Here is a 288,358-nt window from a genome sequence, read left to right as displayed (position 1 = left end):
GCTCATTACAAAATGGTATAAGCAATAGAGAAAACTTATTGATCGTCACATAACTTAAAAGGGTCGGGATTGGGTATTTCTGGCTCCAGGAAGAATTTGAGACTGGACTCACAAGACATCTCCCTTCTGCTTCCTCTGGATCCATTTCTTCTTCAATCTCTGGACTGGGTTCTCAGACTCACCCTATGTCTCCCAAGTGTCACATTATAACAAATGTTCTACCAAGATTTAAATTCTGGCCCCCTCCCTTTACTGTGTGACCTTCAGTAAGATTAAAAAAAAAAAAAAAAAAAAAAAAACCTTTGGCTTTAATTTCCCTTCTGTAAAATGGGGACAATAATGGCAGCTATCCCATAGGATCACTGCAAGAATTAAATGAGCAAATATATATAAAGTACTTAAAACTATGTCCATCATTTAGTAAGGGCCCTTTCAAGTGTAAGTGTTGTTAGTAGTGGTAGTAATAGTGATACAGCAGGAACAATGTTCTCTATTACTATCCAAGCACAGCAGACAAAAGAGAATCTATGTTCCAGCATTCTGTAAGGTTCGTTGGCTCCCTGGGGTTTCCCAAATGCATTAAAGGTCCCACAGGTGGAATATACTGCTTGACTCAAGGCACTCAGAGCCACACCAGAAGCCAGGGTGGGGTGAGTCCTACAAGTCTGGGAAAGAGGAGCTCTGCCAAGAAGGGAAAAGGGGATAATGGATTCCAGGGAGGCAACAGACGTTGCCTAGCAAGAGAGACTCTTGGTCCTTGGGCCTCATTGCCATATTGCTGAGCCCACCTTTGGAATGACTGGCCATCTTCTTCCAAAGGCCGTTCTTGAAAAGGCTGAGCTTAATCTATCTCATTTGCAATAAGGGACTTTTCTGAGCATCTCATTGTGTGTAGACTGTGCTCTTAGCTGAGATGGGACATTGATGGAGCAGCAGGAGAGCCTGTCACTTCTGCTTTCTTCTCACTGACTTCTTCTCTCCATATCCGAACCTTCCCATGCCTGTGTAGACTATGGGGCTGGGTGGTGGGCGGGGCACCTCGCCTTCTGAAGTTTTTGCTGGGACCATACATGCCCTGTGTAGGACCTTCCACCTGGGGTTTGAAAGGAGCATGTCTGAGTCCTAAATTCTCCAAGTGCCAGACTTCAGTTCTTTCCGACCCTGGAAACCATTCTCCTAGTGGGTCCAGGTGGACTTGTATTTTTCAGAGCAAAACTGGCTCAAGCAATCTGTAGCCCATAAGTCCCCTCCCCACGGTGTGAGGAGAAAACACCACACTACAAATGATACATGTTGTTTCTTGGTTTCAATAAAACATTTGTCTCTCTTGTACATAATTAATTGTTAATTGAAAGTATGATGAATTATAGCAGCCTATAATTAATTTAGTAAGAGACTTGGGTGAAATATGACTCTGAGCCTTTCTCCAAACCTATTTTTGTTTTAGAAAGCAGAGGCAGAATTGGATTCTGTGTGAATTCTTCTGTGGCCTGCTGTGTTTTAAACATGACAGATTGGTAGGGTGGGTTAGGTGGGGGAAAGGCGTGGATGGTAGCATAGGAAAAGGATGGCCTCACTGGAGACAGCATCTGGTATTTGGGTTATCCATCTCTCCTGCACAAGGATGAGTGGCTCCTCAATTCTGAAGGATGAAGTCATCCATTTGGGCAGCCACATAGGCCCTGGGAAGGAGCAGGGAACTCACCTCAGGCCCCGGGCAGAAGTCTTCAGCTGGGCTATCTTCAGGTTAGAGAAAGAGGTGTTATTTTTTTGTTGTTTTATATTTAATTTACAAAAGAGACTCCAAAATAATAATAATAATAATAATAATAATAATAATAAACTACCCAGGGAGAGGAGAGTAGGGTCAGGCCCTCTCATGCCCAGCTCTGCCCCTCTTCCTCTATAGCAGGGAGAGAAGGGACCTTTCAGGGAATTGCCCCTTCCCCTCAGGACAGGGGGGGTGAGAGCACCCTGCCTGGCATCCCAGGGGCTCTGCCCTCTCTGGACTCCAGTTTGTCCACCCCTTACAGGTTCCTACATGCCTGGCAGAGCCCTTGTGGCAGAGGCCAGCTTGCCTGGCAGCCAGGTGAGAGACTCCTATAAAGCGCAGGTGAGAACTAAGCCTACCACAGCTGGCAGACCAGTGAGTGGGACCCAGCCCAGGCCTGTGCCACCTCCAGCCGCCCACGTATGGTCCCACTGGCATTGTTCACTGCCCCAGCCTAAGTAGCACTGGCAGTGAAAGTGCATCTGCAGGTGGATGAGATCACTCCAGCTGAGCTCTCTCCCTCTGGTCGCCTCTGGGGCTCACCAGGTATGGTGCTAGGCACCAGGTGGAAGCTTCTGGCACTGAGGTGCAGGAAGGTATTGGTGTTGGGTCATGATGTACATGGCGCCCACAGCCATGGCACTGGGCCCAGCTGCAATACTGGGTGGCCCAGGACATGTTGATGACGTAGGGGACCAGCAGCCACGTCAGGTAATCCTTGAGGTACTGGGAAGCCTCTGTGCTGGCGGTGTAGTCTGCGTGGCCCCAGAGGATGACCCTGGCCATGCCCAGTGGCTGCCCAGGGCTGCACTCTCACCAATGGTGGAGATGAGATCCATCTTGCTAAGCCCCATGAGCCTGCAGCTGTGGGACAAGGTCAATCTGATCTTTTCTGGGTATCATGTAGGGGCAAGAAGGTAGTTTGTTCTAGAGAGTGGGTATCTAATGGGGCTACACTTTAGTCCAGATGGGCTTCAGAGGGCAGAACAAATGCCCCTGGAGACAAATGTCCCACTGTATGGAACTGACCACTGAGGTCCTGTGACTTTATAACCACTCACAAAGGACCCACAGAGGGGTAAACCCTCAGTACTCCTAGAACATCCTGGCCAGACAGCTGTTTACCTCTGCCCAGACTACCCCTGGTGGCAACAAGTGGACCACCACTCCTAGCAACCTGCTTTACCCACAGAACCTCCATACAGGGAGTGGTGCCAGGAGCAGGGGGAGAATGGACTAGTTTTCACCACAGTTTATCAATAGCAGTGTAATTAAAATGTCCTTCGATTTTTCAGGCCATCAATATCTTTTGTTTCTTCCCATGTTGCCTGCATGTTGATTAGGCCCTTAATTTATGAAGTTTCTTGTATGGTCCATTCCATTCTCCCCAGGCTCACCGTCCATTGTCACACGTCCCCTTCTCTGTCCGAGGCCCTTTCCGGGCCTCACACCCATCCCCCCATCAACACAGCCCCACCCCATCCACAGCCAGGACTCCTGCCTCTACTTCCCCATCCTCACCTCTTCTGCCCTGTCCTCACGTCCTCATCTCCCCCCATTCACATGCTCCATCCACACTGCCTTTTCTCATCTTCGGTCCCCTCCTACCCACTCTATTCCAAGTAGTCCTCCCAACCTCACAACCTACTCGCATCCTCCCCTCCCCATCCTCATGCTCGCTTTCCTCAGCCTGACCTTTACTTTCTGTGGAAAACTCACCCTCGCCCAGACTCCATCTTATCGCTGCACCTGGAGTGATTTCTCTGCCTAAATACAGATATTCTACCCTCCTGCTCCACCCAGAGTTTTCTCTGCCTAAATGTCTAGAACGTGGAGACTGACTCTTGCCCTTTCATCAGAGGACCATGTAAGGAAACAAGTAGCCTCTCCACCTCTGGAGGCGGGGGGGCGGGGGGGCAGCCTGAATGATTCGTGCCTTCCTAGGCCCATCTTTCCAGCTGATTCCTGGGACATCTGGGAACCAGAGAAGGATGCATATGTCACCTTTCAGTATCATGACAGTCCTCAGAACAGCCCTGTATGATGAAAAATGAACTAGACGATCCTTCCTGGTGGAGAACAACCCCGAGTATCCTTTGCTTTGTCTTATTCTGAAGAGAAACATATGATGTGCCTTTGCTATCTTCCTAAGCAAAGAAACATTCCAAACATCAATAATCACAGTTCACATAAAGCACAAAAACTTTGTTTCCACCAGGCAAAAGTCAGAAGCGAGAGTACAAGTGAGAAAAATTTGAGCCAGGTGGCTTCAAACAAGGAGAAATGATAAACAGCCTTGAAGATTTCTGGCTTAAAATGGTGGCTGGCAGCAGTTCCCGGTACAGCCTCTTCCAACCCCTCACGAAGAAACAGAGGAGAACACGGGGAAAACATGAAAACACAACATGGCCAATGAAGCTGTGCAGACCAGCGCTTGACTGAAGAGATCGGACTCCAATGTTGTGGTAGATAAAGCGAACCTGGGAAAATCCTACCAAGGTGTTCATCAAAGGAAAACCCCGCTGTCATGTTATAAAAGAGAAGCCATCTTCAAAACTTTGGGAAGACAATGAGTAGCCTTCTCTACCATTTGTTGTTTGATTCAGAGACCTGAGTATAAACCAGAAAACTGGGAAACAAACCAAGTCTTTCCACAGAAAATGGTGCTCTATAAAGTCGGCTGAGCACTGATCCAATTTCCCTTCCCCCCAGGTATTTTTAACACAGAGGTAAAAAATGCAAATTCCAAGAAAATGTTGAAGCAAAACTGTAGCTAAAGGAAACTCATGTTGCCAATGCATTCTGGGAAACATAGTACCCACAAGTGAAGTACTGTAAATAAAAACTGGGATTCAAAAGACACTATAATCAAAGCCTGCTAAAATCGTAGTCTCCATTTTCACAATACGCTGTGGGCTTGAGAAAGGAATCCCTTTGGTAGAAAAAAGAAATATAAGGTAAAAATATTGACACAAGTGCCTCTACCTCATTCGAGCCATACATGTAAGATGGGGATTTAGGGCCCTACTCAACAGCCAAGAGCAATCTACTTGGCCAGCCAGTCTGACCCCTCTGTTCTACAAAGCTTGCTACCACGAAATGTCATGTGAAAGATACTCAGCAGACAATGAATTTATGGAAATGCTGTAATTCCAGGATTTACTCTTACCGACCTTCTGTCAGACTCTACTCCTGGGAACATAACACCTATTGCTTATGATACCCACACCTCCCAGCATGAATGCACCCCTGACAGACCCTCTGCATATTCCTTGCATAGTGGAATTTGTCTCTGACCTGCTCCACAGTTGTCAGACAAACCAAGGGGAATGACACTGTGCAGCCTAGTGAGGAGATTAGGTATGAGAATTAAAATGTCCCGCTTGGCCCACGCATAGTGGCTGAACCCGCATGCTAGCTGCATAGTCAGATGTCTGTTCTACTCTTAACTCCAATAGAACATTCCAAATTCTATAGGCAATGAAGAAGAAAGGTTAAAATAAGAAAATAAACAAGACACTTATAAGGGCTGTTATTTTTTAAACGGCCTCACTATTGAGATCCTCATTAAGTTCTGTAACCTTGTCCCAGCAGCAGCCCTAAGGGAGATCTTGCAAGGATCACATTAGTAAGTCGTGATACAGAAACCAATTTCTCCCCAAGTCTGGGGGCAGGGCTTAACCCCTAAACCAAGACAAGAACAAATGGCATCAAGGGAGGAATCACATGGCAAGCAGCAGGGGTGAAGGGCCTCAGATCCTGCAGAGACCGCATGGCTCTTGAGTAGAATGACTTTCCACTGGGAAGCCAAACTGGATCCTTGAGAGGAAAAAAAGCAGGGAGCTTGGGGAATTATCTTTACCACGGTATTTAGAATTGGCCTATGCCTTTACACTTACTCCCAAAATGGTAGGCCCACAGGAGTCTGAATTGCAGTGAGAAGAGTTCTTTCTTCTAAAATGAATGACAGGAATGTCACCATCCAGGCTACTTAGAAGTAGAAATCCATGTTGATCCTTTGGCCCAGAATCATGAAACCCAATCTCCATCTCATTGGACAGGTAGGAAAGTAGGATGCAGGAAGACAAGAGGGCCCCACCTCAAGACAGCTACACTTGGAACCCCAGCTTCAATCACCTCTTCTGCTGTATCCCTGTACCTGAGAGACTTCTCTTTTATTTATTTTTTATTTTTTAGAGACTTCTGTTTTAATGCCTGGTCACAATGATTTTTATAACTGTCACCAGTGTCATGGAGGTTAATCTGATGCAAATGTTTTCAACCCTGATTAAATGTTAGAATCACCTGGAGAGTTGTAAGGGAAAAAAAATCCCCAAACCAACCAAATCAGAATCTCTGTGGTAGAGACCCAGGTATCAGTGTTTTCATAAAGTTCCCAGTGTGCAGCTACCTTTAGGAAACACGCTAGTGTTCACCTCTCCTAGTCTGCCTCTTCTGGTCTTTTGGCCTGTGCCACACAAACCTTTCTTAAGCTCACTCTTATCTAACAAAATGTTCATAAGGGTAACCTTTTACATTTGGGGTTCTAACCACTAGGTAACCTGCAGTCCCATATTACTCTCTCATTATGACTTCATGATATTGTCCCACATTATTATTGCATGTTATTTTTCTAGGTTAACACGATCCATTCTATCATCCTACGCCATTATGAATTTAGCAAAAAAAAACCAGAGCTTGAATGACACACACACACACACACACACACACACACACACACACACACTACATAGCCATTCACTCTATTTTGCTGCAATTTTCTCGGGAGAGCAACCAAACACAGAGCTACTAGTAAAATGTGGAAGTAAAAAAACTCGGGCAATCTGAGAAAATTGGAGATATGACAAAATTAATTAGGGTTGTGTAGGTTGTAATTTACCAATCTGTCAAAAATTCCTTAAAGAACAATTTAAACTGTAGTTAGCAGGACTTATAACTATATACTAGAAAGTCTGTTGTTTTTTCTGTCTCTTAAATATCTTAATCTGTTTAATGCTACAGTTTCCCTTGCTGTGATTTTTGTCTCCTGAGGAAAATTCAAGTCACTTATAGAGAAACCAGTAAATCTCAGATTTGTTTCCTGTTTGCTCTCTCTACATGTCCAGGTCTGTTCAGAGATGTGGTTGGCAGAATCATGACCCCAAAGGCCATCCACATCCTAATCTCTGGAACATGTGAATATGTCACCTTAAATGGCAAAAGGGACTTTGTAGTTGTGATTAAGGTAAGGACCTTGAGATGGGAAGATTATCCTGGATTATCTGGTTGCACCAAATCTAATGTCATGAGTCCTTAAAAGTAGAAGAGGCAGGAGAAAGGAGGGGGAGTCAGGGAGTTGCTATGTGAGAAGGATGTGATGAGTTTTGAGAAGGAGGAATTGGGCCACAAGCCAAATAATGCAGTAGACTCTACAAGCTGAGAATGGTCCACCATTTACAGCAAGCAAGAAAACAGGGCCTGGATCCTACAACAGCAAAGCACATAGTGAATCCTGCCAATAACCTGAATAAGAAAATATACCCTTCCTCCAGAAACTAACTCATCCTCCTCAACACCTTTACCTTAGCCCAATGAGATATGTGTTAGTCTTCCAAACTACAGGTCTGTAAGATGCTATCTCTTTGTGTTGAATAAGCAGCTGAATGTGAGGCAGTGTGTTATGGCCACAATAGAAAACTAACACAAAAGGGAAAGCTAGGGTGGTTTGAAGTTTGGTAGAAGCACTGGAATGTCAGCAAAGTTAATGTTCAAGTCGATAAATCAACTTTTTACATTTACAATTTACCTTCTATTTTCTTCTCCCATCTTTCCCATTCCTTACTTTTAAGGATGGGGAATGTTGGGGGCGGCTGGGTGGCTCAGTGGTGTGGGTGGCCCACTTCAGCTCAGGTCATGATCTCATGGCTCATGAGTTCAAGCCCCGCATCAGGCTCTGTGCTGACAGCTCGGAGCCTGGAGCCTGCTTCGGATTCTGTGTCTCCCTCTCTCACTACCCCTCCCCTGCTCACACTCTGTCTCTCTCTGTCTCAAAGGTAAATAAACATTAAAAATTTTTTTTGAACAGAGAATGTTTTTGTTGGTTAAAAAAATAAATTTCTTAGACTCTTATCAAAGCTAGGTCAAAGAAGTTATCATCAACTAATAACGCTGATTGGGTGATAAAACATCCCAATCTCTACCTTCAGTCTTATTTCTCTTCCTTGAAACATACATATAAGGGCAAATCCTGTGGGACCTGCATAGGGTACTCCTCAGAGTTTGGAGCAAATATCATTAAGCCTCACCCTTGAAACTGAGGAAGACAAAACTGCCAATATTCACTTATTTATCAATTACTGCATTTATTCACAAAGGTCCAGGTACTATGCTGTGTCCTATGCATGTCATCTTACTTGATTTCACAGTAATATGAGAAAACTAGGAGTGTCGTTATCTATTCCACCACAGAGAAACCGAGGCTCAGGAAGATCCGGTAACTTTCCAAAATCCACATGAAGAATAAGTTTTGCCTCTTTCCAAAGTGGTCAAGAGTGGAACTAACTGTGTCTTAGACTAAAATAGCCAATAAACCAACCTCCCTGTCCAGAAGGTTTCTGTCCAGAAACCTCTCTTCTGAATTTATGGACACAAATACCTGTCTGTGGTATAATTTTACCTGCCTGAGCAGCCAGCCAGCCATTGGCATCCCTTCAAATTTATCACTCCTTCTGAGTCTGAGTAAGTAAATACTCTTCAGCGGCACTCACTGTAGTAATAGTCGGCCAAGGAAGGGGGCATGTAACTTATATCTATTATTCTTCATCCCCACAGTAATTTTGTTAGGTAGGTAACATCTCCATTTTCCAAAAGAGGAATCTGAAATTTGGAAAGGAAAAGGATGTTCCCAAAGTCAACAAACCAATAAATGGCAAAGCAGAGTTTTGATCCTTGTCAGTCTGAGCCAAATACATGTAATCTCCATTCTTCCAAAAGACCAGGCCCCTGTGAATTTGATGAGTGGAAACTTCCTTCTCTGAACCTCTCAACTGTCGAAGTACTGACAGATTCAACAGCTTTTGCCTACATCTGCCCTCTGCCTTAAGGACCCCCACCACGGTTCAGCCATCAAGTAAAGTCTCATTTGAAATTACCAAGCAATCAAGATTTCCTACGTCTTCCCTTCCACCAGATGGAAACAGACTTATGTCCTTGAAATTTCTACCGAGGGCTATGGAGAGAAAAACAAAAGGACCAATCCATTAGGTGATTATAGCAGTCATCATTGTCAACCAAGCTTAATTGATGGAAGCTTCGAACTGAGTTGATGCAAACTTTAACACTGTAATCTGAGCTTTCCCAGGATGTACTGCAGGTGTTTGCCTTCTTTGAATACAAGGGAAATGTTATATGACTGCATAAAACATGCAGCATTCTGTTTCCAGAACCAAGAGTTCTTTCTGCCAAATACTAAGATCCTGCTAATTGATACACTGTGGTTTTTGGCCAGCCAGTGTCTTATTTCCATAATGTCAGTTGGTGGTTTAGTACATTTTATTTTTTTATGGTTTGCTTGCACTGTTCACTCTGGGTATAGAGCCAATTCATCCACCAGAGCATTCAGTGTGAATTGTTGGCCACTGAGCAGTGGCACTGCAGCTTCTGTGTAGATTTCAGGTGGAGAGAGGCCAATTATTTTGTGGCATTAATTTGCATTATATTTGCCTTTACTATGTAAAAAGAGACAGTAGCAAGCTACAGGAATACAGCTGTTATTCCACCTGTGAGAAAATGCCTAAGCAACAACCTTTTAGCAGAAGAAGAGGGGAGGAAGCTGCAATATGACTAAAAGAATGGAATCCTCTAGAAAATCAAGTGGCTCAGTGGTCAGTTACCAGTGAGGGTAATAGGTTATGCTAGATTCTAGAAAATTGGGACATTCTTATGGCAGTTTCATCTGTTCATCTTAGTATGATATCTCTTAGTAATATTTCTATTCCCAGAAGTTCATGGTCTATGGACAGGCACAAACGGAACCTGAGTTTCATCAATATACACTGATGATCTTGTATGTCTGGGTATTTTTCTTCAAGTTGCCCAAATGAGATACCCAGGTCATTCCTTTCTGAAGAACACAGGGTAACCAAACACCAGAACCATTACTTATGCTGAGTTAACATGCTTAAAATGTTCCCCTGAATATGATAATTTTTATGGAATTTGTGAAAGTTCCAGTCCTCTTGAAAATTAATGTTTATCAGCAAGGCAATCAACATGATGATATAAGCTCTGGATGTACAAATATATCTATATTATCAACATGATTCAGTGGGAAAAGTCGTAGCCAATGAAATTGACACTTTTGGTTAAATTGAGCACAATTTGCAGTGTGTTAGTTTTTTTTGTATGATAACCTTGGCTTGTCCTAACAGTTTAGAAAATAAATCTTCATTATACTTTCTGAAGATCAGACACCCATCTGTCAGTTCATTACAGTGGTTGTAGAGAAAACATTTGGAAGGGATGATTTAACAAAATGTAATTCTTGGCTAGAGGGAACTCCCCAACTGCAGAGAAACAGAATGCATTGCATCTTGGAAAACACAGAAGTTGGAAGGAACTCAGAACATTTCTAGAAAGGAAACCAACCTGGAAAAGCCTCCTTACACTCATAATAGCATTGCTAAGTCAGTATACACCGAAGAAGAGTGGACAGCTGCCAAGTGTAGAGGGACAATGTAGAGATGTAGCAGGACATTCACAGGTATGTTGACAATGATCCTCAATTAGTATGTGGCAGTTGTAAAAGGATGGATTATTCTGGGTTTTGGAAAATAACAGCCAGACTTAGAGAGAGTATGGGAGGTCTGTCCTTTACCAGAATCCAAGTTGTTGAGGACAGGCAGAGACTTAGGCTCAGGATCTCCTGTACCCAGAATAGGATGAAGTCATTCTAGTAGATACACACTGCTTTTGCCTCCCTAGCACCCATTCTCTCTGCTTCTGAAAAGAGCATCCAGTATTTTCTTTTGTAAAATCATTCTTCCCCTTGCCTTTGAGTATATACTGGGTTGTACCGATATCACTTCAGATCCAAGGCTGGGTGTGGCATCCATACAATTATATCAAAGGCAGAGGTGGAGGAAGTGTGATAAACCATAGTCAGGCATGACCATGGAAAGACCCTAAGTATATGAATAGAAACTCCCTAAATTTTGCCATTTAGCAGAAGGGAAGAGGACACTGCTCAAGTACTGGTATAGCAAGAATTTGAAGGTCTTGATATTATTCTTGAATCATTGCTTGCTGAGTAACATAATGATTGCCTTGGATCATAGTAGAACTTGTTTTTGGGTATTAAAGTCATTAGGTGAGTAAACGGCATATGGTCCTCTGATCTAGTAAACATCTATCTCCTCTATAGGGGTTGCTAACATTTTGGGACTCTTGGTGAGCAAAACAGGAACCTCATCCACATACTCACATCTTCCTCTTATCTATATAATGTGATTTTTGACCCACTTACTTGACACTTTGGAGGTAAAGTAAAGCATCTTTGAACTGAGTCCAAGTTGACATTACTGCCATTCCTTGAACCCAACCCAGATTTTGTGGTTGAACCTAGCACAGTCTGACCATGACATGTTAGAACCAATGAGAGCTGACCTGTGTCTACATCTAGATGGACATCAATAACAACTCCCTGGCCTACCTGCTGGCCATCCACAACTTTGTGGAAGTCTTAAATGGGTATCTCCACAAATTGTGGATGAGATGTTCCCAGCCACTGAGATCTGAGAGACCAGCTAGATGATGGTGGTGACACAGTTCCTTAGGCTACCCTCTGTGCAGTGGGGACAGGTTAGCCCCTCCTGGGCTTCAGTTCTCCCCAGACCTGACTGCTTCCTTCCCCTTTGCAGGCTGGAGTCCCAACACCAAAAGCCCCCTCCTTCAGTTGCCCACGGGGCAAGGAACCAGCTGGGTCCAGGACACAAGGAAGGAGCCTGTACCAAACCGCCTCTGGGCCCCAGCTCAGATCACCTTGTGTGCACTGAGTAGCCAGACCATTGTGGTATTATGTTATGTGTGTGGAGCCCCCAGTGAACCTGTGGTCCCCATAAAAAAAGAGAGAAGTTGATTTTGGGATGTTGAGTGAAGTAAGTGAGAAGGAGGGGAAAATCCCTATTTCTGTTATTCTTATAGCTATAATGGTACCACACTAAAACTTCTGGGAGAAATCTTGCTGTCATATTATGAGATCCTGCCAAAGAATGAAAAAGCAAAGAAAAGCAGAATATGATAGGGAGAAAGATTAGATCTTCATGACATTGTTTGATCCTTTGCCTAAACTTAGCTATTTGGGGGCTCTTTACTTAAATTGAAATTTACCTTTTGCTTAAGTTAGTTTGGGTTCAGATTCTTTGAATTTTCAACAACTAAAAAAACATCCTAATTGAATGTGATATGTGGACAGTATTTTGAAGGATTTTCTTGAAGATTCCAGGGATGAAAATTTCTAACAGCATCAGTTATGTACCTACTGTTTCTCATCTTTAAGACTTTCCCTTATCCATTCTGTGAGTCTAGAGCTGGGAGCCAACAAACTACACTTCCCAGAATTCCTTGCTAACTATCTTCCTCTAAGCTTTGGCTAACAGGTGGCAGTGGTAGGAGATTAGAAGGGAGGTGGGTGGAAGAAGGGATTTTTTCCACTTCTGGTTTTGTCAACATGAGCAGACAGCTATAGCCTCATTCTCCAGCACCTTTTGGTATTCCCAGCTCTATCCACCATCAGTGGTGCCATCAGGAGCTACATTGCTTCTTCTTGTTGGTCTGAGCACTGGAGTAAGGTGCCCACCATAAGTCTGCACATCAGCAGCATGGCAGCCCCCTGCATTGCTCAAGTACCAGTGCTGCAGGGACCTCTCTCCAAGCTAGTAGGACAGTTCTGGTGCCCTCACTACTTTTCTTTTGTGTCCCTAGGCCTATACTTGCGAGATGAATGTATGCTTTTGTATTACACCATCAGATATTAGCAGGGGAACATGGTATATAGAATTACTGCAGTAATAGATCATTGTTACAACCTCATAACCAATTTAAACCTCCTTCATAAAATGTGGTTTTCTGATTTTCCCTTAAAGACACTGACTAATATACCAACAAGCTCTGCCAAAGTAATATACAAAGAAGGCTGGGGACAGCTTGATGATCTCCAATGAAGCCATGAATGTTAATAGGTACATGATTCTCCTAGGGATAGGCCAGCTGGCCAATTCCTATCCCGGTGACTAGTCCCCTGCTTGGTAAGTCCCTGGGTTTACTCCCCCTAAGTGATATATTGTTGCCTCTAAGTGAAAGCATGCTTATGTATAATTAAAGCATTTATTTACACCACCCCTACTCCAAGTGACTGGAAATACTTTGCTTTGCCTTACTCTCCCAAATGTAGAACAAGACTTGTACAGTGTAAGCTAGCGATGTTGCACAAATTTCAGCTTTACTTACTATTCTCATCATCTACTGCTGCAAAACAACCTATTCTAAAATTTAGTGTCATAAGACAATGACCATTTTACTATGCTCTCAGAGTCTACAAGTGTGATATATGGATCAGGAAGAATAGTCTCTGCTCCTTAATATCTGGTCCCTGCTAGGAAGACTTGAATGGGTGATATTGATTCAAATGTCTGGGCTGGTATCATCTGAAGACATCTTTACTCACAGGTCTGGAAGGTTGGCTCAAACAGAGTACCTACCTGTGACCTCTCCATCACAGCAGCCTAAGAGAGTTGAAATCCTTACATGGTGGCTTAGGCCTACAAGAGTGAATGAGGCAGAAGAAAATGAGGCAGAAGCTTCATGGCAGTCATGACCTAGCCTAAAAAGTCACACAGAATGCCTTCTGCCACACCTTTTCGGAAGCATTTATAAGCCCATCCAGATTCAAGGCATGGGACGTATACCCATCTCTACAGGAAGACTGTCAAAGAACACGCGGCCCAGTTTTAAAACCATCCACCATTCTCTTGGAAAATGATATGCAAATAAAGTTATACTTTCTTTCTTAAATGTAATTTTTTATTGTATTACCAGCACCATGCAGTCTTTGCACTAGCCGTGACTCCAAGGGTCACTGGGATAACCTAAGGAGGATAAAGAATCGTTTGGCTCCCAATTCTTGGGTAATTTCATTGATCACACAGGACCCTCTAGAAATAAAGCTGTAGACAATGTGACATTTCAGGCCTAGATGAGAAACACCATTTTTACAAATAATGATAGTTAAGCTGTGCTTCCATGCTGCACCATCTTTCAAAATCTCTTCCAAGCTTACCTCCTCACATCCCCAATTGACGCACCTCCCACAATACGGAGCAGAGTCTTCAGTACGTGAGGTGGGTGGAGTGAGCCAGGAAAAGCAACCCTCACCATTGATTAAGAAACATTGGTCCTAGAGAGACTTGTGAAATGATAATAACCTACTGCTGACCCCTTGTAACCTGCAGAAGTCACCCATCAGTTCTAGAAAAAAATCCACAGATGGATTTCTGATTCATCTGGGGATTCCTGCCAAGGGTATCACTCAGATTCAGACATGTCCTTCACAGTATCCAGAAGCCTCACATTAGAGATTTAAACAAACAGTAAACTTATATGAACCTCGCACATTACATAAAGGGATGGGAAAGAATCCCAGCACTAACTATCTAGCTCTCCATTTGTATCACAAATGGAGCCTATAAGTGTGCTCTAAAAGAAAAGAGGCTGTGGATTATGACTATGTGGCACCACCTTTAGATAACAAAATATGGGCTCTTCAAAAGACTGGCCACAGGGAAAAAGGGGTGAGCATAAAGGCCAAAGCAGTTGGCAATATCTGCTGACTTCAGACTTATTCTTATTAATGTATACTCATAATGCTGTTACTGATCCCAAGTCTAATTTAATATCCTCTTTTCAAGCCCTTCTGACTGGATCATTAGGGAATTTTGATCAAGTACCTTTTGATCTTCCCTTTACTTCTAAAATCCAGTTATTTTCACAACGCAATCATGACCACTGACTAAATACTGTTATCAAAATCCAAACTTCCCCAAGGTTTTGTAGCATGTATAGAATTACACGTTGACTCCAAAATACCGAAACTTTCAAGAACATAAGCAACAGTTTATCTGAGCCCACTGCCCCCTACTCTCTTGATCTGTTGTAATGAGGACCCTCAATGATGCTCTTTTCTTCCCACCTTCCCTTACTCTTCCTTCTCAGATGCTCTCTGGACTATGTCTGGAGGAAGCTAGGTAGCACCAGAACTGTAGGGAGAACAGCTGGAGTCCAACAGATCTCTGCCAGAGACACTCAGGAAGCACTTAGAGGTGGGCTGGCAGAGTCAGACATGGTGGAGAAGGAAAAAAATAAAAACTAAAGCAGATCAGCTCTGTTCTGGGATAATGTTTTGTTTATCATGTTTTTCCTCCAAGGAGTGCAAATATCTTGCCCAAAAGAACATACTGCCATTCCTGATAAATTGCCAGAAATACACTCTGCAAGACTCAGAAAGCAAGGTCTCTATTTGTTTCTACGGAAACCTCAGCTTGACATGAGGTAGCTCATACTACAGCAATCTACAGACACTAACAAGACCTGACTCCTGAATTAGGAGAGAGTGGGGAAAAGATAAAGGCATGTTCGAACTACGAAGAGAAATTAGAAATATAACTCTGTGTTCCTAGGCCCTAAAAAAGGCACATTGCCTGGCATGTGTTGAGTATGGAGTTCCTGGATATGGAATGAATAATTTCTCTTCCTCATCTCAGTGCTAACACATGCATCTTATCTGTGGAAGCATTCATCCTCCCCTGCTAGAATCCTGCCACCTTCCTTCCTTCACAGAGAGACGTCCCACGCCCTGACACCATGCATGCCACCGCCACCTCCAACAGAACACCTAACAGGAAGCAAGAGGCTTGGTGAATGCTCCTTATGTAGCCTTTAGCACAGTCAGAGCAAACCTTGCCCGTCTGCTCGTAGGTGCTGCTGCTCTCTGTGCACCTCTCCCTCACTGTCACCTCTGCAGCTACAGCCTCCATCTTCCTGTGACAGCCACCTCTGCGCAAACTCCTTGTTGCCTTCCCTGAGGATCCATTGTCAGGAATGGTCCTCACCATGCTCCTCTGCCCTGGGTCATTCTGCTCCAGGAGCTCAGATACCCCAGCACTAGCAACATCATTTCTCCCCATTCTAAGTGGGTCCAGTTATCTGTTCAGAACCAGCCTCACACTAATCCTGAATGTGCATTCATCCACTATCCTGAAGCAAGGGAATTTGTTCCAACACGAGCTGGACCATTTCCCCTCTTCACCACTCCTAGGCTACTTTAACTCCTGCCTTCATGCCTAGACTAATTCCCTGCACCCTGCATTAAAGACTAGTTCTTTATTTACACTCTACTAACCACCTGTCAGTACAGTGAAGTTCAGTGAAGTACAGTGAATCGGAGTTCACCTGCAATGATAAGAACACTCTTTGCAAAGAAACACAAAGATGATGGAGCATCCAGGGCAAAGGCTCAGTCCACAAACTCTGGAGAACTGAAGAAGGTTGAACACTGGATTTGACTATGCTGGGTAGCAAGGGCTGGCGAAAAGCCATTTTGATGCAAAACTTGAATGTCAGCCTCCCTCTTTATTATAAAGCCCTCTATATATCAAAATGAGCTTTTCCAAGGGCTTAAAACAGTGCTTCTCAAAGCTTAATGTGCATCAGAATTACCTGGAGGGTCTGTTAAAACACAGATTATCGTAACCATCTCCAGTGTTTCTGATTGAATTTATCTGTGGTGGGGGCTGATAATTTGCATTTCTGACAAGTTTCCACAGGATGGTGTTGGCCCTGGGACCACATTTTGAGTGCCACCAGTAAAGTAGCTTAGCTTTTGGAGAAAGAGGACTTGCTCTTTGGATAAAGGAGAGTCTGTAGGTTAGGAGGATTAAAAAAAAAATGTAGAGCCCTCCCAGAAAGAAAGCAAAGTAGCCTCAAAGTCCTCTGGGTGAGAAAAAGACCTCCTTCTTTCATACCCTCTGCCATGGGTGAAAAGAAATGGGATAGGGGAGTTGGCATGAAGGCCCCCCCTCACTCTTCTCATCCCAGAGAGGATCCTAGAGGTCCTGGAACCTAAACCTTGGTGCAAAATCCTTGGTTATCTTCAGTGCCCAAAGCAGAAATCATGGTTTAACAGCTTCTCACAGAGCACAGAGTGCCCCCAGCCCAGTGAAATGCATAGCTTACGTTGGTTCCATCCGCCCTTGAGTTGAGGCTTAGACACTATGTTTTGTGTGGATCACTTTTTATCAGCACAAAGCATTATCTTTGATACTGGGATTCCATTATGCTGCTCCTTTTTTCCCTCTAAGGAAAGAGACGCTTCATGGATGATCAGGAACATTAAAATTCAGACCCAAATATAGCCTGTCCCCAAGTCCTCCTGTGCCTTTAAGGACACAGAACCTGACAATAAGTGCATGTGTCCGTGGTGTGGTAGCCATGACAATAGACTTTGATACTCAGGGAAATATAAGGTATAGTGAAAACAAGGCTGGTAATTTTACAGAATTTGAGTTGTATCGCTAAGAGGATAGCGGTACCATGCATAAAGTTCAAGATGCAGGAAAATAGTGAGAGTCTGGGTTCAATGAAGTAAAAACAAACTGATAAAAATGGAAATACCAAGTTCTATTTTCCACTCTCAAAATATTAGAAGCTCAAATTACTCTCATGTGCTTTCTTTATTTGAAAGTTAATATGAGAGGAGTCCAATTTTCTTGGGTGCTTTTTCAATAAACATCTGCAAGATACTATGCCAGATACTAATGACATGCAGAGGGAAGCAGCTGGTCCCTGCCCTCAAGCTGCTCACTGTCTGTTACTTGGATGGGACTGTGCCTCTATCCTCAGGACTTGTGGGTGAGAATGCGATGCTACCATATAAGATCATGGGCTGTGGAATCAGAAACACAAGGTGTGAACTGAATCTACAGCTCACTGGCTGTGTGACTCTGAATGAATTGATTAATGTCACTGAATCTCAATTTCCCCACCTTTAAAATAGGGATAATAATTCCTCCCTAACAGGCTGCTAAGGAATCATCAGAAAATGCTTGTGCGGCATCAAACAACAGACATGACACGAAGCAGGTGAATAAGAGGCATTTTCTTTCTTGGCTCCTGTCCTCCTGGCTGCCTGCCTGAGACTGACATCAAAAAGAAGGAAGCTGGCAGCTGGTCCCCATCTACCTATACCCTGAAAATTTAATTGGGTGGAATAGTAAAGGGTTCAAGGTTTTCACTACCAAGTCACGCTGGATGTTGACACCATTCTCATTTGCACCCAGGCTACTGCTTAAAGACTTATGCCCCTGTTTGTTCCTTGTTCAGCTGAGTCCCTGTCTTATCCCACTCTCTTCCCTATGTCTGAGATCCCATCTCAGTTTTCTACATGGTCACCCATGGCCTATGAAGTACTGCCATGCCTTGTTCTTTTGCTTTTACCTTCTTTTTACATGAGTCCTTCCTCTTTGCCCCAGCAATGAGTTCTGATTCACTGACCCATGTGTGATTTCTCATTTGCCCTTTAATCTAATTGGGCATATCCCCAGACAGTAGGAACCACTTGTTCTATCTCAGCCTGAGAGTGAAACTGGAGAGTGCTCTTGGCTCTGGATCAGATGGAGAAGTTCTGGTGATGGGCCAAGGGATGAGCTCTAGGTAGACCAGAGCCCCCTGTGTGAGAGTTATGTGACTTCCTTTGAGTCTTGGCCCTAAACCTCCCTCCAGAGAGCCTTATGCTTTCACTAGGAACCTACCTTACCAGGCATCCTGCCAAGGTTAGCCTGAAGTTAAAAATAGGGATATCTTGACAGAATGGAGGTTCCTCGAAAATCTAAAAATAGAACTACCCTACAATCTAGCAATTACACTATTAGGTATTTACTCAAGGATACAAAAGTACAGATTTGAAGGGGTACATGCACCCTGATGTTTATAGCAGAATTACCAACAATAGGCAAACTGTGGAGAGAGCCCAAATGTCCACTGATTGATGAATGGATAAAGAAGAGATGGTGTGTGTGTATGGGTATATATATATATATATATATATATATATATATATATATATATAGGAATATTACTCAGCCATCAAAAAGAATGAAATCTTGCCATTTGCGTTGACATGGATGGAGATAGACTGTATTATGCTAAGCAAAATAAGCTAATTAAAGAATTACAAGTGCCATATTATTTCACTCATATGTGGAATTTAAGAAACAAAACAGATGAACATATGGGGGTGGGGCAAGAGGAGAGAGGGAAACAAACCCCAAGAGACCCTGAATGATAGAGAATAAACTAAGGGCTGACGGAGGGAGGTGGATGTGGGATGGGCCAAATGGGTGATGGGCATTAAGGAGGGTACTAGTTTTGATGAGCACTGGGGGTGGTATGTAAGTGATGAATCACTGAATTCTACTCCTGAAACCAATATTGCACTGTATGTTAACTGACTAAAATTTAAATTAAAAAACAGGGATATCTTTTACACTGTTATAAGTTTTGATGGTAGACTTTGACAGCCCCAAGTACCCAGGCTCCTCTAAAATGTGCACCATCCCTAGAATAAGGTCTTGATAAGTAAGATTTGGTTAAGTTGAGGTCCATTGCCTAAAAAAGTAACAGAGCCCATCCTATCGGGGCATGAGGGCTCAGTTTAAATCTTTCCCACACAGAGCATGGAGGTCCAGGCCCAAAGAAGAGTGGAGATGGCCCTGGAAAAGTCTTTCTAAAACTACAGACCACTAAAAATTGCATTTCTTGTTTTAAGAAAATTCTATAAAGAGACCTATCAGCTACGTGGAGATTAAAACATCAAGGGGAAAGGTAGAAGCTAGGAAATCCAAGAGTAAACCATTGCAAAAGTCCAGACAAAAGAGGATGGTAGATAAGTCTAAGGTGGCCCTAGTGGAGATAAGGTAAATCTGTGGGAAATATTGCTGCATTGATGATACAGCCAACAAAACTTGCTGTTGCATTGGATTTATTAGCAAGGAGATGAATCAATGAGGAAGTCAAGGATTTTGGTCTGAGGACTTTGAAGAATGCAATTTTTTTTAGTTGAGATGAGGAAGTTTGAGGGAGAAGCATCCATGGAAGAAATTAGGAGGTAAGGTTTGCAAATATTAATCGGGAGTTACATGTTAAGTATCCAAACAGAGATGTGCAATAAGTAGCGGGATACAACATTCAAATCTGGAGTCTGGAAGAGAGGTGAGAATTGGAGACACAAATGGCTGAGCTGTAAGGCTGCAGAGAGTGTTTAAAGGCATCAGATTAAATGAGTTGACCACTGCTTGAGTCTACAGAGTAGCAAAAGGGTCTAAAAGAACACCTCTACTCACGACACTTCTGACAACAAATATGTGGGTTTTCCACACAAAGCAATTCTCTAACTCTCTGCACACACTGAGTGTCCTACAATTTAATTCACTTCTGACACTGGATACCTGGAGTCCGTGCAAACCTCACAGATTAGGGGCTCACTCAGTGCCACAAGCCTGCCTCCCACAAGAGGCTAGCCACACATATTGGGTACCCAGACTTCTGTCTCAACTTGGCTATAAATCGAGGGTTCTCACAACCCCATGCTTAGATTTAATGATTTGCTATCATATATCACAGAACTCAGGAGAACACTTTACTTATATGTGCCAGTTTGTTATAAAAGATACAAAGGAACAGCCAGATGAAGAGATATATAGGGTGAGATCTAGAAGTGTCCCCAGGACAGGAGCTTCTGTCCTCATGGAGTTGGGATATGCCACTCTCCCAGTACATGGATGCATTCACCAATTCAGAAGCTCTCCAATCTGAGTTTAGGAATTTTTATGGAGGCATGATGGTTTATTAACTCAATCTCCAGCCCCTCTCCTCAATTAGAGGATGGGGAAAGGTTGAAAGTTCTAATCTTTTAATCATGGCTTGGTGTTTCTGGTAACCAGCCCCCATCCTGAAACTATCCAGGAGCCCACCTAGAGCCACCTCATTGGAATAAAGATGCTCCTGTCACCCAGGAAACTCCGAGAGATTTAAAGCTCTGTTTAATATGCTCCTATCATATTTATCATTCAAGAAATCACAAGGGTTTTAGGAGTTCTGTATCAACTTTTAGAAGCTCTGTATCCCCTGGGCAGAAGTGAAGGAGATATATATATATATATATATTTCCTACTATGTCACAGGGGTACTCCCACATTTACAGGCCTAAAAAATGGAGACCTGATGTTCTAAAATTGGTTCAAAAGGCTGAGGATCAAGGATACATTAGGTATTGGAGGTCCACAAATCACAGTGCAGGACTGCCTCTGGATAATCAGACACAGGAATGCTACTGATAAAATATAAGACCAGATAATCTAGCAAGAGTGTTTGTTTAGAGATACCCATGGCCACAAACTCATGCCCAACTCTTACTAATGGTAATGAGAATACAGAATCTTAAGAGGCTAAACCAAGGATTCTTAAGTTCCTTGGTCTCAGGACCCCGTTGCACTCTGAAAACTTACTGATGTTTTGATTAGGAGGGTCCCAGCTATCAATATTTAACATATTAGAAATTAAAACTGAAAAGATAGGATCAGAACAACTGATGTCATCACTTATCATGTAACCTCTGGAAAACTCCACTGTATACCTGTGAAAGAATAAACCTGAAAAAGAGAAGTAACACGTGACCGTTATTATAAAAATGTGGAAGTGTTTGTGACCCTGTGGAATCCATAAAGAGGTCTTAGAGAGGCTGGGGGATCCCCATGTTGCAAACCATTCATCTGAAATGGTAGAAATTGTATGTGGAGCATTTAAGAATAGGCCAGAATAATGTGATTAATGAATGGTGAGGGTGGGAAGAGTAAGTCAGGGTCTTACATGACACCCAGATTGGGTCTGGGGACTATCTGTAAAGTGTTGTCCTTCAGTAAGATAGGGCATTGGTTTCCAAATGGGTGCTGTGACCTTCTCAGAAGGCAGAATTAATTCCATTAAATTAGTGGTGGCAACCACTACTTGTTTAAGTTAAAATAGACTGAATATAAAACGTCATTAATTGTTTTGTATACATGTGTACATATGTATATGAATACTGACCTAAGCTGTGAAACATAGCCCTTAGTATGAGTCATGTTTGAGAATTCTTGAGATAGGGAATACTAGAGGAAACAGTCTCCTCACTGGAGTCCTTGCCTCTAGGTCCTTGTCCTCTATTCCATAATGACATTCCAGACTGCCAATCTAAACCTGACAATCCTTCATTTAAAGCCTCCCCATGGCTTCTCCCCCATTTAAGACAAAATCCAAATACCCTACCATGGCTCAGAAGGCCCTCAGATGGTCTAACCCCCACTATCTCTTAAGTACTAACTCTTGACATTCTCCCACAAATGCCATATTCTCAAGTAAAAACAAAAACCAAAGCAACAACAAAAAACATCTTTCAAATTCCAAAATATGTCTTGATTTCTCTGGGGTCTGTTCTGAACGACACCCTGTTATGTCATTTCCTCTGCCTAGAACTTTCAACATCTAGATCCAACTCATGCTCTAAGATCCAGCTCTCTCAGGTGCGGGGAAGCTTGGCCAAATCCTCACCAAACTTTCCTCTACCTGGCAACACAGGAAAATATTTCCATGCTCTTTTGTATCTAGGTGGGTCATATGACCAGCTCTGGCCAACAGAATGTAGATAGGAAGTTATATATGTCACTTCCAGGCCAAGTGCCAAAAATATTTTGTGCCATCTTCCATGGTTTCCCTCCTCCTTCTTCAGACCACAGATGAAGAGAATCTCTGGGCCTTAGTGGATATCATAACTAGTGTAATGAAAACATCCTTAATCCCTAGATTTTATGAATCCAAAATAAACTTTTATGGTTTAAAAATATTAAGATTGGGGCTGTGTGTTTTAGCTACCCTAATACACTCATTTAATCCTTTAACATTTACCAAATTCTCTCATAATTTTTCAGGAAGAAAATTGGGAGATAGACATCTGTCTTAGTCCTAAATTCTTGTTCTAGCCTACACTGTTTATAGTCTCCTTGAATCTGTCCAGTCAACAACAGGTCCAGATAACTGGAAATGGAGCAACAGAAAGCTATGTTCATCCAGGGTTCAGGATGATAATGGAGAGAAATGCTTAACATGTAGGGGTTTCATCCTTGTTCACAGACTCATATAAAACAAACATAGCTCATGCCAGGCCTTGTAACCCATGGTAAGAACTTGACATTTAACACTGAATAAAATGGGGAGTTATTCAGGATTCCACACCAAAATGGCATTACATGACTTAAAGTTTTAAAGATGTACCCAGGCTGCTGCATTGAGAATAGACTGTGTAGTGTGGGGAGGGTAAAGAAGGGAAACCAGTATAGAGGCCACTGGGTAACTCAAATGAGACATTAATGGGGATTTGGCCCAAAGAGTTAGCAGTGCAGGTGGTAAGAAGTATCTGGATTCTGGATATGTTTGGAAGGGTTAGCCAAGTTGCTTTTCTGTTGTGATTCACCTAGATGTCAAATTTCACTTTCTCTTTTCATTTATCTCTCTGTCCAAATATACCCCAAGAATGTTCCCCAAACACTCCATCTGAAGTAGCCTTCTCATAGTCTCTCATTCTCCATCTTTTCCTGCTTTCACTTTCCTGTAGTCTTAAGTACCTGAACTTACATTTTTTATGGATTTCGCTGATCTATTAATTGTTCATCTCTCCAAATAAATTGTTCTTTTCTTCAGGAGACAGACTTGTCTTTGTCCTCACTATATCCCCAGAGCGCTAACCCATAGTTGACATTCAAGTATTTGTTACATGTGTAAGTGAACCAATTCAATCAAATCTTGCTTCTAACATATCAAGTAACAAATACAAGGCCCTCTTCTGTAGCACATTTGATGTGATGTGTGTCCATTTCAGTGGTAAAAGAAAGGGGTGACCTGGCCTAAAGCCTGGCCCCAATTTGCTCTACGTGCCTAGGGCCAGAATCTCACCAACAAACTCTGACTCTGCATATTTCTCAAGTATTTTCTTTTCTTCATCCCTCTTGCTCAATAACATTGAATATATTTCCAGTTTTGATACATGACCTAGAAACTTCAAGATTGGAAAGCACATTGTAGTAGTTGTATGTAGATCTTTTCATTGTCAGTCAAGCATCTTAGAAAGTATTTGTCACTATCATCAATGCTATGGAAAATTAACAAAAGCTTTTAGTCTGGCCAAAGAGATCCCAGCACTCTGGGTACTATGGCTTTCATAGAAGAGACTTCCTGATTTGTGAAGGATACATTCTTATACTCAAAAGGACTAAGGTCATTGGCCTCACTGGCAACAGTTTCATAGGGAGTTGCAAGGGTCACCCTGATAAGTATGACACACATGAATCCACCCACAACTGAGAAGCTAATAGTGGAGTTTCCTTTATCTGTAACTTTGTTCATTGTGTGTCATCTCATCGGCCTCAGTGGAAAAACATACTTTTCTGAGAATTACTGATGTTGAATGAACCACTGAGCTGAGAGCCACAGGGATATCATCAGAGAGGAGGAGCTAGAGAAGACTTGACTGCTTTTGGAAGGCTAATTTTATTGCAGGTGAGAGTGACACTTTGATCCACTGTGACCCTTGAAATTAACAATCCAGCTCATTAACAACCAGCCTGGCCCTAAGCAGCTGCTTGCCCCTCCTCGTTGTCCTGCTTTGTGTCCTGCTCCTCCACACATAACCTCTTGCACACTACTTACATCAGAAGTGGGAGTATTTATTGAGTACTTACCAGATGCCAGGTACTGACATCATTTCTCTTATGCTTTTTAGTCCTATAAAACTCAAACACTAAGGCATCTATATTATCCCAATTCTATGCAGAAGGAAAGTAAGTTGCCCAGGCATCCAGCTAAATAATTGAGCAACACTGGATCATTACTATCTAAATGACCAGGATTTCAGAGCACCTGGGTGGCTCAGTCAGTTAAGTGTCCAATTCTTGATCTCAGCTCAGGTCATGATCCCACGGTTCGTGGGTTCGAGCCCCATGTTGGGCTCTGTGCTGACAGCTCAGAGCCTGGTTGGGATTCTCTCCCCGTCTCTCTGCCCCTCTCCCACTTGTGTGCACATACTCTTCTCTCTCTTTCAAAAATAAATAAATAAATTTAAAAAATAAAAAAAAATAAACAATATAAAAGATCAGGATTTTGACAACTATTCTAAATTATCTTTACCTTAGTTTTTCTTATGAAATAGTCCTCCCAGTTTACTCTTTATGCTAGCACAACATCCCCTCTCAAGGCCAGGCTAAATTCCCAGCATCCCGATCATCTCCCTGCCCACCTCTTCTTTAGGAAGGAACATTCATGTTTTTTACTCTAAACCTCTAGTAATAGTAGGTTCCCAAGGCCCTTAAGATCTCACAGTGAAAAACAAAGAATCTCCCCTCTTAATTTTTAAGTGTGTAATCCAGTATTGTTGACTTAGGCACTGTGCACAGATTTCCAGAACTTACTCATCTTGCATAACTAAAACTTTATACCCATTGGACAACAACTCCCCATTTACCACTTCTCATTCTTACCACAATTAATTTAAAGGGGGGGGATGGGAAGGGGACAAGAGAAAACTTTTGGAGGTGATGGATATATTTATTATCTTGACTGTGGTGATGGTTTCACAGGTGTATGTACATATCTAAACTCATTGTGACATTAAATGGGGAGAGTTTTGTATACCAATTATACTTAAATGAACCAGTTTTTGAAAAAGACATTATAAATTTGAAGAAAGAAAGAAAGAAAGAAAGAAAGAAAGAAAGAAAGAAAGAAAGAAAGAAAGAAAGAAAGAAAAAGAAATTTGGAGCACCTGGGTGGCTCCGTTGGCTAAGCATCCATTGGACCCTTGATTTCAGTTCAGGTCATGGATCTCAGGTTTGTGAGAATGAGTCCCATACCAAGCTCTGTGCTGACAGTGTGGAGACTGCTTGGGATTCTCTCTCTCTTCCTCTCTCTTCGCTTCTCTCTCTCTCCCCTCCCCCTCTAAATAAATAAATAAACAAACAAACAAACAAACATTTTTCAAAAAGAGAAAAACAAAGAATCTCACTTTGACTGACAGGGAGGGGAGCTGGCCATAGGGATCATGTGACTGACTCTCCACCACACCACAGGGACTGAGGGGATGGAGGGAGTGACAGGAGAAGCTTCCAGGATGCAGGTGAGGGGGAGGATCCTGCTGCTGCTGCAGCTGCCAGTGCCTGGCTTCTCATCTGCACCCCCCTGAGGTTTCCCGAATGGCCTCATTCCAGGTGTACTTGGTTTTGCACACCAGAGCAGACAAAGCCAAAGGCAGTATTTAAAAAGAATTAGTTTTGTTATGGTATTGCCTTACTTTTTTTAATTAAAAAAGGTAATATAAGATGAAAGAAAATGCTTGCAAACCACCTGTAATCCAACTACTGTGACAAAATGATTTTCCTCATCCCTCCTTCAGCCATATTTCTCATGGTTGTGGTTGCAGCGAACTCAGAATTGTTAGTCTTTCTTTTACTAATTATTCCATCATAAACTTGTTCTTCAGCTTCAGAGTCCTCAAAATACCATCTTTGTGGTTTTATACAATGGTCTTATGTCAGGGCAATAGAGTTTTTAAACAATCCTCCTAATGCAGGGTAGTTGATTCCCTTTTAAAATTTTTTGCTATAATTATAGCTTATACAGCAGAATGCTTGCAACATGCCAGACATTTTCTAAGCATTCCACATTTCTTAGCACATTTGATCCTCACAATGGCTTACAATTTAGGCTGCAACATTATTACCCACATGAAGACATGGAGACACAAGGAAGACATATCACTCCCCCAAGGTCACCAGGAGCTGAGTGGGAAAGCTCACTCATGAGTCCAAGGGCATCTATTCCCCAGTGTAAGCACCAAATTGCCACCCGCCTATCTGCTGCAATGGATCTATCTGCAAATATAGAGCTTTTTCCTGAGAAATATTTTCTTAAAATAAATTCATAGAGTCTGAAATTATTGAGTCAAGAAATATGCATACTTTTATGGCTCTTACTAAATATTTCCACAGTGCTATTCAAAAAAGTTCTTTCCAGGTGATGCCTGGGTGACTCAGCCGGTTGAGCATCCAACTCTTGATTTCCGCTCAGGTCATGATCTCAAAGTTCATGAGATTGAACCTTATGTTGGGCTCTGTGCTGACAGTGTGCTGACAGCCTGCATGAGATTCTCTCTCTGTCCCTTCCTCATTGCTCACGCACACTCTCTGTCTCTCTCCCTTTCTCTCTCAAAATAAATAAATAAACATTAAAAAAAAAAGAGTGCTTTCTACTTCAAACTCCACCAGCGATGAATAATTATGTCAGTAGGACCATACACTGGACAACTTCAAATTCTATCTTCATAAATTTTCATTTTGCTTCTTTATTAGCTACATAATAATTTCTATAGGTATTTTACGTTAGCAATTCTTTGAATGCTAAGAATGATGGGCCCTTTCCAATCACTTACTTGCTAATTGTATATGAATTTTTGTTTGCACATTTCTTTTACAGTTACATTATCCTCTTCACAGTGCTTGTGTATTTGAAAACTAAGCTCATAAACCTTTATCTTTTTTCCTTAACCTTTCAGATTTGATATAAACATTTTCTAAGTAGGTAGTCCTTTTTCTCTCAATTCTATTATGTTCCACTGTACAGGGGCTTCTTAAAAAAGAATCTATATATACATTAGATTCTGTTGTATATATATATATATATATATATATATATATATATATATATATAGTATATATAGTATATATATTCTATATATAATATATATAGTATTTATGTATAGTATATATATTCTATATATAATTAGATTCTATTAATTCCAAGATGATATAACATGGCAACTTACAGCACAATGGCTTTTGATAGTCAAGATTCTTATTACAAAATAGGGATAATATTGTATACGCCATATGTTAGCTAACCAGATAAAAACGAAGTGAAGTCCTTGAAAGTCCACCGAAGTAGACCCGTCTTATTTTCTATTACTGTGAATAGAAATTTTTTGGTAGGGAGTGAGTTTCACATTTTCTTATTGATTGTGATTGGAGGGAAAAAAAATTCTCTTGAATTTCATCTGTCTTTTATTATGCCACTCTTCTGCATTTTCTTATTTTATTTTTTCAGTTAAATTTTAGTTAGTTAACATACAGTATTGGTTTCAGGAGTAGAATTCAGTGATTTCTCATTTACATACAATACCCAGTGCTTATCACAATAGGTGCCCTCCTTAATACCCGTCACCCATCTAGCCCATCTCCCCCTCATCTCCTTCCATCAACCCTCAGTTTGTTCTCTACCATTAAGAGTCTTTGTGGTTTGTTTCCCTCTCCCCTCTTTTTTTAAAGTATAATAATAATAGCTGTTAAATTGATTTATTTAGATTTTCTATGTACTCATGTCACCAGTAAATCATCAGTTTAGCTTAGTTTATCTCAATAGGTATGTCTCATTTCTTTTTCATGTCTTATTACAATACTTTTCAAAACAATATTAGCCACTATTGGTAACTGTGAGCATCCAAGAGCTCAGAAATTTGTAGTCCATCATGCAAGGGGTTGTGGGATGGTATTTTGAGATATTGTCTTCCAACTGCTATTTGTATCTTTTGCACTTTCTGCCCCTGCAGCTGGCAGTAGCATTGCTTTCGGAAAACCAGCATACCATAAAAGCAGTTAGGAGATATCTGGGTTTCAAAAGCCTGAGTTTTGAGGATCTCAGTCCAATGTTTATACCATAAACAAAATATTTGGAACATTAGTAGAGAGATTCTCACCCTCAAATTAGATTAAGATTCTCCAATCAGGAGAAAGGAAAGAAGCAAGTCTGGCCCTAAAAAGGTAGCGAACACTTGAAGAAGGGAATGACAGAAACTCAAAACCGGATGGCAAAATCTAAGAGCAAATTAGTTAATAGAGATAAGGGTACTCCCATAAGCCTTAATTTTTTTTCTGGCTGGGGCCAATCGTTCTTTCACCCAGACTCTGCCCAGCCAGATTCCTGTTTGATACTGGTCTGCGTGCTTCCAAGGTACCCTTCTACAGCCTCAGGTACTGTGGACAGAAACTTCTCAGTATCAGGACTTTGGCACAGGGAAAATTCAGAGGCAGAAGCATAAGGAACACAAACATTAAGATCTCCAATCCTTTGAGTCAGGAGAATGAGGAACTAAGTTCTGCTGACTCAGAGGGAGTGACAGAAGTCGTCAGTTCAAAGGTGAAGAGACTTGGTCATCGCCAGCTCTCTGCTCCTTTTCCCAAGTCCTTGACTTACAACCATCATCTGGAAAAATGGAAAACAGAATTCTATATTCCCTGAAGATATTCCTAAAAGAGGATTTTTATCAAGTATTTTGATATCCTTGGGAATTTGCAAACTCCCCTCAAGTGATTTCGTAAAACAAATTCACCAGAATTATAAAGTCTTAGGTATTTCTTTTTCAAAGAGTTTAATCACACACTTGAACAGGGTTAGGCTCTAGTAGGCGGTGAAGAAGAATGTGCTCTTCTAGTGCTCTGTCACACCCAGGCAATACTCGGCTGTGACCGACTACATCAACAGCTGGACCATTAGGTCCGGACACCTTATTCTCATGGGTGCACAGAGGTAGTATCCACAAGAGGGAACAGGGTCTCACAGTGCAGATCAAGGCTCCTGACTTCATCGGAATTCCTCCCACAATGGTCCCCAAACTCCCTTTATTGCCTGAGGTATTCAGGAGATGCGGGTGGAGAAGGCTTAAACAGTGAATAACTTGATTTATTATTCCTACCCTATGGCCCTCACAGAGGGCTGGAATGGCTCCTCAGCTCACTGGGCCTCAGAAATGCCTGTGGGTCTGGGCTCTGGGTAAGCCTGTGGTTTGGGGTTTGTTCTGCTTCCATTGTGAGCCAAACTTCCAACAATTCCTGTGCCCCGGGTGGTTACTATTGATTTATGTTGGCTTCAAAACAACAGACTGAAGCAGCAGAGTGAATTCAAGTGCAGTGGCATACTAATGCCAGGGCTGGGATCGTTCTGTCTTAAGGAACAGAGCTCTGAGTACAGACCTGGCAGGCTCCCAATGAAGTATCTGATGACAATTAGAAGATTGACTTATAAGATTTTGGAGGTTGATGGGTCCGACCCATCACTGGATTTGCTTTTGTCCTGGTCAAGGGGTAATTACAGAGCTCTGCTCAGAGGCCTCGCAGTGCAGCCCCCTCCTCCCAGCCCACCCTCTCTTCTGACTTCCAGGGTCCATCTTCCATTTTGCTAATGCAAAAATTGCATATTTTCTTCACTGTCTGTATAACTTTTCCCAAAAAATACACCAATGAGGAGAAGGAATGTCCCAGCATCCTCTTACTTCCTCAGTGCCATAGTCTGTCATTTGATCTGAATTTTCACTGCTCTCCCCTCAATGTATATGCCTTCCACACATTTTCCCTCTGAGCATTCCCAGATGGCCTGCAAGATTCGGGTCAGGGATCATTCACCTGCTTGTGAGGTTACCACTGGTTCAGTCCAGATGACCTGCTCTGAGCACTTCCTGTAACACCTATAAATCCCCCCATCATAACCATTATAACACACAAGTGTCATTGTTTTAAGTGTACAAACATCTTGGGGCACCTTCATGGCTCAGTCAGTTAAACAACTGACTCTTTGTTTCCACTCAGGTCATGATCTCTTGGTTTCGATTCAGGTCACAATCTCACAGTTTATGAGTTTGAGCCCTGTGCCAGGTTCTGTGCTGACAATGTGGAGTCGGCTTGGGATTCTCTCTCTCCCTCTCTCTCTCTGCCCTTCCCCTGCTCACTCTCTCTCTCTCTCTCTCTCTGAAAAAATAAATAAATATTAAAAAAATAAATGTACAAACACCTTCCCCACTGGGACCCATCAGGAAGACAAATTACGAATTATTAATCCTAGCTATTTTTAAATGGTAAGCAGAGGAGGTATCTGTTCAATCAAAACATTGTTGTATGCCAAAATATGAATTTCAGAATCAGAAAGACCTGACATTGGCCAGGTATCTAACCCTCTTGGTCCAAATTGTCTCATAGATCCTCCAATTCTGAAATTAATGTATTCTAGAATAATTATCCTAATTGCCCCGCATCTAAGATATTTGGAACTAAAGATAAGGTCAAACTGAAACCTGAAATCTAAATAACTAAATGGCAGGACATGCAAAATGATGCAGGGGTGTGCAGCCAGGAAATGACGTACCTTCTTCTTGAAGTTTAGTGCCTTTTAAACAGAATGGAAGAACTATCTTTAAAATCATTTCAAAACATCAAACACACAGAACCTACTCAGATACTACAAAAAATCATTACGAGAGTCTAGAGAAATATTTTTTTTCAAATTGTTTGATCACAGCAATCATGTTTTACTTTCATAAAGCAATGCCCCCATGTCCTTATTACTCACATACTCTATTCCTTCTAGTCCATTCATTCTATTCTCCTCTATTTAATTCTTTAGGGGAATTCTGGTCGTGAGTCCAACCAAATGAAGTCTATACTTGAGTTGCTCCACCATCAATTTCCTGATTTCGATGATGTACTACAGTTCTATAAGATGTTATCTTTGGGGTAAGCGGCTTGAAGGGTACAAGAGAACTATCTGTAGTAGTTTTGCAATGTATTGTTAGTCTTAAATGAGTTTTAAAGAAGAACTTAAAAACACATGGGTTGTGAACACAGAATTAGCTTTATGACCCACTAGTGAGTTCTATAATGAGGGTAAGCATTGGTCCTGCAAGGTAGCTTTATACAAAATAAATCTATTTCTTCCTCATATCCAGAATTTACCAGTTTCATGAAATTGCATAAACAATCAAAATAAAAGGAGTGAAGTTATAAATACCCTAGAACAAGAAATGTGGAAAATTATATGGAAAAAAATAACTATGAAACATTATGCAAATTTTTAAAAATTCTCAAGACAGGGAAGTTTAATATATACAACATCATTTTTAATTATTTGGTTAATGCATGGATTTCAGTTTGTTCTTACTATAAAGCTGACTCGTTTTGAGGAGAACTTGATGAAATGATTCTAAAGTTCACCAAGGCAAATAAAGCAAAGATCAAGCCTAATAAAGTTCTCTAAAAAGGGTAATGAATCAGAAGAGGCAATGATGTACTGAAGCCACATGTACCAGCTTGCAGGAGCATATTGTTACATTTTCAGGAATTTTGTGATCTTATTGAGGTCATATTGGAAGCTTGCTATCAATGGGAAAGTTAATTCCTTATGGGTGGCCATTTGGAAAGAAAATTATAGAAAACTTCCTGCCACCGTATGTAACAGAAAATTCAGAGGAACAAAAAGGTACACACTAAATGTCACAATTGCTTTAAGATATATAATAAAACTTAACAGAATCAATTTTAATCAGATATTTATTTCTGAGAGCATGTTCTAAATTTCAAATGCAAGAAATAACAAAGGAAAACAAACAGATACACTGCTTTAAAACTTACAAGTTCTGGTCAACTACATTTTTAATTAAAAAAAAAGGAAATAAAACAAATAAATAAACTTGCAAGTTCTGTGTTGAACCCGAATTCGGGTGCTAATAACTCCTCTACAAATCCACAATTAAATAGTAAATTTAGAAAAACGTTGGCAACAAATAGGAGACCAAAGTTTAATAATCCTAATGTGTAAATTACTTATACAGTAATAAATAAGTACTAAAGCTTCAATAGATAAACGGGGGAAAGCCATTAACAGAGAAGTCACAAGAAGCTATTGCAATGTAGATAACAAGTATGAACTCACAGAGTCTGGTTAATCTTTAAAATATACAAATTTTACACCTTTAAAATGTCCCACTTGAAAATGTACAAATGGAAATAATGAGGCTCAGCTCTCTGGCTGCACCGCTGTCTGTTCTTTTTCATGACCATCATCTCCTGACATTCGATCACTTTCTATGGTTCCCCACAGGCACTTCTGTTCCTTCTGCTCCTTCTCTGGCTCAACTACTAACATCTATCATTCCTAAGGCTCCACAAGGATGTTCTACTCACTGAACATTATGGCTTTTTGCTTCCTCAGCCTTCTTATTTCTATAGAACACTCCCCACCAATCCATTTCAGTCCACAAGGTCCCTAAATACACCCTGGTTTTCCTATAACACCTCCTCTGAGATCTCTAATGAAAAGGCTACAATCTCTTTTCCACTCCTTCAACAGTCTCACAGCACCTGTGCTTTCATGACCTTCTTGAAATCCTCTGTCCCCATCTCCCCTCTCCTCCAATTTAGATTCCATATCCCATCCTTCTCTCTCAAACCCCCTAAACTCCCAAACCCCTCATTTCTGCCATCAAACTCCTGGGCAAAACCACAGGCAGTGATGAATCTATCACTTTTTTCATGCCTGAACAAAACCAAGTTTGATTAGCAAATCCACACTGTAGGCAAGTGAACATCGCTATCAACAAATGGTCACCAACTACAACTCCCCAATGACTCAATTATGTTTTTTACACATTTTATTGATACTTCATAAATATCCAACTTGTTTATCTGCCCCATTCACTTTGCCTCAATCTTCACCGAGATTATTGAAGCCAGCTTCAAATTTCCAACACCAATTTTATAAAGTTGTGTGCAGTGGACCTGTCCTCTCCTCCAACCTTCCTAACACAATGAGAAAGTGCCCCTCCTCCCACTCTAAGACCAATCACTATATCAGAGACTGGACCTCATTTCTACCTTGCCTCTTACCTTCTCCAGACCTTGCCTCGTCAGTTACCTTCTGTATCTCTGGCTATTATGTCTTCACTTTTTTTCTAGCTTCTCCTTTGCTATCTAATAATGAAACTTGGGAATCCTTTAGGACTTTATTCCAAGCTCTTACTCAATTTCATCAACTTCCATCTGTATACTAACCACATATCCCTACCACTTGTGTACTAATTACTGCTACGTTTTCTCCACCCCAGACCTCTTGTCTGGGTTCTAGACACATATACACTCAGCTGACTTTGTAACGTTTCCCCTTGGAGTTCTCAGATCAAATGCAGCACCTTCAAACCTGAAGCTAAATCCCTTCCTTCAGCTTTGCTTCCCCTGCAATATTCCCATTCATCATAATCATCTACCCCATTGCCCATACCAGCAATTTGAAAATAATATATAACATATGCTTCTATTTTCTTTCACTTTCCAGAGACAATCAATCACCCACTCTACCTACTAAATGTTATTTATATATAAATACATTATTTATATGTTATTTATACATTATTTATAATAATTTATAATATATATTAATAACTTATGTGTGTGTGTATACACACACACACACACACACACACACGCAGGCACACACATATACATATATACAGAAAACTTCTCTGTATCTGCAACCACTTTAGCTCACAGTATCATTGTCCCTGTACTGACACACTTCAAAGGGTCTTGTCTCAGGGCACCTGGGTGGCTCAGTCAGTTAAGCATCCAACTTCAGCTCAGGTCGTGATCTCACCGTCCATGAGTTCAAGCCCCGCATAGGGCTCTGTGCTGACAGCTCTGAGCCTGGAGCCTGCTTTGGATTCTGTGTTTCCCTCTCTCTCTGCCCCTCCCCCACTCGAGCCCTGTCTCTCTCTGTCTCTCAAAAGTGAATAAACACTAAAAAAATTTTTTTTAAAGAGTCTTGTCTCTATCTCCTCTCTCCAAACCATTCTTTATCCACTCTGGCCAAATTGGTCTCTTTGAAAAAACACTAATGTGATAATGTTACTTCCATGCTAAAAGTCAAGCCATCTGGTTCCCATGATTCTTAGAATAAGACCCCCGTTCCTCATTACCTTGTGAGTCCATTCTTGTCCCCAGCTGCCTCCCTGCCTGTCAGTGCCCCACCCAATGGCAGTCTCCTGGCATGTCACAGCAAGCCATTCTCCCCTTTCTTTCCAAGTGTTTGTACATCTCATTCTCTCTGCCTGGAATGCCCTTCCCTGCACCTGCCCTTTGCCAAGACACTCTCACTCATTCTTATATATCAGATGCAGTGTTACTCTCTTAGAGAAGTCTTTCTGATTCCTTGAGACTAAACAGTGTGCCTCCTGAATCTCTCATAGTAGCATGTACTTCTTTTTTACAGTATTCACCACGCACACAGTTAAATGATTAAGTTATCACTTGTTTCCTATTTACATAGTGGAAGTGCTACAAGAACAAGAATGGAGTCTGTCATCTCTCAACTTGAGCTCAGTGTCCAGTAAAGTGGCTGACACACAGTAGGCTCTTTAAAATATGTCTTGTTTTCATTAGCATGTCCTTGCCTATAAAATTCAGAAATGATCTTAATGAGAATTCCAAATATTGTCAAGGGCAATGAAATATGCCTAATTGTACACTGCTCTTGCTCTTGGGAATATAATTTGTCACAACCCTTTTAGAAAATAATTTTACTTGATGTATTCCAAGTGTTACTTTTGAACTAGTAATTCCACTCCAAAGAAATAAGCTTAAGCACATACATAAAAGCTTACACACAGATGTTTCTTGTCTCATTGTTTGTAATACTGAGAAATTATGAACAACATAAATATCCAACAATGGTTAAGTAAATTAAGGTTTGGCATCTGAGTAGAATGTTATTTCACTATTTTTAATTATGTATACAAAAGGTTTGCAATAATTTGGGGCAACGTTTATTTTTTAATACTTCTGAATACGCACTAGATAAAATTATGTAGACAGCATGAACTCAACTATGTAAAAAAAATGCATATATAGAAAAAAAGAATGAAACTATAAAGAAATAATAAGAGCCATTGTAAGGATAATGACCGTCATAATAAGGTTACCAGCATTTGCTACGTGCCAAGCATTGTTATGTTTTACATGCACTGACTCACTTCATGCTCACAACAACCTTATTATTTCAGTTAGGTTACAATTATCCCCATTTTTAAGATGAGGAAACTAAACCTCAGAAAGATTAAGTAACTTGCTTACAGTGACCCAGGATGTCCAATGACAGAGTCTGAACACTTTAAAAATAATAAAAATATTTCCCCATCATAATCATTCCATTTCCCAGTGATACGGTTATATGTGAATCTTTCTGTATTTTCCTATTTTCTGTATTGAACATGCATAATTTTGATAAAAAGAAATAAAAGTCTCATCTGAAAAGATTCTGTTGTATATAACTTAAATTGAGCAAAGTCTTATTAACTATACTAAGAAGAGGTTCTTATCTGGGACAATCTTTAGGCCAAACAATCCTAAAAACAGAAGTGCGAATTTTGAAAGTATTTCAGAAGCCCACTGTATCACCTTCCAGTGACTATTATCAGAAGCTCCAAGACCACCTGGTCGCTTTGGAAAATTAACTCATGAGCATCATGTGCTACCCAGAGTATAAAGTCCATCCCCATCCTGTTGTGTACCTGTCTTTGCCAATGAACTGATCAGGTAAGAAAGAGACCAAGCCATTCTCATGGAGGCACAGGACGATATCGTATCTGAGGCAATGGTACTTATTCATCAATTCAGATGTTTTGCTAATATATTAATACATTTAAAATTCTTCCTCTTGCCAGCATTCCACTTTAGCAGGAAAATGAAGATATATTCAGAGGATTTGTGGTAACTACTCCCGACTCAACTTAGGGTATAGTTATGTGGCCTTCTTTGCTCAACTATGGACTGTCCTTCCAGCTGACCTCTCTCTAACATGTTTCCAGCAGAGCTTTTAATCGTTTGAGAATAAATCCATCCATTTTTTTAAGAAATCTTAATTCTATGGAAAGATAGGATTTTATGTGTGTGTGTGTATGTGTGTGTGTGTGTGTGTGTGTGTGTGTGTCTGTGATGTATGTGTGTAAACGTGTGCATGTGTAGTATATCCTAGAAGAATGGCAGGGCTGACCACACCAGGGAACCTTTGTCTGGGAGCCTCCTTGGAAGTGTCTCTAAGGGTAGGGAGAGCTTGAAGTATATAATGATCACATGACACTGGGCGATATTAAAGTGGAGATATGACACAGAGTTCCACCAAGTGGCTGCTCTTTAGCTCTCCACTGACCCAGCCTCTTCCAGACTCACAACCAAGACCTAGTAAGCAGCAGCTGAATTTGAAATGAGTCAAAATCATAAAAAGTGCATCACTGAAATCTCTTTAAGACACATAGAAAAGAGGCCTATACTCCTAGTTAACTCTACACAGGGTTGAATACTTTTGTGTAAGATATGGCAAGATATGGCTGGCAATGAATCCAAGATTGAGCTGAGGTATCCCTGCATGGGATAACCCAAAGGCATCACCAAATAAATCTCCCTGGACTGAAGAGAGCCATTGGCCAATAACAGAAAGAGGGGAGCCATAAATATCACCTAGAACAAAGAAGGCTGAGTTTGCAAACACACATGAGCCACTTCCTAGATTTTATTGTTCTAATTGGGTCAATTTTGGAGAGAGAATTAGGGTAAAGGTTCTCATTATTCTTCAGATAGCTTGGTAACTATGATTCTATCATATCCATGAACTGGTAAGGACTGGAATATATGGATTTCACTGAATAATGACAACAAAAATAACTGCCCAGTCACCTAGGATAAAGGAATCACTACAAAGTGGTAAGGAGGGACAAGTAGTAGCAGTGTCAACAGCACATCCATAAGCAAGATACTCAATGCTTAAAGGAATGTACTAAGCTAGGGGCGCCTGGGTGGCGCAGTCGGTTAAGCGTCCGACTTCAGCCAGGTCACGATCTCGCGGTCCGTGAGTTCGAGCCCCGCGTCAGGCTCTGGGCTGATGGCTCAGAGCCTGGAGCCTGCTTCCGATTCTGTGTCTCCCTCTCTCTCCGCCCCTCCCCTGTTCATGCTCTGTCTCTCTCTGTCCCAAAAATAAATAAACGTTGAAAAAAAAAATTAAAAAAAAAGGAATGTACTAAGCTAGAAGAATGTAAAAACAAATGACTAACAAATTAAAAGAAATAGAGGAAAAGTAATTTCCTAATTGGCTACACACTTTAGAATAAGAGAATGAAGACAAAATCATGTCACAATCATTTAATGGAAATCAGGATTCTCCAGGCAATATCAAATGTCATGCATTTGCTCTCTTAAGGTGAGAGAGAGAAGGACGGAGAACCACTGGACTTTGTGCTCAATACTTTAGCTTTCCACAACTGACCTAGAATACCTCTGTGGAGGACGCTCCAGATGCTTCACTCTCCCTGATAGGCTTCTCACCACAAAGAACTACCTTGAGCCTCAAAGCTTCTCTAAACTGCAGTGTCTCTGGATATGTTAGTATATCTGACTCATAGGATTTGTGTTGGAATTGAGAGAATTATAAACCCTTACTCAACCCCTATGCTATTCCTTATTGTTTTGTCTGTTAAACATGAGTATGTCCCTAATATTTTAAGAATGAATTCATAGTATAAAAGTCTCCAAATTGAGAACCATATGTATTGGTCATTGCTCCCAGAAAACTCTTCCACAGCTTTACCTTTTTCAGAATGTCGCATTAATTAAATCATATAGGATATAGCCTTTTCAGATTGGTCTCTTGTACTTATCAATAAGCATTTAAGATCCACCCATCTGAGTTTTGGCATGGCTTGATAGTTCATTCCTTTTTACTGCTGAATAGTATTCCATTGTATGGATACTCAACTCTGGCTTCAGTCCTGAACTATGCCAATGCTGTCTTCCATCCCTGCTCTCAGCACCAGCAACTAAAAGTATTTGCAGGATTTTGTTTTGTTCACTCCAGGGGATCCTGATTCTATGGAAACCAGACTGTTTCTGGACACACTTGATCAACACTACTGGCCATAGACATAGCTGTGGGAGGAATGATCCTTAGTACCAGAGTTGCACACATCCACACGCTATCTCTCAGTCACAGAATCCTTCGTGCCTACCTTAGGGGGGAAATTTTGGTTAAAATGATCTACAAACTTGGGCATCAGCATCCATGTTTAGAATCCAGCCATTGTTGATTAGGACAATGCAAGGCCCCAGATCCAAAAAGAACGAAACATGTTTTCTTTCTTGAGAATTTGGATTGTAAATTAAGATCAAGGATTGGAACTTGACACTGAATGATGTCAAATGAAGCACTCTAGACTAGGAGTGTTTTTGAAATTATGGAGCACAATGGTTTTTCATTAGATCATGAAAAAAATTAGCGAGTGATGACTAGCACTTTTGACAAAAAATTAAATAGAATAAATATAGGGTATGAGAAAATGTTATAGTGCATTGCACATAGTAGGCATCAATATTATTTCACAAAACTTTGGTTTCAATTTCATACGTGTTCCTTCCAGGCAAACATAAAATGTCATTTTTACTCTGGGCCATGGTTAGAAAGGGTAAAAACACTCTGTTCTATAGGAAATGATCACAAACTCCAGATGTTCCTTCCTCAAACCCTTGTTTTACAATAGTTCTTTAGTGTGAGGGGGTAAGATGGGACAGTTAATTAAGCTTGCTTTGGTTCTATTATGGAATGAAATAACCTCAGCAAATACAACTAAAGCAAGATTCTGTTCACGTGAGCTCCAGTCCAGCATCCACCCCTGATCCAAGCATCTCGGGCAGTATAATGAAATCACATGATCTGTAGGGCTGCGCCTTCCACATCATGAGTCAGACAGTGTCTCCAAGGAGGATATGTGGATGGCAGGAAATGCCAGGGTCTCCCTTGAACCATTTTCTAACCAAAAGGAATAATCACTCAGTGATGTGGAAGTGAGTGAAAGTTAGAAGAAAAGAACCAGGTTATCCTGTAATACATAAACATTAGGACATGCCTCATTGGATTTTCCTTAATTCCTTCTCTAAGGACCTGGCCTTAACTTCTGTTTAATATTGGAATTACCTTTACATCGAGGGACAGGATGTAGAGAAGAATGGGAATGCCTAGTGAAGGTATGGAATTGACACCAATTGGGATTACTACTTAAGCAAAAAATCTCCCATCTCTGGAAATAGCTCATAATATATGGATAAGACTGCTGTGTTTACATCTGTGCCAGATATATGACCCTGATTCCTTGGTCAGAATCCAGTGGTCCAGGGGTGAGCCACTGGTCATTAGGAGCTTTCCACCCAAAGTTTGGAATTGGAATTGAGATATGCAGGTCACCAAGGGAATGGCAGAAGATTGGGTAACATAAGCAACTGAATTTCTCATGATCTGGCAGGAGCCAGTTTTTAGTAGAAGAGAATAAAGACATAAGCTCAGGGAAAGACAGAGGCCCCTAGAAAAATGCAAGTCTCTGGTTCCAGTTGACCTGGGGACTAGTTATACCTCTGCCCTTCCCATAATTATATAAATAACACCCTGAAGGTCCCTCAATAAAAGCTACTTCATACCTAAGCTTGGGTAGCTACCCTATGCCACTCTTTAAACATAACTTTGTCACTGCTGTATTGTTATCAGGTTGCCTCAGAATTTCTTTAAGGCCCATGGGATACAATTACTTTAAGGAAAAAGCTGTGACCAAAGAAAGAAGTTTTACTACAAAATAGCACTTTCTTGGGAGATTTCAGTTCCCCCCAAAAGGATTTTCCTAGAGACTGTTCAAGTTAGGTCTCTGTCACTTCAGACCAAAGTATTCTGATTATATTATAGTTACCTGTCCAATGCCTTTTGAAAAATAAATCTGTGCAAAAGATCAGAAAACTTCAGCACAGCACGATATCAAAGGAATTGCAAATAATCAGCAATACTAAATGCCATGTAGTTAGTAGCCCACTTTAAAAATAAGGAAACTGACATCATATGGCAACATCTTTGGGGGCACTCAGGTGCTAAACAGCTGGGGTGAGATCAGAATTCAGGTCTGTTTGAAGCCAAAGCATAGGTTCTGTGTCCCCCACCCCCACCCTTGCCCCAATACTCCTATATGTTTGCTGACAAGACAACCTTACCGAGGACAGTTTCTGGCAGCTCCATGGACAGCTTGCAGTGACACTTAACTGCAAAGGTAAGGAAATGCTGGCTCACTCACAGAATCTTCTTAGGGAAGACAGATTTTATCACTGTTGGTCTTGATTGGGCCCCAGGCTGCTGGAGCTGTTCATAATGACTCCCAGTTAGAACCATTACCGCATGATGAGGTGTTTAATTTATAATGTGAATCAGGGGCGTATGCTGACTAAACTGAGAAGTATTTACAAGGTTCTTTCCAAGCCTACAGTACCTACTGGTTCTTCTTGGTCTCCACCCCCTCTACCCCCCAGAGTACGTGTTTCCATGGAAACAGATGCCTGGTGCTCTGAAAAGGTAATTTTAGTTGTGACTGGATCTGCGGGATGAAGCCCCCGATGCCTACAGAGGCAGCAGAAGAAATACAGGGTTCTAAGAGTTGCTACTGGCAGGTAGTTGAGCCAGGCATTGGGGTGCAGTGGAGTCAGGAGTAGAAACCCTAAATTCAAGGGGGTATTGAAATGAATTCAACAATAATATGCCACTGTCCTTGAGAAGGCTGAGGGCATGCTCCTCCAGTCTCCTTGTGGCCAGGCTCTCACCGTGGCTTATGGACTTGCATGCCCTGAAACCTTGGATGGTGGTTCCCACTGAACTTCCCTCCTCTGGTACCCATAATCTCAGTGCTGACTACACACTGTCTCTGCATGTGCCATCCATCTGGCACAAGGTGCAATCATAGGGGTAACCATGATTCTCCATAATCTCATTCTCCATAGTGTCCATCTTGCTATTCCTAGATTTCACTGCCACAGGACACCTCCCTGCCCAACAACAAGTTTATGAGCTTTGGCCAAAGACAGCACTAGGCTCAAACAGCACCTCTTTCATTTACTGGTTTGGAAAGAGAGCTACTTGGAAGAAAGCTATAGTAGGATAGGGGGTTGAGGACTGGAGGAAAGTGGCCCTATTTGAGCAAGGGTGATCACACTAAGCAGGGACCTCTCTCTGGGAAAACTATCCTTCCCTCACTCTCTGGCTACCTGCTGGCTCTTGTTCCTGTTTGAGCCATAATGCCCTGGATCCCTGGAGCCTACCTCTCCCATGAACCAGGTTTACCTAGATCTTACTATCAGATCTTTGGGCCTTGGATTCTTTCCAAAGCCTTACCACTGGCTAGCCTTACAACTGGGGCAACATCCTTGGCCCCACCCATGCCTATTCTGTACCTAAATATTTCTGTTCGGCCAGCCTCAAGGGCTCAGCCTAAGTTAGATAAGTCCTCTCACTAGGGCCACTTATGAGTTTGAATGGGTTCTCAGTCTCAGTCATGAGTTTATAAGTCATAGACTGTACTCTAGCTCCTCCTGGAACTGGAGCCAGCCTCAGAAAGTCTAAGGAAAGAGTGCACATGTCATATGCTGGTAGACAGGTACTGGGGAGGGGCACAGACATGACCATCACTGGCAATTGAGACCTCCCAGAGTGAGTTCCTAGACCTCTCTCTAATTTCTTATGCTATTTCTCTGCCTTTCTCTTAGCTCTTTTTCATTCTGTTCCCTTCCCTTCCCTTTTTACCTGCTTCTCTTTCCTCTTCTCCCTCTCCCTCTTGCCATCTGTCCCTTTCCTATCCTTTCCCATGCTGTCCTATCCCTGTCACTTGCCCTCACCCTGAGGCTTTGAATCTTTCTGACTCCCTCTATCTCCCTCTTTCCCTTGTCTACTGAAGCTATGGACCCTTCCCCCAGAAATCTGGAAGAAGCCAGCATAGCCCCACCTGTTGGCTGCCCTCCCACTCATCCTTCATACCCCAAAAGAAACCCATGAGAAACTTGTACTCTAGGAGAGTATAGATATCCCTGTGCTAAAGGAAACTATAGAGCCCCTAGGCTCATAGCAGAGTACCCTAGAGATTCTCACTGCACCCCAGAGAGCGGCCCATCCTGGAAAGCCATGCCATGACAGCTTGGCACACAGGAGGAGTCTCAGGCAACTGCCAGCCACTTTGCTCCCTCATGCCAACCCCACTGCTTAATTCTTAATACCACTCCTTCAGTTGCTGTCACAAAGCTATCACATAGGCCCCTTCCCATCCCAATTTTCCTATGGCCAGCCATATGAAGAGGGTGACTGGTTACCTCCCTGTAAGCCTGACTAGAGCTGTTTACAGCCTCATTCCCCAAAGACTCCATGGAGAGCTGTGATCTTAGATGTGGCCTGTGTAATCCATGTGTTATACATGTGGGACCACCTACATGGGAACCCTTGAGCATGGTTCTTGGCCTTCCCTCTAACCTGTAATTTAAACACAGGCCTTTTCTTCTATCTGCTGAATTAAAGCTGAAGGAAATGCCCTCTGCCAGCACTAACCATGAGGAGCCCTGGGGGTAAAGACAGCCCCATTCCTGATAATGATTTCCTCTCAGCACCAGGGACAGCACCTTAGTGAAGCTAGGCCCTTCGGCATTGTCCTATCTAGCCTTGCCTGACTTCCCAAACAGATCCTCCATATCAGTAGCCATATATTAAAGGAGAAAGGGATGTGATAAGAGCCCACCAAACTTCTCCAATCACAAGTCCAGACAGACAGAGCTCTCCCCTAAATACCAGTTCCAAAACCCTTCCACTCTGAGTTGCATCCCTCTCACAGAGAGAAACAGATGGCACATCTTTAAAGCCCTTAATATAACTCTGGACAAGAGGTGCCTGGGTGGCTCAGTCCGCTGAGCAGGTCATGATCCCAGGCTCATGGGGTCGGGCCCCACGCTGAGTGTGGGGTCTGCTTAAGATTCTCTCTCTCCCCCCCACCCTGGCCCTCTCCCTCACTTATGCATGCTCTCTCTGTATCTCTAAAAGAAATTTTAAAAAATAACTGAACAAGTGGGCATACATTTATGTGCATGCATTTTCCTGTATTTGTGAAAATAGTGTTTGGGCATGTGTGCATTTGCAGGGATTTTTTGGTAAGATTTCTAGGACTCAATCAGATGAATGCTGCTGTGAAGCACTCACCATAGGGCTTGAGTAATAATTTGTCTCCTTCCCTCCTTCACTCTCTTTGATCTCTTCTTTAGAAGTTAGAAGACGGTTGCTTTATAAACTCTCTTTTCTGTCCTATAATTGTTGTCATTATCTAAATTACCACAATAGGTTGAAATAAAGAGTATTTTACCTCCCTGTTTCCCCACACTGGAGGAGACCAGCAGAACAGAAGTAATTGGAGAGTAGAAAAATTATTTCTCATTCAGTAAGATTGCTGTATCTACTCAAACCTTTTCTTTTTTTTCATTTTTTAAGTCACTGCACCAAAAAAAAAAAAAAGTTGCTTTATAGGGTTTTATGAAGAACAGAAATAATAGAAAAATTCTATAGAAATCATTGACAAGCTTATTTTGTTTGTTCCAACAGGCAGGCAGTTTTCCTGTCAGATACCATAGAGAGTGAGTGCTTTGAATATATTCCTTTGGATATTGTGAGCAATTTTCAACAGCAATTATTTAAAAAATATTTATGAAAAAATTGGGGGAAATGTGTCTCCAAAAAGTGTGTAAGTAAGTATCAAAATGCCTATTTCTGGAGGGTGGGTCTAATACTAAAAACAAAAAACAAAAAACAAAAAAAACTCAAAACAACTGAATGGCCTGCATTAAAACAATAAAGGAGATCCACAATAAAAAGTGCTCCAACAACATATAAGTGAAATTAAACATAAGGGTAGTTTTGCCTTTGTTATACACATCTTCTTAAGATCAGTTTAGTAGCAAGAAAAGGCTTTTCATATCCATGAAATGCAGTCAGAATTTGAAACTTAAGTCAAAACCAGAATTCAGACTGATTCATCCATCTTGTTAATATGTACTCCAAAACAGAACTGGTTAGCACAAATATTGGTGTGCATTTATGTTGTATTGACAATGTTCCAGATACTGTGCTTTAATTGATTTAATTCTCACAGCAACGCTGGGAAGTACGTAGGTATCATTACCCCCATTTCATAGATGAGGAAACTGAGGTTCAATAATTTGCTCAAGGTAATGGAGTATGCAGTGGTTTTGGTGCTGGAGCCCATGACCATCTGCCCCAGAGTCGAAGCTATAAAATCACACTCTTGTATTTGGAGTAGCACTGTAGTGACCCTCAGTGAATGAGTGGAAGGCAGGATATCTCTCAGGACCAGCCATGCATCTAATGCTTCAGAGTCTGGTTCCTGGCCTGATGAAATTGGTCCTTGAGACAGGGACTGTGCATCATGGTCCTGAGACAGGAACATGCTAGTTTGTTGGTTCCACAAGTCCTGGGACCCTCATCCTCTTTACTCCCTATCCCTTCTGCTCCCCTCAGTTCAGCAACACCATCTGAAGGCTCCCAGAGCCAGGAGGACATCCAGCAGAACCAGGGAATAGGGAGGGAATCTCAAATATTCACTTGGAGTTGCGGATGAGATGCTCAGGGGCTTCAGGCCAGGACAGAGGGAAACACAGCTGCACACAGAGAGACCAGGGGTGCCTTTGGTAACTCAGAGGTTTGAGAAGGAAATGGGGAGAATGTTTTGTCAGAATATAGTTTCTAATGCCTTTCTTTCCTCCTGGAATTACAAAGACTATGTTTGTGCTGGAATAACACCCCAAGAGACTATTTAGTTCAATTTTTTCAACTGACAGGTTGAAGGTGAGGGTCTGAGGCCAAGGGAACCTCCAGTGGTGGTAGAGAAGGTAAACAGATCACAGGTGGTTACACAGCATGTAGTGGCAGAGCTGAGACATAATGAGGAAGTGGAGACCTGCTCCCCAGCTGAGCATGTGATGCGACCAACCAGCCCAGCCTCGTGGCCACTGTGATAGTTAAGTTATGTGTCAACTTGACAGGATGCCCTGATACCTGGTTAAACGTTATTTCTGGGCATGTCTGTGAGGGCATTTCTGGAAGAGACTGGGATGTGAATTGGTGGACTGAGTAGAGCAGACACCCCTCCCCAGTGTGAGTGGACATCACCCAAGCTGTCCTGACAGAACAAAAAGGGTGAAGAAGGAAACTACATGAGCTGGGACATGGATCTTCTCCTGCCTTCAGCTCTCCTTCAGTCCAGACCGGAATTTACACCATCAGCCCTCTGGCTCTCAAGCATTCAAACTACACACCAGCCTTCATAGTTCCCCGGCTAGGTGATGGCACTTCCTGGGACTTCTCGGCCACCATAATCACCTGAGCCAATTCCTCACAAAAATTTCATCTACTGAAATTAACCTCCTACTAGATCTATTTCTATGGAAAACTCTAATCCAGCCACCTTCACTGCTTTCCCACTCTACAAAAGATGAGAGAGACCAACCCACCCTGGATTAAAGCAAAAAAGGAAGTTTATTAGGTGCTCCTGGTGGTTTACCAAACTGATTCTAAAGAAGACTCCAATAACCAAGCTTCAGGGAGGCAGAAACTTGGATCATTTGAGCCTAAGGTGCAGAACCAAGAATTCAAATGCCACCAGGATTCCTTTCACCCATCCCTGTCTCTGTTTCTCTCAGAGCACTGGCTCTCTTCTCTCCTTTATAGAACTGATTCCTACATGGGGCAGGGGCCACAGCTGCTGGCAGTTCCACATCTATACCAAAACAAAAAAGCCATTTCCGGAAGGATATTGGTTGGTATATGTGTCACACGCTCAGCCCTTGTGTATGGAGGTGGGAATATTATGACAGACTTCCTTCATTAGAGCCACATCTTAAGATTGAGAAAGAAGCAATCACTCCAAAAAAAAAAGCATAGGGATGTTTGGACAGAAAAGAGGCTCTGCTCCACTCTATTTGTGCCTCGTGCATGCAAATGGAGCGGTAGAGCACCCAACAGTGACTGTGACTAGGTAGGGCCTTGACATAAACTTAAAAATTGCAGACAGACTTTGTTCGTGTCATAACTTTCCATAGAACAAGCTGAAGGTTTACTTGCAGGAAAAGTATGTGCATGTGTTGGCCAGAATTCAAAGGACAAATGTCCACACCAACATGGTTCTTCAATATATTGAGTTGCTTTCCACATTAGCATTGAGGTAAGAGATGAGGCCACAGTTGTCCTAGGATCACTACTGGATGGAGGTAAAGTATTAAGTGTGAGGAATAACACTGAATTTTACTTCTCAATTTAAAACTGTTGGGGGCCTAGAGGCAGAGTTACCTTAGAAGATAGTTTAGGGGAACCTGGGTGACTCAGTCAGTTAAGCATCCAACTCTTGGTTTCAGCTCAGGACATGATCTCACAGTTTGTGGGTTTGAGCCCTGCATCAGGCTCTGAGCTGGCAGTGCAGAGCCTGCTTGGGACTTTGTCTATCTCTCTATCTCTCTCTCACTGCCCCACCTGTATGTGTGTTCTCTCTCTCTCTCTCTCTCTCTCTCTCTCTCTTTCTCAAAGGAAAGAAAGAAAGAAAGAAAGAAAGAAAGAAAGAAAGAAAGAAAGAAAGAAAGAAAAAAGAAAAGAAAGAAAAGAAAAAGAAACAAGTCAGAAAACAAAAAATAAAATTTAAAAACAAAAGACAGTGTAAACCCTTTCTTTCCCAGATAAGGAAACCGCAGCCCAGACAAAGGAAGCAACTTATCAAAACAATGTACAGATAATTATTTGGAAGGCTTAGGACTAGAAGCTAGAAATTCCAGAGCCCATAACTGTGTTCTTTCACTGAAGTTTCTCCCTGTGAAGGTCCATTACTCTGAGTCATACAATCTTAGATGTTTCTTTCCAATCCCCTGAAATGGAACTAGAAGAAAAAATCAATAATAATCCTCCCTTCTCTAAATCTCCCTATAATTTCCCAGGATCATGGGACCCTGGTAAAAAGCATGCTTATGGGATGGAGAAGATGGAGAGAAGGAGTAGCACTCTGCTATGCCCTTGGCCCCCAGAACAGGTGAGGCTTCCTGCACTCCAGGACAGCCACAGACAGTCACCAGACACATGGGCACCCAGCCTTGACCCCTGTGGCTGTCCTCTTAAGTGAAGGGAAAGAAGGTAGAGACAGAAATTATGTGGGAAGAAAGGAAAAGAGGAAGACACAAATAGTAAGGGAAAATAAGGAAGACAGAAAGGGATCGAGGGGGAGAGGAAGAAAGAGAAGAAAAGAAAGACAGAAAAACAAAAACAAAAACTGAGAGACATGGAAGGCCACACACACAGAAAGAGACCAAAGGGAACAATGAGTCAGAAGTAAGGACCACAGAGAGAATGTCAGGTATAGAATCGTGACCCTGCTGAGGATAAGGACCCGGGTTTCTGACTGACCAGGAGGATGACCACCAATAGACTTTCACAAAAGGAGAATGAGCTGAGAGTGAGTCTAGCATATTTTCCTTCCATGGATCACCCAATCACAGCTGCTTATTAACATCTACATCGGCTCTGAAGCCAGAGGCTGAGAGTGATACAAAGTCACTCCCCCACCATGCTTGCCCAGAGGCCCTGAGCCCAGCTGCAGAAAGCTTCATGCAGGGAAAGGCCACTGACTGATGAGAATCATTCATCCAATATATATTTGCTGTATCTACTATCAGCTGAGCTAATAGGAGAAGGCTTAAACTCAGTCTCCTGATTGTGTGCTCCCATTATTTTCGAAACCATACTGCCTTCCAGTTGGCAACAGAAGCAACATCATCAATACCATCATCATCATCTTCTTCAAAGCAGCTACTCTTTATGGAGTGCTTATTATGTGCTGGGCACAGTATTAAGTATTACTTATGCCACATCTGATCTGGACAATAACTGTGTAAGGGAGGCCCTGTATATATCCTAGTTTTGCACAACCAAGGCAAACAATCACAAAGGTTAAGTAACTTTCCTGAGAACAAATAGCTGCTACAGGTCAGAGTCAAGCCTCATACCCATAGGGCCTTTTCTATTCCGAAGACCCTAGTATAAGCTAAAATATTAAAACAGGGGTAAGTAGGGTCACCTATAGCAGCTTGTCCACAACCATCCACCATGTAATGCTCTACCCATTTCAGATGCAGGGATATTGCCAACTATCAAAGGGGGCTCTTTGCCCAAAGGATTAATTGCCTTCTAGAAAAGTTTACATGAATCCAATTATGTTGAGTACATATGTTCTTTTCACTGGGAACCCACACGCTTTCTCATTCCCTAATTTACTTGTACCTTCATCCATTCAACCCATATTTGTGGAGTGCCCACATTGTGTCTGACACTATTCTAGGTGTTTAGAATATATGCATGAACAAACCAGACAAAGCTTCTAGTCTAGTGAAGGGAGATCAAGTATAAAGAAATAAACAGATCAATACATAATAAAAACACACAGGAATAATTGAACAACAGGTACATGAACAAAAAAGTAAGAGGAGAGAAAGTAATAGAATGTGCTATTTCAGACACTATGGTCCCTGACAGCTCTGTTAACATGGGACATTTAAGCAGAAGCCTCAATGAACTGAGGGGCGGCGCTATGAGTATATATCTGAGGGAAGATCAATCCAGGCAGAGAAAAGAACAAGTCCAAAGTCCTGGGGACAGAAGAACCCTCTTTGTGTTCAAGGAACAGTGAGGAGGCCAACATTGCTGGAGAAAAGATGAGATCAAAGCAGACACTAGATAATTTAAAGCCTTGGAGATCTTGATGTGGATTTGGATTTTAACTCAAAGAGGAATATCAAGTTACTGAATGGGAATGTCATGTTTAGATTCACACATTACAATGGTTCCTCTGGCTGCAGGGAGAATACATGAAGGCAGGAAGATTGGTTAGGAGTTTCTGGCTGGTTACCAGGTGACAGGCCATGGTGGCTTGGGCAGATGGTAGCAGAGTATCTGGTGGTCAGATTCTGGAAACATTCTGATCAACTAGATGTGGAGTGTGAAAGAAAGGAGTTGGGGATTATGTCAGTATATAAGCCCGAGCAAGAAGGTGAATTTAGGCAACATTTCCTAATTTAGGGGATGCTGGGGAGTGTTATTTGGGAAGGAGAGGGGAAAATATCAAGTTTCTGGTTTGAAACATGTGTAGTTAGAGACGAGGAAACATTCAAGTGTAAATATGAAGTCTACAGTTGAATATACGTCTAGAATCTCAAGAGGAGACGTAAAAATTTGAGTGTTGTCAGCATATTTAAATATTTAAAGACAGGGGCGCCTGGGTGGCGCAGTCGGTTAAGCGTCCGACTTCAGCCAGGTCACGATCTCGCGGTCCGTGAGTTCGAGCCCCGCGTCAGGCTCTGGGCTGATGGCTCAGAGCCTGGAGCCTGTTTCCGACTCTGCGTCTCCCTCTCTCTCTGACCCTCCCCCGTTCATGCTCTGTCTCTCTCTGTCCCAAAAATAAATAAACGTTGAAAAAAAAAAAGAATTAAAAAAAAAAAAAATCCCTTGATTCACCTATTCATCTCTCCCTCCACCCCCATCAAGCCCTGACAACCACTGGTGTTTTTACTGTATTCATAGCTTTGCCTTTTCCAGAATGTCATATCCTTTTCAGATTGGCTTCTTTCACTTAGTAATACGCATTTAAATTTCTTCTATGTCTTTTCACAGCTTGATGACAGCTCTTTTTTTTTTTCTTTTTTTTTTCTTTTTTCTTTTTTTTTTTTTTTTTTTTTTTAGCACTGAGTGATACTCCATTGTCTGGATGTATCACAGTTTATTCATTCACCTAATGAAAAACATCTTGGTTGCTTCTACGTTTTAGCAATTATGAATAAAGCTGCTATAAACATCTGTGTGCAGGTTTTTGTGTGGACCTAAGTTTTCAACTCCTTTGGGCAAGTATCAAAGAGCATAATTGCTGGATTGCACAGTATGAGTATGTTTAGTTTTGTAAGAAACTGCCAAACTGTCTTCCAAAATTGTTGTGCCATTTTGTACTCCCATCCACAATGTATGAGAGTTCTTGTTGCTAAACATCCTCACCAGCTTTTGTTGGTGTCAGTGCTCTGGATTGTGGCCTTTGTAAAAGTATGTAGTGGTATCTCTTTGTTGTTGTTGTTGTTTTTAAGTTCATTTATTTATTTTAAGAGAGAGAGGGAGGGAGAGAGAGAGAGAGAGAGAGAGAGAGAGAGAGAGAGAGAGAATGAATTCCAAGCAGGCTTCCTGCTGTCAGTGCAGAGCCCTGCAAGGTTCTATCAAGAGAGGGATGCTTGGGTGCCTGGGTGGCTCAGTCACTCAAGTGTCTGACTTCAGCTCAAATCAGGATCTCGCGGTCCTTGAGTTCAAGCCCCATGCCAGGCTCTGTGCAGACAGCTCATAGCCTGGAGCCTGCTTCTGATTCTGTATCTCCCACTCTCTCTGCCCCTCCCCCACTCACACTCTGTCTCTCTCACTCTCAAAAAATGAATAAATGTTAAAAAAAAAAATTTAAGAGTGGGATGCTTAACCAACTGAGCCACCCAGGTGCCCCTCTTTGTTGTTGTAATTTGCATTTCCCTTGATGATTTACAATGTGCTTTCATATGCTTATTTGCCACCTGCACATCTTCTTTTGTCAGGCAACCATGTTTTTTAATGTAACTAGATCATGTTCTTGGGGAGTTGTCTCCAGCTCCAGACGCATAGAATGTTTTATTTCCTCATTATAACCAAAGATCATTTCTTCCACTTCTGAATCTAGATGTTCACCTAGACCCTCATATGAACAGCATCATCTTTTTCTCCCCTTCCAATGGTGACCCAAAGTCCTGTGAGACAATCATTATTTCTGACAATCATTAAGGTTATTTGTAACATAATCTTGGACAATAACAAAAATAGCTACCATACGTTGGGCACCAATTATGTACTAGGCACACTGCTAATCACTTGTAGTATATAAGTGGTTTTGCAATCTGTACAAAAGCAGCTGGATATAGTTACTGTCATCCCTACTTTATAGTTGAAGAAGCTGAGGCCATACTGCTACTAAGAGGCAGAGCCCAGGGGAGCCTGAGTGGCTCAGTTGGTCAAAGGTCCAACTCTTGATTTCAGCTCGGGTCACGATCTCATGTTTCCTGAGGTTGAGCCCTGCCTTGGGCTCTTCGCCTTCAGCAGGTAGCCTGATTGGGATTCTCTCCCTTGCTCTCTCTCTGCCCACCCTTGCTTGCTCATTGGCTTCCTTACTCAAAATAAACAAACACTGGGAAAAAAAAAAAGGAGGTAGAGCCCATTGTCCTAAGCACTGTTCCTGGAAAAGTAAATATTAACGGCTCCTGCCCCTCCTAGCCTCTCAGTGGTCCAGAAGAGCCCTACTCACTCCCCTAAGAGATTAGGAAACATCTCTCCCTGTCCTGACATTCATAGGGACCAGTCTCTTGGCTCTGGAAGGCAGCCTTTGCTACTTCAAAGCTCCTGGATTCTATGCAATGAAGCAAGTTCCTTAGCATGATTTTTCGAGCCAGGTTTTTTTTTTTTTTTTTTTAATTATAGACCAGAGGTACTGTGTGTTCTATGAACAATCATCTTACTGACATGTTATTCTGAAGCTTGACTTCATTCACCGTGACACATGCTGGTTATGAAATACACAGTCGAATAGACTTGTAATGAAGTGAGGCCAGGGAAAGATTAAATTGGAATCTGAACTAATGCCAGCTAAGAGACCCTACCTCCACTTTATTATTATTATTATGTTTAATAAACAATCACTCATGCTCCAAGGAAAGGGAAACAATCAGAGGCACGGCAGGGGAGCCATAAAAGAAATGCTTTAAACCCTGAATAAAAACATGTTTGTTCAAACGCAGAGTTGGTCTCTTTTTTTTTCTTTTTTAATTCAAAATGAATGCAGCGAATTGTGGAACACCTAGAGGTACTGAGAGGCATAAAAGCGAGCTAGAGTTTGCAGAGGAGGCAGGGACACACCCATCTCCTCCCAGCCAAGTCCTGGCGACTGAAGGGAAGACATTCAGGCTTCAAGGAGGAAGTTGGAGCCTCAACCCAACAGGCTCACCACCTGATGAACTGAACTGATAGCTCTTCTCTGTCTCCCAAATACTTGGAAATACTCTGATCGCCCGTGAGGAAAATGAGCACAATCCGCCCAGAACTAAAGAGATTAGCTACATGCAGGAACACCTTGAGGAACAGCTGTTACCTCACCTGAAGAAGGCAGATACAGGATTGGACACCAAAGCAAAGTATAGTGGAAGGTTAAGCTGTTGTTGCTAAATTACTAATATAACTGAGAAAAATTGTGTATATGGAAAGATTTGTCTGCGTGAAACTTAGATAAGGAGAAATCGTGAGCGACGATGTATTAACATCTCTCGGTACCCCCTGGTGGCCAGAGTACTCTCAGCGCGTGAGCCATCTGTGGTCACAGAGACCTCTGCTTTATGCCATGGGTAAGTCACACTGAGGCTGACCTACCCAGACAACACCTATGCTAGGACTTTGCGCTTTTCCAGCCACATCGGGGAGGAGGCTTCATGAATTGGGGTCTCGCCAGCAAAGCACAGCACACTCAAGACAGAACAATTCCAAGAGACAGGAGCAGACTAAGGAAATCACAAGTGACTAATCATGCCACCCCCCCAGGATTGAAGGGGTGAAGAAAGGAGGTACTCATGAGAACCAAGAAGGAAAAAGAAGTGTGAATCAACATCCTGGGCAAAGCTGTGATCATCATGGGACCTAGCCAGTCCCAGGCAACCTTTAGGGAGAAAGCCAAAGAAGTAACTACCCTGATCACACCCTTCTCCCTCTGATCGCTTGCTTGATGATGCTCCTCATTGCACTATCCCAACCAGAAGCTGGCGGGAAAGGCAGCACTGTGATGTAATTCCTGCAGATTATCTTCCCTGGGCAGAGAAGGTTGGAGAGAGAATTTAGAGGGACAAATGCAACGTGTCTAGCCTAGCGTCAGAGCAGAGCAATCCAGCACAGGCTTCAAAACTAACATGAGCCTACATTTAAATTCTGGCCCTGCCATTTAGAGCTCCATGACCACAAGTCAGTTATTTCACTCCTCCAGGCTTCACTCCATCAGTGAAGTGACACTAGTATCAACTCTCTTGTGGCATTGCTGTAGGATTAAAGGCTGTGTTAGACATCTCCTCTGCCCTGTCTCACATCTGCTCAGGTTACTTCCTTGGCTTGGCCATGGCTGAAGCGGGAAACCCAACCCAAGATTAAAAACATGGTTGTACTCAGCACGTGACACTGAATAAATGGTGGTTCTGAAGATTATAATGACGATCCGCAATTGCTCTTAGAGTTCTCAGATAGTTGGATGGGTGTGATCTAGGTGGAAGGAAGATCTATCACAGCACAAACTATTGTGGCCTCTAGTCTTTGGAAAGTTTGGTTAGTATGAATGAGTCTGAAGACTGATTGTGTGGGGGGGCCCTGACAATATTCTCAGGGCTCAGAGAGAGCCTTCTGAACCCGATGAGGCCTGCCCCTCCTAGAGCCTGGCCGACACCGCCAATGCTCCATGCTCTGACATCTCTGCCAACACTCATATTTGTCTAATTCTAGACGGAGACACCTGTCTCTGGAGGAAATGAGGCCCCCAGCCAGCCCTGCAGCCCTGGGAGCCTCTCTGTTTTCTCACCTGCCAGGATTGCAGGGTATTGAGTGCTATCTGTGTGGGGCCTTGGAAAAGAGAGCCAGCAATGAAAAGTCTGAGCTATTCTGAAAGTAATCAATGCTTCCTAATAGGGATGAGCACTAGGTGTTGTATGGAAACCAATTTGACAATACATTGCATATTAAAAAAAAAAAAAAAAAGAGCGTGGACCTGGCATCTAACCACATGAAAGTTCAGAACATAGTATTTTACCAAGGGTACACTGTGTGCCAAGAGCTGGGCAAGGTGCTTTATGTGATTTATTTTTACTTAATCCCTACAACAGCCTTGTGTGGTAAGTAGCACAGCCCCCATTTCACATAGACAGGGAGGCTCAAAGGAGTTCCATCATCTGCTCGAATAACTAAGTGGTAGATACGACATTTGAACCCAGGCCCAGCCGACTCCAAAAGCAACACTCTTTCCCCTGTTTGGAGTAAGAATAGCTACACACTTAACCAGTTTATGTTTCAATCTGTTAATAAAGAATGCTACAGAACTAGTAGGAAAGCAAAAATAACTAACTAACTAAAGAATGTTCAATGTCGCTAAGTCAGGTATGTTTAATCCTCTTCTTTTCACTTCTAAGAGGAAAGGCAGATAGAGTAGTCCAAACAGAGAAGGTGGAAGAAAGGGGCTCCCAGGCTTTTGTGGCACGCTCAGTGTAGATATGGAGGAGTTAGTTCCCAGGTCTCCCTCGACCTATTGGGTGTTGTGTAACCCAAATATCAGAAGGGCAAGTACACTTGCAGTGTCTGAATACAGCCCCATACCCTGTATTCCCAACAAGCAAAGGTTGGCAAAATGCACTAATGATAGGTTCCCTTCGAACCCCTTCGTGTTTATTACTGAACTCCTCAACGTGACGCAGTGAAAGGCTTGCAATTGTTTTCTTTCACTGGCGATGGATGCTGTAGCCCACGTTTTCCATTCTCATTTCATCTCATAAATCACAGCAAGTACTGTGATTTGGAAACAGCACATAGCATAAGCTGAATGTTTATGTGCCATCTCTTTGTTCATAAAACCTTCACTAATTACTAATGAGGCCAATAAATTTGCACAGCGACTCTTACCAAAAAAAAATATTTTCCCATTCACAACTTCCAAGAAGAGTCTGATCTAGCTTGCGTGTTCACCAACAGCTAGCAGCTCTGCAGACTCCCCTCCCCTAGTTCTGTGAGCTACATAGGTGGGAAAACCATCCCAGGATGTTCTCTCAGTGTTCTGGAACCAGCTGTATTCGTAATTCCTTTGAGTTTCAGCATGGTGGGCTTTCGGCCCCACCCATAACACACCAACACTTGTACTTCTAAAGAAAGGCATTCTGTAGGATGCTGGTGTGACCCCTGATATGTCAATAAAGTGGAAAATCAGCTTTAAGAATGTTGGTTTCCAGAAACAATGAAGTACAAGTTTCCATTGGAATTTCTGAAACTATCTCCTTTTAAATGTAACTATATAAATTTCTGGTTTTATAACTCAGAATCATTTTAATACCACACTGTTTGAATGATAAAGCTTTTATAATTAATTTTAGTGCCTTAAAGGGCTAACCACACATCGCCAGCCCCCACTCTTCCTTTTCAGACAAACTAAGATCTCCTTCCCTGTAGGTCCTCTCTACAAAGGCCTTCATGTGATGATTATGGAGTCTACAGGCTTAGCTAGACCACCAGTTTGGCATCATATGGTCTCAGAATCCCCTTCTGGATCATACTTTATGCTCCGGCATCATGGCTTTGCCTGATGTTCCAGCTACCACAGAAAGGAGTGATAAAGACTTGTTGGTATATTCAGTAAAGAATTTGATGGAGACATTGCCAGTCCACCATTTGGCATCTCCTACATAGAAAACGAAGTTGATTCTATGTTTCTGCTTTAAAAAAAAAAAACAAAAACAAAAAAACTATGTTTCTGCTTTTAACATGGGTACTAGGAATCTTAGAAATGAATATTCAAGTCATTACTAGTAAATATCTAGGATTCTCCAATCTCAATCTCGGGCCATCTGGGTAATTCAGTCAGTTGAGCATTCAACTTCGGCTCAGGTCATGATCTCACAGTTCATGAGTTCGAAACCCATGTCAGACTCTGTGCTGAAAGCTCAGAGCCTAGAGCCTGCTTCAGATTCTGTCTCTCTCTCTCTCTCTCTCTCTCTCTCTCTCTCTCTGCCCTTCCCTGCTCATGTTCTGTCTCTCTGTATCTCAAAAAATGAATAAACATTAAAAAAAAAATTTAAGATTCTCCAGTTACTACTTCTGGATTCTAACACACACCCAACACCCCTGCCTAGCAATCTTGACCTTGTGTCTTGATTTAAATTTTTCTGGTCCAGGGATTTATTTTCTTATAGCACGCCAACTGTATTTTACATAGTTTTTGAAAGCCAACTCTTATGTTTTGTGGCACCAAATAAATATTGTCTAACGGGTATTTATATTGTTTTCCCTTTGTAACAAGAGCTGATTAAATTAGTTTCCCACTACCTTCTGTGTTCATTTCAACACTTCAAATAACTTAACATCAAGCACTTAGAATTAGACTCTGCTTTATGTTGGAAAACAAAAACATGGCTGAGTAGGTTAAGAAACTTATTGAAGAAAATCAATAAACCTAGAGATTGTTCCATTATTAAGGTTCCATTTAAAGCTCTAATTTCACTGCAGGGAGCAACGGAGAGTCAGCGTACTTTAGGTGTTCTCATTTACAGCAAAGGAATCTCTCTGTTTGCTGTATGTCTTTTTCTGTGCCACTGTCACTTCTGGAGGATTACATAAAATTTGGGAAAGAATGACAGATGCCTGTCATTTTGAGACAGTTTTTGCAAGCTCAGCCTTTCTGATTTTAGTTTTCTTAACCATGATTGGCAGCTGAAAGTGGAGTTCTACCAACTAATATACTCTAGGAATAATCCAATTCTCCAAATATTTCCTGTGACTGATGGGCTTATGCCTGCTGCATGTAAAAGATGATTAAACAGAAGATGATACAGCACATCTCTTGACCAGCAGCCTTGGTTTCCCAGTGACAGTGTCCTGAAAACACGACATAGGAGCTTCAGGAGCATGTGGCCAATGAAAACATAAGCTACGTAATAGCAGTTTTGGAAAACAGTCCACATAGAAAGGTAGAATGTGTGCATTTTGGGATCTGGCACTGGGAAGGAGGACAAAATTGCTAACAGATTTGGTGTCTCCATTTTAAAGGAAATAAGTGTGATTCAACAAGGTCCTCAGGTCTTCAAATACAAGAAAGTGAAGTAGACAGGTAGGCTAGCCAAAGAAGATCTAGAGACCAAAAGAAAAAAACCTTAACTACTAAGCCATGAACAATTGGAAAGACATACCATGTTCTCAGACAGAAGCAAGCAATCAATATCACAGAAATCTTCCTTAAATTGACAAATTTGATGGATTAGAAAATAAATAAATAAATAAATAAATAAATAAATAAATAAATAAAGTATCAAATCGTTTTCTGGAGCTGTGCTCATTAACTATAACATACATTTGGAAGAACAAGCACACAAGAATATCCAGCAAAATCCTGAAAAGGAAGAGTGGAAGCTGACAAGGATGTGTGGTTAGCCCTTTTAGATACTACAGTTAATTACAAAAACTTTATCGTTAAAAAAGTGTGGTGTTGATGCATAAATAAACATATGCCAATGGACAATAGAAAATTCAGATACAGACCCAATTTTACATGGAAATTTAATGTACAATAAAGTCAGAATCTCAAATCAGTAGGGAAAGAAGGACTATTTAATAAGTGCTATTGAGACAATTAAATAACAACGGAAGTAAGATTGGATCTATTCCTTATATCATGTTCAAATATATATTCCAAATGGATCAGGCATTTACATGTAAATAAAAATAAAGTAAAATAAAATCTTGTAAGTACTAAGAAAAGGGGTTGTGGTAAGAGTGAATGCCTCCAAAATCTGGGAGTAGAGGAAGCTTTCTTAGCTAGGACTTAAAATCCAAATGCACTAAGGAAAAGGATTTGTATGCCTGGTATTCCAGTAAAAATGAACTCCAGGCAAAAATAACTATATGAAATTTAAAAAGATGAATGGCAAATTGAAAGAAAGACTTTTAATTTATATCACCAAGGGCTAATATCCATATTATAAACATAGAGAAAAAGACCAAGAAAAATCTCATAGAAAAATGGTAAGAGACTCAAAGAGCCAATTCAGAGAAAAGAAATGCCCTTAAACATAGGGAAAGATGCTCGACCTCACCTTAATAAGAGACAGGAAAATGAAAACTACATAAATAATATTTTTCAAACAGGTTGACAGAATTCCAAAAAGTTTGGTAACATACTCTTGAAAAGTCTATGAGGAAATAGGCATTTTACTAAATTGTTGGCGGGAATACTAAATGAAAAAACCTATGTGGAGGGTAATTTGGCAGTATCTAGTAAAATTTCATGCACTTTTAATCTTTCAATTGTCAATCCAACTTCTAGGAATCTATCTGGATGGTGAAATGGCAAAACAACAACAAAAAGACAGCTGCATAAGTTAGCTGCAGAGATATTTGATCAACAAAAGCTTGGGAATTACCCAAATGTCCATTAACATTGGAGGGTGACTGAATAAATTATGGTATGTCTACATAACGGAGTACCAAGCAGCCCAATCAAGAAACTAGGGTGTTTCCATATCCTGCTATCAAATGATCTCCAGGATATATTACTGTCTGAAAATGGCAATGTGGACAAAAGTATTTCTAGCATGCTGTTATTCATCTAAGAAGGGGTGACACATAGATATATGACTATTTGCTTTTATTTTTTAAATGGAAGGATAAACAAACAAAAATATAATGGTTATTTGTAGACAGAATGTAGAAGCAGAAGGGCAGAAGTCAAAGAGAAAATTGTATTTTTCAGATCTATAGCTTTGACTTTGGGGTTGTGTAAAATTTTTATATAATTATGAAACATAATTAAATTTTTTAAAAAATTTTAAATAAAAACATGAATGAAACAAAGGGACACAGCCCTATGGGGGCATACCATTATCATGGGATAACACCAAGAAAATATTTTTGGTGATTTTAAAACAAAGTAATTTGAATAGATGCAAAATAAACACAGTTGCATAAAATTCTGTGGTCCTGAATTTGAATGGAAGTGCCAATATGAGCCCAAGCTGATTTTAACTTTAAAATATTTCCTAGTTTTATTAAAAAATTAGAAAGCCTAGGGGTGCCTAGGCAATTAAGCATCTGACTTCAGCTCAGGTCATGATCATAAGTTCTTGAGTTCGAGCCCCACATCTGCTCTGTGCTGACAGCTCGGAGCCTAGAGTGCACTTCAGATTCTGTGTCTCCCTCTCTCTGCTCCTTTCCTGCTGGCTCTCTCTCTCTCTCTCTCTCTCTCTCTCTCAAATATAAAAATAAACATTAAAAAAATTTTTTTTAATTTTTTAAGGCTGGAAATAAAGATCAATCCAGTAGTAATGAACACCCTTTGTGCCCAGATTGTGGTCTCAAATTACCATTTCCCACTAAAAGGAAGCAGGACTCCTTGATTTCAGGTCTAGAGCAAGAAATGTATAAGATGTACTGAACATGTCTTCATACCTGAAACCAAGGAATATCTTAAGATCCATTCAAAGTCTGCCAAAAGGATTGAGGAGTCACCTTGAAGAATTTCCCACTGGCCAAAATAGCAAAGTTGAGCATCAAGAGGATATTAATACAATGGATTGAAACACTTCAAATATTCTTAAGTCTGTTAGTTCAAAGTTATGCTGAAAGAAAAAAAAATTCTTCATTGGTCACTTTTGGAGAATTCTAGGTGACTAACTCATCATTTTGAAAACTAGTAAATAAAGGAAAATTATCAAACACTTATTTAGTCTTTCCTAAACAAAATATATCTTTGGGTAAGAAAATAGTTGGCAAGGTAAAGTTCCTTTTTAAAGAAATGTTCTGGGGCGCCTGGGTGGCTCAGTGGGTTAAGCAATTGTCCAGGTCATGACCTCATGGTTCGTGGGTTTGAGCTCTGTGTTGGGCTCTGTGCTGACAGCTCAGAGCCTGGAGCCTGCTTCAGATTCTGTGTCTCCCTCTCTCTCTGCCCCTCCCCCATTCACACTCTGTGTCTCTCTGTCTCTCAAAAATAAATAAACGTTAAAAAAAATTTTTAAAAAGAAATGTTCTAGCCAGTAAACAAAAAAAGAATGATGGAATTATAAAAGCACTATTTTGCAAAACCCTGATGAAATGATAGACCTAGGCAATAACCATCAATAGCTGTTAACATCATATAAAGAGAGCCAACCTCATATGACGTGCCAGTTGACAGAAATATGCATTACCACTTTGTATCAGTCTTGCCAAAAAAATCGAAACTGAGTCAGATCAAGCCTCTATATCTAACTACAAATTTACAGAAAATACAGGGGACAGAGGACCATATACTCAGCAAAATCCAGTTTTGTTTTATAGAATAAATGATATAGTTCCCTTAACAAACTACATAGAGGAAACAGGAGGAAGAGAGCACCTATAGATTAAAACAGGGGTCAGCAAGCTATGGTCTGGCTACCGCACTGTTTTTGTAAATAACATTTTATTAGAACATAGCCATGTCCATTCATGTATGAATTGTGTATGTCTGTCTTTGTGCTCTAACATAATTCTGGAGTTGAGTAGTTGTGATAGATCACAAGGCCACCAAAGGCAAATATTTACTATCTGGCTTTTCACAAAAAAAGTTTGCCAATCTTCTATTTAAAAACTTTTAGGGGCATCTGGGTGGCTCAGTCAGTTAAGTGTCCCACTTTGGCTCAGGTCATGATCTCATGGTTTGTGAGTTTGAGCCCCCATAGGACTCTGTGTTGACAGCTCAGAGACTGGAGCCTGCTTCTGATTCTGTGTCACCCTCTCTCTCTGCCCTCTCTCACCCATGCTCTGTCTCTCTCTCTTTCTCTCTCTGTCTCAAAAATAAACAAACATTAAAAAAATCTTTTCACTTGTAAATGACATGTCAAATAATTATAATATGTGGACCGTATTCTGGTCATGATTTAAACAAAGAGTTTAAAATATAAAAGGGAGGGGCGCCTGGGTGGCTCAGTCTGTTGAGCTTCCGACTTCAGCTCAGGTCAAGATCTCGCGGTCCATGAGTTCGAGCCCCGCGTTGGGCTCTGGGCTGATGGCTCAGAGCCTGGAGCCTGCTTCCGATTCTGTGTCTCCCTCTCTTTCTGCCCCTCCCCCGTTCATGCTCTGTCTCTCTCTGTCTCAAAAATAAATAAAAAAACGTATAAAAAAATAATAAAATATAAAAGGGATCAGAAAAAGATAGTTAAAGGACATCTGAGAGAATCTGACTAGTAGGAGAAATAAAGGAGTACTAGGCACTCACATTAAGAGATCTGAAACTGGGGTGCCTGGGTGGCTGAGTCAGTTAAGTGTCTGACTTCAGCTCAGGTAGTGATATCACAGTTTGCGGGTTTGAGCCCCACATCAGGCTCTATGCTGACAGCTGACAGCTCTATGCTGAAAATTCTGTGTGTGTCTCTCTCTGTCCCTCCCCTACTTGTGCTCTTTCTCTCGCTCTCAAAAAATAAACATTTAAAAAAAAATTAAAAGAGATCTGAAACTATGTGGTCATAGCACAACTACTACTGGGAAGCCAAGAAGGGACACAGCCAAAAAAATCCCAGTAAATTTGGTGAGGAGATACACTGAGTCACCTTAATGGGAGCAATGTCAGAGGAACCACAGAGGTATAACCCAATATATACCCAAAGCAAATGAAATCACCATCTCAAAGCAATACCTGTCCCCTCATGTCATTTCAGCATTATTTGCAATAACCCAGATAGGGAACAACGTAAGTGTCCACCAAAGGAGGAACGGATAAAGAAAATTTGTGTCTACACACACACATATACAACACATACATACTCCTTAGTCATAAAAAAAAAGAAGGAAATCCTGCCATGTGCAACAACATGGATGAAACCTGAGAGCTCAATGCTAAAGAAAAACGTAAATATTGTATGTGGAATTTACAAAATCTGAACTCATAAATACAGAGAACAGATCGGTAGTTGCCAGAGGCAGGAGTGGTAGGTAGAGGAAAAGGGTGAAGGTGTTCAAAAGTCACAAACTTCCAGTTATAAAACAAATTCTAGGAATTAATAGTCACAGCATGGTTGACTATACTAACAATACTATATTTGTGTATTTAAAAGTTACTAAGAGAATAGATCTTAAAAGTTCTCATTTCAAGAAGAAAAAGTGTAACTGTGTGAGGTGACAGATGTTACCCAAAGTTAATGTGGAAAATCATTTTGCAGGGTATGCACATATGAAGTCATGTTTTACATCGTAACGTATACAATGTTATATGTCAATTATACCTCCATAAAGCTGAGGAGGAAAAGTAGAACCCCAAAGCACATGGGTACTACTTTCTCAAGTACTCTCCTGAAGGGCAAAACTCCAGATTGCTCTTGTCAGAGTTTCAGCAGCAGAGAAAGGAGCAGGACAATCTGGAAGTTGGAGAAAGGAGCCAGCCTCAAAATCCTAAGAGAGACCCAAAGCAAGCTGCCAGTGAGTACCAGCAGGCCCTGAAGCAGAAGCAGAATGTTGTCTGTTTCATGTGGTGCCAAAGTCTACCAATTAAAACAAAAAACAAAAAAATAAAACAAATAGCCTTAGGAGTACAGTCTTTGTAATCACTTTGGGTATCAAAACCTGGCCTTGTCAAAGTATCTGGAGTGAACAAAGGCAGCCAGGACTTAGCACAGAAGCTTGTACAGAACACATTGGTGAATTTGAGCTGGAAGCCCAAGACACTAAGAACCTCTGCCCCCCTCAGAGAATAAATGTTCTGATTGTCACCATTTGGACCAAGATCTCATACCATGAAGTCCACAGTTAAACCTGAGGACATCAAAATCACACAGACGGGCCATCTTAACTTCAAGCTCCTTTTCTCAAGGGGTATCTGGTCTTGTTTTTTGTAGAGACCCCCGTGTTTACAGACCAGCAAGGTCCCAGAACACCCTCTGCCCTACAAAGCTGAAATAGAAAGCAATTTGCAACTGAATGGCTCTGCTTTGATGATTTGGGATCCCCCTTAACATTGCCTTTGATGGGCTTCTTTCTGTCAGTAGCTACAATATCACTTTCTCTAATTAACTCTGATGTTTCCTTTGAGCTTTTTTTCCTGAGAAGGAAAATCATGTTTAATTCAGAAGAGCTATCATTACCTTGATGAATGGAAAACAGCTCCAAGCCACAGGCTTAAAGACAAGCAATAAAATCAAAATGATTACATCCCCCTGGTATGGCCCTATTCAAGCCCTTCCTACAGGTAGTTCCCTGAATCAGGGGTAGAGAGATTGGGGTAGGAGGCCTGAAGTGTAAAGGAAAGGTTAATCAAGGCAGCAGCTTCTAGACCAAGGTTTGGCCTGACCTACAGTGTTCAGCTAATAAAACAATTAGATACTCCGAAGTATGCTGCCTATGGAGCAAAGCAGTGACCCAGAGCTGGGTTCAAATCCAAACTCAAGCCATATATCTGCACACAAGCTTTTAACCTCACCAGTTCTCACCCACCCATCCCTGCGCATAGATTGTTTTGAGAATATATCGATAAATGACCTAGTTTTCAAATGACTTGGCACCTCATAAGAGCAGAATTAATATGACTTCATTGTTCTCTGATTGAGTACCTCTTCCCAAACCTGTTGAACCTTCCTTAGCACACACCTGACATGCCAACTCATTCAAGTGTTAGACCCAACTCAAACCAAATTCATACCTTCCTTATGAATATTTGCAATTTTGACCATGCATGGATGGATTACGAGAATGGGTAATCTGAAAAGCATATCACAAAAAATCATCCGCATCGGGCTTAAAAAACTGGATGGGAAAAAGGTTTTCTTGCCCAGAATTTCTAGACTCATCTCTTAGGCAAGAATTATAGTCTCTTGGAATAATCTGAACGTGCTGACCGTCTAGTAGAGACAGACCAAGCTTCCACCGGAGTAGCCACAGATAACCTAAAGAGTGTTTAACCAACGCACTATTGAATTAGAAATTTCTTCACCTCGGTGTGTTAAAGTTCAAGGTCCATGTGTCAAAATCAAATTTTGTTCTTTCATTCACAAGGCCAAAATTATCATAGGAATGTTGACAGCACTAGAGATATGAATGGATTTTTCAGATCAGATTCCTGCTAGCATTTTACTGGGCCTTGGCCCTGGCCTGAATGCAATCAGCATGAAGGGTTTGATACATACATCCAAGGGTGCAGAGTATATTCAATCCCTTGGAGAAGGCACCCTTGCTCTGCAGAATGAATAGGTCATCCATCAGAAATGTATAATGATATGGAAATGTATAAATAAACCTTTTCTCTTTAATATTCCTTCCCCCAGGATCAGGTTTTCCATTTGAAACCAAACCAGTACTTCCTGTAATGACGCCCCCTATTGCCCAGTCCTCGAATCTCTCTATTCTTCAAATTAGAAATTACTGTTCATTCTGTTGGGAGACTTGGCCACCCACTAGTTCCCCAGACCCGCCTGACCCCAGAACCCACTGTGTCGGGAAAATGTGAGGGCAAACATCACCATTTGGCATCACCATTCCCCATGGGAACCCTGGTACTGCTGGCTCCAAAATCCTCTGTTCAAATGTGATTTTACCAGCTCAGGATAAAATTAGACCATCTCCTCACCATTTCTATATCCTCTCTTCTATTTTGCTGCTTGAGATCAAATCAGTGCTTGAGCAGCCCCTTCAAATTGCTAACCTGTAATGAGCTGCGATCAGCCTCACATTCTTTCCCACGAAGGGCTGACAAGCAAATTCTCTCACATTCTGTACTTGAACAGCCGCCTGTTGTCAACATTTAACACTATAAAAATGTTTATTTGATGTTTTCGATTTGATTAACATTCAACCTCATTTAGCATATTATGTGAAAAGGGCTCAAGTAGGCACGGTTTTTCTCTACATTTTTTTTAAACACGTTGAGATGAGTAATAGCCTTGTGACACAAGCAGGAAAACCAAGATCAGTTCTAGTCGTCCTTCAGCCGTATCACTCTCCAGAATATTCTAGTCATGGAAGCATGAACCCAAGCTTCTCAAAGAAGCACTCCACAAAGCAGCATGCCACTCTTCACTGAGAATTCCAAGAGTTCCTCAGAGGGCCCCGAGCCGATCTCCCTCAATTCAGAGTTAACCCGAGGCTTGTGATGGTTCTTGTCGGGAGCCAGCTGTTTCAGTCCAAGTCAGATACCCCTCCAGTACCTTTATACTAGGACTTCTCCATCTTGAGTTATTAAGTCTGCTTCATTTTTTAGTTGCATGGAGTGGGTCCTCAAAAATACTTTCCGAAATTACATGTATGTAGGCATCTTTTTAATCTTTCATATCTGAAAATGTCTTTCTGCTATGTTCCCTCTTGACGGAGAACTTGGTTTGGTCTTCAGTAAAAATGTCTCTTCCTTCAATCTTTGCAGAAATTGTTCCACAATTTGGCTTTCATTGACATAGAAAAGAATCGTGGGAGCCTAAGCCTAGTTTCTTTGTGGGAGCCCACTGTAATTTTTTGGCTCGATACTAATGGGATTTTTTTTTCCTTTAAAAATGTGCCATACACATTTTTTCTTCCATAGACTATCAGTTTATGGGTGTTTTCTCACTGACTTCTTTCAAGAGCCTGATGATTCTTTTACGTGTAATTTTTTTTTTTTTGCTTTCTTCGTTTCAGGAAACTTTCTATAATGCTTTGATTTTCATGTCTATTACTTTTGCTTCTTTAGAGAATTAATTATCTAACTGATTACTCTTCATTGTCTGACCTCCCTATGTAGAGTTATTGTATACCAACAGACAGGCCATGCCAACAGCCTCTGACCTGTTTTCTGAACACTTAGAGATGGTAAGTCTCTCTCCCCGAACTATAACTTAGGTGCCAGATTGATGGCAACAGGCGCCAGTTCAGTTCTTTAGTTCTCATTTGCCAAGAGCTTCTCATGTATTATAGGCTTGTTTTATTACTCAGATTTCTTCTATTTTTCAGATAATCTAAATAACAAACCGCAGGGCTGTTCACCTTCAAGGATGGAAAGTTTTACTGTGGACATCTCCATCACCACTTTCTACTTAATTGTCTTCTAGAATTTGCTTTCACTGAGTAGCTAAGGAAAGGAGGTCATTATCTGTCACAAATGGGTTTTGTTTGGCTTTCCCAGTGTGTTTTAAAAAATGATAATATTGTTGAAATAGGGATACTACCCAAGGGGTCTAGAGAGTCAATGCAATCCTTATCAAAATCCTGACAATGATTTTTGCAGAAATAGAAAAATTAATTTTAAAATTCATGTGGTACCTCAAGACACCCCAAATAGCCAAACAACCTTGAAAAAGAATAAAGTTGGAATTCTTGCACTTTCTGATTTCAAAACTCACTACAAATCTACAGTAATCAAAACAGTGTGGTATTAACATAAAGACACATAAATTGATCAATTAGAAGACAGAACCTGGAAATAAGTCCTTGTGTATATATTCAAAGGAGATTTAACAAGAGCACCAAGACTATTTAATGGGGAAATGACAGTCATTTCAACAATTGATGATGGGAAAACTGGATATTCATATGCAAAGGAATGAAGTTAGACCCTTACGTTATACCATATATCAACTCGGTATCAAAAACCTAGGCATAAGAGTCAAAACTACAAAACTCTTCAAAGAAAATATAGAAGGAAGGCTTCATGGCATTGGATTTGGAAATAATTTCTCAGACTTGACACCAAAAGCACAAGTGATAAAAGAAAAAGTAGATTCATTAGACTTCATCAAAATTAAAAAACACTATGCATCAAAGGACACTATCAACAGTTTGAAAAGGCAGCCCATGGAATGGGAGAAAATAGTTGCAATCCTACATGTGACAAGAAATTGATATCCAGAATATGTCAAGAAGTCCTACAACTCAACATCTAAAAACTAACAACTCAATTTAAAAAATGGGCAAAGGAAGGCATAGCCATTTCCAAAGATATGAGGATGGTGAATAAGCACATGAAAAGAAGGTAAATATCACTAATCATTAGGGAAATGCCAATCAAACCATAATTATATGCTGCTTCGCATATCCTCGGATAGCTATTATAAAAAAAAAAACTGAAAATAACAAATGTTAGTAAGGACATGGGTAAATTGTAAACCTTATATGCCATTGGTGGAAATGTAAAATGGTACAGCCACTGTGAAAAATAATATGACAATTCCTCAAACAACTAAACCTAGAACTACCATATGATCCCACTGGATCCTACATTCTAAAAGTCCTACATTCTACCTCTGGGTATATACTCAGAAGAACTAAAGTGGGAATGTGAACAAACAGTTGCACACCATTGCTCACAGCAGCACTATTCACAATAGCCAAAAGGTGTCAGCAACCCAAGTGTCTACTGATGGATGAGCAAATACACAAAATATGCTGTATATGTACTCCGTGCAGTATTACTTAACCTTAAAAAGGGAGGAAATTCTAACATATGCTACAATATGGATGAACTCTGAGGACATTATACTAAGCAAAAGAAGCCAGTCACAAAAAAGGTAAGTACTATATGATTCCACTTATATGAGAAATCTAGAGTAATCAAATCATAGAAACTAAAAGTAGAATGGTGGCTGCAAGGAGCTAGAGGTAAGGTAGAAATTACTATTTAATGAGTCCAGAGTTTTAGTTTTACAAGATGAAAAATTTCCAGAGATTGATTTATGCAACAGTATGAATATACTTAACGCCAATGAACCCATACACTTACCGGTAGTTAAGATAGTAAATTTTGTTATGTGTTTTTTTACCATGATAGAAATTTTTTAAATAATTTTTAAAAGGAATAAAATTATGACATAGGCTACAGCATGGATGATTAGACACTGTACTTAGTGAAGTAAGTCAGACACAAAAAGACAAATACTGTATGATTCCACCTACATGGGGTTCCCAGAGCAGTGAAATTCACAGACACAAAAAGTAGAATCATGATTGCCACAGGCTGGAGGGGAGGGGAAATTGGGGAGTTATTGTCAAGTGGGTAGAGTTTCAGATGAAAATGAAGAAGTTCTAGAGATGCATGGTGGTGAGGGTTGAACAACAATGAGAATATACTTAATGTCACTGAACTATACACAGGGAAGTTGCGAAAATGGTAAATTTTACCTTATAAATGTTTTACAATAAAAAGAAAAAACTAGAAAAGGAATTGAATATATTGCTAACATTTGATAATCAAGAGATTTAACATAAAGTAAAAGAACAGACTATCTGATAATCAGGTGCCCATATTCAAAGATGGTTACAATTAGAGAGGAGTGGTAGCTGCCAGACTGAAACAGGAATCATGAATTCTTCAGCTCACTCCAGCACCCACTTCCCCTACCCCCTTACTGTACTCAGCATATTGCCTGCCTGGACCCTGGGGCCATTGGGTTTATGGCCCTTCATATAGAAAGATATAAGGAGAAGGCAATAATTTTTACTCTTAGACCATATGGTCTAAGGTCAGCCTCCTTGCAGAAAATTGATGGTGACCATTAAGATGGTTTCAACTTTTGTCAAACCCAGGAGAAGAGTGAAGAGGCAGATAGCGGAGGCAGTATAAAGAGTCTTCTTATCTTTATCAAACAATTACATCCTGAGGCCAACCAGAGCAGGAGTTTTTCAAAACCATTTTCTTCACTTTGTGGTTAGTGGAAATTCCCATCAGATTCTGTCTGAGTCTTAGAAGTTGTTGTCTCTGTGTGTATGTGTCTATGAGTTTGTGTGTCTGCAATGGTTATTTTCTTGCAAGTTTCAGTCCCATTATTACCTTCAATTAAGGATATCTAGATCTTATTTTTTGTCCCCCCAATATTTTCTATCCCTTGTAGCTTTATGTCATAGGTAATATTTATAAACAGTCCTGTTAAACCTTTATGTAATTTTGTGACAGTCTTGAGCAAGACAGGAAAGAGAGAAAAACAGTGGACAAGTTTCTCAGAGGCTTCCCTCCACATCAGTGTGTATTATTTAATGAATATAGCCTTCGTTTAGCACTGGGTCACCAGTCAAAATGCAAATAACCACAACCTAAGCCCATTCTTGTTTCTCCAAATTGTCCTTAAAGACCACATCAAATGGTCCCATTTGTCTACTATATTTCTCTGATTTGCCAGTGTAGCATCCCTATCATAGACAGGGCTTAAAAAAAAGGATTAACCTCACTAAACTCCTTCCATACCCATGCTATGGTAAATCTGGGAATGGGCACACAAGTTGTGTGTGGCTGTAGCTGATGGAGTTTAAAGGGAAGTAAACAGAGTTAGTGGAAAGCCAGACATAGGGTCAGGCCAGATGTGTAGATAGTCTCCTTTTATGGTGCTTTAGAGGTAAGAAATTTGTCTTAGGAGTAATAAATTATATATATTTTAAAATCCTCGTTAATATATTTTTCAAATGTTAAAAATATCAGCAATTTGGGATCTATAAGTAACTATGAATAATGCTTTTAGCTTATGCATTAGAGCCATCTCTGCGTGGGTGCAGGACTTATTAAACAATAGCATCCCATGTACCTTACCACCAAATATCTGGCATTATTAGGTACTACCATCTACTGAAGAAAGCCATGTTGAGACCCACAATGCCAGCCTCTTTGCCATTCATTCTGTGCTGCCACTTAACAGTGTCAGTGGCTCTGCAAACAAAACCTTTGTTCCCCATCCTGGCAGAGGAGCGCAGAAAAAGAATGTAGATAGAGCCCAGGGAAGTGTTTCAGTTGGAGAAGTGTCTGACATCTCATTCCTCAAACGTCAGAGGCCCACAGCATCAGCGCTGTCCCCGGACTGGGAAAACTGACAGTACCTCCTCAGATTAGGACTTGTGTCAAAAGACAAATTGGAGATGTAACCAGAGAGCACATCACAGCCCTCCATTGGAGTATCCTTGGCAGTGGGCCTTTTGGACCAGGTGGGCTGCTGGTGACTACAATGGACCAAGTGAGCACAGCTCTAGTAGAGCAGTTGAGGACTCGGTGACACACTCAAGGGGGAAATGGCAAAGACCAGCACACCCTGTGTATGCGTGTGTGTGTGTGTGTGTGTGTGTGTGTGTGTGTGTGTGTGTGCCTGTGCATGTTCAGACCAGACAGAGTGTGGAATTAGGTCTGAGACCACACTCTCAGCTACTTAGAGAGATATTATCAGCCCGATTCTGGCAGAAACAGATAGTATGCCCAAATCAGAAAAAGCCATGGAGTGCTTCATAAAGGGACTGCTGACAAGGATGTGTGCAGGATGTAGGGAAGTGATTGAGGGAAATGGTATCTTGAGTTAGTAAGAAGTACTCTCTTTAGATCTGAAGGAACAAGAGGAAGGAACAGACGTAGCAACCCAGAGACAAAAAGGACGCCCTGCTGAAGGCCCACTGTCAGGGCTGATATCTGTGGATAGAGCCAGGGCCCCCCTGGCAACCCTGCAGGGAGGGAGCTGAGGAATACATGTCCTTCCTCACTCTTGCCAGTGGTCTATGTCAGCCCCTGCCAGGGTCCAGGGGCCCCTGGTGCAGCCTGTGTAGGCCTCCCTGGTCAAGAGCAAGGTAGACATGGCCAAATAAAGGATCATGGGGAGCAAAGATAAGATCGTTAGCCAACAGAAGGAGAACTGTTCCTTTCCAGTGAATACAAAGAGAAGCAAAAGAGGTGGGCCAATATTCACACAGTAGTCCTACATTCTAAACACTGCAAGAATAGTTTTACATAATTCCTAGCGATTCCACTCCTATTTTACGCCAGATACTTTTTTTAGATACTTTGCACATTTTATTTCTTTTACTCTTCACAAACATGACATAAATATTACTATTGGCACATTACAAATGAGGAAATTGGAACTCAGAGATGCCAAGTAAGTGAGTAGGGAAAACTGGATTTAAACCCGAATCTGTCAGACCCAGGGTTTGTCTGCTGAACCATGTGGTGGACCACCACTGGGAAAAATATAAATCATCAGGGTCAAAAGGACCATCAGCAATAGGATCAGTGTAGCCTCTTTTAATCAAATGGAGAACATGAACTCTGTCCAGAGGCTTTGGTGAGCTGGTTCTCACCAGCAGCTCCAGCTGGGGGAGGGGGGGGTGGCCAGGAGGAGTTTGAAGGTATAAATGGTTGGATAGGAGGTGGTGTCCTTGCATGCACTAATTAAAGAACAAACCTTTTTTTTTTTTTTTTTTCAACGTTTTATTTATTTTTGGGACAGAGAGAGACAGAGCATGAACGGGGGAGGGGCAGAGAAAGAGGGAGACACAGAATCGGAAACAGGCTCCAGGCTCTGAGCCATCAGCCCAGAGCCCGACGCGGGGCTCGAACTCACGGACCGCGAGATCGTGACCTGGCTGAAGTCGAACGCCTAACCGACTGCGCCACCCAGGCACCCCAAGAACAAACTTTTCTAAGCTACTTTCTAGACATGAGAGATTTTATGCCACTTTCAACTTTAAAAAACTGAACATGTTGTCATGTTATCATAAGATTCTCATCACATCTCGTTTTTGTTCTTTTTTTGTTTTACTAAATTCACCCTGAACAATGAGCATGGGCATGGTTGAAAGCTGGACTGCTCTCCTAGCCTTCATGAATTCAACAAATATTTAACACCTATTATGTACTAGACACTGTTATCAACCCTAAAGATACAGTGGTTTAAAGACAGATTGATGATGTCAGAGTTCAGCTATTAGTCAAAAACATGTCAAATGCAAGGATTAATATGAAGGCTAATAAACAGTAGGACACAATAGACATTAACTAGAAGGCAAGATGGCTACTTTACACAGATGATAAGGAAAGACCTCTGTATAGAAGTGATGCTTATAAAAAAAAAAAAAAAAAAAAAAAAGAAGTGATGCTTATGCTAACATCTGACGAATGATTGGAGGCCAGCCATGCACTGGCAGGGCATTGTAGGCCATTGTGGACAGACAGCAGCAAGCTAAAAGGAGAACAGCATGAAATGAGGACAAAAAAGCAGGGTCCAGATAATGTTGGCTCCTAGAGATCTTTTTGGTCGTGTTAATAGAAATCCAACAGATTTTACATGAGGGAGTGACATGATATAATTTATCATTTTTAAAGTTCACTTAGATTCCTGTGTGAGAAGTGAGTTGAAAGGGATGAAAAACTTTAGCAGGAAGAGCTACTGGAAAGCTACTGCTGTGGTCCATGTGCAAAGCAATTTGCAGCACTGCTATGGCCATGCACGTTGGGTGAGGCTGAGGGATCTGAGTGTATGTTGGAGGTTAAACCTCAAGAATTTTGATGGGCTGGGTGTGAAGAGAGATGACATCGAGGAAGAAGGCAAGAGTGATGCCTGGGTTTCTTGCTTAAACAACTGTGTAGGTGGCGGTAACATTAACAGAGGAGAACCAGGTCCTGAACTAAAAGAATTCCATTTTGCAAGCATGGAGTTTGCAGTTGATTTTCGAGTATTCGATTAGAGTTGTCAAACACATATGTGCATATACAAATCTGGAGTTCAAGGGGAAGCTGGAGAAATTCATTTGGTAGTCATGTGATTTTATCTGATCTAGAAAGCCTGAGACCAGATGACACTACATAAAGGAGTATAGGGGGATAAAAGAAATGAACCAACGTCCAAGCTCTGATGTTCTCTTTGAAGCCTAAAGACATGGAAGGAGTGATAGTCATTAAGCTATGTTCCCAAAGCTTCAAATCCACTGTCTGATACTTTGTGTCACTGTCTTTGCTTTGTGATGCTGGAGCCAGAACCCTGAAAACACTTATTCCTGGCAGGCTGGTTTCCCTTTTAGGTTCTGCCAATAGGAGGAACTAGAGGGAAACCGGAAAGCTGAAGAATGGGGACAGACTTGTTCCCTCTTGTCTCCTGTTCCCTTGCTGATTCTGTCAGTGATGCCGCCATGGCAGCCCTTCCCCCTAGACAGTCACAGATGGTTCCAGTCTCCAGTGGTGTTGGTCCTCTTGCAGTATCATGCAGCAACTTCATGCTCCCCCTGTCTGAGCCCAGCTCTGCCTAAGCTCTTCTCAGAGCTTCTGAAGTGTTATCACACCAGGATGGGATCCACTCAAAAGCTTCAGCCTAGACTCTGCAGGACTGTCCTCTAAGATTCTAGTCCTGGCAGCCCCAGCCTATCCCTTGTGTTTCCAGCCCTTAGGATGTTAAGACCGCTCCTGTCTTCCCTGTTCCTTTTGCCGTGCTCGAACACCCACGTAGCCAGTTCTCCATATTAAATTCTCTTTGCTGAAATACCTAGTACGGTTTCTTTTTTCCATGATCGATAGAGACTGCCAAGTGTCCTGAAGTGGTAAGGAAACACAAAAATCAGGTGAGGATGTTTTAGAAGCCAAAGTAAGGTGTAGTCTCAGGAAATTAAAGTAATTAGGAAGCAGATATCTGGCCCAGAGTTAGAATGAGAGAGAAAAATAACAATCAATTGGATTTAACTAACTGTGGGTTGTTGAAGGCCTTCACTCCAGTGTTTAATGGACTCATTTTCTAGGTGAGGACAAGAACGTTACACTGACTCATTCTAGGTGCCTCAAGATTTGGGAGAATACAAAGTTTCACCTTAGCTTTGGAGTAGCTGTTTTTGTGACTTTTTAAATTACTTTTAATACCTAAAAACATATTTGATTGAGTCATTCATTTCAAAGATTTTATTATCAAATACTTGATACATTTAAATAATTTAAGTAAGATATAAACATAAATATCCATGAACTCACCAGATTTAAGTTATAGAACTTTCCCAGCGGTATTGAAGTTTTCGGTGTGAAAATCTGCAGTTATATCCTTCTCTCTCCCACCTAAATGTAACTGCATTCCTGAATTTTTAAATTGATCATTCCTTCGCTTTTCCAAATAGCTTTCGCACATATGCAGTTATCCTAATATTTTTTGCTCTTATGTATTTTATTTTGTTTTTTTAAATTACAAAAGTGTTATTCAAATTAAGTTCTTAAACTTTTTTTCCTCTTTTCCTTTTTTTTTGGGGGGGAGATTCACCTATGTAATACATTTAATTCTCACTTTTGTATTACTATAGTATTGTAGTATTTCTTTGTACGATCATAACACCATTTTTTCCCATTTTTGTCTCAACTGACATTTATTCACAGTTTTCTGACACTATAGATAATACAAATCGATGGCACCATTCATGACTCTTCTCCCACATGCCCAAGAGTGTCCCTGTGTTGTAGAGAATATCCAGGGCACAGGGAAAGGTTCATTTTCAGCTTTGCTACTTAATGCCAAATTGTTTGCCAAAGTAATTTTACCAAATCAACCTTCCTCCATCAGTTTATAAAAATAAGCATTGCTCCACATTATAACCAATTCTTTGTATCATTTGACATCAACTTTATTCACTTTTGCCATTCAGGAAAATATACATTGTTATCTGATATTGCATTTAATATGTCTTTCCTTAACACTGATGAGTGTGGGTATATCTTCATATGTTTATTGCCCTCACATTTCCTCTTCTGTAACAGGACTATTTGTGTCTTTTGTTCATTATTTTACTCTGTGGACTTGCCTGATTCTTACTGAATTTGGGGAGTTATTTGTTTACTCTGGATACCAGTAGTTTGCTAGTTATATCTATGAAAAGTAACTTCTCATAGTTTATATAATTTGCCTTTTTCCCCTATTTCTGGTCTGATAAGCAAGTCTCTATTTTATCGTAGTCACATTAATCAAGTATACAGTTTGGGCTTTTTGTGTCTTGATTAAAAAATACTGCTCTATCTCAAAGTCGTAGAAATATTTTCTTACATTTCTTACTACAATTTTTTAAGTATTTCCTTTCTGATGAAAGTATTTAATCCACCTAGAACTGAATTTTGTGAAATATATAAGATATGAATCTAATTCCATTTTCTATGTATATAACCAACTATCTGAACACAATTATGTTTTTAAAAGTCTGCAATATTGGCTCCATTACAGTTCAAGTTTGTTTTGTTTTGTTTTGTTTTGTTTTGTTTTGTTTCATTTCTGGACTTGGAGTCCTGTTTCTTGTTTTATTTATCTATTCTTTAACCAACAATACCGAATAGCTTTGTATCAAGTCATGATATTCAGTAGGGAATTTTCTATCAACTTTTTCATCCTGTTGAAATGTGTTTTGACACTGCTTGACATCATTCTCTTAATAAGTTTAATAATCATCTTGTTTAGTTCCACGAAAAATCCTGTAAGGATTATTATTCAAATCAAAGGGGTCCTATTAGGGGAGATGGGAAATTGGCATTTAAAACTTATTGAGTCTCCTGGGGTGCCTACATGGTTCAGTCAGTTGAGCATCTGACTCTTAATTTTGGCTTACATCATGATCTCATGGTCAGTGGGTTTGAGCCACAGATAGGGAGGGCTCTGTGCTGACATTGCAGTGCCTGCTTGGGATTCTCTCTTTCACTCTCTCGCTACCCCTTCCCTGCTTGCTCTCTCTCTCTCTCTCTCTCGCTCTCTCTCTCAAAATACATAAACTTGAAAAAAATTACTGAGTCTCCCTTTCAATGAACTTGATATATTTCTCCACCTATTTTAATTTTCTTTAATATAATAAAAACTTATAATTTCCTCATTAGAGGCCTTATATGCCCTTTGGTAAATTTATTCTTTGATTCGTTACATTTTTGGTTGTTCTTATTAAATTCAGCTTTTAAAATAATGACATTTTCTACTCTTTGTTGCTGCATACATTAATACAATTTATTTTTGGATGTAAAATTTAATCTTAACAAATTTCAACTCATTCTTATTATTTATATACTTGCCTTTAAAATCTTTAGGGTTAGCTGTATTTACATTCATATCATATGCAAATACTAACAGTTTTCTTCTGCTTTTATAAGTTTTTCTTCTTTTCTTGTCTTATTGCACTAGCTAGGACCTCTGGAACAAGACTAAAAGCACAGATTACTTCTGAATGTAAAGAGAAATTTTTTAGACTTTCACACTGAATAAATTCTATGCAGTAAGTGGTTTACAGATACCCTTTACTTGATTCAAAAAGTTTCTTTCTATTACCATTACTCTTGATTTTTCTAGGTTGGTTTTTGGGGTTTTTCTTGTTTTTTTTTTTTTGTTTGTTTGTTTTTTTACTAAATGCGTGTGAACATTATGGATAGATTCTATCTTTTAACTTCCTGTTCTTCTTTAATTCTTTAATGTGGTGGAATACAGTAATAATGATCTAATGTTAGGTCATCATTGTTTTCCTTGGACAGTTCATATCAGACATGATACATTATCTTTTTGTATACTATATATTCATTTAAATTTTTTTTAAGATTTTGTATCTATATTGATGAGTAAGATTCACCTATAATTTTCTTTCTTGTACTGTCATAGGTTTTTATTTTTCTTATCAAATAAGATTAGGTTATCTAGTAGAATTTGTATACTATTAGAATAGTCTTATTACTTGTATGTTTGTTACAATTCAAATGTCAAAAACCATCTTGGTCTTTTGTGGTTGCTGCTTTTGTTATTGTTGCTTTTGTTTTTTAAGAGGGAAGACTTTTTTAACCTCTGGTTAAATTGAGTTGTTTGTTTCTTGGTTCGATTTTGATAAATTACATTTTCTAGTAACTTTGTTTTGATTTTCAAATCTATAGACAAGTCCCATTTGTGCCTAACTTATAACTTTTAATCTCTGTTATACATTTAGGCATGCCCTCTTTTTATTCTTAATATTGCTTTTCCATTTAATTCTTTATTTGATCTTTCTGAATAGTTTTCAAGTGATCTTCTCAAAGAACTAGCTTTGCACTATATTTCCTTTTTTCTGTTCTTTTTTGTTTTTAGTCTGTTATTCACGTTCAAACTTCTTAAGTTGGATTCTTACTTTACAGGTTTTCAAGTTTCTCCTTTTCCTAACATAAGCTTGAATCTACTTCTCTGCATCCCACAGACTTTGATATTCAGTGGTTTTATAATTTTTCCATTCTAAGTATTTTCCAGTATTCATTAGGATTTTATCTTTGACCTATGAGTTATTTAGAAGAGTATGTTTTTAATTTCTAAACATGTTGGACTTTTTTAGTAAAAAAAAACACTTTTGAAACCTATTATAATTGCATTATTGATAGAAAATATGATCTGTGTACTAATCATTCTCTCACATTTGTTAAACCTTGAGTAATAGGAATGATTTTGATAATTATTACATGTGTTTGAAAAAATGCATATTTTTCAGTTACTGAGTACACAGTTCTATACTTCTCCATTAGACCAAGCTTGCTAATTGGGTTATTTGAATCCTCAGTATTCTAATTACACTTGAACATTTTTTGTGTGTTTGGCGTTGAACTACCTGGTTATACAATTTTAGGGTAATTGTTTACACAGAGCAGTGTTCTCAAACTGGCTGCATTATAATCATTAGTGAAATTTTTCAAAATCAGACACATGTTGCCTGCCCTCATTTAATTGAATGTTTCTCCAGTAAGACCTAGCAAACCATATTTTTAGTGGTTTTTTTTTTTGAGGGTCAACATTTGCCATTTATTTTTTTCCCTTTTTTAAATATAAATTTTAGTTAGTTAACATACAGTGCAATATTGGTTTCAGGAGTAGAATTCAGCGATTCATCACTTACATGCAACACCCAGTGCTCATCACAAATGCCCTCCTTAGCACCCATTACCCATCTAGCCCATCTCCCACCCACCTCCCTCCATCAACCCATAGTTTGTTCTCATCAAGAGTCTCTTGTGGTTTGTTTCACTCTCCTCTTCCCTCACCTTCCAATATGTTCATCCATTTTGTTTCTTAAATTCGACATGAGTGAAATCACATGGTATTTGTCTTTCTCTAATTGACTTATTTCACTTAGAATAACACATTCTAGCTCCATGCACGTCATTGCAAACGGTAAGATTTAATTCTTTTTGGTGGCTGACTAATATTCCATCGTCTATATATACACCACATCTTCTTTATCAATTCATCAGTCAGTGGATATTTGGGCTCTCTCCATAGTTTGGCTATTGTTGATAAAGTTGCTATAAACATTGTGGTGCATATACCCCTTCAAATCTGTGTTTTTGTATCCTTTGGGTAAATACCTAATAGTGCAATTGCTGGATCATAGGTACTTCTATTTTTAGTTTCTTGAGGAACATCTATACTGTTCTCCAGAGTGGCTGCACCAGTTTGCATTCCCACCAACAGATCAAGAGGTTCCCCTTTTTCCACATCCTCGGCAACACCCATTGTCTGTGTCGTTATTTTAGTCATTTTACAGGTATGAGGTGGTATCTCATCGTGGTTTTGATTTGCATTTCCCTGATGATTAGTGATGTTGAGCATCTTTTCCTGTGTCTGTTAGCCAGCTGGGTATCTTCTTTGGAAAAGTGTCTATTCATGTCTTTTGCCCATATCTTAACTGGGTGTTTTGTTTTTTGGGTGTTGAGTTTGATAAGTTCTTTAGATTTTGGATACTAACTCTTTATCAGATATCATTTGCAAATATCTTTTCCCATTCTGGAGGCTACCTTTTAGTTTTGTTGATTGTTTCCTTCACTGCACAGATTTTTATCTTGTTGAAGTTCCAATAGTTCATGTTTGCTTTTGTTTCCCTCGCCTTCAGTGACATGTCTAGTTAAGAAGTTACTCCAGCCGAGGTCAAAGAGGTTGCTGCCTATGTTATCCTCTAGGATTCTGACGGTTTCCTGTCTCACATTTAGGTCTTTCATCCAGTTTGAGTTTATTTTTGTGTATGGTGTAAGAAAGTGGTCCAGTTTCAATCTTCTTCATGTTGCTGTACAGTTTTCTCAACACCATTTGCTGAAGAGATTTTTTTTTTCCCTTTGGATATTCTTTCCTGCTCTGTCAAAGATTAATTGACCATATAGTTGTATGTATTCTATCTGTTCCATTTATCTAGGTGTCCTGTTTTTGTGCCAGTACCATACTGTCTTGATGACTACAGCTTTGTAATATTGCTTCAAATCCAGAATCATGATGCCTCCAGGTCTGTTTTTCTTTTTCAAGATTTCTTTGGCTATTCAGGGTCTTTTGTGGATCTATACAAATTTTAGGATTGTTTGTTGTAGCTCTGTGAAAAATGTTGGTGGTATTTTGGTAGGGATTAAGTTAAATGTACAGATTGCTTTGGGTAATATAGATATTTTAACTATGTTTGTTCTTCCAATCCATGAGTATAGAATGCTTTTCCATTTCTTTTGTCCTCTTCAACTTCTTTCATAAATGCTCTACAGTTTTCAGAGTATAGATCTTTTATCTCTTTAGCTGGGTTTATTACTAGGCATCTCATTGTCTTTGGTGCAATTGTAAATGGGATCTATTTCTTGATTTCTTTTTCTGGTGCTTTATTATTGGTGTGTAGAAATGCAACAGATTTCTGCACATTGATTTTGTATCCTGCAACTTTGCTGAATTCGTGTATCAGTTCTAGCAATTTTTTGGTGGAGTCTTTTAGGTTTTCCATATAGAGTATCATGTCATCTGCAAATAGTGAAAGTTTAACTTCTTCCTTACTAATTTGGATGCCTTTTGTTTCTTTCTGTTGTCTGACTGCTGAGGCTGAGATTTCTAGTATTCTGCTAAATAGTAATGATGAAAGTGGACATCCTTGTCTTGTTCCTGACCATAGGGGAAAGGCTCTCAGTTTTTCCCCACTGAGGATGATATTAGCTGTGGGTCTTTCATATATGACCTTTATGATGTTGAGATATGTTCCAACTATCCCTACTTTGTTGAGGGTTTTTATCAAGAATGGATGTTGTATTTTGAAAACTGTATTTTTACTGTATTTTTTATTTTAAGTTTATTAATTTATTTTTGAGAGAGAGAGAGAGAGAACACACAGAGGGACAGACAGAGAGGGAGAGAGAAGATCCCAAGCAGGCTCCATACTGTCAGCAGACAGTCTGACGCAGGGCTCGAACCGTGAGATCATGACCTGAGCCAAAAGCAAAAGCTGGATGCTTAACAGACTGAGCCACCCAGGCACCCCAGAAGCTGAATTTTTTTAAAGGCCCCATGCAATGATAATGAAAGGCTCTATGGTATTATAATCAGGATCAAGTAGCTTTGTTTTTTGTTTGTGGGATTTCACTTCATTATATTCCTACTGATGACTTACAAAATAAATTCACTTACCTATTAAGAGCCAGTCCTTTCATGAATCTATGCAGTGGGCAAGAGATCACTAACATCTTTAAGACAGGTATAAATAACTGACTCATGACTGTGCAACTTCCTGAGAAGACGAGAAAAAGGAAATGTAGTCTAAATACCATAGACAAAACCTAGTCCTAGGTCCTCAGGAGATTAATAGGAGACTCTCTCCCCTCACGATGCCTTACTGCTCATAGCAAACACAGGACACTAGTTTGCCAGGGGATAGCAGAAAGGGTTCCTTCAACAAACCCCTCCAGAAGGGGACTGAGTGTAGAAGGTCTATTATGGTGCAAGGACAAAAGAAACATTGAAATGACTTGAGAGCTTGTTAAAAATGCATAATCTCATGCCCCACCCTAGACTTCTGAACCAAAATCAGAGTTTCACATCTCCAGATAATTTTTACGTGTATTCAAGTTGGAGATACATTTTAGAAATGGACAGATTCTTCATCTCTAGAAAGCTCCTCAATAATGTCAGTAATGCTGGTACCAGGCACATTTTAAATAGCAGGGTTCATATCATAAGGAATGTAAACAGGAAAGAAACCCTTAAAACCATTCAGGGATGCCCATTCCCCACTAATGGCATCAAGGATGCTATGTGTGCTGAGGATGTTTATAAAACTTTCTCTCTCTCTCTCTCTCTCTCTCTCTCTCTCTCTCACACACACACACACACTGCATCCCAAAAATTTAGCATAATTTGCAAGTGCACAGAACACTGTCTCTGTCAACCAGCAAAGGCATACAATTACTCAAGGGAAGAACACTGGAAAAAATTAGAACTGCTCACCTTCTTTGTTGTTTTCTCCATGCACAACAGTCTGCTCATATCTGTAGGACTCAAATTCATTAATTCTCCTCCACAAATTTTCATGGACAGACCACAGCCTCCTGCCCTTTCCTACCTTCCATTTGTCATTCCATTGTCTATTATCATAAACAACCACAACTGGGGAAGGAATCCATGGAGACCGTATTGTCCTATTTAAATGAGCAACATATTTTCAGTTTGTATTTTTTAGGATTTAGCAACATACACATAGGCAGCCCTCACTAGAAAACAGCTCTGCCTGGTTGATCTCAGTATGGAAGGCAGACAGAGAGGAACTTAGACCTTCCCTAGGGTCAGAGTGCAGGCAAAGGCTAGCAGGAACTAGCCTTTTGCCAAAGCTCCCCAGTCACTCCTGGTCGAGGTGAAGTTCATCTCTCATAGATTTTTCAGGAAGGACTGTGAATGGAGTATTCCCTAAGTTTCTGAATATTTTAAATTGTTGTGTATAGCTCTGATACTTCGAGAACAGTTTGTCTGGACATAAAGTCCCTGGCTATCTCTTATCTTTCCTTGCCTTTCTCGAAAATGACGTTCCTTTTTGCTCATGCTTCATGGGTTGCTGGAAAGAAATTTGATACCATTCTGATTCCCTTTCCTTCATCAGTTATATGATCTTGTTTGCCTGGAGGCCCAGAGTTATTTTTCTCCTTATCTTTAAAGTCTAAGTTTCACCAGGATATGTCCCTGAGCTGATCATTACTGATCAACTTTCCAAACATACAGCGTAATGTTTGATATAGAGAGCTTTGATTTTCTTACAGTTTTTTTTTTAGATTACAGTTTTAAGTATTAGTTTCATCCCAATCATGAAATTTTTTCTTGAGACATTCCAATATTCGGTACTTTGGATCTTCTTGTGTTTTCCCTTATTGTTCTGACCTCTTTCTTAATTACATTTATTTCTTTCTTCTATTATTTTAGTACATTATCCTCTGTGGACATATAATTCAGTTTTCATTTCTTACATTATTCATCCTTTTCCTTCAAAATTTTTCCTAAATTTGATCAAGTGTCATTTCACTTTTGTCGTTTTAAATTTTTTTGGTTCATGTCTGAGTTTTTAATTTTGAGTCAAAATTTTAAATTTTGAATCCAAGTGTTCTTTATTCTCTGAAAGTGTTTCTTTAATACTATTTAATTCCTGTTGTAGCATCATGTTACCATTCTCGTCTTTCATTTTCATCATAGGGAATTATTTTTATTGGCTTAATAATATGCATTTGGACTTTCTAAATTTTTTTGGATTTGTTTTGCAAATGCTTTTAATTTTCTTTCATTTTAGAATTTCTTCTGTTTTTCTAGATCAGCAATTGACCTCCATCTATATAGGGAGTTGAAACTCTCTTTCTAAGAGTCCACTGGGCTTCTTAGTTCAAGAGAATACTTCCCTCTCTTGGCACAGAGAGTACAATTTCTTTGGGGGTTGAGTCCTAAGAGGTTAGAGTATTTTCTAGCTCATTGATTTACTTTTATTTGTATAACATGGTTTATTTCCTCTATTTGCTTCCTTCTTCATCTTTACCACCAAGCCACCCAGAAATATCCATCCCTTTCAAGGGACCTGCAAAAATAGAGCCTTCCCAGGACCACTGCTCTGGTTTTCTACATGCTCAAGTCTATATATTTCACTTCTTTGGTAGCTTAACTTATGAAGACTCACACCTGTTCCTGAAATTTCTCACTTATGGTAAAACCCTCTTTCTGGGAGTAATTTTATCAAAACCTCACCACTGCTGGGATCCTCTACACTCCATCCTTCCTGTTCACTCTCTCCCTGTCCACACTGGCATGCCCTCCAGGGCATGATTTACTGTGGGTATTTATTTCTCCATTTACATTGAATTCTCTCTCTGAACTGTGCTTCTAAGTAATTCATGGGTCAAATAAGTCGAAATGGAAAATTAGTATTTTGAAAAAAATGAAGATGAAAACACAATATCTGTGGATGTGGAATGCAACAAAGGCAGTACTAAAGGGGATGTTTCTATCACTAAACAGTGATATTTTAAAAATAAGTCTCAATTTGGGGCGCCTGAGTGGCGCAGTCGGTTAAGCGTCCGACTTCAGCCAGGTCACGATCTCGCAGTCCGGGAGTTCGAGCCCCGCGTCGGGCTCTGTGCTGACAGCTCAGAGCCTGGAGCCTGTTTCCGATTCTGTGTCTCCCTCTCTCTCTGCCACTCCCCCGTTCATGCTCTGTCTCTCTCTGTCCCAAAAATAAAATAAACGTTGAAAAAAAAATTAAAAAAAATAAATAAGTCTCAATTCAATGACCACAGCTTCTCTCTTAACAACTAGAAAGAGAACAAATTAAACGCAAAGTAAACAAAAGAAATAATAAAAATTCAGTTGAAATCAGTGGAAGAGATAACAACAGAGACAAATCAATGAAACTACATCCAGAATATAGAAATAAAAAAAAATATTTCCTTTATATTGGTTAATTCAAAACAGGCCAAACATGTGAATGGATATCACACCAGAGAATATATATGATGGCAAATAAGTGCAAATACATTAGCCAATAGTCATTAGCTCAACGTCATTAGTCATTAAGGAAATAAAAATTAGAACCACAAGAAGATGGGGCACCTGGGTGGCTCAGTTGATTAAGCCTCCAACTTCAGCTCAGGTCATGATCTCCCAGTTCATGAGTTCGAGCAGAGCCTGGAGCCTGCTTCAGATTCTGGGTCTCCCTCTCTCTCTCCGCCCCTCCCCTGCTCACTCTCCAGCTCTCTCAAAAATGAATAAACATTAAAAAAAATTTTGTTAAAGAACCACAAGAAGATTCCACTATGCACACCTATTAGAAACTCTAAAATTAAAAGACTGACCATAAAAACTATTCTCAGGAATTTGGAGAAACTGGAACTCTCATTCATTGCTGGTAGAAGTGTAAAATGGTGCAAACACTTTGTAAAACAGCTTAGTAGTTTCATGAGTTAAAGATACATCTACCGTATGATCAAGCCATTCTACTCCTAAGTATTTATCCAAGAGAAATTAAAGCATTAACCCATATGAAGTCTTGGACGTTAATGCTAACAATTACTTTCTTTGTTGTAGCCAACAACTAGAAACAATACAAATGTTCACCAACAGAATAAAGAAATTGGTGTATGCCCCTGTGATAGAATACTACTCAACAATAAAAATGGGAAAAAATTAATACACATAACATAGATGAGTCTCAAAATAATTATAGTGAGTGAAAGAAGCCAGACAAAAAAGAGTGCATCCTATAGGATTCCTTTTATATTTAAATTCCAGAAAATGCAAACTAATTTACAATAACAGAAAGCAGATCAATGGTTGCCTGTGGATGTGGAGTTGAAAAACCTAGAAGCTAATTGGAATTAGCAATAAGCACAAGGTAGCATTTGGGGATGATGGACACGTTCACTATCTTAATTGTAAAATGTTTTCTTGACAGTTTCACAGGCATATACATCTATGCAAGTTATAAAATTGTACACTCTACATATGTGCAGTTTACTGTAAATCAAGCTACCCCAATAAAACCATTTAAACATTTGAAAATGTAATACCACTCACACTAATGTTGTAAATATAAATAAAAAAGGGACTTAGTGGGAACATTACTGGTACTAGTGAACTTGCTCATGCAGTGATTTAGCCAAGGACCTAAAAAATAAACTACGATGAAAGAAATACGATGATGAATATCTGAAATCGGAATTGATTGAACCAATAACTTTATTAACACCTAATTCTTAGTGTGTTATCCACACAAAATAGGTTTGGGAGGTGTGGGTGGAGGGCACACCCATACATACACCCATACACCTATACAAATTTCTAACATTTTTGGCAAAGGATATGGACCTTAAAAGAAGCACAGCAGTGACCTGAGACAGACACAGGCATAGCCCATCCTGATGGATTCTTCTCTTGTTCTTGGGGCCTATGTCTCCAGTAACACTTGTATGTCAGGGAGGGCCCCAGCCAGAAGTGCAAAGATGCCAGTTCTTGTTTTTGCCACTTTTTCTTTTCTTTTTTTCTTTGGACTTCCATTGCCATCCGGAACAAATCCACACACTGAGACACTTTTCCCTTTTTTTAAGGAAATATTATATTTTTACAAATATATTTACACTCTTGTCATTGCTGAACCAAATTAAGCAAGACTTGCGATTGCAAGGCCACATCCTCATCAAGGTTAGAAAGAGGAAGCATCGCCAGCGGTCCTCTTTCTCCTCGCCTTCCTCCAGCTGCCCAGGGACCCAGAAAAATCTCACTGCAGCCATGAGAAAACCATGGTGATGTGAAGCCATTAATGCCTTGGGTTTGTTTTCAAAAGTGCAATATCTTCTATGGAACAATAACAATAATAATGCTTAGTGTCCCAAAATCAATTTTGTCACTTAAGTCATGTAAGAAACCAAAAGAAAAAAAGGCATTTTTCTTTTTCTTTTTTATTATATGAAATATATTGTCATATTAGTTTCCATACAACACCCAGTGCTCATCCGAAAAGATGCCCTCTTCAATGCCCATCACCTACCTTCCCCTCCCTCCCACCCCCATCAACCCTCAGTTTGTTCTCAGTTTTTAAGAGTCTCTTACACTTTGGCTCTCTCTCTCACTCTAACCTCTTTTTTTTTCTTTTTTTTTCCTTCTCCTCCCCCATGGGTTTTTGTTAAGTTTCTCAGGATCCACATAAGAGTGAAACCATATGGTATCTGTCTTTCTCTGTATGGCTTATTTCACTTAGCATCACACTCTCCAGTTCCATCCATGTTGCTACAAAGGGCCATATTTCATTCTTTCTCATTGCCACATAGTACTCCATTGTGTATATAAACCACAATTTCTTTATCCATTCATCAGTTGATGGACATTTAGGCTTTTTCCACAATTTGGCTATTGTTGAGAGTGCTGCTATAAACATTGGGGTACAAGTGCCCCTATGCATCAGTACTCTTGTATCCCTTGGGTAAATTCCTAGCAGTGCTACTGCTGGGTCACAGGGTAGGTCTATTTTTAATTTTTTGAGGAACCTCCACACTGTTTTTACAGAGCGGCTGCACCAGTTTGCATTCCCACCAACAGTGCAAGAGGGTTCCCGTTTCTCCACATCCTCTCCAGCAGCTATAGTCTCCTGATTTGTTCATTTTGGCCATTCTGACTGGCGTGAGGTGATATCTGAGTGTGGTTTTGATATGTATTTCCCTGATGAGGAGCGACGTTGAGCATCTTTTCATGTGCCTGTCGGCCATCCGGATGTCTTCTTTAGAGAAGTGTCTCTTCATGTTTTCTGCCCATTTCTTCACTGGATTATTTGTTTTTTGGGTGTGGAGTTTGGTGAGCTCTTTATAGATTTTGGATACTAGCCCTTTGTCTGATGTCATTTGCAAATATCTTTTCCCATTCCGTTCGTTGCCTTTTAGTTTTGTTGATTGTTTCCTTTGCTGTGCAGAAGCTTTTAATCTTCATGAGGTCCCAATAGTTCATTTTTGCTTTTAATTCCCTTGCCAAAAAAAAGGCATTTTTCAAAGCTGTATTCCATATAAGGGCCAAAGGGTACACACTGCACTATTTATGGATAAGACTCTTGTGATTAACACAGAATTGATGACAACTATATTACACTCACAGAGAATCAGAACAGGTTTTTGGTAACTTTTCTATCACAAATACCACCACTTATGCACATATGCATCTTTACTATTAGATGAAACTGCTGAGTTGCAAAGGATGAACTGGTTCTTGGCATACATGTAGTGTTTATAATGGAGGAATGCTTGACAAATCCTTGTCTTCTTTTAGAAGACATAGTTGTTTGCATAAATGATTATTTTAGGAGATGCGTAGAGGTAGAAAAAGTGTCTTGGACTTAGTATTACGGAATTTAAAGATGCCAGCCTTCCTTTCCTTAAAAAAAAATCAGGATGTAATAAAAAAATATAGGAAATAAAATAAGAAGACACCCTCTCTCTGATCAAGAAAAATATGAAATAAAAAATAGTGAGTTTGCCTCTTAAGCAGAGAATCAGCTTCCATAATAGGGAAATTGTAAAGAGTCTAAAGTGCTTTGTTTGTTCAGGCCCCATGTTATAAATTGCTTTGCTTTGCTGATAAGAAAAGCTAGGAATTCAGAATATTCATGATCCAGGAAACCAAACAAAAACCTGCCTGTGAACTAATCAGGCTGAGACAAATATGTAAGACTAAAATGTGATTCTGTTCAATCATAAGTGACAAATTCCCTAAGTTGTGTTTTTCTGTCATTCAATATAAAGAGATAAGTATTTTCTTGTCAATTTTACTAATTAAGACCATTACATCTACAATGCAATTTTTATCCTTCAGTGTCAAGAGAATTGCTAGGAAATCACAGGAACGTTTTCACAGGAAAAGCGGAATGTGAGTTCAGGAGGGCCGCCTCCTTTTTTATCTCCCCTTTCATTCGCATCGCAGAGCCATCACCAATGCATTTGTCTTTCTTTACTCCAGAAGGCTAGAAAGAGTTAGAGCAGAGTCTGGCGTAGAGGTTAGCTATCAGAATCAGTCACCTGTCTTTTGCCCAAGAGTTAAAAAATTACTAAAGGCATCCTGACACCATCAAAATAGAAATATGCACTTGAAGTGCCCACCGTAGCGCCCCCTAGGCGTTACGCATCATGCAAGAATTTGTGCTTAAACACCTGTCCTCACATTGCTACATTCTTAGAGAAGGGCTGAGGTAAATATCATTTCCTGATCTGGATTCTTTCTCGAAGAAAATACGGATTTGATTATGTCAGCCCATAAGTACATGCCTGTTTAGTATTCTACATGAGGAAATGAACAAGGTACATGATTCTGTTTTCTAAGGAGAAAGACGCACACACAAGTCTTCAAAATGAAAGATGTGATAAAAGCAGTGTTTTCACGGCACTGATAATGCCAACAAAGACGACTGCTATGACTTCAGGTGACTTAGTCAACTGGCATATCTCAGTGATAGAGTCAGTTATCTCAAATACCCTGAACCTAGCGTGTCAGTGCTGAAAATAGCTGATGTTTAATGTGGAGAATGATATACCCAGGAACTCCTAAGGAGACCAAAGTGTGATGCAAGCCACTTGATCACCAAGAGTCAGACTCTCCTTGAATATCTAAGTATCTCTTTTTCTCAAAGCTGGAGGGAGTGGGGAATGATGATGCTATTTTAAAATTATATCTCAGTTCTGCAGTAGAACGTGACAGAGCTGAGCAAAACCAACAAGTGGGTTAAGAATGCATTGACCACTCCCTTTCCCATTAAAACTCTGAACCTTCCAGTACTTGCAAGTGATATACTTACAGAGAAGCATACAACTGCAGGATTCATTCATTGAACAAACTTAATGAGTGTCTACCATTTACCAGACACTTTCCAATGTACTTGTGATACAGCAGTGAACAAAACAAATAAAAACCTCCACCCACAAGGACCTCACATTGTAGCATGTGTATGGAGGAGATTTAGGGAAGAGAAACAAAAAACATAGTAAATAAGTGAAAACATAATAAATTAGAAGGTGATCACTTCTATGGTTAAAAAAACTGCTGAGCAGAAGTTAACTAGGAGTCAGGAATGCCTGCTAAGAGGGTGGTGGGGAGAATGGTGCAGGTTTCAATCTAAAATAGAGTGATCTAGGTGGGGCCTGGGTGGCTCAGTCGGTTAAGCATCCGACTTCAGCTCAGGTCATGATCTCACGGTCTGTGAGTTCAGGCCCTGCATCGGACTCCATGCTGATAGTCCAGAGCCTGGAGCCTGCTTCGGCTTCTGTGTCTTCCTTTCTCTCTGTCTCTCTATCTCTCTATCAAAAATGAATAAACATTAAAAAAACATTAAAACTGGGTGATCTAGAGGTACCTGGGTAGCTGAAACTCTTGGTTTCGGCTCAGGTCATGATCTCACAGTTCATGGGATCGAGCCCCATGTCAGGCTCTGCACTGCCAGCACAGAGCCTGCTTGGGATTCTCTCTCTCTCCCTCTCTGCCCCTCCCCTACTTGCTTGCGTTCTCTCTCAAAATAAATAAGTATACTTTAAAATGGGGGGATCTGGGGTGCCTGGGTGGCTCAGTCAGTTAAGCGTCCAACTTCGGCTCAGGTCATGATCTCGCAGTTTATGAGTTCGAGCCCCACGTTGGGCTGTGTGCTGACAGCTCGGAGCCTGGAGCCTGCTTCAGATTCTGTGTCTCCTTCTAGCTCTGCCCCTTGCCCACTTGTGCTGTCTCTATCAAAAATAAATAAATGTAAAAAAAATTTTTTTAATAAAATGGGGGGATCTAAGCAGGCCATACTGAGAAGATGACAACCAAGTAAAGACTAGAAGGAGGTAAGAAAGGGAAGTATGCTGACAACGGGAAGAAAGCAGAGGAGACAGCCAGTGTGGAGACTAGGAGGAGGCTATCTGGGTGCTGGAAAGGATAGAGGTGTGGTGTAGAGCCGCCGTGCATAGGGCCTCAGGAGATGAAGTCAGAAAAGTCGCTGAGGCTGGCCTGTGTCGATCTTCATAAAAACCCTGGCTTTCACTATGAATGGAGACTCTGCAGGGTTTTTAAAAAATGACATAATCTGGCTTAAATATCACACGAATCATTCTGGCCACTGTGTTGAAAGTTGTGCAAGAGAGGCAGGGAAAGAAGCAGTTAGAAAATTACTGGCAGACTTCAGGATGTTAACGGGCTGTTGAAGCCCCAGAGTGGTAGCAGAGGAGGTGGAAGAAGTGTGGTACCCTGGATACACTCTGAAGGTTGAGAGCCAATGGCATTTCCTAAAGGAATGGATTTCATATATGAGAGTACAAGAGGGAACCTGATGGGGCTCAAGGCTTCTTTCCCTGAGCAGCCGGAAGACCAGATTTGCCATCAACTAAGATGGAAGAGATTCAGGAGCAGGCGGAAAGGAGTTCATGTTGGGCCTGTTGAGTGTGAGAGGCCCAAGTGGAGATGTTGAGCAGACTGCTGGATACGCAAATGTGAAGTTTGGAACAGAGATCTCAGCTAGAAATGTAAAAGTTGTTAGGATAGGGGCACCTGGGTGGCTCAGTTGGTTAAGCAACTGACTCTTGATTTCGGCTCAGGTCATGATCTCATGGTCATGAGATCCAGCCCCACGTTGCTCTCTCCATGCTGAGCATGGAGACTGCTTGGGACTTTCCCTCTCTCTCTGCCCCTTTCCCACTCATATGTGTGCTCTCTCTCTTTCTCAAAATAAATAAACTTTTTTAAAAAGTTGTTATGATATAGGTGCTATTTAGTGCCAAGAGACTGGTAAAGGAGTGCCAATAAAGAGGGGATCAAGTACTGAGCCCAGGGCCATTCCAGCATTAAGAGGTGGGGAAAGGAGGAGGAACCAGGAGAGGAGATTGGGAAGAGTAGTCAGTGAGGTAAAAGAAAAACCAAATCATCTTGTATCCCAAAAGCTGAATGAAGTAAGTGTGCAAATGAGAATAGCGGTGATCCATAAAATGTGGGAAATGTAGCAATGCCTCAGCCCTATTTCTGTGGATAGGACTGTGACAGCATGCTTCATTCACACTGGCCCTTGCTTCAGGAATCAGCGTCCTGACTTGCTACCCTTAACCAGTAACAAGGGCCACGTCTGCACTGGCAAATCGTGCATCCATAGAACTTCAAGAATCCACCTGGACCAGGCTCATATCCCTTCAGATACTAAATACAAGGTGTTGGAACTCATTTTAGGCCGTATATTACAATGCTGGCCGCCTGTTTCAAGAGGAAAATTCCAGAGCTGGTTCATTTCCATAATCAGCCCTGACTCCCTCCTATTCCCCACTGACTATGTCACTAAGTCCAGCACGTAGCACATCCAAACCACTCAAGTTATGACATCTCATGCGAAGGGACTGTCTTATCACTTCATCTCACTAATCCCAGTGCTGCAGACTGTCCATGAGCATCTTGCCAAGTTGAACTGAACAACTGGTACTTTGATTATCATAGTTCTCTCTACTGTTATGGCAGAGGGGGAAATAGCTATACAAGAGGAATCTGCATTCCTTATACGACCTTGAGAGCAAAGAGTAAATTCACACTCCTATCTTGGTCTGTAAGCAGTGAGGTTTCTAATGTAGAGACAAATAATTCAGGAAAGGCAGAAATATCCCCGAAGCAGGCTGGCATCCCCTCTTCCGTGTAAACTCACTCAGCATGTCTGCCTCCTTGGAAACAAAGAATGTCAATTTCACCTGGAAACCTAATGAGAGATGCCCAGATCTCCAGGAATGACACCTTTCACGCATCCTGGATTACATTTCTGGTGAGTCACCTCCCAGGAGTCACAACAGGGCCTGGAAGCTTGGCTCATTCTCAACCCCGAAGCCCACATCTACTTTCATGGAGCAGCACAAAGACACCATGGAGTGCAGCTGATTGCTTCAATAATCTAAGAGAAGCATTTCAGGCCTCTGATTTGAGGACATTGTTGTAAATGTCATTTGCATGGAGCAGAAAGAACTGCCTTCATTGCATCCCCAGCAAAACTCAAAGAAGAAAATCAGGGTTATGAAAATTGTTTGTCAGAGGATGGATGAATTCTGATTTAGCAAAAGGTATATGGTCCCTGAGTTCCAGCAAAGGCAAAGAGGAGACAGGGCCATAGTAAAGAAAAATATCACTTGGGTTACTCCCAACTAATAGGATCATATAAAAATGAAATGGAGAATAAAAGGAGGTGATGTTGATGGATTATGATGAGAACTGAGTTAAAGAAAATAAGTACTTTAAATCATCCAATTCCCCAAATAACATTAGAAACCAGGGAACCAGATGTGTTCAAGCTTATCTGCACCAAATCTGAAAAACATTGGCAAGATTACTAACTGCAATTTCACAATGACATGATGGGGCCCCAAAAGCAATTCTGAAGACAGCTTGTCTCCTTGCAGAGATAACAGACTCAGACATAATCCAAGTTCCTTCAAAGGGCCAATTCAGGGGTCACAGCCAAGATCAAGTTTGTAATTATAATTTCACCTTCTGCTGGCAGAGAGAATTGAGTCAGAGGAGGCACTGCCCAGCGAGGAGCAATTTCCTCTTTAAAATGATGGTCATTAATAGAGTTTATAGGGAAGATGGCCACACCGTTGTTCTTTACAAAGTTCTAATTTTGTGCTACCATATCGAGTAGTAAACCACAAAATTTAAGAGAATCTCAGCTAGGATCCTGTTGCCACAACTTAACAATCTTATAAATACTAACTAAAATACCCACAATAGGAAAACACATATCTTCTTTTCATGCAAGTAATTTAGATAGTGTTGGTGAATGCACTACACCCGGGCAACTCTTGAGAAAGAGCTGTTTAGACTTTTGCTGATGCTGTGCAGAAGCAGGACATGTGTTCTTGTCCTCATATGTCCTTGTGGTTAGGCCGGGAGGCTGTAGCACAGCTCCTACTGCGATGAGAGAGAGATCTTCCCTGCCCATCCAGGAAGGAAATATTCGCTCAGCATCTAAAGGTCACATGGCAGGCTTTACACTTGTAGAATCAAATTAGTAAACTTGTACTCGATTAGATGAACTCTCCTATAATACAGGTGGTAAAATTGAGAGCCAGACAGGTGAGTGACTCTCCCAAGACAGTCAATGAATGGTAGAGCCCCTGTCAAGTCTTATATACCAAACATCACACTGCACTTTCTACTTGAATACATTTGATGTGAGTGATCATTCTGCCAGCCACCCATCTGAAGTGTCTGATATTAAAGGATATTAGAAGAGAGAGCTGCAGGGACAGTTATCTGATGTGGGCTTACTATTTCCTGTTTTTATTGTACTAATTACCACCATCGCTGCAAATATACCAAGAAAGGGTTTCTTAGCATAATCTTTACACACAGCCACATATTATATTACTTTGGGGACATGTATAATTACTCCCCCCCCCCATTCAATCAGTGAGGCCAGGCAATATATGTGTCTTTCCACATCAGTATTGTGAGCTTCTTCGCCACAAGCAGAGATGTGATAATTACCACATGCAATCAGATGCCGAGCATAAAATGCAATTTTCAAATATTGCTGAAAACCAAATGTAGTGAAGTTTGCTACATTCTTATGAAACCAAACCTAACTGGAGAACTAACAACACTGGTTTCTGTTGACCTACTTATGATTTGACATTTGAAAGAAAGCAAGAAGAGTAGGATGCCCTGAACTCAGAAGTCAAGGAGGCACCAGTCTTTAACTCTCCATGTGGGGAATGAGAGTTTCAGTTGTTATTTGGCTGTCTAATGGGTGAGGCAAGAAAGACTCAATTAAATATGCGCTTTCAGCTCTTTGTGTACACCTGACGTGGTTCCCGAACACCAGGGCCTCAGTTCCCAGCCCAGTTTGAAAATACTCATTCCTATCTTGTTATTAACAATACCCATGATAAGAGGGCTAAGTGTTTCTTCTGCAAATTGCAACTCAAAAATAGCATGTTTGGGTAACAATAAACAAATGCATACACACACACTTTCAATTGGAAATAAATGATAATACCCAATCTTGGAACCAGCTCTTCTTCTGACTGTGGTTTCTGCCCTGACTATTGATTTGTGTTCTCAGAAAGTCAGATGCCAGCAGTTGGCCTCAAATGGCAAGTCAGTCTAACCAAAGACTATGATCCCTCATTCCTCAGCATCTGACATTTGAAGAGAGTGATATCTAATGAAGGTTTCTTTTCTGAGCTATCCCATTAAAAGGAAAGTATCCACCAGCCAGTCAGTATGGGTTCACAATACCAAAAAGCCAGGGGACCCAGTAGGAGCAGGGGAAATCTGAAGGGGAGGCCCCAAGGGACCAGCCACCCCACTGTGATGTAGATAAGGTTGTAGGACTGAGGCCCCCCTCAACAGCCTCAAATGAACCACCATAAGTGACTCTCCTAATCGTGTTTCTGCTCAACACTGGAGGGCCTCACTTTTTTCCTTTAATGTAGAGGGAGAGAAAAAAAGATCTGCCCTGTCAAAGCCACACAAGGGAATTATCTTAAAATAAACAGCGAAACTTAACTGCAGGCTTTTCTTTCCATGGACATATTTTAAATGTATATAATGTTAGCTGGCTGCTGGAAAAATGACAAGTGTCTGTTTTCATTAGACTCCCCAAGTGCATAGATCTAATTGACAGCCTTTCGGAGGCATGGAGGAACTTCCAGCTTCGGGGTTTCCATGGTAACGTGTCCCCACGGCTGGAGCTGCACTGCTCCAAGTCATCACTCACAGGAGCCCACATTCTAGACACCCTGTTAAGTCGTCCAGGAATTCCAACATCCCAAAGTTTACCATATCCGATTTTCCAAGCAGGTCAAATGTCCTGCTTTAGGAGCTAAGCTTCCAATTCAGAACTCCAAGAATTCTTTGTTAAATTTATATGCCCTTCTTTTTTCCTTCCTTTCTGGCTCTGCAGCATACTTATTGTACATGTTAAGGCTGTAAGTTTTTTGTTTTTTTTTGTTGTTGTTGTTTTTTTAATTTTTTTTTTCCCAACTTTTTTTTTAATTTATTTTTGGGACAGAGAGAGACAGAGCATGAACGGGGGAGGGGCAGAGAGAGAGGGAGACACAGAATCGGAAACAGGCTCCAGGCTCCGAGCCATCAGCCCAGAACCCGACGCGGGGCTCGAACTCACGGACTGAGAGATCGTGACCTGGTTGAAGTCGGACGCTTAACCGACTGCGCCACCCAGGCGCCCCGAGGCTGTAAGTTTTAAATTGTCCTGGTGAACTCTCTTTCATCTCCCTCCGATGAAATCACATTACACCCTTCTCTTCTGGGAGGTACCGCTTGCCACATTTAGTCACCTAAAATGAGGCATTTCAACCAACGCCAGGTTCACAGGCCCCCAGGCGAGGTGGAAGGGGGGCAGAAGCGAGGCGTCAGAGGCCCTCAGCCGAGGCGGGGTCCATGGGGGTTGCGCTCCAGCCCATTCTCTGCTTGCCCCACACCCACAGGCTGAGGGGCTATAGCACCCCAGAACGGTACCGTTTTTCAAAAGCAAACAAAGAGGACATGCGCAGACCTCGCACTATGTAGCACACTTAAAACACCTTCTTTCATTTTATCCTCAGAGCTTGATGACAGAAATCTTATTAGTCCTAAATTATATTGAGCAAAACCAAGGTTAAGTACCCTGCTAAGGGCCACACCAACCATAAATGGCAAAGTCAGGATTTCAAAGTAAGTCCTCCAGCTGCCATGCCTGTGCTCTGCCCACCGTACTCACCCGCAAAAGAAACTACACAGACCCTTCGTGCCCTGACCCCTTCAAAGGGGAATGCCTGCTGGCCACAGAAAAGGTGGGTTCTGCTCTTAAAACCATCCAATTAGAGGAATTTCTCACTAACTACTACCTGTGCTGGGGCGGGGGGGGGGGGGGGGGGGGGGCTTTGGTGTTTAAAAACTAATTGTCCCTTAAATGTGTATGTCGCCACCTTCTGGGCTGTGACACACCCAGGCTCCATATATTTCACCAAGACGAAATGACAGCCACCCTGGTTGTTCTTTGTACATAATGCTCTGTGTTCAAACAAGATGGTTTGGATCCGTGCTAATAGATTCTTATCAGTTAATTGAATCAGTCACTGTTCATTTACCTGGGCTCCTCTGATGGGATCTACAAACAGTCCTTCACAATCAAGATCTTCCGGAAATTAGATGGATACGTGAGTGGCTTCGTTCAAACTATAACATACCTACAATGGGAAAAGAATGTTCACGTCTCATATTCCTATGTGTGTTTGGGGCGGGGGGAAGTATTTGTTAAGCATAGAACTACGGTATGCTTAGGACTTATTCAGTGTCATTTCTCTTCATTGAAATATTGAGTCACTAAGGGCTTTGCCTTCATCATTTTTTTTAAATAAAAAAGATTTTAATACATAAGAGAAGTACATAAGTATGAAATCAGTGGTTGGATGAATTGGGGAGACTCATCAATAACTAACTGGTCCTCAGAAATGAAGATGTCTAGTGTATGGCCAAGCAAAGGGGTGTCACCATGAGTGATAGCTTAGCACCTCCCCTTGTAATTGACAAATAACAGATAGTGATGAGGTTAAAGGCAAAAGGGCTGTAGACACAGAGGTTAGTGCCCAATGCTTTGAAATGTGACAGTTCGAATAGAGCAGGAGAAATATTTTTTAAAAAGAAAGAAGAAAAGAAGCCAGAAGACTATTTATTCTTTGTTTCCCCTTGGGGGCAAAGGGGCTTTTTCCAGGCTTTCTTCCAAGAATCCTATCTTTTTTCCTCCTTCTAACTAAATCATCTGGTCAAGAACATATTTCAAAATGTGCTCTCTCTAGTTTGAAATTCCAGCCATCCAGCTGCAACCAAATAGGAGGAGGCATGGGGCAGGGGGAAGGGGGAGTACTTATAGGTTTAGAGCAGGAAAGCAGATAGAATCCACTCATTTATTCATTCTTTCAACAAATATTTATTCATTTATTACTCTGTGCCAGACACTGGGGAAAGAACAATAAACAAAATATTCCCATGGAACATACACAGTAGAAGAAGACATAGTAAACAGAAATATTTCTGTCAGATGGCCATAAGGAGTGAGTGGTGGAAAATAAAATAAGATAATGAGGAAAGGGTTTTTATTTTATCCAGGGATGCCACAAAGTCCTGCTCAATGAGAAGGCATTTGAACACAGACCAGAAGTGAAGAAGCAAGCCATCTGGATATGCAAAGTAGGAGAATACAGCAGAAGAACCCATGCAAAGGCCCTGAGGTGCTATCAGAGTTGGTACTGTTTGAGCCAAGAAAGAGGGCCAAGGAGCTTGAGGGAAGTGACTGTGGGTTGCAGGCTGGGTTCCATAGGAGCAGACTCTCAGAATAAGGTGATCGTGTAGGAAGTATATGTAGGGCATGAGCTCAAATCAACACATATAAAAGGAAAGGGGAGGAAGCAGGATTAAACAAAAGGAGAAGTTGGACCATGTTGTGATCTTGACAGAGAACTCAGGCAGCCCCTCAGGGAGTTCTCAAGCTGGGATGGCCCTTCAGAGTTACCAGACTCTATGCCCATTTATTTACCACTCATCACATGCAGGCTACCCCAGGAAGAGGGATGGCTTTGGGAGAAGCAGCTTTCTCCATTGCTAGAAAATTTCCACAGGGGCCTATAGACTATAGGAAATATTTCTTTCAGTCCTGAAGAGGTGACCCCTCAGAGCATTCTCTACACCAGGGAGGAGAGTGTTGAGGGGTAAGCACAGAAAACACACCAGTAACCAGATTATTTCAAAGCTGTGGGTAGAAATTCGGCTTACCATGGCAGTCACTGGAGGATTTGAGGCAACTTAGATGCTAAAAGGATCATTCTAGACATTGGTCTGAGAACTGACTGTGAGGAGGGGATGTTAAGAATGACATCATTGGTATAGCACTTAAAGGAAACAAAATTTGCAAAAGAGAAAGAAAAGGAGTTTTCAATAAGGGCAGCAAAGTCCCACAAGGTCACCAGGTGCTGTCGGGGAGCCCTGCTGTCAGCATAACAAAATGGAAGGGGAAGCGGAGAACACATCTAGACAGAGGACATGAGAACAAGGCTCAGCCATTCACCTCTGGAAAAGCATTGGAAGATCTTTCATGCAGATGAATCAGAGGTTCAAATAAAGTTTTTAGTGTGTTTGGGGCAAGAAAATAAAGAGGATTAGAGTCTCTTTGAGGGTTCTCGGGAGAGCTTAGAAGGTAGGTCATGGTGGCGTTCAGGAAAGGTGAAATTCATCAAAGAGCTGTGAGAAAGAGAACGAGGCATCCTTCTGATTCAAGGCAGTGGTTCTCGGAGTCGGGTGTATCGTAACCAACCAAAGAGCGAACAGAGAACACAGTGACCCACGGGAACTTCCACAGGCATGGCCCTGGGCCTAGTTGTGTAGGTCCTAGATGCCAATACCCACAAAAATGAGAGAACCACTGATTTGGGAGACTGCTGTATGTTGAGCCAGCATTTGGACGGGCTCCCCTCCCAGGGAGAAAACAACCAACAGACGTCACTGCCCTTTGGTTCCCATTCACAACCAGTGTCCATTGATATCCACGTATTATAGGCAGCATCTCTGTCCTCTACCAAAAGGTGGATTCATTACTATTTGAAAGAGCCTCCAAACTGATGAGTCTCCTTGGTGACTGCAGCAGGTGAGAGCATAGTCACAGAGCCTTTGTAGCTGAGTCTCTGTTGGCACAACCCAGGATCCACAGGTCCTACTCAGAGTAGAGGTCGGGCAGAGTCCGTTTTAAACCTTGAACACCTTCATAGAGAAACATAAAATAGAATGGGCTACAGATGTCCTCCAATCATGAAGCGACCAGGGGGACACAAAGTGAAATTTCTCCTTAGTTTTTGACCAGAAAGCAAAACTCAAGCAACCTGACTCCTAAGCAGAGAGGCTTGGAACAGGCCCTATAGACCCTCCTTCCATGTTATAATTAGAGTGACAGACTCCAGAGGTCCAGGAAAGAAAAACAGTGACGGCCGACTAATCCCCTCTGTTCCAGTAAAAAAGTAACACCCCCACCTGGTGGTGCCATGGGTCTCAGGCTGCCTAAAGGGATTTTTCAAATAGGAATGCAACTTTTTTTTTTTAATCAACAAGGGGTGGAAGGGGACATGAACATTTATGACAGATCTAATTTCATTTTCAGAAAACTTGTAAAGATTGACCCAAGGTCTACACTGCCTCAGTCAAGCCACCATGGATAAGTAAAGCTTACAGAGAGGCAAGCTTCCACATAAAGTCTCAGAAATATGTCCAGCAATTTTCCAACCGATTGAAAGAACAAGGCTTCATTCAGAAGACTAAAAGCTGAATTAGAGCACTGCTGCTTCAGCAACTATTTGATAAATAGGTAAAGAAAGGATCCAATAGAGAACAAAACCAAGATGAACGTGAACAGAGGGCATGCTAATATACTATACATCAGTAAATATACCATACTAATTTTTAAACAAAATTATATTAAAAGTGGAACAACTTAAGTCACAGGCTAAATTAATAAAGAATGGAAAAGGAGAAGTTACAGAAAGAAGCCAAAATGCAGGAACTTTTCATATTCCATCAAGAATTTAAAATATTGCATTTCACTACACCTGGATGGTTACATAAGAGTGCTCCTCATTGCCTTCAATCACTTTAATTGTTAAAAGCAAGGATATTTATGCTCCAACTTTTACTGAGAATAAAGAAAACAGGGCCCTTGCAACAAAAAGATCAGATAAAAGAAAAATAATATGAACGTGTACGGGGGGGGGGGGTGGGAGGTGGGGAGGGGAACAACGGAGACCGTGGAAAGGAAGGAAGTTGCATAGGTAGGGAAGGATGTGCGCCATAGACGAAGGCAGCCCAACAAATAGGAAACCCGCAGAAAAGCCCAGGCCAGTGGCTGCGAGTGCAGGAATGTGGCACTGAAGGAACTGCTAAAGGGCCCGTTAGCTGCAATCCCCCTGCTGAGACGCCCAAGCCTGTAGGTGATGCGCCCACCACCCCAAATGCTCAGAGACTCTGGAGTATGCTCAAAGCAGCTTTGCTATGCACGTACATAAAATGGCTTAAGCAAGGCCTTTGATGGTTATTATCTATACAGTCTTCACCGCGTATCTCTGAAGAAGGTCACATGCGGATTAAGATAGGAATTGGGTTTCCAACCCAGCCAATCTTATGATAAAGCTCCCGTTTAACTTTTAACTTTCATGCTTTACTCTATAATATAGATGAGGAAAAGAAAGCAGAGCACAATAACTGCAAACTGGGTGGCTCAGTCGGTTAACCATCCAATTCTTGATTTTGGCTCAAGTCATGACCTCATGGTTTGTTCGACTGAGCCCCATGTCAGGCTCTGTGCTGACAGTGCAGAGTCTACTTGGGATTCTCTCTCTCCCTCTTTCTCTTCCTCTTCCCCCGCTCTCCCTCTCCCTAAATAGATAAAATAAACATTTTATGAAAACAATTTTTTAATGTTTACTTTTTGAGAGAGACAGAGATACAGAGCACGGGCAGGGGAGGGGCAGAGAGGGAGACAGAATCTGAAGCAGGCTCCAGGCTGTGAGCTGTCAGCACAGAGCCCAACACGGGGCTTGAACTCACGAACCATGAGATCATGACCTGAGCCAAAGTCGGACGCTTAACCGACTGAGCCACCCAGGCACCCTCACAAAAAAAACCACAATTTTTAAAGTAGCTAAACTTACAGGATCCTGACCCAGCAGACCACGTTTGTAAAATTAGAACATTAGATGATTCTGTTGCAGTACAAAAGCAGAAATAATGACGCTAAGCATTCCACTTAAAAATCTTAGGGGGAACCAAAGAGGAAAATGACACAGACTAATAACATAACAAAGTACGCATAAACAAATAGAGAAATAGTAAAATGTAAAACCTGCTTCCCTGGAAATACTAATAAAAGAGACAAACTTGTGCTGAAACTAATTGAGACAAAGAGAGAAAAGCATAAATCATCAACATTTGAAAGAAGGAGAGAGATGTAGCTAGCCATGGACAAGAGACTGCTTTAAATTATAAGTGAATACCCTGCGCACTTGTAAAATTATGCCATTGAAAAACTCACTGAAAAGGATAATTTCCCGTAAGACCATAAAATACAAAAATTGACACAATAAGTAGAAATCTGAAGAGGCTGCAAGATTGATAGATAAATTGGAAAAATTTCAAGGGATTACTCAGAGAAAGGCCTGTTTTCCTCTATTTTGCACAACGACTTGTTTCTATACCTGGCATTCTTCCGACTGGCAGGCAGACGTGGCAGACAATTTTGGTGAAGAACATTCTTGGCTGGCTCTACAACTGAGAGGTCGTGGTGGGAAAGGAGATCACAGATTTTTCTACAGTCAATAAATATACTATGTTAACATGCTAGATACAGAATAAGAGCAAAACAGACACCAACAAATGGCCCTAGAAAGCTCGGGCACCCAAAGGGGTCAACCAGCTTATAGTAATTAAAGTCTCGCTTGGGAAATTCCTACAAGGGTTTCTCCCGTGGATCAAAGCCGTGGTTGGACCTAAAGTACATGATGAGGCAGGGACCACAGCAGCCAATGAGCCATGGAAGGATCTGTCTTCCTCCAAACTCACAGAAAGAGGTCATGGTAGTTAATGTGGCTCATTGTACCTGAAAAGCAAAATGAAGGATCACAATGGGGTATTATCTGCTATACTGCTCAGCCCTGGAACCCTAAAGTTTCCTTGGGGGTTTATTAAACGTAAGAACCTAAGTACAAGGAAATGGACAGCAGGAGCGGTGAGTTGGCTTAGCCTGGACTTCTCCATACTGCATCCCATCACCAGGCTGGGGGAAGTGGATGGTGGAGAGACTGCAGGACTCTGCTCCACCCCAGTCTATACAGAAGAAGTCCACCAGAGCAGCAGGAGAAGGAGGACTTGGGCAGCAGTCAATAATTCTTCGCAGCTGGAACAAATTTTAAAGAAATAAAGGCAAGGGCCCAAACCAGATTCTCAGTCAAGGTACTGAGTTGTAGACAGTGGAGAGTTTTGTCTAGAATTTTGGAAAAAATCATGGTCTCTTTGGAAAGGCAAGGTCAACAGGTCCTAAGCTGAGCTTTGAGAAATGTGACCCAGAACAATCATGGTTCCAATTAGAAAGTTGCTGCTGCCTGAACCCACAACAACATGACCTCTGACTCTCCTCCCACCACACAGTGGGTGGCCCATACCCTTCCTGGTTTCCCAGATGGCTCACAGCTGGCTGGTAGAATCCAAGTTGCATGTCTACACCCTAGAGCAAGGGAAGTTGAAAATGTAAGGGTATGGTGGTGGTGGTGGTGGTTTTAACATTTTTTTGTTGGAAAGGCAGGATTTACAGAGTTGGTAATTGTCAAACCATGAGGGGGATACAACATATGTAGAGCATCTGTGAACAGCTGATGTCAATTGTTATGTCTGTGGGCAGGTCACCTCAGTTTCTCTCCTGTAAAAAGGAGTATGTAACAATTTCTCTTAAGTGATCCAAGAATTAAATACGTCTGCATGTAACAAAGACTGACATGTAATTCTCCATGAGTGTCAGTTCACAAAGACACTTGCCCTAAATGGACACGTAACACTGATACTGGCTCTTCCTGCATGTGTTCGCATCACAAAGACACTGAATTTGAAAATGTCATTCCATATTCCATTCTGGTATAGCACAAAACATAACCCAAAATATTCACAAAGAGTCTCGCTATAAAGTCAAAATATCCAACCAGTGACCCAAGAAAACACCCAAATTAGAATTAGAAGCCACATCGCTTCTCCTTTAAAGGGCAAGGACACGGTATGCTGAGACAGATGCTCCACTGTTAGTTAATGTCTAATCAAGCCACATGGACAGCCACCCTGACAACAATGACAGAAACCAAAGCAGTCACCAGATGCAGAGCACGTGCTATGTGCCAAGCATTGTGACGCGCTTTTTTCTTCCCAACATTATTAATTGACTTGGTACACTTGGTCAATTGACATTGACTCTTATGGTATGGACATTATCGGGTCCCTCTTACACAGATAAAAAGCAGAGGTTGAGAATGTTCAAGTTTGAATTGAACCATAGCCTGACCCCAAAGCTTTGCTCTGCCTCTTCTATGTAAGTCTTCTGGTCCTAGGCTCCTCACCAACCCTATGGCTTTCTGTGGCTTGGCTATACCCACATTTTCCATTATCCACATTCCACCTGTAGTGTGACAGGGCCTCTATGCCAGGTGATTCCTTTGGCTCCCACTTTTTCAAAACTCCACTGTCCTTGCTGGAAATGATACTTTTCTGTTTTCCAAACTTGGTGCCCGAGCATGACACAGTGATTCAGTGCCTTCCTCACCCTTGAGCACTGTGATCCTTTTCTGAGTTCTATCAGGGTTCTGCTGACCACTTTTGGCCTGAACCCAGGGGAGCCCACAGTTGATAGCTGACAAGAAGAAAATGGATGGATTAACCACAAAAGGGGCAAAGTTCACTTTTGGTCTCTTGATTTCAGAGCATCCATGTGTAAAACAGTTGAGGATACCAAGAGGAAACTGTCGGTGCACTTCAAAGTTCAATCACCCCCCCGCCACCAGGCAAATGTTCAGTGCTTATTCTCCTTGTGATTTCCAGCTTATTAGGGCTGCTGAGATAGCAGTCTGTGCTTCAGATCATTAGCTACTTGCTCCTTAAACGGAATCCGTTAGCTAAATATAACCAGGAACCCTCAGTAGTTGGCACTAATTATGTTAGGTTGCATTGTTAAGGTAAATAACAGAAGAAGCTATCAGTGTATACATATGAAAGCCATAATTTTCCTGTTTGCCCCAGACAGGAAGCATTTTGGGCATTGCTTAACAGGGCTTATTCAACTGTCAGTTCAATAGGATGACTGATCATGGGTCCTGCTCCAATGAGAGGCTCACAGCCGAGCAACATTCAATCACACTCTTCCTTCCTAGTGAAAAGGTGAGGAGCTGGGATTCCTCAGTGCATAAATTTCAAGTTGGGAATCCAGCCACATGTTTCTCTTGAGATGAGGCCATGTATTAGGAGACTGGTCTGATTGTCACAGGCTCTACCATTTGTTTGGACAGCCCAGAACCATAGAGGGGGAAAGGGACATAAGTACCAGTCCCTCTGTTATTCTGTGATGGGAAACAAGAGTTTCCTGAGCTGACAGTTCCATAGTAACCTACCCGACCAGTGGCTTTCTAACCTCTGCTGAACCATAGAATCATGGAGCATCATGGAATCACAAATGGAAGAGCAAAATGTAGAGACAAATTGCATGGATTGAGACCTGAAGGCCTGGTCAGTCTATGGCTGTCCACCACCTTGTCACCCAGAGGAGCCACAGAATGGCCTGTTTAAACACAGCATAGGGATTATCGCCAATGGTATTGCAATAGTGTTGTATGCTGACAGGTGCCAGCTACACTTGTGGTGAGCATTGCAAATGTCTAGGGAAGTTGCATTTCTATGCTGTACCCCTGGAACTAATGTAACATTATGTGTCAACTATACTCAGATTTTAAAAATAAAAAAAAGCACTATTTGTCCCCTGTTTTTGTTCCATTATAGAAATGTCTCTTGCCTTCTGGGACCTCTCCTTCTTGTGGTCTCAGAATATACTTCCCTAAACTTCCTCAATTTGGCCCACAGTTGCTAAGCAACTCCTTCATTCCAAATCTGTGATAGATGGAGGGGATACTGAGGGTCTACTGGGCTTCGAAGAGTGATTTTTCACAGGCAGAAGATTTGTGAGAAAGACATAGCCCGTATCCCAACTGGAGGTCAACATCTTACCTAATTCTAGAACAGGGGTTGCTGGGCCTTCTGCAACACTTCATTCCATTTAAGTGACACCTACAAATTGTTGTTGTTGTTACCAGGTGGGATAATGATTTGTTGTTATGTAAGAAACGGTTTGTGTATTGTAGGGATATCTACCAAGTAAAATAGGAGTAAAATGACATGGTGTTTGGAATTTATTTTAAAATATTTCAGCAGAAAAAGAGAGAGAGAGTGATACATAAAGCAAATGTGGCAATATCTTGATAATTTTTGCATCTTGGTGATGAAATGCAAGTGTTCTTTTTTTTTAATTTTCCTAATTTAAAATGTAGCTTTTTAAATTTATTTTTAATTATTCTAAAAAATATTTTAAACATTTACTTATTTTTGAGAGACAGAGAGAGAGAGACAGAGCACAGGTAGGGGAGAGAGAAAGGGAGACACAGAATCCGAAGCGGGCTCCAGGCTCTGAGCTGTCAGCACAGAGCCCATGCGGAACTTGAACCCATGAACTGCAAGATTGTGACCTGAGCCGAAGTCAGACACTTAACCAACTGAGTCACCCAGGAGCCCCTTAAGTTATTTTAAATCTTCCTTCAACTACTGCATGAATACATGTATGTGTACCTCAACAATCCTTGAAGAGATTGATCTCTCCTTTAGAAGAGAAACAATTTGGAATGCACATAGCCAAATGCCCCTGTGAAATGCTCATGAAAATCTGAACGTGCTGAAAGCTCAGATATTTTTGAGGTGAACTTCATCTCAGGCGTGGTGAAGAGACCAAAGTGCTAAAACAACATTTCCCCAGAGCTCTTCTGCACGATGCCAGGCTTATGACAAGCTCCAAGCAAGAAATGGTTCCACTGTCATGTACACTTAGGAAACAGATGCACATGGGTTCCTGCTCAGAGAGTCATCATGGCCATTAGCACTTTAAAGGCTCTGCTGAATCCTACAGGGACAAAAGGAAATACATCCTGTTGTTCTCTTACCCTATTCTGTTTGAGAAACTGAGAGAGGAGGGAGAGTTCCAGACATGGGAAAGGAAGGGAGCATGCATCCATCCATCCCTCAGGGCCTTCTACATATACCAGACATTGTGTTAAGTGGCTTTCCTGATGTCTTCCATTAAGTCCTCATTATGCATTCTCTCAGCACCCTGTATTTCCCCGAGTGTAACATGTGTAATGCTTTCCTCTGACTTCTTGTTCAGTAATTTATCTTTCCTGTCATATTGTGAACTGCTCATGGATAAAGTCTATATCTTGTATTCATCACTGATAACTACCACGGTATACTTTTCACTTAATATAATTCTTATCAAATTATGGATGCTCGATAAATATTTGCTGGGTAAATAGATGTGCTATCTCATTTAATCCTCAGGACAGCCATAGGAGATACTGGTCTCCCAATTCTATAGATGATGGCTGGAGACACATGGAGATGAAATCGTTTTTCTCAACATTTTACAACAAGGAAATGGTACATCTGGCATTCAAAATCAGTTTTGTTGGCTCTTAATCTTCTTGCATACCTTCACTAATAAGGACTATCAGACAAAACTGGAGCAATTCTAAAGAACAGAGTAAGAAAAGGGAAAATTAGTAACTTTGCAGTGGAAAAACTTGCAGACGCTATCTTACCCAAAGCTAATATCCATCACCCATGATAACAACACCCCCATGATATTATGTGATATCCTCTGATATGATGTGATGAGAAGGGCATATCATCTCTGCGATATTCTTCCCTCAAGCCCACACTTCACTCTAATCATGAGAAAACATCAGACAAACCTAAACTGATAGATGTTCTACAAAATACCTGACTGGTACTCTTCAAAAGTGTCAAGGTCATACAAACAAAAGATTAAGAAACCATCCCAGACTGGACAGACCAAGGAGACACAATGACAAAATGCAATGTGGAATCCTGGATTGGATCATGCGACAGAAAAAGAACATTAGTGGAAAATGGAGCAAATCTGAATAAAGCCTGAAGCTTAGTGAACAATATTTTACCAATATTCATTTCTTAGTTTTAGCAATCATACTCTGCTTATGTAAGATTTTAACATTAGGGAATGTTGAGTTTAGAAAGGGTATTGTGGGGGCGCCTTGGTGGCTCAGTCGGTTAAGCGTCCGACTTTGGCTCAGATCATGATCTCACAGTTCATGAGTTCAAGCCCCACGTTGGGCTCTGTGCTGACAGCTCAGAGACTGGAGTCTGCTTCTGATTCTGTCTCTCTCTCTCTCTGCCCCTCCCTTGTTCACGCTCTGTCTCTCTCTCTCTCAAAAATAAATAAATGTAAAAAAAAAAAAAAAAAAGAAAGGGTATTGTGTTAGTTGCTTACAGCTGTTATAGCAAATTACCACAAACTTATGACTTCAACAATACATAGTTCTGATAGTTCTCGAAGTCTGAAGTCTGCCCTAAAATTAAGATTTTGGCAGGGTTGCATTCCTTCTGGAAGTTCTAGGGGAGAATCTGTTTCTTTGCTTTTTTTATTATGGCAAATTACATCTGGGATAAAATTCACCACTTTTGCCATTTTTAGGTGTATAGTTGAATATACTTAATGTATATTCACACTGTTGTGCAACCCATCACTATCATCCATCTCCAGAACATTTTCATCTTCCCTAACTGAAATTTTGTACCAATTAAACAGTATGTTTACTTGTCTTTTCTGACTTCTAAAGGCTACCTAGCCTTGTTTCATAGCCCACTTATTTCTTCACAGCCAGCAGAGTGACATCAAAGCTCTCTTTGGCTCTCCAACCTGCCCCCCTCCCTTATAAGGACCCCTGTGCTTACATCGGGCCCACCAGGATACTGCAGAATAATTTCTGCATCTCAAGATCCTTAATGTGGGGCGCCTGGGTGGCACAGCCGGTTAAGCGTCCGACTTCAGCCAGGTCACGATCTCGCGGTCCGTGAGTTCGAGCCCCGCGTCAGGCTCTGGGCTGATGGCTCAGAGCCTGGAGCCTGTTTCCGATTCTGTGTCTCCCTCTCTCTCTGCCCCTCCCCCATTCATGCTCTGTCTCTCTCTGTCCCAAAAATAAATAAATGTTGAAAAAAAAAAATTAAAAAAAAAAAAAAAGATCCTTAATGTATTCATAGCACAAAGTCCCTTTTACCATGTAAGGTAGCATATTCACAGATATAAAGATATCAGACTTGGGCATACTGGGGGAGGGGCATTATTCTTTCTCCACAGGTATTTAAGAACTATCTGTATTATCTTTGCAACTTTTCTGTAAGTCAAAAATTATTTCAAAATAAAGTGTTTAAAAAACACAGCAATAGCCAATCTAGGAGACATAGATTCCATTAAAATACAGATTCATAGATTCTCAAAGTTGCATAAGAATTTAGATATTTCTGTTATTGACCAAATTTTGAGAGTCCTTAAGGGATTATAATATGTAGAGTAATAATGGGTAAGTTTATCTGAAAATGACCCCTGGAGATCTTTCTGGAAAATGCTTGGCACTGAGTTTGCTGAAACCAAGAGATGCTCCAGCAACCAAATGCAGTATCAACCCAGGGCAATATCAAAGTAATTGATTTAAAACCTGGATCTTGCACAGCCAGAAAGATATTTCTTTCCCATTATCCTCCCACAAAAACAGCTTCTGGAATCAAAGGTCTTTGACCTCAGGCCAAAAACAAAGTGCTCTACAAAGAAAGTAGTTGATGTGCTGGCGGGATGCTTCTTAAAGTGTGGTGAGTTTGAAAGGAAAAGCTGAGCAGAGAGGAACCAACACCAGAGGTTTCCAAGAAAGACACTGAGAAAGGGGGATAGAAAAAAGGAAAATCAGCAGAACAGCTACACTGAAGAAGGTTCACCTCTCAAGCAAGGACCCTCTTATTATTTGGGCAGTCATGGGAGGTCCACAGCCTTCCAGACTGCTCTACTCCTACAAACCCAACAAAGTAGTCAGACTATGCAAATGCCTCTCCCACTTACAGTGAAGCCACAACTGACCCACCCAGGCAAAGAAGAAACTTGAAGAACTGACCCATCTTTATTCATAAATATGCAACAATTTGGGTGTATGGTAATGCAATTTACAGAGGTTAAGGAAAATGAGAATATTAGTTTTCAGGAGGTGATAAGGACAGGGAAATGGGCAGAGTAAATCCAGAATTCTCTTCTACACATGTTATTGTGGGTATTGGAAAACATTGAACATGCATTCTGAAAAAATATATAACTTTTTCAAATTCTTCTCTCAAAGTCAAAATCTCTCAGATTAAGTTAAAAACAAAATACAACTATATGCTTTTATATGACACAACCAAATCCAGATAACACTGGAAAATTAAAATTAAAAGTTTACTCAAGGTTATAGTAGCTGCCTACAAATATAAATACCCAAGAGAGGTGACCATTTTAGTATCAAAGTAGAATTCAAGGCAAAACACATTAAGCAAAGAAAAGGTTACTTTCCACAGATAGAAAGTATACCCTATAATGAAGACTGTAGCAATCATGAACGTTTGGAAATGAATGAATTACACAGCATCAAATTGTAGGGCAAAAACCATTAGGAAGCCAGGAGAAAACTGACAGAAACTATTACTGGAGAAGGCTTTTAGTGCTACCGAATGTCAAAGACAGATTAAGTAGGCCAAAAACAAATAAAGGAAGTCAATAAACAAACAAGTAAATAAGGACATGGTGATTTTAAACAACACAATGAATATACATAGAGGACTTCTATAGCATACATTTTGAATAGTAATCTTAACCTAGCTCCTTTTGTTTTCTCCTCCCAGTTCACTCCCTTTCCTGCTGCTTCTGGTTTCCTCATTCACTTTGTCTTAGGAAAGTAGGAAACTGACCCAGGTTGCATCAAATCCATTTCGAATGATGGGGAACATAAATAAATAATCAAGTAAGTAAGGGAAAAATGCCATTCCGAGTCCATGGAAGAAGCCGTTCTAGCTGCAGACCCTGTGTGGTGCTGGTACCCTTGCCAGAGGCAGAGCCCCAAGCCTTCTGGGTGATGGTTTTAGAACCTCTCTGCAACCCCATTATTTCTATTCAAGAGGCGCAGCCTGCCTTGGCCACTGATGGGATGCTATAGCTCATCAGCCTTTCACTTTGGGATGAAGGAGGAACATTTTGTTATTATTTGAAAGTTGCCTCACTATTTTTCTTCCTATGTGTGAGTTTTGAATGCATCTTATAGAGACTCTGGACAGTTCCTCTTAATCTAACATCTTCCCAGATGAGCCTCAGAAGAAGATTTGGTTTTGCCTTTTTGAAAGAAGACAACTGTGAAGTTTGAGGGAACCATCTGCAAGACCAACCTCACTTCTGATACCAGTTGCAAATTTTAGAGGTTCCCAAGATCTCACTTAGGTTTGATCATGGCTACAATGACTTACAGAACTTACTGATAGCTGTTGCAGTTGGGGTTTATTACATGGAAAGGATAGTGATGAAAATCAGCTAAAGAATGAAGCACATAGGACAGAGTCCAGAAGAACCAAACACAGAGCTTCCACCTGTCCTCTCCCCAGGGAGCCTGGACACTATAATTTGTCTGACAATATGAATGGAGTATTGCCAACCAGGGAAGCTTACCCAAACTTAGTGTTCAGAGTTTTTACTGGGGCTCCATCATCTGATCGCCTACATGGCTGATCTCAATCTCCAGTCCCTCCAGAAGTCAACTGATACTGCTTGTCCCAAACTCCCCACCAACCAGTATCTGACTGTTGGTCTTTCTAGACTGGTAGTCTCCACCCTAAGGCTGTCTAATGTGGTCAGCTCCCAATCTAAATCATATTGTTAGATTACCTGGCATGACCTGAGACCAACGTAAACAAAGACACTCCTATGAGTCATGATATTCTAAGAGGACAAAGCTCAGATCTCTTTTTAGGCAAGATTGAATTCTTTACTACACAGAGGTACTACTCCTTCAGCTCAGGAACAGTGTCTGGAGAGTTGAAAGCGATCAGAGCCAGAGACTAATGAAGTGAATGTTAATAGCACTAGCTGGGATTTACTAAGCTTTTCTATGTGTCAGGCACTTTTCCTATATGTCAGGAGTGGAGTACATCCACTCCCCATGCAATAGGTGCTGATATCTCCCCAGAGTGCACAGTAGGAGTCATAAGGTCATGTGATCAGTTGCTCAATTGTGCTGCCACTTGGCTCCTCCCTCAGTGACTTCCAGCTTTAAAGAAGGCAGACTGAAGGTACCTTATATAACACAGTGACTAAAAGCATGCACCAGTCTCGAATTTCCAGTGTGGGTAACTTTGGGCAACTGCTACTAGATGAAAATCCATGAAGACAGAGAATCTAATCTGTCTTCTTCATTACTGTATCTTCAGCCCCAAGAAAACTACCTAGCACAAAATAAATACTCAGTAAATCTTTGTTGAATAAATGAAACTTATGTAAGCTAAGCTTCACTCCCTAGTACTAAAATCAGTAGAAAACATATCTTCTACTAGAAATGCTGGAACGATTAGTGAGTTGATGCAGTAAGACCCCTGGCACCCAGTAAGTGTCCAGTAAAGGTACCAATTGCCGTCAGTGCCACTATTATTATCAAGCTCAGTGGGAAGCAGGTTTAGAAATGGATAGAAGCCCCCTTCAGGAGTGGAACGTGTATCTGATTAGAGTGGGTCTTCTTTGTGCCCCTGCACCTGAAAGTTTTGACAGGGCCTGGGCAAGGTACTCCAGAATCGCAGACCAAAAAAAAAACAAAAAAAAAAACAAAACAAAAAAAAAAAACTGAAACAGATTTTGTTCCTTCCCTGCGAATTGTGCTTCAAGCAATTCCTATTTTCTATTTCTTCATCTTCACTCACTTCTTAATGCTTCCTTTGATTTATTTTGTTGTTCTTAAATTCTTAAGATGCGTAAGAAGTTGTTTTAGGTTTCCTTTTTTTTATAAACATTTTTAAGTTTATTTATTTATCGAGAGACAGAGAGAGAGACAGAGAGAGAGACAGAGAGACAGAGAGGGGAAGAGATTCCCAAGCAGTCTCCGCACTGTCAGCACAGAACCCGACGTGGGGCTCAATCCCACAAACCATGAGATCATGTGTGACCTGAGCTGAAATCAAGAGTTGGATACTTAACTGACTGAGTTATCCAGGTACCCCTTAGCTTTCCTTTTTTAAAAATAATAGCATTCGGGGCCATAACATGTCCTCAAAGTACGGACATAGCCATCTGCCATAAATCTCACCATGATATGTTCTAGTCACTTTGCAACTGCATATTTTATTTCCTGCCCAATCCTATAACTGACAGTTAATTTTTTTTATTAAGATTCCACATTTCTTGCTTATGATACATTTGAAAGTATTGGTTGAGCTGGATTCCTAGTAGAAAATAGAAGCCTTTTTTGATACTCAGAAGCCCTCTTACTAAAGTACTAAAAGAGTTAGGAAAGAGATTAGTAGAAAATCATTCCTGTCTTTCCTTTGGTCATTATATCAATAAAAAATAATAAAGGGAAAAAAAAAGAAAATACAAGCCTTATAAAATCTAAAGGCCTGAAGTTAAGTTTTAGAAAATGAGGCATACAACATTCAGAGGCACAGCTCCTGGATTTACACCATGAAACCCCCATGCAGTGAGACTAGCAGATCATTTGTGCAGGTCCCAACCCAGAGGTCCTCCTTTAATAGCCAGACACCAGCTTCCACACCTCGTTCTGAGTTTTTCTACACTGGGAGTGAACCCCACACTGGTGCTCAGATATTGTTCAGTTCACTGTGGTGCATCTGTTAGTGTTTGCAGCGAACAGTTTGCCTCTGGCTGTGAGAACGAGAAAGACAACAGAGAGTCACTCTCACTATACCTAAAAAGAATCTTCACCTTATCATATTGCCACTGTAAATTCACCTTTAAAATACAAGAAATTCTGGGGTGCCTGGCTGGCTCAGTCAGTAGAGCATGTGACTCTTTTTTTTTTTTTTAATTTTTTTTCAACGTTTTTATTTTTATTTTTGGGACAGAGAGAGACAGAGCATGAACGGGGGAGGGGCAGAGAGAGGGAGACACAGAATCGGAAACAGGCTCCAGGCTCTGAGCCCAGGCTCCAGCCCAGAGCCCGACGCGGGGCTCGAACTCACGGACCACGAGATCGTGACCTGGCTGAAGTCGGACGCTTAACCGACTGCGCCACCCAGGCGCCCCTGAGCATGTGACTCTTGATCTCAGCATCATGCTTGATCTCAAGCCCCATGCTGGGCGTGGATACTCCTTAAAGGAAAAAATTAAAATATAAGAAATTCTATCTCTCTAGTTACTTATATTTTTCAATATTTTAGGAGATCCACCCCTTCCATGATGATATTCCATTCCTGGGTTCATCATGAGGCAAGTTATTCCCTTCTTCCCTGGGCCTCAACCCCGGAGTGCACCAATCCTAGGTGGGCAACTGGCCAAACCTACAAGAGGAAAGGCCAGCACTGAATGTACAAAGCCCAGTACCCCACTCAGTAATCAGGCCCCAATAATGCGGTAAAGTTTGTCTTAGCAAGATCCCCTTAACTTCCAAAGCAAGAGAACCCAGTCAGGGACGGAACCACAAAATTATCCCATCTTTTTCTCACACTGAGAATTCCTTCACCTCCCTGAAGCCCCCACGGCCCACTGTGTGAGCTTGCGTGAGTCACCTAACCTGTCTTGATCTCTTTGTCTATAAAATGGTATCATATCAATCCTAATAAATAGCTGTGATGATTGAATGGGAGAGTGTATGTAAAACACCTAGCATATACGCAATGAATGTTAGCTTTTAATTATTACTGTTATCATGGTGGTTATACTCAGACAAGGTTCCCAGACACTCTTTAATACATTCCCAGCTATAGATTCATTGCAACAGCCTTGAAAAACAAACATAATAGAATAATGGAAAGCCTTAAGTAGTGTGCTGAGGGGAATAAGAAAAAGCAAAACAGTATATATCTACCTGTACATATAATGCAATTAAATATTTGTTAATATTGGATTAATATAGATATAACTACAAATATCTTTTTGACAGGATCTCTTTAGGCTCAAGGGACTCAAGGTCCCCAAAGTTGCTACTGTGGCTTCTTATTCACAAGTTTTATATCAATGTGATCATCTGAGTATGGAACCAGGAGTAATTTGTGTGTTCTTTAAACTGTATCGCATGTAAGGTTCAGTCAAGCCAGGAATTAATGTAGATGGGATCTGTCCATCCTGTGTCTGATTTTAAGGACACTGTGTTCCATTTCTGATAATCAGTTACATTTTGACACCACTGTGGGTGATAAGCTAGGGTCCCTAAGAAGTCAGGAAGGGTTTCCTGCTTCCACACCAATTCTCAACCAGACAAGGCAAGCTCCACACCAATTCTCCACCAGACAAGGCAAGCTGGCAACACACACACACACACACACACACACACACACACACACACACACACATTCAGCTCTCAGCTGTATTTTAGCCTTAGAATATACTTGAGGGGTACCTGGGTGATTCACTCAGTTAAGCATCCGACTTCAGCTCAGGTCATGATCTCACAATTCATGGGTTCAAATCCCACATTAAGCTCTGTGCTGACAGCTTACAGCCCAGAGCCTGCTTCAGATTCTGTGGCCCCCTCTATTTCTTCCCCTCCCCCACCTCTCAAAAATAAATAAAACATTTACAAAAAGAATATACTTGAAAAACATTTCACTTATTTGCCAACATAAAAATCAAATATGGGGTGCCTGGGTGGCTCAGTTGCTTGAGTGACAGACTCTTTGATTTTAGCTCAGGTCATGATCTTATAGTTCGTGGGATCAAGCCCCGTGTCAGGCTCCATGCTGACAACACTGGATCTGCTTGGGATTCTCTCTCTCCCTCTCTCTGTCTGCCCCTCTCCCACTTACACACTCTCTCTCTCAAAACAAATAAAACTTTTTAAAAATCAAATGTTACACAATTAGCAAAGCTTGTAATTGTGGTGGGTGTTTAATGTTGTCTACAAAATTTAGGAAAATTAATTTGGGTGTGTAGATTAATGTGACCCTTTCAGAAAACAGTTTGATTTTACACACACAGTCTTCCTGTTATATCAAAAGTATTAGGATGGGGCGCCTGGGTGGCGCAGTCGGTTAAGCGTCCGGCTTCAGCCAGGTCACGATCTCGCAGACCGTGATTTCGAGCCCCGCATCAGGCTCTGGGCTGATGGCTCGGAGCCTGGAGCCTGTTTCTGATTCTGTGTCTCCCTCTCTCTCTGCCCCTCCCCCGTTCATGCTCTGTCTCTCTCTGTCCCAAAAATAAATAAACGTTGAAAAAAAAAATTTTTAAAAAAAAAAAAGTATTAGGTATATTCATATACTTTGACCTAGTAATTACAAGTCTAGCACTGCATCCTCAGGAAATATGTTTAAGTACAGAAAAATATTTATTTGCAAGGATGTTTATTAGACTCTTATTAAAAAATAAATATTGAAAAAACCTAAATGTTCAACAATGGGGAGTTACCAAGTAATTTATATTATTCCCATCTATTGCAATTCTATGTAGTCACTGAAGTTGTTTATAACGAGTTACTTATAACCCATAATGTGAAATAATATAGGCTAAAAATCATAATTATGAAAAAATAAATAAGCAGAGTAAAAATCTGAAAGCAATTTGGGTCAAATATTATTGCTTGTCTTGGGATAGTAAGATTATGGGTGACATTTTTCTCTTCTTCCTTTTTTTGTTTTTTAAATGTTATAAAATACAATTTTTTTAAATCAAACAATAGCCTTTATTTTAAAAAAGGAAAAAAAATAAAAGCCTAAGAGGTAAAGGAAAAAAGGAAGAAAAAGCAGAGTCTCCTCTCTCCTCCTTCTGACCCTTGAGAGGTCCTGACCCAGGGGACTTATCCCAAGTAAGGGCTTACGCACCGTCCCAAGGCTCAGTGTCCCTCCACATATGGCTTACTAAACTCTTAATAACTGGCCAGCTGGGGTAGGATTGTATTGTTTTCCAGCTCCAGTGTGGAGAACAGGGTCTGAGTATTTCATAAACATTGAACTAAACAGAGTGAGACCAACCCACTCTGGCCTGATTCCAATAGTTCTTTCCAAGGGGACGTTTAGTTTCAGTATCCACTGCCCATCCCTGATGCAAGACAGGATCAAAATTTCTTGCTGTCTTCCAGACTGACTCACCCAGGAACCCAAATGTTTAGTCTCTCAAATAGGACCCCTAAGACCGCCAACCTGTCCAGTCCACTGAAGCATATTGCCAAAAATATAAACTATGATTTGAACAGACTGAAGACAAACTTTTGATAATTCAAAGGAGGGAGCAAATCAATATATTCAGGGTAAATTCTACTTCTGTGTCACAATATAACCTCAAGTTCCTTCCCTGCAAATCTCATACTTATTACACATTCACCTCTACTCCCAAGTCAAAAGCATTCCTTGGACAGCTCACATTCCTGCAAATTGGTGTCTATTTGTAGCAATTTGGTTTATTATCACTGGTTCAGAGACAATTTGGAGCAGATTTTGGCAGGCTTTTGTGATACCAGTCTGCCCCGTTGTTCTCCTTATGGAAGACACCTGCTTTGCCAGGAAGATGCATTAGTTGTGGGTGACTGAGTAAGAACACAATTAAGCTGTCAGGGTTTCCACAGGATCCTGCTGGGTCTGGGCACAGTAAATCTCAGGGATGCCCATCTCTTCTGTTGGCCACAGAACCTGTCCAAAGGGTCCTACTGCTTTCCTTCCCAAGTTTAATGTCCAAAAATTCAGTAAAGACACTGAGCACTTAGCAAAGAAATCAGGACTTGAGAGTTCCGTTGATATTCTCTAGTATACTTAATTCATCCCCTATCCTCCCAGAACCATATATTTCTAACCTAAGAGAGCTCTGAAATCAGCTTACAATGAAAAGAGCTCCCAGAAGTCTCAACATTGCCAGAAAGGTTAAAATGGCCTTTGTGAGAGTTCAGCCTGCCTCCAACTTGGGTCTTCATCCAATGGAGAAGCTTCCATTTTTTGATGGCCAAGGAAATAAAGAGAAATGCATCACACATCTCAGTAGAGGACAACTGTCTCCAGAGATTGAGGGGATCCCACATGAGATTTCCTGAACTGATAAATTATGTTTATCCACTGTGCCAGCTTTACCCACCAAGAGTCATTCTGATCATAATCAGAGGGCTTCAGAGAAGCAAAAGGGAGGGACCAATTCTTGTCCTTGGGTTCCCCTCCCTGTCCAGTTCCCAAACCACCAGAGATTACAGCTGCTCCTCCCCGTGCTATAAATTCCCCTTCATCTGTGATGTGGTTTTGTGGAAAGAGCGCAGGCTTCGAACCTACACCACAAATTTGGCTCTGACCTTCACAGTCTGCAACACTTTGGGCAAGTTACTCAATCTCTGTATTAGGTACCACCTTACACCTGAGCATGTGGGTTTTATAAAAGTGTATCCCCCAAAGACCTGGTAATGTCTGAATAGAATTTGAAATAACTTAATATCTATTAAGAAGCACGAAGACAGTTCCTTCCTTCATCATATATCAACAAGGTCACTCAGGTGTCAGTTCAAGCATCATTTCCTCAAAGAGCCTTCCCTGACCACCCACTCTAAAGCACCCCATCCTCTTTCACTCATGAGCACATCACCTTCTAGATGTTATTTATTCATTCATCTATTTGATTCATGGTTCATTTTCTGCTTTCCTGATTCCTACAAGTTTTATAAGAGCAAGGAGCAGTGGTCTCGGTGACCACTGCATGCAGTGTATACAGCAGTTCTTGAGACACTGAGAGAACTCACAAACATCTGTTTGACAAAGTATAAGCATGGGCTCTAGCTGAGATCTTACACTGTGGACAGGGCACCAATACTCTCCTTTGTTGTGGGACCAGGCTTTGGTATAGCTTCACAGGTGGACCACATGGCCTCCTCAGCCTGTGATGGTTCATTTCCTGTCAGCTTGACTGGGGTAGGGGATTCCCAGATAGCTGATAAAACATTATTTCTGGGTGTGTCTCTGAGGGTGCTTATGGAAGAGATGAGCACTTAAATTGGTAGATGGAGTAAAGAAGACCACCCTCACCAATGTGGGCAAGGCATTATCCAATCTGAAGGCCTGAATAGAACAGCAGGTAGAAGAGGGAAAATCTGATCTCTTTGCTTGAGCTGGGGCAGACATCTTCTCTTGCCCTCAGACACTGGCATTCCTGGTTGCCAAGCCTTCAGACTTGTACTGAATTACATTAGAAGCTCCCCTGGTTCTCTACCTTGCAGATGGAAGATCCAGGGATTTCTTGGCCTCCATAATTGCATGAGCCAATCCTATTGTGTGTGTGTGTGTGTGTGTGTGTGTATACACATGTATATAGATGCATATATACAGCTTGTACAAATATATATATATATATATATATATATATATATATATATATATATAATATATTTTATTCTCTCTGGAGAGCCCTAATACAGGTCCCTAGACAGGAGGTCTCAACAGGTGGCTCAGAGCTCAGGGGTAAGAGCTGCTCTGCACACAATTCACCTTGGTACACCTCTACAATCTCTCAAAATCTCTGGTAAGCAGCTGAGCAAAAGGAAGAGCTTCCATCAGGTCAGATCATGCTGACACCCTCTCACTCTGGTCCCCTTAGAGGATATCCCCAGTGCTTCACTGGATAAGTCCAGAAGTGAACAGAAGAGAAGGAGGAAACCTTTCTTGGAAGGAAAGGTTGGAAGCAGCAAGAGCCAATTATGTGTTTTCCCAGCCACAGAAACTGAAAGCACAAGTCTTGGGCATGTGCCACAAAGCACCTTCTGTCTAGTTGGGGAGCCAAATCTGGGCTCAGTTATCAACTTCTGTTTAAGATATCTTTATTGAAAGGAGAAAAAAATCTATCTTTGGGAAGAAGAAAGGTTTTTTTGTTCTTTAGAGGAAACTAAAACAAAGTGATATTTTAAAATGCAAAGGTAATCTAGATAAATACAAGTATGTAAATAAAGTGCCATTTCACCTCATCGAATTATAATAGTTAAAATAATTCTCCATAGACTCAGGTGAGATAAAATGGCATACTTTTACATGAGTATTGGGAGAATAAATTACTATAGAAATTGTGGAAGACACTGGAATCATAGAAATATTTACACCAGGTCTGCCACTTAATGGTTGTGCAAGAAGTATTCTGCATAACCCCAAGGGTACTATTCACCTTGCAAGAATTGCAATACAGTGGCTGAGACGATTTTTCTGTAGATAGCACTCAAGTGTCTGAAGGAAGGACTACCTCTTTTTAATTTGCACACGGTTGCCTCATCAACTACTGGCAAGGGTTACATACGTGGACACAGTAGCTCCATTTCTGTGGAATCTACACCAAGTAAAATATTGCCCAATATGGAAAATGTTTTATTTACAAGGATGTTCATCACGGCATTCTTCAAAAATTGCAAACAACCTAAATGTCCAATAGCAGAGAAATGATTAAATCAACTGCTGTGTGCACAATTGAAATTTATGAACTGCTTATAATAACATGGGGAAAAGCTTCTGCTATCTTATCATTATAATTTTATACGAATGGATACAAAATTGTGTATACAGCATGATTACTACTATGTAAAGCAAACAAAAAATTTTAAAAGCTATTCATAATAAAAATACAGGATGGTAATAAGGCAACATATTAACAGTAGTTGTTTGGGGATGGTAGGTTTACTGGTGCTTATTTTTTCCTCCCTAATTTACTATATTTGACAAATATTTTAATGAGCATGTATTCATTTTATATTGAAATCTCCACCAATAACTATTTAGAAGCAGAGAAGAGTTAGAAATTAGAGGCAGAATTAAAACATTTTGAAATTCTGTTGCAGAGATGAAGACATTAAAACACCTGATGTGGTATTTCAGTATTTGTGGAAGATGTTTCAGTACCTGGGCCAAGGAAATTATTTTACACCACCTGCTCCAAGAACCCCCCCAGAGGAGCAGGAGCCAGGGACACAGGAAGCTCTAAAGTAGGAGAGAGAATGCAGATGACATGATACTCTATATATAGCAAACCCTAAAGACTCTACCAAAAAACTATTCAAATTGATAAGTGAATTCAGTAAAGTTTCAGGATACAAAATTAATATAGAGAAGTCTATTGCATTTCTATTCACTACTAATGAAGTAGCAGGAAGCATCAGAAAGCAATCCCGTTTATAACTGCACCAAAAATAATAAAACGCTTAGGAATTATTAACCAAGCAGGTGAACAACCTGTACTCTGAAAACTCTAAGACATTGATAAAGGAAATTGAAGACAACATAAATAAATTGAAAGCTCTACCACACTCATGGATGGAATAATTGATATCATTAAAATGTTCAAACTACCCAAAGCAATCTATGGATTCAATGCAATCTCTATCAAAACATCAATGGCATTTTTCACAGAACTAGAAAAAATAATCCTAATCGTAGTGTAGAATCACAAAATACCCCGAATAACAAGGCAATCTTAAGAAAAAAGAACAAAGCTGGAGGAATCACAATTCCAGATTTCACGATATACCACAAAGCTGTAGTAATCAAAACAGTATGGTCCTGGCACAAGATAGAGAGCCCAGAAACAAAACCACAATTATATGATCAACTGATCTGCAACAAATGAGGCAAGAATATACAGTGGAGGAAAGACAGTCTTCTTAATAAATTGTGTTGAGAAAACTAGTCAGCTACATGCAAAAGAATGAAACTGGACCACTTTCTTACATCATACACAAAAAATAAACTCAAAATGGATTAAAGACCTAAATGTGAGAGTTGAAACCATAAAACTCCTGAAAGAAAACATAAGCAGTAATCTCTTGGTCATCATCTTTTCCTACATATTTATGGACATGTACCCCTAGGCAAGAGAAACAAAAGCAAAAATAAACTATTGGGATTACACCAAAATTAAAGGCTTTTAAGCAGCAAAGGAAACCAACAACAACAAAAAAAGGCAACCTAGTGAATGAGAGAAAATATTTGTAAATAATATATCCAATAAGGATATATATAGTAGAGAACTTACACAACTATATAAAGAACTCATACAACTCAATATCAAAAAACAACCTGATTTAAAAATGGGCAGAGGACCAGAATAGCCATTTTTTCAAAGAAGACATACATATGGCCAAAAGGCACTTTAATAAGTGTCCAAAATCGGGGAGAGAGGGAAGATGGCGGCATAGGAGGACGCTGGGCTCACCGCGCGTCCTGCTGATCACTTAGATTCCACCTACACCTGCCTAAATAACCCAGAAAACCACCAGAGGATTAGCAGAACGGAGTCGCTGGAGCCAAGCGCAGACGAGAGGCCCACGGAAGAGGGTAGGAAGGGCGGCGAGGCGGTGCGCGCTCCACGGACTGGCGGGAGGGAGCCGGGTCGGAGGGGCGGCTCGCCGGCCAAGCAGAGCCCCCGAGTCTGGCTTGCAAAAAGCAGAGGGGCCTGACAGACTGTGTTCCGACAGCAAGCGCGACTTAGCGTCTGGGAGGTCATAAGTTAACAGCTCTGCTCAGAAAGCGGGAAGGCTGGAGGACAAAGGGAAGGAGAGCTGCTGAGCCCCCGGACGACAGAGCTCAGATTGGTGGGGAACAAAGGCGCTCGCCAGCGCCATCTCCCCCGCCCATCCCCCAGCCAAAATCCCAAAGAGAACCAGTTCCTGCCAGGGAACTTGCTCGCTCCGCGCAAACACCCAACTCTGCGCTTCTGCGGAGCCAAACCTCCGGCAGCGGATCTGACTCCCTCCTGCTGCCACAGGGCCCCTCCTAAAGTGGATCACCTAAGGAGAAGCAAGCTAAGCCTGCCCCTCCTGCCCCTGTGCACCTTGCCTACCCACCCCAGCTAAGACGCCAGATCCCCAGCATCACAAGCCTGGCAGTGTGCAAGTAGCCCAGACAGGCCACCCCACCCCACAGTGAATCCCGCCCCTAGGAGAGGGGAAGAGAAGGCACGCACCAGTCTGACTGTGGCCCCAGCGGTGGGCTGGGGGCAGACATCAGGTCTGACTGCGGCTCCGCCCACCAACTCCAGTTATACACCACAGCACAGGGGAAGTGCCCTGCAGGTCCTCACCACGCCAGGGACTATCCAAAATGACCAAGCGGAAGAATTCCCCTCAGAAGAATCTCCAGGAAATAACAACAGCTAATGAGCTGATCAAAAAGGATTTAAATAATATAACAGAAAGTGAATTTAGAATAATAGTCATAAAATTAATCGCTGGGCTTGAAAACAGTATAGCTGACAGCAGAGAATCTCTTGCTACAGAGATCAAGGGACTAAGGAACAGTCACGAGGAGCTGAAAAACGCTTTAAACGAAATGCATAACAAAATGGAAACCACCACGGCTCAGATTGAAGAGGCAGAGGAGAGAATAGGTGAACTAGAAGATAAAGTTATGGAAAAAGAGGAAGCTGAGAAAAAGAGAGATAAAAAAATCCAGGAGTATGAGGGGAAAATTAGAGAACTAAGTGATACACTAAAAAGAAATAATATACGCATAATTGGTATCCCAGAGGAGGAAGAGAGAGGGAAAGGTGCTGAAGGGGTACTTGAAGAAATAATAGCTGAGAACTTCCCTGAAGTGGGGAAGGAAAAAGGCATTGAAATCCAAGAGGCACAGAGAACTCCCTTCAGACGTAACTTGAATCGATCTTCTGCACGACATATCAAAGTGAAACTGGCAAAATACAAGGATAAAGAGAAAATTCTGAAAGCAGCAAGGGGTAAACGTGCCCTCACATATAAAGGGAGACCTATAAGACTCGTGACTGATCTCTCTTTTGAAACTTGGCAGGCCAGAAAGAATTGGCACGAGATTTTCAGTGTGCTAGACAGAAAAAATATGCAGCCGAGAATCCTTTATCCAGCAAGTCTGTCATTTAGAATAGAAGGAGAGATAAAGGTCTTCCCAAACAAACAAAAACTGAAGGAATTTGTCACCACTAAACCAGCCCTACAAGAGATCCTAAGGGGGACCCTGTGAGACAAAGTACCAGAGACATCACTACAAGCATAAAACATACAGACATCACAATGACTCTAAACCATATCTTTCTATAATAACACTGAATGTAAATGGATTAAATGCGCCAACCAAAAGACATAGGGTATCAGAATGGATAAAAAAACAAGACCCATCTATTTGCTGTCTACAAGAGACTCATTTTAGACCTGAGGACACCTTTAGATTGAGAGTGAGGGGATGGAGATCTATTTATCATGCTACTGGAAGCCAAAAGAAAGCTGGAGTAGCCATCCTTATATCAGACAAACTAGACTTTAAATTAAAGGCTGTAACAAGAGATGAAGAAGGACATTATATAATAGTGACAGGGTCTATCCATCAGGAAGAGCTAACAATTATAAATGTCTATGCGCCGAATACCGGAGCGCCCAAATATATAAAACAATTACTCATAAACATAAGCAACCTTATTGAGAAGAATGTGGTAATTGCAGGGGACTTTAACACCCCACTTACAGAAATGGATAGATCATCTAGACACACGGTCAATAAAGAAACAAGGGCCCTGAATGAGACATTGGATCAGATGGACTTGACAGATATATTTAGAACTCTGCATCCCAAAGCAACAGAATAGACTTTCTTCTCGAGTGCACATGGAACATTCTCCAAGATAGATCATATACTGGGTCACAAAACAGCCCTTCATAAGTTTACAAGAATTGAAATCATACCATGCATACTTTCAGACCACAATGCTATGAAGCTTGAAATCAACCACAGAAAAAAGTCTGGAAAACCTCCAAAAGCGTGGAGGTTAAAGAACACCCTACTAACGAATGAGTGGGTCAACCAGGCAATTAGAGAAGAAATTAAAAAATATATGGAAACAAACGAAAATGAAAATACAACAATCCAAACTCTTTGGGACGCAGCGAAGGCAGTCCTGAGAGGAAAATACATTGCAATCCAGGCCTATCTCAAGAAGCAAGAAAAATCCCAAATACAAAATCTAACAGCACACCTAAAGGAAATAGAAGCAGAACAGCAAAGGCAGCCTAAACACAGCAGAAGAAGAGAAATAATAAAGATCAGAGCAGAAATAAACAATATAGAATCTAAAAAAACTGTAGAGCAGATCAACGAAACCAAGAGTTGGTTTTTTGAAAAAATAAACAAAATTGACAAACCTCTAGCCAGGCTTCTCAAAAAGAAAAGGGAGATAACCCAAATAGATAAAATCATGAATGAAAATGGAATTATTACAACCAATCCCTCAGAGATACAAACAATTATCAGGGAATACTATGAAAAATTATATGCCAACAAATTGGACAACCTGGAAGAAATGGACAAATTCCTGAACACCCACACTCTTCCAAAACTCAATCAGGAGGAAATAGAAAGCTTGAACAGACCCATCACCAGCGAAGAAATTGAATCGGTTATCAAAAATCTCCCAACAAATAAGAGTCCAGGACCAGATGGCTTCCCAGGGGAGTTCTACCAGACGTTTAAAGCAGAGATAATACCTATCCTTCTCAAGCTATTCCAAGAAATAGAAAGGGGAGGAAAACTTCCAGACTCATTCTATGAAGCCAGTATTACGTTGATTCCTAAACCAGACAGAGACCCAGTAAAAAAAGAGAACTACAAGCCAATATCCCTGATGAACATGGATGCCAAAATTCTCAATAAGATACTAGCAAATCGAATTCAAAGGCATATAAAAAGAATTATTCACCATGATCAAGTGGGATTCATTCCTGGGATGCAGGGCTGGTTCAACATTCGCAAATCAATCAACGTGATACATCACATTAACAAAAAAAAAGAGAAAAACCATATGATCTGTCAATCGATGCAGAAAAGGCCTTTGACAAAATCCAGCACCCTTTCTTAATAAAAACCCTTGAGAAAGTCGGGATAGAAGGAACATACTTAAAGATCATAAAAGCCATTTATGAAAAGCCCACAGCTAACATCATCCTCAACGGGGAAAAACTGAGAGCTTTTTCTCTGAGATCAGGAACACGACAGGGATGCCCACTCTCACCGCTGTTGTTTAACATAGTGCTGGAAGTTCTAGCATCAGCAATCAGACAACAAAAGAAAATCAAAGGCGTCAAAATTGGCAAAGATGAAGTCAAGCTTTCGCTCTTTGCAGATGACATGATATTATACATGGAAAATCCGATAGACTCCACCAAAAGTCTGCTAGAACTGATACATGAATTCAGCAAAGTTGCAGGATACAAAATCAATGTACAGAAATCAGTTGCATTCTTATACACTAACAATGAAGCAACAGAAAGACAAATAAAGAAACTGATCCCATTCACAATTGCACCAAGAAGCATAAAATACCTAGGAATAAATCTAACCAAAGATGTAAAGGATCTGTATGCTGAAAACTATAGAAAGCTTATGAAGGTAATTGAAGAAGATTTAAAGAAATGGAAAGACATTCCCTGCTCATGGATTGGAAGAATAAATATTATCAAAATGTCAATACTACCCAAAGCTATCTACACATTCAATGCAATCCCAATCAAAATTGCACCAGCATTCTTCTCGAAACTAGAACAAGCAATCCTAAAATTCATATGGAACCACAAAAGGCCCCGAATAGCCAAAGGAATTTTGAAGAAGAAGACCAAAGCAGGAGGCATCACAATCCCAGACTTTAGCCTCTACTACAAAGCTGTCATCATCAAGACAGCATGGTATTGGCACAAAACCAGACACATAGACCAATGGAATAGAATAGAAACCCCAGAACTAGACCCACAAACGTATGGCCAACTCATCTTTGACAAAGCAGGAAAGAACATCCAATGGAAAAAAGACAGTCTCTTTCACAAATGGTGCTGGGAGAACTGGACAGCAACATGCAGAAGGTTGAAACTAGACCACTTTCTCACACCATTCACAAAAATAAACTCAAAATGGATAAAGGACCTGAATGTGAGACAGGAAACCATCAAAACCTTAGAGGAGAAAGCAGGAAAAGACCTCTCTGACCTCAGCCGTAGCAATCTCTTACTCGACACATCCCCAAAGGCAAGGGAATTAAAAGCAAAAGTGAATTACTGGGACCTTATGAAGATCAAAAGCTTCTGCACAGCAAAGGAAACAACCAACAAAACTAAAAGGCAACCAACGGAATGGGAAAAGATATTTGCAAATGACATATCGGACAAAGGGCTAGTATCCAAAATCTATAAAGAGCTCACCAAACTCCACACCCGAAAAGCAAATAACCCAGTGAAGAAATGGGCAGAAAACATGAATAGACACTTCTCTAAAGAAGACATCTGGATGGCCAACAGGCACATGAAAAGATGTTCAGCGTCGCTCCTTATCAGGGAAATACAAATCAAAACCACACTCAGATATCACCTCACGCCAGTCAGAGTGGCCAAAATGAACAAATCAGGAGACTATAGATGCTGGAGAGGATGTGGAGAAACGGGAACCCTCTTGCACTGTTGGTGAGAATGCAAATTGGTGCAGCCGCTCTGGAAAGCAGTGTGGAGGTTCCTCAGAAAATTAAAAATAGACCTACCCTATGACCCAGCAATAGCACTGCTAGGAATTTATCCAAGGGACACAGGAGTACTGATGCATAGGGGCACTTGTACCCCAATGTTCATAGCAGCACTCTCAACAATAGCCAAATTATGGAAAGAGCCTAAATGTCCATCAACTGATGAATGGATAAAGAAATTGTGGTTTATATACACAATGGAGTACTACGTGGCAATGAGAAAAAATGAAATATGGCCTTTTGTAGCAACGTGGATGGAACTGGAGAGTGTGATGCTAAGTGAAATAAGCCATACAGAGAAAGACAGATACCATATGGTTTCACTCTTATGTGGATCCTGAGAAACTTAAGAGAAACCCATGGGGGAGGGGAACAAAAAAAAAAAAAAAAAAAAAAAAAGAGGTTAGAGTGGGAGAGAGCCAAAGCATAAGAGACTGTTGAGAACTGAGAACAAACTAAGGGTTGATGGGGGGTGGGAGGGAGGAGAGGGTGGGTGATGGGTACTGAGGAGGGCACCTTTTGGGATGAGCACTGGGTGTTGTATGGAAACCAATTTGACAATAAATTTCATGAAAAAAAAAAAAAAGTGTCCAAAATCACTAATCATCAGAAAAGTGCAAAGCAAAACCATGTATTGCAAACTGGTGCAGCCACTATGGAAAGCCGTATGGAGATGACTTGAAAAATTAAAAATAGAAATACTGTATGATCCAGTAATTCTACTTCTAGGTATTTATTCAAAGATAACAAAAACACTAATTTGAAAACATATGTACCCTCATGTTCATTGTAATGCTATTCACAATAGCCAAATTAATGGAAGCAAATTATGTCCATCAATGAATGAATGAATAAAGAAAATGTGGGGCACACATACAATGGAATATTACTAAGCTGTATAAGAGAATGAAATCTTGCCATTTGCAACAACATGGATGGGCCTTAAGGACACTATGCTAAGTGAAATAAGTCAGACAGAGAAAGATAAATATCATACGATTTAACTTATATGTGGAATCTAAAAGATTGACAAATAACAACAACAACAATAACAAAACAAGTCCATAGATACAGAGAACAGATGGGTGGTTGCAGGGGAGGCAGAGAGGGATGAGTGAAGGCAGTCAAAAAGCACAAACTGTCAGCTCTAAAATAAGTAAGTGTGGGGATATAAATGTACTGCATAGTGACCATAGTTAACACTGTACTGCATATATGAAAGTTGCTAAGGAAATAGATCTTAGAAGTCTTCATTACAATAAAAAAAAAAGAAAAAATTCTAACTATGTATAGTGACAGATGTTAACTAGACTCATGGTGATGGTCATCTTGCAATGTGTAAAACTTTCAAATCATTATGTTGTACACTTGAAATTAACATAATATGTCAACTATACCTCAGCATCTCCCCTTAACACTGGCCAAGACACGCCACTAAAGGAAATGCCATGAAGAGAGGTGAACTAACACTCCAGAATGTCTGTTCTGTGTTAACTCAGCCTGAGAGATAAATTATTCCCTGTGTCTCAGCCTTGCTCTTTGCAGTTTCAGCGACAGATTTTCTTCTTAACCCTGTCCACTTGCGTTCAACAAAACATCAACTGTACCTGAGCAAAATGGCTAAAGACTCCAGTGTGGTTCCTGCTCAGTGCTGCAGACGTGAGCACCATGCATGCACATGAATCCCTGTCACATCTGGGCTTTGAGTCCCAAACATGGAGTGCAGGCCTCTGCAAGAACAGTGTGAACCACATCCCAGAGTGAACCAACTGGAGGTTCCTGCCCAGGTTAAGCCATTGCTCACCAGTGTAGGGGCCGTCAGGAGGGGCCTTGAGTTTGCTTCTAGACGAAGGTAGGAGGTGCCCTGAGGGCCTCTCACACCTGCTGCAGGACCCCTGCTCTGCCTGATACAAAACAACAGGCTGTTAATTGCTTCATTCTAAAGGGAATGGGAATTTAATGTGTGCAATTGCATTTCAGGGTGTCATTCCAAGACTTATGGCCAATGCACCACTCATGGCTGAACACAAAGGGGGCAAAGAGGGGACCTGACCGTCACTGTGCCTGGGACAGCATTATCCTCATTTATCCATGGTGAGTGCTGAGAGTCACAGACCAGATTTGGATCTGTCATATCTGTTCCTTTAATTGTGCTTCCTCATTCTTTCCTCAGCATGTCACCAACCAAGATGATTCTGACTACTTAACTTTACTAAATGGATATTATGAGATGCAACTGTGTGAATATAATTTTCTAAATTCTAAAAACAGCCTACCATTCAAGCTATTGATATGCCTGCTCTGAGGGCCATTTCCTCTTCCATCAGCTGAGAATAATGACATAAAATTTGAGGTATACCTTCTCGTGGAAGAGATGAGAGAAGGTATACAGGCATACAGATATACTCATTATATTGCATTGTGCAGTACTTTTTTTTTTTTTTTTTTTTACCAATTGAGGAATTGGAGCAACCCTGTACTGAGCAAGTCTACCGGTGCCATTTCTCCAACAGCATTTGTTCACTTTGTGTCTCTGGGTCACATTTTGGTAATTCTCACAATACCTGAAATATTTGAGTTTGATGACTTTGAGGGGGTTCAAGACTTCAGCGGAGGAAATAACTGCAGAAGTTGTGGACACAGCCAGAGGACTAGAATTAGAAGTGGAGCCTCAAGATGGGACTGAAATGCTGTAACCTCAAACTTGAACGGATGAGGAGTTGCTTCTCATGGACGAGAAAAGAAAGTGGTTTCTTGAGATGCAATGTACTCCTGGTGAAAATGCTGTGAAGATTGTTGAAGTGACAACAAAGGATTTAGAATATTCCATCAACCTAGCTGATAAAGCAGCAGCAGGGTTTGGGAGGATTGGCTCCAATTTTGAAAAAATCCTACTCTGGGTAAAATGCTATCAAGCAGCATCACATGCTACAGAGAAATCATTCGTGAAAGGAAGTCAATCAATGCAGCAAACTTCACTGTTGTCTTATTTTGAGAAATTGCCACAGCCACGCCAGCCTTCAACAACCACCACCTTGGTCAGTCAGCAGCCATCAACAAGGAGGCGAGACCCTCCACCAGCAAAAAGAGTATGACTCCCTGAAAGCTCAGAAGACGGCTAGCATTCTTTAGCAATAAAGTGTTCTTTAAATAAGGTAAGTGTATTGCTAGAACACCTGGGTGGCTCAGTCGATTAAGCGTCTGACTTCAGCTCAGGTCATGATCTCATGGCTTGTGAGTTTGGGCCCCATATTGGGCTCTGTGCTGATGGCTCAGAGTCTGGAGCCCTCTTAAGATTCTGTGTCTCCCTCTCTCTCTGCACCTCCCCCACTCACTCTGTCTCTGTCTTGCAAAAATAAATAAGCATTGAAAAAACATTTTTAGAGGTATGTACATTGCTTTTTTAGACAGAATGCTATAGGATGCTGAATAGGCCACAGTATGGTGTAAACACAACTTTTATATGCATGGGGGAACCAATAATTAATTTGACTCTCTTTATTGCAATACTCACTTTACTGAACGTGCAATACCTCTGATGTATGCCTATATAAAGTAACAGGAGCAAATAGGCCTGAAATATTTGTTAATTGCATATATGTACGTGTGTGTGTGTGTGTGTGTGTGTGTGTGTGTGTGTGTGTGTGTGTATTTGTTAATCACCTTTTCTATGCCAGACACTATGCCAGGTGCTTTATATTAATTACTGCATATAATCCTCAGAAAGATGCCTGTGAAATAGGATTATTTCCATTTGCTGATGAGAAAACTGTAGCTGAAATACATAACGTTGCTTATTCAAAATGACAGAGCTAATAAAAGTAATATTCAACCCTCAAACCCAGAGCTCTCTTATTGCCATATGACTACACAAATAGGCCTTTTACCATGTGTATGCATATACACAGACATATCTGCACACATGCAGATACCCACTTAGAGATATACACAGAGGGCAAAAATACAAACAGAAGTCTATATAGCTTTGCATATACATACCCATCTGTGTATACATTCTCTCTGGACTGAAAAATGGGAACATAGAAGGCTGAAGCTCTTTATCTCTTGAAGTATTTATATCAGTGAGTGGTTCCACTTAATTTATCCAGTAGCAGAAAATCAAGGTGAAAGTGGCAAAGCAGGGCTTTTATCTGCACTGCCCTGGACTCTTGGCTAACTGATCCTACAGTTGGCACAGGAACCCAAGGAGCCCTTGAACATCTGACTGCTTTGAAGCCATAAGCTACATCTGTGGCCAAAGACTTGCTCAAGGTTCTGGGTTTTTCATTTTCCACTGTCCTGTAACCCAATGACCGTCCTCAGTAGGAGTATGCTTGACTTTCTGAGTGAGAAGGCTGAATTAAGTTAGGGTGTGGGGGTTGAACACAAGAGCAGCACTTAGTCTTTAGGCACCTTTAGCCCTGACACAGAGTAGAAAGTCAGTAGGGGTTTGTTGATGGGCTGACCAACTGACTAACCAACAAGGGAGATCAGCAGCTCTAGCTGCATATTCACTTCTATGAGTAAAGATGGTTTCTAGATCTTGAACCTGCTACTCCTCAAAAGAAAACATTTGCAACTAATTTGTCCTTAAACATATCATCTTCCCTAAGCATAGGGAAGCAGCCCTGGCTCTGCAGCCTGGTTGGCTCTCCCGCTTTCCAGATGGCATTGGCATCCTTGAACTAGACCCACCTGGAAAATTCCACCAATCCACACAGGCACCATTCCCCAGAAGCTGAGGGCAAACACAGGTAGCTACCCAAGGAAAGCTACTGGTCTGCTCACTTCATGCTGTGCGTGTCTTCCTCATCCTCAGATGGCTGACTCCCCTCATTGTATCAAATCCAGCTCTTTCCATCTGGCTACCCTAATATCCTTTAGGTGTCATGGGTTTGGCTTCTGCTCACATTCTCACTCTTCCTCTCTCTTTGTTTGATATCATTTGGAGCATCTGTTGAGAAAGCCTTAGTTTAGCCATGACCCTTCAAAAATCTCACTTTTTAAAAAAGGCTCTCTTTCTGTTCCCAACCAGAATCCCTCTGAATGTTCTACAGGCTAAGGGAGGAGTCCACACACACCCCAGCACATACACGAATGCCAAAAAGAGGAGGAGATAAGAGTCTTGCAAATATCCCAGTTGCGACAGGAAAGCATACTTTCCCATGACTTGGCAGCTGTACTCCACTATGATGCCTCCAATTTAAATGTCAGTACAATTTGCCCTTATAAAAACACAGCTCCCACTCCCCTTCCTCACCCAGGACTGCATCTGTAACCACGGTAACAAAATCCAGGTGCAGTCTCACAACTACCGTCTCTATGAGGATGGAGAGCAGAGAGAGGGCAAAAGAAAAGAGGGGTTCTGAAATGTTCACATGCAACCTGGGGTCTGTCCAGAATCCACTTCTGTCCTCACTTAGTCCTGCTCAGGAGACTAAGAACACTCTCATCTATTTTACAAGTAAAATGTTCCCTTGCCAGCAGTAAAATTCTTCTACCTATTCTTCCACCTAATGTCAAAACCTCTATTTCATCTACCTAATTTAGCTAAAAGAAATCATCAATTAATTTCAGGAACAAAACAGTCAAGGCCATTGGTTGACTTCCATAAGCCAGAAGGTCTCTCTGGGCAACAGAGCCCTATGTGTTTGAGTGTGCTTTTCCAATTGAGTAAGATACTGTGCTCTCTCACTCTTGCTCTGTCTAACTCTCTGTCTTTACCTCTCTCTCCCTCTCTCTCCCTCCCTCTCCCTCTCCCTCTCTCTCTCTCTCTCTCTCTCTCTCTCTCACACACACACACACACACACACACACACACACATTCATGAATACAGAAGCAGAGGGAAGGGGAAGAGGGAGAAGATGCTAACTCCTGTTTTTTGATCACTGGATGTGTGTTTTAAAATAACTTATTTAGGGGTGCCTGGGTGGCTCAGTTGGTTAAGTGCCCAACTTCAGCTCAGATCATGATCTCACAGTTCATGGGTTTGAGCCCCGTGTTGGGCTCTGTATTGACAGCTCAGAGCCTGAATCCTGCTTCGGATTCTGTGTCTCTTCTCTCTGTGCCTCTCCCACTTTCTTCCTCTCTCTCTCTCTCTCTCTCTCTCTCTCTCTCTCTCTCTCTCTCTCTTTCTCAAAAATAAATAAACATTAAAAAATTTTTTTCAACTTATTTAATACAAGCATGATCTATGCTCTTGAATACATGCTCCACAATATGGATCTATGGATAGGTGCACATCTCTCCAGGACTGTGTGTGTGTGTCTGTGTGTGTCTGTACAATAGAGGTTTAATAACTTTCCTAAATTATAGTAAATGTCAGGTATGCTCAGAGTTTATGGCTCCAAAGCTTTCTTTTATTATACCATGCTGTCTCCCAAGTAGAATTTCAAGGACTACCCAAAGGCAATCAATCAATCAATCAATCAATCAATTGAAATGAAACTCAGCTGGCATACTAAAATACACCACAACCTGGGAAGAACAAACAAGAAGCCACCTCTGTTGAGTAATATGGGCTGGTGGCAGTGCAGACCCCCTCAAGATCAGCCTGTTTTGGCTCCTGAACAATCCATGTGCCCAAACACAGGTGCCCTTTTCCTGAAGGCACACAGGAACTCACCAACCATCAGAAACCCTGGATGCCTGTAAAAAGGTGGGAACATTTTCTTGAGGAAGGGGCACAAATAAAAGCCAGAAATAAGTATAAGAAAGATTCTGCCAGACTCAGAGTACACTCCCAGAGAGAATCCTTTGCTTGACTTCGTTGGCTCCCCTGATCTCCACCTTGGCACCTGCCCTCTGTACCTCTGACACAGTAATACCCATTCATTCTCAGTTTTTGACTTTCAACTTTACTTGTGCTACCTGAGCACTCGGACCTTAACCAGTTCACTTTCTAACTCCATTATTGACCTAAAATTGAAACTCCACTCTGCAGACATTAATACCCAATCACTTCTGTGTTTAGACATGGAAATTTGGATCAACTCAGTCATGTCCAGGACTCAGCCCCCACCACCTGCTGTGACTTACCCCCACTCTCCACAATGGATAGAACATCAGCAAAGAAAATAGGACTGACCGACACTAATTATCAACAATAAAGGTGGCTAAATTTATGTGGCTAAATATCAAGCAGACCTAAAGACCAACCAGACATCTATAGAGTTTTCCATTCAACAACATCATAATATACATTCTTCTCAACTACACATATAACAATATCAAGGATAGACTATACGTTAGGTGACAAAACAAGTCTTAATAAATGTAAAAGTACTATAATCATACAAACTATGTCCTCCAAATGTGATGAAATGAAATTAGAATCAACACAGACAAAAACTTGGGAAATTCACAAATACGTAGAAATTTCATAAAAACACTCCTAAATAACCAATGATCAAAGGAGAAATCAAAACGAAATTGGAAAATAGTTTGAGATGAATGAAAATGAAACACGACATACTAAAACAAATGGAATGCAGCAAAAGCAGAGCTCAGAGGAAATTTTATAGTTGTAAATATATACATTTAAAAATAAGACTGATATCAAAACTCTAAACTAAACTTCCACCCTAAGAAACTAGAAGAAAGGCAGAAACCTAAAAATAAACCAGAATGAAGGAAAATAAAGATTAGGGAAACAAATGAAACAAAATAGAAAAAAAAAATTATAGAAACTCAATGAAACCAAAAGATACCTCCTTGAAAATATCAACAAATTGATAAACTTTTAGCTAAAATAAACAAGGAAAAAGAAGACTCACATTGCTAAAATAATAAATTAAAGAGGGGACAGTTAGTAGTAATTATTAACCCTACAGAAATTAAAAGGATTAAAAGGGAATACTATGAAAAGTTGTATGCCAGTAAACAGATAACATAGATGAAATAGACAAATTCCTAGAAAGCTACAAACTACTGAAATTGACTCAAGAAGAAACAGAAATTTTCAATATACATATACCTAATATAAAAACATTAGTAATAAAAAAATCCCATGAAGAAAAAGCCCAGGACCAGATGGCTTCATTGATGAATTCTCCCAGACTTTTAATAATTAAAATAAATCTTTCTGGGGTGCCTGGGTGGCTCAGTTCATTGAGCAACTGACTCTTGATTTCAGCTTGGGTCTTGATCCCTGTGTCATGGGATCAAACTCTGCATCGGGCTCCATGCTGAGCGTGCAGCATGGTTGAGACTCTCCCTCCCTCTCTCTCTCTCTCTCGCTCTCTCTCACTCTCGCTCTCTCTCGCTCTCTCTCGCTCTCTCTCGCTCTCTGTCTCTGCCTCTCTCCCGATCGCACTCTCTCTCAAAAAAAAAAAATAAAAAATAATAAAATTAAAATTAAATTAAAAAATAAACTTTTCACAAACTCTTTGAAAACACAGATGAGGAAGAAAAATTTCCATCTTATTCTAGGAGGCCAGTATTACCCTGATGCCAAACCAGATAAACACATAAGTAAAAAACAAACAAACAAAACTACAGACAAATATCCCTTATGTAAATTCAAAAATCCTCAACAAAACACTCCAAACTGAACCAACAGCACATTAAAATTATTATATACCATGAACAACCTGGATTTATCCAAGGTCTGCAAGATTAGATAATATATGAAAATCAATCAAAATATATTAATACAATAAGGACAAAAAAAAATAGACTATCTCTATAGACACCAAAAAGGCATTTGACAAAACCTAGTACTCTTTCATGACTTACAAAAAACAAAAACAAAAACAATAAACTATGAAAAGAATTCTTTAAACTGACAAAGGGCTTATACACACACACACACACACACACACACACACACACACACACACACACAGAGCTAACATACATAAAGGTGAAAACCTGAAAGCTTTGCTTCTAAAGGTCAGGATCAAAACAAGTATATTTGCTTTCATCATTTCTATCCATCATTGCAATGGAGATTTTAGGCAGGGCAATTGGTCAAGGAAAAAAAAAAGTATCCAGTTTGGAAAAGAAGAAGTAAAATTATCTCTATTTTCAGATGGTATTATCTTGCATACAGAAAATCCTAAGGAATTGACAAAAAGCTATTAGAACTAATAAATGAGTTTAGTAAGGTTGCAAGATAAAAGATCAATATAAAAATCCATTGAATTTCTATACACTAACAATGAATAATACCAAAATGAAATTAAGAAAACAATTCAAATCACAGCACTATCAAATTGAATAACATACTGAAGACTAAATTTACCAAAAAACAGAAAAGGTGAAACTTAAAATCGGTAAAACATATTTGCAAAAAATTAAAGACCTACATAAATGGAAAGACATATGTGTTCATGAAATGGAAGACCTAACATTGTTAACATGATGGTACTCCCCAAATTCATCTACAGATTCAATATAATTCCTACCAAAATGTTACGGCCTCTTTTTTTGCAAAGATTGACATACTGATCCTAAGATTCATAGTGAAATTCAAGGGAACCAGAAGAGTAAAACGGTCTTGAAAATGAAAGACAAAAACTAGAACTTGCTTTTCCCAATTTCAAAACTTACTACAAAGCTAAAGTAATAAAGATTGCGTGATTCTAGCATAAGAATATATACATTGCTGGAATAGAATTGAGAGTCCATAAATAAACCAATACATTTATAGTCAATTGATTTTTGATGAATGTATCAAGGAAATTCAATGGGGAAAGAATAGTCTTTGCAAAAAAAAAAAAAATGGCACTGAGACTATTGGAAATCCACATGTAAAGGAATGAAATTGAACCCCTACCTCATATCATGAACAAAATTTACCTTAAAATACCCTAAAAGAGCTAAAACTACAAAACTCTTAAAACATAGGGGTATATACTTATGAACATGAAATAGGCAACAGTTTCTTAGATATGACACTAAAAGCACAAGCAACAAAACAAAAATGAGATAAATTCAGCTTCATCGAAATTAATAACTTTTGTGCATCAAAAGATATCATAAAGGAAATGAAAACACAACTCATAGAATGGAAAAGATCATGTGCAAAATATATCTGAGAAAAGTCTAGTATCCAAAATGTATAAAAAATGCTTAAAACTTGGGGCACCTGGGTGGCTCAGTTGGTTAAGTGTCCAACTTTGGCTCAAGTCATGATCTCACGGTTCGTGAGTTCGAGCCCCATGTCGGGCTCTGTGCTGACAGCTCAGAGCCTGGAGCCTGCTTCGGATTCTGTGTCTCCCTCTTTCTCTGTCCCTCCCCCACTCACACTCTGTCTCTCCCTCAAAATAAATAAAAACATTAAAAAATTAAAGAAAAACACTTGTAACTCAACAATAAAAAGACTAATAATCCAATTAAAATGGGTAAAAAATTGGAACAGACATCATTCCAAAGAGAACATGCAAGTGGCCAATTAGCACATGAAAAGATACTCAACGTCAGTAATCATTAAGGAAACGTGAATCAAAACCAGAAGATACCACTTTACACCCTCAGGATGAATATAATCAAAAGACCATACAATACAAGTGTTGGCAAGTCTGTGGGTAAATTGGAACTTTCATTCATTGCTAGCAGTAGTGTGAAATGGCAGTCACTTTAGAAAACATTTTGATAGCTCCTCGAAAAATTAAACATAAAATTACCATAAAACCCCGCAATTCTTTTAGATATCACCCAAGATAAATGAAAATATATATCCACACACACACACATACAAAAAAAAACCCTGCACATGAAAGTTCATAACAGCATTATTCATGATAACCACAAACTGAGAACAACTCAGATGTCCATCAACTGATGTATGAATAAATAAGGGTTGTATATGCTTACAAGGACACATCGTCCAGCCATTTAAAAAAATGATACATACTACAAGGATGAATCTTGAAAAAGTGACGCTAAATCAAAGAAGCCAGACCAAGAAAGCCATATACCATATGGTTACATGTATGTGCAATGTTCATAACAGGTAAATCCATAGAGACAGAAAGCAAATTAAGAGTTACCGGAAGTTGGGGGGATTAGGAAACGGGGAGTAACTCCTAATAGATACAAAGCTTCTCTTTGGCGTGATAGAAATATTCAAAAAAATGTTTTTTATCATTTTTTAACATTTATTAATTTTTGAGACAGAGCATGGGTGGGGGAGGGGTAGAGAGAGGGGGATATAGAATCCGAAGCAGGCTCCAGCAGTCAAGCTGTCAGCACAGAGCCTGACGTGGGGCTCAAACTCACAAACCATGAGATCATGACCTGAGTTGAAGTTGGAGGCTTAAGGAACTGAGCCACCCAGGTGCCCCAAAAAGGTTTTATTTTTTTAAAGGAAGGGATGTATTCTTCAAAAATGTCAATGTCCTAAAATGTTCTAAAGAATGATGAATAGGCATAACAACTAAGCAACACCTGATACTGGACTGGATCCTATACTCAAGGGAAAATGCCTTCAAGGGGATTAGATCAACTATTCGGGGTAATAGATTGGATGAAGTAATTACATCAGCGCAAATTTCTGAAGCTGAGTACTGTGTTGTAATTATACAAGAGAATATCCTCACTCTTTGGAAATATATACTGAATTATTCAAGGAGAGACAGAGAGGTTTCTTTAACCATCTACAGAGAGAGAACACGCAAATGCTACAGCACACGGGGTACAAAGTGAACAATAGATAGAACGAGGTAAAAAGTGCACCTGTATCCTTTATACCGTTCTTATTCTAACAGTCTTTCTTTAGGTTTTAAGTGATTTCCAAATAAAAAGTTTTTAAAAAGGAAACACAGAGAGATCAGAGGCTGTACTTTTGAGAAGAGCAAGTTATCTTATTCTCTAGCTGGAGACTTTCTGGGCTGCAGAAATGTGGAGGCTAGAAAGTTCTTGGAAGAACGTGACGAGTACTCCCTTTTAGTGTGGGTGGAAAAGAGTTTGCCAACTCTCACCTGCACAAGTCTGAACAAATGTTGGGCGAGGAAAGAGGACAACAGTGGCTCTACATCTTGACAATCCACAGGCGAGAGAATGTGAGCGCCCCCATGGGGCAAGGGGAGGTTGTGGCAAGTGCAAAAAAGAAAAAAGAAAAGAAAAATCCCAAGTCACTTTGAAAGGATTCTGAACAAGAGGATGGCCCACCAAGATATAAGAATCCCAGGAGTCACAAAGGGGATGATGTATATCAGAGGTCTTTGTGCCGGGGTTTCCAAAGAACCCAGAAAGTTACGTTTTGAAAAAACATAAAGTTATGTTTTGAAAAATCTTCACTCAGGCTGCAGAATGCAGCAGAAGTAAAACCACACTGACTAGTTTTGTTTAAATGTATGACCACTAACCTCAGGGTGCCATTAGAGCTGCTACAGTCCGGCAATCACCTTTCCCTGTCCCTCCTCTTCTTTACATCCAGCACATTACTCATGCCCAACAGTGCCAGGCCCTGTCCAGATTCCCTCCTGCTCCTTTGTATTGAGTAACTATGGTGACAATACCCAAATCCAAGCCTTCAGCCTAGATTCCTGAACTCCACTTCTCAGACTTAGTGAGTACAAACCTCAAACATCTGTTTTCCATCAACCCCCAAACATGCCCTGTTTCTCCTACAGCCTTTCCCATTTCTGTCAATGATACACCCATCCTCCCAGTTACCAGTGGAGTCCTCCAGAGCCCCTTCCTTCTTTGTCATCCTAAATATTATCCAGAAACAAATCCTGTTGCATTTACCTTCAGAGGATCCAGAATAGGACCATTCCTCATTTGCCTCCCAAGTCTAAACCACCACCATATGTCACCTAGATTACTGCAATCGCCCCCTAATTGGTCTCCCTACTTCTGACTTTGACTTTCTACAGTCTATTCACCCAGCAGCCACAGAGTTCTTGTTAAAATTTAAGTCAGATCACATCCTTCATCCACACACACCTCTCCAGTGGCTTCCCAGTCTACCTGGAGTAAAAGCTAAAATCCCTGCCATGACCTAACAAGCCTAACATGACTGCCCCCACCTCCAATTGCCTCTGCCCCAACACCTACTATTCTCCATCTCACTGGTTTCCCCAGCCACAATGGTCTCCTTGGGCTCCATGGATAATTGGTCTCCTCTGCTTGGATGTTCTTCTCCATATTTCCCCATAGCTTACTCCCCTACTTCCCTGAGATCTCTTCTCAAATGTTACCTTACTAGAAAGTCCTTCAATGTCTGCTCCCTATAAAAATAGCAAACCCAGGGCACCTGGGTGGCTCAGTGGATTAAGCATCTGACTTCAGCCCAGGTCATGACTTCACGGTTCATGAATTTGAGCCCCGCATCAGGTTCTGTGCTGACAGCTCAGAACCTGGAGCCTGCTTCAGATTCTGTGCACCCCCCCCCCCATCCCTGCCCTGCTCATGCTCTGCCTCTCAAAAATAAATAAACATTAGGGGCGCCTGGGTGGCGCAGTCGGTTAAGCGTCCGACTTCAGCCAGGTCACGATCTCGCGGTCCGTGAGTTCGAGCCCCGCGTCAGGCTCTGGGCTGATGGCTCGGAGCCTGGAGCCTGTTTCCGATTCTGTGTCTCCCTCTCTCTCTGCCCCTCCCCCGTTCATGCTCTGTCTCTCTCTGTCCCAAAAAAAATAAATAAACGTTGAAAAAAAAAATTAAAAAAAATAAATAAATAAACATTAAAAAAAATTTAAGTAGCAAACCCATTCCCAGAAATCCTTATTCCCCATTCCCAGAAATCTTTATTCCCCTTTCCTGCTCTACTTCTCCCCACAGCCCCTATTATACTCAGATGCATTATATTTTTATTACTATATTTTGCCTTGTCTGCTGAATGTAAGTTCAATGAAGGCAGGGACCTAATTGTACTGGTTTATACCCAAATCCCAGAACGGTTCTTGGCACAAATTAAGGACACAATGATTATTTGTTGGATAAATGAATAACTCCCTCTTCCATGCCCAAATCTGGGAGGACTCAGAAGCAGTGTGAAAGTGGGAGAGGGAGAGCAATGCTAGTGAGGAGTGAAACACCAGGCATGGCCCCTTACCCAGCATTGATCAATGAACAGGATCAAGCCTGAGCAGGGGCAGGGGAGAGGCTTTCTTGTATACGGGCAAGAGATTTTTATTTAAATTGGTCTCAATCTGTTAATATCTGAAGACAAGACTATTCTAATGTCTGAAACAGATGAGAAAGGCTGCAGGGCTTCCCTAGATATGATCCTGTGGTGGGGAACGGAGAGTTGGCAGAACAGATTTAAAGGCAGCATGGGAGAATATAAAGCAATCTCATATGCTCCCTGCCTACTGCAGTCCATTTAATAAACCAGGTGCCCTTTCTCACTGCTGATGCAGGAGATGATGCAGAGGTAAGTGTCGTGACCAAACTGGAACACAAGCAAGTCCCCACTAGCACGGCAAGATCCCTTTCCTTAATGAGGCTGACAGCATCTTGCACGGTTTGAAATAAAGCTACATGTGTCAACTGAGTCCATGGGAGCAGGTGCCTTTCCCATCCTGCATCTGAGACAAAGCCAGGAATTGCCAACAAAGCCCCGAGTCTATCTTGAGCCTCCGTGAGCTGCGGGCAGTTACCTGGGCTTTGATTAAAGCGTGATAGCCTTGAAAGTGCCCTCGAGAGGAAGGGCTGATCATCTAAAAAAAGCATGCTCCAGATGTGTGAGAAGAAAGGATGGTATGAGGAAAGGGTATACAGGTGGGAATCTATGGCGTGTACAAGAATACTCAAGCAGCATAGCAGAGGAATGAAAGAAAAAGGATGTACGAGTTATAGAGAGACAACAAGAAAGGGCTTGACCTGAATAAGACCTTTGGGGATCAGAATGCTTTAATCCAATCTATATGACTGTACATCCTGCATAGCTCTGATGAGAATGCCCTTTATATCTTCACCAAAGTCACTAAAAAGTGTGTACCCCAGGATAGCTGTGGTCTAGGATGCACAAAATCCTTGGAAACCTTTCTCCAAGTTGACCTCAATCAGTTAATATAAACCACGTGGAGTGGACAGTCAACACAGTCCTCTTACCATCCTGCCTCCAACTGGTATTTTTCAATTTTGTCCATTGGAAAATCATAAGAGGCTCTATCAAAGGTCTTGTTTAAACCACATAAAGTATTCTGGCTGGGTCCTGCACTTTTGAAAATCTCCTCAGTGACAGAATCACACTTTACATCAACACACATGCAATGTGTATCCCGTACTTACATCATCATCCAGAGGGAGTGATCCACACTTATGTAATGTAGGACTCATATACTTAGTATCTAGCATATTAGTGCTCACAACATGACAACATGCCAGCCAGTATTCTAAGAGCTTTATAGTTATGAAATTATTTCATTCTCATAACAGCTCTAAGCACAAAATGGTTAAGTAACTTGACCAAGTTTAAACAGCTAGTAAGCTGCAGAACTGGGTTTCCATCCCTAGCCACCTGGCTCCTAAGCCAATGTTCTTTAAAGCCAATTAAGCCTGAGATATATATGTGAATATAGACATAGATATAGATGCCTGATTATACAGTCATTCCTTTTTCCCTTTGAGCTACCTTCCCTTGAAGATGACTCCAGTCCAACTGATGTTCAACTTCATCAGTACTGGCATTTTTTTGCCCCCCTTCACAAACCTGATTTGCCTACCTTTATACATGCTATGCCAAGAATGCAGCACCTGGCCCTTCATATATGTGTATATATGTATATGTGTATATACATGTGTATATATATGTATATGTATATACATATATATATGTATATATGTGTATATGTGTGTGTGTGTGTGTGTGTGTATTTTTAATGTTTGTCTATTTTTGAGAGAAAGAGTGCGAGTAGGGAAGGGGAAGTGAGAGAGGGAGACAGAATCTGAAGCAGGCTCCAGGTTCTGAGCAGTGAGCACAGAGCCCGATGCAGGGCTCAAACTCATGAACTGCAAGACCATGACCTGAGCCAAAGTTGGACACCCAACCGACTGAGCCACCAGGCACCCTTCTTATTATACTCCTTTGCAAGACATATCAACCACTGTTCTCTTCACCCAAGGTCAATGCCTTGTCCTCACTTTTCACTGTTTTCTAAAGGCTCTTTCATGCTTTGTACTGCATTTAAAAATGTCTTGAAACTCTCAGCAAACAGGCTAGACTGGGGCTGACTGAAAGGACAGTCAGTCCTGGCCTTTTAATAAGATTCTTGGGATTTCTGGATGTCCAAGTGTCATATAACAATTCCCTAACTTTTTTAGGTTTATAGCTCCCACAAAAGTTACCCCCAATAACTGAGATTCTAATGCTTCCATGTTAACAGCATCACCCATTTGATAAGGCACACATCTATAGTCATTGGACAAACTGTTATGGCTTCATCTGTTATCCAGCACTGGGCCAGGCTCCACATATGGATGGTCCTGAGATTGCTATTTCAAAAGCCTGGACTTTTGCTGACTCTCTCAGCTGGAGCAGTTGCTCCTGATAACTCCTCACATGGAAGCCAAGAAGAAGTGCTTAGAGGTTCACTCTATCCACAACTAAAGCCTCATGAAAATTAGGGAACTAAAATGGTTCACAAGAGAATAATCAAAGCATATAAAACCAGTGGAAAGCACCTCCGTAAACTCTGACATGGTGGATGGAGAGGAAACTTGGTAGCTTCCAACCAGCCCCCTAGAACAGTTATCTTCGACAGTTGGTAAGTGAGTAAATGATCCCCACTGGAGGGCTCAAGTAGGGACCTCTAGAGACAATTCAAGAGACCCAAGAAATCCTATGCTGCCCTGCTCTTCACAAAAATAAAATGTACAGTAAAGATCATGAAACAGTCCTCCTAAATCACTACGCAGGACAGGCTCCCATGTGAACATCGAGGTGATCCCAACATTCTGTCTGACGTGCCAGCAGCACCAGCCTGAATGGGGAGAAGCTGCCTTCCCACTAAGAGAAATACCAAGGGCTGACATGCCTGAAGCTATACCAGAAATCTCTCACACTCTTAACACAAAGGAAGAAAAGGAGAAGGAAGGAAAAGAAAGGTGAAAGGAAAGGGAAGGAAGGGACAAGGGGGAAAGGAGAAGAGGAGAAGAAATATTCTTTACTTAGGTCAAAATATAATCATAAACCATCATCAGAATCTGATAATGTCTTCGCCTTATTTCCCTCTTCTCATCATCCCACTGACCGTCTTTTTCTCTCTCTCTTTTTTTAAGTTTATTTATTTATATTGAAGGGGAGCAGGAGCAGGGGAGGGGCAGAGAGAGAAGGAGAGATTCTGAAAGGGAGAGATTGAGAGAGAGAGAGAGAGAGAGAGAGAGAGAGAATCCCAAGCAGGCTGCACACTGTCAGCACAGAGCCCAACATGGGGCTCAATCTCACAAAATGTGAGATCATGACCTGAGCCAAAACCAAGAGCTGGAGACTTAACTGACGGAGCCTCCCACGTGCCCCCTTCTCTTTTTTAATTAGTGAATTGGTATTGACTTCTTTTCTTTCTTTTGTGCTTAAGGTATCTTGGCATGAATCATCTCCCATTGAAAAGTCTTTGGACTCCAGTCTCCAGTCCAATATACAGTGAAGAGCCTGGAAGATGTTGCTCCTCTCCTCACAAGAAAAAGTTTGAACAAACCGGAAATCAGCAACTCTTCTTAGACTCATCAGAAAATGCAGGGCATGGGGTAGACTGCCCCAAATCTGGAGAGATGGGTAAATACAAAGAAGGAATGCTTACCAGAAGCAAAAGCCACAGTCAGTGCCTGGTGGGAACACTTAAAAGGTAATTTACACTTAAAAGGTAATTCTGGAGGCCTCATGTAGACTAGCTTGAGAGATAAAATCTCCTAGGGGCCCTTCTTTTGGGAGATGGGGTGGGTGCTTCATGAATTTTAATTCCAGGAACCCTATCAGGTTATCAGGATGAAAAATCAGAGAAATAGCTCCTCATGCTTCCAACAGAAGGAGGGAAAAGTAAGCATTTCAAAAGGTACCCAGAGCTTCCTGTTCTCATTAACAAAGGTCTGCCCTCAAGAGAGACCATTTTAGCAAACCCTAACCAACATGGGGTTTACCCAAACCTAATCAGCAAGTAGGAAGGGAAGTACCCAACTTCCTGCCACCTCTGGCCTTCCTGTGTCACCCAAGGGAAGAAAGAAGGGATTAGAAATGCACTTGTAAAAGTCATAGCATAGTAACACAAGACCATCAAAATACTGAGACTTTATCCTAGAAAATAGAAGGCCTCCTCTTCCCCCACACCGTACCACACATCACCAGCGCCCCTCTATCGCAGGAGATTCCAGCTGAGAACTACAAGACTCAGGCTCTGTTCCAGAAGGACTACCTAGGGAAACTCAAAAACAACCAGGGGACACAGACAAGAACACTAGAGAAGAGACTTAAGCCTCAGACATTTAAAACTACAGCATATAGTAAACAAACAGTCTATCTCCTAGCCAGAGAAACATAAAACTTCATACTAATAGTGTATTTACCTCATTTCCTCTTCCCAATACAACATGCTAAGCTTCCAAAAAGAAAAATGACAAGGCATTCTACAAAGCCAAAAAAATACATAAAGTTAAAAAAAATAATCTGAAGATGCAAACCAAGCATCAGAATGAGACTCATGTGTGGTAGATATTTTGGAATTATCAGATTAGGAATTTAAAAGGATTATTGATTAATATGCTAGGACATCTAATGGAAAAAAATTGGGTAACATGTTAAGAACATGGGGTAATGTAAGCTGAGAGATGGAAACTGTAAGGAAGAACTGAAAGGAAGGGCTAGAAATCAAAACCACTGGAACAGAAATGAAAAATGCCTCTGATGGGCTCATCAGTAGCATGGACACAGCCAAGAAAAGCACCAGTGAAGTGAGCCTGAAGATATGTCAACAGAAACTTCCCAGACTGAAAAAAAAGAGAGAGAAAGAGAGAAAAGAGAACAGACTATCCAATACCATAGGCAAGTACAAAAGATGTAATATGTATATAGTAGGAATACAAGAAAGAAAGAAAGAAAGAAAGAAAGAAAGAAAGAAGAAAGAAAAAGAGGAAGGAAGGAAGGAAGGAAGGAAGGAAGGAAGGAAGGAAGGAAGGAAGGGAGGGAGGGAGGGAGGAAGGGAAGAAGGGAGGAAAGGAGAGGGAGGGAGGGAGGGAGGGAGGGAGGGAGGGAGGGAAGGAGGGATGGAGGGAGGGAGGAAGGAAGGAAAGAAGGAAAAGACAGAAGAACTATTTGAAGACATAATGGCCAAGAATTTTCCAAAACTAGTGACAGAAACCAAACCACAGATCCACATGTTCAGAGCACATGAAACATAATAAATACAAAAAAAAAAAAAAAATCAACACCTACATATATCATATTCAAAATGTAGAAAATCAAAGCCAAAGGGAAAATCTGGGAAGAAGTCGGGGTTCGGGGGACACCTAGCCTACACAGCAACAAGGATAAGCATTACATGGGATCTTCCTCATAAACCACACAAACAAAAGAGTGGAGGGAAGTTTTTAGTGTTGAAAGAAAAACACCAAGCTGGAACTCTGTATCCTGAAGTGAATTCCAAAAGCGAAGGAGGAATACTTTTCTCAGACAAAAATTGAGGGAATCATCACCAGTAAACCTGTTAAGTTTTAAAACAAATTCTTCAGAAGGAAGGAAAATGACAGAGGTCAGAAACTCAGGTCTACACAGAGAAAGGAAGAGCACTAGAAAAGGAATAAATGAAGGTAAAAGAAAACTTTTTATTTTTCTTCTTCTTAGTTGATCTAAAAGATAACAATTTGCTCAGAATAATAAGAGCAACAGTACATTGGGTGGTAGTAACTTATGGATAAGTGACATGAACAGGAGAAAGGAATTTGGAAACCTCTTACAAGATAACCGTACTGCCTGTGGAGTAGTGTAATTTGCAAGTGGATTTAGATTACTTGTAAATGCGTATTACAAACTCTAGGGCAACCACTAATTAACAACAGCAGCAACAACAACAACAACAAAACCCTCAAAACTTTACAAGCCTGTTATTCACAGAAGCTCCTTCCAGATAACAGCCCTCTCCCTCATTCCAGGATTTACAGACTGGATACATAAATCAGGAATAATGCAGAGATGGGTACCTAGGATGCAACGGCCCACATCAGTGACAGGATCCTGGGTGGCGATGGGCGAGGTGGTGTTGGATACCAAAGGACAGCAACACTCACCAACCCCATCCACTGCTTTTATAGCATCGGAGATCAGATCTAGTCCGACCACAGCTCACTGACAGAGAGTAAGTGTCTGCAGATTTAGCCAACGTCATGCTTTGTATACTCTCCTCCAGTACTTCCTGCAGCTAACAGAAGCAATCAGAAGCCACCTTAATAACTCCCAGACCGGCGCGTGCGGGCCCAGAATCAGAGCCCTGCTGGCACTGAAACTGCTCCCACTCCTACCTAGCTAGCTCTTTTGCTCGCACACTCGGTCCCACCCTGCTCACCTACTCACAAATGCAGCTAAACAATTCTCCTCCTCTTCTGTATCATCATCTCTTGCTAATAAATTATTCACAAATGTGATGTTATATCTCCCATATTTAAAAAATTAAATAACTTCCTTTACTCAGCTTCTCCTTCCAGCTACTGTCCTATTTCTCTACTCGCCCTTTACAACAAACTAATAACAATAATTGTATTGACTTGCTATTTCCAATTTCTTTCCTCCAATTCTCTTTTGGATCCGCTGCAATCTGGCTCTCCACCCCCATCACTTTTGTCCAAGTCACCATGACCTCCAGGTTGCTAAGAACAATGGTCAATTCTCAGTCTTCATTTTACTTGACCCTCTCTTTTTTGTCTACACACCTCCATTAATGTTCTCAGGACCATGGATTTAGATACTATCATTACACTAACGACGCCCCTATTTCCAGCCCCAGCCTAGATCTCTCTGATTTCCAGACTGACATCTGCAATTGGCCTAGTGGCCTAGGCCTCACTGCATGGATGGCTAAGCAGGTCAAAGTTAGCAAGTACCACTGAAGTCCTGATCTTTCCAGACCCTTTACCAGTACAACCAATGGCAATTTCGTCCTGTAAGTAGGTCAGGCCCACATCGTAGTCTCATCCTTAACTTCTGTGTTTCTCTCACTTTCCACACCCAACCTCTCAGCAAATCTGGTTACCTCTTCTTGAAAATATACCCAGAATTTGACACATCCTCCCACATTTATTTGCTAGCAAGTGATGATCATCTGGAATATTTCAATAGTCTCTTAAAAGATCTTTCTGCTTGCAATCTTGTTGGCCTATAATCTATTCTCAGTGTTTTAGCCAGAATGAGCTTATTAAAATACGCTTCGTGGTCACAGATTTCGCAACTGGTATTTCTCCTTCCCCTCGACCGTTCTTCTTCCCTCACATACTGAAATTTTTGCTGAAATACTCGATCTCAAAAAAGCCTTCCCTGACCACCCTATTTAAAATGGACTCCTCGGGGCGCCTGGGTGGCGCAGTCAGTTAAGCGTCCGACTTCAGCCAGGTCACGATCTCGCGGTCCGTGAGTTCGAGCCCCGCATCAGGCTCTGGGCTGATGGCTCGGAGCCTGGAGCCTGTTTCCGATTCTGTGTCTCCCTCTCTCTCTGCCCCTCCCCTGTTCATGCTCTGTCTCTCTCTGTCCCAAAAATAAATAAAAAACGTTGAAAAAAAAAATTAAAATGGACTCCTCTAGGGGCACTTGTACCCCAATGTTTACAGCAGCACTCTCAACAATAGCCAAATTATGGAAAGAGCCTAAATGTCCATCAACTGATGAATGGATAAAGAACATGTGGTTTATGGGGCGCCTGGGTGGCGCAGTCGGTTGAGTGTCCGACTTCAGCCAGGTCACGATCTCACGGTCCGTGAGTTCGAGCCCCGCGTCAGGCTCTGGGCTGATGGCTCAGAGCCTGGAGCCTGTTTCTGATTCTGTGTCTCCCTCTCTCTCTGCCCCTCCCCGTTCATGCTCTGTCTCTCTCTGTCCCAAAAATAAATAAACGTTGAAAAAAAAAATTTTTTAAGAAGATGTGGTTTATATACACAATGGAGTACTACGTGGCAATGAGAAAGAATGAAATATGGCCCTTTGTAGCAACATGGATGGAACTGGAGAGTGTGATGCTAAGTGAAATAAGCCATACAGAGAAAGACAGATACCATATGGTTTCACGCTTATGTGGATCCTGAGAAACTTAACAGAAACCCATGGGGGAGGGGAAGGAAAAAAAAAAAAGAGGTTAGAGTGGGAGAGAGCCAAAGCATAAGAGACTCTTAAAAACTGAGAACACACTGAGGGTTGATGGGGGGTGGGAGGGAGGGGAGGGTAGGTGATGGGTATTGAGGAGGGCACCTTTTGGGATGAGCACTGGGTGTTGTATGGAAACCAATTTGACAATAAATTTCATATATTGGGAAAAAAAAAAAAAAGGACTCCTCACCCCTAGCAATCTTTCCTCACCCTTCCAGCTTTATTTTTGTCCATAACATTTATCTACACACTATGTTTCTCTTCTTTTATTTTGTTTACAGTCTTTCTCTCTACACTGCAATGTAAGCTCCATGAGGGTAGGGATATCCACCTGTTTTCATTACTGCTTTACCCCAACTCCTAGAATGATGTTTGGCAAATGGATAAGAATAAGAAGAAATTTATAGTAAATGTTAAGTATTCCTTGAATTAATGCTTCAATCCTTTTGCTACTTAATGCTACACACCTAACTCTATTCTACAAACTTCTTCTATAAAATTCTCTTAACATTTTCTTGGAGTTTCTGGCATCTTTTAAAATTCAAACTACTCAAAGCTCACAATTTCTTAGAATCCATTAGCAACCTCTAGTCTTTGCAGAAAACTAATCACAGATATAAGTTATAATTGTAAATGAAAATTGTTTCCCTCCAATAAGATGGTGCTGTTGATGTGGCATTCAGGGGGGTGGTGGAACAGCCTACTTACTTCTGCAGTTCTAGAAGCATCTCCACATTCATTGCCCTCAGTCATTCCCCCAAATTATTTAAATTGGTTCTCAGGGGCGCCTGGGTGGCGCAGTCGGTTAAGCGTCCGACTTCAGCCAGGTCACGATCTCACGGTCCGTGAGTTCGAGCCCCGCGTCAGGCTCTGGGCTGATGGCTCGGAGCCTGGAGCCTGTTTCCGATTCTGTGTCTCCCTCTCTCTCTGCCCCTCCCCCGTTCATGCTCTGTCTCTGTCTGTCCCATAAATAAATAAAAAACGTTGAAAAAAAAATTTTAAAAATAAATAAATAAATAAATAAATTGGTTCTCAGTCATCTTTGATGCAACTCTGGAGTCTTTTCCAAATATAGCAAATGCACACATATATGCACAGAGAGAAAATTACAGAATTAAAATGGCTTAGTACTCCTTAGCAAATTCTATCAGAGTCTAGTAGCCAGTGTTTCCAGTAAAGCCTATGGCTTTGCATCCATAGTTTTAAATTCCAGTCTGCCTTCACCCACAGCCCACCAAAGAGTAAATAAAATGTCACAATAATTGCTTATAAAATATTTTCCCACCCAAATTAAGAACAATCACCCAACTGAAGAATGTAATCATATATTTAAAATTTTATTCATATGGCCTAATTCCCATTCCCAAATTGTCCCATATCATTTTATCATATAGTATGGTTCTTTTTTTCTTTCCCTTCCTGTGAGCAAAAGAAATGCCAAGTTAAAACATCCATTCAGAAGGACACAAAATCCAGGTCTCATTTCCCAGGATGCACTCAGCGGCAACCTGTCACCGAGCGCCCCTCCCTGGGATGCCCTATTCTGCTGGTCTTACTAGGGACTTGTTCTGCAAGTAGAAGAAAAACCAGGCTCAGGGACCTGACAGATTCCCCTCTCCTGACCACAAAGACACTTCTAAAATGCATTCTATTATGTAGACACAGAATTTCCCCCAGGGAAATCATAAGAGCTATAGCTATGAGCAACCTACCCAACCTTTCTCTACATGGTCAGGAGTCCCAACTATTATCATCTAGTCAGACTTACCCCACACCAAGGCTGGAAATTCTAATACAGGTGGAATACCTTCAACCCCCTTCCAGAAATGTTATGAGGAAACAGTTACTTGAATATAAGTAAGACATAAAAATTTTCAATTAAACATAAACTCTTAAAAAGTTTGTTTTTTGGGATGCCTGGATGGCTCATTTGGTTAAGCCTCCAACTTCAGCTCAGGTCATGATCTCACAATTCATGAGTTCGAGCCCCACATCGGGCTCTGTGCTGATGATGAGGAGCCTGGAGCCTGCTTCCAGTTCCGTGTCTCCCTCTCCCAGGCCCTCCACTATTTGCTCTCTCTCTCTCTCGCTCGCTCGCTCGCTCACTCTCTCTCGCTCGCTCGCTCGCTCACTCTCTCTCCCAAAAATAAATAAATGTTTTAAAATGTTTGCTTTTTTAAAAAGTAATTATTTAGGGGCGCCTGGGTGGCGCAGTCGGTTAAGCGTCCGACTTCAGCCGGGTCACGATCTCGCGGTCCGTGAGTTCGAGCCCCGGGCCAGGCTCTGGGCTGATGGCTCAGAGCCTGGAGCCTGTTTCCGATTCTGTGTCTCCCTCTCTCTCTGCCCCTCCCCCGTTCATGCTCTGTCTCTCTCTGTCCCAAAAATAAATAAACGTTGAAAAATAAGTAAATAAATAAATAAAAATAAAAAGTAATTATTTAAACAGGATTCTAGTTATCCCAATTTAAGACTCTGAACAGATGTGATATGGTCACCTACTTGCTTTAACAAAAAGGAGTGTAAACATGTACCTTTACATATCATGGAAGAGACAGTTGCCCAGAGCCTTCACTGCCTTGTTCTCCTGGCTGCCACACTACCCACCCACACTCTAGATTTCCAGAAAGGGGTTAACCACCATGTACTCCCTAGAGCCACAGCATCAGCTTATAGAGACCAGCCTCTATGAGCCACTGAAACTCATACTCCCATCATCAATAAATTCTCCTAGGGCTTTGGCCTTTGACTTTCTTGGTTTCCTTCCCTTTCTTAATTTAATGGAGCCCCTTGCTTGTTCATTGTGCCTACTGGCTGTCTTGCAGCTCTCTTGGGGGTGGCAACTTTTCCCCCCATGATGTCTGGAAGTGGGGTCAGTATCCTTCATTCTCTTCATTGAAATGCCTCCTTTCCTCCCTCAAAAACTCCAGCTCTTCTCAATTCCAATTCATCAGACCTTACCCTCAGTGCCCTTCATCACTGTGGCCATCTGCTGACTCACGGTCACTTCTCCTCATTTATTGAAGATTTCAGGCCCTGGCTTCATCTTCCCTTTCAACACCACTTATGTCATTATTCTTGGAATACACATAGCTGATCCAAGCAACAATCTCTCCTCAGTTTCTGGACATCCTTCACTCCGATCATCTTTCCTTCCATACTACTGTTAACCACCTGTAACTATCCCGCTCCCAAACAACCTCAAGGTCACGCATCCCCTCTCTATCTAGCTTCTACCTCCTAACTTTCTGGCTTGCTCATTTTGGTATTGCCACTCCTGCCATTCTCTGATCTTACTGGGACCTGGAATTCTTGATCTTTCCGCCTTTGCATTGTCGTCATTGCCCTATACCCTCACTGTTCCCCTTGCCTGACTTACAGCCCACAGGACAACACATTTATCCAAATCTTTTGTAAATATCTTAATCTCCTGGCACCTCTCTTGTTCTATTGTATTCGCTTTTTAAAAAAGATCTTTCTATTAATATCCATAAATCTTCTGCCTTCACATGCATGCTCAAGCAGCTAAACTATGAGTTGGCAAACTACAATCCTTGGACTGAATGTGGACCTCTCCCTGTTTTTATAGTTTTATTGGAATATAGCCACATTCTTTCATTTATATATTGTCTGTTTCTGCTCTCCTGCTACAATGGCAGAGTTGACTAGTGTGACAGAAATGATATGGTTCACAGAACCAAAAATAGTTTATTATCTGTCCCTTTGCAGAAGAAATTTGCCAAATGCTGCACCAAACCATTCTTTCAAACAATCCACAATAATGCTCGCTGGCCTTGCTTCTGGTTTATGTCTTCAGAGCAGAAGTCAACATCTACTTTTAACAGTCATGACTCCTACATTCCCTAGTACATCTTACCTGTTCCAACTCTCACCTGATGGCCTCACCTCAAAACAGAGAAAGAAAATGCACACAATCAAATAAAAACAATTTTGTCTTGCATCACTAAATTCATCTTTACCTCCTATATCACCTCTCTCTCTCCCTCTCCCCACCATCTTCTCCAACCATACAGTAATATTGCCCATCTTAAAAATAATAATACAATTTCACTTGACCATGCATACCCTTCTAGCTCCTGCTTGTTTCTCTGCTTGCCTTCATAGAAAAATTCCACACTCACTGTATCCACTTCCTGCCTCTCGTTGTCTTGGCTAAACGGGCTTCTTATCAAGGCACCTAAGACACTCATACTGCCAAACTGAAGTTTGTGCATAAACTGAACTAAGTTTATGCTTAGTTCTCCTGGTACAAGGCATCTTAGCAGTGCTGGATAAGGCCAATTTTGAAGTCCTTCTTGAAGGACAATCTTCTCCTGGTTCCTGGAGCTCCACACCTGCCTGTATTTCCTCCTATCTCAATAATAGCTCTATCCCAGTGTCTTACAATATCCTCACCCACTGATAGATCTCCAAGTGTTAGTGAGCCCCTGAGTTTTGCTCTAGGCCTTCTTGTTCTCTGTATCTCCCCTCTCTGCCTAAGTGAGCTCATCAAGTCCCATTGGTGTGAGTGCCTTTTCTAGGTTCTTAACTCCCAAACCTATCACTCCATCCTTCATTTCCACCTTGAACGAGATATCCAACCATCAAGTCAACACTTTTACTCAGATGTCTACCAACCACCTTGAATTTAGCCTGTTCAAACAATTTCCACACACACCCCTTCTAGCTGTTCCTTCCCAGTAATTCCCTTTCAGAAAACGATAGGACTATCCACTCAGATCCTCAGGCCAAAAACCAGTTATCCTTTTTCCTTTCTCCCAAACATCCAAACCGCATATAAGTCTAACTGGTTCGATGTCTACAATGTAGTAGGAATCATGTCAGTAATGACCATCTCTGTGGCTACCACCAGAGTAGCCAAGACTAAGCCCCCAGCACCTCCTATCTAGACTAATGCAACAGCCTCCTGTTTCCGCACTTGTTTATTCATTCTTCACACACAGCCAGAGTGATCATCCTAAATAAAGAACCAGACTGCACCATTTCCTTGCTGAAAACTATCCAATAGCTTCTCATTGACATTAGAGTAAAATCAAACTCCTTAACATAGCCAAAGGCCCCATGTTATTACAACCCAAAATCCTTATTATTATTATTATCCATTATTATTTCCAAAATCTTTCCCCTTCCCTTGCTCCTCTGTTCTATTCACCAACCAGTAGCCTTCTTTCTATCCTTCTAAGCTTCCCACTTCCTCTCATCAAGATATTCTTGGAATGCTCCTCAGCTAGGTCTCCAAAGAGCTGTTTTCTTCTCAAATGTCACCCTTCAGAGAAAGAGACCTTCCTTGATGACCCAAGGTAAAGTTAAAACTGCCTTTTCTCCCGTCAATTTCTATTATTTTTCTTCATAGCGTTTACCAATTCCTCAAAGCATCTGCCTTATATGCATATATATGCATATATATATGCACTTATTTGCATGTTTATTTTCTCACCAAACTGGTCAATGGCCCCCAGAGGACAGAGATATGGTTATTCTTATACAATCTGCCCAACATCTAAACCAGCACCAAATAAAAAAGAGTAAGCTCTCTATCAATACTCATTGTCTGACAAATGTAATAAAATGTAAAGTTGGTTAACACCTAATCTCAAAGAAGTTACAACGTATAAGGTTATTTTATATTCAGATAACGCTTACATTTTCTAATTTTGCTGGCTCATTGATAGAAATAGTGCAGCCTTGAAAAACCACTGAATCATACTCTCTCAAGTAGTTAAGACGCAGGAAGAAAATCACATATTTAAAGTGAAATTGGCCCTGCACACACACATACTTATCCCAAGCAGGTGCAAGGCCTCACAGGTACAGACACATTTAACACCCCTGAAAGCCTATTTTTCCCCTTGAGACATAGCAACCGTTTAAGAGAGGTACCAGTTCCTTTAACAAATAGACCATATAATCACTGATTCGCTCAACATTTATCATTCTCATGGCAGTGTGCTCCTCCAACCCAATACTCTTCTCCATAGGACTTCTCTCCTACGTTTAAAATAAACACACACACAAAGTTATGTTTTACAGAAATACAGTTAACGACTGTACAAGGCTTAAACCTCACTGCATCCTCTTGTCAGTGGAGCTATGCTTGCTAAATCCATATAGAGGAGGATCGATGAGACAAAAGGGAAATAAATAGCTGTTACCTAAGGCCTCTTTCTGCCCAGAACAAACTCCATCAGGCCCAGAAGCATGGGTAAACCCTTAGAAAGAGTTCTGTCTAAAACACAGTTTTGCCATGTGGGCTTCAGAGCCTGAGCCTCTCTGTTCCCAATGCCGAAATCCACCACAGGGTTGAATACACCCTAAATGGCTTAGAGTTTACAATACCTCTTCGCCTCCAGATGCTTTAGGTGTTGTGTGGTACCACTCACTTTCTGGAAGGCAGAGATGCATTCACACGATGTTCTATACAGATTTGGGAGGGTCTTCCTCTGCCATGTCTCCAGTTATGAGACTTTCACTTCCTTCGGATCAGACCAGAGTGAAGACAAATGATGCTAACTGTACCAAAGCTGTACCCGGGCAGGAATAAGCCAGTAACTGGGCTACCTGTGTCACCAGAAGTTTTAATACCTGGGGCACCTGCTGACTCAGTCGGTTAAGCATCTAACTCTTGATATTGGCTCAGGTCATGATCTCATGGTTCACGAGTTCGAGCCCTGGATCAGGCTCAGAGCTCACAGCATGGAACCTGCTTTGGATTCTGTCTCCCATTCTCTCTGCTCCTCCCTTGCTTGTGCGTGCTCTCTCTCTCGCTCTCTCAAAATAAACACATAAACAATAAAAAAAAAAAGGAGTTTCCATACTCCTGGGACAAAACACACTACCTTTTTCATGAGCATTCCCAGAATCAGCTAATTACCTCCTAGTAATAACCAATCCATCCAAGATAGTTAGATCAGACAGCCTGCAATAAAGACCTGGGAATGCATATAATCTCTTTTCTCCTTTGCACTGTCTGTGACAGCCTCAGAGGCAGATTTTTTTTCCAAAAATGGCCACAATCATGTCTTCCACCCCATCAGCTCTTCTTACAATGTGGTGTTGACATCTCTTCCATCATGAACTGAGGCCTATGTTTCCTCTCCTTGAATGTGGACAGGTCACTATGACCGACTCCACAAACAGAACACAGAGAAAGTGATGCTGCATGAGGCTAGGGTCATCAAAGGTGATGCAGCTGGGTTTGGTTTTTTGGGATACTCACTCTGGAAGCCAGCCACCATGCTGTGAAGGAACAAGCAGTCAGGAGGTAGGGGAGGGGTCTACATAAAGAGGCCTATGTAGAAAGGAATCAAGGCCCCCAGACCTCAGCCCCACTGAGCTCCAAGCCTGCAGTCAGCAACCACTTGCCAGCCCCGTGAGTGAGCCATCTCAGAAATGGAGACCCTAGCCCCCGCAGAGCCACTCCAGCTGATGGTGATTCAGCAGCTTCGGCTTCCCACATTAAGCCCTATTCAAATTGCAAGCTCTTGAGCTAAATCGATTATTGTTTTGAGCCACCACAGTTAGGGCTGATTTGTTACACAATGATCGTTAACCAAAACAGCTGCTGCCTCTTCCATATTGGGCACATCCTCCCGTAGTGGAGGTGGTGCCTTCTTTGTCTCCCTCTGTTGGCCAGGTATGGGCATGTTTTACTCATTCGCTTTACTCTGAATCAAAATGTTATTCGCCCTCTCAAGATACAACACTTAACTCTGCCCCCTTACTCATTTCCACACCTGTCCCGCGTTGCCTCCACTCCCCTCTCAGCAACCCTCCCTTGTCTACTTACCTGTCCAAGGTAGTCTTCAGGTTTACATAAGAACCTGAAACTCAAGCCACCCGCAGGGAAGATTAAAAGAGAGGGGATCTCCAAAATTTGACGGACTCTGAGAGAGTGATAAATGAGGGAAAGGGGAGCAAAGTGCAACCCAGAGCCAGTCATCCAGCAATCCATGAGGGGCTGGGGACATCATACAGAGTCAGAATGTGAGAACCTAAGCAGGGTTACAAGCAGGGGTCAAGGGACAAATGAATTAGGACATGTTTGCAAAGGTGAGGATTCAGTGCGATATTCTATGGGGAATGAGTCTGTGAGTAGTCACTTGTAATCACAGTTGCCATTCCTGGCAGCAATTATTAAGGTCAATCTTCACAACCTGTTACATCCAGTAACTTTATCAACAAAAGGAATGTGGTTAATCCGAAATTTGTTCTCAGTAAACTCAACTGTGTCCTGCTAATCACATTTTCTCTAAAGATGCTGTCAGGCCATTATTTGCTGTGTGTGTGTGTGTGTGTGTGTGCATGTGACAAAGCAAATCCTATACTAAGGGTCACCATTGGATAATGCTATGTATAAGATAATAAACACTGATCTACCATCTTCAAATTATGGGCCACCATGTCAGATCTGGGTTCCACCAATGGCCAGCTGTGTGACTTTAAACACATTACTGAATCATTCTAAGCATCTGTGTCTTCGTTTATAAAGTGGAGATGATAATAACAGCATTCATTCTCAAAGGTTTTTTTTTTTTTAAGTTAAACACAATAACATAATTAAAGCATCAAGCACCTTTAGTAGGTGATTCATAAATTCTGAATTCTCTCCTTGTTCCCATGTGTAAAATGTGGCAAGCCTGCCCACGACTGCCAAACTAAGCCATTTGTCCTCATGCATTATTCAGAGCTTAACCCAGCCATGTCCTGACTCCTGGGGTTGATCCAATTAGTCACTTATAGGATGTAGCTTTAGGGGTCTGACACCATCCTAAAAACTCTCATCAGAAATTCTCCCCTTTCCTCTTTTTCCCTGATAGCTACAATTGCATTTTATTGCCAGACAAAACCACATTCTCCTTCTTGGCTGTGTCTAAAGCAACCAGTTTGCCACAGAGCTTCTCGGAATATATCCTTGCAAAGCAATCCCACCCCAGAGTCAGGGCCTGATTGAACTCAGTGACAGTGACATTTTTAATGAAAGTCAGGCAGCAAGGCCTTCAGAGGGTCTGTCCCAGTAGAAGCACAGCAAAAAACAGATCGGGATAATCTTCTATGTGGCTCCTGATTTTCCAAGCTTTAAAGCATAACAGAGCTGCAAACAGCCAATTTTTCTCATATCTTTACTTAGACATCCTCCCTGAACCAGCTCCTTTCCACAAATGTTTCATCTTTAGGGACACATACAGTGAGCAAACCAGGGGACACCCTGGGTCAATCTTGACCTTCTGTGTCTTCCAAGTCTGTTGCTGTATTCTGTACACTGGGGTGGGACCATCACACAGAAGCTTTCCCTTTCAGACAAAATACACATGTTTTATATGTTTTCTAAAGAAAACATTATGGAAAGCAAGATAGAAATGTGCTTTGTCCCTGGAAGTATGCAGGACCCAAGCCTGTATCTTAATAAAGAATCTCTTTGAGGGGTGCCTGGGTGGTTCAGTCAGTTAAGTGTCCAACCTCAGCTCAGGCCGTGATCTCACAGTTCCTGAGTTTGAGCCCATCAGGCTCTGTGCTCATAGCTCAGAGTCTGGACCCCGCTTTGGTTTCTGTATCTCTCTCTCTCTCTCTCTCAAAAATAAATAAACATTTTAAAAAAACAAAGAATCTCTTTTAACACCTGCCCCACATAGGATTGAAATTCAAAGGTCAGCCCAAATGGAGCTGTACATTCAGAGAAACCCTCCACTAGGGAGAACGTCCCCTGGAGAAACACCAACAGCTGAGCTCTATACAGCAATGGTGAGACCTGTCAATAGGGAAGCTGCACAGGGTCATGAAAACAGCTGCCCTTTGATGTAAGGTCCACCTGGATTGAAATCCAAGCTCCTCTAGCCATGTGACCTTCACAACTCAACACTGACAACAGTAGAATGGAGAAGACATAAACTGGACTCTGAATTCTAGAGAAGGAATTGCAACTCCAAACCACTAGAGAGGCAGAACAGCAACAGACCCAGAGCTTCAGGAGAAACAAGAACTCATGGGTCGGGAGGGTCTACAACAGGAATGTGGTTGGTCTAGAAGTCAGGGTTACAATTTCACTTACTTTCCCAATGATTTTTGATTTAGGAAAGAGACAAGGACACAGAACTGTGTAAACTAATTGGGTTTGGATTTCTGGAGCAAAACTCAAGGTAACAAAATTGTGAGCTCTTAGGCATGGTGATACTTAATTCCCAAGCCTGTGTCCAAAGACCAAGTGGTCTCAGCCAGAGGGCTTTCAGCTGGAGAACAAGAGAAATGGCTACAGTGAACAGAAAATCTTGTCTCACACACACACACACACACACACACACACACACACACCATAACACAAGGCAAATCTGTTCTCTTACAACATAACTGTGGTACCCTCATCATTTTTGTTGCTGAACTCAGAGCACAGATAGATCTCAGAGCTTCAGCCATCTTTTGGAGTATTTTTCCAATGTCCACAAACCTTCATTTCTAAATGTAAAACATCATAAGACCCCAATGCTTACAGGTCTTTTTTGCATTTCTTGTCAATGTCTAGAAAAACTGGCTTGAAGGATAAACTTTGTGATAACCATTTGGAATGGCACTGAGTGACCAGACACCTTGCAGGTACACATTTCCAACCTGGAAAAGGAAGGAGAGGATCATCCATGTAGCCTTAATTCTGAGTCAATGCCAGGTACCCCTTTGTTAATCTTTGAATTGTTTAGTCATAGGTAGTTGGAATTGTTGTTTTCAGTAATCCCACAGGGGAAAATTCAGTCTGAAAATCCAAGGGTGGAGAGAGAAATGTTTTAAATGATTAATGGTCTAAGACCAAGAGAGAAATGTCTAAATAAATCCAAGAAAAAAAGTGCCTGTAACAGAGAGCAGCTAGGACTTTCAAATGATAACAGTAGTCATGATTTACTCAAATAAGTGACTGATTCAATAATAAACTATACTTATTGTTTTTGACATCCAACAAACAAAACACATACTGTATGAAGATAAATTAAAATAATATGGGAAATATGCTTCTATGGCATCATCAAGTCTTAACAGAAAGGAACTGTTCAAGTTGGGAACGAACAGATGGAAGAGTTTGTCCTACTCAAAAGATATTGAATTGGAGGGAGAAGTGGCAGATGGTGAAGGAAGTGATCAGAACCATCACCTTAGACTGTGTTCTGACCACCAAGAAGAAATAGTTAGTGAAGTGTGAATTACAGAGACTTGAAGGAAGATGATCATATCATCTCATGGCAGCAATGAAAGAAACAGTTGGGTAAAGATGAATGTAGGTACCAGATTTGGGGAGGCAAGTTTCAAAAATTTAAGAGAAAGCATGGCAAGGATTATAAATCATGATGTTTTCTTAGGAAGGAAAAGAATTCTCAAAAAAAAAAAATGTGACTTCCTTTTGCATTTGTAAATCACCCTGGTGAGAAAGAAAAGCTAGAATGCTCCATTCAGCCATCATGCTCGGGGTCCCAGAACGGTATAGTGGCTAAGAGCCTGGCACTGGTGTTTGGCCAAAGGGATTTGAGCCCCAGCCCTACCCCCTTTACAACAGAGATCTTGGGCCTATTAACTAACTGGTCTGTATTACAATAGTCTCATCCATAAAAGGGGATATGTAATAGCATTTCTTCCATGGGATTACTGTGATGATTGAATAAGATAATATATTTAAAGTGCCTGGCACCTAGTAAAGCACAATAGATGTAGCTATTGTTATCTTTTCTTGCCAGCCTCCATTCTAGGCAAAGAAGGCATAAAAGGATGAGGCTTGTTCCCTGCCCTCAAGCAACTGTCTGCTATTTTAAATAATGAAAATGCAATGGGTAATGATTAGTACATCGTAGCTATAGCTGCCTCTAACCCTTCCAGGAATTAGATGCGAAGTTAATCATTTTGTCAGTCAATGAATCAAACTGTTATCTAAAGAAAACATTGGATCTGCCCACTAAACAGTAACTAATTTGGAATTTAAACACACACACACACACACACACACACACACACACACTCAGAAGAATAGGAGAAACATGATCAAAGCTGATGAATGGAAACATGAAAACAGGGACCAGGGTGAGCTCCAGTTTGCAAAATGCTGAGACTCTCAGCAAGGCTTTCTCAGTTTCTCTGAGAGCCTAGAAAGTCCAAGGAAGGGATAAACATAGGTTTAACTGTGACTATGGATGGATGAGGAAAAGGGAATTTCCTTACATTCCATTTGCTTATCTCTGCTCTAAGAGCATAGTATTTGGGCTGGGAAAAATAGACATAAACCACCATTAGAGAATAAAAGTCTTAAATTGATTAGGAGATTGTAAAGGCACCATGTTCTCTCAGTGTTTTCAAATCTCTTGGCCTACATGTTGGAGCTCAAGAAACAAAGAAAATTTTCAAACGGAATCAACAAGCTTCTGTCAGTGATCTTTGGGAAACTAATGTAAGATGGAAAGTTTCTGATACACTGGAGATGGGCCAGTGCTATTCTAATTTTCAAGTAGCAGAACTCTGCAAACCACAGACAGGGGCTTGGTAAAGACAGTGTGCTATCATAAACGTCACTAAAGAAAAGAAACCACACACACACAAAAAAAAATATTCTTAAGGAAAAGGGATAAATCAGTATCTGGTGCAAGTATATGAGAAACTATGGCTCATATTCCATATGCCAAATACAATTCTAGGCACTTTTATATACATAAGCTTATTTAATTTCTGAAGAGCCATAGGTATTATTATATCTACTTTTTATAGATGAGGAAACTGGTATGCAGAGAGAAAGATTCAAGAAGGAGGAATCTCTGGCCCATTTTAAAACTCAAACCACATGTTTAGGATTCTGCCCTTCAAGGATGAGCACCGGGCATTGTGGAGAAATAGGAACATCCCAGCATCTGAGAACAGACTAGATAGAAAATTATACTTGCCACGTCCAGGACAGCATGGTAACCAGTGAAGCCCTATGAAGGAGATGTTGTAGCAGAGCCCTTTTGTGATTTCCTCCCAGCCTACAGACTACCCCCTCTTCAGGGAACTACCACCCCACTCACAGACATGTACCTTTGCACTCCTATTTGATATAATTGATTGAACCAAATCTGGTTTTTCCCAGCAGGATTTCCAGTTTTTCCACTGGATTTTCCCAGCAGGAGTTTGGAAATTTGGAGCTATTAGTCAATCTGTGCTGTATAGCTGAACTAGGAAAGTGATGAGACACTAAGCTGGAGGTGGCCATAGTTGGCCTTATTCACAAGCACAAAGGAGAAGGGTACACACGGATGACAGGTCCATAAGTGAGACGAGGCAGCACTGAAAAAACAGAAAGAATAACCCTGGTTCCAGATGTTCTCTCAGGTCTTAACTCTCATTTCCTGTATTCCTTGTTTCTGGATGCTCCTGGTGATATTTCCTCAGATCATTTTAAAATTTCACCTTCAGTGCTTACACTAGCCTGACTGAGTTGGGGGAAGTAATAACCAAAACACCTGGCTTCAATGACCATGTCTTGTTATAACAGACATGCTCTCCCCCTTTAACATGAGTCAGAATGCAAGAAAGTCTTATATGTGCCCAGTACACGGAAAATGAATTTCACCCACCTCACCTGGGAGCAAATAAAATCAAAAGAAAATGGACTGCACATGTAGAGATTTTAGAGACCTGCAGAAAAAATGAAGAACATGGAGCAAATGATTACAATTTTCTTCTTCTTTCTAAAGATCATAACTTTGTAGAAGAAAGATGTATGCAGCATCACAAAAGGAGAAGCTAACACAAGAGTCAGTCTCCTGACTAGGGGCTTTGTATGAGAGAACGGTTGAATTATGGTAAAGGACAGAGGGGGTTTTGTAAGGAGATGGAAGAACGTGAGACAGGAGACTTAAAAACAGGATCAAAAATGATGATCCACAGTATTGTCAAAGAAGGTGAAGCCTCATCCAAAAATTATGCCAAGTGGAAACTACAAAGTCACCAGACTTGACACAGACAGGATCCTCATATTCAACTAATAGGTAAGGAAGTTAAGATTAAAATATATCGTCATTCCAGGGAAATGGCACTGAGAGGGAATTCATAGAAGTCCCCTTTTCCCTATTTCCTCTTAAAATATGCATGACAACCAGGATTGGATTGAGAAATTTCACAACAGTGAGCTCACACTTGAGGCCAGATCACACTAGATGATCTAGTGATCTAGGCATCTGCAAAGCTGATGGGGAAAATGGACCAATTGGCCTCAGTCACCAAACCAATCCTATTACTGGAGTAGTACTCTGCCAATCTGATTACAAAAAGAGGGATGTTTTTTCCGATCCTCACTCCAAATTGAAAAGAACTATATTCCATATTTGGAAACTTTTGATATTCAAAACAGATAGAAATAATAAATATCCTCGGTCTCAGTGAGACTACAAACTTCAGCAATACCAAGAAGCCAGCATCATTCAACTCTGGTTGGACATGAAGATTAAGAATGTTGCTTCGAGGGGCACCTGGATGGCTCAGTCAGTTGAGCGTCCAACTTCAGCTCAGGTCGTGATCTCTCAGTTTGTGAGTTCGAGCCCTGCATCGGGCTCTGTGCTAACAAACAGCTCAGAGCCTGGAGCCTACTTCGGATTCTGTGTCTCCCTCTCTCTCTCCCCCTCCCCTGCTCATGCTCTGTCTCTCAAAAATAAATAAATGTTAAAAATTTTTTTTAAATAAAAATTTAAAAAAAAAGAATGTTCCTTCAAGAATTGTCCAACCCCAGGGGTGCCTGGGTCGCTCAGTTGGTTAAGTGTCCAACTCTTGGTTTCAGCTCAGGTCATAATCTCACGGCTCATGAGTTTGAGCCCCGCATTGAGCTCTGGGCCGACAGTGCGGAGCCTGCTTGGGATTCTCTCTCCCTGCCTCTGTCCTTCCCCCACTCATGCTGTTTCTGTCTTTCTCAAAATAAATAAATAAACTTTAAAAAAAAGAATTATCCAACCCTAAATCCCAAGTTGGGTGATTCAAGCTCTTCCAGTAGATGAGCAACAAAAGTAGAACATCAAAACCTCCTCCTAGAGAGGAGAACATTTGAGCAAACAGGAAAAAAATTTAAGACCATAATAAGCTATTTCCACGGCATCTTCAAAAGAGGAAAAGAATAAACTTGAATCTCACTATGGAACAACTTGAATCAGTATTGGACATGGTTAAAAATAGAATTTATTTTGCAGAAAAATCAACTAGTAAAATGGAAAACATGTTTGAGATGCATACAGAATGTCAAAGAAATTAACACAATGGGAAAATGTGAATAAATGTTTCTTATGTCCACATTCTGCCTGGCTCTTCTGGATGATAGGAATATAAAAATTAAGAAGCCATTTTCACCTGCCCTCATGATGATCATAGCCCAGTTAGGGAGGTAAAGAAATTAAATAGATAATAATCTAGATATAATTAACTGATACCAACTTACTACCCCAGAAGTGCAAAATAAAAAAATTTAAAAAAACACATCTTTTTTTCTCAGAATATCCACAGATGCCATACAAAAAGAAAGAAAAATAAGATACCGAGAATATTCTAATGCACTTACAAAAGAAGAAATTTTGTAGGTTTTATTCTCATGACACACACTAATACAACCAAAAATCTGGAAACTAAGCACCAGTCTCCTAAATAACAAGAAAATACAGAATGCTTCAACAGTCTATTTTGACAGAAGAGGTAAAATCTATAAAACCGTATATCACAACCTATGAGATATAAACATAACTGTACACAGCAGAAAGATAGGTACCTTCAATGTTTGTACCATTTCTAATACTACGGTCCCATTAGGAGATAGGGGTGGTAAATGAACTATTAAAAAAATAGAAAACCACAGAAATACTACAATACAAATAAAAAGACAGTAGCAAATCTATTCAAGAGAAAAATAAACATTATTTCTGAAATTATAAAGGGCTTCTATTTTCACACCCTGTTGCATAAGTAAGGCTTTACCTGGTCGAAGGCATTTTACTAATATTACGTACGATTAAAAGAAGAAAGAAGCAAAGAAAACAAAAGGTTTGGGAACAAAAGAACATCTTGAAAGTAAACACAATACGGAATTGTTGTAACAGAAAATTCAATAGAGGAGTTACAGTTCTGGATAAGACAGGCTAAGTACAATCTACCCTGTCTCTCTTACTGAATGCAGCTATAAAACGGCAAATGTATGGAGCAGTTACTCAAGAAATATGAAAAGTAAACAGCAGGCAGACTTGGGAAGAAGACCAGAATTTAAAGTGCCATCAAACTGGTGGTAAATTTATCTTTTTATCCCCTCTGACTTTTCATCAGCCTGGAGAGGGGAAAAAAAAAAAAACCTGAGAACCAAAATTGGCCACCAAAGTATAGAAAGAGCTGCAGGGGGAGCCCTTTAGTTCAACTCACTAAGCAGAAAAAGAAATTCTCAATGCTCAAAGGAAGTGTGGAAATCCTAATTTCCTTTTTCTCTTTTCCATTTACTCGTGTTCCAGCCTTAAGCAATTTCTTTGTGGTGGCAACAGGAGCCCAAAGAAACCAAAACTCTGAGAGGGTGGCTATGTTTTGCAAGCCATGGAGCTCTGGTCCCAAGAGAATGGGTCAAATTCCCATTAATTTTTTTTCTCTCTGCCCTCCTGCTCCTTGCCTCTGGATGCAGCAGTTAAAGAAGCATATGGCAGGGAAGGGTAACTGAAGCCCCAGCATTCTGGCCTAAGGATTAAAAGGGGAGTCGTCCCATGGAGCTGGAAAGTAACAGGCAAGAAATTACAGAAAGGGAAGAGCTCAGGAAAAAGACACCCACATAATTTTTTTAAGTTTATTTATTTATTTTGAGACAGAGAGAGAGAAGGAGCAAGTGAGGGAAGGGCAGAGAAAGAGAGAGAGAGAGAGAGAAAAATCCCAAGCAGAGTCCACATTGTCAACACAAAGCCCAATGCAGGGCTTGAACTCACGAACTGTGAGATCATGACCTGAGCCGAAGTCAATGATTAACCGACTGAGCCACCCAGGTGCCCCACCCATACAGTTTTTTAAATGATTTCCCGGGTTCACTCCAAAACTGTACATGTGTGAATCAGATTTTAATCAATGTACCAAAGAATTTAAGAAAGGGACTAGCATTGTCCAGCTCTCAAACTGACCACTAGGTGGCAACACACGTGTGATGCCTCCAAATAACACTTAAAAAGCTTTGAAAACTCCATTAACTTTGGAAACACAGTCCACCGAAAATGGGCAGGGATGTGCAGCCTGAACCTAAACAGATTAATTACCTGCTAAAACAAAGATAACATTCTCCATAGGATTCTTAAAAGACCCAGACCCTCACAAAATATTCAAATGTCCAGAATAAAATCCAAAATTACTCAACATATAAAGAACTAGAAAAATACCAAGTCATAGGAGGCAAAAACCAGTACATGGTAATGTCAAGATAAAACATACTTTTAAATTATGTGACAAAAAATTGAATTATCTGTTATAAAAATGCTCCAGCAACCAATGCAAACGTTCATGAAACAAATGAAAAAAAGAGAAAGTCACAATAAGATATAGAAGACCTAAAGAATGAAATGGAAATCTTAGAATTGAAACATACAATCAAGGCAATTAAAGGAAGCTCACTGAAAATCTCATTATCAGAATGGAGATGACAGAAGAAAGAAAGAATCAGTAAATTGAAAGACAGACCAATAGAAATTATCTGGTGTGAACAACAGGGAGATAATAGATTGAAAAAAATTCACAGAGCCTCAGGGATATGTGGGATTAAAAAAAATCTAACATTGTGTCATTAGAGTTCCAGAGAGAGGAGAATAAAGAGTATATACCTGAAAAAATATTAGGAAATAATGGCTGAATACTTCCTATTTGGCAAAAGAAATAAACCTACAGATATGAAAAGTTCAGGGGTGCCTGGATGGCTCAGTCAGTTAAGCGTCTGACTTTGGCTCAGGTCATGATCTTGTAGTCCATGAGTCTGAGCCCCACATTGGGCTCTGTGCTGACAGCTCAGAGCCTGAAGCCTGCTTCAGATTATGTGTCGTCCTCTCTCCCCCTCCCCTGCTCTCACTCTCTCAAAAATAAATAACAAATTTAAAAAAAAAAGAAAAGTTCAACAAATCCCAAATAGGACAAACCCAGAGAACTCATGCTGAAACATATAATCAAACTACCGAGAACTAAAGCAATAGAAAAACCTTAAACGTAACCACACAGGAGCATTGCATTACTTACATGGAACAATGATTCCAAAGACTATGGAAATCATAATCATGAAAGAAATTACAAAGTACTATGACTCAAATGAAAATGAAAACACATCATACCAAAGTTTATAGGATACTGTATTTGTACATAAATTTTAGCATTAAATATATTTGGGGCGCCTGGGTGGCGCAGTCGGTTAAGCGTCCGACTTCAGCCAGGTCACGATCTCGCGGTCCGTGAGTTCGAGCCCTGCGTCGGGCTCTGAGCTGATGGCTCAGAGCCTGGAGCCTGTTTCCGATTCTGTGTCTCCCTCTCTCTCTGCCCCTCCCCTGTTCATGCTCTGTCTCTCTCTGTCCCAAAAATAAATAAACGTTGAAAAAAAAAATTAAAAAAAATATATATATATATTAGGAAAAAAGTGGTACTTATCACTTCATTGCATCTCATCTCCAAATTTACCCTTCAATGCATGTTCTGCAGTAACAGAATTCATTTAAGCATTTTTCCTTTAAAGTAAACACAATGTTCAACTTTCTCAGCAGAGGGCACTGGCAGGACATTGTAGGAAGAAGGGGCTCTCTTGAGGTTTTCAGCTGCTATGCAGTGGAGAGAAGGGGTGGAGGTCAAGGGTGTACGTGTGTGTGCCTCCAGGGGAGCTCTGTCCCAGTCACAGGCCCAGAATGTGTGATCACTTGGTGACCTATTGCCCTCAGTCTGCCAGTAACATTTCTGGGGTCCTCTAGATTTCCTTCCTGCACTCACACTTGAAGGCCTGCCAGCAGCTGGGGCTACCCACCTGTAACAGTACTTGAAGGCCTCCCCCCTACAGACCACCTGAAGGCTTCCTGTCTATATAAATACCCAAATGTCTCCTGCCAGCCTTGTGTGGCCCACTTACACTCCAGGAGATCGCACTGAGCTAGCTCCCTCTTCAGGACCCACATAGTTCATCTTTGCCCTGAAAAGCCCTACCCCCGCTTCACAGGCATTCTGCTGGTAGACGGTTATCTAGGAAGAAAGAGGGATTTCTTTAACTTAATAAAGACCCCCTACAAAATAATCTACAGGTAACATCATACTTAATTGTGAGGAACTAGATCATTTCCCATTAAGATAAGGAATAGGAAAAACTGTCCCCTCTCACCACTTCTATTCAACATCATACTGAAAGTCCTAGCTAATGCAGTAAACCAAGAAAAGGAAATTAAAAGTATACATATTGAGAAGGGAGAAATAAAATTGTCTTTGTTTGCAGATGACATGATTGCCTATGTATCTCAAAAATTCAACAAAAAACTCCTGAAACAAGTAAGTGATCATGGCAAGGTTGCAGGATACAAGGTTAATACACAACAATCTATTGCTTTCTATATAAAAGCAACAGACAATTGGAATTTAAAATTAAAAATACAATGCCATATACATTAGCGCAGAAAAATGAAGAACTTAAAAATAAATCTACCAAGATATGTACAAAATCAATATAAGTAAACTTACAAAACCCTGATGAAAGAAATCAAAGAAGATTTAAATAAACAAAAACATATTCCATGTTCATAGATGGGAAGGTTCAATATTGCTAAAATGTCCATTCTTCCCAACCTGATCTATAGATTCACGGAGATTCCAATCACAATCCCAGTGGTTATGTTGTGAGTATCAACAGTAATTTAAAGATTATATGGAAAGACAAAAGACCCAGAATAGCCAACACTACCCAACTTCAAGGTTTACTATAAAGTTACAGTAATCGAGACAGTGTGGTATCAGCAAACGACTGAACAACTAAATCCATGGAACAAAAGAGAGAGCCCAGAAAAACATACACACAAAGAGAGTCAACTGATCTTTGACATGGGAGCAAAGGTAAATCAATGGAGAAAAGACAGCCTTTTCAACAAATGGTACTGGATCTACTCGACATACAATGCAATCAATCAGTCAATCTAGAAATGATCTTATACGTTTCACATGAAGTAACTCTAAATGGATCATGGACAAAAAATGCAAAACACAAAATCATAAAATTCTAGAAAGTAGGAAAAAAATTTAGGTGACCTTAGGTTTTACATTGATTTTTCATTTAAAACACTAAAAAGCACAATTCATTCATTAAAGAAGAAATTGTTCACCTTCATTAAAATCAGTAACTTCTGTTCTGCAAAAAAGAAAGTTAAAACAATAAAAATATATGCCACAGAAAAGTTGGGAGAAAATATTTTTAAAATACGTATCTGATAAAGGAATTGCATCCAAAATATATTTTAAAAATTCTTAAAAACTCAACAATATGAAAACTACTTAGTTTTTGCAGCATTATTTACAATGCCAAGATATGGAAGCAACCTAATTGTTCATCAATAGATAAATGGATAAAGATGTGATATACACACGCGCACGCACACACATACATACACACACACACACACACACACACACACACACAAAATGCACCCTGGAATATTACTCAGCCATTAAAACAGGATGAGATTGGGGCGCCTGGGTGGCGCAGTCGGTTAAGCGTCCGACTTCAGCCAGGTCACGATCTCGCGGTCCGTGAGTTCGAGCCCCGCGTCAGGCTCTGGGCTGATGGCTCGGAGCCTGGAGCCTGTTTCCGATTCTGTGTCTCCCTCTCTCTCTGCCCCTCCCCCGTTCATGCTCTGTCTCTCTCTGTCCCAAAAATAAATAAACGTGGAAAAAATAAAAATAAAAAAAAATAAAAAAAAAACCAGGATGAGATCTTGCCATTTGCAACATGGATGGACCTAGAAGGTATTATGCTAAGTGAAATAAATCTGACACTGAAAGACAAATAACACATGATTTCACTTCTATGCAGAATATAAAAAACAAAAGAAACAAAAAGGCAGAAACAGAGTCATAAATACAGAGAACAAACTCATGGTTGCCAGATGGGGGGAGCAGAGATGGGCAAAATAAGTGAAGGGGAGTGGGAGGTATAGGCTTCCAGTCATGGAATGAATAAGTCACAAGGACAAAAGGTCCAGCAGAGGGGAACAGAGTCAATAGTATTGTTATAGCATGATGGCGTTGTATGCTGACACATGGTAGCTACACTTGTAAGCATAGCATCATGTATAGAGTTGTCCAATCACTATGCTGTACATCTGAAGCTAATGTAACATTGTTTATCAGCTATAGTTTAATTTAAAAAAATAATAAAACTACTGGGGTCCCTGGGTGGCTTGAGTGGGTTAAGCGCCTGACTTGATTTTTTGCTCAGGTCATGATCTTATAGTTCATGAGTTCGAGCCCCACATCAGGCTCTGTGCTGACAATGCAGAGCATGTCTGGCATTTGCTCTCTCCCTCTTTCTGCCCCTCCCCTGCTCTCTCTCTCTCTCTCTCTCTCTCTCTCTCTCTGTCTCTCTCAAAATAAATAAATAAACATTGAAAAAAAGAAAACTGCCTAATTAAAAAATGGTCACATAAACCTGCACATGAATGTTTAGCAGCTTTATTAATTGCCAAAAACTGGAAACAACCAAGAGGTCCTTCAAAAGGTGAATGGATAAACAAACAGTGGCACCTCCATACGATGTAGTATTTTATTCAGTGATAAAAAGAAATGAGCTATGAAGCTACAAAAAGACACGGTGGAGCCTTAATTAAATATTGCTTAGCGAAAGAAGCCAGTCTGGAAAGAATACGTCTTCTACGTTCCCAACTTGATGGCATTCTGGAAATGGCACAACTAACACACACTAAAAAGATCAGTGGTTGCCAGGGGTTTTGGAGAAGAGAGGGAGGGATGGAGAGGTGGAGCACAGGGGACTTTCAGGGCAGTAATACTATTCTGCCCCCTACTACAATGGTAGACACATGATATGCATTTGTCAAAATCAATAGAATGTACAATACAGTGTGAACCCTAATGTAACCTATGGACTTTAAAATAGTAATGTATCAGTGCTGGTCCTCCAGTTTTAACAAATGTATCACTCTAATGCAAGACCTTAAAAATAGAAATTGCGAAATGGGGAGAGGGTATATGGGAACTTTCTGTACTATCTGCTCAATTTTCTATAAACATAAAACTGCTCTGAAAATTAAACTCTATTAGTTAAAAAGCTGTTTTTCTAAATTCTTGTTCAGATATATTGATTACACCTGTTTTGAGCAAGTCTCTGGCTGTGATGTCTTCTTGACTTTTCTTTGGGGGAGAATTCCTCCATCTTCTCATTTTGCCTAAATTTCTGTCTTTTGCATGTTTTAAAAGCTTGCTATGTTTCCTGCATCTGGGAGTACTGCTGTATTAAAAAAGGCCAGGGCCTGGCACATCAGGAAGTGCTTGTGGGGTGAGCTCTGTGCACCCCACTGTTACGTTCTGGCTGCTCTTTCCACTGGTCAGTCCTCTGCAGAGCTCCTTGGTTGCAGTGAGGGTGTGTCTGGAGCGTTGGGACCTTTAACTAGATATGCTTTGATTTGTTTGTTGAAGTAACACTAGAAAAAAAGGGGAATAAAAAAATAGCCTGATCCCCAAAACAGGGGAAAGGAAAGGGACCAAAACAAAAAACAAAAAACAAAGAATCAAAAACTGTAAGCTGATTCCAAAGAAAAAGAAAGGGGAGGGGTGCCTGGGTGGCTCAGTCGGTTGAGCGGCCGACTTCGGCTCAGGTCATGATCTCGCGGTTCGTGAGTTCAAGCTCCGCGTCAGGCTCTGTGCTGATGGCTCAGAGCCTGGAGCCTGTTTCAGATTCTGTGTCTCTCTCTCTCTCTGACCCTCCCCCGTTCATGCTCTGTCTCTCTCTGTCTCAAAAATAAATAAACGTTAAAAAAAAAAAAAGAAAAGAAAAAGAAAGCGGGGGGAGTAGAAAAGAAAAAATTTAAAAAAAGAAAAGAAGAAAAAAAAACCTGATGCAAAAAAAAAAAAAAAAAAAAAAAAAAAACCCAGAGAAAAGAAAATGAAAAAAACCAACAAGAAACTGTGAGCCCAACTCCAAAAGAAAAACAAAAGAGGAAAAAAAAAACTACAAGCGTAGTTTGGAAGCACTACATTTGCAATGTACTTGGTGCATGGGGCATGCCAGCTGTGCTGGTCTGGACACGAGGCCCTGTGAGCTGGCTCAGTCTTGTCCCAAGAAATAAGCAGCAGCAGGGCACGGGGGGGGGGGGGGGGTGCCTGGCCTAAGAAGATCCCACTTCCACTGGGGGCCTCTGTGTTGCTCTCTGAAATCCTGCCATGTTGGTGTTGGGGGGAATATGGTGCCACCCCAATCTCTCATCCCCAGACAGGGGATCTCACAGCCCTGCTGTTCATGCAGCCCTCACAGCATAGTGAGGGCAGTCAACTCACCCTGTGCCACAGCTCTCCTGCACTTTTTCTTTGGCTCGTGCGTGGCTGGGATTCAAAACTCGAAGTCTTAAAGGACCCGGCACCGTGCAGATCTGCTCGTCTCCTCTGGAGCAGAGCCTCTCCACACTGTGTCTAATGTCCTTTATTCTAGAAAAACAATCTCAAGTCTGCACAGTGTGCAGAACCTATGGTGTAACACCACTAAAAGTAGCAAAGGTTATATTCCCTCTGGGCACACCTTTGTCCCCTGCTGATGAAATACATTTTGCTGGCACCAGCAGGGTCTTTTGTTCTTGGGGAGGCAATATACCCTCATCCAAAAGTACTCCAGGAAGGGGACTGTTCTCTCCTAGTGTGTCCTTGGAGATCTCTACACCATGCTATGTACTCCGGGGCCAGCTCCTTCCTTATCCCCAGGAGTGCGTACCACAGCTCCACTGGGGGGTGGGAGGTGGTAGTCACACACTTCCAAAACCTCAGAGTTTGAGCTCCAAGCACTGTTTGCGAAAGAAGAAAGAAAGAAAGAAAGAAAGAAAGAAAGAAAGAAAGAAAGAGGGAAGGAAGGAAGGAAGGAAGGAAGGAAGGAAGGAAGGAAGGAAGGAAAGGAAGGGAACTTGTGACATTCAGTACTTCTTGCTTCCCAGTCCATGGTCCGGAGAGATTTTCCTGTTGTGCAAAGTCGATGCCACACTTTCTCAACCCCTCTCTTTCTCTCCCTTTTGTCTCTCCATGGAAAGTACTCCCTCCCCTCCAGCACCACTTTTTTCTCTCCCCCAATTCACTTCCATGCATCTCTCACCTGTCATGATGTCTCCCTCCAACTGTGGAGATCCTTCTGCCAGTCCGCAGATCGATTTCCTGGGTGTTCCAAGTGATCTGACCTCCATACAGCCGTGTCTGAGGGATGAGGAAAGCCCAGGCTCCCCTACTTCCCTGCCATCTTAATTCCTCCTTATGTGACTTCCCTTAATAAAAAATATAGGGACAGAAAACAGATTAGTGGTCCTTAGGATATGGAGGTATGGGGAGAAGTTGACCACAGGAGCTGAGATAACTTTTTCAAGGGACAGAAAATTGTCTGTCTTGATTTTATTGGTGGATATATGTATTGGATATATGCATTTATCAAAACTCAGAGAAGTTTACAGTAGAGAGTTTGAATTTAATATATATTTCATTATACATTATTTGTATGTTATGTATATAGTATATACATTATATTGTATTTGTATATATATTATTTACACATTGTATACATTATCCACAAGACGTTATACCTCCATAGTCTGACTTACGAACTGGCAAATTCTGAAGGTGACCGCAATCTTCTCAGCTGTACTGCAAGTTCTTTAAGGGGACTCTGACTGTCACACCTCTATATCTACCATTGTCCACCCCTCATGCCAACAGAATGACTTTTCCGTACGTGTTCGAGGAGCACTTCCTCCAGGGTTCTGGCGAGCCTCTCTTCCTAAAAAGAAACTTACGAGAACAAGAATAGAGGGAGGAGAAGCTACTGACTCCGTCACCAGAGTCTGTTTTAAGACTGCAGCTGGCACTCATCAGCTTCCATCTCTACTATCTACTCTAAGTTCTTTTTGCCCTCAGCTCTTATCCCCATTGGATGACAGAAGATTTAACTTTTCTTGCTGACTGGGGTCAATTATAAGATAATAACTCCCCTTTTGCCCTGCTGGTTTCTGGATACAAGGAACCCAGAGGGTCCAAGGCAGCCATCCATAGTTTTTAGTTCAAAAGACCCTTGTTGGTGAACATGTACCCCTTTCGACCTCCATCCCTCCAGACCTCAGAGCTTCACATAGGAAGTTCAAATTTCTCCAGTGAGTCATTGGCAATGAAATCAAGCAGGGCCACTCGTTTCCACCCCTTATTTCCCACACTCATATTGTTCCTAATGAGGACACAGCATCACATAAAAGTCTCTGCTTCAATGCATGTGCCATTTTCTGGATGATGGTGCCCCATCTATGTAGAGTATTTCTCTTGAACTGGTACCTTCAGTAGGGCATTCCAAAATTCTATCAAGCTGGCAGCTTCTGGCTGGTGAGATAGGTAAATGCACCAGTGAATCTCAAAACCATGTATCTACTTAAAACCTTCACAATAGAGCTGTTTGCCTGGTCAGGTGTTATGCTGTATGGGATTTCATGGATAATGGTTCTATCTGAGGCTCATGGGTTGGAAATATGAATCCATAGCCAGAATAGGTATCCATTCTCGGATGATAAAATTTTGGCTCTTTTAGAGTAGAAGGGACTAATATAGCCTACTTGCCACCAAGTGGGTGATTGATCTTTTCAGGGAATAGCACTATCCCAACTACAAAACATATGTCTCTATTGCTGGCAGATTGGACATTCTGAGGCAGCAGTAGCTAGAATGGCCATATTGAGTCTGCATGATGTTAGGGCCTTATATACCCTCCATTTCTCTGCCACTAAGGCCACTTCATTTGTATGCCAACACTGTGGTGGCCACAAACAAAATTAGCATCATCTGGATGAATAATTTTGTCTAATTGGTGGCTTAGTGCCTCTTCCATGGTGGATGCCCTATTCTAAAGGGGAGCTATTATGAGGTTTTGGGTCTTGAGGTATCAATGTCAACTCAAAATCCCCCAAATTCCTAGGTATTTCCCTTTCTCCAGAGTATAGTCACTTGAAGAAATGGTCATAGACCCTTTGGGAAGGGTACAGAGTTGATTACAACGCTTACATATAGTATTGCATTGTCCTTTCCCTGGTGGTCTGACCTATTCAATAAAGACATTCCAGGTCTAAAAATTGTTGCAGGTACAGAAACTGAGAAAAGATTGGAACTTTTTATTTCAATGACCACTATGAGTGTCTTGCTTCTCCATTTTTTCCCTCTGATTATAGAGTTTACGCAGCACCTTCTTTGGCCCTAGGAGGATGGCACATTCTATTAACCATCATCATGTCCTTTTGCAAGCTTAGTCCTTGTAGTTACCCCATCCAACCCTGTCAACCATTATGTTCATTGCAGCTCCCCCCACCCCACACCCACACACCCACTTCTGATAGCTACGCACCGCCACATGGCCTCTCTAGCTTTGTGGGGGAAGGAAGAGCTATCATCCCCATAGCTATCAGTGAGCCAAAAATCTATGACAGCCTCTCCAACTGTTAGCCCCAGCCTGCAGAGGAGAGCTATATCTGAACTTCTTAGTAAATGCATTCCTGGTGACCTTAGTGAATGTTTGCCCGAGGCCTTCTGAGAGAATATAATCCTCTGGTGGTCTTTTAGCCTCAGATAATATATCCATTACAGCATGCCCATTTCTTGATCTTTTTAATCCCTTCCTGTACCATCTGCCACAGAAATTCAGGCATTACAACATCACTCAATGTGGGCCATTGCTTTTACCAACTTCCAAGAATCACTTTAACAACAACTTTGCACCAATGCCTAGGTTCCTTCCAGGATATGGAACTCTTGATCCCTTATTCAATCTCATGCTCTTGCCCCTTTGATTGAGCACATTCAGAACCCAGTCTCACAGATGCTCCCCCAGCTCAGGCTAGAACATTCAATTCCCTTAGGTATAAATGCTTTCCTTCATTCTGAGGCTCAGCACATTTCCTGCTGGATTACGATGCAATCCAATGCTGGTTATAAGCCTGGCAGCCGTAAGAGGAAATGGATCATCTCCTGAAGGGGTAAATGTTGCCATATGGGAGAAAGAGCTCTGTATTCCCAGCCCACAGTGGGGTGGTGAGTAGCAGCTCTTAACAGAAAGTGTTAGGGGACATCTACAAGCTCAGAAGATTTACAGAAGTCTGAGGAGGCAAATCCTTTAAGGGAATCTATCCAGAATGTCCCCATCCCATGTGTCAGAGTCCTAGGTTCTGCCAATCAGGGACTTGACTTCAGCATAAAAGACCTGCCTTGGTTGAGTATTCAACATCTTGGAAATATTGCCACTCTAGTAGATCTTAGGTTGATATCCATCTTTTTCTTTGTTCACAGCATGAGATAAGAGCTTTCCTCTTTCCTACCAAAGAGACTGTCTGGCTCTAACATTCAATACTTAATTGCTAATTAATTGCTCTCCGCCTTTCACTATCTATCTATAGGGTGTCAATGAAACTTAGTAACAACCACTCAATTCCATTATCCTGATACTTATCATTCCACCCACATATTCCAGACACCTGGATCATCATACTGATCAGTGCATTCTCCTACACCGTGGCATCCTCCGACATTACCACACTGAAGTTTTGACAGTTGGGCCACTACTTTATGCCTGTTTATGATCCACTGATTACCTGGGATAAGGTGTCATTGCCAGCTGGGCAGTGACCCAATCTAAAACTCTACCTTACTGGTTGTTCTCTCTCTTTTTTAAGTTTATTTTATTTTGAGAGAGAGTACGTGTGTGTGTGCAAGTGGGGAAGATGGGCAAAGGGGGAGAGAGAGAGAGAGGAAAAAAAAAATCTTAAGTAGGCTCCACACTCAGCACAGAGCCCAACATGGGGCTCAATCCCACCACCCTGGGATCACGACGTGGGCCGAAATCAAGAATTGGACACTCAACTGACTGAGCCACACAGGCACCCCATTGGGGTTGTTCTCTTGGAACCACAGGAACAGTTAGAGTTCTTCAGGAAGCAGACACTGAGGTGTAGATAGAAATTCAAAATATGTATTGGGGAATAGCCCTTATGGAAAAAGCAGAGAAGAAGCAGAGTTGGGATAAGGAAGCAGTCAGATGCCAATACCGATATGAGAAAGTCTCCACCAACTCAACAGGGAGCTCTCGAGCAAAGATTGTGCATTGGAGGAATACCAAATTAGGCGGAGATGTCTAGGCCCTTGTACAACTGCTTGCTCAGTCATTGACTGAAAACTAGCCCACAAATAGCATGACCTCAGCTATCCCTGCCTTCTTCAGTCATTGGCTGGGGTGCCCTGAGAAGACTGTGACCTCAATTCAAAAGCTGAAGTGGACGCTAAAGGATATAATAGCTGGATGTTGTCCATTAACCTCACTCCTCAAAGTGGTGAAAAAAAATCAGAGAAGTTACTGCCCCTGGGGTAGAGGGCAGGAATTGACTGAGAAGGGACAAGAGAGAATTTCCTGGAAAATGTTCTATATCTTAATAGGTTTGTGTTACATGGCTTCACACATTTGCCAAAGCCCATCAAACTGTGTACTTCAGATCTGTGCATGTTATTGAATTTAAATTATATCACAATTTTTAACAAGGAAAAGACCGTAAGCACATACACAATACCATGACAACTCATGAGAATGGGGGTGGAGGGGGGATAAATGAAAAAGAAATTACCAAGTGCTACTATGGATGTAAAGCAATCACAAGTCTTTACACGGCTGGTGGGAAGTAAATCGGTAGAAACACTTTAGAAAACAGCATCAAAGCTGAACATGTGCATATCCAAAGCTATTGCAGTTCTAAATATAGTTCCAATGGAAACATGGGGGCGGGGGCATGTGCTTACATGCTGCTATCAACATTCTAGCCCACCTATACTCACCAAAGATATATACTAGAATGTTGATAGTAGAAATACTCAAATAGCCACCAGCAGTAAAATGTATGAATGGAATATTAGACAGCAGTGAGAGTAAACCATCTACAACTAAATGCAAGAATATGCGTGCCTCTCACGTGGTAATGTTGAACCACAAAAGCCAGACACACATAGTGAGTATTTCTATTCATATAAAGTACAAGAACGGGCAGCATCATCTATATGTTATACACTAGAATATTGGAACAGCGACCACAACAGAAAACAAGAGAGTTGCTTAGGTTTTAGTAAGTTTCTGCTTTTTCTTTTGTCTTAGTTCTGGGTACATACATGTTGAGTTTGTGAAAATTCTTCAATTTATACACTTAGTCTATATACATTTTTCTACCTATAAGTTAAACTTCAATACAATTTAGGAAGGGTATTTCTGGCTTCAAGGGCAGCTAACTCCAAAAATTTAAACAATGGCATTAAGAAAACATCTCATCCCCACCTTTCTACTCCTTTCCCATACCCTCCCCTCTCCTTCCTTCCTCTTGTCCTCTTCCTCCCCCTCCTTCCTTTCTCTCTTTCCCTCTCCTTCTCCCATATACACATATACACATACACACACGCACACATGCACAAACGCATGCACATGCATGCGCGCGCGCGCGCACACACACACACACACACACACACACACACACCTCTTCCCTGTGCCAGGTTCCGTAGCTTTGTCTCCTCCTGTGTAAGGCTCAGTCTCAAGCAGCCACCAGTAGCTGGTGACAGCATGGCTCCAGTAGCTCCAGACAGATCAGATCAGCCACCCCACAGAAACAAAATTTCCCATTCTCAGTAAGTTTAATAAACATCCCAGCATCAAGACCCCCTGAACCAACGAGGACCCCTCCCTGTTCCAGAATCAATCACTGAAGCCAGAAGCAAGAATACTCTAGGTGGCTAGCCTCTGTCATGTGCTCACAGACAAAAACAGTCTCACCCAAATGCTGTGAGCAAGAGTGGAGGGAGGACAGTTCTCCTAAGGAAAGCAGAGGTGCTATTTACCAAACAAAGGCAGAATGGAACATCACAGACAATGCAGTTCACTATCTTCAAACAGGCATCAGCCTGATGGTCTTCAAGAGACTAGGTACAGCCTATCTTGCTTTCATTCAGTTTTAAAGTGGCTCTTCCTTGCTGATGGATATATTGCCATCTATCTCTTTCCTTTTTTTTTTTTTTTTTTTTTAAATTTTTTTTTTTTTCAACGTTTATTTTTGGGACAGAGAGAGACAGAGCATGAACGGGGGAGGGGCAGAGAGAGAGGGAGACACAGAATCGGAAACAGGCTCCAGGCTCTGAGCCATCAGCCCAGAGCCCGACGCGGGGCTCGAACTCACGGACCGCGAGATCGTGACCTGGTTGAAGTCGGACGCTTAACCGACTGCGCCACCCAGGCGCCCCTCTCTTTCCTTTTTTTAAAGAGAGAGAGAGAGGGAGAGGGAAAGAGAGAGAGAAAGAAAGTGTGCATGTGCACACAAGAACAAGTGAGGGGCAGAGGGAGAGAGAGCAAATCTCAAGCAGGCTCCACACCCAGTGCAGAAGCCCAACATGAGGCTCGATCTCACGACCCTGGGATCATGACCCGAGCTGAAATCAAGAGTCAGACGTTCAACCGACTGAGCCACCCAGGCACCCCACATTTGCACCTATCTCTAAGGATAGTTGGACACCTTTTATTCAATGAATAACAGAATAAATGTGTTAGACTCCATCTATTATAATTCCCCTTGTTATTTGTTATCTAAGTCACAACTCTCTATGGTACTTTTTTTTTTTTAGTCTTTTCTCAAATGGAAGCACCCAAGGAAACTCTCTCTGTCCTACTTAAGAATGAAATTCAGGAGGGGCGCCTGGGTGGCTCAGTTGGTTAAGCGTCCAACTTCAGCTCAGGTCATGATCTCACGGTTCCTGAGTCCTAGCCCCATGACCATGCTGACTCTGTGCTGACAGCTCAGAGCCTGGAGCCTGCTTTGGATTCTGTATGTCTCTCTCTCTGCCCCTCCCATTATCATGCTCTGTGTCTCTCTCTGTCTCTCAAAAATAAGTAAGCATTAAAAACATTTTTTAAAAAGAGAATGAAATTCAGGGGCACCTAGGGGCTCAGTTGGTTGAGCATCCGACTTTGGCTCAGGTCATGATCTCAGGGTTCATGAGATAGAGCCTCACATTCAGCTCTGTGCTGACAGCTTGGAGCCTAGAACCTGCTTTGGATTCTGTGTCTCTCCCTCTCTCTCTGCCCTTCCCTTGTTTATTCTCTCTCTCTCTCTCTCTCTCTCTCTCTCTCTCTCTCAAAAATACATAAATAAACTTTGAAAAAAGTAAAATTCATAAGGTTATTCAGGACTTATTGTTTAAGCCATAAGGATCCAAAATCAGAACTTCTCCAGAAGTAAGCCACGTAATAGATATTCCTCACCCTGGCTTTCCTTATCTATTAAACAGAGTCCTTGCCTGGGTCTCATAATACTCAGAAACACTTTGTTGTCTCAGAATCTTTTTACATCTTCCCTAGTAGGTATAAAGTACCCATATAATTTGGAGTGTTTATCTCTCTATCGATCTTGGATATAGGGGAGGAACAAAAACGCTAAGATACTGAATTGAATGTCATAAGTTACAGAGGGCTCACCAGCAGAAGAGGAGAGGTCCCTGACAAAATGTAACTGACCTAGAAGTGAGGATGCCGGGAGCAAACTGTTGCCCCTGGTTGTGCTGGGGAGAAAGAAAGCTGGAACTCAGAGGTGCCTATTGAGAATCTGGCCTTCCAAAGGTGTTCACTAATGTTCCTTCCAAATTTTCCAGTGCCACCCTCTCCAGTCTCAACTGGGTGGGGGAGGAAGGACAAGCTCAGAGCTTCTCCTTGCCCCACACTTATTATCACTCCAGCTTCCTAGGAAATGTGTGTTTTCCCCAAGACCTTGCCCACCTTCAGGATTCTAAGCCACAGCACAACCCACCCAGGCAGACCTGGGGTCACCCAGAGTTGGAGGAGACTCGGGAATACAAACTGGACCTTCTTCAGGGAACACTGGTCCTGGAAGGTCAGAACAGTGATCCTCCAAGGTTCATGCTGGGTCCACTGGCTCCCAAGGGTCAATACAACTCCTCAACACTTTCTTTTTTCTAAGAAACCTGGCATTGGCTGCTTCCCCACTGTACCTGCAGCACAGTGTAGAGGAACCACCAGCACCCCCACCCCTTCCCATTAAGACACTCCCAGCTTAATAGCCTCATGCAGGAAAGAGAAGAAACTATCCACCATGCTCCCTTGTTATGGGCACATTTTGTCTAGAATATTCTTCTGTGCCTCCTCCTGTCTCCTCTGTGGACAAGGAGGCCTCTCACTAACCACCCTGATGAGACAGACTAGAACAGGAAAGAGTCTCGTGTGTATTAGATCCTGTGCTGAGCACGTCACATACATTGTCACACTTAATCCTCAAATGACTCTGTGAGGCAGATCATCCGTAATTTATAAGTAAACAAAGGCTCAGAGTAATTCTCCTAAATACACACATGGGTGTCAGCGCTGCAATCCGCTGTGTTGGACACACCCAACACTAAAGCTCACACCTTTTCATTCATCAACAAACAAGGCTTTATTTATCCCTTCGTAAGGGCCAGACCCTGTCAGGATGTAGTGAGAAAGAGAGGCACCAGGTGCCGGCCTCATGAAGTCCACTAGAGAAGGCAGGGGAAAAGCAGAGCTGTAATGTAGCAGTGGGGACAAACAGGGGTCGGGGGAGGCTGCTCCGAAGTTGCAATCTCTAACACACCTGTACTGAGGTGTAACTGACATACCATAAGCTGTGCACATCCCCACTGTACAATTTGGTCAAGTTTGGACAGATGTCTACACCCATGAAGCTCAGTCAAGATCATGAACATATTCAACATCCCCAAAGTGATCTTCTGCCCCTTCATGATTCCTTCCTCCAGCCCTTCTCCACCCCCAGCCAATCACCAATCTGCTTCTATCACTATAGATTAGTTTGCATTATAAAGCATGTGTTTGTTTGTTTTTTTTTGTTTTTTTTTTTTTGGTCTGGTGTCCTTCACCCAGCATAATCAGTGTGAGATTTATCCATGTCATTGCCTAGTTCAGTAGTTTATTCATGTTATTGGAGAGAAGTATTCCACTATAGGGATGTGCCACAATTTGTTTATATATCCATCTATTGATGGATATTTGGATTGTTTCCAGTTTGGGGTAATTACAAGTTGCTATTGGATCTCTGTATACACTTAAGTGGGATGAACCCATCGGCTGGAGCCCCTAGTGACCCTGTCAGACTTCTCTCTCGTAAAGAGCTGTGATCAGAAGCAGGCCTGGCCTGGCCCATCCTATCCCTATCCCATTTTCAAGTATCTCATATCTGCTTCCCAGTCAGCATGCTAAATATGTGTTACTGGGGAGTGTCTACCAGTTGGACAGTCACCAACTCTCATGGTGATGCAGAGTCATGGATCATGGTTTCCTATCTAGCAATGGACAGAGATGCTCCATGGACATCTCCCACTAGGACTATGAGCCCAAATAAAGCAGAGCCCAAGATCAGTCATTAATGTGACAGAGTCGGGGCAGTCAAGAACCAAAATCCTAGTGACGTGGAGGTCTAAACAGGGGAGAACTGGCTGCAGGTATTTGGGGCCCATACCCAGAGTGTCAGGGTCAGGGTCCACTCCAGGCTCTCAGCCAGGAAAGTGGGCCCTCAGGATCACAGGACAAACTCACCAGCAGGCTTTAATCAAGGGCTGAGTGCACCCAGATTCTGTACCCTCCTGTTGTATGTCCCTGCAATGTAGTGATCAGACACATTGCAATCATGCCTAGTGACAGAAGTTTATTGCAGATAGCATGGGAAGTCACCTGATTAGCCACAGCCCCTCTGGTCCAGCTCTCCCATCACTGCAATCTGTCAAACTGGCTTTCTTGGGAGCTGGAAAGAGTTTTCACACCCTTACAGGCAAGAATCTGAGCTCAAGTAAGATTCTGTCTTGTAGCTCACCTCGCATATATCTTCCAAGAGAGCAGATCTGATCAGATCATCAGATCTTACCACTGCCAAAACCATCAGAATTATGGTCTAACCATCATCTCAGAGGTAGTGAGATGCCCATCCCATGCATGGTTTCTTTTGTGTCCACTTTATGTCTGGTCAGTTCCTGGATCAACCAGATGATCCAGTATAACACAACTGATTTCAATAATAAATCATGCAAACGTCCCCATACAGCATATGAAGAAAGAGCTGGTTGGGACCACTTCCATAAAAAATTGGCTCTCAATTGGTCCAGCAAGCCTGTGGTTTCATGGACACTCCCCTGCTGCCCCTGCACAGATCCTTCTGTGACATTATGACTGGTCCCTAAGATGGGCTGCAAGGAGCAAGTAAGTTGGCTCAGCTACCAGAAACAGAGGAATATAGGGCTGGAAAGACCCATCATATACCCCAAGCTCAGCACAAAGACACCCTAATTCATTTCTGTAACTAATGGATGTTCAAGGTTGCTATATAATTGGCAGGACTCCCTATCACTTAACCTGAGCCAAGAGCCCCTGAATTTTGTTAACCTTCAAGTCTTTCCGTGAACATCCGGGCACAGGAGTATTTCGGCCCCCAAGCACCTGCCTCTTAATGTTGGCACTGGGTGGAGACATAGCTTCTCTCATAATGACTAGGAGAGCTGGTTTCTTGCTTAAATTTCAGAGTGTGTCTACACTTGATGGCAGTGTCCTATATTCTTTCACGCATGAACAAGACTGACCACAGTGCCTTGGGGGTTACAGTTACAGGTCAAGGGCAGCCTTGCTAAGTGGGTATAGCAAGTGTGGCATAGCAAGAATAGCCCAGGCTTGAGTGTCGTCTGTCTGGGATTTTATTTCTGGATGGCCCTTGTGCTAACTGCATAACTTTGGGCCAGATCCATATCCTCTCTGGTTCTTAGGAAAGATAAAAACAATAATACCTACTCAAATCCTACTTTGAGGATTACACATGACATCATGTATAAAGTGCCTACCAAGGGGCCTGACATCGGCAGATACTAACTGCCTGTGAATTTTCCCACACCTCCTCCATTTCCTCCTCTTCTCTGTCCCCATATATCTGAGTTGGAACTAGCCTAATGACGTATTCCTGTTATCTTGACTATGGAAAGAAAAATGTTAAGAATTAGGACATACTCTGCACCAGACAGGTTTGTTTACAGGCATCTATAGTTCCAGCCCGAGGTAGGCAAAACTGCTTAGGCCTCTTCCCATCTGGCCTGGCACCATAGATGTCCTCAAGATACATTACACTGACAAACAGCATGCTCAGGGGGGCAGAGCCAAAAGATCAATGCCAACGATAGGCAAGAATGATAGGGTTTCATTAACCCCTGATGTTGCCGGGTGCAGGACTCCTGAAACACTGTGCATCCATCACCATCAAGGGCAGAGAAGCCACCGGCTGACTCTGAACACCTGTCCTACCTTGATCATATAAAAACGATTATGGGCAAAGTGAGAAGATACACTCCAGGCTTGCCATATTGACGAGATTGAGGAATTCAGGGGACAGGAGAAAAATGACATTCGGCGGTGAGAGAACACCCTCAACCTCCTTGTATTTTACCCTCATTCCAGCTCTGCTGACTCTCCCAGAACAGCCACCAACCTCTCTCCTTCCAGTTGCTGTTATGTTTCCCTTCGCAGGGGGCAACAAATTTGGCTGCAGTCAGTGTCCTAGACTCTTGTACCCGTGGATGAGACTGACCACAGTGCCTTGGGGATTCTGGTGGCAGGTCAAGGGCAGCCTTGCTAAGTGGGTATAGCAAGTGTGGTATAGCCTGTCATCTGAGTTTGTAAATAAAGTTTTATTGGAACACAGCTCTGCCCATTTGTTACTGCATTCTGCACGCCTACTTTTGTGCCACAATGGCAGAGTGGAGTACTTGCAACAGAGATCTTATGGCCTAAAAATCCTTAATATTTAATATCTGGCTCTTTACAGGAGTATAAAGCTAAATTTGATGTGTGTTCTATGGAACACTGTAATCCTAAAAGTTGAATTAGCGTTAACACTTTTTTAAGTCTCAAAATTTAATGAGTTTAGAGCCCTCTGGATTACGCAGAGAAGTTTCTAGAAGAATTCTCAGAAAATATATTCTGTTTGTACATACTATGAATCTCCAGAGGAATGGGTATTTTAGTCTGGGAGTTTTAGCCCCATTTTGAAAATAAAATGAGCCTGAGGCTGAGGCCTTACATGCTATTACTTTCTTAGGAAGGTGCAAAGCCAGGGAGCATGACAAAGGGACAAGAGGGAAAGAGAAGGGAAAGCAAAGAGGAAAAAATAGGTTGCACAGCCAAGCTGGCTTCCACCAGACAGGACTAGTCCTGCTATGTCTCAGATTGCCTGGAGTGAAGGGAGAAAAGGGATAAATTTATCCATCAACTTGTGTGGGTTCACAGTAGGGACCCATGGTGATGGCAGGCAGTGGAAAATGCAGGTGCATGCTTCAGATGAGGTGCCTTTGGGTTGTACCTGACTGCAGTCAGAATCCATGCAGAGCTGTTGGCCAGAGATGCAGCTAGAATGAGAGGGGCAAAGGAGGAAAGATCTGGGGATGCACACAAGTTCAGAATTCTGGGTCTCTCAAAGCTGTTTAACAATGGAGACACCATTTTTACAAGCCTCCAACTGGCATGTCAAAGAGCCCCTACATTCCTCACAACAGTCTTAGACTAACCAGGCTGCACCTGCTCTCTGAACTTTCCCATCTCCCTCTATAACCTGCAACCTTAAGCCTCCCTCCTCATTCCTGCACCACTACTGACCCCTCCCAAATCCCTTCAAAGCCAGTGACCTCATCTTCAACATCAACCTCCTATCTACAGCTGAGCGCTGTGAAAATGGTAGACATATATACCCTGGGATCAGAGGTCCAAGTTTCAAAAGCAGCTCCCCACTCACCAGCTGGGGGAGCTCGAACAGATAACTCAACTTCTACGAGCTTCAGTTTCCTGGACTCTAGAATGGGCTGGCAGCACAGGGTGACATGACGAATTATGAAATAACTCATGGAAAGAGCCCTGCCCACCACAGTTGCACACTATATTGACACTGTTCTTTTTAATATTATTACTACTACTGCATTATTTGATATTCTTGGGTTTGCACACCCATGACTTCATCTCTTCCTATTTCCCTGTTGTGCTATTGTTCTCTCTCAACTCTTTTTTTTTTTTCCATCTTTCCAAGTCACCTTCTGCTATGGATTGAATTGTGTCCCCCTCCTAAATTCATATGTTGAAGCCCTAACCCCTGATGGAACTATATTAGAGCTAGGGCCTTTATGGAGGAAATTAAATTCATTAAGTCATATGGTGGGACACTGATCCATCTTTAAGCCAAGAAGAGGGTTCACACCAGAAACCAACCCTGACAGAGATTTATCTTGGACTTCCAGCCCCCAGAACTGCGAGAAAACAGATTTCTGTTGTTTAAGCCACTCAATATGTGGTACTTTGTTTTGGCAGCCTGAGTACACTAATGCGTATTCCCCTCCTCCTCTTCCTGCTCTGAAATGAAGGAGTCCTCCATTCTCCCTCTCCCCCGCCCCAGGTCTAATCTCATCCCCTTCCTTGACTTTACCAGTGACTCACGAATCCATATCTCCAATTCCGACCTCTCCTCTGAGCTTTTAGAACCAAATTTTGAAATCTCAGTTTGACATCTCCACTTGGGTGTCCCACCGGCATAGCAAACTCATCATGTCTAAAATTGAACTCATCACACTCTCCCCGAGAGCTCTTCAATATCTTTTTCTTTCTGCAGAATCTTTTGTAGAACAAGGCAGGGCATAAAGAGAAGTGGATAGTTGTACAGAAGGGTGGAAAGACAGATGGGCAGATAAAATTAGAGCTAACATGTGAGCCCTTATTCTATGTGCTATAAACTACACAGAATCATTTACATGGATCAGTTGGTTAACTTTGCGTAGTTACTCCCATTTTACAGGTAAAGAAATTGAGGAAATGCTAAGCAACCTGCCTGGGATCACAGAATCAGTGAGTGATAAAACCAAGTTTGGATACATGGCTTCAACCAGGTCACTGGACTTCACCCAACCAATCTTCTCTCCTCCGTCCGGATAACCCCATGCTCACTCACAGCTTATCTCTGCTCCTGACATGTAGGAAAATAACAACACATGTTCACACTATTTTACTGCCTGCTCTCCCTCTTCTCCCCTTCTCCATCACCGCCTACTTTACTAACATTATTTCCGTAGCCTAGAACAGCCATGCTCTCCCATGAGAACTGATGCGTGTGTCAGCGTGTGAAGCTTCCCCTCATTCCTCCAGGCAAAATTCATTACTCCTTCCGTGTGCTCCCTCCCAGAGCATTTTATTTTTACTGCTATCAAAGCATCTATTTCTTGGTATGATAGCAAGTGCTGCGTGCCTTGCTGGCTCACTGGCTCCCGAACAGGAGAGACTTGACTAGTTCATCTCTGTGTGCCCCGTGCATAACAGAGCACCTGGCAGAGAGCAGGAGGTCAGTAAGTGGTTGTAACTGAGGCTGAATTAGCCACAAACCTACTAAGGCTCTGGCCACTTGGACCAGTGGCATGAAAAGTTGCTGGCAAGGAGCTGTGATTGTGGCCAGGAGACACAAGGGGTACACATGGGAAACTTCCACAAAAAGGGAGTTTTTTTTAAGTGGGAAAACCATATCCCAACTAACCTCACAGACTGATGAAAACAAGTAAGCCTATGACAGAAGGGTGCCAGCTTCCTGGCCCAGCTTCCCTCTGAAGGCAAAGAGGATTTTTTTTTTTTTTTGCCAATGAGGAAGCTGAAACTATAAAGGTGAATGGCCTTCATGGGATCAAGGAGTTCAGTGGTAGGGAGGACGGGCGGTATAAGGCCATTTCTGCTTTAAGAAACATACACATAACCCCAAAATATTCACACCAGAGACACACATGGGAATTCCTCAAAGGCATAAGGATATGTACACATCACAACATGTGAACATGGATCAGTTCTATCCACAAATTGAGAGTTGCAAGAAACCTTCATTTCTCTATAATTTGTAAATTGAAATAAGCCAGTGTGCCACCAGGGTGGTGGAAACTTCCGTCTCAAGACCTCCAGGTAGAGATAGAAGATTCAGAGTGAACATCTAAAGCACCCTCCCCCACAAGCCCATCAAAAACCCCAGCAAAGATCTCTTTGCCTAAAAAGAATAAAATCAAAAAGACCCGGAGAAGAGGAGAGAAGACATGTGCCTAATTTTGGAGGCTGGAAAGCAGATGGGTGAATAGAAACCAACCTGGCAGTTCTAAGTCAACAGATTATTTTTTTTAATGAAGAAACAATCCAAATAAGAATGCAGAATCATCAAAAGCTTAGGAACTGGCAGGAGCCCATATCACCTCTTGAAGTAAGGTAGAATGGTGGGGATGGCTAAGAAAAAGATGAGCATTTGAAAGCTGTATAACTGTCAGATCCCAAGCTGACAGTGCAAAGAGGACACATTAAGGACCCCAACTGCCTGGCTGCAAGTCCCAGATGGCCACTTACTGCCTGAGAAGGTCTTGGGAAAGTTCCTTTACCAGTCTACGCATTAATTCCTGCATCTGAAAAATGGGGAATTAACACTTCTTCCCTCTTTATTAGATAAGATCTATAAAGTATATATATACCAGGCCTGACACATAGTAAACTCCAAATACATACATACATAAATACATATATACATACATACATAGATCCCCACTCCATTACCCATCACTGGACAATTGCTGGTATGGAGAATTTTTTTCTAGAGACAACAAAGAGACTGCAGGTGAATATAAAAACACCATGTGGGGTACCTGGCTGGCCCATTTGGAAGAGCATATGACTCTTGATCTTGAGGTCATGAGTTCAACCCACATTGGATATACAGATTATTTTTTTTAATGAACTTAAAAACACCATGCACAGTTAGGGGCAGAGTAGCGCAAAGAACACAGGACAATTAGGGAACCTTGCATACTAGATACTGACCACCCACTTTATGCTTGGCTCCCTGAACTCTCACAAGCAGCCTACACCTTCCCAGTGGAATTGTGGAATAGCATTTTTTGAGCCCAAGAGGAGAGAACTAACCACACCAACACCAGAGGTTTGCCAGCAAATATTTCAGGATAATCATCCTACAGAGAATCTCATAGTCCAGAAATCACACCCAAGTATTCATAGCTTGTGATCATTTCTTAAACCACTTGACTCCTAAACATGGGAGGACAGCCTCTAACATAGAACACAGAAAACTCAACACGAACCAGCAGAAAAGAGCAACTGGCAAAAAAAGAGACATTGCATCCATCAGAAAAAAAACAATTTAAAAAAAGAAGAGAAGAAGGAGGAGGAGGAGGAGGAGGAGGAAATCAGAAAAGGAAAAGGAACTTTTAAAATTGAAAACATGATCTCGCGGTCCGTGAGTTCGAGCCCCACGTTGGGCTCTGGGCTGATGGCTCAGAGCCTGGAGCCTGTTTCCGATTCTGTGTCTCCCTCTCTCTCTGCCCCTCCCCCGTTCATGCTCTGTCTCTCTCTGTCCCAAAAATAAATAAACGTTGAAAAAAAAAAATTGAAAACATGATAGCAGAACAAAAGAAAGTCAATAGAAAGTTTGGAAGGTAAGTTTAAAATATCATAGAGAGTGAGCAAAAAGAAAGGAGATAGAAAATTTTTTATTTTTTCATTTTATTTTTAAAGTCTATTTATTTTTGGGGTGGGGGAAATGCGTGCGAGTCGGAGAGGGGCAGAGAAAGAGGAAGAGAGAAAGAATCCCAAGCAGGCTCCATATCATCAGTACAGAGCCCGATGAGGGGCTTGAACTCACAAACCATGAGATCATGACCTGACTCAAAATCAAGAGTTAGATGCTTAACTGCCTGAACCACCCAGGCACCCCAAAGGATGGAAAATATTCTTAAAAGATACAATTGTTATATCAACTTCCAACAACCAAATAATTTGATTTCGAAGAAAACAAATACAAGAAAATGATCAGCAAAATGATTCAAGCATACTTCCAAGAACTAACGGACATGTGTTTCAGATTTAAAGGGCTTACCAAATACCCAAGAGAATGGATACAGATATACACCCAGATTCAGCATAATAAAATCTTAGAAAAGCAAGAACAAAAAACACCTAAGTTTTCAGAAAGAAAGAGAAGTCAGATGAATTTGGAATCCTGAGCAGCAATGGTAGAAGCTACAAGCAGAAGAATGATGCTTTTAGACCCCAAAGGAACTTCTTTCCAATTCATACTAGAATTTATATGCAGAAAAACTATCAAATATAAGACTTCTTAAGAAAAAGGCTTTTTAAGATACATAAGTTCTTAAATAGTTTATATACGCTACTGAAGAATGTGCTCCAACACCAAAACAAAAAAGCCAACTAACCTTATAATTTATAGAACATCAAAAAGGTACTCAAATATTACCTAAGTAGTGGAGGCAACTAGCCCTACACAAACTTTGATCTGAATGGTCTTTGTTGATTAAGCAAGCATCAAAAGTACCAAACTTTCCTGAGTAATTTAACTGCTTCCCAGAACAAAGCTTAAGAACATTTATAGGTCAGGGTGGTGCAGTTGGCTAAGCATCAGACTCTTGATTTCAGCTCAGGTCATGACCTCACAGTTTCTGAGTTCGAGCCCCACATCAGGTTCTGTGCTGACAGTGCAGAGCCTGCTTGGAATTCTCTCTCTCTCTCTCTCTCTCTCTACTCTTCCCCACTGGCTCTCTTTCTCAAAATAAATAAAAAGAAACTTTAAAAATTTTTTCATGTTTTTTTAAAACATGTTTAAATGTTTGACAACAAAGTGCAAATGCTGAAAGGAGAAAAATGGAAGTACAACGCCGCAAGATTCTTATACAATATATAAAATGGTATAATACTCTACTTGAAGGTAGGATGTTATAGGTTATGAATATATACTATAAATACAAAAGTAACCACTTAAATAACACAACAGAGATAGAGCTAATAAGATAACAAAGGAAGTGAAGGAATTTTTAAAATATACTCATTCTTTCAAAGGAAGACAAATAAGGTAAGAAAAACAAAGACCAGATGAGAAAATTGAAAGCAAATAGAAAATTGGCAAATTTATACCCAATCATATCACTAATCACACTAAATGTAAATGATCTAATACTCCATCCAATAAGATGCAGAAATGTTCAAATTGATTTTTTTATTAAAATAATTTATTGCCAAATTGGTTTCCATACAACACCCAGTGCTCATCCCAACAGATGCCCTCCTCAATGCCCATCACCCACTTTCCCCTCTCCCCCACCCCCATCAACCCTCAGTTTGTACTCAGTATTTAAGAGTCTCTTATGGTTTACCTCCCTCCCTCTCCATAACTTTTATTTCCCCTTCCCCTCCCCCATGGTCTTCTGTTAAGTTTCTCAGGATCCACATATGAGTGAAAACATATGGTATCTGTTTTTCTCTGTCGAACTTATTTCACTTAGCATAATACCCTCCAGTTCCATCCATGTTGCTACCAATGGCCAGATTTCATTCTCATTGCCAAGTAGTATTCCATTAATTTCTTTAATGTTTATTTATTTTTGAGAGAGAGAGAGAGAGAAAGCCAGCAAGTGGAGGAGGGGCAGAGAGAGGGAGACACAGAATCTGAAGTAGGTTCCAGGTACATAGGTGGGGCTCTAACACACAAACTGTGAGATCATGACCTGAGCTGAAGTTGGATGTTTAACTGACTGAGCCACCCAGGCACCCCTCAAACTGGATTTTTAAAAACCAGACCAAATACATGCTGCTTTTGAGAAACTCACAAAGAAGCTAAAAGTGAAAGGATCAAAAAAATATGCCAGGGTAACACTATTCAAAAGGATTTCAGAGCAAAGAATATTACCAATGTTAGATTTCATAATGATAGAAGAGCACTGAGAGGATGTAATTCTCCTAAAAGTTTATTCATCTAATAACAAAATTTCATAATAAATGCAGCAAAAGTTGATAGAGATAGAAGTGCAAGGAAAATACAACAAAATCACAATTTTATTCAGAGATTTCAACACGTCTTTCAATAAATTGAGAGAAGTGCACAGAAAATCAGTAAAGATACAGTAAACCAAACAGTAGCAACCAATTTGACCTAGTTAACATTTATAGAATAGTCCATCCAACAATGCAGATTACTTTTTAAGTAAGAGCATTTACTAAGATAACCATATTCTAGGCAATAAAACAAGTTTCAGTAAATTTTGAAGGATTTAAGCCATACAAAGTATGTTCTCTGATTATAGTGGCATTAAATTAGCAATATCTATAAAATCACTAAATATTTGGACCCAAGTAACACATTTCTAAAGAAACCATGGGTCAAAGAATAGATCAAAAGGTAAATTAGAATGTATTTTGAACTGAATGAAACTGAAAACACAAGAAATCTAGAGTTGAGAAATTCAGCTAAAGCTACCAAATAAGGCAGCCATTGCATTCCTAGATATTTACCTAAAAGAATTGAAAGTGGCCTGTGTCTATATAAAGACTTATATATAATATATGATTATATTACATAAAATTATAGACAATTCACTCTAGCCTGTAATGATAAAAAAATATATATTAGTAGTTGTCTGGGGAGGGTGGGTGTTGGAAAAGAGCAGAAGGAAGGATTACAAAGTAGCCCAAGAAAACTTCTGGGAGTAATGGATATGTTCATTGTCATGAGTGTAGTAATAATTTCATGGGAATATTTAGACACTTGGGCACTTATGTGTTTGTTGTCCAATCAGCATACCATCTCTACTTGTGAAGGCCCAGAAAGCATCTCTTCATGGTCTTTATTGTCAAATACACCATTTTTAGCTAAGTTCATTATCTCCTGACACACACGCATACACATACATACACACACACACACACACACCCACACACACACACACACACAAAGATAACAACACTCTTATCACTGAGAAGGCTGTGGCCATGGCTCTTTGAAATCTGATTGTATTGAAATAAGATAGATATTTTTGCTCCTAAATTTCCCTAATTCTATTTATTTAATCCTCATTACATCCTTACTTATGCCTTTACATCATCTATTATTATATCATCCATGAATACTGGCTTCCAATGATTTTCTTATAAATCATTATTGTGCTTCATTGTTAACGACCATAAATGCAACTCTTTTTTTCAATTTTTTTAAAATTATTTTTAGAGAGAGAGAAAGCACAAGTAGGGAAGGGGCAGAGAGAGAGAGAGAGAGAGAGAGAGAGAGAGAATCCCAAGCAGGCTCTGTGCTGTCAGCACAGAGCTCAACTTGGGGCTCAATCTCACGAACCATGAGATCATGACAAGCTGAAACCAAGAGTGAGACACTTAATAGATTGAGCCACCCAGGTGCCCCAGTGACCACAAATACAAGTCTTAACCAGAGTGCACAGGTATATGTGAGAGATCATTCATGTTCTAGTCATGTTTAGTTTACTACTTGGTATTTTGTAGTGTAAAAGTACAATACCACTTTTTCCAACCATATCTTCTTTTGAATTCCTTAGGATGCAGTAGTCACCGCATTCCTAAAGTGGGATCTCCATCAGTGTTGGCCACACATCTGTCCTCCATATAAATAAATATCCAAAAGAGGTATCCAACAGAGAAGTATGAAAGAGGCTAATGGGTAGAGAGAAAAGAGTCATCAGTTTGTACCAGGAATTTCTGCCCCTCATGCTGCATGACTTAACACCCTCTGGGAGAGCACATCACTATTGCAAAGCAATAGTGTTGAAAGTCCTCAGTGGGGATATAGGTACAGCCAACCCCAGGGACTACAGATACTTGTCATGAAGACTGCAGAGGGGATGACATGACTACCTGATAGCCAGGGATGGGGAGGCGCACAGTATAAAAGATCCTTGTCACCACCCCCCGCTGCCCTTGGCTGCCATATATCAGAGGCAGCACTGAAGTTGGAACATACATCATGATACACAGACCCTCACACAGGTCAAACACATCAGTCAAAAGTAGATTATCAGTAGTCCAGAACCCTGAATTCATTCTGTATCTAACCTAAGTGAAGGTCACCAAAAATCAGCCTACTGATACCACTTGGTGGGCCAATCTCACACAATCCCATAAAATGAATCACATGGCAACCAGCAAGAGTAATCTGCTTTCCAGACCACTCCTTTGGAACCTGAGCTTGACCAGTGAGTCCAGGATAACCCCATACATGCAAGGCTGAGGTGAGAGGCTCCTTGGGGAATCTGGTTGACTCCACATACTCTACATTAAGAGAAGGCTGGCAAGTACCCCCAAAAGTAGAAGCAGGGACTAGAACCACCATGAGTCCTGGTCCAGTTTCAGAGCACACCAGCAGATAGTTCCACCAGTTCTGTCCCAGCCAATCCTAGGCACTGGAGGGAGACTTAGAAAATTTCCAGGTACTGGGGGCACCTGGGTGGCTCAGTCAGTTAAGCATCCACCTCTTGAATTCAGCTCAGTTCCTGATCCCACAGTTCGTGGGTTCGAGCCCCACATGAGGCTCCACACTGGCAGTGCAGAGCCTGCTTGGGATTCTCTCTCTCCATCTCTTCCTCTGCCCCTCCCCTGCTCTCTCTAGCTCTCAAAATAAATAAATAAACTTTAGGAGAAAAAAAAGAAAATTTCCAGATATGCAATTCCAGCACCTGGAGCCCACACAAGACTAGGTGTGCCCTGCCAAGCCTGACAGAGAGGGACACAGAGACAATTGCAAGGAAAGCACTCCTCTGAAGCACAGGACCTTGGACAGGGACCCCACTTCCCAAGAATCATGAATAAAGAGCCTCCCTCCCTCTGTGTATGGATGACACAGAGTAGAGCCTCCAGGCAACCTGCAATGAGGGTGTAATGTGAAAGAGAGATAAATGTTATTGTTTTGAGCCACTGACTTTCAGGGTTGTTACCACAGCAACTTAGCCCATCCTGATTGATGCACAGGATGACAGCTGTCACCAGGCACAGAACTATCAGTCTGGACCAAAGCAACGTACTTCAAGAGGAAGATACGTTAAAGGGTAGCAGCACTGATACGCCTTCTGATGTTATCAATTTTTAAATATTCTTGAATTGATAATGTTGGGGTAAGCCTAACCCAGATTCTTATATTTTACTCTACAGGACCATGAAATGATGACATTCTTTCATCAGAACACTAATTTCACCCCCACTAAAGTGTTCTTCTCTATCCTAACCCTAAGTGCTAGAAATTGGCCATATGAGCTTTCTTTGATCCTCCTGAGCATATTCCTGCTGATGCCCAGTGTACTACTCATACTACTCCCCAGCCCCACACCCCCATGTGTTCCTGAGACCCTGAATAGCCTCTCCCTCTGATTTCCCCAGACGTGCTTTCATAAAACCTCAGTGATCTGGAAGCCGAACAATGAACCAAAGGCCTCGTTCACCTGACCTCCGCCTAGATGCTTTCATCTGCTAGGAGTAATAATGCCTTTCCTTATCCTATTAATCAGCCTTCACATTTATTTAAATCTAGCTTTGATATAATAATAAAATATTTAAGGAGAAAAGAAAATTTAACCTCATCCCTTACTGGGGTGTCCTTCCTGCTCAAGTTTACAGCAAATGGACCCATAAATAGTGCTAGTAAAACAGCAGGAAGACCTCCATCTCCCATCATGATTGCCACTGACGTCTTCACAGCTCAAGGCCTAAGTGGGCCCTTAAGAGACAGTAGTACTCCCTCCCTTGCACAGGACAGGTTGCAGGAGCTTCTACTAAGGCTGAGAATTCCTGAACAAATGGGAATTGTGTGTCATTCTTCCTGGACACACACTGCAGCTATTTCCCCTAAGGTCCTACCACCTCTCCAAAGCTGCCATTAGGCAGAGGGGGACCTACACTCACCAGTCCTTCCACTTCCATCCTGACCTCTGACCTCTTTTCTTGGCAGGTGTATGGAGGGGGGAGATGCAATAAAAACCACCCCTTCTCTCCTCCTGTTGCCCTGAAAGGCCTTAAACAATATTTCTTCAGGGCACCTGGGTGGTTCAGCTGGTTAAGCAACCCACCTCAGCTCAGGTCACGATATCAGGGCTTGTGGGTTCAAGCCCCCCATCGGGCTCTGTGCTGACAGCTCAGAGCCCAGAGCCTCCTTTGGATTCTGTCTGACTCTCTCTGCCCCTCCTCTGCTCACTCTCTCTCTCAAAACTAAATAAGCAGTAAATATATATATATACATACATATATGTATGTGTATATATGTATGTATGTATGTATATGGAGGTAGATAGATAGATGATAGATATCTCCCCTATATATAGAGAGAGGATATATATATTTCATATATATATATATATATATATATATATATATATATATATATGAAAATCAAAGCCCCAAAGTGCCATGTCTTAAAAGCCATTTCTGCTTTGGGCCCTATAACACAATGTCTCCCTTATTCCCTCCTTCCACCAACTAAGTCAGGGACATACCAGTCTGTCTCCTTCATGAACTGGTGTGCAAAGGTAGAGAAATACAGAGGGAAACTCTGAAATTAATGTCCCTCCAAATACAGAGAAAAACAGGATAGGACTGCCTCACATGAGTAAACATAAAATATACACATGCATATACAACTTAGGGACCCACATAAAACAAAGCCCAGAGAGTAAAGAACACATCATTTGCACCTATAACTTTCAAGTGCAATCAAATCCACACAGGATTCCTTGGACTATTTCTTCTGAATCTTTGTAAAGAATCTAAATGCTCACCAGATGTTCTGGTGGATTTGGAGCATTTAACAGGTACGTCTGATAAGTGGTCCCTTTGTCTAATGCAGTTACTTCCCCAGATCGAATCCCATTTCAGGGCTGTAAAGTGCAGCACCAACAATGTAAAATGTGCCGGCAAAGTGAAGTAAAAAAAAAAAAAGGTTTATTCAGGGACTTCTGAGCCCAATTGTCTGTAATGAAACTCTCGTTTCTGCCTCTGCCTGGCCTCGGCTCTGACTCGGGAGCGTCACCAGCACTGCCACGCTCTCTCTCCGCACTTAGGGCTGTCATTAGTTACAGCCGTTTTCGCCTCAAGTCCGGCACTTTGTGGGCCTTCCTGCATTTCCCAGTGAATGGCTTAAAGAAAGAACATTTTGCAAATTACTACCCTGTAGGTCAAAATTGTCAATTCTTCCTTAAAAACAACTGCAGCACCCCATTTTGAAAATGACTATTGTTATATAGCACTGTAAGGAAAAGACCAACATTATTGAATAGAGCCATCAGGAGCAATTTAGACCCATTTCATGCCTGCCATATTTATCCCTGCTCCTTGGCGGAGCTGTGGTATGTGAGTATTTAACACCCTTTGCAGCCAGCAGCATCAGGCTAGCTGTGCATTCTTAATGGGCCTGCCTCTACAGTCTGGGAATGAATGGGGGGACCTAATTTCAAGTGCAAGTACTATCTTTGACATACATAGAAAATGAGCTGCTGCAAAGCTGGGCAGGGCCCGGGGTATGTGCTTTAAAAAGTGTATGTAAATGCACAGAACTTATTCTGTGCATAGAAGTGAGAATAACTGGGCAGGTATGAATTTTGTGCTCAATGGAGCCTACGGTACAGGGAAATGAAGGGTGTATGGGACCATCCTGATGCCATACTTTAACAATACCACATTCAATGTAGCAGGCTATGGCACAGATGTGGCTGGTTTGCAAACCATGCTCTGCTACGTGCAGAGTAGTCATGGCAGGGACACCCCACAAAAATTAGGTTAAAAGGAATCCTATCTTTGGGTCACAGAAGGAGGAGAAAGTATGTTCAACAGCCAGGTCCTTGGGGGTCACAGGACAGAACCCTCAGTACCTCTTCTAGGGAGGAGAGCTCCATGCATTTGTGGTCATGGCAGGTCAGCTGGGACCTGGTTTGCATCTGAAGGCTCACTCACATGTCTGATGAGCGTGGGCTGTGCGTTGGGCACTCATTTCTCTCTCCACGTGGCGAGCTGGTTTCACAAGCCTATACGCAAGTCCCGGTGTATACCGGGACTGATCAAGGCTATGCTCACATCACATCTGTCGGTGTCCCATTGGGCAAAGCCAAGTGATGACCTGGCCCTGAGTCAATGTGGGAGGGTCTATACAAGGGCATAGATTCAGGAAGGTGTAATTCACAGGAGGACTTTTCACAAAACAACCCACCACGAACTGCACGGTGCTGTCTCACCCTGCCTGGGACACCCTTGGGAACAGGCCTGATCCTGCTTCTTCCTCACCCTCCAGCACTTTGATTGTTGTCCAGCTGGCTGGGAAAAGGCAGAGGTTGCCGCAGGAAGCCAGAGTTTTGTCCAAGGGGCTGTACAGAAGAAGCTCTCGGTAATGATGCTTTCCTGAGTCTTCTGACACAGCCGCTAGGTAATTACTGTGAGTAACAAGGAGAGACATTTCTGTGGCATTTGCCCACAGTTGCCTGAAGCAGAAGCAAAAGCAGCCTGGGATAACAACTTGCCGCAAAGCCTGTCTCACCAAGGAGGATTCCCGTGCATCCGAAAATATAGCTCGTCAAGCTTCACGAGGACATTCAAGGCGCTGTGCTCAGTGTTTATTATTGCACTTGACCATACACACACAACCCTGCAAAAAAGCAATTATTAAGTCCATTTTACAGATTAGTAACCTGAGGCTCAAAGTACAGCAGTTTGAACAAGTCACAAAGCCGGTGATTCCAATGTGTTAGACTACACACCTCTTTGCCTTTGAAAGGCTGCTCTGTGGGGCGCCTGGGTGGCTCAGTCGGTTGAGCGTCCATCTTCGGCTCAGGTCAAGATCTCATGGTTCGGGAGCTTGAGCCGTGTGTCAGGTGCTGTGCGGACAGCTCAGAGCCTGGAGTCTGCTTCAGATTCTGTGTCTCCCTCTCTCTCTGTCCCTCACCAGCTTGCACTCTGTCTCTCCCTCTCTCAAAAATAAATAAACATTAAAATAAAATAAAATAAAATAAAATAAAATAAAATAAAATAAAACAAAATATTTTTTAAAAAGGCTGCTCTGGGTCTAGATTTCCATCCAAATTTTAAGAATCCTAAATGTTCTATCCCATGGTCCTGCTGACATTTGAGGCTGATGTGCAGGGTAATGGAGCAATTGAAAATGCTGGGGGTTTTTTAATGTTTATTTTTGAGAGAGAGAGAGAGAGAGCACATGCAAGTAGGGGAGGGGCAGAGAGAGAAGGAGACACAGAATCTGAAGGACGCTCCAGGCTCTGAGCTGTTAGTACAGAGCCTGATGTGGGATTCAAACCCACCAACCATGAGATCATGACCTGAGCTAAAGTCAGACACTTAACTGAGTCACCCAGATGCCTTGAAAATGTTTGCTTTGAAGTAAGATTGCAAGGGTTTGAATGACTGCCTCTCATTTGGGGCAGTTTTCTAATCTGTAAATTGGGATCATCATAGTCCTACCCAAGAGGACTGTTTTGAGGCTTAAATAAGTTAAATGATAGAAAGTTCTCAGAGAAAAGTGCTGGGCACTCAGGAGCACTCAATAAATATTCATGATTATGATTATTATAGGCTGGGTTTTATCCTGTCCCTCAACAGCAGGTGAGTAGTGTCTTATCTGGACATGGCAAGATTGTAATATTTATAATAGTTCCTATCTCATGCAGGATGAGCAGTGACCACTCTGAACAGACCCCAGCATTAACAACCAGCATGTCAGCCCCTACTGACATTGAACCTGAGTCCTCAAGCTATGGACCTGGCCTAGGGGTGGGAAGAGCAGATGGAGGGCAGAGCTGGCCAGAGAGGTAGGAGAAAAAGATCCCCCAAAGGCCTCTGAAGCTGACAGCCAGCCCGGTGGAGAAGGGAGAGCTGGGGGCAGAGCCCCAGCCCTGAGGTGTGGATGTCGTGCACAAAGAGCCTTGCCAAGGAAAGGATGGAGGCCTGAGAGGAAGACAGGATCCAACCATAACCTGACCAGAGTCCTGAAAGGGTCTGGGACTAAGAGCACAGCTGGAACCACACTAAATGAGACCCAGGGATGAGGCCCAAGGAACGAAAATCCTCTATCCTGCCTGGCTCAGGTCTGGATTGTCTCAGGAGCCTATCTGCCTACAGAGGCAAGACGTGATGTAGATGGATACAGAGGAGTGGGTTTCCGACTTTGAAAGCCATTGAGGAAATAGGCCTGTCAGATCTTCCCCACTGAAAAGCCACCTGAGACTGTGGACCCTGCCACAGATGGGAACCCTGATCTCTGCCAGCAAAAGCACACTGTACTAACAAGAGCAGGAGGGCGATCCCTATCAAAATAACACCAGCATTCTTCACAGAGATAGAACAAACAATCCTAAAATGTGTATAGAAACAGAAAAGACCCTGAATAGCCAAAGCAACCCTGAAAAAGAAAACCAAAGCTGGAGGCATCATAATCCCAGAATTCAAACTGTATTACAAAGCTGTAATCACCAAGACAGTATGGTACTGGCACAAGAACAAACGCTCAGATCAATGGAACAGAATACAGACCCAGAAATGGACCCACAAATGTATGGCCAACTAACCTTTGACAAAGCAGGAAAGAATATCCAATGGAATAAAGACAGTCTCTTTAGCAAATGGTGCTGGGAAAACTGGACAGCGACATGCAGAAAAATGAACCTGGACCACTTTCTTGCACCATACACAAAAATAAACTCAAAATAGATGAAAGACCTAAATGTAAGACAGGAAGCCATCAAAATCCTAGAGGAGAAAGCAAGCAACCCTCTTTGACTATGGCTGCAGCAACTTCTTACTCAATATGTCTCAGGAGGCAAGGGAAACAAAAGCAAAAATAACTACTGGGACCTCATCAAGATAAAAAGCTTCTGCACAGAAACAATCAGCAAAACTAAAAGGCAACCAACAGAATGGGAGAAAATATTTACAAATGACATGTTCAGATAAAGGGTTAGTATCCAAAATCTATAAAGAACTTATCAAACTCAACAATAATCCAGTGAAGAAATGGGCAAGAGACATGAATAGACACTTTTGCAAGGACATCCAGATGGCCAACCGACACATGAAAAAATGCTCAACATCACTGATCATCAGGGAAATACAAATCAAAACCACAATGAGATACCACCTCACACCTGTCAGAATGGCTAATTTTAATTACTCAGGCAACAACAGATATTGGCGAGGATGCGGAGAAAGTGGATCTCTTTTGCACAGTTGATGGGAATGCAAACTGGTGCAGTCACTCTGGAAAACAGTATGGAGGTTCCTCAAAAAATTAAAAACAGAACTATCCTACGACCCAGCAATTGCAATTGCAATTGTATTTATCCAAGGGAAAAGGGTGTGCTGTTTCAAAGGGGCACACGCACCCCAATATTTATAGAAGTGCTATTGACAATAGCCAAGGTACGGAAAGAGCCCAAATGTCCATCAACAGATTAATGGATAAAGAAGATGTGGTATAGATATACAAGGGAGTATCACTCAGCAATAGGAAACAATGAAATCTTGCCATTTGCAACTACGTGGATGGAACTAGAGGGTATTATGCTAAATAAAATCAGTTAGTCAGAGAAAGACAAATATCATATGATTTCATGCATATGAGAAATTTAACATAGAAAACAGATGAACATAAGGGAAGGAAAGCAAAAATAATATAAAAACAGGGAGAGGGGAAAACCATAATAGACTCTTCAATATGGAGAACAAACAGAGGGTTGCTAGAGGGGTTGTGGGAGGGGAAATGAGCTAAATGGGTAATTGGCATTAGGGTATCTACTCCTGAAACCACTGTTGCACTACATGCTAACTAACTTGGAGATATATATATATATATATATATATGGCAGGAGCTCCAACATTGCAGCTTCAAAATCCATCCTGTCCCCTTCCCTTTGTCTGCTTCAAGTCTTCCTTCCCCTCCTTCCACATCTCAACTCCCATTAATCGCGTGGTCCTACTTCACCGATAACCAACCTCAGACTCTTCGGTCTTCGCCTTGAAGGGCCAGAGTCAGGACACTGCTCTGCCACCCAGCCCAGTCAGTCTTCCCCATGAGATCATCATGGGGTTAGAGACACTCCACTGCCTCTGTGGGCTCCACCTTCCCAGGCCCACAGCTTCTTGTCAGGAGGGGTATCCCACGTTTCATTTAGGATGAGACCGAGTGAAGGCCTCCTAATCAAGCAGAATGATTTCAACAGTGTGTCAGTCAGGGCCCCCTGCCTTCTGCACCCTCCCCTCTTGGTCTTTGATTGACAGTGCTATGTTATTTGGGTACAGAACAGACTTTGCCAAAGAGAAAAAGACACGGGGGTGGATCTTTGCATTTCTCTCTGGATGTGTTTAGGAAACCCTGCCTTGGATGAGCTGCTTCTGCCAAGGCAGATGATGATGATTAATGACTGGCAGGGGCAGGAGCTCTTGAAGATCATTTGGCCACAGGCTCCGAGAGAAAATTCAGGCAGCATAGCCAGAAGGCCAGCCCTCAGCAAATGCAAGAAGGACCAACCTTGTTGCTCTACCAGTGGAATGGAATTTGCAGTCCTACCAACCTGAGTTCCAGGCCCAGGCAGTCTGACCTTGAGCACATTCCTTAGCTCCAAGACGGTTTCTTTGTCAGCAAAATTGAGATAAAAATGCCACCACCAACACCCGCAGCAAGAATCTGGGAAGGATTAAATAAGATAACCTAGATAAAGTGTCTGTCCTGCAGCTGGTGCTCAATATAGTTTCACTCCTGTCCTCCGTCCTCCCTTCCCATCATAGCGGTGACAACAAATCCCTTCCTTTCCTTCCTCAGAGGTGCCATGGAGCTGGAATTTTAAGCAGCATCTTGGGCTCGTGCTGGCCAGTATTTCACTGCCCAAGCTATTCATCTGGCTCAACAGAGCTGCCCATCCTCCCTCCTCCTCCTTCTTATTATTTAGCATAGTCTCTATCTCCCATCCAGGCCATTTACAGTGCCCGTGAGTGCCTCTCACCTCCAGAACCCCTCCTAAGCACCAACGTGAAAAGAACTATCTTTTTTCACTCTCCCTGACCACCTTTGGATGTACAAGTCACTTAACACCAGGAGAAATAATGAATTTTCTCCTATTCTGCAGAGGTTACCCACCATGGGCCATTAAAAAGATACTCATTTTTAAAATATAGTTGACAGTCTGGAAGATGTATTTGAGGTATCAGAAAACGGAGCCCATTATGTGACATTTAGAATATATAGTGTGGCGATATATTCCTAAAATGTGCAATATACCTTATAAATTTATATTGCATACACGGCACTTAGATATTTGTATTATTTTTCCTCTGTGGATTCAGTTTTTAGATGATTTCCCTGTTTGAGCTACACCTTATTATTGGGCCCCTGGCCAACATAGCAGCCGGGATGGGGGGGGGCAGGGGGGAGGAGGGTGTGCAGGGAGTAGGGAGACATGAACGCAGAGTTCAAGGTCAGTCAGTTGTAGATTTCACACCAACTAGACTAAGGGAGCCCAGGGAGTTAGTGTTTCCATTTGCCAGGCATACTCAGATACACATTGCCAGTGATTACATGTGGTGGGCAGGTGCTAATTTCCCCCATTTTAAAGATGAGAGCACTGAGGCTGTAGCAGTGAAGTCACCTGCTGATAGTCATGCAGCTAATGAGGGGCAGAGGAAGGATCACAGCCCAGGTCAGCCAGATTCACAAAATGCACATTCACCTGCAATGCCTCACTGCCATCAAGGAAGAGCCCCAGGTCTGTGGGCCATTGTCTAATAGAGGAGACAGTGATAATGGAATAGAACTCAAGTCTGAGACACAAGGGGACATGAAAGCTCCTCATCAGAACTTCTGGGGCTGGAAATCACTTTGACTGGAAGAAGAGTTGAGGCTCAGAGAAGGTGGGAAGAAATGGACATGGTAGCTAAACACGAAATGCAAACTCCTTCCCATGGCATGAAAGGTCCACTCCAATATAGCCCCAAATTTCCTGTCCCACTGCCTCTCTCCTCTGCATCCATATGTGAAGACAGGTCTTCCCAACTCCCAGAAATGTCAAGTCCTATGGCTGAGCCTTCCCTGGTGTCATTTCCACTTCTGAAAGGCATCTCCTACTCACTCCCTATTTGGGTCCTGTTCATCATCCTCACTCCTCCTCCAGGTCTTCGCTAAACCTCCACCCCCCGTCCTGAAGGCTTTTCCACTCATCTACACCATGCTTCTGCTGTCTACACTTCACTTCCACATGTTAGTGTGTATCCTAACCCTGAGCTCCAACTCACCCATAAGACCAGGCCCAGAGTATGTGCTCAGTTAACACTTATCAGATGAAATGAGTGAACATCTGGGAACCAATTGACCCTTCTTTGCATTTTGGGTTTCTCCCGTTTTTCTGCAGTTGTTCAGAGTTGTTTTCCAGGGCTGTCCAGAGAATGTAGACTTTGAGAAAAGCTAACTTCAATTTCTTCCAAGGATGCAGCAAAGACAGACACTCTCCTAGTGTCCCACAGAGACTGGAATCCAAGGCTAATGGAAATGAAGAAGCAGACGAGATGAAATGCAGTGGGAAAACCTCTCTGACTGACTAGTGTGGTTCTGCCATTCCATGACCATTCCCCAGCCCAGGGGAGCTGCCTCACTCTGCAGAAAAGGAACCCAAGTCTCCATAGCTATGAGATGGCCTCATTCTCCCCAACAATGTTCCTGTCTTTGATTGCTTATGGACTGAACTCTATTTCATTCATCTAGTCTCTTCTTCATTTTTTTTTTGTATTTTCTTTAAATTTTGAGAGTGAGAGATAGAGAGTAGGCGGGAGAGGGGCAGAGAGACAGACAGAATCCCAAGCAGGTTCCACACTGTCAGGGCAGAGCACCATGCAGGGCTTGAACTCACAAACCTCGCGATCATGACCTGAGCCGAAGTCAAGAGTCAGATGCTTAACCAACTGAGCCACCCAGATGTTCCCAGACTCTTCTTTGTTATAGACTTACACTATTGGGTCCCAGGATGTCTCTGGTGTCCCCTGGCTACCTGAGTGGTGATACAGTGAACCGTCTTTTGTTGCAGATCTGGAGAATATGTCATAGGACGTAGAGAGCACAGGGAAGCATAGCTGTGATGAGTTCGCTTTCGAGCTCACAGAACAGAGAAGGGACTCAGACATTTCTGGTAAGTTGATGTCCTGAATTTCCCACCAGAACATAAGCTCCTTAAGGGGAGGGACTTCAGTGTTTTGTTTTGTTTTTTGTTTTGTTTTGTTTTGTTGAGAGAGAGAGAGAGAGTGTGCACTCCAGCTGGGGAAAGGGGCAGGGGAGAGGGAGAGAGAGAATCTTAAGCAGGCTCTACATTCAGTGCTGAGCATGACACAGGGCTTGATCTCATGACCCTGAGATCATGACCTGAGCCAAAATCAAGAGTCAGAAGCTTAACTGACTGAGCCACCCAGGTGCCCGCCCCAAAGGACGCCAGTGTTTTTCACCACTCTGTGTCTCTAGTACAAAGAACAATACATATCCGGAATTCAATAAATACATCTATTGAACGAATGAATGAATGAATGAATGAAGAGATGGATGGATGGATGGATGGATGGATGGATGGATGGATTGCTTTAAGGAGGGATTCTGAACCGGGGCTAAAGGCAGAGAGAGTGTGTGCAGCAACCCCTCTGTAAAAAGAGCAGCAACCCCTCTGTAAAAAGAAAGACAGTCAAGGCTGAGCACACCCTGGCTCATGTCCTGGGGGTGAAAAGGCTTAGGAACAAAAGGCGACAAAATTAGACTCCAACAATAAGAGATGCGGGGAGACTCCAAGTACAAGCAAGGTTGCCCCAGGACCACTGAAAGGTTGAGCACAGCCTGTGGAGAAGGCCATCTCCTATTTCCTCATCCGTGCAGGGACAAGATGCTGCTCACAGCCTGTCAGGACCACAGAGAGGTTCTGGCTCAGCCAGACCGCTCATGAAAGGGGTAGTTTCTCCCTGAGAGGTGCAGGTGCAGCAGTGAGCCCCTCCCTCAAACAGCAGACGCATCCATTGGAGGCCCAAGAAGAACCTGGGGGATTTATTGCTAAACCCACAAAAAGCAATTCTTGGGCTCCCAGAAATACCTAGGGAAGCAGAGTCACTGAGGGAAGCCTGTGGTCATTCAGGGTCCTGGGTGAGCAAAGTTCAGACATACTCTGGGCCCCCTGGTTGGTGGGACATAGGACTTCCAGGATACTCTTAACTGTCTGGTCCAGCAGCCCATGGCCAAAGACATGGTGCAGATCCCGGAAGAAGAGCAGGACTGAGACAGAACCACTCGTGAGCAGAGGCCTGGGCCTAGGAAACTTGCTCAGGCATGAGCGCAGTCCAGGGGTGGAGGGCGGGGCGGGGGGGGGGCGGGCATTGCCAGCACCACCTGGTGTTCCTGAGCTGAGCTCTCCCCACACTCAGCAGAGCACTTCCATTTGCAGGATGTGGCCATAACCCACCCCCACCCCCCACGGCTGCCTCATCCTTGCGCCGCAGCCATGTTATGAGCAATCTACCCACCAACAAGCCAGGCAGTGTTACAGATAGAAAGTGGGCCTGACAGCATGAGCTGGATAGGGTGAGCCCTGGGTTAAGCCTCCTGGAGTCAGGGCTCCCAGTGTCTCCCCCATTGGAGGTCTCAGGGTCTGCCCCACCTGGTCCCTGATCAGAGTAGAAGGGGCATCAACAGCTATAGGCCTCTGACAGGGAGATTTCTGAGATTAAGCTGGCAGTCTTGGATCAACCTATGACTTTCTGATGGCTGGACAACTGTGCCCCCTCAAGACTCCTGTCTCCTACCTTCCCAACGTTAGCCCAGCATATCTGGCTACCACTAGCACTGGCGTCTAGATCAGACATCAGCTGGCCTAGTCAGGGCTGGAATATCAGCTCAGGAAGAAGATACAGAGCGTATGCTGGGTGTATTCACAGAGCATGTGCTAGGTACCTGTCACAGTGAGCATCATCCCCTTTAATGACCACAACCTTGCAAGCTACCAAGAATTGAACCCACCATATAAATAGAAGAGTAAAGCCCAGTGGACTCCCTTAACTAACCCAAGGTCCACACTAGTGACTTTTCAGCTGATACAAGACTGAGCTCCCTCTGACTCCGGCTGTTCACAACCCCTTTCTGCATCTCCATGACCCCAGTCTTGGCCCGGAGCCTGCTAAGAATGCCAGGCAGCTTTAGAGAAGACAGAACCACCTCCCTGCTACCTCTGCCTTTCTCCTGCTCTGCTATTGTGCCCTTGTATCTCCCTGAGGCTCTCCAAGTCAGCACACAAGGATCTTTGTTCTCATTCCTTCGTTGGTCATCTTCCCAGTCATGTTCACCATATAGACAATGGCCTCTGCTCCAAGAAGCAACAGTGCTAATCCACGCCAGGACCTTGATTTGAGGCATCTTGCGTCTTCCTTATCTCCTTACTTTCCCCAACTTCAGACATTCCCTCACTTGTCTCCTAGGGCAATGAGCCTCTATCGGCCCAAGGCCATGTTCTCCCAGGCCTCTCCTCTAATGGCAGGCCCAAGCCCTGCCTTCCAAATTCAATTATTAGAAAACTTGCTTACAAATGCAAGTGCTCTCTCTCCCTCTCCCCGCCCCCAGTACTTCTTTTATCAATCCCATTTTCTGCAAGAACAGCCTATTCTTAAAAGCCAGCTCCACCAGCTCCTGGTCTCCAAGGCCTACACCTGCCATGGCCAAAGCCACAGCCAGAGGAATACTCAGGTCACTGCCATTCCTTGCCCTCAGTATTCACCACTTTGAGACTGTTCCCTAGGCCTAAGTTTGGTTCTACCAGGCCCTATCCAGGCCCGCCTCCCGCTTGGTTTTCTGTGAGAAGAGAGAGAACAGAAGTTTTGAGCTTGGGCACCAAAGCGGACCTCAGATTTTCAATTCAAATGGACTGAGCACCACATAGAGATCTCTGCTCTTGGACACAGATACACTTGTCATTTATGGTAATTTCAAGAAATTCCAAATCTTCTGAATGTAACATTCAGCCTGAATCCAAAGCTGGACACTTCTTGAAGATTTCAACACATAATAATACTAACTACAGTAACAATAGTAATAATACTGAGTGAATGCTAACACTACATTATGGCCATTGTATCGGAACTGAGAATCAGATTGTAAATGGTTTGCTACAGCTAATAGACCATTTACTACTGACCAACAACTGTGTGCCCGGCACCCTTCTAGGAGCTGGAGGATACAACAATGAACAAGACAGGCAAAGAGCACTGCCCTCAGGGACCTTACATTCCAGGAAAGTACCTGATGCATGCTGCTGCCCCAGATGGACCCCGAGAAAAGAGGGTGGCAAGTACAGAATGTCTGCTAAGCCCCAGGGGAATGCCAGTCAGGGAGGAAAGGGGAATGTCTGGGGCCATGGGCATTCAGCAGGTGCGCCAGAAGTCTGAGGGGCTCCAGCCTCTAGAAGCCTCAGGGCACAAGATGGCTCTTCCACTCACGGAGGTGGCTCTGCCCACACCCACCTCAGCACTCAAAAGAGCCTCAGGTCTCAAAAGATTTCCTGCTGCTTTGTCCTTAAAGCACACTCAGCTGCCATTGCTGTTTACAAAGTAAAGCTAAATGCACAGAGCGGACACTCAAAAAGCTTTTAGGACCTCAGTGCTATGCAATCCGGCAAGCGTTGAAAAAATGCTGACTTTAAGCAAAGCCACTCAGAGACTTCAGAACAATGCACGGGGGCACCTGGGTGGCTTAGTCAGTTAAGCGTCTGACTTCGGCTCAGGTCATGATCTCCCGGTTCGTGAGTTCGAGCTCCACATCAGGCTCTGTGCTGACAGCTCAGAGCCTGGGGCCTGCTTCAGATCTGTCTCCCTGTCTCTCTGCACCTCCTCTGCTCACATTCTGTCTCTCTCTCTCTCTCTCTCTCAGATATAAATAAACATTTAAAAATTAAAAAAAAAAAAAAAAGGATGCACGGTGCTGACCCAGGCGTCCCATTTTACAGCCATAGAGGAAAGGATGAATGCACAGACAGAGTGACTTGAGCAGCTCCCAAGATGCCTAGAGTTAGGTGAGTTTCACCCACGGGGACCCTGATTCTGACCTGTGGGCTTCACACTCCAGAGCTGAGCCCAGAGGCTGGTGGTGGAGGGAGCTGGACCTGAGTGCCTTCTATCCAGTGGCATTGTTCCTGAGCCTCAAGATTCAAAGTGAAGTATCCTCAGGCTATTTCTTTCCCTTGACAAAGATTTGGAGTCTCAATTGAGCCCAGGAATAGGGTGGCGGAGGAACCCTATAAAAGCTCCAAAGGAAGGAGCTGAATTTGACAACAGAAACAGGGCCATGGAGACAGAGAAGTGTCAGCCCTGAGAACTAAAGGCACAACCACCAGAACAGAAGCAAGACACAAAAGTGAGGTGGGGAAAAATAATCCACAAAGCACAACGCTCGAGGAGCTGCTGAAGAACCTGACAACAAAGGGGAAATCCTCAGAGCCATCCTCCCAGGGGCTCGTAGCGGGCGACCACATTACTGCCCATGATGTCTGTGTTCTCTGTGCATGAGCATGTGGGGCAGCTGGCCTTTTAACCCTGGGACACATGAATGGATTTTCTAATTAGTGCACTCAGGTTGCATGCCATTTATTTGAAAAGGCTAAGCACACATTTTTATACCAATCTCCCTTCCTTAAGTGCCATTTTCAAAGATTATATCCATATTAATACAAGACTGCTGGTATCGTGCCTAACCACAACTCTTACCTACCCACATCATATGAGCCATCATGTGGGCAGGTCCTACTAAAGCTCATGTTGGCTGGACTGGCGTTTACTCACTCAAAAAAACAGGACACTCTGGATAATCTCTGCAAGAGGAGGAGTCAAACTTGCAAAGACCCGGTATCACCCCTTACTTTCCAGTCCTCTGATTTCCATGAATAGGGAAAACAAACCTGGGGTATTTCCACAGTGATTCAACATCTGATTCAGTCACAGAGGCCATGAGGCAGTGCTGTAAGTTGTATCTCTGCCTTTCATGCACAGTCTTCCCTGAAAAAGAAATCAGGCAGTGGGAAATGAATGACTGGGTGTCTAGATGGCACAGTGGACCAGATTCAGTTTTGTAGAGACCTTGTGGGTTCCCAAACTGAGCCTTGTACACCAAGGGCAAGGAAAGAGTGAAGAGACAGGTCACTCCAGGTTGGTAGGTGGCAGGTTGAATAAGCAAAGGAACTTACTTACGAGGCTTGCTTGGTGGTCACTAGACAAATAGATCTCTGCACTGGCCCCCAAAATCTTAAAGTTTATGTGGAAGCCTTCACTGCATTCAGACACGTGTACTTTACAATCAGTCTTAACACCTTACTCTCTCCAACTATGTCTCTGAAACAGCTCCCACCAGGGGAACGATGAATAGTACAAACCAAGAAGGGAGGGGAGGTGGGGGGGAGGAAACAGCTCATAGGTCAACTGGAGGCCACATCCTCTTTGACCTCCTCCTTCAGACCTGAATTGAAATGTTCAGACAATGGGCTTTGGGAAGACAACGCCCTTCCCAGATCCAACAAGCCAATGAAGCACATTCATTTGAAATTTAAGGAGGGTGTGGGAAAAATACAGTCTAGATAAAACTAAATCTAAATATTCTGCAGGATAGAAACTTTAAGACAAAGAAAAACTCACAAGTATCTTCCACCAAATTATACTGTTTAAGCAGGGATAGACCCACATAGCTGTTTTGAACCTTTTTGTATTACTTGTGAATGCCCCAAACATTTCAAAAGAAAATTTTAAGAGAAAAAGGCCATTGAAAGTGAGAAAAGTGGAGGAAGGGAAGAAAGGAAGGAATAAACAAAAAGCAAGGTTTCTAAGAAAATATCACTGGTTAGAAGATTTGAACAACACACAGCTATGCATTCTTTTTCTTTTTAAGTTTATTTATTTGTTTTGAGAAAGTCAGACAGCATGAGTGGGGCAGGCACAGAGAGAGACGGGGAGAGAGAATCCCAAGCAGGCTCCTCACTGCCAGTGCAGAGCCCAATGCAGGGCTTAATTAAACTTGTGAAAACTGTGAGATCAAGATCTGAGCATAAACCAGAGTCGGAGGCTTAACTGACTGAGCCATCCAGCACCCTGAGCTATGCATTCTTACTCAAAGTAGGATCCACACCCCACAATGCAAAGCATTGGTTTACACATGCAAGCAGTTCAACAAGCTACAAGTTAAACACAAAGAGAGCCAAATCCAGACATATAATAAATTGTCAAAAGCTGTTATGCCCAGAATTCGTGATCCCCAAAGACCACCAGGGAGCCAAGTTCGATGCAAAAGCAAAGAGCCTTTATTCGAGCTAGCTCGAGCTCAGTCCCCTACCTGCACCGACGCAGCGGTGAGATGCCTGAGATGCCGGGGAGACAGCAAGTTTCAAAAGCACAAAGGTTTTATAGGGTCTAGGGGCAGTTGGTGAGGTAATGGCTGTGGCCTCAGCCGATTGGCTGGGGAAGGGTCGTGGCCTCCGCCGATTGGCTGGGGAAGGGTCGGAGTCCTGTTACGCAGGTCGCAGGGCGTGTTTTGATCGGGGAAGTTTGAACAGGTGAGTGGGAGGTTACTCAAGGGCACGAGGTGTGGCCTGAGGTTTCTGCGAATTTCCCGGAAAGGGGGCATGTCGGGGACATAGTCACTCAAGGTGGAGGACACAGAACAAGATGGAATCGGCCGGCGTAGGTCCACTCTTTCAAAGCCAAAGACAAATCGGCAAGGTTGTGGAATCAAGATCAACATAAAAGGCTCAATAGCATCTCTGTACAATAGCTATGAATAATCTGAAAATGAAATTAAGAAAGTAATTCTACTTACAATGACAGAAAAAAAGGATATTACTTAGTACATATTATAGACCAAAAATACATAGGAATGCATTTAACAAAAGAAGTGCAAGACTTGTACCCTGAAAACTTCAAAATATTGTTTAAAAGAAATTAAAGAAGGTCAAAATAAGAGAAATGACCTTTCACATTCATGCATCAGAAGGCTTAATAGTGCTAAGTGATGACCCTCCCAAATCGAACCATAGATTTGATATGATACCTATTGAAATTATAGCCGCCCCTTTTTTTTTTGGCTGCATAAATTGGCAATCCGATCCTAAAATTCATATGGAAATGCAAGGGAAACCGCTATAGAAACTTAAATATAGAAATTAAGATGGACACACTAGTGCTTCAGCAAGGCTTGATTTTAAAGGAGCACACTTTTCCCTTCCTCATTCTTGAAGCTTCCCTCTCCCCTTGACTTGTTTCTTTTACAGAATCCTTTGTTCCAGGAACTCAGTATTGATATTGACATCTCACTGACCTCAATGTATATACTTAGTAACGAGACTCGGATGGCCAGTGCCAGCACTAGTCAGGACATCACGTTGAAGACACGATGACCACGGCTGGCAGCACATGCCAGATGCTTACCAAAACCACCCAGATCCTGTATTTTCCTATAAAACCCCTCCGTCTTTTACCCCAGGCAGGTCTACAGTCTTGAAGACATTAGCCCTGCTGCAGCCTCTTTTGCCTGGCAGAGTAATAAAACTATTGTTCCTCCTTATCCCCAGACCCTGTCTTTGTGTTCTATTTCAGCTCCGGAACTTAGAATAGCCAAAACAATCTTGAAAAAAAAAAAAAAAAAGAATACAATTGGAATATTCAAATTTCCTGATCTTTAGTACTTTCTAAAAAGCCACAGTAATCAAGACAATGTGGTACTGACTTAAGGATAAATAGTAAATCAATGGAATAGAATTGAGACTTGAGACTTAAGGTCAACTGATGCATGACAAAGTGCCAAGATGATTCAATGGGGGTTATAACAGTCTTCTCAGTAACTGGATCTCCACATTAAAAAGAGTGAATTCGAACCCCTATGTCACAACCATATACAAAACAACTCAAAATGGATCACAGACCTAAATATAAAAGTTCAAGCTACAAAAGTCTTAGAGGAAAACATAAGATCTCTGTGACCAGGAGTTAGTCAATGAATTCACCTTGATTATTTCAGGTGAAAGATGCCAGTCACAACTGATCACCTCACAGCTTGTAGGATTCCATCTATATGAATTCCCAGAATAGTCAAACCTATAAAGATGGAAAGTAGATTATTGTTTGCATGGGCCTGGGGGGGAGAGGGGTAAGAATGGGATGTGACTGTGAATGGGTACAGTATTTCTTTGAGGGGTGATTTTGGTTTTGGGGTCTTTTGTTCTAACATTGGATTACACAACTCTGAAAATACTAAAACCTATTGAATTCTACGCTTTAAAATAGGTGAATTGTATGGTACATGAGTTAGATTTCAATTAAAAAAAACACACAGAAGAGGCTCAAGATACAAGAGTCTTTTCCAGGGAAATGGCAAACAGTTCACATACTGGCAGTTCTCTGGGGATGGGGCTTTTGAGGAGTCCAACTCAGTGTGGCCCTTCCAGTGGCTACTAGTGCCTCTGTTTTTCATAGCTACTATGGTTCCAAAGCCTCTAGTTTTTAAGGCCACTGTGAATCTGGGGGAAGAGAGTTGGGAATAGGGCAAGGTACCATGCCACAGAGTTCACTGTTCTTACTGAGATTCAGTCATTTTTCTCAAATAAATTTTCTTTAGATCCTTTCTAGCCTTTGGTTAATTTCCAAAGTTCTGCAAAAGTTGATTTTGACAATTTTTCTGTTGTCTTTGCTGCTTTTATAGAGGAACAGATTTATAGAGGTCCTCACTCCACCATTCTAGAAGTTCTGGCTCCACTTTTTTAAGGCACTTAACACAGTTGAATTTGACAACTTTCTGTGTGGTTTCTTTATGAATGTGTGTCTCCCCCACTGATCATTAAGTGTCACAAGGACAATATCTACACTGTGGTTATGTTTTGTCCTTCCTAGATTCTACCACAGAGACACACAGTAGGTACTCCATAAATATTTGTTAAGTTGATCAAAGGTCATTAGCACAAGCTAGTGAACACACAATCTCCACAGACTGGTATCATGATACAAACCTGTCCATTAACCTCAAGGGAGCCCTCAATCCTGTTCAGCTCTCAGGGAATACACATTCTCAGGGGCCTGAAAACTCTGACTTCCTCTCCCCACTGCCCTCTCTGATGATGATCTTGGTTTATTCTTCATAGATAATATCAGACCATAACTTCTTCCACTTTCCACCTCCAAATGTACCAACATACTCACATTGGTTCCCATATTCTCCTTCTTTCTTCCTGTTACAGTAAAAAGACAACCCTTCCTAGAAAATGTCAATCCCCATGCAACCATCCTGCTCCTTCAAGAACCTACCACAGTGATTCTCCCTCTTTTCACATGCATCTTCCTCTTTCCACTCTACTGAATTTTTTCCAATTGCATCAGAACACATTTTTTCCCTAACTTTTTGTTTGTTTTTTTTTTAATATCCCCAACTTGGACCTCACAGCCTCCTTCCAGCAGATGCCTTGTTCCTCTATTTCCAAGCCAAACTTCTTTAAAGATTTGGCTACAAGCCCTGGTTCCATCTCCTTACCTTCTACTTGATATTTACACCATTCTTAGCTGTGCTCCGTGTCTACTAAGAAGCTAAATGGCTCTGATATTTTCATTTTATTCTTTCAACAAGCAAATATTGAACACCCACTATCAGTGCCAAACACTGTTCTAGGAACAAGATATAGAATACAAACAATAATATAAATAAGACATACACATTCTTTGGACATTTTCTTTATAGCTTTCATCTTTATTGGCCTTCCATCCATATGAGGTACAATTGGCCACTGACTCTGTGTGGAAATACCTTCTTTCCTTGATTTGCAGGGCACCTTACTCCAATCTCTCTGGCCACTATTTTCAGGCTTCTTGACTGGATATTTCTCATAGTACTAGTCTTTGTGATTGAGGGTTTTTTTTTTAATTATTGAGGGAAAATTCACATAACTTAAAATTTACCATTTAATTCCAGTCTTTAAATGTTAGATTTCCTCTGGAATTTTCTTTTCTTCTTCCTCTCTATTTTCATAGAGGACTTTATCTGCTCCTTTCATTTTAAGTGCCTTCCATTTGTGTACCCCCCACTTATATTTGCAGCCTGAAACTCTCATAAGTCCAGACACCAATAAACAGCCCTCTCTACTTGGTTATTTAACAAGGACTTGAAACAGTATTTTCCCTAAAGTTTTCTCCTCCTGCAGTATCCCTTTGGCACTAACATGCATTCAACTGCTCCACTATAAAACTTTGTAGATATTCTGGACACTTCCCTTTACCTCGCAATTCATGTCAACTTTACAAACCAAATAGCTCTCAGATTCATCCATGTCTTCCCATTTCTAACAATGACACTCTGAACTCTCACTGTGCAAGATGTTCTCAACTGTTCTCCCAACATCCAGTGTCCTCACCCCCCACCAAGTCCACTCTCCACACAGCAAAATGAATTTTACCCTCCGTGACCAAGTTAGGCCTCCAAGTATAAGCTTCCCTAGCTTCCTTAACATCTTGATTTATTTTTTACTATTTAAATTAATTAGCCATGATTAGTTTTAATTTTCCCTTCACCTGGGTGAATGTAAACTCCATGAGAGCAGGGAGAATATTGACTTTGTTTTTAGCTGTTTTCCTAATGTCTACTAAAATTTCTCAAATAGAGTAGGTGCTTAATAAATGCTTGCTAATATCATAAAAGCCATATACAGAAGACTCACTGCTAATATCATCCTCAATGGGGAAAAACTGAGAGTATTCCCCCTAAGGTTAGGAACATGACAGGGATGTCCACTCTTGCCACTGTTATTCAACATAGTATTGGAAGTCCTAGCCCCAGCAATCAGAAAACACAAAGAATTAAAAGGCACCCAAATCAGCAAGGAGGAAGTCAAACTTTCATTCTTCTCAGATGGCATGATACTCTATAAGGAAATCCAAAAAGATTCCACCAAAAATCTACTTGAACTGATTCATGAATTCAGCAAAGTTGCAGGATAAAAAAATCAATGCACAGAAATCAGTTGCATTTCTATACACCAATTATGAAGAGGCAGAAAGAGAATCAAGGAATCAATCCCATTTACAATTGCACCAGAAATCATAAAATACCTAGGAATAAACCTAACCAAAGAGGTGAAAAATCTATACGCTGAAAACTATAGAAAGCTTATTAAAGAAACTAAAGAAGACACAAAAAAAGGGAAAAATATCCCATGCTCATGGATTGGAAGAACAAATATTGTTAAAATGTTGATACTACCCAAAGCAATCTACACATTCAATGCAATCCCTATCAAAATAACACCAGCATTCTTCACAGACCTAGAACAAACAATCTTACAATTTGTATGGAACCACAAAAGACCCCGAATAGCCAAAGCAATCTTGAAAAAGAAAAACAAAGCTGGAGGCATCACAATTCCAGACTTCAAGCTGTATTACAAAGCTGTAATCATCAAGACAGTATGGTGCTATCACAAAAACCAACACTCAGATCAATGGAACAGAATAAAGAACCCAGAAATGGACCCATAAATGTATGGCCAACTAATCTTTGACAAAGCAGGAAAGAATATCCAATGGGAAAAAGACAGTCTTTCCAAATGGTTTTGGAAAAACTGGACAGTGACATGCAAAAAAATGAATCTGGACCACTTTCTTTCACTATACACAAAAATAAATTCAAAATGGAATAAAGACCTAAACATAAGACAAGAAGTCATCAAAATCCTAGAGGAGAAAGTGGGCAAAAACCTCTTTGACTACAGCTGCAGCAACTTCTTACTGAACCTGTTTCTGGCGACAAGGGAAACAAAAGCAAAAATGAACTATTGGGACCTCATCAAGATAAAAAGCTTCTGCCCAGAAAAGGAAACAATCAGCAAAACTAAAAGGCAACTGATGGAATGGAAGAAGATATTTGCAAATGACATATCAGATAAAGGGTTAGTATCCAAAATCTATAAAGAACTTATCAGGGACGCCTGGGTGGCTCAGTCGGTTAAGCATCCGACTTCAGCTCAGGTCGTGATCTCGTGGTCCGTGAGTTCGAGCCCCACGTCAGGCTCTGTGCTGACGGCTCAGAGCCTGGAGCCTGTTTCAGATTCTGTGTCTCCTTCTCTCTGACCCTCCCCCATTCATGCTCTGTCTCTCTCTCTCTGTCTCAAAAATAAATAAATGTTAAAAAAAAAAGAACTTATCAAACTCAACACCCAAAAAACAAATAGTCCAGTAAAGAAATGGGCAAAAGACATAAATAGACACGTTTCCAAAGAAGATATACAGATGACTAACAGACACATGAAAATATGCTCAACATCACCCACGATCAGAGAAATCAACGAGACACCACCACAATGAGACACCACCTCCCACCTGTCAGAATGGCTAACATTAATTACTCAGGCAATGACAGATGTTGGCAAGGATGCGGAGAAAGAGGATCTCCTTTGCACCGCTGGTGGGAATGCAAACTGGTGCAGTCACTCTGGAAAACAGTATGGAGGTTCCTCAAAAAATTAAAAACAGAACTATCCTACGACCCAGCATTTGCACTACTAGGTATTTATCCAAGGGATACAGGTGTGCTGTTTCAAAGGGGCACACGCATCCCAATATTTATAGAAGTGCTATTGACAATAGCCAAAGTACGGAAAGAGCCCAAATGTCCATCAACAGATTAATGGATAAAGAAGATGTGGTATAGATATAGAAGGGAGTATTACTCAGCAATAGGAAACAATGAAATCTTGCCATTTGCAACTACGTGGATGGAACTAGAGGGTATTATGCTAAACAAAATCAGTCAGAGAAAGACAAATATCATATGATTTCATGCATATGAGAAATTTAACATAGAAAACAGATGAACATAAGGGAAGGGAAGCAAAAATAGTATAAAAACAGGGAGGGGGACAAAACATAAGAGACTTAAGTATAGAGAACAAACTGAGTTTTGCTGGAGGGGCTATGGGTGGGGGCATGGGCTAAATAGGCAAGGACCATTAAGGAGGACACTTGTTGGGATGAACCCTGGTTATTATATGCAGGGGATGAATCACTAGATTCTACTCCTGAAATCATTAGTGCACTATATGCTAACTAACTTGGATGTAAATTTAAAAAAAAACAGCAATTAAGAGCCTAAATGTCCATCAACTGATGAATGGATAAAGAAGTTGTGGTTTATGTATACAGTGGAGTACTACTTGGCAATGAGAAAGAATGAAATATGGCCTTTTGTAGCAACGTGGATGGAACCGGAGAGTGTTATGCTAAGTGAAATAAGTCAGGCAGAGAAAGACAGATACCATATGTTTTCACTCCTCTGTGGACCCTGAGAAACTTAACAGAAGACCATGGGGGAGGGAAGAGGGGGGAAAAGTTACAGAGGGAGGGAGGCAAACCAAAGAGACTCTTAAAAACTGAGAATAAACTGAGGGTTGATGCGGGTGGGAGGGAGGGGAAAGTGGGTGATGGGCATTGAGGAGGGCACCTGTTGGGATGAGCACTGGGTGTTGTATGGAAACCAATTTGACAATAAATTTCATATTAAAACAATTAATTAATTAATTAACAAACAAATACTTGCTAAGAATGTTGAACAAATGCATCTTCTTCCTCAGCTTATTTCACAACTTAGCAAACAGCACCAATCACAAATAGGGGAACAAAAGCCATGAATGTCATCCCTGATACAACTTTCTCCATCGTCCCTTACCCATGAGCCATCATCAAGGTTTTTATATTTTACTTGAAAAAAATTATACCTAAAGTCTAACTACAGCCGACCATCTCTACATTCATTAGCAGACTCCTGGAGTCACAAAATAGCCAACTCATGCACTTCCTCTCTTGCCACCCTCCACACCACCTCCTATTCATTAGCCAAATATATCATTGCCTCTTCTAATTCATCAATTGTCTCCCACTGCTCCTAAGAGAAAGTCTACATCCTCAGGAGACTCATGAGGCTCAACCTCTCTAGCCTTATCAGGTGTGTTTTCCTTTTGTTCCCTCTGCTCTCTCCAACTACTTGGGATGTGTAGCCATCCCAGGGCTCTCAGAATCCTCAAGATCCTCCCACATACTGGTGACTCCATCTGAAATGCTCCCCTCCTGACACCTTTGCCTGATTGTTTCCTGGTCATCCTTCATGTCACAACTGAAATGCCACTTCATTTGGGAGATCTTTCTCATCCTTCCCAGGCCAGGTAAGTGAGATTATCAGATACTCATAAGACCTCGTACTTTCCCTTTACTACATTTACCACAACCATCTTCAAATAGTTCACTCTTGCATTTATGTAATCTCTTTCTCTTACCCTAAAATGTAATCCCAAGTCCATTTAGGCACTATAGTCCACTGGTTAGGAACATAGGCTCAAGAGCTAGACCTCTGAGTTTGATCACCAGTTCTGCTGATTACTGGTGATGCGGCCACCAACAACTCACTCAAATTTTCCCTTTCTCAGTTTTCTTATGTGTAAAATGAATTAAGATGTAACGATACCTTTCTCAGAGTGTTGTGTGGGTTCGAGGCACTAACTCATCTAAGGCAAATAGGATATGCCTAATATTAATATGGTAAATGCTCAAAAACATTACCAATTATTATTGTTTCCTGTAGTAACAGGAAATACAAGGGATTTAACTCCAACATATAATAGCCACTCATTAAATATAACTAGTATGAAAAAGAATAAATCTTGAAGACTTGAAGAATGACACCCGTGAGAGAGGACAACAAACAACAACAACAAAAGCAATTAAAAATATTTATCTGTATAAAACCCAGAAAAAGATATAAATAACCTATCTGCAAAAAACTTACCAAACATATGAGGGACATAAAATAAACACTTGAATAAATGAAGATATATGCTGTATTGGATGATTCAGTGTTGTTGATATCAATTAGTAAGAGAGAAAAATGTATAAAAATGTACAGGCAAATATATGAATTGGATCATGGGATGCCATAATAAACATAGATCACTTGTCCAGGGAAATGAATGCAGAACTCTTCACAAAGGCGATAATCCTTGAAGAGTATACAGAGTTCTGAAGAATTGGGACAGAACAGCATTTTGGAATAACAACAGAGCTGAAATGCAATGGAACAAGAGGTCTGAGTTGGAAAGGTTTTTAAAGGTCATCAATTCAGCCAGTGAGTAATAGAGAACCTAAATACAAGTGGCTTAAACACAAAGTATACATACTATTTTACATAATGAAAAACGCAAAGAAGGTGATCCCCAGCTAAACACTGTTAGGGCCTACCACTCTCCTGACTTTGCCCACATGGTCTCAGGATGGCTGTAGTTCTTCAAACATCAAGCTTCCCAACATCATGAAAGGTGGGAAGAAAGAAGCATTTTTTTTTCAAACCACTCTCCCTTCTTATGACAGGAAAACCTTTCCCACAAACTCCCCAGTGAATTACCACTTGTGTCCCATTGCTCAGAACCGTTCACATGCTATTCTACTTCCTGTTGCTACTTAATCAACCACCCCAAAACACAGCGACATAGAACAAAAATCATTTTCTTTTGCTCTCAGATTGTGTGGATCAGGAACTGTGACAGGGCACTGCTCTCTGACATATGGCGCCCCAGCTTGGAAGACCATATTGGCTGGGGATGATCTGAAGAGCTAGGGGCTCACTTGGAAGCTTCTGCACTCCCCTGCTTGACACCTGGGTTGGGAAGACTCAAAGTTTGGGCTGGACTGGGAGTGTTGACCGGCACACCCACATATATCTTCGCTATGTGACTCAAGATTCCTCACTGAGTATTAGAGGAATTCTAAGAGGCAGAATTCAGATAAAAATGTTACCAGAGAGTAGAATGTATCCTACATGGTCTTTTATGACCTGAGCTCAGATGCCACATCATGTCACTACCTCAAAATTCTGCTTGTTGAAATGGTCACAACTCCCCAGGCACAAGAGGAGAGAACATAAACCTTACCACTTGATGGGAGGCATGTCAAGGAATTTGAACTTACTTTTTATACCAACCCCTAAACCAACTCTGATGGGTTTGGTTTCACAACAAAGAGCACCCTCCGGGGTCATCGGATCTGTCCTCTACGGCACCACCAACTCAAAGCATCAACCCCCTTTTCAAATACCCCTTCTTGAATGGCCAACCAGCCTTCAACGACAGGGAGTTCCTTCCCTTCCTAAAATAATCATTTTACATTTGGACACTTGCTTTAGAAAAATCAGTCTGTATCCCAAGCAAAATATTTTGCCTCGTGTTAGGCCATTTTGGTCTGAGCTGAGGATGGGAAATGTGGAAATGTAGGAAGGGGAGATAAAATTATGAGTTGCTTGATGAGGGTCATCAGATCATCAAAGGGTTTGGACATTCAAGACTTGTGGCTTGGTGGACTCTATGGTCCTTTGTCTCTGTCAAAACCACATTGTCCAACAACCAGATACATTTTATTTTTTTTTTAATTTTTTTTTTTTAACGTTTATTTATTTTTGAGACAGAGAGAGACAGAGCATGAACGGGGGAGGGGCAGAGAGAGAGGGAGACACAGAATCGGAAACAGGCTCCAGGCTCTGAGCCATCAGCCCAGAGCCTGACGCGGGGCTCGAACCCACGGACCGAGAGATCGTGACCTGAGCCGAAGTCGGACACCTAACCGACTGAGCCACCCAGGCGCCCCCCAGATACATTTTAAATAAATCGGTCTGGGTTTCATTCACTTGCCATCAGCACTGCACTTAAGATGTGGCCTTTGAAAAGGCCATCAGTCCCTCCTGGAATCCATTCAGTGCAAGGAGCTGTCAGATTTCCTAGCAAGATCTGGATCAGGCAGGGGTGACATACCAGGAGTAAGCTTCCCTCCTCAATTTTCCTTCTAAGTGATTCCTCAGGCATTTGAAGATGTAGAAGTAAGAGCAAAGTCTTACCTGCGTGTCCTGCAGACAGCTCTTACGGCATGCATCCCAAGCAGAATTCATTATTCCCATCACTGAAACTTGCTCAGACTTCAGTGTTTGTAATCACAGTCAGAGGTATCGCTTTCTAGCTGGCAGCTAAGCCAGAAATTCTGGGTTAGTTCTTAAATTCTCCCTCTCTCCTTACCTGCCAACATTTAATCTTTCACTAAATCTTGCCCAGACTGCCTCAGCAATGTTCCTTCTCCATCCCTGTATTTACGGGTTGGTTCAGGGCATCACTGTCTCCTTGCAGGGCTCTTGCTATGACTTCAGGCCTGGCCTCCTCCTTCCCTGTCCCTCCACTCTGCTGCCAGAGGAATCCAAGACCATTTCTCCCCCATGGACCGCTGCCTTCCCCCTCCCCCCCCCCACCTCATGCCTGCAAGATTAAGCCCCAACTCTTTAGCTCTTTCCACAAAACCCTTGATAGATGGCCTGGCCAAAACCTATGTGACCAGTCTCATCTCCTGACACCCCCAACTCATGGGCCTTCTCACCATTTATCAAATATGCCAGATTTCCAATTATTGCCTTTAGATAAAGCTGTTTATTATCTCTGCCTGAAAATATACATTACCTCTTCTTTACTTTGCACCAGGCTACAATTTACAGATCTAAACATCACCTTCTTTGCTTTAATTATTGTTATTATAATTATATTCAGAATTTATTGAGCACATACTGTTGTCCAGACTGCTTCAGCAACATTTCTTCTCCATTCCTGCATTTAATGGTTGGTTCAGGGCATCACTGTCTCCTTGCAGGGCTCTTGTTATGACTTCAGGCCTGGCCTCCCTCCTCCCGGGCCTGCCCCTCCATTCTGCTGCCAGAGGAGTCCAAGCATCATATGTGGAATATTTCATTTAACATTTACAGCAAGGCTATGGGTTATGCAGATGAGGAGCTGAGACTCCGAGAGGTCTGCTTGCTCAGGATCCCACAGCTGGAATCCTGAAGCCCGTGCTCGTAACCATCTGCAAATCCCACTGGGGGCAAATCCAGGGAGCACTTCCTGATGATCTCAGCCACAAATGTCCACAACTCTGTTATAGGGCTTACCATGAAGTATTTATATAGGTTTCAGCTTGTTTGGATACTAATTCAGACAAAGTAACAGTTCAGAAACACACATACTTCTAGGACAATCAAGAAAACTTGAATACTAATTTCATATTTGATGATACTAAGGAATCATTGTTCATTATTGGTACTGTGGTTATGTTTTTAAAAGTCACTGTCACCTAGAGATATACTTGACTATTTAGAGAAGGAGTGATATGAAGTCAAGGTTGCCTGAGAGGACAGTATATAGGGGAAGGTAGGTAACATCTTTTGGTATTATGGTGGTAACTATTAAAAATAGGAGATGTATACGTGGAGTGTCATTCAATTATTTATTCTACTCTGTGTATGTTTGAAATTCTCTAGAATAAAAATATTCTGTATATTCTGTATATTCTCAACAAAATGAGCTTATATGTTCATTCCCCTGCCTTTGGATAGATAGAGGACATTCGAGTTTTAGTCAGCTTTGAATCTATAGCAGTAACAGAATTGAAACTCAGCTAATGTTTCTTGAGGGATGAGGCAGTAACTATGCAGGTCATTTCCAAAGGCACAGAGCAATGTTGCCTATCCCCCATACTATCTGGCTGCAGACCAATGACACCATGGCCACCAGCATTACTGATGGTCTCCCTGGGAGAGCAGAGGCCAGGTGCTAGAGTTGAACATGCAGCTCCCATCCCAGCTTCCTTGAGTCTAACCTGTTTCCACACCGATCTGGTCCTCTTGAGTTCCTGCATTTCCCTTGGAAACCAGATTGGCTACCTGTGATTCCTAGATGCCCTCAGGAGCTGTGGCTTGCATTGCTCTAAGTGCTTTCCTTGCTTTTCTAAGGCCATCTTTGGTTCCCAGCCAGGTCCAGCTGACCCCACAGTTTGATAAGAAAGGGATTTGGCGGGCGCCTGGGTGGCTCAGTCGGTTGCGCGGCCAACTTCGGCTCAGATCACGATCTCGCGGTTCGTGAGTTCGAGCCCCGCGACGGGCTCTGTGCTGACCGCTCAGAGCCTGGAGCCTGTTTCAGATTCTGTGTCTCCCTCTCTCTGACCCTCCCCCGTTCATGCTCTGTCTCTCTCTGTCTCAAAAATAAATAAACGTTAAAAAAAAATTTTTTTTTAAAAAAGAAAGGGATTTGGCTTCAGCCCTTAAAATATGACTGTTAGCCTCCTCCCTGTATCTTGGTTTGATCACTGGTCCTATTCTGGATGGGAGTAATTTAAGGCTGGGCAAGTTTTCTATGGAGTGACACAAATTTGTATGCAAAAGACAGAGATAGCATTTCAGGGAATGGATTCATTCAATACCTCTGGCCCCCACTCCTGCCTCTTCCTACAGGTACCTTTGTCAGATGGTCACAGCCTGCCAAACTAGTGTGAGTACCTTCCAAGGCCCACAGATCAAGGGGAGCACAAGGCAGCTTTAGCATTGCTCTAACTGTGAGAGGTCAGGCTTTTGCTATGTTCAAGTCACCATGCCCCATGGTCACCAACAGATGCCCTGGAGAGTGAGGCTGAGGCCCTCCCTGCTTGGGGTGACAGGGGAACAGGAGAGGGGGCAGGGGCCGTAGTGAGCAGACATGCTGGGGCCAGAGAGTGAGGTATTGCTCCAATCCATCAGTCTCTGGGGAGCCTCACAACAACCCCCAAAGCAGGAGGAGACAGCCTGATGGGAGAGAGACCACAGCAAACCAAGGAACACTGAAATCAGGCGCACAAACCCTAGGCCAGCAAGATGTTTTTAGGGGCGTCCATTGTTTGAAGCTCCCTCCTCCTGGATGCTGGGGAAAGAACACACACCCTGGCTGTATCTGGTCCAAATCTGCATCTGAACGAGGTGGGCAGCAGCTCAGAAATGCCTAAAGTAGAGGCACATGCAGGGGAGGGTGTTCTAGAAACAACCTGGTACATAGGGGTGAGGTAGAGGCTGTGAAACACCACCAGGTCCCTTCAGGAATGGACTTATTCTCCCAACTGCTGGGAGTGCTACCACCAAATTCCTTCAGCTGTCCTCTTCCAGGAGGGACTCGCAGGAAGGAGGCCTTCTTGGGCAGGCCATGCCCCCTTCCCAGAGCAGCCCATATTGAGCAATGAGGCACACAGTGGTATAAAGTCTCAGTGCTATCTCCCCAAGTGGGGACAGCTCTGAAGACTCATCCCATCTTCCCATCTCCTTGTAGAGTGAGCTGAGGTTTCCACTGAGACTCTATCCAGATCAACCCACCTTTCCACCCAATCCTGCTCCCCTTCGTCCCTTCCTTCCTTCTCTTCCCTCCCCATCTCTTCCGTTCCTTCCCTCACCTTCTCTCCCTTCTCTCCTCCCTTCCTTCCCTCTCTTCCCTCCTCTTTCCTCCACTTCCCTTCTCTCCCTTTCCCTCCACATCTCTTCCCTCCCTGCCCTCCCTAAGCCCCCCATCCCCTTCCTCCCCTGTCTCCCCTTGTCTCCCTTCCCTTCCCTTCTCTTCCCCAGGTACTGATCCCAAAGCACTCCCTAATAAGCCTTCTGAGTTCACCATTCCCATTCTACACGTCCCCCTGTCCCCTGTGTGCCAAAGACTGTGAACAGAGCAGGTGACGGAGAGTGGCAAAATACAACCCACACCTTTCCAGAAGCTCATGGTCCACACATCTGTATGGGCTTGATTGTCTGGTGCAGAACACAGCATGATGGCTAAGAATAAAGCTTTAGAGTGAGACAGACTTGATCTCAAATACCATCTCTGCCATTTACTAGCTGAGTAATTTTGGAAAACTCATTTAACCTTTCTATACTTCAATTTTCTCAACTGTAAAATGTCAATAATAACACCAGCTAAACCGGTTGTCATAGGGATTAAATGAGATGTGTGTATAAAAAGTCTGTTATAGCATTTGGGCCTATAAACAATGTTACACAACCAAAAATTGAAGTACACTAAGGGAGAAAGCCATGTAGACAAGGGAGGTTTAACTCCTTTTCTTTTTCTTTTTTTAAGATTTTTTGAGAGAGAGAGAGAGCAAGAGTGCACATGCATGAGCAGGGGAGGGGGCAGAGGGAACGAAAGAGTGAGAAAGAGAGAAAGAATCTCAAGCAGGCTTCGTGCTCAGTACGGAGTCCAATGCAGGGCTCAATTCCATAACCCTGGGATCATGACCTGGGCTGAAATCAAGAGTCAAGTGCTCAACCGACTGAGCCACCAAGCGCCCCAAGGAAGGTTTAATTCTATCAGAAACAGAAAAGAAAGACTTCTCAGAGGCAGGGAAGACTGGGAAGTGCATTTGTTTATGCAGACATGTAGAGCAAGACATGACAGGGATTCTGGGCTAGAATGCCAGTGGGCCGTTCATGATACAGCTTCTCTCAATCTGCCATTACAACCCATGACAATACAGAAAAACGGCAGAAATATGTAACAAGGGGTTCCAGGAGTCAGCCGGTCTGAGAAGAATGCCCAGTAAACACACTTTGCAGAGGTGAGCATCATCTGAGGGCCAGGTATGCCCTGCCCTCTCTCAGCCTGGAAAGAAGTTCCTGTGGATAAAGAGAAGTGTGATAGAGGAGACACACACTCAGAAAGTGCTCAGCTGCCAGTGACAGGAAACCCCACTGAAGGCCTTCAAGGCTAAGGAAATGTGTTCTCACAAGACAGTGGTCCACGCATGAGGCTCCATCCTGGTTCTGCTGTGGCCCTGGCTTTGCCTCCTCCCTGTCTTGGCTTAGACCTCATGAGGCCCCTGATGGCCACAAGACAGCTTCAGTAACTCCAAGTGCCATGTCCAGACATGGCAGAGTCCATATAATAGGAAAGGGGCTGTCTCTTCCTTGTGCTTCTTTAAAAAGAGAGAGAGAGGGGCGCCTGGGTGGCGCAGTCGGTTAAGTGTCCGACTTCAGCCAGGTCACGATCTCGCGGTCCGTGAGTTCGAGCCCCGCGTCAGGCTCTGGGCTGATGGCTCAGAGCCTGGAGCCTGTTTCCGATTCTGTGTCTCCCTCTCTCTCTGCCCCTCCCCTGTTCATGCTCTGTCTCTCTCTGTCCCAAAAATAAATAAACATTGAAAAAAAAAATTTAAAAAGAGAGAGAGAGAAAGAGAGAGAGAGAGAGGAGCAGAGGGGAGGGGAGGGGAGGGAAGGGAAGGGAAGGGAAGGGAAGGGAAGGGAAGGGAAGAGAGAAGAAAAGAAAAGAAAAAAAAGAAAAAGAAAAGAAAAGAAAAGAAAAGAAAAGAAAAGAAAAGAAAAGAAAAGGAACTTTTCCTGGGAGTTCCCTGCATCTGACTGGTCAACTATGCTTCTCGTCCAAGCCATCACTGATAGTAGTAACTTACCATATGTGCATATAATATTTTTCCCCTTACTTTTTCACGTCTTCATATACTGAGCTAGCTCATTCTTTTTTAACAGTCACACAGGCCTTCATTAAGGGAATGAAACCAAAATGACTAATACAGACAAACTGAAACCCACCTTCCCGGGGCAGAGGATTGAGTCCATCTTCCCTAAAACACAGACTTCAGGAAGAAGGTGAACACTCTCACAAAAGCAGGAACTTGGGAATCAGGAAGACACTGGTTTAAAAAAAAAAAGCTAGCTCAATATACAAAAATGTGGAAAGTTAAGGAAGAAGTGTTATATACGATACATGATAAGTTACCATTTATGTAAAACACAAACAAAACTCTGTATCTGTGTGTGTATAAGTATACAGATGTGTGTGTGTGTGTGTGTGTGTGTGTGTGTGTCTCCATAGCAAAGGATGGAGTAAAGCCTTGAATGTCAAGCAAAGGAGTTCAGACGTGAAGAATCATCAAATAAGAAGGAAACCACTAAAAAACAGAGCTGAGCTTTCAATTAGTTGGTGTGGAAAGTTGTACAGGGTAAACTGAGGTAATTAAGGCATGAGTCAAGGCAAGTGAAGGTTGTGAGGGCACCGTATGGTGGTAGTGAGGGTTGATGAGACACGGCAGGTAGGAGTAAGAATTTTCAGAGGAGAGATCTGGAGTGATTTGGTAACTACATATAACCAGGGGAAAAAACTGACATTATAATAATAACTGACATTAATTGAAAGTGCTTACTTTATGTTTGATAGCATTGGAAGATAATAGATGATAGATAGAGAAATAGATACTCATTCAAACCTTACTCAGATTTCTAGACATAAGTACTATTTTTGTCTCCATTTTACAAATGAGGAGACTGAGGTACAAACAAATTAAGCAACTTGCTCAATGTCACAGCTAAGGAATGGAGTTAGGGGATCATGTCAATTGAGCTGGAGCATTTGCAAACTGAGGAATTTGTCCTTGAAGGGAAGAGGGGAGATGGAAAGGCAGCTCTCCCAGGACTCTTCCAGCAAGTGCCCTATATCCAGGAGTTTTGCTTATTCATTTATTCATGTATGTATTTATTCCTTATAACTGAAATATTCTTAAACTATATCCTGCTTCCCAACTGTCTGTCTTTCTGAAGTACGTGCAATGTGAACTTCAGAGTGAATTTTCAAGTGTGATCCTTTTTAAGTCGTTTGTGTGGTCTAAATCAGTTCCTCCTTCACGTCCCGGTCAGCTCCTCTTTCACTGTACAACTCCTCTGTGTTTCCGGCCTTGAAGCTTGTTTTGCTCTCTTTGGATGGTGGATGCTGTTTCCCTTGGGCTCTCACATGCTTCTCAGGGGAGCCAGGCTGTTTCTTTCCCAAGGCCATTCAATGTTACCAGCATCAGGGTAACAAGGAGCCCCACCATCTTGACTGCAGTGGTCTGACCCAAACTGCCTTACAGCTAGATCAGAAACAGCACCCTGCCTCCTACCCCACCTCCCATGACCCACCCCACCCTTACTCCCACTCCCCATTTCCCATGCCCCACCCCACCCTTACTGCCACTCTCCACTTCCCATGCCCCACCCCTACCCTCACTCACACTCCCCACTTCCCATGCCCCACCCTCACTCCCACTCCCCACTCAATACCTCCCAGTCTCCACCCTCCCCGCCCTTAGGGTCCCTGGACAGGAGTCCTGATAGAGCCAGTCAAAGGCAGGTTTCATGTTAGCCATTTCAACTACTTCCTTACTAATAGCTTCCATTCCTTTGTCATATTATATCTGAGTGGCAAGACCCCAGTCCAGAATCCAGTCTAACAGGGCCTGAGTACAGCTGAGGGGACCCTACAGGCAACACAATGCTGACAGAACCACACATTTCTAGGTCCTGCCTCTCTGGGGTCCTTGGTGCTGCCTGGCTGTCCTGTTTCCTGAGTCGAAATGCCTGTTTTCTGAGTCAAAAAGAGAAGGAGCAAAATTTAGTAGCAAATTCTTTAAATATATATGTGTCTGCTATTAAAAATGAAGAGGGGCGCCTGGGTGGCTCAGTCAGATAAGCATCCAACTTTGGCTCAGGTCTTGATCTCAGGTTTCATAAGTTGGAGCCCTTTGTGGTGCTCTGTACTGACAGCTCAGAGCCTGGAGCCTGCTTCAGATTCTGTGTCTCCCTCTCACTCTGCCCCACCCACTCGTGCTCTGTATCTCTCTCAAATTAAATGAACATTTACAAAAATGAAGAGTATAACTAAGTTAATTATTAACTTAAGGAGATTTTTTTTTAATTTATTGATTTAAATTCAAGTTAGTTAACACATAGTATAGTACTGGTTTCAGGAGTAGAACCCAGTGATTCATCAGTCATATATGACACCCAGTGCTCATCGAAACAAGTGCCCTCCTTAATGCCCATCACCCACTTAGCCCTTCCCCCCCCCCACCTCCCCTCCAGCAACCTTCAAATAGCTCTCTCTAGTTAAGATTCTCTTATGGTTTGCCACTCTCTCTTTTTCTCTTAGTTTTCCTTCCCTTACCCTATGTTCATCTGTTTTGTTTCTTAAAGTCCACATATGAGTGAAATCATATGATATTTGTCTCTTTCTGACTTAATTTGCTTCACATAATACACTCTAGTTCCATCCTTCTTGTTGCAAATGGCAAAATTTCATTCTTTTTGATTGCTGAGTAGTATTCCATTGTGTGTGTGTGTGTGTGTGTGTGTGTGTGTGTGTGTGTGTATACAAACACATCTTCTTTATCCATTCATCAGTCGATAAATATTTGGGCTCTTTCCATAATTTGGCTATTGTGACAAAAAAATGGAAGAACATTCCATGCTCATGGATTGGAAGAACAAATACTGTTAAAATATTGATATTACTCGAAGCAATCTACACATTCAGTGCAATCCCTATCAAAATAACACCAGCATTCTTCACAGAGCTAGAACAAACAATCCTAAAATTTTTATGGAACCACAAAAGTCTGAATAGCCAAAGTAATGTTGAAATAGAAAACCAAAGCTGGAGGCATCACAATCCCAGAATTCAAGCTGTATTAGAAAGCTATAATCATCAACACAGCATGGTACTGGCACAAAAACAGACACTCAGATCAATGGAACAGAATAGAAAACTCAGAAATGAACCCACAAATGTATGGCCAACTAATCTTTGACAAAGCAGGAAAGAATATCCAATGGAAAAAAAGACAGTCTCTTCAGCAAATAATGTTGGGAAAACTGGACAGCAACATGCAGAAAAATGAACCTGGACCACTTTCTTACATCATACACACAAATAAACTCAAAATGGATGAAAGATCTAAATGTGAGATGGGAAACTACCAAAATCCTAGAGAAGAAAACAGGCAGCAACGTCTCTTTAACCTCTGCCACAACAACTTCTTACTAGACATGTCTCTGGAGGCAAGGGAAATAAAAATAAAAATGAACTACTGGGACCTCATAAAGATAAAAAGATTCTGCACAGCGAAAGAAACAATCAACAAAACTAAAGGGCAGCCAACAGAATGGGAGAAGACATCTGCAAATGACATATCAGATAAAGGGTTAGTATCCAAAATCTATAAAGAACTTATCAAATTCAACACCCTCCAAAAAAAAAATAATAATCCAGTGAAGAAATGAACAGAAGAAATGAATAGACAATTTTCCAAAGAAGATATCCAGATGGCTAACAGACACATGAAAATATGGTCAACATCACTCATCATCAGAGAAATAAAAACCACAATGAGATACCACCTCACACCCGTCAGAATGGCTAACATTAACAACTCAGGAAACAGCAGATGTTGGAGAGGATGCAGAGAAAGGGGATCCCTTTTGCACAGTTGGTGGGAATGCAAACTAGTGCAGCCACTCTGGAAAACAGTATGGAGGTTCCTCGAAAAAATTAAAAATAGAACTACCCTACAACCTAGCAATTGCACTACTAGGTATTATCCAAAGGATACAAAAATGCAATTTGAAGTGGCATATGCACCCCAATGTTTATAACTTAAAGAGATTTTTAAGAAAACACAGGAAATGTTGAAAAATAATAAATCCAAAAAAAAGAAAAAAATTACTTACTAGTCAGGGAAAGGAGAAAATATAAATAAAGCCAAGAGATTGTATTTGGGAAAAGTATTAAAAGAGATACATTTCAGGAAAATCATATCACAACAAAATATAGATGAGTAACCAAAATTATAAATGAGAAATATGATGCAATAACATAAAAAGGATACTTACCAATTAATATAAATATTCAAGTCTAATCTTGAAAACTTGAAAAATATTAACATCTAATGAGTTGCCAGAAAATAAATAAATTACCAAAATAATTCAAGAAAAGTGAATATCCTGAATGGGTCATTAACTATGTAAGAAAATGAGTAAAGAATGAATCCTAAGCAGACTCTAAAGTCATATTTTTATTTTTTTCCCAAATAAATTAATTCCCTTGTGATTTAAACTATTCTGTAATTGGACATGTTAGAAAGCTAACACAACTCAGATACCAACATCAGATAAACACAACTCATCAGAAGACAACAAAGAATATGTGGTCATACTAAATTCTAAATGAAGTCCTAACTAAATCTCACTATGCCCAGAGAAATATGACAATAACAGGTAAAATTTGCTACACATATGATTTGATATATACAGTGGAATGTTTTAAAACACATTGCAAATTTCTTAGCACTCCTTCTATCCAAGGCGGGGTCTGTCGTCCCTTCCTTTGAACCTTGGCATGTGGGCCTTTGTGACAGCCTTAACAAGCAGAATGTGTCTGAGTGATACTCTGGGACTTCTGGTGCTAAGTTTGAAAAGGTGCTATGTATTCTGCTGGTTTCTCTTGGGACACTCATTCTGGAAGCCTCCAGAAGTCTGGTTACTCTGGACCCCCATGTAGAAAAACCACACTGAAAGTGACAGATGCCCACAGAGCCCCAGATGCTCCAACCCCAGTAGTCTGAATCTTCCCAGTGCAGGCACCAGACATGGGAGTGAGGGAGCCTTCCGGATGGCCCTGGCCCAGCCTGTCTGTCTGACTGCAAACACATGAGTTATCCTAAGCTAGAACTGCCTCACTGAGCCTGGTCAACTCACAGACTGATTCAGAAGGAAAATAGATGGTGGTTATTGCTTTAAGCCACTGCTTTGGAGAAGTTTGTTACACAGCAGTAGACAACCAGAACATATCTAATCATTAAACTTAGTCAATCAAGTAATATAATAATATGTGACAGTATTAATATGTGACACCTGCAAAAGCATTTGATACAATTGAATATCCATTCTTTATTAAGAATTCTTAGCAAGTGAGGAAAAGAAAGCCCCTGAACATGATCACACATCTCTGTCCAGAATACGAAGCTACACTGTGCACACTATGAACCACTATAGGCATTCATTCCCATTAAAATCTGAAGCAAGGAGGGGCGTCTGGGTGGTTCAGTTGGTTAAGCATCCGACTTCGGCTCAGGTCATGATCTCACGGTTTATGTGTTTGAGCCCCACATCAGGCTCTGTGCTGACAGTTCAGCCTGGAGCCTGCTTCAGACTCTGTGTCTCCCTCTCTCTCTGCTCCTCCCCTGCTCACACTCTGTCTCTCTCAAAAATAAGTAAACATGAAAAAATAATAATAGTAATAAATTTAAAAATAAATAAAAAAGATAAACAGTTTGACCTCAGCAGAAAATGGGAAAGCAGCAGAAAGCAGCAGAAAATGGGAAAGCACAAAGCAGCAGAAAATGGGAAATCTCATATGATGCTGGCTGTAGTTAATCACTACAACATTTGGTAAAGCAATGAATTCACACTTTTACATGAGCAACCCACTTTCTGAAACCTATGCCTATGGAGTTAACCAAAATTGGGGGCAAAGATTTATGTGCAAATGTAAAATCTAAAACACTAAATAAATATTACTTGAAATAATGTTTTTGAAATATACATAACAAAATAGATATCATGCTTTGGGGTATTTTAATCACAGTAATACTTATTTGTGTTATGTGACCTTATTTTTCATGATAAAAGTAATACCTGAACATTTGAAACAATGGGTATTACAGGGGAACCTCATGAGATAACATTAAATAAAGAAATAAATAGTATATGAAACTGTGCAGTACCACTTCTACTTTTTCATAGATGTTTATGGAAGTGCATGTCTGTTTGTCTTATTGGCACCAGGAAACTTCATCCCCCATACACACATCCCATAATTATCGCCTCTACAGTTCTTGACAATGAAGAAAACATGGCAAACCATTTAGATCAAAAAGCTTAAGGTACTTTTATCAATATAGCGTCACAGGAGTAAGCTCTGTCCCTCTTAGAATCTGATGCTAAAAAAGGGACACTTGATTAAGGATGCACGGCCTTGTTACAATATCCTCTCCATTTGTCTCAACCTGCATGATGCCCTCCTTCGCAGCACCTTCCTGGTACTCCAGAGCAGAAAGCCTGGAAACTACATTTCAGAGACTCCCTGGCCAGCAGCACTGTAGTTCGATATGACTTCTGGAGAGGCATTTGTACGAGGCATGGAGAAGCGAAGGAGGAGCCATTATTCTGTCCCACAGCAGCTACAGACAGGCTCAGGGGCATCAGCCAATGGCAGATATGTGGACGCACCAGCAGCTTGCAGGTCGCCTCCTAAAAATGATTCACACTGCAGCTACAAAGCTGTGCAGACTGCAACCTCTGTTCTCCAAGCAAGCTTCTCTATGACTCCTGTTTTCCGGATTTCTTGAAAGCCAGCAGCACCCTCCCGGACCTGGACTCTCATGCCCCACTCTTCGAAGGATTCTGTGACCTCCCAGTTCTCCATATACATTCTCTTTCTGATTAAAATACCCAGAGTGGCCACTCTGTCCCTGAGTAACCCCTAACTGATAGGACTTCCAAATGCAGACTTCTCATGTCTTCACAATAATCCACATCCTGTCCAAAAAAGCACTGGCTGGAAAGAAAAATAGCAACACAGCTGTTGCTATTCATGCTTCCAGAAATTCCATTAAAATGTTTATCTTGTTGATACTTTGTGATCTAAAATATGGCCGATTAAGACTTCAGGAACTGTGGCATTCCTAAAAGCTAGGTGTTCCACAGGACATGTTAAAATAATTGTTCTTATCCAGGAGTGATTTTGCCTCTTCCTACTCTGGAACATTTGGCAATGTTTAGAGACATTTTGGGTTGTCACACTGGGAGATAGGGGTTTTGTTACTGGCATCCAGTGGGTAAAAGCCAGAGATACTGCTAAACACCCTATAATGCACAGGGAAGCCCATGCAACAGAAAAATCATCTGACCTGAAATGTTCCTGGTGCCAAGGTTGAGAAATGCTGCCTTAAATATTTTTCATCAATCTTCCAGGATCATTATATCAAAAGCTCAAGTTACACAAATTTTATCTTCCATGTGATAAGGGAAGAGAAATCTTCGTAATTAATTCCAAAAATGGGCCACAGTCAGGACCTGTGATATAGATGAGAGAGAAATGCAAATTGCAGATGGGGATATCCTTCTTCAAAGCTGCTTTTAACCCAGGTAACAAAGGAACCAGAAGAGGGCTAATAAGAGAACAAAGAGAAGAGAAAAGACTCTCAAGCACAGAAATTAGGCCTTCTCTCTCTTCTGCAAAATAATGAGTGTTTATTTCTATGTGACCAATTATGGACGCCTTTTCTTTCCCTCTTTACACTTCTTTATATTTTCCAAATTTTATATAATGGTCATACATTACTTAGGTAATTGTAAAAAAATCAATAAGCATTATATCTAAAATGGACAGAATGAGAATACTCAACCCTCTCAAAAAAATATCCTAGTCGTATTGCTGCAAGCACTTTACATCATCTCTGCAATCCTCGTGGGGAATACAGACAAATAGAAAAATTATGCAACTCCCACCAACCTGATTGTTCTGCTTTTATAACTACACACCATCCCACCAAATTTTACTAACAAGGTTTCTCGAATTTACCCAAGACAGCCAGGAATGAATTGTAAATTTCCCCTCGGCGATAATGGGGCGCAGAGACAAAGATCCCACCTTGTTTGGATCAAGAGACTGCTGTTCAGAGGACACACAAGCCTCATAGAGGAGGAAAAAGGCAATCCCCTCCTCTGTATTCCAGGCAATCAAACTTTCTAAGTGCAAAATTCTGTCTGCTCAGAATTAGATGTGTCCACTAATAGCAACATTTTACTGTGCAGTGGTTTTCCTGACCGAAGGCTAGTTTTTAATCTGCGGATTTCAAGGATGCAGCTTATTCCTGAAATTTAAAGAGCCATAAAATATTTATTTTGTTATTTTAAATATATGAATTATTTACATACCATTGGGCTGTACCTAGAACTAGGCCAACTGGCGCTCTCTCTCTTCCTTCCAGCAACTTCCTCCCAGCTCTGAAAGGGAGAGAATAGCCATAGCAAGATTGCTCTTTAGCCATGAGATGGTCCATAAGACCCCTTATAAACATCATTTAGACCCTCCTGAAAACTCACAAGGAGTGGCTTACCTGTCCCCAGAGAGGCAGGGGGGTTGTCATGTCCAATGAACCACCTTGAACTTGGAGTGGACCAGCATCCAGGGTGGCCAGCCTCTCCAATTAGGTGTCCTACCCCCAGTGCACCTCTGACTGATTAAACGAGTACTATGGCAGGGAAACATAACTTATGTTATGTTACTTACATATGAAATTGTTATTTACAATGGCTCCACTGTCTTCTAAGGAAAATAAATACTAAAAGACCCCAGTGTTTGCTCAGGGGCAATAATGGGTATGAGGATGCAAGACTGGAAAAACTAGGAGAATGACAGATAAATTACTCACTCAACATATGAAGGGAACTAAAGATGGGGAATGATGGAAGGGAAGAAAGGTGATGTTAGACTGGCAAAGTAGGAAGAAGTTTCAAGAGCATTTAAAAGAGGGACTTAGCAGGGAGGGGGAGAGGGAGGGAAAATGGTAAATGAGGACAGCTCTACATCAAATGTTGTTATTTTCCCTTATGATCTTTATTAAAATCTAGACTTCCTGCTAACAAGCAAGGCCTTGCACATTGTAAGTACTCAATAAGTGTTTGTTGAATTAATAAATAAATTAACAGACAAAGAATCTTTTAATGGAGTTGGGTTTTGCTCTTTGTAGGGTGCACACAAAGTGCTGAGTCTTTCCTCTTTCAGGCCGTTCTGCTGTCTTCATAATCATGGTTTTTAAGGCTGCATAAATTCCAGCACGCTGACATGCTATAATTTACTTATTCATTGTAATTTGATTGTTTCTTCTGTGTTTCTATCACAGGCAATGCTGCAATGAACATCTTTGGACACATAGCCTTTTTCCACACGCATACTGACAAATTGCTTTCTCAAAGGTGTGGGTGCCAGCTGGGAGGCAGCTAGGGAATCACAATTTGACCAGATAGGAAACTCAGAGCAGGAAGGTTTGGCTTGGGCCCCAGCTCCAACCAATGGTCTTCACAGATGCTGGGTAGATACATGTACTGGTCACTGCACAAACTTTCCTGAGGCCACCCCAGGCTGAGTCCAGTGATATGTTCTGAGAATATAAAACTGCATTCAAGAATCGTGGTCTAGTGAGTGTTAAAGCAACATGTAGTGATTAAAATGATTACAATCACCTTAGTGATTAAAATGTAGTAGGATAAGGGCTGTTGTAGACGGTAGCGGAGAGTGTTTTTGCCAATGCAAGATACCAGTACTTTATGTAACCTGGAATAAAGAGAATAGAGAATGTCAGAAAAGATGCCTGGAGGAAGTGGTTTCCATACTCTTTCTTAGAGGAGAAATCTAAGAATCTAGTTCAGGAATGGGAAGGGTAACAATTTCCAGGCAAGGAGAAAATCATTCACAAAGGCACAAGCAAAAAAGACAATGCATTACAGAGCAAAGAGCATAAAATATTATGTGTAAAACAGGAATTAGGAACAATGAATAGGAGTGGCTGAGAAGACAAGCAGAAGATAAGATTTAAAGTTTCCTGAAAACATTGCTGGAAATTTGGACATCACACCATAGGCAAATTGGTCACAAGCCAGAAGTTGATTGGCATAATCATATTTACCTTGCGTAAAGGTGCCTGGGGAGTGAGGAAAGGCTAGAGCCAGGGAGGCAGATAGGAGTAACCCAGGAACCAAGTGTTGAGAGATGGCCTCAGTAACAGAAGCATCATAGACAGTAATGAACTTCTATCATTTCTCAGGAAAGACACACCCACGTTCACCAGAACTGCAAAGCTCAGCCCCACCCATAAATGTTAATTTTCTTGAACTCCACAAGGCAAATACCTTCCTCTCACTTTTCTGGTTCAGCTCTAGCAGGATTCCTCAGATTTCCAGTGTTCGAACTACTGGTTCCATTCTCTGATAATACCTTCTGCTCATGGCTCTTCAATCCACCTTGTTATTCAGATCACACCCCATAATTGTCTACTAATTTCTCCCTGTATCCTGACCCAGATTAGCTCAGAAGGCTGTCTCTGCTGTGCCTTGATTACCTTGATATGTGGAGATTTGATCCATCAGTGATGGTTTCTTCATAGCATCTTGGGGCATCAACATTATAGCTCCATAAATTCAGTCTACAAAGAACTGTATTAGTCTGGGTTCTGCAGAAACACAGAACTAATAGAAGATATATATATGTGTGTGTATGTGTAATATATATATATATATGTGTGTGTGTGTGTGTGTGTGTGTGTGTGATATATATATCACTATATACACATTTACAACATATATCTACATGTATATCTACATATATGCATATATATACATACACACACACACAAAGAAATGTACTCTGAGAAATTGGCTCATGCAATTATGGAGGGTGACATGTCCTGAAATCCACAGCCAGCAAGTTGGAGACTCAGACGGCCAATGATGTGAATTCTAGTCCAAGTACAAAGGCCTGAGAACCAGGAAGCTGATGGTCTAAATGCCAGCCTAAGCCTAAGTCTCCAGGAAGTAGAAAAGCAAAGTCTCAGCTCCAAGACAGCAGAGAGAAAGAATTATTTCTTACTCGGCTGTTTATTCTATTTAGGTCTTCAGTAGATTGGATGAGGCTGGTCCATCCACACTAGGGAGGGCAATATGGTTTACTCAGTCTACCCTTTCAAATGTTAATCTCCCTCACAGAAACACCCTCACAGGCATACACCCAGAATAATGTTTAACCAAATATCTGGGTACCTCATGTCCCAGGCAAGTTGACACATAAAATTAATCATCACAGAAACTAAAAGGACTCCAGCCAGGATTTGGAAGTGTTGCATACACCAGTCTCTGGAGCTGGAGCTATGCTGTTCAATAGGGTAGCCACATACTTGAAATACGGTTAGCCTGAATTGAGAAGTCCCATTATAGCAAAATACCAGATTTCAAAGACTTAGCACCAAAGAAAAGAGGGTGAAATATCTCATGAATAATTCTATATTGATTACATGTTGAATGACAATATTTGGATATATTGGGTTAAATAAAGTACATTATTAAAATTAATTTCACCTGTTTCCTGTTACTTTTTTAATGTGACTGCTACAAAATGTCCAATCATATATGTGGTTCACATTCAACTTCCATTGTCCAGTGGTGCTCTAGAGGGCTGGGTAGAAGTATCAGTTAGCAAGGATTAGTGGTGGCATCAGGGGTCCAGATAAAAAAAAGCTAAAAATTCAGGGTATACAGGCACCTGGGTGGCTCAGTTGGTTAAGCACCCAACTCTTGGTTTTGGCTCAGGTCTCGACCTCATGGCTTATGGGATAAAGCCCAGCACCAGGCTCTGCACCAACAACACAAAGCCTGTTTGGGATTCTCTCTCCTTCTCTCTCTGCCCCTCCCCTGCTCTCCAAATAAATAAATAAATAAACATTAAAAAAATAAAAAAAAAAAAATTCAGCGTACAGCTTTAATCTTAATAAAGCACAGATGGACTAACAGGGGAACTGAGGCACTGGCCACTGAAATGGGATGGGCTGAGGGACCACTGTGACTCCCTGGGCCTAGGAGTCCCGTGATGTAGGCCATCTCAGCTTCGACCTCATGACTCCAGCTGTAATGGACACTGGCCTGGCTCAGCACCCTGCAGTGGAAGGAAGGTGCTGATACATCTGTTGTCTGCCTTCCTGCTGCTTTGAGTCAGGTAAATTCTACTCTGGAGGACAAGTAACCCTCTCTGAAGCAATTCTTGTTCCCTCTGATCAAAAACATTATAAGTTCATGTTTTTAACTGGATAAAATCCTAAGGCTTCCTGATTTGAGCCAGAGGCCCCAATGCCCATATCATTGGACAAATAATCAGCTTTCCTTGTCTTCTGTTTGCTCTTCTAGGCACTAAGAGGTAACAGATAGAATTAATTCCTTTTACTGAGAAAATTTCAAATCCATTTGTAAATACTGGTTTGGTTCTTAAATGGTGCATGAGAGGTGATATATAATTAAAGGCTGTTTAGATTTCACTTAAGCAAGAAGCTTCTGAGCAGGCAAGAGTGATGCTGCTGGAGGTGTGTGTTTACAGATCTTATTAAGGGCTTGAAGCACCTAGCAGTGCCCACCAGGCCTCAACTGGCAAACACCCAAAGCATAAAGCAGGAAGCTGCACAGGGGAGGCTGGTGGGAGTTGAGCAGCTTCCCAGAAAAGCAGGAAGAAGGGAAGGTTGAACAAACAGCAGGTGAGACTGAAAACAGTCACAGAAAGCCTTGCTCCAGCCCATTTCACCACAATGACCTCAAGGAGAGGTCCCAGCCATGGTGAGCTGGGCATCCTGGGTCCTGCTATAGTGGGGCTGGGAGAGGTGAAGTCTCCAAGATGTCCCAATACTGTATCTTCCCTACCATAACCCATCACCACAGAAGAGACCTCCTCAGCCTCTCCAGGGACCCCCCCCCCGCCACCCTCCCTGCTGGCCCTTCCCTGGCAGGCTTCTGTCCCTTTCCTTACCACTTCATGGGATGAGGTTCTCTCAGCAGAACGTAAGAGATAAGACAGTGACTATTAGCCTGTCAGCATTTCTAGTTTATCCCCCTCTGAGTTTGCTAAGGAGTCTGTCTCTTTGTTTCCCCACTCTCTATTCTCCACCAAATGTCATGCTCTGCCACACTGGTCCTTGGGCTTCTGTGATAGAACATGACAGGGAGTGGAGGAGATCAATGAGAAGTGTGTGGGTGAGCAGTGGAGGAGGCTGGGAAAGATTGTAATGAAAGCCAAGGATGCTGACTGAGGGCCATGTGCTGGAAATGGAGCTGGGGTCTCCATGCCACATAATGCCAGCACATTATTGGTGGGGCAGGGAGGATGGCCAGGCCCCCCGAGGCTTGGACTTAAGGTGCACACATCTAGATTTCAGATTAATAATATCAAACTATGTGTGGCTTGAAATTTCCTTTCCTCCGGGAGTGCATGAAGGAAGGCTGCATTCAAGGTATAAAGACCTGAGGCAAGCATCAGTCACGAGGGCTTCTGGAATACTCCCAGAGTCACGAGGACACCATGGAGACCTCGCTAGGATTGGAAGTAAATTTGGGGATTGAGATGTTCAGACCGGCACATGGCACTTGGAGAACCCGAGTCACATGGGTGATAGACAATGTAATGTGTCTGTCCAAGGTCCATTACCCCCTTCTCTCTTACTGCCAGAATCCCTTGGAGTGGCAGTGTACCAGTTAGAAAATTTCATTTTGCAATCTCCCTCACAGCTGAGAACAAGTGCCCATGTGCCAATGAGACACGAAAGAAAGTCTGCAATAGATATCTGGGTAAGTCTTATGTTCCCAGAAATAGCCCTGCCCCTTTCCCCAGTCACCTCCCTGCCTGGGACATAAACAAGAGGCCAGAGAGGGAAAAGCCACTCTTTTTTCACCAAATGGCAAGGCTGAGAATGAAAGGTGTCAGCAGAGAACAGCAGAAGAGAGAGAGAAGGTGCTCCACAATGCACTGGCCATCCCACACCCCCACACTGGGACATCCTACACCAGATGGCCAGCTCCATGAAAAAGAAATCAACCCTCTTCCTCCTTTAAGCTATTCCATTTCAGATTTCTATAGTCATACCCTAACAAATAGACATGGCGCCGTGCGGGTTCACTCAAGTAGAGGGATTCCAAAACACTCATTATTTAAATTGCCAGCTCCAGGGGCGCCTGGGTGGCGCAGTCGGTTAAGCGTCCGACTTCAGCCAGGTCACGATCTCATGGTCCGTGAGTTCGAGCCCCGCGTCGGGCTCTGGGCTGATGGCTCAGAGCCTGGAGCCTGTTTCCGATTCTGTGTCTCCCTCTCTCTCTGCCCCTCCCCTGTTCATGCTCTGTCTCTCTCTGTCCCAAAAATAAATAAACGTTGAAAAAACAATTTAAAAAATAAATAAATAAATAAATAAATAAATAAATTGCCAGCTCCATGGACACCCAGGTTCTTAAGAACTCATTGTGTAGGGCTGCTGGGAGTTAGTCAACACCAAATAACCCTATCCTCTGCCACCGAAGCCATGGCCTGGGAATACCAATCTGGTCTCCATTCCCTGGAGACTCGGCTGTCACGATGCAACTTACTATGGAAGGGTTGAAATGAAATTTAAGAAATCAGTAGAAAGCAATCTACTAGGTTTGTAGAAGAGGATTTAGAGAGGTGTTTAGAAGGCACCGCAGATCCACTGTAAGGATGAAGTGGCCCTGAGACAGAGATCTGCCACACTCCCAGGGCAGCTGATGTGACCTGGCACCACAGGATGCTCATAACTGCTGAAAGCTCTGTGTGTGGACACAGCTTGAGGCCTCTCAGCCAAATGATGATGTGTGCCAGGGAAACACAATCCACAAGTTACATGAACAGAGATAACGATAACATGATACAAAGAACTGTTGACTACGTGTAAAGTAGTTAACTAGGTACTTGAAAGAGTAACAACAGTAATAACTGCAGGAAGCAGCTACTGTCACTAGGACCAGAGGAACAAAGGGAAGAGGCTGGAATTGTTAAAACTTGGGAAAGTAGAGAAGGAAGCTCTTCAGCCGAAACTCAAGACTTTGGAGTAGCCGGCACCAGCCAGAGAGGGGTCTCTGTGGCCACGAGGGGTGCTGCGGGTTACAGACAGGATGCAGCAGCTGCTTACAGAAAGGAACTGCCTCTGCTGGGGTGGAGAGGCCTTGCTGGGGAAAGGAGCAGGCTCTCACTCCGCCTCCTCCAGCCCTGAAACGGCTATCTAGCGCCCCCTACTGGAAAAGTCTTGTATAGCAAAGCAGCTGGCAGAGCGGGAATGCACCTGGCTGAGTCCCAGCTCCAGCATCACAGAGCACAAAAAGAGGAGGGGCTGGGAGCTGAGAAACCATTATTTAATACCTTGCACAAGGTCCCTGTAGCAGCCACTCTGCGAATAATATCTGCCTCCTTCTTCTGAAAGATGCGAATCAATAGAGACCAGAAAATTAGGTCTTAGAGGCTCAGAAACATCTAAACACATTAAGGGGAGGCAGAGAGGGGGGTGGCAAGGGGAGGAGAGGGCATGGTTGTAAGTAGTTGGAAATTAATAAGCGGCATTAGTCTTGATTCCCAGGAACCACCCAGTCTCCCTATTGGCAAATCGAATCAGGACAGAGGAAGTAGGAGAAGGAATGGACTTGCGGCAGGAAGTAGCAGCTCAGGCTGAAGGAACTCAGCCAGAACAGACTGGAGAAGCCAAAAGAGAGGCCACTAGGGTTTCACACCTCAGAAACGGAGCTTAGCCAGTCATGGTTCTTGGCCAACACTGGTTGAAGAGTTGGCTTGTACTGTGCTTCCAAGGCAGAAGATGGGCCCGGCTAAAATCCTGCAGGCACAGGCACTGGCCCCCTGGAATGTCCCAGAACTGATTCAGGAGGTGAGGACAGTCCAACAATTGCTTTGATTGTGACAACCAGAAGGATAGAGTGGTTTCAAGTTCTCAGGGTCCCTTTAAACTCCTCACATCAAAGACATTGATGGCAGAGGGGAAGGAGATGAAATGCTTCATCTTAGCACTATGGGGTTGTTTGTCCCTTGGTCCTGAGGTTGGTGACAAGGGTATAAGTGAACTCAGCCAGGCACCTGGAGGATCCCAAACTGCTAACACATATTCAGAGTAAAAGAAGGCCAAGTTGGGAAGGGAGGCTTGTGAATGTAAGCAGTGAGAGTTGACAAGGAGCTTATTGAGCGATCGAACGCCTTTTGCAAAGTCTATTATATTGTTTAGATGGTGATGGAATAAAAATACTAATTTCATTAATATAATACAGCTTTGCCCCAGCCTCCAACCCATGCTCACTGACTAGCATTCAGGCCTGACCCGATGCACTTTCTCCCTGTACCCACTCTCTGGGGTCCCCAACCTTGCCACACCACTACTAGGGCTTTTGTGTGGAAGAATGGAAAGGAAACGAGATAGACATGGAGGATGAAGTCCCTGGGCATGAGGGCCCATGGCTGTGTTCAAGGGATTGGAGGACCAAGGTTGCACTGAAAGAACAATGTGAGAAAGAAGAAAAGGAGAATTTTAAAAGTAATGCCAGAGACCACGCTCTCCCTTTATGGGCCCACAGATGTACAAGAAAAAAACATAAATTGTTTTGAAATTACTTTTGGCTGTATATGCTGTGTTCTTTTAACCACAACACTGCTTTGGGAATAAACCACAGGAGTGGCGGCTCTATAACAGTCATAAAAACCATCTCAAAAGCTCCTCAGAGATATAGGAACTGTCAGAGAATCCCCTAAGCCTTTTCTACTTCTATTTCCAGTCTATTTCTTTGGCCAGGCCAGCTCTGGGCTTGGTAGTCCTCCCACTACAGCCCTTCCAGACTCAGCTCCTTTCCTCTCCTCCTTCCAATTGGTTAGACAAACAGTGTCCCAGCCTCCCATGTTGATCCACAGACCAACCCAGAGGTTTTTTCCTGTTTAAGGAATAGACTGGTATCCCTACAGGCATGGATACTGGTTTCATCCCCTAGGGCAGTTGTCATGAACAGGTCTCGCACACACATGTACACATGTATTTTCCTGGACAGAAGTCTGCCGAGCCAACAGTAAAGGGAAAATAGCGATGGGCCAGGTGACACCTTTGTCCCACATGGGTCTGTGGCTTCTCTGAGTCCCCCAGCTGGGAGATGAGGCCCCGATGCTCACTGGAACACTGCCACTTCCTTATAAGGAGAAAGTAATCCAAATACCCAAGTGAAATTCCAATCCCATCTCCTGGGAGGAAGAAGGTGCACTTGGGAAAGGTATCCTTGGAACAGTTGTGCCATTAGGAATGGATGGTTTCTGGGAACCAGGAATAGCAAAGAAAGTGACAGTGCTTGGACACAAAAATCCAGTCCATACTTCAAGTATCAAGCATGGTTAACCTCATCTCCTGCTGTGCCAGTTACTAACCTATTGCCTTTCAGCTCCAGGATCTTGAGATCTTAAATCATCCTCACTCTACCCAACGCACTGTCGTTATGTCCTTGACCTCATCACGCTCAGCAACTTGAACAGGAACTCCATTCCCATACCCATTCCAACCATCCACACAATTGCCACAACCGACACTTCTTCCAGCTCTTATTTCCATGCTTATGGGTGTGTTCAAACTCATAAAGACATCCAGTCCCTTAGAAACTTAATTTTATTCCAATATGTCAGTCAGTTCTTAGCTTCATTTTCTTCCAAATTCATTTTAATCTCATCATAGACTACCTGAATCGTGTTCTCCTCCTGGAATTAGAAGGATCGCCTAGTTTCAAATCCTATCTCTATGTATTCTCTACACATATGTGAATTTGGGCTAATTTTACTTACTTGGGACTTATTTTTATTATCTGTTAAGTGAACCTAATATTAATGCTGACCTCCTAGGGTTGTTAAGAAAATTAAACAAAACAATATACATAAGGAGCTTAGATCTTCATGCCTGGAAAATAGCATGCCCTCCCTCGATGTTAGGTATTACTATCACTATTATCTCCCCATCTTTGTCCATCAAAATCCCAATCCTGGTTCAGCATTACAATAACACATCTTCTAGGATCCTCTACCTGGGTAACTGAGTGCTGCTAAAGGAAACATTGTAACTCTGAGAAGATTCCGTCACCACCAATTAGACTGAGTGTTCTCACTGGATCCTTAATTCCATTGGCATGCCCTATCTGTGATTCGCTCCCACGTTCATTTCTCCTAATTTTCTCTCCACATCTTTCTAATTTTTCTCAAGCCAGTTTGCACAACCGCTGAACATTCCCGGCATAAAACTTTGTCTCCTGTTTCATTAAGAAAATGGAGACCCAAGCACAATTGCCTTCAACTTCTAGTTCCTATAACCTATAAGTTAACTTAGAGCCATACAGAGCCTCCTTTCCTCCAGCTCCATCCTGCCCAAGACCGAAGGTCCTCTCTGTCCACCGTCTGCACCCTCCAGGACCTCCATCCATTAATTACCCCTTCCTATACCTTCACCCACCCTCTCTCCCTATCTACTGGGCTTTTTTACTCATTCTATAAATAGGGCATGTCCTTCTCATCCTCCCACTCCTAAGAAAAAAACTCTACTTTTGACTTTATGTGCTCTCTAGTAAGAATTCTTCTCATGGAAATTTCTTACAAGCGTGGTCTAATTCAGTCTGCACACCATTCATCCCTCAACCTCCTACAACCAGACTTCCATCCCACTGCTCCACGTATGTCAGTCCTAATCTTATTCCAACCGCCCCAAGCTCCCGGAAATAATGACCATTCCTTTTTATTCCAGCACCTCCATTCCCGCACCTCATTTCTTGCTTGAGCATCCACAACAACCACCCTCCAGGTCTTATTGGTCCCTCTCAAACTTCTCCTGCTCTGTCATGTTCATGGAAACCTCTTCTTCTAATTGTTGCTTAAAGGTTGGGGATTCTAGATTTTTCATTTTGACCCACTGTTCTTCTTACGCTGTGTACTCTCTCTGGGTGACCATAACCCTCTGTATGGCCATATGTTTCCAAATTTCTAACTCTAGTTTTTACTTCTCCCCAAAAGTTTACATCTCATTGGTTGTTCGAATTCTTCATCTAGATATCCTAAAGGATATCATCCCTCTCTACATGCCCCAAGTCCTCAAACTCAACTCCTTATCCCAACTGATGACCATTCGGACCACCATCCACATTGCCCCTAAGTCATGAACACAGAGTTTTCCTTTCCTTCAATCCTAAACCAACCTATCTTATCTCTTAAATATTTCTTAAGTATCTCTTAAATATTTTCCAAACCTCTCTCTTCGCCTCTCTGTCTACTACCCTAGTTCCAGCTCTCCTCCTCTCTTACCTAAAGATTGCCATCATCTCCTGGTTGATTTTCCACCTGATATTACTGTTCTACCCCCCACTCCTTTGCATGATCATAGAGGGAAATACCAAAACACAAACATGATCCAGTTATCAGCCTGCTCAAAAGTTTTTAATGCTTCCCATTTTCAAGCGCCTTATCAGATTCAAGGACTCACGCTATCTGGTTTTCAGAAAATTGAGATTTTCCTCCTTCTACTCCTTACTTTGTACATTAATCTCCATCTTTACATTGTACACTGCACCTATAATCTGTGCATCCTCTGAGTCCTAGCAGATGGAATACATCTCCTTTTCTGTGTTCTCTTAGCAACCCTCACATACTGACATCCAAGCTTTTGCCACATATTATATTTGGGAATATTCTTTACTTTCCAGCTCCCAGACCAGCCGGTGAGCTCCCAGGGCTATGTCTTAGCCTTCTCTAAATACCTGGTGCTTGTCCAGCCTTGGCCTATGCTAGGTGTTGAGTAAATCTGAGTTGAACTGAACTAAGTTGGCCACTATGCCGTTCATTCTCAGAACTCTCCATCTCTGGCCTACATCAAACCTTGCTGCAACTGCCTCTTCAAAGGCAGGAACATTCCTTCCAGATGAAAGTCTTCTATTCCACTGTCACAAGCTCTTTTCCTAACTCTTGTTACACGAGTTTCCACTTCACTCGTAAGGTCTCATAAGTAGAGATATTTTCTGGTTTTAAATAAAATAAAAGTCATCCAACACCCAAAAGTCGAAAACCATCTTTGTGTGATAGAGAGGACACTCAATGGGGTGTCAGGACACTCAAGTGACAGTCACTGCTCTGTGGCTGATCTACAATCAAGACCAAGGCACTGTCTCACTAGGGCTCTATTCTCATTCACACAATGACCAAGTGGGGAAAGCTGGGATGGCAGCCATATTGTCCGACATCTCAAAGACCTTCTTTGTTTAGAGCTTACCTGGCATCATCACAAGCATGACAGTGACAAGGCTTGGTTCTTAGAGTGGCCTCAAAGCAGGTAGAGGTTGACAAGATGATAGGTTAAGGAATGAGAAGAGGAATAGAGAACAAGCAGTATTTGTCTCATCTAAGGATGAACCCAGGACAAGGAAGCCCTGAAGGAAAAATATGGGCCTGAGATGCAGGTTCTGCCCTGTTTGCCCTGATGCTCGTAACTCCATTGGACTCCTCACCTGCCAGACTTACCTCCCTTGAACTTGTTCACTCCTCACTTCCTCTCAACGAGCTCTTTTCAAATAAACTTTCCTATAAAGATTTCACTTTTGTCTTCCCTGTTACAAAAGGCCCTACAGCAGGAAGAACCACAGCAATGAGAAGTCCCTCTCAGCCCCAAATCCTGTTTGGTGCCTGGGTTCTCCTTCAGGAGCCTGGCATATTCAGCCTTCCCTGCATGTCTGCCCTGCGTTTTCCCTGATTCGTAAATCTCAGAAACAGATGAAGGCCTGCCCAGCTCTGCAATCCCAAACTCAGAGAAATTGTACAAAGGGAGGGAAGCTGGCATTAAAAACAGCTAGCAACCAGTCGACGCTTCATAGCAGGAGTGGAAAGGAGCTGACTTTCAGTAACTCAGCAACCACTCAGTCGCCAAGAATGAAGCACATGGTCTACGCTATGGGGAGTGTGAAATGATTTCTTTCACACTGCCTTGTTGGAACATTCCCCATCGACAGCAATCACTCACCCTCCCAAAGAGACAGGCTCAGAGAAACAACAAAGGATAGAGAATATGCAGGACTGCACAAGGACACATAAACACACTATGCACACCCAGAAATTCAAACATAAATGCCCAGGTGAGCACACACTCAGTACATACAAATCCTCAAGCACTTGTTCACAGAGACACTCAGATATGCACAGAAACAAACCAGCATTCATTCATTTGGACCTATGCAACCTCAAACACACAGATGTTCAGTTCTAGACCCAGGCATACCACACACCCAGACAGTCCTGGGCACATCACACTTGGGCCCACAGAGCCCAGAGAAATATATAGACACTCAGAGAAAAGAAAGAAAGAAAGAAAGAAAGAAAGAAAGAAAGAAAGAAAGAAAGAAAGAAATGCATAGCCACCTCAAACTCCTAACATTCTGGTACAGAGGCAGCAAAAGTGTTCCCAGGAGGGGAGCAATGTGCCAGATATATAGTTCAGTGATCACCTCTAGGGACAGTAAGAGGGTAGAGTGCTAGGGGTGGCAGTGTAGGGGTGGGGGAGTAGAAAAGGCTTTTATTGCACTAGCTGGTGATGAGAAATGAGTAGGATTTGAGCTGAGGCCTCAAAGAAATGGATTCCAGAGACATTTTTAGGTCAAAGTGAATTAACCTCATGAAGAATACGATCTACCTAGAAAAGGGGATGAGGAGGCTGTCTCTTGGGTGTCTGGCTTGGGCAACAGGGTATCACTCACTGCGATGGGCAGTACTGGGTAGGGGGACAGCCAGAAAGACCCCATCAGTTAGGTAAATGATGAGCTGAAAGTATCCTGAATACTGGTCCCTGGGGCATGGCCTCTGACCAAGATTTGGGGGGCTGCAGCTCACAACCTGAGCCCCAGTGAGCTTTCAGATCCCTGTCCCTGGCATTCATTCAGAAAAAGATGGGCACATTGAATTCAGATGACCAGGAGAGCAAGGAGCCTGATCAGGAGCCAGAGGGGCTTTGAAACCCCACATAGGTATGACTTTTCTGCCCACACGACTTCTGATCAGTTTCCTCCAGATCTCCCAATTACTGGGGCTTCCATGAATGGGCCATGGTCTAACAGCTTGATCCTAAACTTCCTTTTGGACCCAGCCCTCTCTGGAGTCATAAGACACTTTGGGAGGTGAAAGTCACCCTGTTCCTCAGCTCTCCCCCAGGGTCTCTTCTGCTTTGGGCAAGAACTCAGTGGGTGCCACAGGGTCTTATTTTCACAATCGCTTTTAGCCTTAAAAGTGTGCTTATTTAAAAATAAGGGGGCACCTGGGTGGCTCAATTGGTTAAGCATCCGACTTCAGCTCAGGTCATGATTCTCATGGTTTGTGAGTTTGAGCCCCACATCAGGCTCTGGGCTGACAGCTCAGAGACCACTCTGAATCCTCTGTACCTCTCTCTCTTCCTCTCCCCAACTCACGTGCTCACGCATGCTCTTTCTCTCACTGTCAAAGTAAATAAACTTAAAAAAAATGTTTTAAGCAAAAATAGGGGGCACACCTGAACAAGGATCTAATAAATACCTAAATGTCACCTGGCCCCAACAAGACAACAGAGAACACCCTGGAGCAAGCGAACCACCTCCAGAATGAGCTGTGATGACAACGACTGAAGGAGAGCCTCTTTACAACGGCCATAGCTAAGCTGGCTGCACATTTAGCATCAAATCTTCCCTGTGAAGGAGGAGAGGGAAATTCTTCTCTCAAAAGCCTAATTCCTGGGAACCGGGTGTAACTTTATTGGAAATCAGATCCCAGCAAAGGAAACACTAGAGAAGTTCTGAGGGCTTCAGATTCGCTCAGCTCTTCCCAGAAGAGCTGGGTTTCTGTTCAGCATCTCCACATCCATCTGCTCTGCCACTGGGCCCCCTCTGCTGGGAGTGCATGTTGTTCTTAGCACTCAGGAATAACAGAGACTGGGGTCCTTGTGATAGCAGCCCTGCAGAGGGACAGCAAGTCCCCAGCTCTGCTTCCGGTCCCCAGTGCACCAAGCGAGTTCACCCAGACAGCCAAGGGGAAGAGAGAAGGGAGAGCAGACCTGAGGATAATGCTCTGGGGGGTGAGGGGTCCTCTTTTCCCTCCCTCCTCCTTCATTCAGCAGATCTCTATTAAATGATGACAGTGTGGTGCACAGGAGACAGAGAGATGCCAGAAAGGGTTGGTGGTCTGCTGGTACAGGAAGACTTATAAACTAATATTTTAGAAGACAATGTGGTTACATACTAAAAATGATACAAGAGGCAATGAAATTTCAGGGAAAATGGTAAACACCTTTGCATTTGTGCATTTTGGGGAGAGGAGTGTTGCTTAGACTGCATGGAAGCAGAAGGGAGAAGGAATGTGCTGACAAGCACAGTTTGGGAGGTTCATGCTGAGGGGTCTGGATATCTGGAGCATTTGGTTATTAATAGCCAATCACACTAAGAATTACACTTCCCCAGCTCTATCAGGCAGTTTTGGAAGAGACTGCATGGTCTTTCCAGATTCTTCCCTCCTAGGCCAGGCTGAGCCATTGAACTTCCTGGGATATTTGGTCTTGGGACAGAAAGACTCTGATAGCTGAAGCTATAAGATAAAAATGGAAGCAAGGAGTCATCCCCAGGAAAGAGCTCTAATAAGAGGTGGAGGGAGGGGCCCCAACCACATTCAGGTCCTGGTTCTGGTGATTCCTGAGGCCACTGCTACCAGGACCTGCTCTGAGATTTGGTCATTCAGGAGATGCCACAGAATTCTTCCAGTAAAGTCTCATCTTTGATTAACCAAGCTCCAGCTGGATTTTTCCATGGGTAACCAAGAGGTTTTCCATAATGGCAGAACATGGCTGAGACACAGCTTAAGGCAACTGCACTAGGATAAAGGGAAGAGGGAATATTCTAGAGATGTTTCCGCAGCGGAAATCAAAGTGTCAGGTGGAAGATGAAGAAGTACAAGATTCTGAAATGATGTCATGAAAGCCAAGGAAAAAGATTATTTTAAGGAAAAAAATCATAGTGATATCCCCCCAAAAAGGAGGACCAAGGGATCAAACGAGATAAATATTGGAAAGCAGTGATCTGATTTGGCAATTCAGAAACTCCTAACTAGACAGCAATGGGTTAAGTAGGAAATGTGAAGAAAGGAACTTAAAAATGATTATTTACTCAGCTTCAAGTCCACTAAAAGCATCAACCAGTAGTATTTTCATCCTATAATTCTGGTCTCCAATGTTGTCATGATAATTCAATTTGATGGAAGTGAAATTATTCTACTTTTTGACAGCAGTTTTATGTCTCCTACTTCTATTTTTTAAAATAAGTTAAATATTTTATTTCATTCAAAGAAAAATGTGCTTTTTTTCCCATCAGCCACAATAACCTTAAGCTAATAAATCTTTTCTTGATGTACATATTTATTATGTTTTTATTTTTTGAATAGTTAACACGTGCACACGACTTCTTAAAAGTTCATAAAGTATAGAAGAGTACGAAGTAAAATGTGAATCTCTTTGTCTCGCACACCCTCCCATTAAAAGCAGTTACCAGTCCCTTGCCAATATTTCCAGAGGTAGTGTATGCCCAATATAGGTATAGGGGTGGTTGCCAGAGGGGAGGGGGGAGGACGTGGGGGAAGAGGAGCGGGGGGAGGTACAGGCTTCCAGTTGGAGAATGAATAAGTCACAAGGACAAAAGGTCCAGCAGAGGGAATATAGTCAACGGTACTGTGATAATGTTGTATGGTGACGGATGGTAGCTACACTTGTGATGAGCACAGCATAACATATAATGTTGTAGAATCACTATACTGGGCACCCGAAACTAATGTAACATTGTGCGTCAACTATACAACAAGGAAAATAATACAATGAAGAAAAAACAATAACTTTATTTTTATTGAAATGTAATGGATGGACAGTGTTATATTAGCTTCAGGTGGACAACATAATGATTCAACAATTCTATTACTCAGTGCTCATCATGATAATTGTAGTCACTCTCTGTCACCAATGTTACTACAATCTTCTTGATAATGTTTCCGATGCTGTACTTTTCATCTCTACGACTTAATTATTTTGTGCGTGCATACCTCTTAATTCCCTTTATCAGTTTCATCCATGTCCCCCATCTCCCCTCTGGCAATCACCAATTTCTTCTCTGTATTTAAATGTCTGTTGTTCTGTTTGTCTCTTTCTCCTTTGTTTGGTCATTTGTTTTGTTTCTTACATTCCACATATGAATAAAATCATGTGGTATTTGTCTTTCTTTGACTTATTTACTTAGTATTATACTCTCTGGGTCCATCCATGTTGTTGTAAATGACAAGATCTCATTCTTTTTGTGTTGAATAATATTTTATTGTATATATATGACATCTTTATCCATTCATCTATTGATAGACACTTGGTCTGCTCCCATTAATTTGGCTATTGTAAATAATTCTGCAATAAGCATAGGGGTGCACAAATCTTTTAAAATTGGTTTACTTTGGGTAAATGCCCAGTAGTGGATCCTAAGTATTTTTATTTTCAATTTTTTCAGGAACCTCTACATTGTTTTCCACAGTGTCTGTACCAATGTGCACTCCCAACAGTGCATGAGCATATAAAAGAATGAAACTAGACCACTTTCTTACACTACACACACACACACACACACACACACACACACACTCAAAATGGATTAAAGACCTAAATGTGAGACCTGAAACTATAAAATTCACAGGAGGAAACATAGGCAGTAATTTCTTTAACATCAGCCCTAGAAACATTTTTCTAGATACATCTCCTCAGGCAAGGGAAACAAAAGCAAAAATAAACTTTTGGAACTACACCAAAATAAAGAGCTTCTGCACAGAGAAGGACACCATCGACAAAATGAAAAAGAAACCTACTGAACAGAAGAAGATATTTGCAAATGATATATCCGATAAAAGGTTAAGATATCCAAAGTATATAAAGAACTTATACAACTCAATTCCAAAACTACAAGCAATCCAATTGGAAAATGGGCAGTGGATCTAAAGATACATTTTTCAAAAAAAGACATACAAATGACCAAAGACACATAAGAAGATGCTCAGCATCACTCATCATCAGGGAAATGCAAATCGAAACTACAACGAGATATCACCTTATAACTGTCACCTTGGCTAAAATAAAAAAGACAAGACAACTTAAAAAAAAAGAAGCAGTACAGCTATATGCATTCCCTTTTGACATCTATGGACACTGATCCTTGCTTTGCTTTGTCTACTTCACATACCTCTAAGATTGTTCCATATATGTGCATATGTGTCAGCCTCTCTTTTTGAAATGGCCGTGCGGTATTTCCTTGGATTGAGTTACCATATTTTATTTTATTAGACCTCTATGGATGAACTTTTAGGTTGTTTCTATTATTTTGCAAATATAATGAGGGATGTAATAAGTGTTCTTTCTTTGAGCAGACATATAGGACAAATCCCTATAATTGAAACTGCTAAATTAAAGGGAATGTGTGTTTACAATTTTGGTAGGTATGCTCAAACTGTCCTCCCAAGTCTACCAACAATTCATGAGAGTGACAGTTACATGACACTCTCGCCCATCAAAATGAGTCATGGTGCTTTTGCTCTTTGAGAATTGATGTTATAATGTGGGAGATAAAGGGTTAACCTCAGACTGGGCTGATCCAGGAATGCCTGGGACGAGGACCTCAGAGTCCTGTTTCTCCAGAAAGTACAAAATTAAGTTAATGTGGAATATGTGTCTGCCTCATCTGCAGTGTGGCACCGCTCTTGGCTTGGGGGACCTGTGAACCAGCACACAACCTCAGGCCACCATGAATACAAAGGCATAAAAGAGAGTGTCAGGTTGCTAAACCCCACACAAACCTTGATGCTTGCATCCCTGGGAAGTTGCTTGGGCTTCTGAGGAGATGAAGATGTGTGCAGCTATGTGACTTGTCCCCCGCAGCCCTTCAGAATCCAAGTGACCTCAGTATTAGAGCCTACCATAACTCATGAATCTATGCAGGTGCACAAATCAGTGGCTTAAATTTACACTTATTTTATTATCAGTAAGGGTGAGCATTTTTCCTACAAGTTCAAAGACTATTTTTTATCCACTTTTATGAACTGTCTATCATGTTCTTTGCCTACTAGAGAGGTAATGTTTATATTCTTGATTTATAAATACTCTTTATATGTTACAGGGTGGGTCACTTTATCATACGTGTTGCAATATTTTTTTTTTCAGTTTTTTATTTGTCTTCTGACCATGTTTATAGTACTTTTTTACCATGGACAATCATTTCATTTTCATAGTTCTGCATATCCATCTTGTCTCTTAAGACTTGTGGATTTTATAAACTCCTTTCAAAGGCCTATTTAATTTTAAGTTTATAAAGTTTTATTTCATGTTTCCTTCTAGTTCTTTTATTTTTCCCTTTTTTTAGTATTCAGTACATCCAGAATTTTATTTTGATATAAAGAGTGAGGTAGAAATCCAACTTTATCTTTTCCAGATTATTACCTAAGTCAGTGCCTTGATAATAAAAGCTTTCATACTCTACCACAAGGCACTGTTGTAAGCTCTTTTACAGAGTTAGTAATACTAGACTTTCAAAATGCTTACAATTTCCCTCAGCAAAAACACAGATTATGCCAACAGAAAGCTAGAGACATCTAATGCTCTATTCCACCTTTTTTATTAACTATTTCTAAAATACACAATATGAAAGGATTTGTAAAATTTCAATAGGTATTGAGATTGTAATTTAGGTAAACACCTGCCAGATGTGCAAAGCATTATCCACTAGCCAATAGAAGGCAAAGAAAAGTACCTGTCCACTCACCCCCATGCATATCTCTTCCTCAAAAAAAGAGGCTTTCCTTGACCAGATGGGAAGGTACAACCAGACAGGACAAGAGCCACTCTCTGAGGCTACAATATGTGAATCTATAGATTTCCTCTCCACATTTGTAGCTTTTTCCCCCCCACAGAGTTCCAGACAGTTTAGTTCAATGACACAATTTCTCAAACACATAAACCAGAGGTGTAAATGGGTTTGGTGTTAAGTCTCTACCCATGGTAAAGAGGATAGCAATAGGCAAGGGCTGAGCTTTGGAAAGCATGGTGGGTAGGATACAGATGGTATGTACTTAGGAGGTAGAGATGGGAAGTGGTAAACATGAGATCTTCAGTCCTACTTTCTAGAAACAAAGCTACATTTTGATTTTTTCCTCTTGAGAGTAAATACCAAAGAAATGGAACCAAGACAGTTCTCCTTAGGTCAATAGATTTGCACATCATGAATAATTGCTAAACCCCAGCAAATGTGGTTGGGGGATGTGCCTGTCAGCCATCCCATTGCTTAAGGTCTGGGATGATGATTCTAATGGCAACAAAATAAATGTGAAACAGTCAATGCAAATTGATCCACAAGCTAATGAGGAAAAGCAGAGCTGGACAGACCTTTTACCTTCTAAGTAAGCTGGGGAAACATCAGAGTTTATAGGAAGATGTATGGTATTGGTCAAGGATCTTGGTTGCGTTAAATGGAAAGCAATTGTAATTACCTTAAGCAAAACAGAAAACTTAGACATAACAGATGGCTAGGGGATAAGGGTTGAGAAAAGGCAGAAACCACAAAATGCAGAGACCTAAAGAGCAGAATGCATCAGTTAGACTCTTATTTAAATGCTACACAAATTGCCTGGCTTATTGAAGTGAAAACAACTTTGTTGGCAGCATCTTGAGGAGTCCCAAAATTTACTGAAAGCCTGGAGAATCTGGCTCAGAAAATGGTCAGAGTCCAGGAGAAAAGGTGATACCAGACACGCGAACTCTTCCCACAGGATGAGTCTGAAGATACTGCATCTGCCTCAGAAGCTAAACGCTGGGTGCCTAAGTGTTGCACCAGCCCCAAGTGACAACAACCCAAAGCTGCCCTGGCACCATCACTTCTGCCCCTGGAAAATGGCCATGGCTGTCACCACTACAGACAACCAGTGAATTCTCTACTGGCCCAGGTCTTAGCATCACTAGCTTCAGAATCTCAGGTAAGTCCATCTCACGTCCTGTGTCTAGCTCCTGGCTTCTGGCAGGACTTGACACTTCATATTTGGCTCTTTAGCTTCCATTATGGTAGACTGACTCAGCATCCCCAACAAGACTATGTACACTGGACAGTGAAGGAAATGACAAATGACGACTCCATCAACACCCTAACTCGAATGTTCTGGGAAGGACATCATTGCCACTCCTGCTGAACACCAATATTGTCACCCTTGGACACCACTGCTACTGCCCCTGCATCTAAAAACCATTTGGAACCAAGTCCTGTCTGCCAGAGGAAGAGACAGAGGGAGCATCAGACCTTCAGGCTTCCAAGGAAAAAGGCAAGCAATAAATAGGGTCACATTGAAAAGAGAATATAGCACCTAAAATTCAGGAAGGGATTTATTTTTATGTTTTAGGAAAATATTTTTTAAACCACATGCTTTGGTTTTTCATTTAGGTAAAACATGGAGTCTATCAACCAAAAGATAAAGAGAGCAAGGACCTGGTTAAGGAAATAATACAAAAAGGATTAATAAGCAGTAGTTGAATTTAATGTTGTTTTAGAGGTTGCTGAAGAGAAGCCAGTGAAGAGGAGGAAAGGCTTGAAAATCTTTCCCTTAGTGCACAGAAGAGCAAAGAAATAAAAAGCTGAAGTCTACAGGTGCTCTTGAAATGAAGAACCACAGAAACATGAACGATGCACATGAAAGGGAACATAAGACATTGAAAATAATCATCACAAATATAATAAAAGAAAACTTCTCTTAAGAGAGATAACAGATTAAAGCTGTTCTCAAAGAAGCAAACATAATTAATAAAAAGGAACAACACGTAAATAGGTGATGGGGATTAAGGAGGGCACTTGTCGTGATGAGCACAGAGTGATGTATGGAAATGTTGAATCACTATATCATACACCTGACACTAATATAGCACTGTATATTAACTAACTGGAATTAAAAAAAAAACTAGAGGCACCTGGGTAGCTCAGTCAGTTAAGTGTCTGACTCTTGATTTCAGTTCAGGTCATGATCCCACAGTTCATGAGATCAAGCCCCACATCAGCCTCTGTGCTTACAGCCTGCTTGGGATTCTCTCTCTCCCTCTCTCTCTCTCTCTCTGCCCCTGCTCCATGAGCTCTCTCTCTCTCTCTCTCTCAAAATAAATAAGTGAATAATAAATAAATAAAAACTTTTCTAAAAAGGAACAACACATACATATATCCCAGTGACTTTCAAAATTACAAGAATAAAGAAAAATCCCTATGAACATGAAGACAGGGAAAAACTGATGGCACAAGAAAATAGAATAAAATATCAAGCTAGATTCAGACTTTTCCTTTCAATCATACCAGATGACTTCCCTATCCTTGCCAGAACATTTGCTTTACATGCACTGGAGCCCATCTAAATAAAATTCACGTTAGAGGAGGGGCCAAGATGATGGAACAGCATGCAAGTTTTTTGGCATCTCTCATCCCTGAAATGCACCATCTTGCACACCTAGAAAACTGATTTGAGTATTAACACAATAATCTACACAACCCGAACCACAGAACGTGGTAGGTATGTGGCATGCAGAGGTGAACTGGGGGAGAGAGAAGCCACAGAGGGCAGAGTACTGTTTTTGCTTGTAGAGAGAAGATGGAGACAGGGGGGGTGTGTGGAAAGCATCCCCCCCCTCTAAAGCAGCTAGAGAGAAAAGAAAGAGTACAAAAGGGACTGAACAAAAAAGGGAAAAGGAGAAAGGAGAGGGTTTAAATTCCCTTAAGACTCTATAAACAGGGGGAGCACAGAGTCTGAAACTCTGTAGCTAGATAACCTGGTGGTGCTCTGGTGGGAAGGGCAAATCCTCAGGAGCAGAAACAAGGTCCAAGGGGTCCGAGGGACACATGGGGAGAGGCGGTTCCCCTGCTGGGAGGACATTTGGTAGAGGCTGTGCAGCCACCCTACAGGCAAAAGTCCCAGCAGACCCTGGAGAACAACCACATTCATTGGTGCTGGAATAAAGATGTTAATGGGGAAGGCTGGTGCCAGATGTGTGTTGTAATTTTTCCATAATCCCTGAAACACTGCTGCTACACAATCGCGTGAACTTTTTCTGGGGTGGGCTGGCACCCAGCTGGGGTCTCTGGGCATCAGAGGCAACAGGGTCCCACAAGCATTCCTGGGGATGGGCGGGCACTCAGCCACTACTTGGTGAGACCCTCCCAAGGGTCAGAACAGGTCAAAGCTGCAGTCCCTAAGAAACTGGGAAACACAGTCCCTAAGAAAGCTGGGAAACACAGCTGCTGCATCTGAGACAGAACTCGGGAGGGAGGTGCCGCCTGGCAGGCTGACAGCTTGGTCACAGACAGTGTAAAAGGGGGAATGGACAGAAGCCAGAGACAAAGGAGGGGTGCTCGGTCAGGAAGAGCACAGAGTTCTGATACTAGAGACTGGGAAGCTGGGTGATACCATTTTCACCCCTCCTGAGCATGTGCATACACCCCTACATGCACCACTAAAATCCACCACAGTAGCTAAGTAGCACCATCTAGCAGAGAACAGAGCCATTACACTAAGCCCCACCCAACTGGGCCAACCGTGCTGTTCGGGAGCACCACAAGTCTCTCCACCTACTTAGTTTACTATAAAGTGCTTCATAGTTTGACTTCTAGCAGAAACTGATGTAATTTCAATCGTATTTCAGTCTGTTTGCTGGTCCATCTATTCAATTTTTTTTTCTTTTTCTTTTCTTACTCTTGAATACAGAAAGAGAAAAAAATTATTTTTATTTTTCATTTTTATTAAAAATATTTTCTTTAATTTTTTCTACTATATTTTTTGCTTTTTTGTAAATTATTTAAATCCTATTTTCCTTCTATCATTTCATTTTATTCTATCTTATTATATTCATTTTTCAAGTTTTCAAACATTCTCCCTTTTTTTCTGCTTCTTTCCTTTTTTTTTCTTTTTGCCTTTTTTTTCATTTCTTATATTTCCCTTTTTTCTCTAATCTATCAAGCTCCTTTCAACAATCAGACCAAAACACACCTAGGATCCAGCATCTTTTATTGGATTTTTTGTATTTTTTTTTATTTTTTAATTTTAATTTTTTTTACCCTATTAATTCATTTTCTTCCTTCAAAATGACGAAACGAAGGAATTCACCCTAGAAGGAAGAACAAGAAGAAATGACAGCCAGAGACTTAATCAACACAGACACAGGCAAGATGTCTGAAACAGAATTTAGAATCACGATAATAAGAATACTAGCTGGGGTTGAAAATAGATTAGAGTCCCTTTTTTAGAAGTAAAAGCTAGTCAGGATGAAATAAAAATGCTATAACTGAGCTGCAATCTCGAATGGATGTCATGACGGCAAGGATGGATGAATCCTTGCGAATCAGTGATATAGAGGACAAACTTAAGGCAAACAATAAAGCAGAAAAAAGAGGGGAACTAAGGCAAAAGAGCATGATTTAAGAATTAGAGAAATCAGGGGCACCTGGGTGGCTCAGTCGGTTAAGTATCCAACTTCGGCTCAGGTCATGATCTCACAGTTTGTGAGTTCAAGCCCCGCATCAGGCTCTGTGCTGACAGCTTGGAGCCTGGAACCTGCTTCAGATTCTGTGTCTCCCTCTGTCTCTGCCCCTCCCCTGCTCACACTCTGTCTCTCTCTGTCTCTCAAAAATAAATAAATGTAAAAAAAAAATTTTTTTAAAAGAATTAGAGAAATTAGTGACTCATTAAAAAGGAATGACATCACAATCATAGGAGTCCCAAAAGATGAAGAGAGAGAAAAAGGGGTAGAAGGTTTATGTGAGCAAATCATAGCAGGAAAGTTTCCTAACCTGGGGAAAGACACAGACATCAAAACCCAGGAAGCACAGAGGACTCCCAGTAGATTCAACAAAAACTGACCATCAACAAGGCATATCATAGTCATATTCACAAAATACTCAGGCAAGCAAAGTATCATGAAAGCAGCAAAGGAAAAATAGTTCTTAACCTACAAGGGAAGACAGATCAGGTTCACAGCAGACCTATCCACAAAAACTTGGCAGGCCAGAGAGGAGTGCCAGTATATATTCAATGTGCTGAATAAGAACAATATGCAGCCAAGTATTCTTTATCCAGCAAGGCTGTCATTCAAAATAGCAGGAGAGGTAAAATGTTTCCCAGACAAACAAAAATTAAAGGAGTTTGTGACCACTAAACCATCCATGCAAGAAATTTTAAGGGGGACTCTCTGAGAGAGAAAAGACAAAAAAAAAAAAAAAAGACCAAAAGCAACAAAGACTAGAAAGGACCAGAGAACACCACCAGAAACTCCGACTCTACAGGCAACATAATAGCAATAAATTCCTATCTTTCAGTACTCATTCTAAATGTCAATGGATTAAATATTCCAATCAAAAGACACAGGGTAACAGAATGGATATGAAAACAAGATCCATCTATATGCTGCTTACAAGAGACCCACTTTAGATCTAAAGACACCTTCAGATTGAAAGTAAGGGGATGGAGAACCATCTATCATGCTAATGGTCAACAAAAGAAAGCCAGAGGAGCCATAATTATATCAGACAATCTAGATTTTAAAATAAAGACTGTATCAAGAGATGAAGAAGGGCATAATATCATAAATAAGGGGTCTATCCACCAAGAAGATCTAATAATTGTACACATTTATGCTCCAAATATGGAAGAACCCAAATATATAAATCAATTAATCACAAACATACAGAAACTCATTGATAATAATACCATAATAGTAGGGGACTTCAACACCCCACTTACAACAATGGACATATCATCTAAACAGAAACTCAACAAGGAAACAATGGCTCTGTATGGCACACTGGACCAGATGGATTTAACAGATATATTCAAAACATTTCATCCTAAAGCAGTGGAATATACATTCTTCTCCAATGCACATGGAACAGTGTCCAGAACAGACCACATACAGGGACACAAGTACAAAAAGATTGAGATCATACTGTGTATATTTTCAGACCACAACGCTATGAAACTCGAAATCAAACACAAGAAAAAACTCAGAAAGTAACAAATACTTGGAGACTGAAGAACATCCTACTAAAGAACGAATGGGCTAACCAAGAAGTTAAAGAGGAAATTAAAAAGTACGTGGAAGCCAGTGAAAATGCTAACACCACAGCCCAATATCTCTGGGACACAGCAAAGGTGGTCTAAGAGGAAAGTATATAGCAACTCAGGCCTTCCTAAAGAAGGAAGACATGTCTCAGATACACAACCTACCTCACACCTTAAAAAGCTTGAAAAACAACAGCAAATAAAACCCCAAACCAGCAGAGGACAGGAAATAATAAATATTAGAGCAGAAATCAATGCTATCGAAACCAAAACAAAAACAAAAACAGTAGAACAGATCAATGAAACCAGAAGCTGATTCTTTGAAAGAATTAACAAAATTGATAAGCCCCTAGCCAGTTTGATCAAAAAGAAAAAGGAAAGGACCCAAATAAATAAAATCAAGAAGGAAAGAGGACAGATCACAACCAACACAGCAGAAATACAAACAATAATAACAGAATATTATAATCAGTTATACACCAATAAAGTGGGCAATCTGGAAGATATGGACAAATTTCTAGAAACATATAAACTACCAAAACTGAAACCAGAAGAAATAGAAAATTTGAACGACCCATAACCACAAAAGAAATCGAATTAGTAATCAAAAATCTCCCCCAAAAAACAGAGTCCAGCGCCAGATGGCTTTCCACAGGAATTTTACCAAACATTTAAATAAGAGTTAATACCTATTCTCTTGAAGCTGTTCCAAAAAAATAGAAATGGAAGGAAAACTTCCAAACTCTTTCTATGAAGCTTCTATGATGCTGTAAAAAGGAGAATTACAGACCAATTTCTCTGATGATCACGGATGCAAAAATCCTCAACAAGATAATAGCCAACTGGATCCAACAATACATTAAAAATTATTCACCATGACCAAGTGGGATTTATACGTGGGATGCAGGGCTGGTTAAATATCCACAAAGTAATCAAAGTGATACATCACATCAATAAAAGAAAGGACAAGAACCATAGGATCCTCTCAATAGATGCAGAGAAAGCATTTGACAAAATACAGCATCCTTTCTTGATAAAAACCCTCAAGAAAGTAGGGATAGAAGGATCATACCTCAAGATCATAAAAGCCATAATTGTAAGACTCAATGCTAATATCACCCTCAATGGGGAAAACCTGAGAGCCTTTCCCCTAAGATCAGGAACAAGACAGGGATATCTACTCTTGCCACTGTTAGCCAACATAGTATTGGAAGTTTTAGCCTCAGCAATCAGACAACACAAAGGAACAAAAGTCAGGAGGAGGTCAACCTTTCACTCTTTGAAGATGACATGATACTCTATATGGAAAACCCAAAAGCTTCCACAAAAAAACTGCTAGAATTGATTCATGAATTCAGCAAAGTTGCAGGATATAAAATCAATGCACAGAAATCAGTTGCATTCCTATACACCAACAATGAAGAAACAGAAAGAGAAATCAAGGAATCGATCCCATTTACAATTGCACCAAAAACCATAAAATACCTAGGAATAAATCTCACCAAAGAGGTGAAAAATCTATACACTGAAAACTATGGAAAGCTTATGAAAGAAATTGAAGAAAACACAAAAAAATGGAAAAAGATTCCATTATCCTCAATAGGAAGAACAAATATTGTTAAAATGTCAATACTACCCAAAGCAATCTACACATTCAATGTAATCTCTATCAAAATAACAGCAGTATTCTTCACAGAGCTAGAACAAACAATCCTAAAATGTGTATGGAACCAGAAAAGACACTGAATAGCCAAAACAATCCTGAAGAAGAAAACCAAAGCTGGAGGCATCACAATCCTGGACTTCAAGCTGTATTACAAAGCTGTAATCATCAAGACAGTATGGTACTGGCACAAAAACAGACACTCAAATCAATGGAACAGAATAGAGAACCCAGAAATGGACCCATAAACATATGACCAACTAATCTTTGACAAAGCAGAAAAGAATATCCAATGGAATATAGTCTCTTCAGTAAACGGTGCTGGGAAAACTGGTAGTGACATGCAGAAGAATGAACCTGGATCACTTTCTTACACCATACACAAAAATAAAACTCAAAATGAATAAAAGACCTAAAGGTAAGACAGGAAGCCATTAAAATCCTGGAAAAGAAAGCAGGCAAAAGCCTCTTTGACCTTGGCCACAGCAACTTCTTACTCAACACGTCTCCAGAGTCAAAGGACACAAAAGCAAAAATGAACTATTGGGACCTCATCAAAATAAAAAGTTTCTGCACAGTGAAGGAAGCAATCAGCAAAACTAAAAGGCAACTGACAAAATTGGAGAAGATACTTGCAAATGACATATCAGATAAAGGGTTAGTATCCAGAATCTATAAAGAACTTCTCAAATTCAATACCGAAAAAACAAATAATCCAGTGAAGAAATGGGCAAAAGACATGAATAGACACTTCTCCAAAGAAGACATCCAGATGGCCACCCAACACATGAAAAAATGCTCAACATCACCCATCATCAGGGAAATACAAATCAAAACCACAATGAGATACCACCTCACACCTATCAGAATGGCTAACATTAACAACTCAGGCAATGACAGATGTTGGTGAGGATGTGGAGAGAGAGGATCTCTCTTGCACTGCTGGTGGGAATGCAAACTGGTGCAGATACTCTGGACAACAGTATGGAGGTTCCTCAAAAAATTAAAAATAGAACTACCCTATGACCCGGCAATTGCTCTACTGGGTATTTATCCAAGGGATACAGGTGTGTTGTTTCGAAGGAGCACATGCACCCCAACATTTATAGCAGCACTATCGACAATAGCCAAAGTATGGAAAGAGCCCAAATGTCCATCAACAGATGAATGGATAAAGAAGATGTGGTATATATATATATATATATATATATATATATATATATATATGGAGTACTACTCAGCAATCAAAAAGAATGAAATATTGCCATTTGCAACTGTGTGGATAGAACTAGAGGGTATCACGCTGAGCAAAATTAGTCAGAGAAAGATAAATATCATATGACTTTATGCATATGATGACTTTAAGATACAAAATAGATGAACATAAGGGAATGGAAGCAAAAATAATATAAAAACATGGAGGGGGACAAAACATAAGAAACTCTTAAGTACAGAGAACAAGTAGAGAGTTGCTGGAAGGGTTGTGGGGGTGGGATGAGTTAAATGGGCAAGGGGCATTAAGGAATCTACTCCTGAAATTATTGTCGCACTATATGATAACTAACTTGGATATAAATTTTAAAATAAATAAATTATTTTAAAAAATCACACTAATAAATTTAAAACTAGATAAACTAAAATATAAAATATTGGTAGTGAGCAATGAAATTCCATAATCATAGCTTTGCATAAATACTTGTTGTAAATATGGTTAAAAGAATAAAATGAGGGGCACCTGGCTGCCTCAGTCAGTAAAGAATATGACCCTTGACCTTGGGGTCATGAGTTCCGAGCCCCACATTGGGTGTAGAGATTACTTAAATAAGTAAATAAATTTTTTTAAGTGAATAAAATGAATATCAGAATTTATTCTAAAAGAAAAGATAAAAATTAACAAAACTAATAATGACAATCTTTTTTAAAATGTTTATTCATTTTTGAGAGAGAGAGACAGACAGAGAGTGAGCAGGCGAGGGGCTAAAAGAGAGGGAGACAGAATCTGAAACAGGCTCCAGGCTCTGAGCTGTCAGCACAAAGCCCAATGCAGGGCTCAAACTCACAACTGTGAGATCATGACTAGAGCTTTACCAACTGAACCACCCAGACTCCCCTAATAATGAGGTATTTTTAATTAAATGTAGTTATTCATAGAATTTAAACCATGTTGTATGAATCATTATAAGAGAAAGAAAATTTTAAATAAAACAGTACACATAGGATCGGAAGGATTGGAAATAGGAGTGTTAAAATCAAAAACAAGCTGAGACCAACCTTGAAAATTCCTTGAGCAGATAAAACCAGTTTGGTCGGGTAAACAAAGCTGAAGTCAGCTTATTTTGTTAAGACTAACTTGACCCGGGTCACTTCTTGCTTTTGCTTCTAGAAATCATAAGCAAAATTTGAACTGCTTCCCAAGGTTATATGAAGGAACCACTGACCAATTCCCTATCATTTAAAGAAATTCCAATATTCTAACCAATCATCATGAAGAATAGTCACTGCTTTCTCGCTACATACGCTTCTTTATAACAATGCACCCCTGAGCCTCGCTTCATATTTTGGTTTAAGTGCTTCCATTCTGCCAACTGTCTTGTTGGGTGAGCACAATACACTTTTACTAATTACTGCTTTGGTGATTCATCTGTTTCACTTCTGTTATTTCTGAACTTTTGACATTCCACAGGATCAGAAGTGAGATCCAAAGAAACCCGCCAATGACTCAGGCTGGTGAGTAAGCAGGTGCTGGTACTTGTTTAAAGAAAGTAATTTAAATAAATATAAGTAAGATAAAAGTTTACACGAAGTCCATGGATATTCATTGGATTTCTAAATCATCTCCAAACAAAATAAACATTAAATGCTAAGCATAAGTTTATCTACTTGGGCTTTTTAATTTTTTACAGAGACAAAAGGTATTTGAGTATTGATAAACATGTTCTGTGCCACACTGAAATACTTACTACAAGGGAGAAAATACTTCTAGGAATTATGAAATATATTTAAAATTGCTAATCCAGTACAGGATACTAAATATGATAGTTCACTATTGCCTAATTCCTAGTTTTCACTGGAAAGCAAAGACTACCAATAGTAAAAATTTATAACTGATATGTAAAATAAAACTACTAGGTTTAAAAAAAGGGATAAAAAATGACTCTGTATGAAAACTAAGTAAGGAAAATAGAATATGGTGTGGGAGGAGGGGGGCTGGGTAAGGAAAGATATAAATGATTGTTTGAAATTAAGAAAAGAAAAAGGACAAAACTAAATGGATATAGGAAGTTGTAAAAGGTTTATGGAAAATGAATCTTCTGAAAGGAATTTTATGAATGGTCAAGCTAAGATTGGAATGGATTTATTTTTTAAAGAGACAATTTTAATATCAAAAGTATACTGATGCAGTGTTAGAACTTGGTTTTATCTCTGTTAAAAGGATAATGTGTTTTTTATTTTTTTAGATTGGTGGTCTGCTTTTTATAAGGAATTATAAACAAAGTTTCTTTACCTACAATGTAATCTGCCTAGGAAATAAAGATTCTGTGTCTTATGAAATTATTTCCTGTGCTTTACATTGTCTCTTTCAAGTCTCTGATTACTTCAAAAAATAACGGAGTCATCTCTATTAGAGCCAAGGTTTTACTTGCCTTTGAAGTCTTTTAATTGTCACTTTGGTTGAATGGATAACTAAGTCAATTGCATCTTGGTTTGGATCTTTAACCATGGCTATTTTTAAGGTTTTTGTCATTCACAATTATTTTTTACTCTCAATTCTTCTCTAAAAGCATTCTGATCAATTACAAACAAAAGTGTTTTATCCTCAAAGAGATTCACAGAAAGGACCCTACCAAGTAATTTAAAATGCAGGTTTCTGGTGACTTTAAGACTATAACATTAAACTGAGTAAGAATTTTAAAACTTCAATGGAAAACTGATTGATTCATAAAGCTGCTAACCCAAGATGAAGCAAAACAGTAATTGTGTAACACTGAATGAACTGATGAGGATGATTATAATTTTTACTACTTCATTTAAAACAATTGCCAGTTCTCTGTGATGAGAACCTTTCCACAGATCTGTACTGAGCTCCATGAGGATAAGAAACTCTGAAGGAGGGGAAAACAAGCAAACAAAACAAACAAAACAAAACAAAAAACACACACACACGAAACTATTGTTAATTCTTTAATGTTTTGTTTTCCAGATATAAAGAATTCTTTTTTTCATCTAGTTTAATCTATAACTTACAACAATTTGACGGTACATATTTGCAACAAAGGTTGAAACATTTATCTTTTGCTCCCTATCTGTCCCCTGCATAATTTGGAAACTCTTACTGAATACTCTTGTTTTTCATGACAATGTATTAATTTGCATAAGTTCAGTAAGAATCTTTTCTCCTTGTAAAGGGACCAACTGGGTAAATCCTAGGCTTAGCTTCCTAGCTTCAAGAGGGTTTTCAAAGTCCAATCTGAAATTCCTTATGAAAAAGTCCTTATGAAAAATTCCTTATGAAAAAGATATACTTGTTTTTAATATCTTAGTGTTTATTTATTTTTGAGAGAGAGAGCGCAAGCGGAGGAGGGGCAGAGAGAGGAGGGAGACACAGAATCCGAAGCAGGCTCCAGGCTCTGAGCTGTCAGCACAGAGCCCCACGCAAGGCTTAAACTCATGAACGGTGAGATCATAACCTGAGGTGAAGTCAGATGCTTAACCAACTAAGCCACCCAGGCGCCCCAAAGCAGATTTAAAACAGCCTATATGGTCAATCACTATTCTTGCTGCACCTCTATAAATATCCAGGCCAAGTTTATTAAAACAAGACTTAATTTGCAAACAAATTAGTCTTACTGTGGTTTCTTTTCATAGAAATGGGGATGATTATAAAGAGAAAAATTATGTTTCAGTCATGTACCTTTGTAGATACCAGATTCCAGTGTTGTTAATTGAGATTTTGTTTTCCACCTATAAACTGGACTAGATCCTGAATACTTCCAAGTTTTCTCCAACATTTGGCTAGAACTCTCCAAACTAACATTTTCCATTTTCTCTCACTCTTTTGACTTGCAATCACTATACAGCTAAAACTGCCCTTTTCTGGAAGCCATGCAACTAAAGCTGGATAACTTGATATACACTTCAAAGAAATCAGCACAACAGCTCATGTGTGGACAATCTCCATGCCTACTGCTATGCAGCCACTCAGAGCTCACCAGAGACATTCACACTGCAAACCAGGAATGTGTCAGATTGCTGCTGCCTGCCTTCACTCCATCTAAAGATGCTTAGAACCCGACGTCTAGAAATCTTCTCAACTGGCTGCTCTCCAAACTCAGAAACTGAATTTATAATTTGCTTAAACTATTAACCTTTGTTTTTCTTCTGTTTCCATAGAAATGCCTCTCATTAAATTACCTGATTGCTCACATCAGAATGAGACCTAAAGCAGGTGAAAATTCACCTGCAACACTGCCTCCTGAAATAAAACATCCTCATATTCATCCTGTCCTAAGTAATCATGAGGATATGTGTTTGCCGAGACATCGTGTTATGCCTATAACCCATTTGAGTTATTTAACTGGTTAAATCTCGGTGTCTACAGTCTCAGCTCTGGGGAATTTCTCAATCTGTGGCTATTGTTCTCCCTATAATCATCATATTAATCTCACTAGCGTATCGTATACTCTCTCAGGTTTTAAACACCTGTCAGTCCCCACTCACATGCCACATGGTATTCACAAAGGATTAGGCAACTGGATGGAATCAACAATAACTACACAAATGATGAAGATAGTGACTACATGGCCCTCTGGCCTGACTACTCAACTAATGGAAACAGCAGATATATGATTCTTTGGCCTGATTACATCAACAGTGGTAAGGAGAATAACGTGATACTCTCAACCTGCTGAGAGAATGACCAAAAGGGAGGGAATTCTCGAAACGAAAACCAAACTAGAGACGAGCCTTGAAAATTCCCTGAGCAGACAAAACCAGGTTAGTCATACAAACAGAGCTGAAGTCAGCTTATTTTGCAAGACTAACTTGACCTAGGTCATTTCTTGCTTTTGCTTCTGGAAATCATAAGCAAAACTTGATCTGTTCCCCAAGGTTGATATGAAGTAACCACTGACCAATTATTTATCACTTAAGAAAATTCTAATATTATAACCCTTGTGAAGAATAAACTGTCAGTGCTTTCTCACTATATAAGCTTCTTATAACAATATACCCCTGAGCCCCACTTCATGTTTTGGTTTGAGTACTCCTGGTCTGCAAACTGTCTTTTTGCGGTGTGCACAATAAACTTTTACTAATTACTACTTCAATGATCAACTGGTTTTACTTCTTTTTGACGGGAGCTGATATTAAATGTTGGGGTTTGGGAGTGAATGGTCAAGAAAGAATTCTTGAGGCATCTTTGGTGCAAAAAGGGTGATTTTATTAAAGCACAGAGACAGGACCTGTGGACAGAAAGAGCTGCACTGAGGTTGTCAGGAGTGGCTGATCATATACTTTTAAATTGGGAGGGGGTTAGGGATAGCATAAGTTCCTAAGGAATTTGGAAGCAAGATTTCCAGGACATTGAGGGGCTAGCTGTTGTTAGGATAAGGTCATTTACTACTGTGTAGTAAAACCTTAGTCATGAGACCCTTCAGGTGTACATCAATGGGCCATATGCTTAGAGGATGATTGCTAACATATACCTTGGGGGGTAGAGATAAAGAAAGTTTTCAAAGGGATTTATTTGTATATTAAAGAAGACTTACAGGATCCTGGAGGTTATGATAAGGTCAAGCTAAGGTTGCTTTTTGCCCTTAGCAAAGTATTAATATCAAAGCAGTTGAGTTCCTGGAAGAAGGTCACTCTGTCTGTCTCAAGGACTTGTCAATGGGCTGTAAATTGTAGGGAAGTTTAAAATTTTTCTTTCGCCTTTGGTCTCCACATCAGAGATATGAGTAAGTTTTTGGCAAAACAAAAAACAAGATGAAGAAATGAGATTAAGATGGCAGTTTGACAATAACTGTAAATCAGTTAAATACCCTTCTAAAACAAAACGACTACCTAATTCATATCAAAATGAAAGTGCACCTACACCCTATCTTCGAAAATCTAAAACAAAGTAACACAGAAAGTTTAATTGTGAAAGACTGAACAAAGGTAAACCAGACAACAAAAGTAGAGCCACAGTGCTCATGTCAGACAATGTAAATTTCAAACCAACAAAAAAGTGCTAAGCTGAACAAATAGGATTGTATTACTTTTGGTGAAGGTACATCCTACAATGACATTCTGATATAAAAAGAAAAACAGTTTATATGCCAGGTAACACAGAATTAAATATAAAGAAGTAAAATCTGTTGGAAATAAAAGATGTCAAAATAAACCCCAAAACAAAAAACACTGTATTACATTATGTTAGGTCCTACATGACTTAGAGTCTCTAGAAGACAAAATAGAAATGAAACAAATATGGCTTAAAGTAGTGGTTTTCAAACTGTCTCCACAGTGTGTATGGTCAGGGACAATAAAAGATATTGAAAAGGCAGTTTGGACCATCCATCCTGCATCTACCAGCATTCCACAAGACCTTGCATTTGAAAAACATAGCCTTGAGAAGGCAGTGGGGTCGAACATGTTTCGTTGTTTTTAAAAATCACCATGACACGGATTCAAAAGTCAGGTTCTAAATTCAGTGTATGTCAGTATTTAATTTTAATGGCTTCCATGGTCAAAATGCTACTTACAAAAGCCCACAGAACTACATCAAAGAATTAAACCGAACGTTGCCTTCACTCTTTGAATCTATTATGCAAAGGGGTGTGTTTTTTTTCGCTAAAATTCTGTTAGTAAATTTCCATTATCTCAGCTGTCAATCAGTTATTCATGTCAAATATTTGGAAGGTGCAGTTTGTTTTATTTTAACCAAGTAAACTCAAAAACAACAAAATTATTTGAATGGTTTTTAAAGCAAGTTAGATTTTTTTTGAATTCTGAGGTTTCTGGGTATGCATATTTGAGAAGTATTACATGTGACACATATTGTCTTCAGCTACAAAATCACATAAGGATGAAACATTCCAGACACCTGCTTTCAAAATGCTCTTTCCTTAGCACACGTTTCTGTCAAAAACCTGTTTCTCAACTTGTTAAAACATCACCTCAACCTTGAACGGACACATTAAATGGGTTAGTTTCTTCAAAAATGTCTGCCTGGTCACCAGAGGGAAAACAAATCATCAAATTTTAGAATGCTTATCTTTCTGCATGAGAAAAAATGTGTTTCACTCTATCTTTAAATTTGATGAATCTTTGACACATTTTACCATGAGATAACCACCTCTCCTCTGTGAGGGACAAATAATACCCATGGTCACGGCCCTTCTCTTCTGAGTATGTTATAAAGATTCTCCCACTTTTGTTGTAAGCTATATCAAAAACACCTCTGGCTTCAGTTTGGTGTATTTCCTGATCCATGATGGAGACAATGGATAAATTTCACGAAGGATGCAATCCGTGACTCACCCTAGGACCTGTTTTATTCCAGTAGAATCAGCCATTCCATCTGTAACTACACACACTCTGTTTTCCATTCGTCTCCACCATAAAACAGTGGGGTTTTAAAAATTGTTATTAAAGAAGTAATGTACTGTTGAAAAACTCTTTTCTAGCACACTTAAAGAATGTACTAGACTGGCTCACCGTACATGCACAATGTGCTTTGTGCATTTAATTACTGAAAGATCATCTTGGAGACATTCTCAACCAAGACATCTGTACTTTCATCCAACGTATTTATAAAACCTCCCATACCGAACAATTTGTGCTAAACCTTGTTTTTTCAGATGTATAACAATGGATTTACCTGTTTTCAAACATGTTTTGCTAATAAAGGAAAATACTTTTACATTGTTGTGATGTGGTTTTCTGGGTATAATCTCAGTGGCTTTTACCCAGAAAGGAAGAACAAGTGTATACCCTGTGACGTGTGGCTTCTTGTCTTTCAAACAGAAATCTCAAAACAGATTTTACGTGCTTTAATACATTTGAATTGAATATTGTATAACTTAAATATGGCTTAAAAATACATACACTTCAGGCTCTGAATGCTTAGTTTTAAATGCCTTGCTACTGGGAGGGCTTCACATGACTTGTAGATAGCATTTCACAGTCTAGTATATATTTAGACTTCTTGCAAGATCTGATTACATCATGGTTGCTTTGACCTCTTGGTGTGACTGATGAAGACTTATAGTAGGAGTAAAAGAAATGTTGCTCAACCACTTTGGAAGTTTGGTTCATTTTTTGCTCTTGTTTACTTGTATTAGTGTTATTTTGCAAGAAACTTTATAATCCACTTTCCATTGGGGGGGGGGGTGGGCAGAGAATTCGTTTTGTTGAAACTAGAAAATTATCTTTAAACCTACCTAGCTGGAAACAGGTAAATTGTAATGCATCACAATATGCTAAAAGCTAATAAAAACAGGTTGAAGATGCCATCAATGCTCCTGTTTGGAAATGTCCACAGATCTTTTAGGAAAACTTACTTATAACACATGGCAGGTAACTTTCTGGCATCAGTTATCTATGGCCCAAATAAAACTATGTAACAAAACCCTAATGACATACAACAACAAACACTTTTTCACTCAGAAATCTGAGAGCCTCAGCTGATTTGCTGCTGGGCTCACTACTTCATGCCTCTGAGATCAGCTATGGCTCAGCTAGGGGGTTCTGCTGATCTTGGCTGGGCTTGCTCTAGTGTCTGAAGGTTGGCTGACTGTCAGCTGGTCTAGGGTAGCTGGGATTACTGGAACAGCTTGGATCTTTTCCATTTCTCATCTTCCAGCAGGTATGCTCACGGTCATGCGCAGAGAGCAAGAATAAGCAAATCCAGTCCTATAAGATTCTGCTTACATTATGCTTGCTTCCATCCCATTGGGTAAAGCAAGTCATATGGCTGAGCTCAGAATCAGAGTGGAAGAGTACCAGCGGTGTGGATGTAGGGAGGGGTGAAGAGTTGGACTATTCTTATAATCAATCTACCACAATCAGCGTGGCCATATCAAGAGTACAGTAAACATTAATAAAACTTAATTTGTTTTATTAAAATAAAAACAAATAAATGTTTTATTATTTACTTTCTAAAATCTGCATATACTCTGAAATATGTACAAACCACTTCTGATATTATTGGTTCTCAAGGGCCTAAATAATTTAATGATTTACTAGCTACATTGATTGATTTTTTTCCCTACTGACAATCCTTCATACTTTTAAGACCACGAATGAGATTTCAATAAATGCTAAAGAATAAAAATTTATAGACCACATACCCTAGCCACAAAAGAAGGAACTGAAAATTACTAGTATTCCTTTTAAAAACAAAAAGATGGGGCACCTGGGTGGCTCAGTCGGTTAAGCGTCCGACTTCAGCTCGGGTCACGATCTCGCAGTCCGTGAGTTCGAGCCCGGCGTTGGGCTCTGGGCTGATGGCTCAGAGCCTGGAGCCTGCTTCCGATTCTGTGTCTCCCTCTCTCTCTGCCCCTCCCCCGTTCATGCTCTGTCTCTCTCTGTCTCAAAAATAAATAAAACGTTAAAAAAAATTTTTTTAAATAAAAACAAAAAGAAAGGGGTGCTTTGGTGGCTCAGTCAGTTAAGCAGCCAACTCTTGATTTCAGCTCAGGTCATGATCTCTCAGCCTGTGAGTTCAAACCGCATCAGGCTCATTCCTCACAGTGCCGAGCCTCCTTCGAATCCTCTATCCCCTCTCTCTGCTCCTGCCCCACTTCTGCGTGCATGTTCTCTCTCTCTCTCTCAAAAATAAATGTTAAAAATGTTTGAAAAAAAAAACAAAAAATAAAAAGAAACAAAAGACTTGATCATTTTAAAAAGAACTTTTTGAAATAATTATATGAGGTCAAAAAGAAAATCAAAATCCCCAGTATAAGCTATTTTTTAAAAACAATACAATGGAGAATATTACTACACATACATACACAAGGAATGTGGTCAAATCTATCATTCAAATTTACTGCTTTATAAAAGAAGGGATAGGGGCACCTGGGTGGCTCAGTAAGTTAGGTGGCCAGATCATAATCTCATGGTTCCTGGGTTGGGGCCCGGTGTTGAGCTCTATGCTGACAGTGTGGAGCCTGCTTGGGATTCTCTCTCTCCCTCTCCTTTTGTCTCTCTTTCTCAAAATAAATACTATATATATATATATATGTACTTTTAAAGTCCACATACATGGATTTAAAATCTTAAAGGAATGGGACACTTTAATAAACAGATACAAATTATCAAAACTAGCCCAAAATTATATGAGAACTTTGAAAATTTTCAGACAGGAAAAAATTTGAAAACATCAAAGAATTGTCAAAGAATTAAGTCCAAAACTGATCATGGCACAGATAATTTTCCAAGTGAGTTCCTTCAAATCTCTTAAGAGATACTTCAACTACTTTCTAAATGCCTGGAAAAAGAGCACAAAGTAAAGGAAAAGCATAAGTCAATTACATATATAAATGCAGGGGCACCTGGGTGGCTCAGTTGGTTGAGCATCAGACTTCAGCTCAAGTCATGGTCTCATGGTTCATGGGTTCCATCCCCACATCAGGCTCAATGCTGTCCGTGTGGAGCCTGCTTTGGATCCTCTGTTCCCCTCTCTGCTCTCTCTCTCTCTCTCTCTCAAAAATAATCTTTATATAGATAGATAGATAGATAGATAGATAGATAGATAGATAGATTAGATTATATACATATTATATAATATATATATATATATATATATTTAAGGGCACCTGGGTGGCTTAGTTGGTTAGACACCTGATTTCGGCTCAGATTGTGATCTCGAGGTTCATGAATTCGAGCCCCTCAATGGCTCTGGGTTGACAGCTCACAGCCTGGAGCCTGCTTTGGATCCTGTGTCTCCCGCTCTCTCTGCCCCTCCCCCATTCATGCTCTGTCTCTCTCTTTCTCTCTCAAAAATAAATAAACATTAAAAAAAATTGTTTAATATATATTGAAATGCAATTATCTGTGAAATTAAATCCACAAAATATTCAAATAAATATACAACATAACTATGTAAAGAAGCATCCATGAATACAAGGAATGCTTAATATTTGGAAACTTATTAAAATACTGTGGCACATTAATAAGTTATTTTCTAAAATCTGCATTATTACCTAGACAGAAGTAGGAAAAGTGTTTGATTAAATTAATATCTTGTTTATGCTGCGGGTGCAGTGTGGGTACCCTCTTAGTAAAATCAAAAATTAGAGCGTATTTCTTTAATGTGTCAAAAATGATAATAAGTATGTTAAGTCAACACCAGGCACTGTTCTTTATGATTCAATTTATTTTATTTTATTTTTTAAATTTTTTTTAATGTTTATTTATTTTTGAGACAGAGAGAGACAGAGCGTGAGTAAGGAGGGGCAGACAGCGAGGGAGACACAGAATCCGAAGTAGGCTCCAGGGCTCAAACCCATGAATCCCGAGATCATGACCTAAGCCGAAGTCGGACACAACCAACTGAGCCACTCAGGCGCCCCTCTTTATGAGTCAATTTAAAAGAATTTCCATTAAATTCAGTAGCAAGAAAAGAATGTTTGCCATGATCACCATTATTTTGCCACTGTTTAGGAATCTGTATTCAGCAGAATAAGAAAAAGGAAAAAATAAAATAAAAATAAATATAATAAGTAAAAACAAAAATAAAATAAAGCATCATTGATAAATATATAAACATATATAATTTTTATTATTTTCAAAGATCAACAAAAACCTATTAGAACCAATAAGAGAGCTCAGTAAGACAGATTATTACAAACAAATATGCATAAGCCATTAGGTTTTTAACCAGGGGAAAACACCTAATAATTTAATGTGGAAAAAAAATTATTTCATAATCATAACAAACAGTGTAAAACACTTGATATTTGATTAACCAAATGTGGAGAAATTTATAAATATATTTGTAAAAATAAAAGAAAGCTATACCATAAACATACATGAAGAATTAAAAGTAAAATTGCAAGATTTTTTAAAAATGTATTATTATTACTATTATTTTTAGTAATCTCTACACCCAAGGTGGGGCTTGAACTCATTCCTCAGATCAAGAGTCATGTGTTCTTCTAACCGAGCCAGGAGCCCCAAAGGGCAAAATTATTTTTAATTTTAATGGGATGCTAATCAAAATTGCAATAAAGCTTTTTAGTATCTCGCCAAAATAAATATATTTTATTATATTAAAGAAAGAAACATTTCTTAAAGAAGAGAGGTATGTATTTCCAGTCACAAAACTGTGGCACTAGTGAAGAATTAAGTTATTAATGAGGGGAAAAACTGACAAACTCAGAAAATGACCCAAATGTTTATAAATACTGTTTATATAAGAGGGGGATTTGGAACCAGACAGCCGGCACAAAACAAGAGTTCTATTTCATAAATAATGAGAAAATTATTTAAACATTTAAAAGTAATAAATTAGATTCCTCATAAATAAATTAGACTCCTACCTCATACCACACACTAAAATAAATTCCAAACAATTAATCAGCTAAATCTACAAAATTAAATCATTGAAGAAAATAGAAGTGAATAGTTATCTGATGTTAGAATAAGGAAGGTCTTTGTAATCATAAGAGCAAATGAAGAAACAATGAATGGAAAGTCTGATTGATTTTACCACATAGGAGTTTTAAACATCTGTACATCTAAAAATACCATGAACAAAATTAAAAGACCTCTAACAAAATAGGAAAGATATGGGTAACCTACACTACACACTAGATCAAGAGTTAGTACGTTTCATATATAACAGAGTGAGAGAGAGCTCCCATAGGTCAGCAAATGCTCCAATAGACAAATGCGGAAAGAACCTAAGTCAATTCATAAAATAAGAAAAGCAATGGAAAATACAGTTAGTCCCTCCCTTATCCATAGAGACATATTCGAAGACCCCCAATGGATACCCAAATTCACAGATGGTTCCCTACACATAGGTATCTATGATAAAGTTCAATTTATAAATGAGGCACAGTAAGATACTAACACAACGACCAACAATAAAATAGAAAAGTTTTAACAATATACTATAAAAAAAGTTACGTGAACGTGGTCTGTCTCCTCTCTCTCTCAAAATATCTTACCGTACTGTACTCACCCTTCCTGTGACGATGTGAAATGATAAAATGCCTACATGACAAGATGAAGTGAGCTGAATGACATGGGTCTGTGACGTAGTGTTAAGATACTACTGACCTTCTGGCGATGTGATTGATTCATCAGGAGGATCAACTTGCAGACTGCGGTTGACCGAGCGTAACTGAAACTGAGGAGAGCGAAACCACAGATGAAGGGGCTACTGAAAACAGTAGATAAAACAGTCGACCTCCTGTGAATTCAGAGAAATGTAACATAACGCAATGATGAGATGATATCGTTCACATAGTAAATCGGCAATGTTGCTTCATTTGCTTTTGCTTTGTGTTGGGTTGTTTTGTACCTAGGTCAGTGAAGTGCAGCAGAATGGCCATCAGTCTCTGATGAGAATGCAAATTGGTTCTGTGGTTCCAGAAGTCCATTTGGAATCACAGATCCAGGGTCTTTCATTAGGGTATGCTTTTTCAGAAATAACTCTAAGGAAATTAGAGATGCACACAGAGATATTTGTACAACGATGTTCATCATGGCGATATTTATCATTCAAAAAATAATTAGCAGCAACCTAAATACCCAACAATAGGGGAATGTAGCAATAAGAGATAGCCTAATAATCTGTGGCACGTCTACATAGCAAAGTAGCTATTAAAATCATGAATGGAAGATTATTTAATGAGGTAAGAAATTCTTCATAATACAGTATTAAATAAATGAAGACAACCCATGCATGCAGTATGATCACTAATTAGTTTATGAGAGAGAGACTTAGAAAATGAAAGAATATGCTATAATTTTAATTTTGATGATAGTTTTCTGCATTTCTAGTTTTTACAATGAACTTCTATTACATTTACAAATCAGAGGGGAAATAAGAAATTTTCTAAATTTACTCATTCAACACTTTTTTTTTTCTTTTTCAACGTTTTTATTTATTTTTGGGACAGAGAGAGACAGAGCATGAACGGGGGAGGGGCAGAGAGAGAGGGAGACACAGAATCGGAAACAGGCTCCAGGCTCTGAGCCATCAGCCCAGAGCCCGACGCGGGGCTCGAACTCACGGACCGCGAGATCGTGACCTGGCTGAAGTCGGATGCTTAACCGACTGCACCACCCAGGCGCCCCTCATTCAACACTTTTAAAAGCACAATGTTCTGCAAGGTTAGCATCTTAGCAACTCTCCTAAATAATCCATTGTTCCTTCAGATAGATTGAAGTCATCTGTCTGGAATTCTGAAAGCTGACAACAGCCATTTCAGACCTTCCAGTGTTCTTTCTTTCAGATGTAATAGACAGAGATCATCATGTACAATAATGGCAGGAAAAAAAGTATACAATGGAAGTTTGGATTCACATTTCGAAAAAGAATATGTAATGAATAGAGTCAAGTGGCAAACTAAAAAAACACACCATTAAAAAATCTCTTAATTTCACACTGCCAACAGGCCCGTCATATTGGAGTTAAGAATTCTTTTTAAATCTGTTTGGCAGAGATTTAATGCGACATACAGAAATAGAGTGAACAGGCAGCCATCGATCCCCAGAGGGATCTCTCAGTCTGAGACGGCCACCAGGAGACAGGGTCATTAGGTGTGGGGAGCTGCTCCGCTCATCCAGCTTCCAATTTTAGATTCCATCTCCAGGCTGGGGGTCAGTCAGTTCTCAGAGCAGCAAAGCCCCAGTTATTGGGAAACTCTTTGTCCAGAATCCCCGAGGGTGAACCGCCCTGAGCCCAATATAGGGAAAGGAAGACGTGTGGAGGGGAAGAGGAAGTCAGATGGGTGGAAGGTGAAATCCAAGACAGATAAAGGGACTCTGAGCCCCACACCAAGGTAAGAGTAAGAGGCTGAGGATCGTGCCTTGGGTGTGTCCACAATGACGGGGAAGGCTTGCTCTCGTTATCTCATTAAACCTCCTACCTGCTCTGAGTGGTCAAGAGATGAGACAGAGTTGAAGGCACTTACTCTAAGCCACAATCCAGGAACCAGGGAGCAGGAGTTGAATGCAAATCTGTTCCACTGCCTCTCCCACCCGGCTTATTTCTGCCTCAGTCTCAGTGGTGACAGCCTAAGTGACGCTTGGCAGTGAGAGTCCATACAGGCACCGTACCACCACCACCCCCCCCCCCTTCACAGGGCCAAGCATGCTCATGGAACAGCACTTTCACCTTTTGTCTTTTTTCTCCTCTTCCACCTTGACTCTGCTTTACTGCAAGAGTCTCATGTCTCTGGCTTGCCTTTTCACATCGCCCTTGTGTGGACAGCCACCCACTTCACCATTTTCTCTGCATAACCCACTCTTTCTCCAGGCTGTGTAACTCCTCCCATTGAGCCAGATCTGCTGACCCTCAGGGTCTAGACCCTTGCCCCTGACCTCTCCTTTTTGTTCTCCACGTACCCCAACAAAGTTCTGAGCTGTAAAATACATAGAAGTTCTCGTAACACAGAACATTTCAAGGAAAAGATTAAAAGACCTAACCTCTCTCCCAGAAATAAACTACGTATACAATTTACCAAATGAAGGAGACTAATAATGAATACAGCTATAGAAATAGAGACCATCCAAAACAAGGAGAGCTCCCGAGATCAAATAAATTTGGCAAACAGAACATACTCTCTCTTGTTCACAGTGCATAAGAGCCTTAGGCTTTGAATAGTCTTTCCATTAAAGGGCCATTTTTTAACCCAAATTTCTCTGAACACAGAAACCTTTCATAGGACACATGTTAACATTTCATTGACCACTAGTTACATGGTAATAAATTACAGACACAGTTTGAGAAAGGCTGATACTTGCTGATGTGCTTAATGGTGTAAATCACAGTAGGCCAGGAGAGGCTGAGCAACGCTCCTGTTCCACTCATGCGCTCACTTTCTGGTCGGCCTGCCCCACCAACACTCACCTCAGAGCTGCCCCACCCATGAATGGGCAGGGAGGCTTAGACTGTACAGACATGGATTCAAACCACTGTGACAGGACAGATCCACTAACTTCTCCAGGCATCAGATTCCTTGATGGTCAAATGAGCATCACGCTACATAAGTTTTAACATACTTGGCATGGCCTGGACCACAAGAATATTCCCCATCCCCTTTCTCTCTCTCTCTCTCTCTCTCTCTCTCTCTCTCTCTCTCTCTCACACACACACACACGCACACACACACACACACACACACACACTGATCTATACTGAATCGGCCTCTCCCCTCTATCAGGGTCGATATACTCATTGAGGAGATTCTTCAAACTGTTTAAAATTGCTTCAAGTTTAGCCTTGCAAGCACTATGTGCAGCAAGTGGAAGTCTATTTCTTGAGCTATTTCCATTTTCCATTTGTTAGTGACAGATGCCTGCAATTACTGGAACTTCAGGAACAACACTTCCTTCCAAATCACTCTGCAAATACCAGAGACAGAACACCTTCTCCTCTTGGCTGCTACATTGGGGTAGAGGACCAGGGCTGTTGACGCTCCACCTCTGATATAAGACAACAGCTTCCACGCTCAATGTTCCTGAAAACCGCCTCGCTTCTTGGGATTTTTCTGTGCTCAGTGATGGTGTCCCGTGTCACTCTCAAGCCGTCCTTCTCCCCACCAATCAGTTTTAAAGCTGCGCCTCTTGCCTTACTGGCCTTGTGTGTCATTCTTCTGCGGCCAGGTGTCCTGGCACACCTGCCCCATCTCACGACAGGACTGGGAAGTAGTCAGTTAGCTTGCAAACTGCAGTAACTAGTTTGCAACCCAGATCCAAAGAGTCACCCTTTGATCTTGGAGGTTGTAACACTGTGAGTGATTACCCAGAGAGACTCGAACTTGGAAATTAACAATTAATTTTCCTTGTTACTTATTAGAACTGTTCCAGGCTCACCTGTGCTTCTCAAGTCCTGGCATTTTCATGCCTGCAGAGAGCTGCTGAGCTCACCACAGCATGCTCATCTTGCCCTGGAATGGGGAAATAGCACTTCCTGACCTAAGACTCATGTTTGAAAACTCCCATCAGAAGGAACACTCAAGGAGAAGGTATGCGGGAACCTGCCTGAATGAGCCCCTGGGACTTCAGGGTTGACAGTTTACTGCAAAATGGAATTGTAAGCAGCCACCCCCACTTCTCCCCATGGAGGGCTTGGTCCCTGTCTTCTGGTCGGAGTGGTGGTGAAGCATGGGCTTGAGAGACAGAGACCTGGAAGAGAATGCCCACCCCACTGTTGATTGACCGTGGGGCCCTAAAACAGCATGGCTCCAGGAGGAATGGACTTAAAATGTCTGGGCCCCTCTTCTCCCTTATCACTCATGGGTTACCCAACACATTCAGCCACTGCTACCATAGGAAGTGCCTGTAAGATCGTTACACGGGGATAAGTTCTTGCCAAACTGTGCCTTAACCTCTGCATGGCCCTCCAAGGCCTCAGGAGAGGCCTGGAATAGCAGAAAGGGTGTCGTCTAATGGGGTGCTGACCCAACCTCCCCTCATATTCCCTCGAGGGTACCTTCCACTCGACACAGAGGGGCAGGCAGACTGGACAGAGAGAGGGAAGAACCAGGGAGGACCAGGTCTGGAAGAGAGGTTAGTCACACCTGTGGCTGGGCTTTGCCTATAGAAATGAGGCTCCCTCTGATAACAAAAGTGTCCATAGGAGCAGCTTGTGAATTATTTCCTTTAACGCCCCAAATATAATTCTAATCTATTCCTTTCTCCCCACACTTACTGTGAAGTCACCCTCTGAACTCCTAAGTAATTCCTTAACTCCAGCCTCACTCCTCCCTAGGCCTCCACCCTCAGGTACCAAAGTGAAGTTTCAAAACTAAGAATCTGGTCATGCTAACACTGTGGTGTAGGCTCCTTATCTCCCACAGGAAATAACACAATAGTTTTCCCCAAGACCACCCACATCAACCCCATTAGGTCTTCTCTTGCTGTATTCCATAATCCACACTCCACACAACAGTCAAAATGATAAGCTGGAAAACAGAAATCAGGTCATGTCATTTCCCAGATTAAACAGCATCACGCTCTGAAAAGAATCCCAACCATAGGACCACATATACCCTCCCTTCCTACTGCTCCTTCAGTTCAGTCCCTCACCTCTGCACTCCTGCCACACGTGTCATCTTGCATTCAGAGGACCCACCAAGTTCATTTCAATCTTTGCCTTGTCACTTTTTCAGGCCAGAATCTATTTACCTCACGTGAACAGAGTAACACAGCTCCTCCTCAACCATTAGGGACCTGGTAGAAAACAGAAATGCTTCTGGGAAATCTCCACTCCTCAGAACCCAAATATGTACTTGGTTGTACTCCAAATGGTGGATCGGATGGGGACTTTTCTTCCACAGAGGTGATCAACTCATACTATTCAGCATAGGAGAGTGGTGTGTAACATATATAGAACTGGACTCCCCAGGTTCAAGTCCTGGCCCATTGCTTAATAGCTGTGCAAACTTAAACAAGTTACTTAACTTCTCCGAGCTGCAGTTTCCCCCTCTGTGGAGTGGAAATACTGATAATAGTATAGCTATGTCTTCATAGGCTACTGTAAGAATCAAATGGATTACTAGGAGAGCATTTGAAAAATGGGAATGATAATAATATGAGTTACTCCAGCAGCAATAGAGATAAGACCAGATAGTACCACGTCAAACATCATAAAGAGTTGGGTGCCCCGAGTGCCCAAGACAGTGCCTAGCACGGAAGGTATTCCATCTTCCTTTGGCCATCCCTGTCCTACCCATTACCAATCCCAGCCCTAACCTTATGGGCAAGTAAAATTTTGGATGCTTTCAATGCTTTTGTATAACATTGACTCAGGGGTTAAAGGCCTGTTTCTGATCATTATTCATCTTTTCATTACTGTCATGTATTTTATTGATTTTGCATTGAAATATGTTTTCAACATTTTAAAATGAGACTCTTGCTTCAGCGGATCCCAGATCCTAACATCTGGTGAATTACAAACAATTGTGTGGGTTTCTTTTTCCTCTTAATTTTAATTTTAAAAATCAATAAGTAATCTGCGATGCCTTTAAAAGATATTAAATAACACAATCAACTTGGATTTTATTATGAAGATATTTTCAACAGTGGCTGCACAAAATCACAGGATTTGTAAGACCTGGAGGTGCTGGGCTTTCTAGAAAGCTTCTCATTAAGATCCAGAATGGAATTGGAAGGGCCTAGGGAGAACATCCAGGTCGTCAAATGTTAGCAAGAGAATGAAGTCAAGATAAATTAACAGATTTACTGGAAATTACTTTTTTCCATCCAAAATAAGAATACCTTTTGAAATAGCTTTGGAATAATCCTAACTTTACCTACTATTTACTGAATAGCAGAACATCAATTAGAAAACATGTTGCTTTTGGCCACTAAAATATTTGTATCTAGGCAGTGTGAGAAGAGACAGTGGGAAGGTGGCTGTCTAATCACTGGCAATGTTAGCAGCCTGAAGTGCCTGAAAGGCAGGCAGCTCCTCTAGGGAGCTGGGAGCTGGGTTGGGGGTGGGGGTGGGGGAAGCAAGTCCGAGGCTTAGAGGCTTGAAGAAGCAGGTGTCTCACCAAAGTTGTTTTTGTTTTTGTTTTTGCTTTTGAGAGAGAAAGGGAAGAAGTGCTTGGGGTGCTGGGAGAGAGAGAGAGAGAGAATCCCACAAGTCAGAAAGAGAGAGAGAGAGAGAGAGAGAGAAGAGAGAATGAGAAAAGGGGTATGCCCAATGCAGGGCTCATGTTTTGACCAGAAGCAGGGCTGTGCTCACCCGAAGGGGGGCTTGAGCTCATCCAATGTGGGACTCAAACCCATGAACTGTGAGATCATGACCTGAGCCAAAGTCAGTTGCTTAACTGACTGAGCCACCTAAGTGCCCCTCACCAAAGTTTTTAAGCATCAGGGAACAGAGACAGGACAGAGCCAGCCCTCCTGATTTGCTGCCCAGTACCCTTTCCATATTCTAGGCTAAAGGTAAAACTCAGAAGCCCCTTCATCCACCAGCCAGTGGTAGGGAGACTGCTCAGGGCAGCCCCCTGGGACACACTGACTCTGTGTGTCACTCAAGCTCAGGACTGAGCCCATCGGCCCCTTGAGCTCCCCGCAAAATACAAGTTGTCTCTGTAGATTCAGTGAATTCCGGGAGCTCCTTCTCTGCTGCCTTCCAGATTTGAAGACGGGGAAAGAGTATACACATGCACTCACATTTTGTTTAAATCTAGCTCTGCCAAGTCACTGAAGGACCCTTTTTGACCCTATAGCGCTCTCAACTGTACACAGGGCAGGATAATAGGTGGCCTTCTACCTCTGTTCCAGCTTCACTAACCATCTCCCACATCAAACGCAGCCCGAGACCACTCACTAGCTTGCCCCTGTATAGTGCCTTCCCCTTGACAGACTTCCACCTTCAGACGATAGTTCACCTTACTCCAGATCAGGCCAAAGCTTGGGAAGGGAACTCTTAGTTCCCCCAGCATTGCCATTACCAGGCCAGGGTGGGAGTCAAGGCCCTGGCCATTCCCCAGTAACTGAGACAACACTGCCATCTTGTGGTCAGAAATTCTGCCTGCCGCCAAAGCCGCCCCAGGCTCACCAAGAGGAGCCCTTCTCAGCCCCGCAGGTGGGAGTGGGACAGTCCTGTGAGCACCCTGCCTGCAGCAGGTTCACGGTCCAGCAGGACACCCAAGTAACCCACAACATACATACACTGGGTGATAGAGTCCGTAACAGCCTCAGACCTGCCATACACAGGGGTTTCCACCCAGTCAACAAATAATCAGTGTGCAATACTCCAGAACCAGGTGGTAATAAGAGGCATGCAAACAATTACAACCCAGTGAGAAAAGTGCCAATTAAGGCCTGTACGATAGCTGTGGGAGCTCAGAGAAGGGAGGGACAAACAGCCTGAGGCTAAGATAAGACTTCATAAGTGACACTGGGTCAGATTCTTGAAGAATACTTTAGAGTCATCAAGGAAGCAAGGTGAGGAATGAGCAAGTCTGAGTCTTGCAGAATAGATTCAATTTAGAGATGGAGTACTAAGTGTGGAGGGGACATGCTCATGGTGTATTCGAGGAGAGGCAAAAGTGGGAGGACACAGACGGAAAAAGAGCAGAAGACAAGTCTGAAAAAGAGAGAGCTCTGAATGCCAGAATAAAGAGTTCAATCTGTATTAGATTGCTGGAAATCACATGATAAAGTTGTATTTAAGAAGAAATAATGCAGCAAAGATAAAGCATGAACTATATGCATAGACAAACAACTGAATAGATACTCAGCATAATGTTAGCAGTGGTTGATCTCCAGGGAAAGGACTGCATGTGCTTTTTGTGCTTTTCTTATCTTTCTATTTTAATGAATTTGTACTACCTTTGTAATGAAAGAGAGAACCATGCAAGTTATTATATGAAGCCTCTGAACGGTGGGGTCAGGAAGCTGCCCACCGGCCCTCACTGCTGAGGGTCAGTCTCCTGCACGGGGAAGCTCCTCTCCACAGCGGTAGGCCAGGGAATCATGTAAGACTCAGGATCAGAGACTCAGCATCCATGACACCAGAAGGACCTTGGCAATCTACCCAACCTCATGCTCCAGACCAGGGAAGCGAGATCTATTGTAGGGGCAGGGGCTCACCCAAGGATGCACAGCCCCGCCTGGACCTCAGGGTTCAAGCTCATCTCCTGCTGCCCACTCAGGGCCCTGACCTTTCCCCCTGCTGCTCTCCACCTCCCATCGCCATGCGGCCAGATGCTTGCTATGCCCAAAGTTCCACGAGGCCCACAGGCAGGGAGCAGCCAAGCTCAGGAGGTGTTGGCAGCTCTTCCTGTCCCTCTATTACACTAAGACATATGGTAAAGCTCCACTTGAAAAAGTAAACAGTTGGGGCACTTGGGTGGCTCAGTCAGTTAAGCGTCCGACTCTTGGTTTCGGCTCAGGTCATGATCTTGCAGTTAGTGAGTTCGAGCCCTGCATTGGGCTCCATGCACACAGTGCAGAGCATGCTTGGGATCCTCTCTCTCTCTCTCTCTCTCTCTCTCTCTCTCTCTCTCTCATCCCTTCCCCTGCTGATGCTCTCTCTCTCAAAAGCAAATAAATAAACTTTAAAAAAATTTTAAAGAAAAAGGAAACAAGTGAACACCAGGACTTTTATACGATTTCATCCAATACTTCTCAAACATGGTACTGGGAGGTCCCACAGACCCAGTCTGCGAAGTCCAAACTGTTTCCTTATTCATACTAAGGTATAGTCAGTTTCTTTACTCTCATTCTTGCCTGAGCATACAGAGGAACTTCCTAAAGGCAACCAGATGTGTGATGTAGCCACACATTGAGTAAAGCTTCTGAAATGATTGTCAAATGAATGATGAAAATGAAGATGTGAGCTTGATTCTATTGATCTCCTCGACTGAATGCAAAAGTAGAGATGAGAAACCCAGCGGTCTTCTCTCCAGCTTGATATTAGAGAAAGTTGCAAAGATAGAAAACAATGCCACTCTTCTCATTTTTTTGTTCTAAGTTTTTGCATTAGGAAATATAGGTATTTTAAATGTCATTATGTTCACAGCTTGTTTTATTTTTAATAAGTTCACGAATAAGTGTATATATAATTTCTCATTCCTGATTTATAATATCGTAAATGTTGTTGATATAACCCACAGAAACTAAAATTTTTTGCAATTGCCATTAATTTTTATGAGGATGAAGAGAGCCCGAGACCAAAAAATTTAAGAACCTCTAATGTGACTTTCCAGTTTTTCACTCTACCCTTCCCTGCCTGACAGGGTCACCTGCCAGTTTCCTCCACCTACAGGGGACGGTCTTCCTCTGTCATCCCTTTATTTATGGAGGTACACCTAACACACTTCCAACCGGTTCTCCCTTTCTCCCTTTCTCTTTCTCCCCCTCCCACTCTCCCCTGCCCCTCTCCCTCCTGCCCCCTCTTCCTCCTTCACCCATCTCCCCTACCCCACACGGTGCCCTCGGCCCCAGGCAAGGCTAGGCTGATGGTATTCTGGGCACAGAGTGTCTTTCTTCCGTCTCTCCTGCTCTCCTGCCACCCGTAGCAGCCTTTGAGTCTGCAGCCTACAAGCTACCTGTCCTTCCAACTGCTTCTGAACTGCACTTCTTCCTGGCAGTTGGCCCCCAGACCTCTTTAAGGGGATCCCAGACTGAGGAACTGGACAGATTAAGGTTCAAACCCACCTTTTCATTATTCAGCAATCATTTCGGGACAGCCAAGTCCATGTCAGATGTGGAGGATCCAAAGAGTAGGACATGCTCCCTCGGCTGCTCATCGTTCCCGAGGAAATGAAGAAGGAGCTAATGGTTCTGTCTGGGAAAGCCAGGAAATGCTTCACAGAAGCTGTGACATTTGACATGGATCATACAAGATGAGGAGGAGTGTACAGGGTGAAGAGCCAAAGATATTTTCTCGGTGAGAGAAGCATCCCTTCAAAGGCACACAGATGTGAAAATGCACCACCACATGCATGAGGAAGTGAACACATCGATGCGGGCAGACTACAGCTTGCATGTGTGTGTTCAGATGTGCATTGTGTGAATGTGGCATTGTGTGAGCGTGTGTGTATGGCTGCGTGTGTGTGTGCATAAGTATGTGTGTGTCTGAGCGCATGCATGCATGTGGACATGGGACCATGTGTGTCCCTTGAATGCGTATGTGCTGTGGCACACGTGTCCACATGTGTGTCAGTGTGTAAGCATGGCGATGATGAGGCAGGAGTGTCTCCTGAGAGAGAGAGGAGGAGGTGGGAGGAGAGCGGGCTGTGCCAGACGTGCTACACATGCTATTTTATCCAGTTCTCACCCCTGCCTTGCACCCACGTGTTATCTCATCCATTTTACACAAAGGATTGGTTGCACTACCAAAGGACATACCGTCCATAGGTGACAAAGCTCTAATTCAGGGCACACCTCTAAACAGTGTCAACCACGGGGACCAGAGATTGGGCTACCGGAAGGTCTGAACAAAGCCCAGCTCTCCCCATATACCCACCTCTCCAGTGGAATGTCACTGCATCCCTGAATGCCCAACATTATGCTGAGAACCTCAGGAGATATTGTTGGTTTTCCAGATAGTCCCTCCAGTGTGTTCCAGGGCAACTCCACACCTCGGTCACTGAGGCTCAGGCTAACACTTCCTACAAAGCTTTTCTGGCAATTAATTCAGAGAGCCAACAATAACACCCAAACCTGGGTTTCCATCTTTTTGAGCAGTCAGTTAGGAAATCAAGCAGGAGGTCAAGGGCTTGAGGAAGCTGGGAAGGACCCTCAGATCCTCCCCTGCTCAACGGGGCCTCTGAGAGCTTGGTTTCGCTCTGCACAGAAGCGTCCAGAAGAGGTCAGTCGTTGCTAGGCTCACTGACTGCCCTG

The 288,358-nt window shown here is 41.6% G+C and overlaps 3 long non-coding RNA genes across 5 annotated transcripts in view; 2 read left to right on the top strand and 1 right to left on the bottom strand.

The window, feature by feature from the left end:
• Window positions 1-86,702: 86,702 nt before the first annotated feature.
• On the bottom strand, window positions 86,703-236,349 carry LOC147576028 (uncharacterized). Of its 2 annotated transcripts, XR_015241999.1 has the most exons (5): window positions 235,356-236,349; window positions 234,326-234,491; window positions 209,623-209,719; window positions 96,057-96,155; window positions 86,703-87,351 (listed from the first exon to the last, which is right to left on the bottom strand). It is a non-coding gene; the product is annotated as an uncharacterized LOC147576028 (long non-coding RNA). The 2 variants fall into 2 exon arrangements; XR_015242000.1 differs by lacking the exons at window positions 234,326-234,491; window positions 235,356-236,349 and adding an exon at window positions 211,044-211,429.
• A 28,977-nt stretch (window positions 236,350-265,326) lies between these two features.
• Window positions 265,327-269,154, top strand: LOC147576027 (uncharacterized). Of its 2 annotated transcripts, XR_015241998.1 has the most exons (3): window positions 265,327-265,425; window positions 265,512-265,555; window positions 267,930-269,154. It is a non-coding gene; the product is annotated as an uncharacterized LOC147576027 (long non-coding RNA). The 2 variants fall into 2 exon arrangements; XR_015241997.1 differs by having other exon boundaries at window positions 265,405-265,555.
• Window positions 269,155-280,893: 11,739 nt separating this feature from the next.
• LOC147576026 (uncharacterized) overlaps window positions 280,894-288,358 on the top strand; it is a 10,910-nt gene continuing 3,445 nt past the window's right edge. The window contains exons 1-2 of the long non-coding RNA XR_015241679.1: window positions 280,894-281,016; window positions 287,186-287,402. This is a non-coding gene — a long non-coding RNA (uncharacterized LOC147576026). The remainder of the gene's footprint in view (window positions 281,017-287,185; window positions 287,403-288,358) is intronic.

This window comes from Puma concolor, chromosome D2, assembly GCF_028749965.1.
Source record: "Puma concolor isolate L17-30 chromosome D2, mPumCon1.1.hap2, whole genome shotgun sequence".
NCBI classification, from domain to species: Eukaryota; Metazoa; Chordata; class Mammalia; order Carnivora; family Felidae; genus Puma; species Puma concolor.
This window is presented reverse-complemented; position numbering and strand designations above follow the sequence as displayed.